Source organism: Rana temporaria, chromosome 12, assembly GCF_905171775.1.
Source record: "Rana temporaria chromosome 12, aRanTem1.1, whole genome shotgun sequence".
In the NCBI taxonomy this organism is placed as follows: Eukaryota; Metazoa; Chordata; class Amphibia; order Anura; family Ranidae; genus Rana; species Rana temporaria.
This window is the reverse complement of record NC_053500.1, coordinates 19,362,547-19,650,904: the sequence shown is the minus strand read 5'-3', so window position 1 is coordinate 19,650,904 and position 288,358 is coordinate 19,362,547. Positions and strand designations below refer to the sequence as shown.

The window sequence follows — 288,358 nt, the reverse complement described above, 5'->3', positions numbered from 1 at the left end:
TCAGCACTGTAAATACATCAGGTCCGGGGCTTCATCAGGGAATGCATGGCAAGGGACCCTTCAGCGCCCTGAACCGACGACGGGTGCCAGAAAGTCACCGCCGATCCAGGACTCATTCATCTTTATGAATGTGAGTCTGTCCACGGAGTCTGTGGACAGACGGGTCCTCTTGTCCGTGACCACCCCACCTGCCGCGCTGAATGTCCGCTCAGATAGTACGCTGGAGGGGGGGCAAGACAATAACTCCAGCGCATACTGAGCGAGCTCGCGGCAGGTGTCCAATCTGGCAACCCAGTACTCCATGGGGTCGTCGGTGCTCATACTGTCAGAAGCACCGACGGACGCCATGTAGTCTGCCACCATGTGGGCCAGCCGCTGGTGGTGACTGCTGCTGCTGCTGCTGGTGGTGGTACTGGGTCGCTCGGTTTGGAAGAACATCCTCATCTCTTCCATTAGGTCCCCTGCTCGGCTGCAGCTGGGTGCAGCCACCTGCTGGGTGAGATGAGGGGGGACAACTGGAGGCCGGGGAGTTGCCTGCTCCAACCGTCTGACAATGGCTGCCTGCAGTTCCTCCATCCGGTGCTGCCTCCGGCTGGCTGGGATGAACTGCTCCAGTTTCCCCTTGCACCTGGGATCCAAAAGGGTGGCCATCCAGAAATCATCCCTCGTCTTGATGGTCTTAACCCGGGGGTCCCTCCTGAGGCATCTCAGCATGTGGGCAGCCATGGGGAAGAGCACAGCCCGCTGTGACTCCTCAATGCTGGCCAGGTGAATGAGGTGCGACTCTTCTTCCCTGAGGCGCTGCTGGTCAAACTCAGACATGCCCAACCCCCGGACTATCGGTGCCCCCAACACCGGCTCTCCCTCCTGACCAGGCCCTGACTCCGGGACGACACCAGCAACCACCTCCTCCTCCTCTTCATCATCATCCTCCTCCTCCTCCTGGTCCTGGCCCTGGTCTCGGTGGAGCATTGCTGACTCCTCCTGCTCCACCAAGGCACTCTCCCCAGCCTCGAGCAGGCGATCTAGTGTCCTCTCCAGCATGAACAGTATTGGCAGCACGCTATTGAGGCCAATTTGCTCACTGCTGACCATCTTGGTCGCCTGCTCGAAGGAGGACAACACTTGGCAGACCTGGTTTATCTGCCCCCACTCCGCACAGGCGATGAAAGGGAGTTGTGGTGAAGCCCTCTGAGTGCCTAGTTCCATCAGGTACTCCCTCACCGCCCTTTGCTGCTCCCACAACCTCTTCAGCATGTGGAGGGTGGAGTTCCACCGCGTCACACTGTCCACAATCAGCCTGTGAAGGGGCAGATTGTACTTCCACTGCAATTTGGACAGGGACGCGGTAGCGGTTGGGGAGCGCCTGAAGTGGCTGGCAATCCTACGCGCCTTTGCCACAATGTCACTCAACCCTGGATAAGTGCGCAGGAACTTCTGCACCACCAGGTTGAGGACATGTGCCAGACAGGGCACGTGCGTCAGACTGCCAGCATGGAGGGCGGCGAGTAGGTTGCTGCCGTTATCGCAGACAACCATACCTGGCTGGAGCCTTCGGGGTGTCAGCCACTTCTGGACCTGAGCTTGAAGTGCTTTCAGCACTTCTTCTGCAGTGTGTCTCCGGTCCCCTAAACTAACAAGCTGGAGCACGGCCTGACAGCGCACGTGCCCCACACTTGAGTAGCTACGGGGGCGCTTGCTGGGAGGCTCAGCAGCTGCGGAGACAGTGGCTTGAGGGAGACCAGCAGTTCTCCCCTGGACACCCCGGGGCGGCACCACAAGATCGGTTGCCGACGATCCCTCACCGACGCCTCGGAGGGAAACCCAATGGGCCGTGAAGCTGATGTAGCGTCCCTGCCCATGCCTGCTGGTCCAGCCATCCATTGTCAGATGAACCCTGTCGCTGACAGCGTGATCCAGCGACAGGGTTACATTCTGCACAATGTGCTGGTGTAGGGCAGGGACACCAGTCCTGGCAAAGAAATGGCGGCTGGGGACACGCCATTGGGGTTGGGCCTGCTCCAACATCTGCCTGAAGGGGTTGCTGTCAACTATGTTGAAGGGCAGCAGATGTTGGGCAATAACCCTTGCCAGGAGCCCATTGAGGGAACGCACACGTCGGTCTCCAGGGGGGAAGGGAGTGGTGCGGTCAAAGGCGTCTGAAATCGACGCCTGGCGCCGGACGGCAGTGCGGGACACAGACGTGGAGGGTGCTGTGGAAGTAGAGGTCTGGCTGCCGGTACCAGTACCTCTACTAGAGGGAGCGGGGGGGCATGACCTGCTGGAAACAGATGAAGATGTGGCAGGGGCTGCTGTACCCTGCTCACGTGTGGTGGTGGCGCTGCTACCACCACCACGCTTCATCTCTTCATACAACGCCCAGTGGTTTATCCTCAGGTGCTGGTTCAGGGCTGTGGTACCCACCCGAGCCAAACACTTCCCTCTCTTCACCCTCACTTTACAAATCCGGCAGATGGCCACGGTAGGGTTGTCTGCCACCAGGGTAAAGAAATTCCAGACAGGTGACTTCAGCACCGCCCTCCTGTCAGATGGGGTGACGCTTACTTGCACCTGCTGGGATTCGGTGCGCACAGGTGGAGCTGCCTGCTGCTGCTGCTGCTGCTGCTGCTCCTCCTCCTGACACCTCCTGCTGCCATCACCAGTGGAGACCCTGACGATGGTCTCCCTGGTGGTGACCTGGCGCACCGTTTCACCAGGGTGCCTACCTTCCCCGTCGTCACTGACGTAGTGAGCCGACGCGTCAGATGGCAACCATGATGGGTCACCCTCTTCGCCCCCAGAGATGTCAGACCAAGGGCTGAGATGTGTTGGTCTGAGGGAACCACGTGACATGGAGCCTCTAGCCTGGCTCCGCTGTCCCCTCACCCACGCCTGGGTCTGACTAGGTGCTGCTGTTTCCTGCACCAAAACAGCAGCACCAGTTTGAAGGGATGTCTCTGGGATACTGCCAGCAGGTATCCCATCCTCCTCATCCATCCCTTCAAAAAGGTCCTGACCATCAGGACAGAGCTGGAGGTCTGCCTGATGCATGGCCTCCCCCAAGAGATCCCTATCACTGTCGCTGTCGAACAGTAAGATGCTGGACTCTTGGGGGCTGGGGGGGGGTAGTACAGGCAACGGTGTAATGGTGGTACTACTGTGAGTCGGGACCGACGACTCAGTGGCACTGCTGTGCCCCATGTAGTCCACCACTACTTGAGCCTGAGATGGCAATATCGGGCGGCTGCCCGATGGGAAGAACTCCCGGATCAGGCGTACTCCCCTTGCACCCGATCCTCTACCACTAGTAGGGGCACGAGAGGTACCCCGTGCTGGCAGCGATCCAGCACTGGGAGTAACTCCCCTACCCCTGCTGCCACGGCCACGGATGCCGCTCATTATTGCTGATATGTGTGTGGGGGGGTTAAACTTTATTGGGGGGGAAAATGTGAACAAAATGTGTTTTTGTGTTTTTTTTACAAGACAGGCACGCAGACAAAGACGTACACAGACAGCTACTAAACTATAAGAAAAGTAGTACACCAGACAAGGACTACAAAATTAAAGAAAAAAAAAAAAGCACTAAACAAACACTAACTTTTTTTTTTTTTTTTTTTTTTAAACACAAAACACAGACACTAAACACACACTAAGCTAAGCTAGATGAAATAAATGTACACTAACAGTGTGTACACTTACTACACAAAATTTAACTAAACTGAACACAAAACTTAGCTTTTATAAAAGCTCTTTAGGGAAAACTAAACAAAATTTGAACTGAGATGCCTATCAAATATCACTGAACAGCGAACCTGCAAGATCTAACAGTAACACAAGATGAACAAAACTTAGCTTTTAGAAAAGCTCTTTTATAAAGCTCAGATCAATATGTGTTCTGAAATCTCTTGCAAATATAACTGAACAGGGAGGATTGCAGGATCAAACAGTAACACAAATGAAAAAAACAGCACAAAACAGCACAAAACGTAGCTTTGAAAAAAGCTCTTGGGTCTATTGCTTTGAAAAAAGCAGTTGATATACTGGAAAAGATCCACTGGAATCACTAAATAGCAATGCTGGTGATGATCTAAATCAATCAAGAACAAAGACACAGGAAACCAGGAACACAGAAACAGCCTCCACACTCTATAGCCAGCTTCTGAATCTGCAATGAAATGGTGCTGGGAGTGAGCTTATATAATGTCCATGCAGGCAGGTTCCTATTGGTTGCTAACCTGTGACGAGTGTGGAAGGAGAACTCTGATTGGCTCTGATGCAAAAGGGCGGAGCAAATAATCGCGCAATATTCCTATTGCCGAATATTCGCATTGCGAATATTCGGCAATATAAAATGATCGCTTCAGCTACTCGGCCCAATGGCTCTAATCATACCAGCAATGCTTTCAGACGTCTATGGAGATCACTAGGATGTGATCTGTTTTAAAAATGAAACTGTAAAAATCGCTCTGATGCGGAAGATCGGGGCGAGGAAAATAATCGCGCGATATTGCGTTTGCCGAATAATCGCATTGCGATCTTTCTGGAAAATTCAATGAACGCTTCAGCTACTCGGCCCAGGGTCTCTAATGATACCAGCAATGCTTTTAGACGTCGATGGAGATATCTAGGATGTGATCTGATTCAAAAAAAAAATTGTAAAAAATCGAATATTCGGAATTGCGAATATTCACCGCGAATTTCGAAATATAGCGCGATTTCTCGAATATGCTATATTCGAGTCGAATATTCGCAATGCGAATATTCGTGAGCAACACTACTCACCAGGGGGCTGATCGTCTGTTGTGGATTCCGAGTCTGTCCACAGGTGCAAGACTTTTTCATATTTTTTGGGGCATCCTCGGGACAGATACGTCGCTTTGTATAGGGGTATAGTTGCATTAACCATCTGCTTCCATGCGTTCAACGTGGGAGGGGCGGCTGACTTCCACTTCAAGACTATGGCTTTCCTTGCGTACAAAAAAAGGATACCTATGAGGGTGCGTGTTGCTTTGGCAAGTGCCAATTGCTCCACCAAGCCGAGGATGCAGACACTAAGTGTTAGGGGAATAGGGATGGTAGTTAGGCCATGAATAAATTGAGTCACTTCCCTCCAATAGTCCCCAATCTGAGGGCAATCCCAAAATATGTGCACAAAGTCTGCTGGGGTACCAGAGCACCTCCAGCAGCTGGCCGACAGGGTCGGGTATATGCGATGCAGACGCTGGGGCGTATAGTAGATCCTATGGAGGATCTCGAATTGGATCAATTTGTCCCTAGTGGCAACTAGCTGCTGGAATGGGTAGTCCCACATATCTTCCCAATCCTCTCCATCCAGCTCCCCCACCTCCGCCCGCCACAAACCACGTAGACCATCCAATCCTACCTGAATGGATGGCAGGAGTGCACGATAAATTTGGGATAGTGGCTTGGAGAGATCGACCTCAGCCAGGAGAATCTCCAAGCCATCAAGTTCCAGCCAAAGCTGGGGTGATCTGAACTGTGAATTAAAGGCGTGGTGGAGTTGCAGGAACCTAAAGAAGAAAGAGTTCGGAAGCTGAAATTTATTTTTAAGCCTGTCAAATGTAAATAGCCCCAACTCGTCACATATGTCCCCTAGATACCTGATGCCCCTGCCGGCCCACAAACCCGGGCCCTGCAGAGAGTGGAACTCCCGCAGCCTGGGGTATTAATACATAATTTAACATTACACTGTGATATTAGCAGCTAACAGTAGAAGGCAGCAGATCCATACATATGAATCAAACAGCTATGAATGGAGGGTGCGAACCTTTCAATCATCCACCTGTCCTCCATTCATAGATGGCTTTCTATTCATAGAAGCCTTAATATGGCTTTTATAAATTGGCAGAGCTGAACAGAAAGAGCGGACATAGTTGTGCACTCTTGCCCTTCTGCATCTGACAATTTTGGGTCTAAGCACCTCCCCCTATGTGACAGTACTTGGGCTATGCATCTTCCTATATGTGACAGTGTTGGGTCTAAGCACCTCCCCCTATGTGACAGTACTTGGGCTATGCATCTTCCCATATGTGACAATGTTGGGTCTAAGCACCTCCCCCACGTGACAATGTTGGGGGCCTAAGCACCTCCTAAATGTGACTGTGTTGGGGTTAGGAACTTTTCCCACCAATGTGACATCGTTGGGGCTATAAGAATCCACCCCCCCCCCATGTGACATTGCTAAGGCTAAGCACCTCCACCCCTTGGGACAGTGTTGGGGCCTATCACCTCCACCCATGTGACAGTGTTAAGAACTGGAGACTGTCTGCACAATCATTGAGCTCCTCATTGTGGGAGGAGGGAAGGGGGTATTATATTCCCACATTACCTGAAACAACTGCTTTATTATCATTTTTTTATGGGGTGGTGGACTGTAGTACTACTCTTACATTACCTAATTTGACATTGGTAAAGATTAAAATCACTAAAGGTATTTTTTTTTTTAGCTAAATAGCTTCCTTTACCTTACTGCAGTACTGGTTTCATGTCCTCATTGCTCGTTTTTGCTTTGATGTTGCTGTAAAACTGCTGTGATCTCCACACTTCCTGGTTGTCTGTTTCCTTATAACCACAGTACTGGGAGCTTTTCACGATGGTCTAAGCTGTCATTACTGTGTGTCTAAAACTTAACAGAACCAATCAGATTCATTTTAAAAACAAAACGCTGCCCTGGATTTGTTTGTTTTTGTTCTGTGGGTCTCTTTACTTCACAGAAACATGAAACCAATTTAAAAAACGAAAGTGAAAATGTAGGCACATTATATGATTGAATTTAATCTATTTTTAAAAGGAATCAGTTAACTTTTATGTCTCTATACCCTGTAAACAGTCATTTCAGCAAAAAAAATTGTTTCCTTTAGTGACCCTTTAAGCTCCTGACTTCATGCCCATGTGTTCTTTTCCTTCCTTCTGCATCCTGACTGTCCTAATCTAGTCACCAATACAACACAGATAAATCAGTGATTACTCTATAAAGTCATGAGTTCTGCTTTGTTAGTCTGCAGTCCACTCAGGGATGCAATATAAAACCGGTACAATAAATGGCTCTGCCTTAGTCCCCTCACAGCAATTAAACTCAATTGTGCCAACATACGGCAACCAAGCCTTCGCCAAGCTGTGAGCCGTGATCTTATAATGCCCATTTAATTAGGAGAAAATGTCCATTTCTCTGGCATAAAGTTGGGTGGAACTCCGCTTTAAGAATATATAAGTATTTGTCCAAGTTTAGATGTATGTTGCTTTCTTTGTTTTCTCCATTATATTTATTTCGCTGTCTTCTTTGCCAAGCCTTCATCCTTCTGGCCCAGCCCATTAAAAAAAAAAAAAGAACTCTGATGCTGCGTACACACGATCGGACATTCCGACAACAAAACCGTGGATTTTTTTCCGACGGATTGTTCACTCAAACTTGTCTTGGATACACGCGGTCACACAAATGTTGTTGGAAATTCCGAACGTCAAGAACGCGTTTACATACAACAACACTACGAGGAGCCGAGAAAACGGAAGTTCAATGATTCCGAGCATGCGTCTGATTACGAGCATGCGTAGGATTTGTGTGCGTCGTAATTGCATGCAGACGATCGGAATTTCCGACAAGAACGGAAAAATTGAGAACCAGCTCTCAAACATTTGTTGTCGAAAATTCCGACAGCAAATGTCCGATGGAGCCTACACAACGGCCGGAATATCCAACTAAAAGCTGACATCGAACATTTGTTGTCGGAAATTCCAACCGTGTGTACGCGGCATAAATCTTTGCTATGGTTTATGTCATTTTTCTGCTTTCCCTGTAAATCCCCTTCAAGCTTTAGACTTAATTCCTTGTTAATTTTCCATAACCTGTTATTTGTCGAGCTGGATGATGAAGGCCTCCCAGTAATAAATAACATCCCCAGATTCGGGTCAGTACATCAATGCTAATCTGCAAGATATAAGCGCAGTCCATATCCCAGGCTTATCTCCCCTGGTCCACACTGACGGACTGGATCTGTCTTTTCTAAGCACACACAGCTGCAGGTAATGAGGCATTACGGGATAGCATGTAGATAAAATACAATGATCACCTGCATTAATCCGCCCGCCACTCTCTCCCACCGCTGAATGGAAGGCTTGTCTTTATGTAAAATAGAATCACTTACATCGGGAGTTAAACACAGGGGATTTAGAGATGATTAGCTTAGTTTGTCTTTTTTCTCGGCTAAACGTGAGATAATTTCAAATGAACGATGAAGAAATTTAAGTATAAATTAATTGCATAATTTTAATACTATTTATTTTAATTAATTGAGAAAATAATGCACCTTATAACAGTTTTTAAGATATTCAAAGTCAACTTGAGTACTCTAATTCTAGAAAAGCACGAGACTCCAACTGAGGGACACCCATTTCCAGAGGTCTCACCTATCCCCTGAATATTGTGGCCCGGATTCAGATAGAATGCTCTATCTATCTGCAGGCGTAACGTATCTTAGATACATTACGCCGCTGTAACTTTGGGCGCAAGTTCCGTATGCAGAAAGAACTTGCGCCCTTAGTTACTGCGGCGTAATGTATGTGTGGCGGCGTAACGTATGTGTGGCGGCGTAAGCCCGCCTAATTCAAATGGGGATGTTGTGGGCGTGTTTTATTTAAATTTAAAGTGGAGGTTCCCCCTAAAAAAAAATTCTAACAATACATTCAGAAGACTGATTACACTGCGGGTATGCTGGGGTTTTTTTTTTCTTTTTCGTACATACCTCGTTATCGCCGTTTCATCCCTCGGCTTCCGGGTATGATTCTTGCTGGACTGGGCGTTCTTAGTTGATTGACGTTCCTCCGACCGGCGCATACTGCGCGTCACGACTTTCCGACAGAAGCCGAACGTCATTGCACAGGCGCCGTATAGAGTCGGCTTCTTTCGGAAAGTCATGACATCAAGTATGCGTCGGTCGGAGGAACGTCAATCAACTAGGAACGCCCAGACCCGAAAGAATCATACCCGGAAGCCGAGGGATGAAACGGCGATAACGAGGTATGTACGAAAAAGAAAAAAAAAACCCCAGCATACCCGCAGTGTAATCAGTCTTCTGAATGTATTGTTAGAATTTTTTTTTAAGGGGGAACCTCCCCTTTAAGATGATCCCGCGTTTTTGAAGTGTTTTTTGAACGGCGCATGCGCCGTCCGTAAAATATCCCAGTGTGCATTGCTCCAAAGTATGCCGCAAGGACGTATTGGATTCGACGTGAACGTAAATGACGTCAAGCCCTATTCGCTAACGACTTACACAAACTACGTAAAATTTTCAAAACTCCGCGCGGGAACGACGTCCATACTTAACATTAGCTACACCTCATATAGCAGGGGTAACTATACGCCGAAAAAAGCCTAACGTAAACGGCGTAAAAAAATGCGCCGTCGTATCTCCTATCTGAATCCGGGCCTGTATGTGTAGCAAGGTCCCAGGCCTCTTTTGATTCTAATGAGAACCTCCAGGACCAGGGATAGCTCATATCCTTCTGTATGTAGTGGGTTATGCGGCATGGTGGTTAGAGTAGTTAAAGTAGTTAAAATTATTGGGCGACAGACACTTCTTGAATGCAAAAGAATTTCTCTTAACAAACTTTTTTAGGGGGGGGAGTTAGGGCCAGGACACCCTTAGGTAGTTGCAAGATTTAATTGGCAGATCCAGAGACTTCAATAGGAGGACAGCCATGCAGGGAAAGCCATCAAGCAAAAAGACACATCTCCACGTGCATTAATGCTGTCTCCTATGGCAACAGTCTTTAACAGTTCCTAACACAAAGCGTAATACACACGATCGGACATTCCGACAACAAAACCGTGGATTTTTTTCCGACGGAATGTTGGCTCACACGGTCACACATTTACACGGTCACACATTCACACGGTCACACAAATGTTTTAGGAAATTCCAAACATCAAGAACACAGTGACGTACAACACTACAACAAGCCGAGAAAAATGAAGTTCAATAGCCAGTGCGGCTCTTCTGCTTGATTCGGAGCATGCATGTTTTTTTGTGCGTCGGAATTGGCTAAACACGATCGGAATTAAGAACCAGCTCTCAAACATTTGTTGTCAGAAATTCCGACAGCAAATGTCCGATGGAGCCTACACACGGTTGGATTTTCCGACAACAAGCTCACATCAAACATTTGATGTCGGAAATTCAGACCGTGTGTATGCGGCATTACAGTTCTTTCACTCTCACTCCAAGCACTCCTTGTAGTTCTTCAGCCCACTGAGCTCCCGGTCTTCCACTAGACCCGCTGATTCACTGACACTGAATCCCTTGAGCTCCTTAGATCTTCACGGTAGTATCTTCCTCAAGCGCTTCTCTGCTGGGTCCCTAGCTTGGCACTCAAGATACCTCTCAAGCTTCACCCCACTGGCCTGCTCGGTCCCTGGCTTGACACTACAAGCATCACCTCTGCTTGGTTGGTCCCTGGCTTGATACCCACTGAAGTTTCCCGATTCCTCACCGTCCAAGGTTGGCAGAGGTGTATTTAGGTTTTGTGCTGCCCTAGGCCTGACTAAACTCGCGCACCCCCTAATTTAAATATGACACACCCCTTCCTGGCAAGGTAACACCCCTTTCTGTTTAAGACCCGCCCTAAAAAAATTGAGTGGGGACACTAGTTCTGAGGGCCGGTTGGGGGGGCAATGAATGGTCCCTAACTGGTGACAGCTTCCCCTCTACTTCCGACCACGACAGGTTCTCCGCCCGTCAGAACCGTCACAAACCTGCGCTGCTCTTCTGGATAGACCCTCAGACAGCCTAGCAGCCAGATGTGCCCGGAAGAGGCCAAATCTCTGGCCTAGCAGCCTGGGCAGTACAACACACGTCCACCCAGACAGCCGTCCAGGTGGCACAAATCACCTGACTCCACCCAGATATATATAGGTCCTCCCAGCAGGCCAAGGGATTTAGGAAAACCCCTGCCCATTGGCTGAAATACCCCATATACCCATAATCTGACCTTGCAGTGCCCTCCTCATAACTAATGCCACCAAGTACCCGGCCACCCAGTGGCAGAAGAGAAAAGTGCAGCATGTACAGACTTGGCGTGAAATCAATTGATCTCTAAAAATAGACCAAGGTAACTACAACTGGCAGGTAAATTTAGGAGCAACCCTGCCTAAACACCAGGGCGCTACGTATGGAATACTTCCCCCAGCTCGGAAAGATGAAGGTTGAGAGGATGAAGCAGCGACAAGTGAGCAAGAACCATATTTGTTCCTGAGCATCTCCTATTCTTTACGTGAGCACAGATAAGTGCTTTCCTCGTCCTTATGTAGCACTCACCCCCCCCCCCCCAAGATGGCCGCTGATTTGTCCTGAGTTCTCTCCCCAAGCCCGGCACACCGCGATTGTCACTCTTCTGGCTCAATAAACACTCTAGGGGTTGTTTTGTCTGAAATGTATTGCTGAATATACTTGGATAGGGCTTAGGGAGCTGTGGGATACTCAATTAAGTCTGAACAGTAATAAGAGAACACGCTTCACTTTAATGCTACTCCTTAAGACAGTCCCCTTTAGTAATGGCCCAGAAATTGGACCTCACTGTGATACTGTCAGGGATATCCCAGGCTAGGCAAGCACTAGTGCTGACACACAAGGGATAGCAGCAGCAACAGACAGCAGGATCCTACACTCCGGTTTGTACTTACAATGTCCCTGGATACTTGGGTGCCTCCTTCCAGTATCTGACAGACATTTCTCTAGTGAGCTCTCCAGACTGGATCCTTGGCGAAATCTCTTCAGAGTTTCTCAGCAAACAGGCACCCAAGTTCTAGCATAGCTGGGACCTAGATGAGCACATGTATAATTTCAGCTGGGCTATTGGAAGGGTAGCAGCCCTCAGGCTGTGAAATCCTGAAAAAGAGCCCGGCAGCTCCAAACTCCAGACTATTTATGCACTCCCCCATCCAAATTCTGGGCACACTCCCCCAGGGATTAGCTGAGACACAGTGTTAAATTTGGCATCAAATTTTGATTTCATTTTAGTTATAGTCCTTTGACTAAAATACCATTTTAGTTTTAGTCCCATTTTAGTCATTTGCATTTGTAATGCTGCACAGTGCTCTGGATGGTGGCTGTAATGCTGCACAGTGCTCTGGACGATGGTCTGAGAGGCTTTTGAAATGCTACCTGGACGGTGGTCTGAGGAGGCCAGTAATGCTCCACAGTGCTCTGGACGATGGTCTGAGAGGCTTGCAATGCTACCCAGTGCACTGGACGGTTGTCTGAGGAGGCCAGTAATGCTGCACAGTCTTTTGGGTGGTGGTATAAGACTATGAGAGGCCTGTAATTCTAAACAGTGCTCTGGATGGTGGTCTGAGGGAAGGCTGGCAATGCACAGTGCTATGGATGGTGGTCTGAGGGGAGGCCGGTAATGCACAGTGCTATGGATGGTGGTCTGAGGGGAGGCCGGTAATGCACAGTGCTATGGATGGTGGTCTGAGGGGAGGCCGGTGATGCACAGTGCTCTGGGATGGGGGTCTGACTCTGAGAGGCCTATAATGCTGCTTAGTGCTGGATGGTGGTCTCAGAGCTGAGGAATAGCCTGTAATGCACAGTGCATGGTGGTCTGAGGAGAGGCCCGTAATTATAATGTACACACTCACAGTGCTCTCTGCTCTGGATGGTCGTCGTCAGGAGTGGGATCCTCGTCGGGAGGCCTGTAATGCGCAGTGCTGCTCTGGAGAGTAGTCTAAGGACTTGGAGACCTGCAAAGCTAGCTGCACAGCCTGCTAACCGCTGCTAAGTGAAGCACACTACGGACTCGAAACGCTTGCTTGCTGGGTGCAAAAGCAGACAGAGCTCTGTGGAACCCGGAAGTTCATGAGGGTAAACGTTCCTGCCTCACAATTGTCAGCCAGCCAGTAGAGGGAGGTCACGTGTGCAAGAAGGTATTTAGGATTATAATCTTAACCACTTGCCGACCAGCTGCCGAAATTAAACTGCGGCAGGTTGGCTCGGCTGCACGAATCACCGTACCGGTACGGCAGTCCCTTTAATGGCAATAGCAGGCGTGCACACCCGCGGCGCGGCCCCAGAGCCAATGCGTGGCGGCCACTCTTTTATACTAATAAAGGAATAACAAAAAAAAGAATACACTGATTAGCGCTGCAGCCCATTAGCATTGATAAAGCAGACATTTTCCAACAACCCATTTATGAAAAGTCAATCAATAGATTGTCTTCTCATGAACGAGAACCGCCATACATGGATCAAAATTTGGCAGGTTCCTGCTGCATCAGAGGATTTTCGATCCATGTATGGCCACCTTTACACAGTATTTAGCATGTATGCACATGAAAAACATATATCTGTTGCTCATCTGCTTTAACTAATTGAGGGCACTGGGAATTCTGCACACACCCAAAAAGCCTCACCAAAGTACACTGGACATGTGTAGCAAGTTGCTGTCACACACCATCGCCAATTTCCGGCAATTATTGGCTCTTAAAGTGGAGTTCCACCCATAAATATAACATTACATCAGTAGTTTTAAAAAAATGTCATTAGTCCTTTAAGAAAAAAATATTTTTTTTTAGATGCCTTCAAAGTGTTGTTGCTAGGCAGAATAGTTAATCTTCCCACTTCCTGCACCTAGGTGGTTAAGCTTCCTAACCTACACCACACAGACTGGGAATGTAGTGGGTGTAACTTTCCAGGAGTCTGTGCACTCCCCAGTCTCGAAGAATCATGTGACTTGGACAGTACAGGTGCTGAAACCTGATCTGAAACCTATTACACTGCTTGTGCAGCACTGAGCATGTGCGAGATCTGCAAGGCTGAAATCCAGGAAGTCATACAGTCTGGCTTCATGATGCCCACACTTAAGATGGCCCCAGTCAATTTCTATTTTATAAAGTGTCTAAATGCTGTAACAACCTAACAAAACGGACCTTAGTTTACAGACTAACTTTACTAGAATACATTAAGCTTGTGTATTACAGGGGTATTTATATTTAAAAAGTGAAATTGTGGCCGGAACTCCGCTTTAAGATGAAACCTGGGAGTTGCTGTATAAATAAGCAGCTCTAGCAGCTGTAAAAAAATAAAATAAAATTCTGACACTGAGCTTATCAACACTGTCCAGATGTGAAATAGAGAGATACAAAGTAACAATGTTACTTTTATATCTGCTCTATTTCATTCATCTGCAGATCAATAGAATGAGCTTTGATCTGCAATTGATGTCAGTTAAAGCATGCAGACTAGCATAAAAAAAAAAAAAAAGTATTAAAGATTCTCTATTTTAACCCTTTAACCCATTATTTATCCTAATCAGTCCTAATTAACTTCTTCTCCTTTTAACTATTATTTTCCTGCTGATTTTTTTTTTGATAACTTTTTCTGTTTTATTAACCATTAAGACTTTTTTTTTCTTTTTTGTTCATTAATCTTTTTTAATCTTTTTCTTTACTGGCTTTGATTGACAGCAGTGGGAGCCAATGGCAAAGCCAGAGAGATCCGGAAGTGGGGTGAGAGCTGTAGATGTGCACAGCGCTGGATTGAATGAGAGCTCAGGTAGGTAAAAGGGGGGAGGGGGGGTGATGCTTAAAATAAAAATACCTTGCAAGGAATGCATTAAGGTAAAAAATGTTTAGGCTTTTTTTTCTGCTGTAACACCATTTTTAATTCATTTTGTCCAAAAAGAAAAAAGTGTGTTTTTAAAAAAAAATTGTATAACGATCGCATTGAAAAAAACAATACAATATCAGGAAATAAAAGCCTTGTCCACATAAAATAGTAGTATTAAACGCAGCTTACCAACTCTTATGCCGCGTAAACACTTATCGATGCTGACTAATCAGTGCCGATCAGTGCAGCCTCATTAGCGCACGTCAGTGATGGAAAAAAATTACCCGTTTGCAAAATTTAATAACAAACTATAAAAAAAGTTTGTTTTTTTCAAAAATGTTGGTCTTTATTTGTAGCAAAAAGTAAAACCCCCAGTGGTTATTATATACTACCGTGTTTCCCCGAAAATAAGCCCGGGTCTTATATTAATTTTGGCAACAAAAGACACAGTAGGGCTTATTTTGGGGGTAGGTCTTACCATGAAATGTGCTGTCTTCTCTCTCCCTGCTTGACAGGAATCTCCAGTGTGAACTGAGTTAAAATGCTTGTAAAATCCTATAATCCACTCTATTACAGTATTATATAATATAATGGCGCAAAATACCTTCGTTATAGCGCCGCTCTGCACTTTTGTGACCTGCCAGGGCTCTCTTTCCTGCAATTTAATTACAGAAACACACACATTGTACATTATATAATACTGTAATAGAGTGGATTATACGATTTTACAAGCTTTTTAAACTAGGGCTTATTTTCGGGGTAGGGCTTATATTGCAGCCCTCCTGGAAAATAACGCTAGGTCTTATTTTTGGGGTAGGTGTTATTTTAGGGGAAACACAGTACCAAAAAAAAAGCTCTATTTGTATGAAAAAAATTATAAAAATCGAATTTGGGTACAGCGTTGCATGACCGCACAATTGTCATTCAAAGTGCAACAGCACTGAAAGCTGAAAATTGGCCTGGGCAGGAAGGAGGTAAAAGTGCCCAGTAGGCAAGTTGTTAACAATTATGCCGCGTACACACCATCACTTTATGTGATGAAAAAAAAACGACGTTTTTAAAAACGTCAATTTAAATGACCGTGTGTGGGGGAAAACGTCGTTTTATGTCTTGTGAAAAAACGACAAAAAAAAATTGAAGCATGCTTCAATTTTATGTGTCGTTTTTTACTTCACAGAAATTGACCGTGTGTAGCAAAAAACAACGTTTAAAACAACGTTTTTAAACCCGCGCATGCCCAGAAGCTAGTTATGAGGCGAGCTTCAATGGAAAAAATGGGTGAACGTAACCTCGCTTTGCTAGAGCATTGTGAAAAAACGATGGTGTGTAGGCAACTTCGTTTTTGAAAATTGAAGTTTCAAAAACGTTTTTTACTTCACAGAAAATGTCGTTTTTTTACATCACATAAAGTGATGGTGTGTACGCGGCCTTAGCCTTATTATTATATAAGGCCATGTCATGTGACCCAGTCCTTGGCATGAGTCATGTGATCAGACATCAGCAGGACATGGATGTATCTCTTTTCCGAGCCTTGCAGATAATTATCTATTACAGCCACGTCAACGCTAAACTTGTGATTACATTGTAAGATGAATGGAGAGATGGATGGAGCCATTGTTAGCACATTACTCCTTCTAATTAGTGACCTGCAGCCTCTCCAGGCACTTCCATCTTATTGATGGCTTCGGCGACGTTATTACAGCCATGTAGTAATGATTGGTGTCGCTCTAGTAATCGTTGAGCGGGCTTCCTGTGTTTTTTTTTTTTTATTTGTGCAATAAAGTACCAGAAACAAACATTTGCAGACGCGGGTTCTGTTATGATCAACAGAACGTAAAAGCGGCAGAGGAATATTGGCAGAGCCGGGAGACTACGCGCTCACATAATAAAATTATGAAGCCGAGAGTGGCGCTAGAGAGGGTTGAAAGCTCTTGTAGCGGAATTCATTAATTAATGTATTCCAGGGAATTAGTGAGAGAATTGCTGAGTGCTCTTAACTCGTACGCTGCCGCAACTGGCGAGGGATCGCTGCGCCTTGCATCCCTGGGTGGGGGGTGGGGAGGTGGGGATGTTGGCTCCGTGACTAAAGAAGAAAGATATGACCGACATGTTATAATAAGCACTGGTATAGGATTAAGGCAGTGGCGTCACTAGGGTTGGTGTCACCCGGTGCGGTAAAACATGGTGTCACCCCCCCTCTGTCTAGGCTGCCCAGCACCAAGCAGGCAGCGCACAGGCATGGGGCGCACTTCAAACCAGCCCCTGTAAATGGTAGTATAGGGCAGTATAGTGGCAGGTTAGGGTAGTATAGAGTGGTATAGTGGCAGGTTGGTGTAGTGGGGTGGTATAGGACAGGTTAAGGTGGTATAGGGCATGTTGGGGTGATATAGGGTAGTTTGGGGTGGTATAGGGCAAGTTAGGGTTGCATAGGGCAGGTTGGGGTGGTATAGGGCAAGTTATGGTGGTACAGGGCAGGTTGGGGTGGTATAGTGCAAGTTAGGGTGGCATAGGGCAAGTTGGGATGGCATGGGAAAGGTTGGGGTGGTACAGGGCAAGTTAGGGTGGCATTGGGCAGGTTGGGGTGGTATAGGGCAAGTTATGGTGGCATAGGGCAGATTGGGGTGGTACAGGGCAAGTTAGGGTGGCACAGGGCAAGTTGGGGTGGCATGGGAAAGTTTGGGGTGGTACAGGGCAGGCTGGGATTGCACAGGGCAGGCTGGGCATGTCAGCTAAAAAAAAAAAACGGTTTTTACTGTAAAAAAAAAAAACGGGATGGTGGCACAGGACAGGCTGGGTGGTACAGGGCAGGCTGGGGTGGTACAGGGCTGTTTGGGGGTTGGTACAGGGCAGGCTGGGTGATACAGGGCAGGCTGGGGTGATACAGGGCAGGCTGGGGTGGCACAGAGCAGGTTGGGGTGGTACAGGGCAGGCTGGGATTGCACAGGGCAGGCTGGGCATGTCAGCTAAAAAAAAAAAAACGGGATGGTGTCACCCCTCTAGCGGGTGTCACCCAGTACGGACCGCACCCCCCGCACCCCCCTAACAACGCCTCTGGATTAAGGGGTAATGTCATCTATGGGTTCCAGGAAGTTATTTTATTCCAGTTTTGTATTTTATTTCCAGCAAGACCAGTTGCCTAGCCTACGGGTCCTTGAAGCCTAATTGCGCTCTCTATTTAAATCAGCAACAACCCCGGAGCATCAGAGGGTGGGAAAAGTCTTAACCACTTCAACACCGGGCACATTCATTTCTGACACTCCTCTCCTACATGTAAAAATCCAAAAACTAATATTTTATTTTCTGAAAGAAAATTTACCGTATTTATCGGCGTATAACGCGCGCCGGCGTGTAACGCGCACCCCAATTTTAAGAAAGAATTTTCTGGAAAAAAATCATTTTTTAACCACTTGCCTACTGTGCACATATACACCCTTCCTGCCCAGACTAAATTTTAGCTTACGGCACTGCGTCACTTTAACTGACAATTGCGCGGTCGTGCGACGTGGCTCCCAAACAAAATTGACGTCCTTTTTTTCCCACAAATAGAGCTTTCTTTTGGTGGTATTTGATCGCCTCTGCGGTTTTAAGTTTTTGCGCTATAAACAAATAAAGAGCGACAATTTTTAAAAAAAACCACAATATTTTTTACTTTTTGCTATAATAAATATCCTTTTGAACCGATGCTTTCTGTACTAACCATTGATTTCAAAGTTTTTTTACTTTTTGCTATAATAAATATCCCATTAAAAAAAAAAAATGTTTTATCTCCGTTTAGGCCGATACGTATTCTTCCACATATTTTTGGTTAAAAAAAAAAATTGCAATAACCGTATAGTGACTGGTTTGTTATATTGCCTACAAAATAGGGGGACATAATTATGATTTTTTTTATTTATTTTTTACTAGGAATGGCGGCGATCTGCGATTTTTTTTTTCGGGACTTGCGACATTATAGCGGACACATCGGACACTTTTGACACATTTTTGGGACCATTCACATTTATACAGTGAACAGTGCTATAAATATGCATTGATTACTGTATAAATGTGACTGGCAGGGTAGGGGTTAACCACTAGGGGGTGAGGAAGGGGTTAAATGTATTCCCTGCATTGTGTTCTAACTGTGGGGGGAGGGGGGTGACTGGGGGAGGTGACCGATCTGTGTCCCTATGTATAAGGGACACAGATCGGTCTCCTCTCTCCTTGACAGGACGTGGAGCTCTGTGTGTAAAAACAGAGAGCTCCACGTCCCTGCTCAGTTACTGGGCAATTGCTGGTGCCCGGCGGCCGCCGGGCACGCGCACTGTGTTTCCAGTAACACGACGGGTGCGCGCGCCCCCTAGCAGCTTCTAATGACAGGACGTCATATGACGTCCTGTCAGAACAACAGGGGATTCCGCCCGCCGTCATTTGACGGCGTGCGGTTGTAAGGAGGTTAAATAAACAGCTTTGAAGCAATCTAAGGGTCTCACACACATACCTCGGAGGGGAAGGAGGGGGACGACCGCCCACTGGAATCACGCCGTCATCGCCTTTCTCCTCGGCTCTCACACACATACCTCACATACCTCAGAGGGGAAGGAGGGGGACGAGCGCCCGCCGGAAAAATCGCAGAGCCATCATCTCCTCTCCACTCGGCTCTCACTCGGCTGTCACGTCACACATGCACAGTCCCGCCTCCTCCATCGGCATTGGACCATCTCCTGTGACAGAACACTGGTCCAATGCTGGTGGCGGAGGCGGGACTGTGCGTGTGTGACGTGGCAGCCGATTTTATGGCGGCGTATAAGACGACTAATTTTCCAGCTAAAATGCTGGTTTTGGGATATACTCCCTGTATAAGACGATCCCTCCCTGTGCCAGTATGCCTGCCTCACTGTGCCAGTATGCCTGCCTCACTGTGCCAGTATGCCTGCCTTACTGTGCCAGTATGCCTGCCTCACTGTGCCAGTATGCCTGCCTTACTGTGCCAGTATGCCGGCCTCACTGTGCCATTATGCCTGCCTCACTGTGCCAGTATGCCTGCCTCACTGTGGCAGTATGCCTGCCTCACTGTGCCAGTATGCCTGCCTCACTGTGCCAGTATGCCTGCCTCACTGTGCCAGTATGCCTGCCTCACTGTGCCAGTATGCCTGCCTCAACGATCTTCCTACCTTCTCCTGTTTGCAGAGTTTCTCAGGCTGCGGGCGTCCATTATTTAAAAGCTGCGCCTCCTCCTCAGGCTGTTCCGTGATAGGCGGAACAGAAATTTTCCCAGCAGAGCCTCTGTTCAGTGTTCCGCCTATCACGGATGTCCTCTCATCCGAGGCCGAGGATGAGAGGACATCCGTGATAGGCGGAACACTAAACAGAGGCTCTGCTGAGAAAATTAGTGTTCCGCCTATCACGGAACAGTTTGAGGAGGAGGCGCGGCTTTTGAATAATGGATGGCCGCCGTCTGACAGACAGGTACCCGGCGTATAAAACGACCCCCGACTTTTGGGGCATGATTTTAGATGCAAAAAGTCGTCTTATACGCCGGAAAATACGGTATATACAATCAGTAATTGAAGTTATACTCTTATTCTTTTAGGGAGAGATTAGATTCGTCCTAGCCCCAACTCATGAGTCATTCATTCAGAACAGTTGGGACCTCAAGCTGTTCTATCCAACAGTTCTATCGGAACTAAACCATGCTTGCCACACTTTATCAAACTTTTTCACACATCCCCTGGATAGATATGTCGCCTTATAATAGGGCATCATAGAGTTCACCAGAAGGATAAACTGGGGGGGGGGGGGGGTGCTGGTGACCTCCAATTTAGCAATATAGCCTTCCTTCCTCCAGGATCTTCACTAACAATCTATGTGCTCTGGAATCTGGATGGGTAATACCCAAATCAGAGTCCTGTTTATTAGTGCAGCACCAACAGTGCTGCCTATCAGTGCCCATTAGTGTTACCTATGAATGCCCATCAGTGCTGCCAATCAGTGACAATCAATACTGCCAATCAGTGCCTATCATTGCTACCAATCAGTGCCTCCTCATCATCACTGCCCATCTATCAGTGTCCATCAGTGCCGCTTATTAGTGCTGCCTATCAGTGCTGGCTATCAGTGCCCATCAGTGTCGCCTATTAGCAGGGTGACCAGACATCCCCCCAGTTTCAGGGGACAGTCCCCGGATTGAGGACACTGTCCCCGGGCCAAGTCTGTCCCTGGTTTTGTCCCCGTATTGGATTTGATCAGGGGCTGGATCCAAACACACCCCCGCCCCGCTGCTCCTACTAGCTTAGGGGGGGTGTATTTTTTGCCATTATCTGTGCGCCTTTCTGATGATCATGTGCTGGTCGGAGCGGAGGGAATATTTCCTCAGTTTCGGGTGCCCATTCAGCTCCGCTCGCATGTTCTTCTGCCTTGGCTCAAGTCCCGGCCAGCCGTCTGCCTGTTTATCTCCTTGCCTTCCCTGCCGGAGTGATCTTCCTCAGCTCCCCACCCAGTAGTAGCCGGGGCCCGGAGAGTAAGGCCCCTTTCACACTGGGCGCGGGAGGTGTGCTGGCGGTATAGCGGCGCTATTTTTAGCGCCCGATATATTGTCGTTTTTGCTGCGATATTCGGCCACTAGCGGTGCGGTTTTAACCCCCCCGGGTGAGAAAGGGTTAAAACCACCCGCAAACCACTGCTACAGGTATAGCCATGCTGTCTCATTGATTTCAATGGGCAGCAGCCGTAAAGGAGCGGTAAACACCTGCTCCAAAGATGCGGCTAACAGGACTATTGGAGCGGTCCTGCTAGCGCATGCTTCAGTGTGAAGGCCTTCGGGCTTTCACACTGAAGACTGCAGGGCAGGATTTTTTCAGGCGTTATTTAGGCGCTATTTTTAGCGCTAAAACGCCTGAAAAACTCCTTGGTGTGAAAAGGGGTCTAAGACTTGACAGGCTGTGAGTCGGGCAGCAGCGGGCGGAGTGTCGATGTTTGCCGCCATTAATAGTAAAAAAAAAATGGCCCAGGATTTCATTTTAAAAATCTGGTCACCTTACCTATTAGTGCCCATCAGTGCTGCCTATCAGTGCCCATCAGTGCTGCCTATCAGTGCCCATCAGTGTCGCATATTAGTGCCCATCAGTGCTGCCTATCAGTGCCCATCAGTGCTACATATCAGTGCAGCGTAATCAGTGCCACCAGTCCCTCCTCTGTCCTGCTGATCCCATCCTATGTCCTGCTGCCCCCAACCTCTGCCCCATTGACCACATATGTGGCCAATGTGAACTGAGAACGGCTGCAGACCCTGAGACAAGAACGGTATACTGCGGCTGGGGGTGGGACGGATTTAGATGGGGGGGGGCACCCAATTTTAGTCTTGCCTAGGGCAGCACAAAACCCAAATACACCACTGGGTGCACTGAAATGATCTGCACATTCATATTTTGCTAGCTTTTTCTTCAGCATCCTCAAAAGCCAATGATGGTGCTGGGTGGGAGGAGGGGTGAAAAGCCATTAATGAAGTAGCGTCACAGTATCGCACCTTACCAGATACTGTTGAGGTCACGTTTCAGCAAGACACTACATGCAGAGCAGCAAACTCTTAAGTAGGTGATAATGTGCATTGAGCTGTTCGCTTCAATATACGCATTTGGCTGTGATGCTCGGTGATCATTTACAGGGAAGGAGGGGAAAATGCAGCTTGATATTCATATGAGTGTCGGGGACACGTGCAGAGTTGTGAGCGGTAGTCTGCTTGGTTTTTGCATAAGCATGCATACTCAGGTGGTCCGAACAAGATTCAAGAAGCAATTGCGCCTGTGTAACCATAGGTTACACAGCGCAATTGCTTACTTGCCCCGGCGTAACGAATGCTCCTGATTCAGGAACATCGTAACGCCGACTGCAGCCTAAAATCTGCGTGGCATAAGGCTCTTATGCCACACATATTTTAGGCTGCATTCTTGCGATGCCCGCTAGGGGGCGCTCCCATTGTGCTCAGTGTATAGTATGCAAATTGCATACTAACACCGATTCACAATGTTGCGCGGGCCCTGCGTACGCAAGTTACTTAGTTTCCGTACGGCGTGTTTAGCGTAAGACTGCCCCTTCTAATAGTAGGGGCAGCCAATGCTAAAGGATACCCGTCGTTCCCGCGTCGCGATAATTGAATGTTACGTCGTTTGCGTAAGTGATTCGTGAATGGCGCTGGACGCCATTCACGTTCACTTAGAAGCAAATGACGTCCTTGCGACGTCATTTGCCGCAATGCACGTCGGGAAAGTTTCCAGACGGAGCATGCGCTGTTCGCTCGGCGCGGGAGCGCGCCTAATTTAAATGATTCCCGCCCCGGCGGGATCATTTACATTAGGCAGCCTTACGCCAGGCTGATTAACATATCGCCCGCGCAATTTACGGAGCAATTGCTCCGTGAATCGCGGGCAAAGCGCAATATTTGCGTGGGCGCAGAGAAAATTTTTTGCTCTTTGCCCACGCAAATATTGCGCGATTCTACCTGAATCTGGGCCAGTGTCTGTTTTCGCTATGAAGGCAGGGGCAGGAAGGAGATCGCTCCCGCGGCTTGTTTATCTCCAGAAGTAGTATTCTTCTACCTATTTTTGGTAAAGGGTCACATTCCATGACCAATGAGACCCTTCATTGTTAGCCTGGTCGTTGTATGGCCACTTAGTGCCCTCCGTTCATGGCGTTCTCCGCATCGTGGTTGACTCCTCTCCTCCCCCTGTTGTTGGGGGAGTGGGCTTTGAGGTGGTGAGTTTCTATTTTTTGGGGTGAACTTTGGTAAAAGTGCTTTTGTTTTTTAATGTCTAATTTATTTATTTATTTTTTTACTTGTTTTTCTCATGTTATATATTTTTTGGTCTCCGTATAGCTTTATCGCTTATCTATGGTTGATGCGTATATCCCCTGATGAAGCCTTGAGGTGAAACATGTCAGGATAACATACGACCATTTAATCTCTATAAAGCCTTTGGGGTAGATTCAGGTAGCAATTACGCCTGCGTATCCATAGATATGCAGCGTAATTGCTAAGTAGCGCCGGCGTATCGACTTTCTCTATTCAGAAAGCTTGATACGCCGACTGTAGCCTAAGATATGACTGGCATAAGGCTCTTATGCCGTCGTATCTTAGGCTGCATTCTTACGATGGCCGCTAGGTGGCGTTCCCGTAGTGGTCAGCGTAGAGTATGCAAATTGCATACTCACGCCGATTCACAAACGTACGCGTGCCCGGCGTTCGAGTTTTACGTCGTTTGCGTTCGTCGATTTCTGCGTAAGGCTGCTCCTGCTATTAGGAGGCGCAGCCAATGGTAAGTATACACGTCGTTCCCGCGTCGCGATTTTTGAAATTTACGTTGTTTGCGTAAGTGAATCGTGAATGGCGCTGGACACCATTTACGTTCACGTCGAAGCAAATGACGTCCTTGCGACGTCATTTACCGCAATGCACGTCGGGAAATTTTCCCGACGGAGCATGCGCAGTACGTTCGGCGCGGGAACGCGCCTAATTTAAATGATCCACACCCCCTACGGGATCATTTAAATTACGCGCGCTTACGCCGGCCACTTTTACGAACCGCCCCCGCAAATTACAGAGCAAATGCTTCGTGAATGAAGCGTAGCTCAAGTAATTTACGGAGGCGTAGCGTAAAAACGGTACGCTGCGCCTCCGTAGTAGCGCGCGCCCCTACCTGAATCCACCCCTCTATGTTTAACCACCATAATGGGGATACTCTATAAAATCCAACGACTTATTGTTTCTTGTTATCTGTTTTAGTCTTTGTTTATAATAAAAACATTTTGTATATTTTTTATATACATCTGATTGGTTTCTGTTATTATTTGTATAACCGTTATAGTCCCCTCCCATATCTTCTCCTACATTTGACCAAATTACTTCTTGGGATGAGGTGCGTAACTCCAGGTGTCTACCCTTAGTTGGACAAAAACTATATACCGTATATACTCGAGTATAAGCCTTTTCAGCAAATTTTTTTGTGCTGAAAAAAAAGCCCCCCTCGGCTTATACTCGAGTCTCACCGATCTGCATACCTGATCAGCCCCTGTGTCATGCAGTCAGACGGCGGACGTCCAGTGTAACAAAGCCCCGCCTCCTCCTCGTCCGTGATAGGCGGAAAACTGAACACTGACTCACTGCTGGTAAACTGAGGCCCGGATTCACGTAGATCCGCGCATTATTACGGCGGCGTAGCGTATCATATTTACGCTACGCCGCCGTAAGTCAGAGAGGCAAGTGCTGTATTCACAAAGCACTTGCCTCCTGAGTTACGGCGGCGTAGCGTAAATGAGGCCTGGCGTAAGCGCGCCTAATTCAAATGAGGATGAGGGGGCGTGTTTTATGTAAATGTTTGGTGACCCGACGTGATTGACGTTTTTTACGAACGGCGCATGCGCCGTCCGTGTACATATCCCAGTGTGCATTGCTCCAAATTACGCCGCAAGGGCATCATTGGTTTCGAAGTGAGCGTAAATTACGTCGAGCCCCATTCACGGACGACTTGCGCAAACAACGTAACATTTTCAAATTTCGACGCGGGAATGACGCCCATACTTAACATTGGCTACGCCACCTAGGGGGCAGGTTTATCTTTACGTGGCGTATCTCTTACGGAAACGGCGTATCTTTACTGCGACGGGCAAGCGTACGTTCGTGAATCGGCATATCTAGTCATTTACATATTCTACGCCGAAATCAACGGAAGCGCCACCTAGCGGCCAGCTAAAAAATGACACCCTAAGATACGACGGCGCAGACCGTCGTATCTTAGCTAGGTTTAAGTGTATCTCAGTTTGAGCATCCATTTAAACTTACGACGGGCTTAGATTCCGAGTTACGTCGGCGTATCTATTGATACGCCGGCGTAACTCTTTGTGAATCCGGCCCTAAGTGTTCCGTCTATCAAGGACGAGGAAGAAGAGGAGGCAGGGCTTTGTTACACTGGACAGCCGCCGACTGACTGCATGACACATAGATCAGGTATGGAGGTCAGCACAGTGAGGCATGCAATAGGCACAGTGAGGCATGCAATGGGCACAGTGAGGCTGCAAATGGCCACAGTGAGGCATGCAATGGGCATAGTGAGGCTGCAAATTGCCACAGTGAGGCATGCAATGGTCACAGTGAGGCATGCAATGGTCACAGTGAGGCTGCAGATGGGCACAGTGAGGCTGCAAATGGCCACAGTGAGGCATGCAATGGGCATAGTGAGGCTGCAAATTGCCACAGTGAGGCATGCAATGGTCACAGTGAGGCTGCAAATGGCCACAGTGAGGCATGCAATGGGCATAGTGAGGCTGCAAATTGCCACAGTGAGGCATGCAATGGTCACAGTGAGGCTGCAGATGGGCACAGTGAGGCTGCAGATGGGCACAGTGAGGCTGCAGATGGGCACAGTGAAGCTGCAAATGGGCATTGTTGACCCTCTTTTCCACTTTCAGTAGCTGCTACATTTCCTACCCTAGGCTTATACTTTTTTTGTGGTAAAATTAGGTGTTTCATCTTATATTCGGGTCGTTTTTACGTACTCTTTAAGGTTGCCATTACATAAACCATTCCTGAATACTGTAGTGTTTTTGCCCAGAACTTTTAAGCTTAAATAACCTGCACACTCCAAAGCTGGTTCAATTGATTTGGACCTCTCCCGGCTAAATTGCGTAAGTGCGCTTGGTGAAGTGAAGGCAATTATCACGTCGCCTGGAACTCATTTCTAGATGATGCCAAAACGAAATTTAAAAGTTGTAAATTAATTACCTTTATTAGTCTGGTAGCTGCAGGTAATTTCACTAACAGCAAAAATTAGCGCAGAGCGATGGGGGGGAAATTAGTTACAATAGGCGCTCTTTTTTTTATGTGGTTCTGTAATAAACATACAACCCACTGCTCAGCAATGAGAAGGGACAAGTGAACTGAATGACATGGATCGAGATTCTGACTCACGCTGTTTACCTCCCACAGCCCCTTGGATTTCTGAGAATAACGAGGGGATCTGAAATGTAGGCGGTTCAGTGTAGGGCACCAATGGGAGCTTTTCTCCAGAGCTGGAGGGATGGAAGGGTAAATGTGTTTACTTCGGATGAATTAATATACATTAAACCGAGCAATTTCCTGTCCATGTGGTCTGTAAAAATAGTATTGATTCAGTTCCTGATTTATAAAAAAAGTATGAAAATAAAAGAAAACTCTGGGCCAGATTCTCAGAGACTTACGTTGGCGTATCAGTAGATACGCCGTCGTAAGTCCGAATCTGGGCCGTCGTATATTTAAGCGTATTCTCTAAACCAGATTACGCTTAAATTTGGCTAAGATACGAGCGGTGTAAGTCTCCTATGCCAGGGCTCGACAAATCCCAGTCGCCAGGTCGCCATGGCGACTAGAAATAGTGTCCTGGCGACTTGGCTTGGAAGGTGGGCAAAAATGAGTGAGCTGGCGCCATCTGGTGGTGAGCCGTTGGTATTACAAGTTATTACCACCAGATGTGAGCTGGCGCCATCTGGTGGTGAGCCGTTGGTATTACAAGTTATTACCACCAGATGTGAGCTGGCGCCATCTGGTGGTGGCCGTTGGTATTACAAGTTAAGCATTACAAGTTAAACAGCAATTCTAATGTCATTTTTCACTATTTTCACTACCATCTTCTTCCCTCTAATTAGAACCCCCAAACATTATATATATTTTTGGCGATCGTTGCAATACTTTCTGTCACGCGGTATTTGCGCAGCGGTCTTACAAGCACACTTTTTTGGGAAAAAATTACACTTTTTTTAATTAAAAAATAAGACAACAGTAAAGTTATCCCCATTTTTTTTTATATTGTGAAAGATAATGTTACGCCGAATAAATTCATACCCAACATGTCACGCTTCAAAATTGCGTCCGCTCGTGGAATGCCGACAAACTTTTACCCTTTAAAATCTTCATAGGCGACCTTTAAAAAAATCTACAGGTTGCATGTTTTGAGTTACAGAGGAGGTCTAGAGCTAGAATTATTGCTCTCGCTCTACCAATCGCGGTGATACCTCACATGTGTGGTTTGAACACCGTTTACATATGCGGGCGCTGCTCACGTATGTGTTCGCTTCTGCGCGCAAGCTCGTCGGGACGGGGCGCGTTTTCTGGCTCCTAACTTTTTTAGCTGGCTCCTAGATTCCAAGCAAATTTGTCAAACCCTGGGCTAACCTGAACTGTATAGGGGTTTTCTTTGTGGTAGTCACACCACTTTTGCTGAAAATCGTTTTTTTTTGCGTTCACAGACACAGATTACATGTGTAATGGGCAATTGTGGCGATAACAGCAGACATATTAAAAAAACTATCAATAAAACAAGACCTTATGGTAGAAGGCCAGAGGTTGAGTGACCTAGTTAAACAAGGCCGCCCTCAGCAATATAACTTTGGACACAGATTTCATCTTTTTGTGAAAAAATTGATTTAGAATTTTCACCGTTTTCCAGTCCGGGGTAATTGCACTTTTGACCTTAATCAGTTGAATCTGCTGTTACTTTGTCACCAGGGACATACAGCGCCGTGCGGGATATTATGGAATAGATGATATATATCTGTATTATTATGGATGAGTGATTCACCAGCCTTCTGCCTGTAACCAAGATTAGTGCAGATTGTACAGATCTGAAAGTATATGCTTGTTACTGGCCTCGCTGGTTTAATATGTGTCATGCTGCAGTCTGATGTATGAATTTAATATGGGATCCTTGGGCCAGATTCACAAAGAGTTACGCCGGCGTATCAGTAGATACGCCGACGTAACTCGGAATCTAAGCCCGTCGTATGTTTAAGTGTATGCTCAAACTGAGCCGTCGTATCTTAGGGTGCAATAGTTCTGCTGGCCGCTAGGTGGCGCTTCCATTGAGTTCGGCGTAGAATATGTAAATGAGTAGATACGCCGATTCACGAATGTACGCTTGCCTGTCTCAGTAAAGATACGCCGTTTCCGTAAGAGGTATGCCGGCGTAAAGATAAAGCAACCCCCTAGGTGGCGTAGCCAATGTTAAGTATGGCCGCCGTTCCTGCGTCAAAATTTAGAAATTTTACGTCGTCCGTGAATGGGGCTGGACGTAATTTACGTTCACGTCGAAACCAATACGTCCTTGCGGCGTACTTTGCCGCAATGCACACTGGGATATGTACACGGACGGCGCATGCGCCGTTCGTAAAAAAAACGTCAATCACGTCGGGTCACCATTCATTTAAATAAAACACGCCCCCCTCATCCTCATTTGAATTACGCGCGCTTACGCCGGCCCCATTTTGGCTACGCCGCCGTAACTTAGGAGGCCAGTGCTTTGAGAATACAGCACTTGCCTCTCTGACTTAAGGCGGCGTAGCGTAAATAGGATACGCTACGCCGCCTCAAAGATGCGGCGACCTACGTGAATCTGACGCCTTAAGAGTTCCCTTCACTGGAAGTTAGGGGCCAAGCCCAACCCCTGAAAAACAACCCCCCACCATAATCCCCCCTCCACCAAATGATTTGGACCAGTGCACATAGCAAGGTCCATAAAGACATGGATGAGCGAGTTCGGGGTGGGGGAACATGACTAGCCTACACAGAGTCCTGACCTCCAGAGGCGGCTCTAGGCTTTGTGGAAAAACTTGACATGGGGCCCCACTCACACCCATGATGGGAAAAAGAATTCAAGGACAAGAGCCTCTTCCCCACAACCCTGGCCGGTGGTTGTGGGGGTCTGCGGGCAATGGGCTTATCGGAATCTGGAATCCCCCTTTAACAAGGCGGCCCCCAGATCCTGCTCTTTAATAACTGAGCGGCGGGGGCCACCTGCTGTTGTCACCTGGTGAACCCGCCCCCTTGTGACATTAACTGAAGGGAATGCTGGGTCATTGACTTCACAAGGGGTGGTGTCACCGATATTCACTTGTTGTTAGGGACGCTGTCGGCCCCGCTCCTGAATCAGGGCTCTTAACGCTGCCTAAGCACAGCAGCGTTAAGGTCCCCTGTCCCTCAAAACTGGGGTAATGCATTGGGCAAGTTAGGCGGCCACGAGGGCCCCTGTGAGTGTGAGGCCTTAGGCGACCGCCTAATTTGCCTAATTAAAGTAGATAAGCCGGCCTAACTCAGAATCTACGCCGACCTATGTTTAAGTGTATGCTCAAACAGAGATACGCTTAAACATATCTAAGGTACGACGGCTTGCGCCGTCCTATCTTATATTGCAATTTTTCGGTTGGCCGCTAGGTGGCGCTTCCATTGCGGTCGGCGTAGATTATGTAAATGAGTTTGTACGCCGATTCACAAACGTACGCCCGGCCGCCGCAGTCGATTTACGCCGTTTCCGTAAGGCCTTAGGAGGCCTAAAGTTATTCCACCTATTAGGTGGAATAACACTGTTAAAGTATGGCCGCCGTTCCCGCCGCGAGATTCGAAATTTTAACGTCGTTTGCGTAAGTCGTCCGCGAATCGGGATTTACGTCATTTACGTCCACGTCGAAATCAATAGGCCCGTGCCGCGTACGTAACCGCAATGCACACTGGGAAATGTAGTCGCCCGGCGCATGCACAGTGACAAAAAAACGTCAAAAACGTGAGGTCAAGCCTCATTACCATTAAACACGCCCCCTTACACACATTTGAATTAGGCGCCCTTATGCCCGCCGCGTTTACACTACGCCGCCCTAAGTAAGGAGGCAAGTGCTTTGAGAATCATGTACTTGCCTCTCTTACTTAAGGCGGCGTAGTGTAAACACGCTAGGCTACGCCGCCGCAAATTAGCGCGCCCCTACCTGAATCTACCTATGTATGTGTACCAGCGCTAACCACCCCTCCTTTTCCCAGTCTGAGCTATGCTTGACAGGGACTGCAAAAAGCTGTTACCAGGCCACATTCAGGTACTTACATTGCTTGCGTTACAAAAAAACACATTTAAAAATGTGCTAATGAAAACAGAGCTGCATTAAATTGTGTCTTTTATACCTGCCTGAAGTTCAGCTTTGATTTGTTAGGGGAGACGATTATAAATCACTTCTCCTTAAAGCCAATTAAGAAACTTAGTGACTATGACCTAATGGATGGCTCACAATTCACTGAAATATGCAAATCCTCCATAGCAAAAGATTTAATTCACCCCAAGTGTAACAAACAAGGGTAGACGATATTAGCTAATTTCCCTCTAAGTAAAATTAAAATGCATTTATGAAGATGAATATGTTTTAAAGTAGAACTTCGGCCAAAACTTTTTTGTATGTTTATACAGAGTGGGGAAGGGGGTGAAATCTCACTTATACGATGGTGACCATGCAGAGAAGAAGACTGGAAAGGAAATTCTTCATCAGAAACAAATGAAAAAAGTTGGAAATTTTGATTTATTCCCAAAAAGAGAGAGAGAAAGAGGAGAGACAGATGAGGAAATAATTAGAGGGAGAGGAGAGATGGAGAGAAGAGAGGGAGAGGAGAGATGGAGAGGGGGGAAGTGGGAGGAGAGATAGAGGAGAGATGGGGGGACAGATAGATGGGGGGTAAGAGAGAAACAGAGAGGAGAGAGGGGGTGAGAGGGATAGAGGAGATGGAGAGGAGGAGAGACGGTGAGGGGAAGAGAGGTAGAGGATAGATGGAAAAAGGGAAAGGGGGAGAGAGAGAGGGAGAGAAGAGATGGAAAGGGGGATAGGAGAGATGGAGAGGAGAGATGGAGAGAGGGGTGGGAGAGATGGAGAGGAGAGATGGAGAGAGGGAGAGAGGGAGTGGAGAGATGGAGAGGAGGAGAGATGGAAAGGGGGAGAGAGGTGGAGATGGAGAGAAGGAGAGAGGGAGAGGAGACATGGAGCGGGGGAAGTGGGAGAGGAGAGACAGGGAGGGAAGACAGGGTGAGGGAGAATAGGGAGCAGATAGACAGGGATGAGGAATAAGCAGTGGAGAGAGGGGAAGATAGGGAGAGGAGAGATGGAAAGAGGGAGAGGAGCGGGGGAGAGAAGAGATGGAGAGGGGTGAGAGGAGATATGGAAAGAGGGAGAGGAGAGATGGAAAGAGGGAGAGGAGAGGGGGAGAGAAGAGATGGAAAGGGGGATGGGAGAGATGGAGACGAGAGATGGAGAGAGGGAGAGGAGAGCGGGAGAGAGGGATGGGAGAGATGGAGAGGAGAGATGGAGAGGGGGAGAGGTGGAGAGGAGAGATGGAGAGGGGAAGAGAGGTGGAGATGGAGAGGAGGAGAGAGCGAGAGCAGAGATGGAGAGGGCGAGAGAGGGACAGGGGAGATGGTGAGGAGGAGAGATGGTGAGGGGAAGAGAGGGAGAGGAGAGACAGGGAGGGGAGACAGCGTGAGGGAGAATAGGGAGTGGATAGACAGGGAGGAGGAATAAGCAGTGGAGAGAGGGGAAGAGAGGGAGAGGAGAGATGGAAAGAGGGAGAGGAGAGGGGGAGAGAAGAGATGGAGAGGGGTGAGAGGAGATATAGAAAAAGGGATAGGAGAGAGGGAGGGGAGAGGAGAGGTGGAGAGGGGAAGAGAGGTAGAGGATAGATGGAAAAAGGGAAAGGGGGAGAGAGAGAGGGAGAGAAGAGATGGAAAGGGGGATAGGAGAGATGGAGAGGAGAGATGGAGAGAGGGGTGGGAGAGATGGAGAGGAGAGATGGAGAGAGGGAGAGAGGGAGTGGAGAGATGGAGAGGAGGAGAGATGGAAAGGGGGAGAGAGGTGGAGATGGAGAGAAGGAGAGAGGGAGAGGAGACATGGAGCGGGGGAAGTGGGAGAGGAGAGACAGGGAGGGAAGACAGGGTGAGGGAGAATAGGGAGCAGATAGACAGGGATGAGGAATAAGCAGTGGAGAGAGGGGAAGATAGGGAGAGGAGAGATGGAAAGAGGGAGAGGAGCGGGGGAGAGAAGAGATGGAGAGGGGTGAGAGGAGATATGGAAAGAGGGAGAGGAGAGATGGAAAGAGGGAGAGGAGAGGGGGAGAGAAGAGATGGAAAGGGGGATGGGAGAGATGGAGACGAGAGATGGAGAGAGGGAGAGGAGAGCGGGAGAGAGGGATGGGAGAGATGGAGAGGAGAGATGGAGAGGGGGAGAGGTGGAGAGGAGAGATGGAGAGGGGAAGAGAGGTGGAGATGGAGAGGAGGAGAGAGCGAGAGCAGAGATGGAGAGGGCGAGAGAGGGACAGGGGAGATGGTGAGGAGGAGAGATGGTGAGGGGAAGAGAGGGAGAGGAGAGACAGGGAGGGGAGACAGCGTGAGGGAGAATAGGGAGTGGATAGACAGGGAGGAGGAATAAGCAGTGGAGAGAGGGGAAGAGAGGGAGAGGAGAGATGGAAAGAGGGAGAGGAGAGGGGGAGAGAAGAGATGGAGAGGGGTGAGAGGAGATATAGAAAAAGGGATAGGAGAGAGGGAGGGGAGAGGAGAGGTGGAGAGGGGAAGAGAGGTAGAGGATAGATGGAAAAAGGGAAAGGGGGAGAGAGAGAGGGAGAGAAGAGATGGAAAGGGGGATAGGAGAGATGGAGAGGAGAGATGGAGAGAGGGGTGGGAGAGATGGAGAGGAGAGATGGAGAGAGGGAGAGAGGGAGTGGAGAGATGGAGAGGAGGAGAGATGGAAAGGGGGAGAGAGGTGGAGATGGAGAGAAGGAGAGAGGGAGAGGAGACATGGAGCGGGGGAAGTGGGAGAGGAGAGACAGGGAGGGAAGACAGGGTGAGGGAGAATAGGGAGCAGATAGACAGGGATGAGGAATAAGCAGTGGAGAGAGGGGAAGATAGGGAGAGGAGAGATGGAAAGAGGGAGAGGAGCGGGGGAGAGAAGAGATGGAGAGGGGTGAGAGGAGATATGGAAAGAGGGAGAGGAGAGATGGAAAGAGGGAGAGGAGAGGGGGAGAGAAGAGATGGAAAGGGGGATGGGAGAGATGGAGACGAGAGATGGAGAGAGGGAGAGGAGAGCGGGAGAGAGGGATGGGAGAGATGGAGAGGAGAGATGGAGAGGGGGAGAGGTGGAGAGGAGAGATGGAGAGGGGAAGAGAGGTGGAGATGGAGAGGAGGAGAGAGCGAGAGCAGAGATGGAGAGGGCGAGAGAGGGACAGGGGAGATGGTGAGGAGGAGAGATGGTGAGGGGAAGAGAGGGAGAGGAGAGACAGGGAGGGGAGACAGCGTGAGGGAGAATAGGGAGTGGATAGACAGGGAGGAGGAATAAGCAGTGGAGAGAGGGGAAGAGAGGGAGAGGAGAGATGGAAAGAGGGAGAGGAGAGGGGGAGAGAAGAGATGGAGAGGGGTGAGAGGAGATATAGAAAAAGGGATAGGAGAGAGGGAGGGGAGAGGAGAGGTGGAGAGGGGAAGAGAGGTAGAGGATAGATGGAGAGGGGGAGAGAAGAGATGGAGAGGGGTGAGAGGAGATATGGAAAGAGGGAGAGGAGAGATGGAAAGAGGGAGAGGAGAGGGGAAAAGAAGAGATGGAGAGGGGTGCAAGGAGATATGGTAAGAGGGAGAGGAGAGATGGAGAGGAGAGGTGGAGAGGGGAAGAGAGGGAGAGGTGGAGAGGGGAAGAGAGGTAGAGGAGAGATGGAGAGGGGGAGAGAGGGAGAGGAGAGATGGAGAGGGGGAAAGTGAGAGAAGAGGGGGAGAGAGGAAGGGGGCGGGGGGGAGAGATAGAATGAGAGGGAGAGAAAAGGTGTGGGAGGGGGGAAGAGACAGAGAGGGAGAGGTTAGACAGAGGAGAGACAGAGAAAGGTAGAGGTGGTAAGGAAAAGGGGGTGGAAAGACAGAGAGAGGGAAAGATGGACAGGAGAGAGGGGGGCAGCCTTTGTGACCAATTAGGATACAAGCAGCAAGTTCCTAGATAAAGTAGATAATTATATATTGGGGATTCCAAGGATTTGAGACCCCCCTCCCCTCAAAAAAATGTAATCTATATATAGTGTGATATTGGGGATTACTAGCTGATTTGTAGAAGCCATTGTAGTGGGTCTTTGCCAGTCCCTTTTCTCAGCCTTCTAGTTGTAGCACCCTGCTGCATGGGCCCACTCCCTGGCCTCTCAATAGGGCATCTCCTGGGCTTGCTCACTCCAATTCCGTCAGTCCCCCCGGACTCGCCTAGCCGTCTCGGATTTCCCAGTCCTCCAGATTTCCCTAGCCACCCTGACTCCCTCAGTCCTAAGGCTATGGAATTGCTCCTGAGTGGACCCTCCTAAGCACATACCTGTCTCCTAACAGGAACCCCCTGATCTATGCCCATGTCCTTGATTATAAGGGCTGTGCACACCAGCACTCACAGCCTGCCAGTCTCCTGCAAGACCTGGGCACTGGGTTGGAGATTTCTTCCCTCCCAAAGCACTTTGAAATCTTCAAACTCCGGAGCCCATTTCAGGAATTTTTCTTGGCTCGTAATTGATACTCCAAGGTCCCACACTCTGTTGTGTTCCTATTTCCTACTTTTACACAATGGAAGGGCATCACACTGGCACAGCAGAGGTCTTCTGAAAGACCACGAATATACCCAAAGACAGTCAGGCATACCTCCCAACCGTCCCGGATTTCGCGGGACTGTCCCGCGATTCACGTTAAATCCCGCGATCAGTGCTAGAGTCCCGCGATTCCGCGGCACCCCCACGCGTTTCCCGCGATTGGCGATAAACCCCCCCGCTCAACAACTGCGATCCACGGAATTCCCCCCGCTCAACAACACTGTGATCCGCGGAACGATCCCCCCCCCCCCCCCCCCCCGCTCAACAACTGTGATCCGCGGCCCCCCTTCCCACAAGTTGGGAGGTATGCAGTCAGGTATAGGATTACTCTTCGCCCCTATTCTCTATGCTGGCTTTTTTCATAGCCGCTGAGGCCTCTGTATTATATTCTGCAAATGTGTGTTTTTGTATTTCAGTAGATTCACAGGAAGGTCTGTGCGGAGACTTTGTTGTTTACTTGGTGCTGAATGTACCAGCGGCTCGTGTTTACAGCCTCATTTTTCATCCAGAGCTGTCTGTGTACTCCACCTGTCACAAGGCTGCTACAGGGAAGATGCATAGCTGTGTTTATTATTGCCTATGTGATACTCCCATTCAGAGAGGACTTGGCTGGATCACGCTGTGCTCTGCTGCTTGCGCTAGCAGACAGGGCTCCAGGCAATAATCAAAGGGAATTCCAGTGGGGATTTAAATGATTGGGATGCTTTTATTATAGAAGATAGTATACACCTTCCCTGCAACTGTATGCTGCAGAAGTCTACGTGCTGAGTTCAAAATTATTTTTAAAATTAAAGTGGTATTAAACCCAAATTGGGAGACCCATAAGGCTTTTGTGCGCGGAGTACTAATTAAGATGGGGGAGAAAAAAAAAAAAAAAAAGAGATAAGGAGAATAGAATAACGCTCATAAAATAAATTTATAATCTAGAACAACAACATAAACAAGATAGAAACAAAGAAACTTTACTAAAATTAAACATCAAGAGAGAGGACTTAAGAGAGCAAATAGAACAAGAAACCAGAAGAACATTTAACCAAGTAAAGAAAGAGAGGTATTTATGGGACAATAAACCAGGGAAACGTTTAGCAAACTTATTAAAAAAAGAAATAAAAAAATAATAATAAAAGTCGGGGTGAAGAAAAGAAAAAAAAACAAAAGCAAACATTTGTTAAAGTGCAGCTTACCAATCCTTATGCCTTGTACACACGATCGGAATTTCCGATGAAAAATGTTTTCATCGGCTATTCCGACCGTGTGTGGGCCCCATCGGACTTTTTTTTTCGTCGGAGTTTAGAAATAGAACATATTATTTTTTTCCGATGGAAAAAAATCCTATCGGAAACTCTGATCGTCTGTGGAACTCCGAGGGAGAAAAAAACACGCATGCTCAGAATCAAGTCGACGCATGCTCGGAAGCATTGAACTTAATTTTTCTCGGCTCGTTGCAGTGTTTTACGTCACCGCATTTTGACGGTCGGAATTTGGTCTGACAGTGTGTATGCGAGACAGCTTGAACGGAATTCCGACAAAAAAAAAAAATAGTTTCCTCAGTTTAGGCCGATACGTATTCTTCTACATATTTATGGTAAAGAAAAATCGCAATAAGCGTTATCGATTGTTTTGCGCAAAATGTATAGCGTTTACAAAATAGGGGATAGTTTTATGGCATTTTTATTAATATATTTATTTTTTACTACAAATGGCGGCGATCAGCGATTTTTTCCGTGACTGCGACATTATGGCGGACACTTTTTTGGGACCATTGTCATTTTCACAGCAAAAAGTGCTATAAAAATGCACTGATTACTGTGAAAATGACAATGGCAGTGAAGGCGTTAACCACTAGGGGGCGCTGTAGGGGTTAAGTTTGACCTCATGTGTGTTTCTAACTGTAGGGGGGCGGGGCTGGACGTGTGACGTCAGTGATCGTCATTCCCTATATCAGGAAGAACGGGGGAGGTTTGTCTACACTCACCTCTCCCCGTTCTTCAGCTCCTGTGACGTCCATGTGCCCAGCTGTGCCATTCTGCCGACGTATATCATCGTGCGGCGGTCCTTAAGTGGTTAAATAGATTCATACTGCTGTTTTCTTGTTTGTTCTATGAGCAATAAAAACTTTTCTGATATAAAAAAAAAAGTGGTTAAATAGACTCTGCCTGACCCAAGATGGCTCCCAGAGTCATAAGGGGCAACAGCATCCAACCAAATCGCTTGCCCATTGATCCAGGTAACCATAGAGGAACCGGGTTCCTCCTGACTTCCTCTTCAGCTGCAGATTGAGCGCTATCTGCACTTGCCTATACACCTTCTCCATTTATACAGTGCTTTTCATTCATGAAGCTATGGTAGAGGATGTGCAAAGTGCATGGTGGCTAATGGCTAATGTCTGGAAGGTCGCTGCCCTAGCCTTGCTGTTGTCTACAACTCCAGGCCGAAACTCTTATGCCCCGTACACACGATCGGAAATTCCGCGGGGCACCCGCGATTGCTGGTGATCACGGCAGGAGTGTGGATCTGTGTGTGTAATGATGGGGTGTAAACACACAGATCCTCCTCCTGTCAGCGGTGAGGAGACCAATGTGTGTTCCCAGCACAGAGGAACACACATCGGTCTCCTCCCCTTGTGAATCCCCTCCCCCCTACAGTTAGAACACACCTTAGGGAACATATTAACCCCTTCAGCGCCCCCTAGTGGTTAACTTCTTCCCTGCCAGTCACATTTACACAGTAATCAATGCATATTTATAGCATTAATCGCTGTATAAATGTGAATGGTGCCAAAAACGTGTCAAAAGTGTCCGATGTGTTCGCCGCAATGTCACGGTCACAGTAAAAAAAACGCAAATCGCCGCCAATACTAGTAAAAAAAATTATAAAATAAAAATGCCATAAATCTATCACCTATTTTGTAGACGCTATAACTTTTGCGCAAACCAATTAATATACAATTATTGTGATTTTTTTTACCAAAAATATGTAGAAGAATACGTATCGGCCTAAACTGAGGAAAAATTTTTTTTTTTTTTTTTTTAAATGGTGATATTTATTAAATAAAAAAGTTAAAAATATTGTGTTTTTTTTTTTTAAATCGTCGCTCTTCTTTTGTTTATAGCGCAAAAAATAAAAACCGCAGAGATGATCAAATACCACCAAAAGAAAGCTCTATTTGTGGGGGGGGGAAAACATAAAGATTTAGTTTGGGTACAGTGTTGCATGACCGCGCAATTGTCATTCAAAGTGCAACAGCACTGAAAACTAAAAATTGGTCTGGGCAGGAAGGGGGTGAAAATGCCCTGTATGGAAGGGGTTAAGGTAAAAAAAAATACTTTTATTATTTTCGATATAATAAGGGCAAATTATTTAGTCACATCACCCCCTGCCTCCATCCCCCTCTGCCACTAAAACCCCCTGTCTTCACCCCCCTCTGCCACCAACACCCCCTGCCTTCACCCCCCTCTGTGGTGCAACAATCTCCCCCTGCCTCCAATCTCCCTCTGCCTCCAATCTCCCCCAGGCCCCCTGCCTCCAATCACCCCCTGCCTCCATCCCCTTCTGCGGTGCCACCAACAACCCCTGTCTTCATCCCCACCCTCTACGATGCCACTATCCCCCTCTGCGGTGCCACCAACACCCCCTGCCTCCAATCACCCCCTGCCACTAACACCCTCTGCCTCAAATCTCCCCCTGTCTCCATTGCCCCCTGCCTCCATCCCCCTCTGCGGTGCCACTGCAGCCACCATCACCCCCTGCCTCCAATCTCCATGCGCAGTTCCAAGCCGAACCGATCTCGGCTATTTTTACTGGCACATTCCCGCAACCACGGACATTTACGAACAGGGGAAAAAAGTGCCCGTTTTTACGAACTGTCTGTAAAAATACGGACGTTTGGCAACACCGCCACGTTCTTGACGGTCGAAAGTTCAGAGTTTTCAAGTTTTGTGTGACCGTGTGTATGCAAGCCAAGCTTGAGCGGAATTCCGTCGGAAAAAACATCCAAGGTTTTTCCAATGGAAAATCCAATCGTGTGTACGCGGCATAACAGATTATCTTCTGAGAAGTATTGGATAGGAGCAGCCAGGCACCGGTAAAGAAACTTTCCCATATTATGGGCCAGATTCTCAGAAAAAGTACGCCGGAGTATCTGCTGATACTCCGGCGTACTTTCAAATTTGCCGCGTCGTATCTTTATTTTGAATTCTCAAACCAAGATACGACGGCTTCTGGCTTCGACCCGACAGGCGTACGGCTTTGTATGCCTTCGGATCGTAGGTGTAATACTTTGGCGCCCGCTGGGTGGAGTTTGCGTCGTTTTCCTCGTCGGGTATGCTAATTAGCTGTTTACGGCAATCCACGAAGGTACGCGTGGTTGTCGCATTCTCTTACGTCGTCGCTAGTCGGCTTTTCCCGGCGTAAAGTTACGGCTGCTATTTTGTGGCTTATATTTAGACTTGCCATGTTAAAGTATGGCCGTCGTTCCCGCGTTGAATTTAAAAATACATTTTTGCGTAAGTCGTCCGTGAATAGGAAAGGACGTAACGCACGTTGCCATTCAAAAGATTACGTCGGCGCGACGTCATTTCGCGCAAAGCAAGGCGGGAAATTTCAAAACCGAGCATGCGCAGTACGTTCGGCGCGGGAACGCGCCTAATTTAAATAATACACGCCCCATTTGAATTAGGCGGATTTACGCTACGCCGCCGCAAGTTTACAGGCAAGTGCTTTGTGAATCAAGCACTTGCCCGTAAATCTTGCGGCGGTGTAACGTAAATGTGATACGTTATGCCGCCGCAATTCTATGTGAATCTGGCCCTATATGTTTATGTCTGGATTTTGTGCCTTCGCGACCAAAACAAAACCAGTGATTGTTTGCACCCGAGGCGTAAGTACACCATTCCCACTTTATCTGAACAAAACGATCATTTCTCTTCCAAGTAAAAAACAAGATAATTAACGACAAAGGGGAAAAAAACAATAAATCCGCAATATAAATCTCCCTCCTCACCCACTGTTTACCATAATGCAGGGATCAGGAGAACGGGGCCCGTCTGTGTTTGTGCCAGGGCCGCTTATGTTTGTTTTTTCCCCTCAATGGAGAAACGGAGGTGGCAGCAGCAGCAGCAGCCAATGTACTTTTCAGGTTGTAAATTAAAGGGATACAATTTATCAGCTGGATCCCTTGGCTGGGTTATAATGATGTGCTTTTTAATACAGGCAGTTAGGAATATAATTAAATTGTATTCCTCTGCCAACATCGCTAATCTCTCCGTGCTCTGCTTGTGCTTATCTTATCAGCTGCTTCACGTATTGACCTGTTGTCTGCCGCCCGAGACCAACAGCGACACCTTGCCGCGGGTGGGCAGAATGGTGGAGCCCCCGGGTGCACTGGGGACCTGTGTTCAGTTCCCTCCAGGAGTGTTGTCTGCGTTTTCTCTGGAACGCACTCTACGCAATCGCTTGGACTTATGCCAAGTGCTTAGATAGTCTTTAACCACTTGCTTACTGGGCACATATACCCCCCTCCTGCCCAGGTGAAATTTCAGCTTCCGGCACTGCGTCGCTTTAACTGACATTTGCGCGGTCGTGCGACGTGGCTCCCAAACAAAATTGACGTCCTTTTTTCCCCACAAATAGAGCTTTTTTTTGGTGGTATTTGATCACCTCTGCGGTTTTTATTTTTTGCGCTATAAACAAAAAAGAACGACAATTTTGAAAAAAAAATACAATATGTTTTACTTGTTGCTACAATAAATATCCAATTTAAAAAAAAAAAAAAAAAAAATTTCAGTCTAGGCCAGGGGTCTCCAAACTTTCTAAACAAAGGGCCAGTTTACTGTCCTTCAGAGTTTACGAGGGCCAGACAGTGGTCAGTGGGAGTCGAAACGGTCCTGACATCAGTGGGAAAACGCCCCATTGTTTGTTTCAGTGGGAGTAATTGTGCCCCGTCATTGTGAGGAATTGTCTCCTATCATTGGTGTCACTGTAAGGAATTGTGCCCCATCGTTGGTTTCATTGGGAAGAATTGTGACCCATCATTCATTTTATTGGGCCCCTTTTTTGGTGTCATTGGGCCCCCTTGTTGGTGTTAGTAGGAGAAACTTTGCCCCATTGTTGGTATCCGTGGATGAAATAGTGCCCCAAGGGCCGGATAAAAGCAAGTAAAGGGCCGCATCTGGCCCCCAGGCCGCAGTTTGGAGACCACTGGTCTAGGCCAATACGTATTCGTCTACATATTTTTGGTAAAATTTTTAAAAAAAAATCGAAATAAGCGACTGTTATAGCGCCTACAAAATAGGGGACAGAATTATTATTTATTATTTATTTTTTTACTAGTAATGGCGGCGATCTGCGATTTTTATTGGGACTGCGACATTATGACGGACACATCGGACACTTTTGACAAATTTTTGGCACCTTTCACATTTATACTGCGATTAGTGCTATAAATATGCACTAATTACTGTATAAATGTGACTGGCATTAAAGGGGTTAACACTAGGGGGTGAGGAAGGGGTTAAATGTGTACCCTGCATAGTGTTCTAACTGTGTGTGGAGGGGGGTGACTGGGGGAGGTGACCGATCTGTGTCCCTATGTACAAGGGACACAGATCGGTCTCCTCTCTCCCTGACAGCACGCTGTCTCTGTGAGAGCCGGTGACTTGTCCTCAATGTTCCCCTTACGGGGAAGTTCCTTCACTGACTGCGCAGGTGCAAACTTCCCGACGGAAATCTCCGAACCTCGCCCGGCATCCAGGCTCATTCTTTAACATCCCCGTGGATTGGAGGATGTTAAAAAAAGAGCCAGGAGGCCGAGCGAGCGGAGCGAGCCGTCCGAGCGCAGCGAGGACGTGAGGCCGACTGGCCACTTACCTCGAAATCCACATCGCCCTGGATGCCGGCCGCGGTTTGGGGATTTCCGTCAGCAAGTTTGCGCCTGCGCAGTCCTTGAAGGAACTTTCCCGATAGCTGGAACCATCTCAGCACATCAGCTTGCGCATGCGCTGGAACTTCCACGATAGCTGGAACCAGCACGGCAGATCATCGGCAATGAGAAATGATCTCATATGTTTACATATGAGATCATCTCTCATTGGCCGCACAGATCGCCTACCAGATCTGATTGGCCGTTCACTGCGATCTGTGATTGGCTGTGTCCAAGGGACACGGCCAGCACAGAGTTTCCCCGCTGCGCGCTCTGGAGCGCGCGCGGGGAACGAGGAAAGGGGCGGACGTCAATTGACGTCCAGTTGGATTTTTAGGTCCGCGCTGTAGCCGTCATTCGCCTATAGCGCGGGCCTCAGGTGGTTAAAAGACATAACTAGATGTAAACCTTAACTGGCTGACATTTAATTTCCTAAACTTTAATTAAAATGTCATGATTATTCTTTTTTTCATAAAATACTGATTTCACCTTCTTTTCATCTTGTCAGCATTGCTAACCTCTTCCAGCTTTTTTCAACCACTTTCCTTCAGCACGCATCAGCAGGACCTCATTGCTGTGCTTGTGAATATGACCGTGGTGGTTTGTAGGTTTCAATAAGGGACATACATGTCAGGGTGGAAGACCACCAGCTAATAAAGGGAAGTGCTTGAGATGCTTGACAGCACCCTGTCTGATCCATTGGGCAATCCTTCCTTGTGTCTTTCTGGTGAGCCTTGAACTCTTTGCTCCTCCTATGAACTTCCTATTTAAGCCATGCCTTTGCACTTCCTGTTTGCCAGATTATTGTGCTTCCTCCAGCCAATATCCCACTCTTGTCACTCCTGCTGCTGTCTGTATCTCCGTGACAACTTGTTACCAACTTTTGGCTCGTTCCTTGACTACGCTTCCCCTTAATCCCAACCTGTGGCCACTTGTTACTGACCTTTGACTTGTTTACTGACTATGCTTGATCCCAACCTGCTATATCTGCTACTGAATCCTGGGTTGCTTACCTCCTAGTCAGTGGCGTCTGGTGTGTTTTTTTGGGGGGGTGGCAAACAACCCCACCATGGGACACCGGTGGGGCAGCACTAGCACAACTGCCTCTCTCACTGACCTGGCAGCCGGAGTATCACTCAAACATTTGTAGGATAAAGTCTCTGCCACAGACCCTCCTTGGTGAATGTCAGGGAGACACCTCTGCCACAGGCCCTCTCTGATTGTAGTTACGGAGGAGATCCTCCTTAGGTGAATTACGCCTGGATCTCCTTCAACTTGTCGCCCAGGTACAGACTGACAGGTGATCAATCCTTCAGTGTCCGGCTACCTTGATCCTATGAGTAAGCACTGATTGTAGTGTGAAACGTCAGCTGTATGCCCCTGTCTTTGCTGTGATGTGTGGTGTTTGAATACTATTATCAATAAAAGGCAACCGGAAAGGTTTTTCCAGAGTGCGGCTGTCCAAACATTTCTTTCTACAATTACCTTGATCCCCGTTGGTTTGTCAAGGCCCTTTTGGACCGCCAGCCTCTCAATGGCACTCTTCAGATGGACTCCCCACCGAACAGCACTACCCCTTGGGATCCTCAAAAGTGGGAACCCAGTCGCTCACTGGGTCCCCGTTGCTGCTCAAACACTCCAGGCCAACGTGGCCCCAGGACCGTGTGGCACGCACGCCCTGGCCAGGTAGGCCATAACGACGGGGCGCCATGATGTGGCCACCCTAAAGGTGGGTGCCACACTGGACGAAGGAGAACCAATGGCGTCTGCCCCATAAATACCCTCCCCCAGCATGCACAGCAAGGCCAAACCCTCCTGATTGGCTGCTGGGGAAGAGCACCCAAACCTCGACTCCACTGCTGCCACCTACTGCACAGGGGTGGGAAGAACGCCCCAGCACAACAGAATAAGCCCACAGCACAGCCAAGCTGAGACAGAGACCCTGCTTTGCACATTACAATTTGGATCAGAATTTAAATACACTCTGATCTCCCTCTAAATTTAAATAGCACCGGTACCTAAACGAACCAGGCGCTACATTCTTTTATTAGGTTTACTAAATTGATCATGCATTTTTGTTAACCAGTAGTACAGACCAGTAGCACAAAACGGATAGGTTGCTGGTCAATATTTTTAGTGTGTGCAACTTCCAATTTGATTTTGTTCACAGCAACATTGACAGGTCCGGCTGTCTAATTAAAGTGTTTGTTCCTAATCAAAGTGTATTTATCTCTTCTTAGCATAAACGTCAGGAATCCTGAGAGTCAGAAAGACACCGATCAATTATTCAGAGGGCCTGACTTTTATTAGCTTCTATTAGCCCCTAATGAAGCCAGGAAGCAGAGGGGCCGTCCACCATAAATATTAATATTGCATGACTAATTGGAATAATTAGCTTTAAAAGTTTATGAGTCTCGCAGGGTCTTATGTCATGTAAACACAGTAGGGTGTCAGACACAATGCAGGGAAGTGTCGGGTCTGTTTATTTTGCGTCCATTTTTATTACAGCTTATTGTTAGCCACTAAGTAGACTTCAGGCTTAATTAAAGAGAACCTGTCAGTTCCCTAAATAAATATAATTGTCAGGCCCCCGCCTCTATGGGAGCCTTTATCTGATCAAAATCAGTCTCAGTTATGCTGAGAAACCAATCAGCTTCTAACCTCAGCTTGTTCAATTAAGCTTTGGCAATAAAACCTGGAAGCTGATTTGTTTCTATGCAGAAGTGAGACTTATTTTGCACTCTCCAGCTTTAGTAAATAAACCCCTTTGTGACACAGCAGTGACAAAGATGGAGCCACTGTGCACATCAGGGGACAAGGCACATCGGAGAGTATGACATCTTATTGTCAGGGGGTGTCATTGCCATCCCTGATTTAAGTGTAAATATACTTTGCCTATGCAGAAATAAGCAACAGTTTTACTTTAATGACCCCGCCCCCTCACAGGCTGCAAATACTTGTCTTCTGTTAGGGTGCCCCCTTGTAGGTAACTTTGGCTTACCAAAGACTCATAGCTGAATTCAGGTAGATTGCCGCATCTTTCAGGCGGCGTAGCGTATCGTATTTACGCTACGCCGCCTTAAGTCAGAGAGGCAAGTGCTGTATTCACAAAGCACTTGCCTCCTAAGTTACGGCAGCGTAGCGTAAATGGGGCCGGCGTAAGCGCGCCTAATTCAAATGAGGATGAGGGGGGCGTGTTTTATGTAAATGATTGGTGACCCGACGTGATTGACGTTTTTTACGAACGGCGCATGCGCCGTCCGTGTACATATCCCAGTGTGCATTGCTCCAAAGTACGCTGAAAGGACGTATTGGTTTCGACGTGAACGTAAATTACGTCCAGCCCTATTCACGGACGACTTACGCAAACGACGTAAAATTTTCAAATTTCGACGCGGGAACGACGACCATACTTAACATTGACTAGGCCAGCTATTTGTTCGACTAACTTTACGCCGGAAAAAGCCGTACGTAAATGACGTAAAAAAATGCGCCGGGCGCACGTACATTTCTGAATCGGCGTATCTAGTCATTTGCATATTCTACGCCGAACTCAACAGGAAGCGCCACCTAGCGGCCAGCGTAAATATTGCACCCTAAGATACGACGGTGTAGGAGACTTACGCTGCTCGTATCTTAGCCTAATTTAAGCGTATCTGGTTTCCAGAATACGCTTAAATTTGCGACGGTGTAGATTCAGAGTTACGACGGCGTATCTACTGATACGCCGGCGTAACCCTACGAGAATCTAGCTAATAGTCTAAAAGCCCATACACACGATCGGACTTTTTGACAACAAACCTCCGACGGACCAATTTTTTCGGACACCTCCGACCGTGTGTACGCTCCATCGGACAAACTATTTCGCTTTTTCATCAGACAAATGTTCGCTGTTTGAACAGACAGATATATAAAAACATTTTTTTTATAAGAAAATAAATAAAAAAAGGGGAGGTTGCCATCCTAGCCCCCGGGGACCTCCAGGCCCCTGACAGGTGTACTGCCTGTACCCCCCTGATGACGGCCCTGGTCTTTATGTACCTTAGAGACAGCACTGGGCAAGAACCACCACTGTCACTGCCACTGAGCAAACTCCCAGCCATTCAGTGGAGGGTGTCCATCATATGGTGGGATTTGTAGGGCAGGCTAGAGCTAAGTTGAATGGAGTTTCAGAAGAAGAGAACTTTCTTTCAGGGGGCTAAGTAGAAAACTTTAAAGGTTTGAGTTTCTTTTGCTCTTAAGTTGATAGTTTTAGGAGTGAAACCAATTCTCTTATGAAGGCCATACCAGAACGTGAGGCTTTTGCATACAACAGTAAGGCTCCATTCACACCTAGGCGTTTTTACGCCCGACGCTATTGCAACCTGAAATACGCTGGAGGGGTGATTTAACATTGTCGGCTATGGAGATGGTTCACATCTCCACGCCGAACGCCGTACGCCTGAAGCTCAAAACAAGTCCCGGACCCTTTTTTTCAGGCGGCTTCGGCGTTCGGCATAGCCGACAATGTTAAATCACCCCTCCGGCGTATTTTAGGCTAAAAAACGACGCGTTTTGTCGCAGCATTTTGCGGGACAAAATGCCACAATTTGTCGCAGCAAATCGCGGTACAATACGCCGCGTTCAGGTGTGAATGCAGCCTAACTTGCAGGAACCACTTTCCAGTTTACCCTAATCCAGTCAGCAGGAAATACATTTTGATTGGCTGCCCTTTATACATCGCTCTTTCCCTCTCTTGTGCCAAATGTACCAGTTCATACAGCTCTAGCCATTCCAGAATCTATGGAGTTAATTGGAGAAGAAAGGAGATGCAGACCAATTTATCCACGAGTCAGACCGCATTTGTCAGGCATAATTTATTAAATGTATTCCCTGCAATTTTATATTTTTGCATATAATTTATATCGGGATGTTTGCCACATCAAGAATAAAACCAATAGTCTTAAAAAAAATAATAATAATATTTAATGAGATAAAATTGCTGAAATGTTAAGCAGCTTATGTGTCATCCAAAAATACCTGTCATAGAAAAACAATTTGGGCAGTCATTTTATGTGAGCTTAAATTTATACACCTCACCTGTGCCTGTCTCAGCATGGGTGACCCAAAACCTTTCAATATGTAGTAACCAATAACAGAATTTATTTCTTCAGTGTTAGGATTGGTTGCGTTAGGATTATTATCTGTTGAGTGCTGTGTTGCTTTTCACAGCCTGCTAACGCAAGAGCTTATGGCTTGCAGTACTGGTGTCCAGTGTTGCAAGTAACGGCGTTTAAATAAACGCCGTTACGTAATGATTGGCCTCCTGCGGGTAACTAGTAATCTACCTGATTACTTTTACCCTCTCGACAACGCCGTTCCCACTACATGGGCGGCGTTACCGAGATTACCGATACTGAGCATTTGCGGGAGTACTTGTACTCCCGCAAATGCCCCCGATGCCCCTGATGCCAGATCCGATACTACTGCATACTTGTACTCCCGCATACCGCAACGGCTAGTTTATCAGCGTGCGGGGAACATTACAGCTTTCATTTGAATAGCTGTCTGTTCCCCGCCGTGCCGCGTATAGACACTCCCCCTTGCTCGGGATTGGACGGGTGATCTGTCTATCAAAGTGCAGATCACCCGTCCAATCCCGAGCAAGGGGGAGTGTCTATACGCGGCAGGAAACACACAGCTATTCAAATGAAAGCTGTAATGTTCCCCGCACGCTGATTAACTAGGCGGCGGCATCTAGGTATGGGGGGACATGGCTGCATATGTGGGGGACATGGCTGCATCTGTGGGGGACATGGCTGCATATATGGGGGACATGGCTGCATATGTGGGGGACATGGCTGCATATATAGGGGACATGGCTGCATCTGTGGGGGACATGGCTGCATCTGTGGGGGACATGGCTGTATTCGGGGACACATTTAAAAAAAAGTATCGGTATTCGGTATCGGCGAGTACTTGAAAAAAAGTATCGGTACTTGTACTCGGTCCTAAAAAAGTGGTATCGGGACAACCTTTAAAATCCTTTCTAGATTTCTAGGTTTGGTATAGATTTTAAAAAAACATGCCCTGCTGTAGAAAAGTCACACAAAGAAAAAAAGGCATATGATTAACCGTAATTGCATTGTAGCATATTAAAAAAAAAAAAAATCTCAGTTACTTTGCCGAGTAACTAGTTACTTTGCCAATAAAGTAACTGAATCACTAACTCAATTACTTTTTTCGGACAAGTAACTTGTAACTGTAACTAATTACTTTTTTAAAGGAAGATGAGCAACACTGCTGGGGTCCCCATTTTGGTCAGGACACTATCTGCATGGAGTTTGCATGTTTTACTAGTGCTTGTGTGGGTTTCCTCCGAGTACACCAACTTCCTCCCACACTTCAAAGATGGTAGGGTAATTATCCCCTGTACTTATTATCTCTGGTATGTGCACATTGTAATATGCGGGATGTTTATCTCTTGTGGTAGATGCATTTGCAAAACATGTCAACGTCAGACAGGGACTTGTATTGCATTAAACGCAAATGTAAAAAGTAAAAGTCCAACACAGTTGGATTGCCCACACAAGGATTCTTCTCTAGCAATCACAACCAATGAAACATACTGAGCCACCTGGCTCTTTGGCTCGCTTCAGCCTCAGTTGCAGTACCTCGCTGCATGGACCTGCTCCTGGCCTCCAAATAAGGTTTTTAAGCCCCCCTGGATTTTACTTGCTCTTTCAGAAACTTCCAGACTACCTCCAGCCCCCCTGGACCCACTAGCCACCTCAAGTTTCTCGGCCTACCAGACCCTCACTTGGTCTCGAGGGCCAGCATAGCTGTCCTGACCTTCCCAGTTCTTTGGGCAGAGGTCCCCCGCACAAGGGATGCAGTCTCTGATAGGAGCGACCAGGTCTCCTGACATGGGTCTGTCTCCAAACCTGGAGCTATTCTCAGATCTGGCTCAGGCTGGGTACACACTGATACGACACAACAGTCTTACTGCTTTGGACCCGACTTTGCCCTGCGACTTCAAGCCAGACATGTGTCCGACTTCAATGAACAGGGATCCAACTTTGATCCCCAACAATACCAGGCACTGTGTCTGGTATGGATTTTAAGGGGATCCCCCTACGCCAAAAAAAAGGCGTGGGGGTCCCCCCAAAAATCTATACCAGACCGAAGGACCTGGTATGCTCTTAGAGGGGGAACCCATGCCGTGTTTTTATTTAAAATTTGGTGTGGAGTTCCCCCTTAAGAGCACAGGTCGCATGCCAAAGTCGGATCATGCAAGACGGCGATCTGACTTTGATCCCACTTCAGTGATATTCAATGGGCTGAAGTAGGATCAAAGTCGGACCAAAGTAGTGCAGGGAGCATTTTCAAAGTCGGACGACTTGTGTCGGACCAGTTAAGACGGCTCCCATAGGGAAACATTGATTTTCACATGTCACATGACACGAGCTCCCAATGTCGGAGCGTTTCTTGCACCAGTCTGAACGCGGCCTTATAATGATCGTGTCCACCTGTGCACTCACCTGCTGGCAACTACCAAAGCCTGGACACAGGACTGAGAGCCGGTTCACACAGGGGCGACCTGCCAGGCGACTCAGCCGCCTGACAAGTCGCGGTCCGCAGTAGTCAATGGAACCGTTGTATTAGGAGCGACGCAAGTCGCTCCGACATAGAAAAAGGTTCCTGTACGACTTTGGGGGCAAGTCGGGGCGACTTGCATTGACTTCAATGCAGAAGTCATTTTGCAAGTTGCCTCTCAAGTCGCCTTGAGATCGCCTTGCCGAGTCGCCCCCAAAGTTTGTGAACCGGCTCTGAAGATTTTTTCACACCCAAGGCACTGCGGAAACCTTCAAACTGGACTCGAACTACCGAATATAAGGAAAACATAGAGCAAAGCTTTCTCTGTTCACAACAACCAATCCAAACTGCACCTTTGAGGATCCTGTGTCCTTTTTATACCAATTTGCTAAACTCGTACTGTGGCACAGCTTCACACTGTCACAACATGTATGTATGCATGATATAGGGACCCCAGACTGTAAACTGCTTGAGGGTAGAGTCTGATGTGAATGTACAGTATGTTAGCACTGCATACTTTTTTAGTGCTGTATAAATACCTAAAATAAATTAATGAAAATAAATCTTGCCTGTATTCAGGGCTTTTTTTCAGCGGGAACGCAGGGGAACGCAGTTCCGGCACCTTTAGCACTGAATATATGTAATGTCAATGGGTACCGGGGTATTCTGGCAGGAATCTATTTTTGTTTGGGGGGGTCTATTGTTGCTGGTTGGACAATTGATGAGGGAGGGGTCTATTGTTGCTGGCTGCTGGGAAATCTGTTGTTGTTTCTGGGGGTCTATTGTTGCTGGGGTGGTATTTTGTAACAGGTGGTCTATTGTTGCTGGGGGGTACAATCTTGCACTGGGGCTCTATTGTTGCTGGGGGATCTATTGTTGCTGTGGTGGGTCTAGTGTTGCGGTGGGTATCTATTATTGTTGGGGGTAAATTATTGTTGCTGGGGTGGGTCTAGTGTTGCTGGGGGTGTCTATTATTGCTTGGGGGATTTATTGTTGCTGGCGGCTCTATTGTTGCTGGGGTGGGTCTAGTGTTGCTGGGGGTGTCTATTATTGCTTGGGGGATTTATTGTTGCTGGGGGGTCTATTGTTGCTGGGGAATCTATTGCTGCTGGGGTGGGTATAATGTTGATGGGGTGGGTCTAATGTTGATGGGGGTATCTATTATTTCTGGAAGATCTATTGTTGCTGTGGGAATTTATATTGCTGGGGGATCTATTATTGCTGAGGTGGGGGTCTATTTTCACTGGCTGCAGAGGATTTATTTTATTACTTTTCATGTTATCATCAACGCATACCATACAAAAGCACCACAAAATAAAATTTGGTTCTGTATTCTCTAAACGGACCGGTACTGGGAGGTGGGTAGGGGGGAAAACCAAGGGGCGGTGCTCGGGGGTCGGTAGGGGCGGAGGTAAGTAATGATTTAGAAGGGGAGAGTTCCTGCACCTATTTTCTGAGAAAAAAAAGCCCTGCCTGTATTTAAGGGCTCTTGTTATCCAAAGCAACCAGTCAGGTTTTCTTTCCCATGCAGTGAGAATAACAGGGAGCTGGGTGCTAGCCCTCCATTCACTGACTTTAGTAAATAGGACCCCACTATACTGTATGATCTTGAGTCTGTGACCTTGTAGACATGAACAGTTGGAATCTGCATTTCCGATGTCTTTGGAAGGTGTTGTATAAGGATTTGGAGCACATTAGGTAAAATTAGATTTGAATCTTGCAGGGTAGTGTAGGCCGGGGGAATTACATTAGCAATTTGTTACGCTATATTTTTCCACGTTCAGCTTGTCCTTCTCATTTGCATTTCTTCCTTGTAATGAGCCTAAAGTGTAAAAACTTGGCAAGCACACGGTATAGATTTATTTTACTATTTGACGGGCTTATACCACAACTTGTAAAAGTCAAACTTTATTTATAAGGAACAAATGCAATTTAAAGAGGATGTAAACCCTGCAAAAAACCCTGGCATAATGAGCTAGTATGCATAGCATACTAGCTCAATATGAAGGACTTACCTGAGATCGCTCTTCGTTCCCCTCCACCTCCGCCATGTTGCCTACGAGTTCCCTCCGCAGCGGCAATGACGTCACTCCCGCGGCACGATCCCCGGTGCCCCGTTGCAGTCCTTTCTGCAAATATCTCCTAGGTTAAGGAGATATTTCTTGCACCTACAGGTAAGCCTTAATCTAGGCTTACCTGTAGGTGCAAGTGGTCAGAGAGGGTTTACAACCACTTTAATGTCACATACAAAGCATGTACATTTAAAACATCATCTATATTTCCAAAACATGTTTAAAAGCATGTATTCTCATAGATGTGCTTTGCTTGCTTGTGATTGTGACCCCTGTGTATACGGCACATTAGATCTCTCCGATGGTAATGTTCAGTTTAACAAAATAAGTCAAAGTTGCTCTCCGTACAATTATTCTCTTGGCTTTAAACCTATCCCACCAGGAGACCCGAGTGACCAGCCGGCACATCCGCCGGCTGTCTGGAGTCCTGAACAAAGCCGTAGTCCATGCTTGCCCAACCAGTGGCCCGGAGGCCACATGTGGACCGCGGAGCCCTCTGATGTGGCCCGCGACCTGCTCTGGGATGGCTGGTTGGCAAGTCCAGATCGCGGATTGCCGATCTGTCATCCCAGAGCATCAGTGTTGTGAATTAAGCCGGCGGTAGAGAAAGCAAGCGGCTGCTGAGCAGAGCCGCATAAGACGATGCTTCCTGTATAGCACCGTCTCCTGTAACACGGGGGAGTGATACCAAATATGGGCATATCAGCAGTGGTTACTGAGCTGCTTTCAAACTGATCAGCAGATGCACCGATACCTCCAATCGATCCGCTAAAAAAAAACAGAAGAGGATCCATCCCCTTTCACCTGGGTGGAGCAGATCGAAGGGCCCATAGAGTAGAGTGGGCTATGTCTGCTCTCGATATGCAGAGTGGACACAGACCTGTCATCCGCCCGCTCCACTCATTGTGGCCCACGACCGGTTACCAAGTCACTTAAGTGGCCCTCGTTCTTCAAAAGTTTGGGCATCCCTGCCGTAGTCGGTCATGTTTATGGTCATGTCCAGTGGTCGGTCATGTTTCAGGAATAGTGTTCTTTGTATAGAGGGTAACAGATTTGTACTATGATCAAGTCCACTGGTCTAGTTGACATGTTCAGTTTAATGTAACTGCTTGTTAGCTGTGCTCAAGGAGTTACCATCTGAACAAGCTATTTCAGAACTGCACAATACAACCTTAATGAATACTTGGATAGTATTTCTGTTCTTGAAAACTCTGATTTATGATTTTCGTTTTGGTGTATCATTTCTGTAATTGCCATTATAGAAAAAATAACGAGCCTATTATTTCCAGGATTGGAGAAATCGTTCAAAGTTCAGGCTCATTTCACTCATATACTGTATTATGTATTACATTTTAACGTGCACTTTTTCAGTGTTTTTTTATTTTTATTGTACCAATGAATTATCTTGTATTTAGCATATTGGTTATATGCTAATGGCTGGATGAGGGACTTTGGACAAAGCCAAGAGAGTGAGCATCCCCCATTGGACCATGCACTACTGAACAGTGGCGGCTGCTGCTCAATATTTTTTTTGGGGGAGAGGGGGGTTCGGCAAACCAAAGCCAACCCCCCCACCGGAGATGTACGAGAATTCAGCTCCCCACTGGAGATGGACCGGAATGTGGCGATTCCCACCCCCCACGTGCCCGTGGGAGACGGGTGGGAATGCAGCAACAGTCAGAGGCCTCCTTACCTTAGGAAGGAGGCAAATCAGGCAAACATGGTTTCGGACTGCAGCTCCAAGCTTCGGGGGCCATCGCTTCTTCTCCAGACTAAACAGGAAGTGGGTCTTGACTAAGACCCCATCTGCCAGGAGTCCTAAGACTCCCTGGCCAATGGGGTCTCAGGAACTGCTTCCTGATTGGCTAGAAGGCAAATCAGGAAGACAATAGTGAATATTCATTTGCTATTTTCACACAAGTGGGGGGGTTTGGGGCGCAGTGCTCTGCGCCCTGAGCCCACCCTTTTTTGAAGCCAATTAGAGCCTCGGCATTGAAATCCATGCGTCTGGTGCCCTGCATGTAGATTAGGGGGACGGATGCATAGTTTAGGGGGGGGGGGGCAGAGCCCGTGTGCCCTCTATGAACAGGCTGCCACTGCTGCTGAAGGACAATGAAGTCAACCCTTTAGTGCCCATTTTGTCAAATTTCAGCACAAAGTCTAAATTGGAGCCTTACTAAGTACTATTGGTTTATCTCATTAGATATATGTTCAGACAAATAGGGGGTATAAAGTTGTTTTTGAGGATGTAATAAGTTGTGCTGTGATCATATTCTAAGGTCAAGTCACATTGGTTGAGGAGGGGTATCTATATACAATGCAATAAAATAGTACAAATAGTACTAAGTGTATGTCCTCTGGTCAGAATATGTTGGGAGCCCAGTATTTGACATCTGTACAATCCTTGAAATAAAAAAAGAAGAACTTCTCATGGAATTCAGTAATTATTCGCTATATGGTTTGAAACACGTTTTCTATATTTTATTTTTTTTTACAACTTCTGACAACGTTTGGCTTGTATAGGATTCAGTGAGAATTGTACTGACCTTGAGAAGATTATTTGCTTGTGTTAGAACGCAGGGATTTTGCACCCCAAGGCCCTGGGAGCCTGTTTGAATTGCAAGTTTCGGTTTTGCACCATTCTTTGTCTAGACAGATCATGAAATAGTTCTATAATCGGGTCCAATGGTCAGTTCATGTTGGAAGAAAAGTGTTCTATTTAATTGGACACATAACAAGTAAGGATGGGCCAAACACCCCCTGTTTAGTTCGCAGCAGAACTACCGAACAGGGGAAATGTTCTAACCCAAACGGCGAACCCCATTGAAGTCTATGGAAGGCGAACAGGAAAAATCAAAAGTGCCAATTTTGAAGGCTTATATGTAAGTAATTGCCCATAAAAGAGGTATGGGGTCTGGGTACTGCCCTGGGGGACATGCATCAATATATATACATATATATATATAAATTATTTTTAAGCAATCGTTTTTTTCAGGAGCAGTGATTTTAATTATGCTTAACTACTTCCCGCAAAACAACATACCTGTACGTCATTTTGAGGAAATGGTTGTAATTGATGAGCTGGTGGTCGGCTTTCAGGTCATAACAACCAATGCGACTAAGCAGTCGCTCAGCTGTTATCACAAAGAACAGGAGAGGACGTCCTCCCCCCAGGGCCGATCCGCCCTATAGGCTCACTATGCAAGCCGCTTAGGGCCCCGCAAACCTGCGGAGGGCCCCCCAAATTACTAGAGGCCCCGCCTGGTGAGAAGAAATTTTCGGCCCCTCACCCCGCTTCTCAACTCGCTGGCTGCAAGGAAGAAGAGGTAAGAAGTCAGCACTCCCCGCTTCTCACTTTAATGTAAAATGTCATTTCTGACAGCAGAAGACCCCCTCCCCCCTCTTCTCAACTTTAATCTGTAATGTGACATGTCACTGTCGGCAGCGCGAAACCCCCCCTCGCTTCTTAACTTTAATGTGACATGTCATTTTGCTTAGGGCCCCAGGGAGGTCAGGATCGGCACTGCCTCCCCCTCTCGCCACCTCCCGTCGCTCTGTCTGGGTTTTCCGTCCCACCAGGAGACCCGAGTGACCAGCCGGCTGGCCGGAGTCCTGAACAAAGCCGTTACCCGCTTTTGATTGGGTCTTCAATGTAATAACCCGATGTTGTGACGTCGCTTCTGGCTTACTCGGCTGTCAACGGCGCATATTTACCAAAAATCCACAGTATTTAAAAGCACAGATTTTGGTGTCTTGAATACTTTTAAAATGGGTTGTAAATCTTCGTGTTTTTTCACCTTAATGCATCCTATGCATTAAGGTGAAAGAACACCTTGCAGTCACCGGCCCCCCGAGCCCCGTTTTACTTACCTGAGCCCTGAATTTCAGAGGGAGCGATCCCACATAGTTCTCCCCATGCCTGACCGGCTCTTCATTGGATAGATTGATAGCAGCGCAGCCATTAGCTTGCGCTGCTGTCAATCAAATCCAATGACGTGGCCGCCAAGGGGCGGACTCATACAATCGGCAGCTATGGATGCCGATTGTATGGCATGGGAGCGTGCCCGCAAGGTAACCCCCTCGGGAGAGAGCTTCCCAGAGGATGGTTAGCTCTTACGGGGAGGAGCCGCCATGGTACCCCAGAAGTCGCGGATCGGGGCCACTCTGTGCAAAACTACCTGCCCATCCCTAATAACAAGTAATTTGCAGGATTTACACTTACAAAAGTGAACACAGCATGACAAATTATCAACCCCTGATATTTACGGACAGTTATAAAAGTCACAGATTTTTACAAACTGTAAATAAATTTACTGACGGTTGGCAACCATGCACACAGACAGCAATTAAAACCTGATAGTGGTTTCAATGATCCTCCACTCCATCCAAACTTTTAGATATACTTTTTTTCTGGCACAGAGGGAATTATTGAGTGTTATTATAAAAGCATCTGTATTTACTGGACAACCATGGAACTATATGGCTAGAACATGCCTCATTTTATCATCATCTGTTCCCGAAATCATCTCATTAGCTGCTCAAGATAAAGCGTTCTGGATATATGGATTAATCCCCTAGACGTCCGCAGCCTCCTCCGTACCTGCATCTATGTTCCGCAATCTTTGCCAATTGATATAATTAGCGAAGAAGCAGAACGCGGGGAAGCAGATTGATTCACCCAAAGGAGATGTCTTTCTGTTGTCAGCTCTCAGATTAACGCTGACCTGCTGCTGAGAATGATTTTATTCTGCTTTATTAGTGTGAATTCTGCCACATCACATCAGCCTGTGGCTTCCTGTACCCGGGCGGATGTCCAATTCTCACTCTGGGCCAATGTAACACAATCGTCCGGCATTCCGTTTGCTCAGGGTCAGAGGACGCTCTGACAGTAGATGAATGTGAGGAGTCGCAGTCATCAGCGGCTCAGTTGCTGCTTGCTGGATGTTTTCAGCACTAACGCCGCACGAACCGAGAGTTCGAAATGAGTTTTGTAAACATGGCGCGAATATCTGATGGCGGACCTGCTGGGCAATCGAATTGCCATTGTTTTGAGTTAAATTTACTTTTTACAAGTTTCATTTTTTTTCTTTTTTTTTTTTTAAATCTTATGCCTCGTACACACGGGCAAACATGTACAATGAAAACGGTCCGCCGGACTGTTTTCAGCGGACATGCCCGCCCGGAGATTTCTGTATGATGGCTGTACACACCATCATACAGAAATCCGCACGTACACGATACGCGGTGACGAGGCCGCGGCGACGTGCGCTGCCCTGGAAGTTCAATGCTTCCACGCATGCGTCAAAGTCATTCGACGCATGCGAGGGATGGCGGCCGCTCGGACATGTACGGTAAGTCTGTACAGACGACTGAACATGTCCGACGGACAGGATTCCAGCGGGCATGTTTCTAAGCAAGTTTAGAAACATTTGCCCGGTCGAAAACGGTCTGGCGGGCAAATGTACGCTGGAATCCTGTCCGATCGGCCGTACACACGACCGAACGTGTCTGCTGAAACTGGTCCACGGACCAGTTTCAGCAGACATGTTCGGTCGTGTGTACGGGGCCTTTATTGCAGAGAAGATTGTCTGCTTTGGAATGGATGGAAATATTGTGTAGACTGTCAACCACAGAAGCCATAATTGGCGGGATACCAAATGTCCATTGGTATAGACTGCTTGGCTCTAAATCGCCCTCATTAGTGGAAAAGGCAATTATTCAATGGTGAAGGCTACAAAGGCTCGACTCAAACTGAACATATGGTGGATAACATAATAAGTGAAGGTGACCTTAAGTGAAAAACATGTTTCAAAACATTCAGTAGGTCCAGATATATAAGCAATTACGTTGATCTGCAAGTCTAGCTGTTCAATGTTAGGCCTCGTACACACGACCGAGAAACTCGTCGGAAAAGACACATCGTTTTCCTCGACAAGTTCCTTGTTAGACTTGTCAAGGAACTCGACAAGCTTGCTTTGCGTACACACTGTCAAGACCTAATCTCCTCGTTCAGGGGAAGTTCGATTCCAATGGCACAACCCTTGGGGCTGCTTTTGCTAATCTCATGTTACTGCGTGTTAAGTAAAAGTTTGGTAAGAGACAATTTGCACTTTTCAGTCTGTTACAGCGTGACAAATGTGCTATCTCCATTACAAACGCTACTTTTACAGAAGGTGCTCTCCCGTCTCATACTTTATTCTGAGCATGCGCGGGTTTCTTTGCATACACACGATCATGTTTCTCGTCGAAAACCAGCCCGACGAGGAAATTGAGACTCCCGTCGAGGAAAAAGAGAACTTGCTCTCTTTTTTCCTCGATGGTTTTCTCGATGAAAAGCATACACACGACCGGTTTCCTTGGCAAAAAAGCTCTGCCACCAAGTTTCTTGATGGATTCTGTCGAGGAAACCGGTCGTGTGTACGCGGCCTTATTGCCTATAAGGTCCCTGCAGCTGACCTTTTCCCCTGTACTAACTTACAATGCCTTGTTGTACACTGTGTCTCTTTGGAAGGGGCCATTTTGGTAGAGGCAGGCATTTGTTTCTGCATGTCAGAGCTGCTCACCTGACTAGTGGTGAAATATTTAGCAAGCAGCACGAGAAGAGGAAGTATACAGCCCAAACGAGGAGATCCTTGCACTGCAGGTCTTCAGGTACAGCTTCCTCTCCAACAAGGAGAACAACAAACAGCAAAATGGTGACATCACCAAATCTCACTCCAAATCTCATGATACTATAAGTCGGAAGCAGCAGTGCCTTAGATTATCTCATATGGTCGACATACAGCTATGAGGTTACAGAACAAGAGTGCCTAAGCATATGTAAGAGGGGGCTCTATCCTATTTCCATGCGTCCAACATGCTCAGCTGGCCTTTGTCTATACATGCAAGGTTGCTGTCACGTGCAAGAATGTTGCCCCTAGACCTCTCCTCCACATCCTCCTGGTCACTTTATGTATTAACCCTGGAGTATTCACATGTAGGCCCATGCTTGACATGTGGTTCAGATGAAAGCTGTAGAAGCCCAACTATCCAACATGTGACAAATTTATATAGCGCTACACATGCAAACTGAATCGCCTCTGGGCGCTTGTTTGACCACTTCTCCCTTGAGCTCAGAAGAGGTGGGCTTTGATCTTTCTCCTAAAGGCCAAGTGGTTCTCCTCCAACCGAATGGAGGTTGGCAAAGTGTTCCAAAGTCGAGGGCCTTGGACAGCAAATCTTCTTTCTCCTTTGGACTTGTATCTGGTTTTGGGGATTTGGAGTAAATTTTGGTTGGAGGATCGCAGAGCGCGATTGGGGTTGTAGGCTTTTATTTTGTCGCATAGGTATTGGGGGGCATTACCCCAAATACATTAATGCGTTAGACATGAGGGGGTTCACTCTCAGCGTCAGTAGGGGGACTGCTTTTCCTCCATCACCACCCATTACAGAGCCAACCAGGCTTTCATCAGTGAAGCACACAACTCTTCTCCCTATGCATTGGATGTATCTAAAAACATCACTCCCTGTAGAATTTCACTCAGAGGCTCTTTCTTTACTTTCCGTCATGAGGACTTAACATTCCAAATTCCGAGGACAAATATTCCATATTATGGCTAATAATTGTGTTTTTCAACATGAAGACATTGTCCAGCTTAATCGGAGAGAGAGAGCACAGTGGTACTGGTACCAGTATATTCATCTCCATACAACCCCTCAATTGGTACTTGATTTGATGTAAGCCAGTCACCCCTCTCCTAAAGAGGAGAGCACACATGACCCTCTCTGGAGACCCCTCTCCTTGGTCAGACCCAATCCAGAAGACCACAAGCACAGGTCCCCCTCCTCCCTCTTTATAAAGGCGCAAACCCACATCTACGCTGCATCACTAGGAGGAGCAACCACGAAAGGAAACCTTCCACCTGCCTACATATATACACAGTCACATTCATTTTTATCTACAGTATATAAAATCTTTGTAAGGTTTTTTTATTGCCACCTGTCTTTGTTGGAGAAATCCTCCTATTTTTCTGTGTGTAGTCACTGAAACAGGAAGTATGTGTGTGTGTGCGCGTGGGGGGACATACCTCACAACTTTTTGAGATAAGAATGAGGGACACCTATCACCAAAAGTATGCTGTCATAGGACACACCCCTTGCCACGCCCACTTAAAGGAGAATTGTACAACAAAAAAACAAGATTGGTAAAACCCACAAGTGTTTTTTTTTTTTTACCACTACTATTCCTTTTCTATTGGCTTTTGGAATTTACAAATGCAGCAATTTAGCAATCAGATGAAAGGTTTAGTGCTGGAAGACAGTTTTTGAGAGATACAAATTGAATTGAATACACATCTATATTAATCAGGCCAAAATGAGGGACAAATGAAGAGGAATGAGGGACATTGCTCCAAATCAGGGACAGTCCCTCGAAATCAGGGACAGTTGGGAGTTATGGGGGTGTCTAATCTCCCCAACTGGGAAATTGACAACAATAAATATCTGCCTGAAAACATAACCCTTCCCCAATCTCCCTAAAAGAAGAGCTTTAGCTGGATTTTAGCTAACCTTTATTTTTCATCTTAATAATCTCATACACATATTATATATGCAAAAAGAGGAAGAGATTGCATGAACATTTCACATCCTATCCAGAATTCATTTTAAAGTGACCCACATACATTAAAGCCTACTTAACAATGGCGGTATGGATGGTCAGTAACCATAGCAACCAATCAGAATGGCACAAGCAGAGTCCTGATCACTAGCTGCCCAAATTGGAACACTAATGGACATGTGTAGATTATAAACTCCTTATTTTAGTAACATGTCTAAAATCATTGAGCCGGGTCTTATTTTTAACAAAGGACTTCGAAAATATTGAAGAAAAGAGAACCTAGGACAATTAGAGAGGAATGGACTGGACAGATTTCCAATTGACGTTTTAAAGGTGAACATTCATTTATTTTCTCTGCATCTGGAAATTGTGAAGGATCAGAATGGAATTATAGTGCCAGCTTCAGGTAAAGTTTACAACATAAATTTTGGGTACTTTTAAAAATGAAAGACCAGCCAGTCATGCCAGTATATACTGCCAAATTCCAGTGTTGTAAAGTTGGGGCCAGATTCTCGTACATTGCGGTGTAAGCTATTTACACTACGCCGCCGCAACTTACTGGAGCAAGTGCCGTATTCTCCAAGCACTTGCTCCGTAATTTGCGGCGGCGTGGTGTAAATGGCCCGGCGTATCCCCGCGTAATTCAAAGGGGGCGACTTGTATTTAAATTAAGCGCGCCCCCGTGCCGAACGAATTGCGCATGCGCCGGTCTTAAACGTAGGCCACTGCGCATGCTCCGTAGTACGCCGCAAATACATTGGTTGCGACGTGAACGTAATTAACACCCAGCCCTATTCGCGACGAGTTACGTAAACTACGGAAAAACCAGACGCTGTCCCGACGGTGTAAGTGACTTACAACAGTTGGATCCTAGCCTAATTCCGGCGTATCTTGTTTTGAGAATACAAAACAATGATACGCCGGCGGGATTTTCGAATTACGCCGGTGTATCTGTAGATACACCGGCGTAATTCTTTTGAGGATCTGGCCCTGTATGTTTAACCTCGTGCCACCCATATAATGCATATGTGGGGTGGCAAAGAGGGTGAGCTTTAATGCCTACATGCCACAGACATACGTCTATGGGCGGCAGATCTTTCTGTGCTGAGAGAACGCTCACTTCATGTTCCCAGCATAGTGACCGAGCTGTCAAAGACGTTTCCCAGTCTCTACTAATGAGTTGGAGTGGACGGTGTCAGTTCCAAATCAGGTGACCACTGTGACAGCCAATCACAGTGGTCACGTGATCGGCCAGTCCTTCCTGCCCTAAAAAGGAACTACACTGCATCTGAACACCACAAACCAAAAATGCTATTTAAAGCGTAGGTTCACCCAAAAAACAAGTATATAATATTACATTCAGTATACCTCAAACATGTACAGTATGCCATTTTTTTTTTTTTTGGGGGGGTGTACATACGGTATTATCGGTATTTTCCTCCCGGCTTCTGGGTACTCGCTCCCGCGGGAGTGGGCGTTCCTGTGCAGTGCCGCAATGTCATCTGGGACTTCGTCCATATGATTGACGTGCCTGAGAAAAACTCCCCCCCGGCGGATAAGGCGCGTCACGACTTTCCGAAAGTAGCCGAACCGCGAGTTGGCTCTATAAGGCGCCTGCGCAGTCAGCTCTACACGGCTCTTAGTCGGTGCGCAGGCGCCGTATAGAGCCGACTCGCGGTTTGGTTATTTTTTCGGAAAGTCGTGACGCACCTTATCCGGCGGGGGGAGTTTTTCTCATTATATACTGCTGGAGTGAAAAATTATTATTTATTATATTGAGATATGAACATGCACTACAAACCAGTGTTCATTTTTAAGTCAAATTTCAATTTAGTTTTAGTCATAGTGTTTTGACTAAAATGGCATTTTAGTTTTAGTCGTATTTTAGCCATCAATTTTTTGTTTTGTTTTAGTTGTATTTTAGTTGACTAAAATAGTATTAATTTAGTTGACTAAATTAACACTGCCGCCATTACTAAGAAAAAAAAAATTATAAAAAAAAATTCATAAAACTATCCCCTATTTTGTAGACGGTATAACTTTTGCGCAAACCAATCAATATACATTTATTGCAAAAGCAAAAATATGTAGAAGAATACGTATCGGCCTAAACTGAGAAAAAAATATATATATTTTTTTGGGGATATTTAGTATAGCAAAAAGTAAAAAAAATTGATTTTTTTTTTTTAAATTGTCGCTCTTTTTTTGTTTTTTAGCGCATAAAATAAGAACCGCAGAGGTGATCAAATACCGCCAAAAGAAAGCTCTATTTGTGGGGAAAAAAAGGACGTCAACTTTGTTTGGGAGCCACGTCCCACGACCGCGCAATTGTCTGTTAAAGCGACGTAGTGCTGAATCGCAAAAAGTGCTCTGGTCAGGAAGGGGGTAAATTCTTCCGGGGCTGAAGTGGTTAAAAGAAGCATACTGACGCAGCTAAATTTAGTCAAGCCACCAATGACCTCTGGCTACAAAATGGTCATCTTTCCATTTGAGATGGAAAATTCCATTAATTGGTCTCCACCGTTATTTTCCCTAATAATACCGGCATGACTTTTGTACGGACATTGGGCCAGATCCACAAAGAAGTTACGCTGGCGTATCTATTGATACGCCGCGTAACTTCTAGGATGCTCCGGTGTATCTTTTTTCTGTACTCAGAAAACAAGATACGCCGGAATTTTGCTAAGATCCGACTGGCGTAAGCCTCTTACGCCGTCGTATCTTAGTTGCATATTTACGCTGGCCGCTAGGTGGCGCTTCCGTAGATTTACGCAAGGAATATGCAAATTAGGTAGATACGCCGATTCACAAACGTACGTCCGCCCGGCGCATTTTTTTACGTCGTTTACGTAAGGCTTTTTCCGGCGTAAAGTTACCCCTGCTATATGAGGCGTACGCAATGTTAAGTATGGACGTCGGGCCACCGTCCAATTTTTTACGTTTTACGTCGTTTGCATAAGTCGTTCGCGAATAGGGCTGTGCATAAGTTACGTTCACGTCTAAAGCATTGACGATTTGCGGCGTAATTTGGAGCATGCGCACTGGGATTCTTTCACGGACGGCGCAAAACGTCAAATACGTGGGGTCACGATTAGTTAGCATAGAACACACCCCCAACCAGCCTCTTTTGAATTAGGCGGGCTTACGCCGCCCGATATACGCTACGCCGCCGTAACTAAAGGCGTAACTTCTTTGTAAATACAGTACTCGACTTTCTAAGTTACGGCGGCGTAGCGTTTCTGAGATACGCTACGCCCGCCTAAAGATAGGCGCATGTACGTGGATCTGGCCCATTAGACTGTATGGAGGCCGGGGAGCGATGGTAAATCTTCTGTGGATATATTGCACAAGTAAAAATTTAAAGCTTTTTTACTTTCAGAATAAAAAAAAAAGTTGGTTCCGGAATTCACAGCCGGCATAGTCATTTGCCAGACTTTTTCATCCCCACATATTTCCACCACCATTTCAACAAGCGCTGGGTAGTGATTCTTTCAGATCTTTTGTAAACCACGCTGGTTGCAATCAATATATTTCCCGGGGAAGTGGGAGTGACAAAAACGACCTGAAGTAAAAGTAGAAGCAGCAAGAAAATAACTAACATCTACGCAGAATAGGGTCTATTTATACAACTCGGGGGGAGGTAGAGACGAGTCATCCGGGACCCCCGTAATCAGGTTATTTTTAACCCTTTGTGATGGTCTAATAATGGTATGAGTGTGCCTATAATTTCCACATCCGACCTTAAATTTACCCATTTTTACTGAGTCATAATTGACTGTTCTTAAACCGGTGCTCCAGATCTAAAAAAAAAAAATGCAGTACAGCTATATAGTCATTAAAATGAACTGAATTTATTTTTAGATACACCCAGTAAGTGTATGTAAACCCTACCAGTTTCATTTATTGGCTCACTATTGATCTGGTAAATACATGTAGCGGCATCCCCGACCTCCAAAGGCCTAATAGTGACCTCCAGAGTCAGGGAGAGATGACATACTTCCTTGTAGATTGGGCTATTAGGCATGGTGGGTGCAGGGATGGACTGGCCATTGGGACTACAGGGAGTTTCCCGGTGGGCCGATGGCTCGGTGGGCCGGCTTCAGTGACAGCGGACTGCCGCCCCCCTCCGCTCCTCTGTCTCTCTCTCCCCGTAGCGCTCACCTGGGGGGGAACAAAGAGGCAGGGGAGGACCAGAGGAGCAGGGGGGACGACAGAGCAGCATGGGGGGAGGGGACAGACAGCTGACTCAACAGCTATGGCCTGGGAGTTTCTCACTTCTGCCTAATCTTGTCCCATAAGGGGGGCACCGAACTGATTCTTTGCCCCGGGTGAAATAATGTCCAGCTTCCCCACTGGTACTGCCTATAAGAGTACCAGTACCAGCCGTTCTACTCTAATAAAGTAGAACGGCTAGTGACGGGGATAGGGGGCTTGGGTGGCCGGGGGGGGAGTTGTCCGGCCGCCATGGGAGAGACCTGTCAAAGTGGGCCAGTCTGGATAAAGTCCAGGGCCAAATTTCTGTCCCAGTCCAGCCCTGGGTGGGTGTATTACAGGTTGGAAACATGGGCGCCAGTCACTTTTTGGAATGCAAGAAAAGAGATTTATTGCCTCTTAAACAGAACTGGGGGAGAGAGGGTTAGGGCCAGGACACCCTTAGGCAGATGCAATAGTAATTGGCAGACTCAGACAAAAATAGGCAGACAGCTATACAAGTGGAAGACCTTTAACCACCTAAGGACCGCCTAACGCCGATATACGTCGGCAGAATGGCACAGCTGGGCACAAGCACGTACAGGTACGTTGCCCTTTAAGTGCCCAGCCGTGTTTCGCACGCTGCCGGCGGCGCTCTCAAGACCCGGACCGAAGCTCCGCGCCTGCGGGACCCGCAGACCTGATCGCCGCCGGTGTCCCACGATCGGGTCACAGGAGCTGAAGAACGGGGAGAGGTGAGTGTAAACACACCTTCCCCGTTCTTCTCTGTGGCTTGTCACTGATCGTCTGTTCCCTGTTATAGGGAACACGATCAGTGACGTCACACGTCCAGCCACGCCCCCCTACAGTAAGAATCACTCCACACTTGACCCCTTAGCGCACCCTAGTGGTTAACCCCTTCACTGCCTTTGTCATTTTCACATTAATCTGTGCATTTTTACAGCACTTTTCCCTATGAAAATGACAATGGTCCCAAAAATGTGTGTGGTCTGGGTCTTAATTGGTTAAGCAGCTGGATGCAGCAATTTGTAGAATTGCTGTCTCCTATGGCAGTTGAACTTTGAACTGTCAACAGAGATCCATACATGTAACTCACAGTAACCTGTTATAGATTTTTTCTCACATCTCCCACTGTAGATCTTCTCTCATTGAGCTCCTGGTCTCTCACGAGACTTCAAGATCCCAGACATCATTGGATCCCCTGAGCTCTTCCACAGCAAACCCGCTGTAAACTCCTCAAGCTTCACCCATGCTAACCCGCTGGGTCCCTGGCTTGGCACTCTGCTGAAGCTTTCCCACTTCTTCACCATCCCCAGCTGGTGAAAAGGCTGCTCTGGTACTTCTTCAGACTTCCATACACTGGCCTCTGATAATAGGAATGGTTGTCCCTTGCTAGCGACTATTCCTCCCTTTACCCCTGGCCTTGATCATCACTTGCCCCTGGCGACAGGAATGGTCGTCCCTTGTGGCAACTGCTTTTCCCTCACCGCTGGCAACAAGTCGTCCAGGTGGCACAAAACCCTGATCAACTGACTCCTCCTGAAAAAATAGTCTCTCCCACCAGGCCAAGGTACTAAAGAAACCCCTGCCAATTGGCTGAGACAACCCATCCACTCCTAGTCTTAATTCACGGTGCCCTGGTCATTCTAATGCCACAGGCCACAATGCCACCTAGTGACAGAAGAGAGAGGTGCATCAAATCCATAGTTAGGGAAAAGCCAGTGAATCCCCTATCAATCAGCCAGGCTAGTTACCACCTAGCAATTTAAATTTGTTAGCAACCCTGCCTAATACCAGGGTTCTACATACATAATTCAAAGCACTTATTACAGGTACTTAAATAGCACCGTAAATGTACGCATTGCTTTACATATACAGTCCTGATCAAGAGTTTAAGACCACGCAACAAGAAAAAATGAGAGTGAGACAAAACATTTTTTGAGCATTCAATTTAATGAAAACAACGAATAAACTGAAACAGGCTGTCTCACTCTCATTTCTTCTTGTTGCGTGTTGAAGATCTACTTGGAACCTTGTTAAGATCCAACAATGTAAAATATGATATTTTGCCATTTTTCAAGAGGTCTTAAACTTTTGATCAGGACTGTATATTATACATTCACATCAGTACCTGCCCCCAAGGAGCTTACAATCTGAGGTCCCTAACTCACATTCAAAGATGCTAGGGGCAATTTATACAGGAGCCAGTTAACCTACCAGCATGTCTTTGGAACGTGGGAGGAAACTGGAAAACTTGAAGGCAAAAGGAGAACATGCAAACTCCAGGCAGTTAGGGCCAGATTCACATACCCATAGCGCAGCGTAACGTAAACCGTTTACGTTACACCGCCGCAAGTTTTCAGTCTAAGTGCCCGATCCACAAAGCACTTATCTGGAAATTTGCGGCGGTGTATCGTAAACACGTCCGGCGCAAGGCGGTCCAATTCAAATGGGGCGGGTACCATTTAAATTAGTGGCGCTCCCGCGCCGGACGTACTGCGCATGCTCCCGTCGCAAATTTCCCGACGTGCTTTGCACGAAATTACGACACGTCGACGTTTTGAGAATCGCGACGTCAACAAAGCACTTACGCCGGGAAAAAAAATAAAAAAATAAAAAATCAAAAGCGACGCGGGAAAGACCGGCATACTTTAACATGGTGGAGTAATTTTCCACCATGTTAAAGGTGCACTATCTTTGCAACGGAAATCTAACACTTGCGAAAGCCGTAACTCCTAATTTGCATACCCGACGCTGGTTTACGACACAAACTCCCCCCAGCGGCGGCCGCGGTATTGCATCCTAAGATCCGACAGTGTAAGTCCATTACACCTGTCGGATCTTCTGGCTATCTATGCGTAACCTGATTCTATGAATCAGTCGCATAGATACTCTGAGAGATACGACGGAGTATCTGAGATACTCCGTCATATCTCCTTTGTGAATCTGGCCCTATGTGCTGTGGTTGGGATTTGAACTGACAACCCTCGTGCTCCTCTGATTTCCCCTCCTCCTCTGTTCTCCCTCCGTGTGCTCCTCTGGTTCCCCCTCCTCCTCTGTTCTCACTCCGTGTGCTCCTCCGGTTCCCCCTTCTCCTCTGTTCTCCCTCTGTGTACTCCTCCGGTTCCCCCTTCTCCTCTGTTCTCCCTCCGTGTGCTCCTCCGGTTCCCCCTCCTCCTCTGTTCTCCCTCCGTGTGCTCCTCTGGTTCCCCCTCCTCCTCTGTTCTCACTCCGTGTGCTCCTCTGGTTCCCCCTCCTCCTCTGTTCTCACTCCGTGTGCTCCTCCGGTTCCCCCCTTCTCCTCTGTTCTCCCTCCGTGTACTCCTCCGGTTCCCCCTCCTCCTCTGTTCCCCCTCTGTGTGCTCCTCCTCATTTTAGGTTTCAGGGCCCAAACATGGTCCCTACATGCCAGGCTATTGCCCAGCCAGTGCCACCCATGATGTCACCACCACATGAGGGGGGAGAATGGGAGATGGGGGGGTCTGTTGGCTGAGTAATAGCCAGGACAGGTAAACAGAACAGATTCCCACTTAGCCATAGGCATATACTCCCTATGTAAACATGGATATGAACCTTCTAGGCATAGAGAAGCACTGAGCTCTGAAGATAAATTGTTTCCATTGATTTTTCATGTAGTCTTTGTTGGGTAATGATTGAACCATAAGGGAGGTTATTGATCGGGATGTCATGTATGTGTGTACTGTTATTAATTGGAACGCTCAGGAATATGCACCAAAGTCATTAATTACCAGGGCCCCATCAAGAAGGGGGAGTTCTGGGGCCTTTTAAGGGTAGCCAGACACAAGGAGTTCCACTCTGAAATATGCCTTAAAGGTACAACCCAGTGGAAATTTTGCATTTTAGCTTCATAGCTACTGGTTGCATTTACTCCAATTTTACACTGGCTTTGATTCCTATTCACTATTTGACTTCTGGAAGGTTTTACCCCCTTCTTAACTAGGCCATTTTTTTCTATTTAGAACTGCGCTACTTTAACTGGCAGTCATGCAACACTGTACTTGATATAATTTTTTTCACACAAATAAAGCTTTCTTTTGGTGGTATTTGATCACCACTGGGGTTTTTTTGTTGTTGCTATATATATATATATATATATATATATATATATATATATATACACACACAAAAAAAGGACTGAAAATTTTGAAAAGAAAACAATATTTTCTACTTTATGTTGTAAAACATATTCAATAAAATCAAATTTCTTCATAATTTAATTCCAAAATGTATTCTGCTACTATTCTTTGGTAAAAGACAAAGACAAAACAATAAGTGCATATTAATCGGTTGTGGGAAAGTTATAGAGTTATATGGTATATACTGTATATTTGAAAATGAATCAATCCTGATGTACTGACAGCCGATCTCATTTCTTGAAGCCCTTAAAATGCCAGGACAGTACAAATACCCACCAAACATCTTTTTGAAAAGTAGACAGTCCAAGGTATTTAGTAAGAGCCATGACCATTTTTTTTTAAGTAAATTGAAGGAATTTAATAGGTATTTACTTGTTTTTTAACAGAATCATTACACTATTCTGTCTGTCTACCTTGCAGACATTAATTTTAGGCAAACATTTTTTTTCCTTTAGTGACCCTTTAAGCTTTGACAATAAAAACCCAAAAGCTGATTGGCTGCTCCAGATTTTACAGTCTCCAGTTTTAGTAAATCAATCTCATCGATTTCTCTTGTTCAGTCCTTGAACGGAAAGAAAGAAATCGAATAGATTCATCCATCCACATGAAACAGCATGATGGCTTTTGTATTCAGGTAGCCGGCAGCCATAGTCACTGTTTAGCTAAAAGTTTTCCACCCATCTCCTTCAATTTTTCAACCAAAGCCAGGGCGTGCAGACATGGCCACCCACAGCTCTCATTTTGGCTGACTTTAGCAGCAATTGGCTGAAAATCGAGTTGTGTATGGCCAGTTTAAAGCTGGGTCAAGAAGATTTACCTTGGTATTAATGGGTTGCAACTTTTTATTTTATAAAGTTATCCTGACTTCTTTCATATCAGAATTTTTCTTGACTCAAAAAGTACTAAATCCAGCAAGTCAGCACAACATCCAGATAACTGAAATATGTAGAAGAAGGTCACGGTGTCTCCTGGATTTCGATCATGACAGGTTCACAGTTTGCGGCAATCCATCAGAGATTGTATCACTCTACAAATACATCTTGAGATACCAGCTCTTTTTACATATGTCACATTTACAGGTTGGACCTTTCCCATCACAGACTGATCCCAATCATTGTGTCCTCATTACACCCTTCATTGCTCTACTGCATTATTCACTTATAGTGAAGCAAAAAAAAATCCTTTTACAGCGTGATCTAATTTGCTCTAAAAATGAAAAAAATTTCTTCCTTATCTCCAAAGGCGGACATTCTCTAGATCAGATTTTTACAGTGCTATTACTTGTTAGCATATTAGCTATTTATAGTTTGTACGTCCAGAAACAGATCCAACCATTTTTTGAAGCAATCTACTGGGTTGGCTAGAATTTTTTTATGTTTTCACAGCTCTTATGCCGCGTACACACAACCGTTATTCATGTCATGGAAAAAAAAAAAGTTTTTCTCAATGTGATTCCGCTCAAGCCTGCCTTGTATACACACGATCATGATAAAAAGTGCTCTAGCAAAGCGCAGTGATGTACAACGGCACTATAAAGGGGAAGTTCCATTCGAATGGCGACACCCTTTCGTCGAGAAAAATGCTCTGGAGCCTACACACGACCGTTTTTCACGACCAATTGAAAAAATAGCATTTTTCTCGTCATGAAAAACGGTCGTGTGTTCGCGGCATTAGGGCTTGTGTACACCACCAATGTACATTATAACACACGCCATAACATAATAGTATGTATGGACTACAGCGCTACTAAATTAATAATTAAGGAAAAACCCAAACACAAAAAAACAAATAATAAAGCTGCAATCTGGGTGATAACCAAATCAATAGAAAAATAGTGAATAAATATAGATGCGCTAATATTAACTAAATGTAAGGTACTACGTACAAAAGATACTAATTTGAACGTGCAGGGAGAGACAAATCTCCAAAGAACAAATAAGTGAAAACAGTGCAAATGAAAACTGTTAAAACACACAGTGTATCGAATCCCCCAACATATACACAATGGCAATGCAATGGGAAAGTTCTGATAGGGAAAATCCTACGATGCCTCTCCTTCACACAGAAAACACTTCCAGCACTCGAGCTGCAGCAATCCAGTAAGCGGACACTCAGGATCAAAACCGTGTGAAAAACGGAAAAACAGACCTCATTGCGCAATATATCAAGACAACTGGAACAGAATGAGCCAAACTACAATGTGTTCACTCACGAATCCCCGCTTGCTAAAAGCATAAGATACGCCGCTCAGTGTGCAGTCTCCTCACTCGGATCCGACAGCCTCGGCATTCGATCGTCCCGTCACTGTAGGCTCCTCCCCTACGCGTTGCGTCATCTTCGCTGCCGCTTCCGGGTATGGGCTGCGGGACTGGGCGTTCCTATTTGATTGACAGACTTCCGACAGGCTTCCGACGGTCGTATCTATCGCGTCACGATTTTCCGAAATTAGACGAACGTCGGTGCGCAGGCGACGTATAGAGCCGCGCCGACGTTCGGCTTCTTTCGGCTACTCGTGATGCGATATATGCGACCGTCGGAAGCCTGTCGGAAGACTGTTAAACAAATAGGAACGCCCAGTCCTGAAGACCATACCCGGAAGCAGCAGCGAAGATGTATCTCTAAAACGGTAAGTACGGCTTCGATTTTAAAAATACTACCCGATTCCCCTAGACAAAATGAGCATGAATCTAATGTTACATTTTTTTCTTAGGGTGAACTCCCGCTTTAATATCCTAAGTTCATGCTTGCCCTTCTCTTTCCATGCCTCTCTCTGTTCTCCTCTTTTTTATCACTCCCTCTTTCTTTCTTTCTCTCTTTTTTTCTTTCTTTCTTTTTCTCTTTCTCTCTTTCTCTCTCTCTCTCTCTTCCTCGATTTCTATCTCTCTCTTTCTTTCTCTTGTACTTCTCTTTCCATGTACTTCTTTTTCCATGTCCCTTTCTCTGTTATTCTCTTATTCATCCTTTTTCCTTTCTCTCTCATTCTTCCTATCTATCTCTTTTTATTTACATCTTTCTCTTTCCCCCTCTCCCTGTCTCTCTGTTTTCTTCCAATCTTATCTTGTCCTCTTTAACCTTCATGCTCTCTCTTTTATATCCTTACCCCATCCTTGTCCTTCTCTTTTTCATGCCTCTCTCTGTTCTCCTCTTTTTTTATCCCTTCCTCTCTCGTTCTTTCTTTCTTTCTTTCTTTCTTTCTTTCTTTCTTTCTTTCTTTCTTTCTTTCTTTCTTTCTATCTTTCTTTCTTTCTTTCTTTCTTTCTCTCTCTCTACCCCCCCTCTCTTTTTTTCTTTCTTTCTGTTCTCCTCTCTCTGTCTCTTCAAATATTATCTTACCCTCTTTGACTTTCATGCTCTCTCTCTCTCTTCTCTCTTTGCCTCTCTTTCCATGTCTCTTTCTCTATTCTCCTCCTATTTATCCCTCTTCTTTTCTCTCTCATCCTTCCTATCTATCTCTTTTTATTTAAAACTTTCTTTTTTCACCTCTCCCTGTCTCACTGTTTTCTTCCAATCTTACCTTGTCCTCTTTAACCTTCATGCTCTCTCTTTTATATCCTTGTCCCATCTCTCTCTCTCTCTCTCTCTCTCTCTCTCTCTCTCTCCCTAAAGGGTCTATCCCTTTATCCAGATTTCTCTGTTTCTGTCTCTCCTCTTTTTTTTCTCTCTATCCAGCACTCTGTCTCTCTCTCCATGCCTCTAATTCCACAGCATCCATAGAACATAACAGTTGAATTCCTTGCTGGCATTTTCCCCTTACATCTGTCTTACATCCAGCCAATACATGAGGTGGCTTAGACAGTCAAGTGATTTGCAATTTTGGGTTATTTATGAGAACAGCAAATTAATTTCTCTTTGTATGTTTAATGCAAAGCAAAGGAGATTAATTCATTTCGGAATTCAGTCAGATGCGCCGCTTGTGTTTTTTGTCTCCAGTTGGTAATTATTTACCATTAATAATAATAAAAATAATAATGATAGAATTATACTAGAAAGGGCCAAGAAAAAATATGTGAATGGTTTTCATCATGGTAAATACTTCTGATTATATGGACAATGTACATCCAGATAACAGTGCTGAATTGTGCTTATTGCACTTGAATACACGCAGTCTATTCAATAAACATGTAATGAGAATTTGCAGACAATAGTGGCAATTACATCATTTTAAATGAATGCATGCTGCAAGGATAAACTGACACGAGAATCTGATTAATTTTACGGAATCTAATTACTACACAGTCATAATACAATGGTCATTATAGCGACATCTGCAGGTGAACAATCGGTAGTGCAGACAACTAGACCATTGCATTTTCTATATATATTGGGCCAGATCCACAGAGCGTTTACGCTGCCAAATCTATTGATACGCCGCGTAACTTCTAGTTTGCTCCGGCGTATCTTTGTTTTGTATCCACAAATTAAGATACGCCTGAAGCTGGGCTAGATCCGACTGGCGTACGTCTTAGTACGCCGTTGGATCTTAGGTGCATATTTATGCTGGCCGCTAGGTGGCGCTTCCGTCGATTTCCGCGTCAAGTATGCAAATTAGCTAGATACGCCAATCCACAAACGTACGTCTGGCCGGCGCAATTTTTTACGTCGTTTCCGTAAGGCTTTTTTTGGCGTAACGTTACCCCTGCTATATGAGACGTAGCCAATGTTAAGTATGGACGTCGGGCCAGCATCGAATTTTCTGTCGTGTACGTCGTTTGCGTAAAACGTCGTTCACGTCCAAAGCATTGGCTTGTTGCGGGTTAATTTGGAGCATGCGCACTGGGATACCCCCACAGACGGCGCAATGCGCCGTTCAGAAAAAACGTAATTTACGTTGGGTCAAGACGTATTACCATAAAACACGCCCCCATCTCATCCATTTGAATTGCGCGCCCTTACGCCCACACAGTTACACTACGCGCCATAACTTACAGCGCAAATTCTTTGAGAATACGAGAAATACGCTGTAAGTTACGGCGGCGTAGTGTATCTGAGATACACTACGCCGGACGTAAAGAAGCGCCGCTCTACGTGGATCTGGTCCATTCAATTTAATGCTTTGAGATAATTAGTCCATGGGCAGTATGAGAGCTGCGTCTGGGGTTTGCAAAGTCAAACTTAAGTTGTACAAGATAGAATGTTTTAGAAAAACTATAACTGCTTCTTCTTTCATATTTGCATTTATATAAATTCTTTATTTTAATGTTACTTTAGGCTACTATTATTTCAAGTAGTTATAGGATTCTGTGTCTACAGTTATCTCGTGACATTGGTCATGGCTGAGAATATTTTAATATTTTACCATTTCTGGATAAGCTTTGCTTCCATGATGATGAACTTAACCTTATCCAACACATTCGGAGGACTTAGTATCTCTATATACTCAATAATATATATTTTTAATTATAGTTTTTGTTGTTCTTTTGTATGCTAAGTGTCTTTATTCAATAAATAATAATGCTCAATACTTTTATATAACAAGTAGAAGTCAGAGAGTAATAAAAATATGACATTTGTCACGGTTGATAAAGAATAACTTTCCAATTTCATGGAACTCCTGGTATGAATTACTCATACGCCCCTGACACCCCTCCAGTAACAAGAAATTATTGGTTTACCCCAAAATTGCATTCCTTTTTATTATGGTTTATCAAAATGACAAATGTAATCATATGAATGTTAGATAAAAGGTTTAATGAGGTAAGGACGGATCAAAAAATTTAGAGTGAGGACTACAGATACTGGGGTGCCCTGAAGTGGCGCTGTAGCTTACGCATGTACAGTGGATATAAAGGGCCAGATTCACAGAAGAGATACGCCAGGGTATCTACTGATACTCCGGCGTATTTTCAAATTTGCCGCGTCGTATCTTAATTTGTGATTCACAAACAAGATACGACGGCTTTTGGCTAAGATCCGACAGGCTTACAGCTTCGTACGCCTTCGGATCTTAGGCTGCAATACTTCGGCCGCCGCTGGGTGGAGTTTGCGTCGCTTTCCAGCGTCGGGTATGCAAATGAGCTTTTACAGCGATCCACGAAGGTTTTCGCGTACGTTACGTCGTCGCTAGTAATTTTTTCCCGTCGCAAAGTTAAGCATGCTTTTACATGGCTTAACTTTAGACGAGCCATGTTAAAGTATGGCCGTCGTTCCCGCGTCGAATTTCAATTTTTTTTTTTGCGTAAGACGTCCGGGAATACGAAAGTACGTTACGCACTTCGCCGTTCAAAAAAAATGACGTCACTTCGCGCAAATCACGGCAGGAATTTCAAAACGGAGCATGCGCAGTACGTCCGGCACAGGAGCGCGCCTAATTTAAATGGTACACGCCCCATTTGAATTAGGCGGGCTTGCGCCGGACGTCTTTACGTTACTCCGCCGCAAGTTTATACTCAAGTGCTTTGTGGATCAAGCACTTACGAGAAAACTTGCGGCGGTGTAACGTAAAGACGATACATTACGCCGCCGCATTTGTACCTGAATCTGGCCCAAAAAGTCTACACGCCCCTTTTTTTAAATGTCAGGTTTCTGTGATGTAAAAAAACAAGACAAAGGTAAATCCTTTCAGAACCTTTTCCACCTTTAATGTGACCTATAAACTGTACAACTCAGTTGAACAACAAACTGAAATGTTTTAGGTTGAGGGAAGTAAAAATAAAATAATATGGTTGCATAAGTGTGCACACCCTTAAACTAATACTTTTTGAAGCACCTTTTGATTTTATTACAGCACTCAGTCTTTTTGGGTATGGGTCTATCAGCATGGCACATCTTGACTTGGCAATATTTGGCCCCTCTTCTTTGCAAAAACACTCCAAATCTGTCAGATTACGAGGGCATCTTCTGTGCACAGCCCTCTTCAGATCACCCCGCAGATTTTCAATGGGATTCAGGTCTGGGCTCTGGCTGGGCCATTCCAAAACTTTAATGTTCTTCTGGTGAAGACATTCCTTTGTTGATTTGGATATATGCTTTGAGTCGTTTTCTTTGGTTTTGTTTGACATACAGTAGGTCACCCTTCCACGTGTAAAGGCCAGTTATAGGTGGGAGCAATTGGCCATTTGTTTTTACTGTTGGAATATTGGTGAGGGGACACACTGGACACCTTTACTGCCATTGTGTTATATGCTGGGTGTTCAGTGCGCCCCTGTAACTTTAAGGAGGGGTAGACTCCTTCCAGGCTCACTTGCCCTCTGCCTATCCATTATAATGCTTCTACTATGGAGGCTCTCAAAATTTAGAGTTAGGACTGCCTATTATACTGGGGTGCCGTGAAGTGGCTTTGCAGCTTACAAGTGTATTTGCAAATGCGTGCAAACTAAACCCCTGTTTTTAACACAAACTTTTACACAGGATAGTTTGGTTGGTTGCAGGCTAGTCGGTAGGTTTAGCTGTGAATTTTTTTTGTTTTTTGTTGACATTCGTTGCCCTTCCATGTGTTCCTTGCTGTAAAGGCCAGTTATGTAAGGGTGCTGACCAACTATAATCTGTCTGGTCCATTCTGGCAGTGCTGGACAGAGAAGAGAGAAACCAATGGGGATTTCAAATTCCCAGGCCAGTGGATTGACTTGCAGGAGCCCTGACAGCTCAGGATCTTGAGAGGTAAGTACTGCGGAGACTACTGGGGGGGGGGGGTGTTAATTCACCTTGAACACTTTAAATAGTAATCTTTTTTTATAGAGATCTATACCATTCTAAAGTAGGACAATCCCTTAAAAATGGGGGACAGTTGGGAGCTATGGAATTACTATATCTACCAGGTACATTGGTGTGATGGTCACTGGGAAGAATGCTCCTTACATTGGTGGTCATTGAGAAAAATCCCCCCTTACAGATAGCTAAAGGGATCATATTTGTTGGGCCTTGTACACATGACCGAGAAACTCGACAGAATCTATCAAGAAACTTGGTGGCAGAGCTTTTTTGCCGAGGAAAACTGTCGAGGAGCTCGACGAGGAAAAAAGAGAACAAGTTCTCTTTTTCCTCAACGGGAGTCTCAATTTCCTCGCTGTGTTCCTCGTCAGGCTGGTTTCCGACGAGAATCTCGAGCGTGTGTATGCTAAGAAACCTGCGCATGCTTAGAATAAAGTATGAGACGGGAGTAAAAGTAGCATTTGTAATGGAGATAGCACATTCGTCACGCTGTAACAGACTGAAAAGTGCAAATCGTCTCTTACCAAACTTTTACTTAACACGCAGTAACATGAGATTAGCAAAAGCAGCCCCAAGGGTTGTGCCAGTGGAATCGAACTTCCCCTGCCATTGTATGTGTTGTACGTCACCGCGTTTGAGAACGAGGAGATTTTGTCTTGACCGTGTGTACGCAAAGTAAGTTTGTCGAGTTCCTCGACAAGCCTAACAAGGGACTTGTCGAGGAAAACGATGTGTCTCGCCCGACGAGTTCCTCGGTCATGTGTACGAGGCCTTAGTGGTTACTTTTCTGCGAGGCAGAAATTTCTTAGGGAACCCCTTGCAACCTCTGGGGGAACCCTAGGGTTCCATTGAACTCTGGTTAAGAAATGTTGTGGAAGAGGAAGTCACCAGTTCCACCAACAGCGGAGATGTGGATATGTAAAGTTAGGGAAATAAGCAAATTAGAAGAGTTAGTCCTGACAACACAATATAAAAGGGAAAAATATTTAAGAACTTGGACTCCCTGGAAGTCCTATATGGACCACAGGGGGGAAGGTTAAGGGGGATAAGGCTGAATGGTATAGAAGGAGCCCGGGAACTTGGATTGGGTATATGTAGGATTTAATGAGAAACCACAGGAATATGGAGAAGGGTCGGAGGAGAGGGAAGTAGGGTGGGTTGTTGTGTTTTTTTGTTTTTTTTTCTCCCTTTCTTCTTCGTTCTCTCTCAGGGATGTTTGGGAAGGGGAGAGATACATAAGAAGGAGATATATGTTTGATTTTGACAACAAGGTAAAAGGGGATGTATAATAATATGGACTGTGACTGTTGTTTTGTAATAATGTTCTGTTATGTATTTTTTTTTTTTTATATATATATATATGTGTTGTACTGATTTGTTTTAAAATAAAAAAAGAATTATAATCTGAAAAAAAAAAAAAAGAAATGTTGTTCTATATTATTTAACAGAGAGTAATATTTACTCTACTCCATGGTCCCAGGGCAGCTGTCGGCCCTCTTCTCTCCAACACCAGAAGGGGGGGCATATGTCATCATAGGTGTATATCATCATATACAGTGCCGCCACTAATCTTCCATCGTATGCAATGACATAGGGGTGATGTAGATGGAGGTGACAAGACCGGTCAAAGATTGCCAAGAATAGGAAACTGGATGGGAAGGAAGACTTTGGGACAATGAACTAAGGAAAGCATTACTGTTATATTATTCCTAGAAAAAATTGCAATATATTCGTTATTTGCTGGGGTGGGAGTTAAATTTCGTTATTTTTTCTAGTTTATTACCCTAATAATTAAAAATCTTTGGGAATTACATTGGGAAAATACCCTATAAAAACTTTTGAGGCTTGTCTCAATCAGCCATCTTCTGTGATAAACTACTTATAAAAGGTGGTTTGGTTTTGGTAGCAATTCCTGCCCTTAGCATATTATTATCCTTATCATTGCTTTTTGCTGTTTTCCTCATTTTTTGTCAAATACATCAGCTTGTTGTGTTGTTTAAAGATACAGCAATGAATAGTCTGAAATGTTTTTAGATAAGGCAGTACACTGAGTACAGCCATGAAATTGATCTTGTTGTCTTGCCTAATGTTGCATGAATGATGTTTGTCCTGTGCTGGATAAACAAAGCAATTTCTTATTTGGCCTCTGGGAAACGTAATCACAAGTGAGGAAATGTTTTGTAAAATTAAGATTTTGGATTGTGAGCTCTGAATCAGAATGCCAATATTTTTTGGAAACGATAAATGGAAGCCGGCAACTCTGAATCCATATCACGACTTTTATTGAAGGCTACATGGAGATAGCATAAGAAAGCTAACACGTGTTGGCGAGAACCTTAATCATAGCTGATACTTTTATTGTGATCCTGTGGATTGTTAAAGTGGAGTTCCGCTGGCGAAAAAAAATAAATAAAAGTCAGCAGCTACAAATACTTTAATATAAGGACACTTACCTGTCCAGGGAGCTCGCAATGTCGGCACCCCAGCCAAACTTCGGATCGACTCCCAGGTGCTGCCGCTGCCATTCCTGGTAAGGAAATCAGGCAATGAAGACTTTCTACTTCACTCCTGGTTCCTTACGTGTTCTGATTAAGACAGCAGTGGGGGGGGGTTCCAGAAATTGTGAAGATTGTTGCACAATGGGCAGAGATCTTTCCCCGGAAGTGAGAGCAGATACCTGGACTTGACTGGTATCTGCTCCCCCCCTTCCCCCTGAAAGGTGCCAAATGTGACACCGGAGGGGGAGAGGTATCCGAACAGCGGAAGTTCCATTTCTGGGGGGAACTCCGCTTTAAGCAAGCATACAGGGATCGTTATAGGAAACCTTTCCTGAAAGAAACATGGAGGCTGGCAATGCAGACTTCTTGTTCTACAAATGCTAGTTGCCTGGCTGTCATGCCAGCCCAATGGCTTCAAGTTTTTCATAGTTCAGCCTGTCTTTTCTTTGGATTTTATGTAGCCAAGAACTTCTGTGCATTCGGTCTAATTGCCTTTAGTAAGTCAACCCAATTGTGTCAAGTCTTTACAGTTCTTTGGGATCACAGTAATAGTTGCCTTAAGGGCAGGGGTGTATTTAGGTTTTGTGCTGCCCTAGGCCTGGTGAAACTCGCGCACCCCCTACTTTATATATGACGCACCCCTTCCTTTTTAAGACCCGTCCTGTCATTTTCATGGGATGAGGACAGGGGGGACAGGGTGGGATGAGCACAGGGGGACAGGGTGGGATGAGCACAGGGGGATAAGGTGGGATGAGCACAGAGGGACAGGGTGGGATGAGCACAGAGGGACAGGGTGGGCTTTTTCACCGCCCCCCCGCAAAGTGCCGCCCTAGGCCTGGGCCTTGTCAGCCTAGGCCATAATACATCATTGCTTAAGGGGTCTGTTGGGCAACTAGGCATCATCTAGGTTGGAGTTGTATGACTGTAAGAAGGGGTGGCTTAAAATGTAATGACATTTTTAAAAGTACAGGAGGGAGAATCCACCAAGCCTATGAGGCCTTATATCATTTAGGTGCTCAGTCCAATTCTTTCACTTAGATAGGGGCTTCAGTTGCTGAACTTCCCTCTTGAGAGAGGCGCAGGATCATGGAATTACTGCAGTAGTTAATAATTTAATGTATCCTTTGTCACTGTTGCCCTCTTTGGTTATAAAATTGATAGAATATCTTCAAATACTGAGCTATTTCTTTGGATTTAAATTTCATTATGCCGTCACTCCCTCTAATATGAGGAATAAAATAGTTATATCTTTTTTTCTCTCTGAGAACTTTTGCCAGAAACCTACCAGGCTTATGCCGTGTACACACGATCATTTTTCAGCATGAAAAAAAAACGTTTTTCAGCATGTCGAAAAAACGAAGTTTTCCCAACTTCATTATTTAAACGATGTTGCCCATACACCATCGTTTTTAAAAAATTATCTAGCAAAGCGCGGTGACGTACAACACGTACGACGGCACTATAAAGGGGAAGTTCCATTCGCCTTTGGGCTGCTTTAGCTGATTCCGTGTTTGTAAAAGACGATTCGCGCTTTTCTGTCTGTTACAGCGTGATGAATGTGCTTACTCCATTATGAACGGTAGTTTTACCAGAACGAGCGCTCCCATCTCATAACTTGCTTCTGAGCATGCGTGGATTTTTTACGTCGATTTAGCCCACACACAATAATTTTTTACAACCCGAAAAACGACATTGTTTAAAACGACGTTAAAAAATGCAGCATGTTCGAATTTTTTTTTGTCGTTTTTCAGAACCTAAAAAATGATGTGAAGCCCACACACCATCATTTTAAATGACGTTTTTGAAAAACAACGTTTTTTTTCATGCCGAAAAATTATCGTGTGTACACGGCATAACTGTCAAATTCATACCAAGATCTTCTGACCTTGAGTAGTGGAACCTTTAGTTACATTTTTCATGCCAGGAACTGATAGAATAGGCAAGTGTAAAAAATGCCTGTCTTTGCACGTAATTATACGTATTTGTACATGTTTACAGGCATATGGCGCTCAGACGCATATGAGTGTAAATTTATTCTACTGGCCAGTAGATAAATTAATTTTAATCCCTGGAATTAAAAAAAAAAAACTGACTAAATTCCCCCATCCACACACTCGATGGTGGATGGAGGAATGTGCCCCACTGAGCTATTGTATTCTGACAGCAGGGAGTCTTCCAGATCATGCAAATACACTGATCAGCGCTGCTGGCTCTAGCCGGCAGTTCTGATTGAGCAGGGAAGATCCAACAGGCTGGTTGTACAGACGTTAAAGCGGGAGTTCACCCTAAAAAAAAAATTTAAGATTAGATTCATGCTCATTTTGTCTAGGGGAATCGGGTAGTTTTTTTTAAAATCGAAGCAGTACTTACCGTTTTAGAGAGCGATCTTCTCCGCCGCTTACGGGTATGGTCTTCGGGACTGGGCGTTCCTTCTTCATTGACAGTCTTCCGACGGTCGCATCTATCGCGTCACGAGTAGACGAAAGAAGCCGAACGTCGGTGCAGCTCTGTACAGCGCCTGCGCACCGACGTTCGGCTACTTTCGTAAAATCGTGATGCGATAGATGCGACCGTCGGAAGCCTGTCGGAAGACTGTCAATCAAGAAGGAACGTCCAGTCCCGCAGCCCATACCCGGAAGCGGCGGAGAAGATGTATCTCTAAAACGGTAAGTACGGCTTTGATTTTAAAAAAACTACCCGATTCCCCTTGACAAAATGAGCATGAATCTAATCTTAAAAATTGTCATTTCCGGGTGAACCTCCACTTTAATCATAGATAGACTTCTTTACAACCAGCCTGACTAATTATGAATTGAAATTCATCCGGTCATGCTGAACTAGCCAAATTACGGTCAACATATGGCTAATTTAAGATTGGCAAGCTGCAGAGAAAAAGGTATAATCTCATCCTTATGCATAGTGCCTACAATTTTTTTTTCTGCATAATAGATTTTCTTATAGTAATGGAGAACAGAATAGGACAGGTATGAGTTATTCTTATAAATTTTGGTCTAGGTCCACATTAAAGATGTCCCCAATGAGAATCATACCCTCTCCCAGTGTCAAAGTAGGATTCCAGGAAAGAACTTTCATTAAATTTGGGGCATATAAGTTTGTTAACTCTGATTTACCCTCAAGTTCTCCCTTGAGGAACAGAAAATGGCCTTGTTCATTAGATAGCTGGTTATGAAATATTCATTTGGCATGTCTGGCCAGGCATACCCTTCTGAAGCTGGAGTCAGAGAGTGGACTGTGGAAGGAATGTGGAAACTATGATTAGCCAATTTGGGGGATTTTAAGACACTTCTTATAGAAAAGCAATCCGATCTTTTCTCCTCTACACGACCCTCAGAACCCTTGATCTTTTTTCAGGAATGTTAAGGTCTTTTTAAATTCAAGGAAATTATTACCTATGAGCAGTGGCGTATCTAGGGTATGGCAGCCATGGCAAGTGCCATGGGCGCCATATAAAGGGGGCCCTGCTGAGTGCCTGGGCAGCAAGGCACTTACCAGGGTCTGAGGGTCTCTTCTTCCCTCCTCCCGAGCATAGGCAGGATCTTCTTTTCAGCACCTTTGCTAATGGAAAATGGCAGCGCTATCCCAGCTGCGTTCAGCCACAGCCCTCCCCTGTTCTCCCAGCTCTCCCATTCCATCTGGTCGGATTGGCAGCGCACAAAGAAGAAGGAGGAACATCAGTTTCTCCCTCTCCTCTGTGAAAACTGAGGCCTTAAGTGATGAAGATTTCATCACTTCCAGTATTGGTTCTGCATTTACCTGGCCTTGGAGGGCAGAGGAGGGATCATGGGTCTAATAAACCCCAGATTTCTCCATAAAGAGAATATGTCACTACCCAAGGTATCACAAGAGATGATAAATATCACTATTTTTGTCAGCTGTTTTTTTTGTTAAGGTTATCTGAAAGATGGGTTAAAAATGTTTCTACAGGGGCGCAGTTTCAGTGCTTGCCATAGGCGCTATTTTCACTAGATACGCCTCTGCCTATGAGCTATGTAGGTACCTAGACTGCTCAAGGGGCTGGGAATTATTTTCCCTCCCTCTCCTACACTTGTCCTCCTTTTACCTATCTTACCTGGTCAGTCCTTTACTATTTCCCATTCTTTCCCCTACTCTGATTTTATCCTAGTCTGATATTCTCGGCTTTCTTTTTCCCTTTTTTAATTATTGATCTTTTTGTGTATTTCTTACTTCTCCAGTGCACCACAGAAGCAATGTTTTAGATGCTTATTTTATGTCTCCTGAACTCTTATCTTTCTCTTAGTTTTACTCACTGTAAGGGATTTTGCAGATGTCAATTTCTTGGTATTATAATTACCATAAAGTTCAGAGATTGGAATACTTCTTGATCTTTAAAAATGTATATGGAGCTATGAGTTGATCTATGTTCTAATGGTGTGTGTGTATGAACCTTGTATTTATGATCATCCGTGTTGTCACCCTGTATGAACCACTGTTTCCGAATGTACCTTTTTTGTCTTTTGTATTGAAAATTCTTAATAAATACATTTAAGCAAGAAAAGATAGATGAGACTGAAAAGGGGGGGGTTGAGGGGAAGGTAAGGTATGGACAACTCTGAGCTACGTCCCCATGGAAAACATAGGAAAGAGGGGAATATATGTATTGACATGAGGTGTATAATGAAGACACAACAATTAAAATACATCATATAAAATAGGTACCGTATTTATCGGCGTATAACACGCACCCCAATTTAAGAGGGAAGTTTCAGGAAAAAAAAAGTTTTATTTTATGGTCAGTGTCCATCTCCAGCCTAAATGCAGCCTATGCACCCACCTTCAGCCTAAATGCAGCCTATGTGCCCATCTCCAGCCTAAATGCAGCCTATGCATCCATCTTCAGCCTAAATGCAGCCTATGTGCCCATCTCCAGCCTAAATGCAGCCTATGTGCCCATCTCCAGCCTAAATGCAGCCTATGCACCCATCTTCAGCCTAAATGCAACCTATGTGCCCATCTCCAGCCTAAATGCAGCCTATGCACCCATCTTCAGCCTAAATGCAGCCTATGCACCCATCTTCAGCCTAAATGCAGCCTATGCGCCCATCTTCAGCCTAAATGCAGCCTATGTGCCCATCTCCAGCCTAAATGCAGCCTATGCATCCATCTTCAGCCTAAATGCAGCCTATGTGCCCATCTCCAGCCTAAATGCAGCCTATGCACCCATCTTCAGCCTAAATGCAACCTATGTGCCCATCTCCAGCCTAAATGCAGCCTATGCACCCATCTTCAGCCTAAATGCAGCCTATGTGCCTATCTCCAGCCTAAATGCAGCCTATGCACCCATCTTCAGCCTAAATTCAACCTATGTGCCCATCTCAAGTCTAAATGCAGCCTATGCACCCATCTTCAGCCTAAATGCAGCCTATGTGCCCATTTGCAGCCTCACCAGTGCAGTGAGGGAATCACTGAGCCGTCATCTCCTGTTCACTTGGCTCTCAGTCGCGTCGGCAGTCACATACACAGTCCCGCCTCCGCCATCGGCATTTGACCAGCTGCTGTGATTGATAGAACACTGTGTGTGAGAGCTGAGTAAACAGGAAATGACAGCTCAGTGAATTCCGGCGGCGCTCGGCGGCGCTTGTTCCCCTCCGAGTCCAAGGTACACTATCGGCGTATAACACGCACCTGTGATTTTTCCCCTATTTTTAGGGGGGAAAAGTGCGTGTTATACGCTAATAAATATGGTATTCCTTTTAGGTATCCCCTTTCCCATAAAGAAAGAGAAAACAGGAAAAGGAATTGTCTATGTAGATCACCCCCATTGTGTCCCAATGGGAGCCCCTTCAATGGACCCGTTCGTACCCTCATACAGTATATGAATAACGCTGCTTGTGGCATAGGACAAAAATGCAGCATGCTCCCTTGACCTTATATACCAAATTACAGTCAACTGAACTAACATACCATCGGCAAACATACACAATCCAAACAATTGCATAATATTTTATCTATAGAGAAGGCTAAATAGGTGCATAAGGTTTAAACATAACATCTGCAAACATAGAAAACCAACAATCCAAACAATTACATAATACCTATCTATAGAGGGAGATAAAAGAAGGTACACAGTGTTTAAAAAGAGGAATACGGAAAGCTTCTACCAGACAAACCTCACGGCCCACATGGAAGAAACTCACCCATGCCCAATTCTGGTAACTTTCAGATCAATGAGCAGAATGTAGACAAGATGCAGACAAGCTCAGCTGAAGAATGGATGACTGAGACGTCTGTGTTCTATGGTTCAAACCATAAAAATACGGAGAGGAGTGCCAGTGCAAAACCAGATGAAAGAATCCAAGATATGTTTAATGAAAATCATATAAAAAGCATCCAACGAGTTTCGGAGGCAACATTACTCGTCCTTCATCAGGGCTCAGGATAAAACTTGGATGGACTCAGTGACTTAGAACCAGTATTGAATTCTCCGCATGAAGTACCAACTTGACAGCAGTTGCTACACATCAAGTGAAGTCTTGTTCTGTGGAAGCCACGTTGCCAGAGCTATTGAGGTATTGAATATATTTGAAGTTTTCCTTCATCTCACTGCACATGCAAGTGTAGCCCCCTTATCATAAACAGGGACTACTATGTCAATCTAGCTTTTGGCTGGGCTGTAGTTAGCTCAGACTGATTGTATAGTTTTTCACCATTTTTTTCCCTAAGCTTAAGTTGAAGTGATCCCGAAGTTGTACTGCCTAGTCTGGAGGAAACTGTGTCAGGAATGAGAGACCCAGGGGAGGCCCCCTGCTGGAGAGCCAGGAAGAAGGAAAAAGGCCGGTCTCTCAGAAGAGCCTGGTGACTTGATGGACGCACTGAAACTTGGAAAGGTGCTTTTAGTGTTTCTGGGTCGGCCTAAAGGTTCTGACACTGTGAAGCTAAACATTGATCTGGAGAGAATGTAAGTGATCAGTCACCTCCTTTTAGCAATGGAGCCTCGGGGTGAAATGCTGGCCCGCCCCCTGCCTTTGGTGCTATTCTGTCTTTGGGGTGTCAGAGGGATGCTACACAAGTCTAAATGTTCCCAGTGCCTCTTTGAGTCTGTTCTGTATGCCATATGGAGTTTAGTTTGGTATAAATTGTCAAAGTAACCCAAGGCTGGGTTGTTTTTCATCATGGCCATATCACAAAGTCGAAAAATGGTGAGACCTGATTGTTAGAATATCATTGGCTGCTTGAAACCAATGTACATCAAACTTGTGGGTCGAAAGGGAACATTTGTTTGTATTTGTTTTATGTTTAATAAAAATTGTGATTTTTTACTAAACCGTTTCCTATCAGTGCCGTGAAAAAGTCCCCACCAAAATCCCCAAAATCCCCACCCCCTTGTTCCCTTTCGACCCACAAGTTTGATGTACATTGGTTTCAAGCAGCCAATGATATTCTAACAATCAGGTCTCACCATTTTTCATATTAAATGGGATGTTGGCACATTGTACTACCTCTACCACTATTTTAAAAGAGGCTATACTCTCCCTTTTCAACAACATATCACAAAGTCAAACTTGGTAGAAGTAGGGCATTTAATCTCAACGCACTGAAGGCTGAGTTCTGAACCAAGTAAAGTCCAAACAAATAAGGTTCTCACTGAGTCCATCCAAGTTTTATCCTGAGTCCTGATGAAGGACAATAATGTTGCCTCCGAAACCCGTTGGATGTTTTCTATATGATTTTCTTGACAATTAAACTTGTCTTGGACTCTTTCATCTGCTTTTGGCCTGGCACTCTGTATTTTTATGGTTTGAACCATAGAATACAGACATTTCATTGTCATCTATTCTTTAGCTGAGATTGTCTCCATCTTCCCATTCTGCGCATTGATCTGAAAGTTACCAGAATTGGGCATGGGTGAGTTTCTTCCATGTGGGCTGTGAGGTCTGTCTGTTAGAGGCTTTCTGTATCCCTGTTTTAGAGTCAAATATATTTTTATTGCGTTTGACAAAAAATAATAGTACAGACAACGTTCAAATGTCCGCGCGACAAGAAAATGCAATGCAAATCCCACTGTCTACCCTCAACAGGGAACATTAGCAACATAAACTCAGAGGCTCCGCCGCCTACGAGGAGCGTACAGTGTCATTCCATACAAAGGGCAGTGAGGGCTTAGATGATTTACATAGTACGACACTTGACTTATTCACCTAAAATATTTAACAGAGAGAAAGAAAAGAAGGGGAAAAGAAGGAAAGAGAGCAATAGAGGATGGAAGAAGAAAGAAAAGAAGAAAGAGAATACATAGAGAAATGAGGGACCGAGCAGACCACGGCATGTCAAACCTACATGATGTAATCAGGGTAAGTAGCTGGGTTAACCCAGAGGTGCCAATAACATTTTCAGAGAGTTCAAGGCAGAGTAGTCAATCCAAAGGAGCCAGAGGGTCTTGAATTTGTCAAAGGTGTCAGTATCAAGGGCCAGCATCTCTTCCATGCGCATAATATCGTTGACCGTGGAGACCCACAAGGCCACTTAGTAGTTTTAGAAAACATAGGGATAAGCTGTCTAGTGGCCGACAGGAAGAAACGCGATAAAGTGCGTTTCTGGGAGGCTGTGGAGCCAGGAAGATCAAAGGCCGGATGTATAAACTACTGTATATGGCAAAAACCTGTGACCAGAGGGGCTGAATGGACTGATAATCCATGGAGGTAGCTACCATCTGCCGCTCCGCATCTCCAGCACGAGGCAGGCACAGATGGAAAAATCTTATGTAAAGATTGAGGGTCCCTGTACCATCGGGAGATAAGTTTAAAGTTTTTCTCCTGGGAATAACAGGAGATTGAGGATTTGTGTGTAAAATGGTAGGACTTTTGCCAGTCTACCAAGTGGAATTCCTTTCCCAGATCCACATGGGTGTAAGTGTTGCCCATAACCCCAGAGTAGGGCCCGAAGATCATGGGAAGACAAGTCTTGTTCCGCCATAGTAGATGCTTTGGGGAAGAGGCGAGGGGACCATTCCAGAACCCTAGATACTAGGGCCGCCCTGTGATACAATTCAAAGTCAGGAAGGCCTACCCCACCCTGTAATTTGGGATAAGTAGGCAGAGTGTGACGAATGCGGGACTTACTTTGGTGCCAGATGAAATGAATGGTCATCGATCGCAGGGAGGTGAAGAAACGTTTAGGGACGGAGATAGGTACCGTTTGAAACAAATAGAGTAGTTTAGGGAAGGTTTCCATTTTCACTGTCTTAATACGCCCAAACCAGGGTATAGGAGAGGAGTTTCAGGCATCCGGTTCCTTCCGAATTTGCATCAGTAAGGGGAGATAATTGAGAGGGTAAAGCTCCGATAAATTGGAAGGGATAGTTATCCCCAAATATGAGATGCCCTTGGAGCTCCATTGGAAGGGGAAATTAGCCTGAACTTGTGCAAGGGTCACGTGCGGTAAAGATATGTTAAGGGCCTCAGTTTTAGACATATTTAGTTTATAATCGGAGAAGGGTGTCTGAATACCTACTATAGATGCATTGGCCCGGATTCACAAAGCACTTGCGCCAACGTATCTCGAGATACGCCGCGTAAGTGCAAATATGCACCATCGTATCTATGCGCCGGACTCAGAAACTAAGATACGCCTGAAAATAGGCTTCATCCGACCGACGTAACTTGCCTACGCCGGCGTAGAGTGGGCGCATATTTACGCTGGACGTATTTGGCGCTCCCATTGATTTTCTATTCACATATGCAAATGAGGGAGATACGCTGATTCACGAACGTACGTCCGTCCGACGCAGTGCGCGTAAAGTAATACGTTCGGCGTAAAGTTATGCCCCATAAAGAAGGTGTAACTCAGCAGCATCCATGCAAGGGGGCTGCACCAGGAAACACAAGCCTACGTATATTACGTAGTTTACGTAGGACGTGAATATGACTACGACCGGACATGTCCACTGAAAACGGTCTGGCTGACCGTTTTCAGCGGACTGTCCGGTCGTGTGTACAAGGCCTAATGGCCTGGGCCAGGTGTTCTATTACCAAAACGAAAAGCAGGGGCGACAGGGGGCAACCCTGCCGAGTGCCATTAGAGATCTGAAAAGGAGTGGAGGAAGAGCCGTTAACCAGGACATATAGTGCCATAACCTTGGAAACAAAGGTTCTGTATCCCTGTTTTAAAACATTGTGTACCTTCTTTTATCTCCCTCTATAGATAAGTATTATGTAATTGTTTGGATTGTTGGTTTTCTATGTTTGCAGATGTTATGTTTAAACTTTATGCACCTATTTAGCCTTCCCTATCGATAAAATATTGTGCAATTGTTTGGCTTATCTATGTTTGCTGATGGTATGTTAGTTGACTGTAATTTCATATATAGAGTCAAAGGCCTTGTACACACGACCGAACATGTCCGCTGAAACTGGTCCGGCGGACCGGTTTCCGCGGACATGATCGGTCGTGTGTACGGCCGACCGGACAATTTTCCGGCGGATCGGACAGGTTTCCAGCGGACAAATGTTTCTTAGCATGCTAAGAAACATGTCCGCTGGAAGCCTGTCCATCGGACATGTTCAGTCGTCTGTACGACTCACCGGACATGTCCGCTTGGCCGAAAGCCCTCGCATGCGTCGAAGTGATTCGACGCATGCGTGGAAGCATTGACCTTCCAGGGTCGCGCACGTCGCCGCGTCATCGTCGCGGCCACGTCACTGTGTATCCTGTCCGCGCGGATTTCTGTTTGATGGTGTGTACAACCATCAGACAGAAATCTCCGAGCGGACATGTCCGATGAAAACGGTCCGCGGACCGTTTTCATCGGACAGATCCGCTCGTGTGTACAAGGCCAAAGGAGCATGCTGCACTTTTGTTAATTTACTAAAACTGGTGCAAAATCTGGTGCAGCTCTGCATGTAAATCAGTTTTCATTTTTTTTGCAAACGATTTTTTTTTTTAACAAGCAGAAGATGAAAGCCATGCACAGCTGCACCAGATTTTGCACTCCAGTTTTAGTAAATCAAACCCATAGAGTCAAAAGTGTTGTCCAAAGTACCGAGGCTAATGCCACGTACACACGATCAGAAATTCCGACAAGAAAACTGTGGATTTTTTTCCAACTGAATATTGGCTCAAACTTGTCTTGCATACCGACCGTCAAGAACGCAATGACGTACAAGCATGCGTACGGGCATGCGTCGACTTGATTTTTTGCACTTCGGAATTGCATACAGACGATCAGAATTTCCTACAAAAACTTTTCCCGAACCAGCTCTCAAATTTTAAAATTCCGACAGAAAAAGTCTGATGGAACCTACACACGGTCGTAATTTCCGACCAAAAGCTCACATCAATCTTTTCTTGACGGAAATTCCAACCGTGTGTACGCAGCATAAGAAGTAACTTCCTGGAGTCACACTTTTGTTGGAGGATGAGTAGGCTATCAGTGAGGAACAGAAGAGTCACAAAGGGGAATTTACTAAGACTGGAATAGACAGAATCTAGTGCAGCTGTGAATAGCAACCAATCAGCTTCTAGCTTTCATTTCCAAAGCCTAATTGAGCAAGCTGAAGCTAGAAGCTGATGTACAACAATTCATAATGGCTTCTGTAATTTTACCCTTTTTAGTCATCCACAGTGAATCTCACAGGGCCTACACAATCACGCACGAGAATAAAAATGCAAATTGCGCCCAAAAACTATGATAAATCTCAGCTAAAAATAGTGGCGCTTTACCGCCGACGGCGCAACGCCCCAGTGTGAAAGTAGCCTATTAGGTAGATTCACATAGAATGGTGCAAAGTTGCGGCGGCGTAGCTTAGCGTGTTTAGGCTACGCTGCCGTAAGTTAGCTAGGCAAGTACTTGATTCTCAAAGTACTTGCCTGCTAAGTTACGGCAGCGTAGCCTAAAGCGGGTGGGCGTAAGGGCGCCTAATTCAAATGTGTCTAAGGGGGCGTGTTTTATGTTAATGGTGCTTGACCTTAAGTTTTTGAAGTTTTTTTTAAACTGCGCATGCGCCGGGCGCCTACATTTACCAGTGTGCATTGCGGCTAAGTACGCCGCACGGGCCTATTGATTTTGACGTGGACGTATACAACGTAAATCCCTATTCACGGACGACTTACGCAAACAACGTAAAAATTTTGAATTTTGAAGCGGGAACGGCGGCCATACTTTAACATTACTATTCCATCTATTTATTAGATGAAATAACTTTAGGCCTGATAATGCCTTACGGAAACGGCGTAAATGTACTGCGGCGGCCGGGCGTACGTTCGTGAATCGGCGTATCTACTAATTTACATATTCTACGCCGACCGCAATGGAAGCGCCACCTAGCGGCCAGCCTCAATATTGCAACCTAAGATAGGACGGCGCAAGCCGTCATATCTTAGATATGTTTAAGCGTATCTCTGTTTGAGAATACACTTAAACATAGGTCGGCGTAGATTCTGAGTTAGGTTGGCTTATCTACTGATAAGCCGGCCTAACTCTTTCTGAATCTACCTATTAGTCATCATGTGCCAGGCCCAGGCCCAAGCAGAAGAAAGCAGCCAATCAAATATATGCATAGCCATAGTTGGCGCCGGGGGGCTATATTAGTGCGGGAGGCGGCTGAATGATGCTTGGCTGGGCAGGTGGTCCCCCCCAGGCAAGTTGGGCCCCCGTGCAACTGCCCAGCGTACCCATGCGAAAAGACAGCCCTGGATGCATGCACTGTAAATGAAAAAAAAAAAAGTTTTTGATGTTAAGCTCCTCCCCATATAACACCAGATTCAGAAAAAATTCTAGACACAGAATTATATAAAGTATGAAATAATAAAAAAAATGTATCTATCTAAATGACAAATATGAAATATTAACTTGGGCTCCTTGCCTTCCCCTTGCTGTCACATTTGTGTCATCTGCACTCCTAGTATTAGTGCCCCGCGGGAAGTCTGTTTTCTATGCATTTCATACCCAAAGAAGTCATAAAAATTCTGTTCTGGAGCAAAGTGTTGTGTACATAGGAAAATGTCTTGACAGAGGCAGGGAGATTCTGTACTTGTCTCTAGCCTGGCACAAAGTCCTGCAGCATTGGGAACACTGAATGACATTACTCTGGGCCATAAATTTTAATTGGAGTTTATTTTACAGCACCCAATCTTTGCAGATAGTAGAATTTATCTGAAGCCAGTTATTGTTATCAGTGGAACACTGACAGCTGAAGGCCAGCTCCTGAATAATAAATAAAGAAAAGTACCTGTAGAGAAGTACAGGAGAATGAAGAGGATAGAGAAAATCCAATAACTACTTTAAAGCCCAACTGAACTTTCAGTTTAAATCAGCGAAATAAGAGGGCGTCAAAACAAACTATGTGCGCAGTCCTACACTTCATTTACTTTACAAAACAGCAACAACCTGAGTCGAATGGCTTTTCCCTGCCAGCGTGCTGCAGAGAAGGACCCATGCTATGTGGAAGCAGTGGTCTCTCTGCAAGGTTCAGAGTCAGAGCTATTAATTAGCAGAGACCATAAGCTTTAATGAGCTCTAGGCCTGACTCAGCAGGAGCAGAATGAGACCTTTCCACAGTCCACTGATTCTACACAGAGAACAAGGGTCTTCCCCTGTTGCGTGCTGGCAGGGGTCAGGGTTTTCTACTCAGGCTGTGGCTGCATTCTAAACAAAATAAACTGCATGAATTTGCATACCTTTTGTTTGATGTATTATGCTGATTTAAAAGTTCAGTAGGGCTTTTGCTTTACAAGATTCAGAAGAAAAATACTCACTACTTGCGCCACCGAAGGCTGTTCTTTTTTCTGCAACTGAAAAGTTCCCTCTGGAGGTCATTTTTTTTGGGGGGGGGGGGGGGGTCACCTCCACCCCTCGGTCAATCTGTCCCCACACTTACCCCATCTAGGTCACGGCTTCCTCCGGGCGGCGGGTGGAGGCTTCATACTGGGTCTCCTCTTTTCTCTGCTTCACAGCGACACGGCTTCCCCTGTGTCACCTCCCTCCTCTTCGGTGGCCAAAAGGATCACTTCTCCTCTTGGCCAATCGAGGTCTTAGGATTGGCCGGAAGGAGAATCAGGAAGACAATAGCGAATATCAATTCACTATTGTCACACAACTGGGTGGGCTCGGGGCGCAGGGCTCTGCGGGTACCTACCAAAAATAGAGAGCCCCCCGAGAATTGCTGGTTGTATGTCAATGGCCCTTGATCCAAATGTCCCAATGGTGTGAAAAAACTGTCTATATGGTGAGTTGTGGACAGATCACCATACACATTCAAGTTGGTCGCTATGTATGTGGGTGGATTTCCCAAGATGAAGCTAATAAAAGTAATAGGAGGACATGAGTGTGTAAAACAGTCACTTACACATATGCATGCTTGGCCGTATATCTGGTAAGAAGATCATACCTGATGGTCTACAATGGTTCTTTGTCTCGGAAATGGCCTGTTCCTTATTCAGTCTGCCACTGATGGCAACCTTTTCGTGTATGATAGGTGGTATAAGTTCTGGAAGTGCATTCTGACATATCTATGCAGGGCTGGACTGGGACAAAAATTTGGCCCTGGACTTCATCCAGACCGGCCCACTTTAAATTTGAGTGTCACCAACAGCACCCCCTTACATCAGTTTCCCCATCAGCTGTCCCCTTACATCAGAGTTCCCATTACCATCAGCCCCCTTACATCAGAGTCCCCATTACCATCAGCCCCCTTACATCAGAGTCCCCATTACCATCAGCCCCCTTACATCAGAGTCCCCATTACCATCAGCCCCCTTACATCAGAGTCCCCATTACCATCAGAGTCCCCATTACCATCAGCCCCCTTACATCAGAGTCCCCATTACCAGCAGTGTTGTGGCCACGATAAAGGCTATTGGCTGGTGCCGCCGGCTGCCGGGTGCAGGCATAAGCATTAGCGTTAATGTGACAGATCAGAGAGTGACACAGCTGAGCCGGCCCACTGACCAATCGGCCCACTGGGAAACTCCCGGTAGTCCCAATGGCCAGTCCATCCCTGTAACTATGTCCATGCCCTCTATGGGACCAGAGGTGTATCTAGTGAAAATAGCGCCTATGGCAAGCACTGAAACTGTGCCCCTGTGGAAACATTTTTAACCCATCTTTCAGATAACCTTAACAAAAAAAAACAGCTAACAAAAGTAGTGATATTTATCATCCCTTGTGATATCTTGGGTAGTGACATATCCTCTTTATGGAGAAATCTGGGGTTTATTAGACCCCTGATCCCTCCTCTGCCCTCCAGGGCCAGGTAAATGCAGAACCAATACTGGAAGTGATAAAATCTTCATCACTTAAGGCCTCAGTTTTCACAAAGGAGAGGGAGAAACTGATGTTCCTCTGTCTTCTTTGTGCGCTGCCAATCCGACCAGATGGAATGGGAGAGCCTGGGAGAACAGGGGAGGGCTGTGGCTGAACGCAGCAGGGATAGCGCTGCCATTATCCATTAGCAAAGCTGCTGAAAAGGAGATCCTGCCTATGCTCGGGAGGAGGGAAGAAAAGACCCTCAGACACTGGTAAGTGCCTTGCTGCCCAGCCACTCATCAGCGCCCCCTTCATATGGCGCCCATGGCACTTGCCATGGCTGCCATTCCCTAGATACGCCGCTGTATGGGACTAACGCCTTTACTTGTCTGTTGGCAGCTTTGATCTTACCATGTCTTAATCTAGGGAAGACATGTGTCTGTCTATGGCTACCCTAAGCAATATTGCATTCTGTTTGTATCTCTGAATGGCCTCAGATGCCAGCAATCACATGGATTTTACTACACTAATAATGCAAGAAGACAGAAAAGCCGCTGCTTGGATAGAATATTCATTTTGCAAGTTGAGTTTGCCAACTTTTCAATTACTGGCCTGGCCGCTAAAAACAAGATTAAATGCCAGTGCAGACACATTATAGGAATGGCCAAATCACGGTTGCCAGTTTCATAAAATAATTTGAAGGGAGACTTTGTTGCGGAGGTGAGGTATGTAAGTTATCGGGCACAGCGGTGTCTCCGAGGGCTGCCATCGTTCTAGGGGGGATTTATGGACCAAATCACAGACTCAGGCAGTGCAAAAGAGACCATTGTAAGTGATTGCAGACAGATTACTATGAAGTAGCACTGCTGCACCGATTGCAAAGAGTTATAGCTTGTTTAAAAAGGGATTCCGCTATTACCCACTTGCATTTAATGTACAAATTTTTAATACATTGTTCGCAGGGCCTGATTTGCTCTCCCTGCTGCCCCAAGGCCAGGTTCTACAATGCACCCCCTCCCTGCCAACCGAACCACCCCCCCCCCCCCAAATCAACGGAGAATGGCAACTGGTTAGTTCAAATATTTTTTGTTTATTTTTTTTTTTTTATCACTTTTTTTTAATTTTGTAGCTTGTCGTTTACTTTTTTTTATTTTTGTGTAATTTTCTTATTCTTCACTTTTTAATTAATTTTTTTATTTTTATAATTTAATTATTATTTCTTATTTTTATTTTTTTTATCATTTTTTTTCACTTAACTTAATTTCTATCACACAGGAGAAAGCAATTCCCTGTGTGATAGCAATTGGAGGTGACAGGTTCTCTTTATTGACCCTGTCACCTCCAAAACAGGAGTCCTAGCACTGTGCTAGAACTCCTGTCACAGCTGAGATGGCAAGAGCACAGCTCACCCCTCTCACTGTGCACATCGGCGGCAGGGACAGTCACAGGAGACAAACTCGGTGGCCTGGGGGAGGACAGAGTCCTGAAGACAGAGCCAGTAGAGAGAGGTATGTAGGGGGGGAGGGGAGGACGGATGGCAGCACACATTTTACAAGTGATTGCGGCGACATCGCCGAAATCACTTGTTAACGAGCGAGCGGATTCCAGAAAGCAACTTACCGCCCTTAACTAGCCGTCAGGGGTTTCCATGCCACTGCCGCCCCTCTGCACCCTGCCGCCCCAAGGCCCGGCCTTGGTGGCCTTGTGGGAAATCCGGGCCTGATTGTTCGAAAGCCTGCTGGTGAAAGCGGAGTCCCTTTTTAACTAAACTTCAGACTAGGCTTGCTGTATAAATTTCTTGTGCAATCAGCACTTTTAGTCATTTACATTTTCACCTGTAACTGCTCCACTGTTGTCAGATGGAAAAGAGCAAGATAACCACAAATGTATGTATATTGTATATTTTCTCCTCTACCAAGAATCCAGAGCAAGGATCGAAATCATCTCATTTCAGCTGAAGATAACCTTTGTGTGTGCTTATCTCAAGTTTGGCCCAGAATTGAGCATCAGTGTAGAAAATAGCAAGCCCAAGTTTCACATTAAGGAGATAAGTTTTTATATCTATTCTACTGTTTAAAGAAGAACTCTGGACAACATTTTTATTTTCCCGCGCAGTGTGGCTGTGCCTGCACTGCATGGCTTAAAGGAGAAGCCCAGCCTAAGCTTGTTTTGCACTCCTGTGACCCGTTTTCAGCAGACAGCGGACTGAAGTCCGTTCTCTGCTGATGTCACCAATATCAGTCCAGGCACCGCGTCATCCTGACTCTGGGAGTCTGGATCCTTCAGGTACCTGGACTGATAGCTGTCTCAGACTCTCAGTGAGCCGCTGAGAGTCTGAGATGGCCGCTTGCTGCCCCTTCACAGCTCAGCGCTCAAATGAGCATGGAGGAGCAGAGCAGGATTGACAGGCAGCAGCTCTCCACTCTGGAAGCCGTGAGAACCGAGCCATCGGCGATGTTTGATCGCTCAGTTCTCAGTGCAGAGATGCCGGGGGACAGATGCAGCATCCACCTAGGTATTTATTAATCTGCAATAACCCCCAAACCCATACTTCTCTTTTAACTGCTTATTTTGTCCAGAGGCGCAAGGAAAAGCTATTCTTATCCGATCCTTAAAGGGTTTGTAAAGGTAAAAGTTTTTTTACCTTAATGCATCCTATGCATTAAGGTAAAAAAACATCTGACAGCACAGCCCCCCCCCCCGAGCCCCCAATTTACTTACCTCACCGTTCGAAAGTCCCGGGCGCGTGCTTGTCATCTTGCTCGGTTCCCAGCATGGCCGTTGATTGGCTAGGCTGGGCGGATTGATAGCAGCGCAGCCATTGGCTGGCGCTGCTGTCAATCACAGCGGATGACGCGGCGCGCCGGGGGGCGGGGCCGAGTGATACAGTCGGCGGCTATGGCCGCTGCTGTATCACGGGAGCGCGCTCGCAAAAGCTTTCCACCATGCGAGGGAGCTCGCATGAACGTGGAAAGCTTTTGCGAGGAGGAGCCGAGACAGCCGCCGAGGGACCCCAGAAGACACAGATCCGGGTCACTCTGTGCAAAACGATCTGCACAGTGGAGGTAAGTATAACATGTATGTTAATTTTTTTTTTTTTAAATTATACCTTTAGTGTTCCTTTAAGTCCTCCAGAAAACAGCGCTCCCCCACATCCAGCAGTGGACTGTTTCCGCCATCCTCACATACAGAACTGGTCTATGAGCGTGATGACTTCAGGAATGGCGGCTCACCAGCGGTTTTACATTGCTCCCTAAGTAGGAAAAAAAGAACAAGGGAAGAAAAGAAAGAAAAAAGGGATGAAGAAAGGGAAAAAGAGACAGTGAGCCTCTTAACGGGCACTAAGAAGTTAGCCTCAGATCTGAAGAGGCTGTTTCCGTCAGGTAGGTTATCCAGGGGTCCCAGGTTTATTTTTGAATCCTGGAAGCTTGTCCCACAGGACGGCAAAGAGGTGTTCATTTGAAGTAGAAGTAAACCCATTTTTTTAACTTGTACCTACAGGTAAGCCTTACCTGTAGGCAGGGCCATCTTAATGCAAGGGCACTCCTGGGCACTGCCCAGGGGCCCCAGGTACATGGGGGCCCCCATCATTATCTTGCATGACATCATACTTGCCAACTGTCCCTGATTTGCTAGGACAGTCATGTTTTTTACTAAACTGTCCCGATATGGTCGTGTCCCAGAACCTATACTGTGCCCTTCTGATCCCAGTGTTGTGCCCTCCTGACCCCCCATACTGTGCCCTTCTGCATTCCCCCTGTACTGTGCCCTCCTGATCCCATTACTGATCCCTTCTGCATTCCCCCCTGTACTGTGCCCTTCTGCATTCCCCCTGTACTGTGCCCTTCTGCATTCCCCCTGTACTGTGCCCTTCTGCATTCCCCCTGTACTGTGCCCTTCTGCATTCCCCCCTGTACTGTGCCCTTTTGCATTCCCCCCTGTACTGTGCCCTTTTGCATTCCCCCCTGTACTGTGCCCTTCTGCATTCCCCCTGTACTGTGCCCTTCTGCATTCCCCCCTGTACTGTGCCCTTTGTGTTGACTAGTCTTTGATTTATGGAATATTTCCCTTTTGTAAAATAGATTTTATTGAAAGTACTAATGAATCTATGTGTAATTCTATCAACTATTTATACTTTATTTCTTGAAAGTAGGTGTGTAAATTAGGGCAAGCTGGTAGGGGCCCCAGTGCATTACTTTGCCCAGGGTCCCATGATGCTATTAAGACGGCCCTGCCTGTAGGCACAGTGATTATCTCCTAAACCTGCACGGTTTAGGAGATATTCACACCGCATGCAACCGGTGACATCATACTAGCACATTATGCCATTGTCTTACAGGGTTATAAAAAAATGCGGTTTACTACCGCTTTAACATTATCCAGGACATTTTGTTCTTTAGGAGGTCAAAACATAGCACCGGGATTTCCAAGATCTTGCAATTATTATTCTGGCTGCTGTAAAGATTAAATCAATTAGGCGTTAGGTTACCTGATCCGGCTATGTGGACTAAATATGGATTCAAATCTGTTTTTCAGATAGTGGATCAGGGATCCCTATGACTCCTATGCAGTCTATCTGTAGACTTCAATGTGCCCCATGACATGTCATTTTTCAATATTGGCAGCTTTCCAATGCCTTTCATATCCAATTTCCACAGGCATCTTTTGGGTTGGTGGAGTCAGAACCAGAACATGTACCCAGATCAGATTGCTTTGAAAATCCCACATCTAAAGCCCTGTACACACGGGCCAGAATCTCGTCAGGAAAAAAATCGTTTTTCCTGACGAGATTCTTGGCAAGAATCTCTTGCCGTCCAAGTGTACAGACACTACATTCAAAAGAACCGTGGTTGTGTACAACGCCATCTTGCTGCACCCTACCTATGCCTAGGAAGCTACCGCGCATGCGTCAAAGTCATTTCGAGCATGCGCGGGTTTCCACGGCGACAGGTAAGTATACACACTCTCGGGTTTCTCGGCAGGAAAACACTGCCAAGAATCTCACGATGAGAAAATAGAGAGCAGGTTTTCTATTTTTCTCGTCGAGATTTTAGGCAGTTTTCTTGACGAGAACCTGGAAGCCTTGTACACACGCTCGGTAGACTCGGCAAGAAAGCTCTGCAAGCAGTTTTCTTGCTGGTTCTTGCCGAGTAAACCGAGCGTGTGTACGAGGCTTGACATCTATGCCCATTTTAATGTCAGTCTCCCTACCTCTTATAGAACTACGAGATTTAATGATGATTGGAGTGACATATGGGATCTTCTGTTTAAATCACTTGTTTCCCTACGCGATAGACTGACAAAGTTCAAGTACATAGAGCTTATTTCCCGCCATGCTACATATAATGAATCCATCTCACCCCTTGGAGTGCTGGAGATGTGGTTACTCTCCAGGTGGTAACTCCCACATCATCTGGTCATGTCCTGTCATCACAAGCTTTTGGTTGGCCGTGAGAGCTTTTATATCCACACCGGTCCCTCAAGCCACATCTGTTTGTTAGGCCTGGTAGATCATTCTTCCGGTTCTTACGTGATTAACCACTTGCTGCCCGCCAATGACATATTGACGTCGGCAAAGTGGTTGTAGAATCCTGACTGGACGTCATATGATGTCCTCAGGATTCTGAGCCGCTGCGCGCCCCCGGGGATGCGCATCGCGGCGATCGTTGTTGCAGGGTGTCAGTCTGACACCCCGCAACACCGATCAAGGTAAAGAGTCTCTCACGGAGACTCCTTACCACGTGATCAGCCGTGTCCAATCACGGCTGATCACGATGTAAACAGGAAAAGCCGGTAATCGGCTTTTCCTCACTCGCGTCTGTCAGACGCGAGTAGAGGAGAGACGATCGTTTGCTCCTGTGACAGGGGGGGGGTTTGTGCTGATCGATTATCAGCACAGCCCCCCCCCCCGAGGATGCCCACTGGACCACCAGGGATGCCCACTGGACCACCAGGGATTATAAAAATAAAGGTATGCCACCCTAGACCACCAGGCATGACACAAAAAATGGATGCCAATCGGTACCGCAATGGATGCCAATCAGTGCCCACAATGGGCATCACTGATTGGCAGGCATTGTTTGGCACTGATTGACATCCATTAGTACATACAATAGTGCCCATCTATGCCCATCCGTGCCACCTATCAGTGCCCATCCGTGCCGCCTATCCGTGCCCATCCGTGCTGCCTATCCGTGCCCAGTCGTGCCGCCTATCTGTGCCCATCTGTGCCACCTATCCGTGCCCATCCGTGCCGCCTAGCCAAGCCCATCCATGCCGCCTATCCGTGCCGCCTATCAGTGCCCATCCGTGCCACCCATCAGTGCCGCATATTAGTGCCCATCAATGCCACCACATCAGTGCCACCTCATCGGTGCCCATCAGTGCCCGTCAGTGCAGTACCATCAGTGCCCATCAGTGATGGAGAAAACGTACTTATTTACAATGTGTTATAACAGAAACAAAAAAAAAACGTTTTTTTTTCTAAATTTTCGGTCATTGTTTGTTTTTTGTTTTTTGCAGAAAATAAATATCCCAGAGGTGATCAAATACCACCAAAAGAAATCTCTATTTGTGGGTACAAAATGATAAAAATTTAGTTTGGGTACAGTGTAGCACGACCGCATAATTGTCATTCAGAGTGCAACAGCGCTGAAAGCTAAAAATTTGGTCTGGGCGGGAAGGTGTATAAGTGCCCTGTATGGAAGTGGTTAAAGTGACTTAAAAGACACAATTAACCAGTGGCAGTGCATCCATAAGGGGCACACGGGCGCCGCCCGCCTCTCTTCTGCTACCCCTCTATCACCGAGGGCTTTCACACTGGAGCGGTGCGCTAGCAGGACGGTAATAAAAAAGTCCCGCTAGCTGCATCTTTAGAGCGGTGACAGAACGGTGTGTATACCGCTCCCACCCATTGAAATCAATGGGACACCACGGCGATTCCGCCGGGAATGTGCCTCTGCAGAGGCGCTTTGCGGCGGTTTTTAACCCTTTCTCGGCCGCTAGTGGGGGTAAAACCGTGCGACGAAATTGGCGGTAAAGCGCCGCTAAAAATAACGGCGCTTTACTGCCGCCCCGCCCCAGTGTGAAAGGGGCCTAAGAGCAGAAAGTAAAAAATTATATCTTTTTTTTCAAAATTTACGTTTTTTGTTTATAGCTCAAAAAACAAAACCGCAGAGCTGATCAAATACCACCAAAAGAAATCTCTATTTGTGGGGAAAAAAGGACAAACATGTTATTTGGGTACAACGTCGCACGAGCGCCCAATTGTCAGTTAAAGTAACGCTGTGCCGTATCGCATCGTAATGTCCTGCGGGGGGGGGGGGGGGGGGGGTAAAACCTTCCAGAGTAACACCATGACTGGGTGATGGGTGTCAGAAGGGGGAGTGCTATCCCTCCACCAAGAGACCTGACAAAGCCACTACACCGGTCATATAGTCTATGACCTCATCAATGTAGTGATGACATCATCACTGTGTGCAGAGCAGTGGGAGGGGCAGAGCAGGCTCCACCCACTACAGGTTGCCCATAGAAAACTACAGGAGGGGGCGGAGACGAGACCAGTCACCCTGCACAAGGTGGGAGAGCGTCAGTGACCGGTCTGTATCTACACACTGCATGAAATACACACAGGTCTCCACTAATAACACACAGGACTGTACTATTGGACTGCATGTGTTTAGTGTGAGGGGCGGCCCTCTATATGGTTGTGGCGGGTGGGTGAGGTGAGGTGTGTCCTGTGTGTGGAGTATATTATAGAACTCCGGGATCATCACACAGCCCGCCTTCACATCACCTCACACGCTGCCTTCCAAGCCCAACACTGAGGCAACTGATAGCGCCCGCCCACCGCGCCTCGCCATTGGACGAGCGGCCCGCCAGTCTGAAGGAACCGGGCGGCGATTGGCTGAGACGGGAGTGACTGGGCCTGGAGCTCACTTCCGCCTGGGTGTCAGTGGTGAAGCTGAGTGCCTGACAAGCGAAGCAGGTAAACAGAGCAGGCCTGAGGGGCCCTCGGGGTGGCAGGGGTCCCGGACACTGGGCTGGAGGGTGGGTCGTATCATCTGTGACGGGGGCATACACACCTGCGTGCTGCCAATGGCACAGGGAGACCTCCTGCGTGTGTTTACACTGGGGGACTACAGTGCAGCCTGGGATAGGACTACAGGTCCCAGCATGCCCTACACCAACATTACAGTCTGTGATAGGACAAGGAGCTCCAGCGTGACTGCTTTGCACTTTCATTGTAGCCTAGGTTACTGGGTGGCTGGGCTAGAACTACAAGTCCCAGCATGCTCTGCACCTCTCTTGCAGCCTGTGATAGAACTACAAGTCCCAGCATGCTCTGCGCCTCTCTTGCAGCCTCTGATAGAACTACAAGTCCCAGCATGCTCTGCGCCTCTCTTGCAGCCTGTGATAGAACTACAAGTCCCAGCATGCTCTGCGCCTCTCTTGCAGCCTGTGACAGAACTGCAAGTCCCAGCATGCTCTGTGCCTCTCTTGCAGCCTCTGATAGAACTACAAGTCCCAGCATGCTCTGTGCCTCTCTTGCAGCCTCTGATAGAACTACAAGTCCCAGCATGCTCTGCGCCTCTCTTGCAGCCTGTGATAGAACTACAAGTCCCAGCATGATCTGCAGAATCATTGCAGCCCTGTGATAGAACTAGAAGCTCCAGCATGCCTTGCTTCTCTATTGCAGCCTGTGATAGAACTACAAGTCCCAGCATGATCTGCAGAATCATTGCAGCCCTGTGATAGAACTAGAAGCTCCAGCATGCCTTGCTTCTCTATTGCAGCCTGTGATAGAACTACAAGTCCCAGCATGCTCTGCGTCTCTCTTGCAGCCTGTGATAGAACTGCAAGTCCCATTATGCTCTGCACCTCTCTTGCAGCCTGTGATAGAACTACAAGTCCCAGCATGCTCTGTGCCTCTCTTGCAGCCTGTGATAGAACTACAAGTCCCAGCATGCTCTGTGCCTCTCTTGCAGCCTGTGACAGAACTGCAAGTCCCATTATGCTCTGTGATAGAACTAGAAGCTCCAGCATGCCTTACTTTTCTATTGCAGCCTGTGATAGAACTACAAGTCCCAGCATGAATGCTTTGCGCTTTCATTGTAGCCTAGGTTACTGGGTGCCTGTGATAGAACTACAAGTCCCAGCATGCTCTGCACCTCTCTTGCAGCCTGTGATAGAACTACAAGTCCCAGCATGCTCTGCAGAATCATTGCAGCCAGTGATAGAACTAGAAGCTCCAGCATGCCTTGCTTCTCTATTGCAGCCTGTGATAGAACTACAAGCCCCAGCATGAATGCTCTGCACTTTCATTGTAGCCTAGGTTACTGGGTGGCTGGGCTAGAACTACAAGTCCCAGCATGCTCTGCAGGAGCATTGCAGCCTGTGATAGGACTACAAGTCCCAGCATGCTTTGCATTCCTATTGCAGCCTGGAGTCCTGAGTGGTTTGGCTGGAACTACAAGTCCCAGCATGCTGTGCAGCTTCACTATAGCCTGTGATAGAACTTCAAGTCCTATCATGCTTTGAATGTCTATTACAGCCCTGAGTCGCTGGACTGGCACTACATGTCCCAGCATGTGCTGCACCTACATTACAGCCTGTGATAGAACTGCAATTCCCAGCATGTGCTGCACCTACATTACAGCCTGTGATAGAAGTCCCAACATGCTCTCCACCTCCATTAAATCCATGGGCTCCTGGGTATCTGGGGGTGGGACTACAACCCCCAGCATGCACTGCAGAGCTGTTCCTGTCATCCAGGGGAAGAGAAACCAGGAACAGAGGTGGTGGTGTTGCCCATAGCAACCTGTTAGATTCTTTGTTTCTTGTGTTTTTCTCCTGGAGAATACGAGATGTGATTGGTCCATAGAAGTGCACTTTTCCTCTGATTGTGTTATTTTAAAGTTTAAATCTGTTTAAGTGTTCAGATCTAACAACTGATAGGAATGGTTTCCTGTTATAATCAGTCTCTTCTACCAGACCAGCATTTGTTATGTCTTCATGGAGAGGAGGAGTCTGAAAAACTACAGAGGGCTCAGAATGATCGCTGTGATTGGATGGTTTGTAGTGATGTGGATACAATGTTTCTGGATGGTTTGTAGTGATGTGGATACAATGTTTCTGGATGATCTGTAGTGATGTGGATACAATGTTTCTGGATGGTTTGTAGTGATGTGGGTACAATGTTTCTGGATGCTTTGTAGTGATGTGGATACAATGTTTCTGGATGATTTGTAGTGATGTGGATACAATGTTTCTGGATGGTTTGTAGTGATGTGGATACAATGTTTCTGGATGGTTTGTAGTGATGTGGATACAATGTTTCTGGATAATTTGTAGTGATGTGGATACAATGTTTCTGCATGGTTTGTAGTGATGTGGATACAATGTTTCTGGATGGTTTGTAGTGATGTGGATACAATGTTTCTGGATGCTTTGTAGTGATGTGGATACAATGTTTCTGGATGCTTTGTAGTGATGTGGATACAATGTTTCTGGATGGTTTGTAGTGATGTGGATACAATGTTTCTGGATGGTTTGTAGTGATGTGGATACAATGTTTCTGGATAATTTGTAGTGATGTGGATACAATGTTTCTGCATGGTTTGTAGTGATGTGGATACAATGTTTCTGTATGGTTTGTAGTGATGTGGATACAATGTTTCTGGATGCTTTGTAGTGATGTGGATACAATGTTTCTGGATGGTTTGTAGTGATGTGGATACAATGTTTCTGGATGGTTTGTAGTGATGTGGATACAATGTTTCTGGATGATCTGTAGTGATGCGGATACAATGTTTCTGGATGGTTTGTAGTGATGTGGATACAATGTTTCTGGATGGTTTGTAGTGATGTGGATACAATGTTTCTGGATGGTTTGTAGTGATGTGGATACAATGTTTCTGGATGGTTTGTATTGATGTGGATACAATGTTTCTGGATGGTTTGTAGTGATGTGGATACAATGTTTCTGGATGCTTTGTAGTGATGTGGATACAATGTTTCTGGATGATTTGTAGTGATGTGGATACAATGTTTCTGGATGGTTTGTAGTGATGTGGATACAATGTTTCTGGATGATCTGTAGTGATGCGGATACAATGTTTCTGGATGGTTTGTAGTGATGTGGATACAATGTTTCTGGATGGTTTGTAGTGATGTGGGTACAATGTTTCTGGATGATTTGTAGTGATGTGGATACAATGTTTCTGGATGGTTTGTAGTGATGTGGATACAATGTTTCTGGATGGTTTGTAGTGATGTGGATACAATGTTTCTGGATGGTTTGTAGTGATGTGGATACAATGTTTCTGGATGGTTTGTAGTGATGCGGATACAATGTTTCTGGATGGTTTGTAGTGATGTGGATACAATGTTTCTGGATGGTTTGTAGTGATGTGGATACAATGTTTCTGGATGGTTTGTAGTGATGTGGATACAATGTTTCTGGATGATTTGTAGTGATGTGGATACAATGTTTCTGGATGATTTGTAGTGATGTGGATACAATGTTTCTGGATGGTTTGTAGTGATGTGGATACAATGTTTCTGGATGCTTTGTAGTGATGTGGATACAATGTTTCTGGATGCTTTGTAGTGATGTGGATACAATGTTTCTGGATGCTTTGTAGTGATGTGGATACAATGTTTCTGGATGCTTTGTAGTGATGTGGATACAATGTTTCTGGATGCTTTGTAGTGATGTGGATACAATGTTTCTGGATGCTTTGTAGTGATGTGGATACAATGTTTCTGGATGCTTTGTAGTGATGTGGATACAATGTTTCTGGATGCTTTGTAGTGATGTGGATACAATGTTTCTGGATGCTTTGTAGTGATGTGGATACAATGTTTCTGGATGATTTGTAGCGATGTGGATACAATGTTTCTGGATGGTTTGTAGTGATGTGGATACAATGTTTCTGGATGGTTTGTAGTGATGTGGATACAATGTTTCTGGATGCTTTGTAGTGATGTGGATACAATGTTTCTGGATGCTTTGTAGTGATGTGGATACAATGTTTCTGGATGCTTTGTAGTGATGTGGATACAATGTTTCTGGATGGTTTGTAGTGATGTGGATACAATGTTTCTGGATGGTTTGTAGTGATGTGGATACAATGTTGTTGGATGGTTTGTAGTGATGTGGATACAATGTTTCTGGATGATTTGTAGTGATGTGGATACAATGTTTCTGGATGGTTTGTAGTGATGTGGATACAATGTTTCTGGATGGTTTGTAGTGATGTGGATACAATGTTTCTGGATGGTTTGTAGTGATGTGGATACAATGTTTCTGGATGCTTTGTAGTGATGTGGATACAATGTTTCTGGATGCTTTGTAGTGATGTGGATACAATGTTTCTGGATGCTTTGTAGTGATGTGGATACAATGTTTCTGGATGATTTGTAGTGATGTGGATACAATGTTTCTGGATGCTTTGTAGTGATGTGGATACAATGTTTCTGGATGCTTTGTAGTGATGTGGATACAATGTTTCTGGATGCTTTGTAGTGATGTGGATACAATGTTTCTGGATGATTTGTAGTGATGTGGATACAATGTTTCTGGATGCTTTGTAGTGATGTGGATACAATGTTTCTGGATGGTTTGTTGTGTTGCTAACAATCCAGTAATGATATTCATTGTTTACTTGTCACATCCCAGCACACTGGGCTGTCTGAAGTTGTCATGGTACTAGAACATTATTATTATTATTATACAGAATTCATATGTCACCAATAATTTCACCAAGAAAAGAGAGACAATACAGTAACATATAAGAGGGCCCTGCTCAGAAGAGCTTACAATCTAATAGCATGCTACTTTTATTTCATTTTGGTAAAACGATTTATTATTATTTATTATTATTATTATTATTATTATTATTATTATTATTATTATTATTATTTTATTCTTAAAGACATTTATTTTTAACCAACAGCCTATATTGAATTATTTGGCAACCATGACACTAATGCCCTGTCAGGAGAATATAACAAGGCGATGGTTCAATCACAGTGGCAGGTTTTCTGATGCTGCTGATTGGATAGGACATTCCCAGGAACCTATTGGTTTCACTAGAACATTCATTCTAGATTGACATCTATGTGTGCTGGGAGAGCCCACAAAGTCGCATGCTTTCCCAACACACAGGGAAATGCACTGCACTTGAGTGGGGGTGCCACTAATGGTCAATGGCGTCTGCAAACGCACATCCTAAACTAAATAGGGGTGCAGCAGAATGCGGTTCTATGTAGCACCTTTTTAGAAAAGATCTGGGGACTTCTTTTCTGTGTTTTTCACATGTAGGGGGAGTGTATTAAATGGAATGGACTGTCCTATGCCCAAGAGCATATAATAAGCACAGTGCACACCAGGGGCCTCTCCTGATAGGAGGACACGTTGTCGTGCTGTGTACTCGTTAATTTCAACTTTTGCAGCCAAATTGGCATAACTCTCCACTTTGTTTTTGTTACATGTAAACATTCATGTGACAGCGGTTCTCAACCCTGTCCTCAAGTACCCCCAACAGGTCATGTTTGCAGGTTTTCCTTTATCTTGCACAGGTGCTTTTACATCTGTGCCAATGGCTTGGTATTTTGGACAGCCATTTTATCTAAGATAAATTCCCAAACCATGGCCTGTTGGGGGTACTTGAGGACAGGGATGAGAACCACAAATTTAGAGGATGTTTAAAAATGGCTGTTTATCTTTTCTTACTTTCTGTCAAATCCTGCTTGGCTTTCTTCTTGGGGTTCAGACAAGTGGCATTTCCTAATGCCCTTCTGAAAAGTCATCTGCATTGGATCACTTTATAGAGGGCAGTAGAGCAACGGCTGCTGGGCATTCAGGAGGTGATGCTGCCGACTCATGGATACCTTTTTTTTATTTTTTATTTTATTTATTGTTTTAAGCCAAAGGGAAATTTTGAATGGGAATACTGTGCCACACCTGCCAACCAAGCGATTGGCTCGCGTTCATGGCACAGCCCCATGCACTTTAAATGGGTTTTGCAGCAGTACCACCACCTTTAACACAATAGGCGGTATACATTTTGCTGTGCTGCAATCATGACAATGTGTTCTAATGTGGCCGCTGAACATTTTAGCTTGTGGCTAGACAGTCAGGGGCGGTAAAAGTGCTGCTCAGCTACCCCCATCCCTCACCTGTCCTCATAAATTTGGCCTTGGTGTGCTTTCAGGAGGAGCTTGTCAGCGCAGTATAGTATAGTGTAGTGTTTACTTTTTATGTGAGTTTTATGTGTTTACAAGCGTGCCCTTCCATATTGTTGTTGCATTATTCTTGGAGATTTCTAGATTAGCCCCTAGAGACCAGGAAGATCAACCCCTCCAATGACGGAACAGCTGAGATAAGATATTGGCTATACAGGCGTAACATTGTTTTCAGTCACTCAGCCAACATGCAGACTGCCATTGTAGGAAGTAGCAGTAATAACGCCCCCATCAAATAGCTAAGTTTGCACATATAATGAGCAAATATGGCTGCCCCCTTGTACATAAAAAGTACACACTGTTCACAAAAAAAACATACTACCTCATAATGATCTCTCTTCCATTTAAAGGCTAAAAAATAATTTTATAATTTCCCCCCTGGAAGTATTGCAGTGCTTTGTATAGACCAGGGGTAGGCAACCTCGGCCCTCCAGCTGTTTTAAAACTACAAATCCCATGAGACATTGCAAGACCCCAACAATCACAGGCATGACTCCTAGAGGCAGGGGCATGATGGGATTTGTAGTTTTACCACAGCTGGAGGGCCGAGGTTGCCTACCTCTGATATAGACACACTGGGGTTAATTTACTAAAACTGGAGAGTGCAAAATCTAGTGCAGCTCTGCATAGAAACCAATCAGCTTATTCAGTTAAAGTGGTTGTAAACCCGCAGATTTTTTTTATTTTTTAAACCTGTAAGGCAAAAGGCTTAATGAGCACCGCATACTAGCTCATTATGAAATACTTGCCTTAGAACGAGGCGTCGGCAGGTGATCTCGGTCCACGCCAAGGCAGCTGACATTTTCCCTCGGCGTGTCTTCCGGCGCTGTGAGTGTCGTCAGTCACGCGCGGGAGACAAATTTTTGGCAAAGTTCCCGGCAGTGTCTGCCGGACCTTCAGCCGGGCACTCAGAGCGCATGCGCCCCTGAAGTCAGCGGCTGCATGCAAGGGGAATATCTCCTAAACTGTAAAGGTTTAGCAGATAGTCTTTTTAACCAAAGGGAAGCCTTATTATAGGCTTACCTGTAGGTGAAAGTGAAAAAGAAGACTTTACTACGGCTTTAACACACTTTAGCTCCAGGGCTTTTCCGGCACTTTCTGTATACATGTAAAAATCTGTATTTTTTTGCTAGACCATTTCTTAGAACCCCCAAACATTTTATTTATTTATTTATATATATATATATATTTTTAAAGCAGAGGCCCTAGAGAATAAATGGGTGGGTTTTGCAAATGTCACACAGTATATGCGCAGCAGTTTTTCAAATGCAATAAAATAAAAGATACACTGCAAAAAAAAAACAACGCACAACACGTAACCCAGTTTTTTGTAAACTTTAAAAGATGATGTTACACCGATTTAAATAGACACGAAACCGATCTTTCTATTCTGATCTGCAGAACCTCCTGCCCTGCTGATTGGATGACATCATCGACCGGATGGGGCGGAGGAGAGGACACACAGGGGTGGCCGCATAGCAGGAGTTGATCAGCAACTGCGGTCTGTGATGGCCCCGCGTGGACCGCGGTTGACGCTCATCTCCTGCTATGCGGCCCAAGCAGCGGCATCAGTTTGCTCTAACCGTTTCCCATTGCTTTTAATGGGTAACCCCGCTTAGTCTTTTGTGGGTAGTTGAAAACTCCCATGTTGACATTCCCATGTGAGTGGGGCTCAATACTTGCCCTTGGATCTGTTTTCTGCATCACCAGGCATGATGCCCTCTTCTATCAATATTCCTGAGACATTCCTTGTAGAAGCTTGCTGTACACCAGGGGTGCCCAATCAGTGGCCTGCGACCTCATTCTCTGGGATGAAAATCATGGAATAAAATAGAAAAGTGGGCTGCCACCCACCCTCTCCACTCATTGTGGCCCATGACCGGTTATCAAGTCGCATAAGTGGCCCTTGCGCCTCAAAAGGTTGGGCACCCCTGCTGTACACACTGTTCTTATACAGGCCGAAGTGTGTGTGTGGTTCTGTGCCGCCAGTGTGACATCTGTGCCGCGGTGAAGGGCGTTGCAGGTTCCAGGATACGTTATTTGGAGCAAAGTGCTACGGTACCCATTTTATAGCTCTGAGATAATTGTTTAATGACTTTATTGCCCCTGGCCTGCCTCCATAAAGCATGAGTAATCTAGTAAAATGTATCTAGCTTTTCAGATTACAAGGCAATCCATGAACCATTGAAAGTAAACGGTTGTTGTGGTTTCTGCTCAAATTCAGCTTTGCATGCTGGGTCTTGTGGTTCCACAGCAGCCAAATGGGTGTTTTGCTCAGTGCTGCTTCACCCACATGGTCCAAGGTGTGTTGAGAACAGAGTGCAGTGTCGCTAAACATTCCCACCCATGGTTGGTGCTGAGAATATATGTTCTCCCATGGAATGGACCTCAAACTATCAGTGGAGAAACCGCAAACCTCTAGGACAACCGTGCCAGGAAAGCGGGGACCTGTAGTAGTAGATTTATTCAAGTGATTGCATGTAGCTTCTTCTATAGGCCATATAGTGGTGTCCCTTGATAAATCTTTCAACCATAAATCATTTAGTATAGCTTTCTCTATTGGCCCTATCATTTTAGTGCCACCTTACCCAATGTATTCTTATATCACATAGTGTATGATGTTGTGTATTGGAATTCTTGGGCAGTGGCTGATGATCCTTCTGTTGTTGTCCTGTAACGTTTAATAACCGTAATTCTGTTCAAGCTATACAATTACCTTGCAGGGGTTAAAAAAAACCAAACATACACGTCCAGTCATAGGGTCAGATTCACGTAGATGGGCGTACTTTTGGGCGGGCGTAACGTATTTGATTTACGTTACGCCCGCCGCAAGTTTTTCAGGCAAGTGCTTTATTCACAAAGCACTTGCCTGTAAAGTTGCGGCGGCGTAGCGTAAAACACCCGGCGGAATTCAAATTCGGCGGGTAGGGGGCGTGTTTCATTTAAATGAAGCGCGTCCCCCGCGCCGAACGAACTGCGCACGCGCCGTCCCTAAAAAATCCCGGCGTGCATTGCTCTAAATGACGTCGCAAGGACGTCATTGGTTTTGACGTGGACGTAAATGGCGTCCAGCCCCAGTCACGGACTTACGCAAACGACGTAAAATTTCGACGCGGGAAAGACGGCCATACTTAACATAGGATACGCCACCTAGGGGGCAGCTTTATCTTTACGCCGGCATAGCTCTTATGGAAACGGCGTATCTTTACTGCGACGGGCAAACGTACGTTCGTGAATCGGCGTATCTACTAATTTGCATATTTTATGCCAAACTCAATGGAAGTGCCACCTAGCTGCCAGCGGAAATATTGCACCCTAAGATACGACGGCGCAGGCCGTCGTATCTTAGGTAGGTTTAAGTGTATCTCAGTTTGAAAATACACTTAAACATGCGACGGGCTTAGATTGCGAGTTACGTCGGTGTATCTACTGATATGCCGGCGTAACTCTTTGTGAATCTGGCCCATAATGTGCTAGCATGCATCACATACTAGCACATTATGTGTAAATTGCCTTAAAACAAAGCTTTTCCAGTGCCGCGATATCAGTGCTGCAGGTGCTCCCATCTTCACCCGTCTTGCTTCTAGCTTCGCAGGGCTCTGTGACTAGTCGCAGCCGCGATGACGTCATTCCCATGCATGCGCAAGGGAGCTGCCGTTTGCGGCACAGGGTTCTGTTCCTTCAAAATGCAAGTGCCAGTAACGTTACTGGCTGCATGTAATGTAAATGTTTCCTAAACCAGGGTTCGACAAAACCCGGGCGCCAGGTCGCAATTTTGACTAGAATTGGCAACCTGGCGTTGCACAGCTTGGGGTATCCTGTGTCTCCGTGCGCCCTCACCTCCCCCACCGCGCGATCGCGTCAGGCTGCGGCTTTCTGCAGGCCTATGGTTCCTTCTGTGATATGGCGCCATCTTGTGGTGGCCGTTTGTATGACCAGACAACCAGCAATGCTAATGGAGCTTCCCCCTGTCTGTTTTTACTGCCATCTCCTTCCCTCTAATTAGAAGCCCCAAACATTCTATATATTTTTTATTATAACACCCTAGAGAATAAAATGGTGGCCGTTGCAATACTTTCTGTCACACCGTATTTGCGCAGTAGTCTTAAAAGCGCACTTTTTTGTGTGAAAAAAACACACTTTGTTTTATTAAAAAATAGGACACCAGTAACGTTGGCCCATTTTTTTTATATTGTAAAAGATAATGTTACACCGAGTAAATTGATAACCAACATGCCACCTGTAGAATTTTGTAAACGTCTCCTATGAAGATTGATTTTAAAGGGTAAAAGTTTGTCGCTATTCCACGAGCGGACGCAGTTTTGAAGCGCTGGGTATTAATTAACTCGGCGTAACATTATCTTTAGAGGTCGACCGATATATTGGCCGATATTTAGCCGTTTTCGAGAAATCGGCATCGGCCGATTTTTATCCAAATTAGGCCGATTATTTTACATGGCCGCTAGCGGTGCCACGGATCCGGAGCTAGGTCGAGACCCCGCGGCCTTTCGTGATGCTGTGACCGCGGCGGCAATCCGCGGATCCGCTTTGCTTTGATAAAAGACCGAAGAGATACTTTTGTTTCCACTTATTTGATATTGTATTTAAAACTTGTCAGGCTGCCTGGATTTTGTATTTTGCACTTGTTGGAGAGATTGTGACGTGCTGCTTTGAAGATCGGGAAGGGAAAAAGATTGCGATTCCGATCTATTTTTATTTTTTTCACGATTAATCGTGCAGCTCTAATAATAAAAAAAATAAATATATATATATATATATATATATATATATATATATATATATATATATATATATATATATATATATATATATATATATATATATATATATATTATACACACCCAACCCAGGGCTAGTTTGGTCCCCATGATCCAACCCGAAGTTCAGCTTCTGGAGGAAACAAGTACAAATATAACAAACTCTGGGCAGATTGTGCACATTGTCCGCAACTGAATCCAGTGCCCCAGCGCTGCAAGGCTATCCACTTAGTCATGGCTTGGGAATAGATATTATGAGGATCTTTAAGCTGTCCTCGTGAACTCTTAGGCCCCATGCACACAAGACGCTGGTAAACTCGAGTTCAGAGGCATTTGGGCATTTTTTTCAACTGCCCCTGAACACATTTAATGTTATCCTATGTGTCCATGCACACATTCACGTTTTAAAGCAGTTGGGTTTAGGCTCGTTTTTTCAGACGCAAAACTTTGGGTTCAGACGCAAACGTTTTTGCATTTCAAAGCTTTGGGAGGGTCTACAATGTCTTTGTTATGAACGCTGATAGCCGCAAACGCGGTAAAACGCGGCAAAACGTTTTAAACGCCGGTTTTTGCCTTTGAAAACTTGAGTTTACGTGTGTTTGCATTTGCTTCTCGTGTGCATGGGGCCTTATTCTCCATACTTTTAGCCTCCTAGTGATATTTTAGCATTCAGTGAGCGTCCTTGTGTATATACGGTGCCATGATCTCATATAATCCTGCATTTCCTCATCCCCGCCACGTACACTCCGTGTTATTAGATAGGTCTGTTCAGTGCGCTGTGTGGGAATGATTTAGTGAAGGTGTCATAATTACACTTTTCTCTTTCCTGCTTTCTATCTGCTGCAAGGAGCCAACTGATTTTTTTTATATGATATCCCAAATTTCTTCCCAGTCAGCTGGGAAATGAATGCAGCTCAGCATTTATTAATACATGATTAAAGGGTAAGTGCTCTTTAAAACTGAGAGCACTTGCTCCTAAGCCCTGACCTAACCAATTCCCCCCAACCCCCCCCCCCCTCCTCCATAGAGTCCTACCGAGATCTGGCCGTTTCCGACCATATACTTGTATAGGGCTTATCCATACTTCCCAACGTTTTGAGATAAGAAGGGACACCTACTAAAAAATGTATGTAGGCATAGGACACTCCCCCCTCCCCCCACACCCCTTAACTGCTTGCCGACCAGCTGCCACAGTTGTACGGCAGGAGGTCGGCTCTGCTGGGCGAGAGCACGTAGCTATAGGTCATCTCGCCGAGCAGCCAATAGGGGCGCGACTCCCGCGCGCGTGCCCGATTGCCGCCGGGCATCCGCGATCGCTCGTTGCAGAGCGAGAACCGGGAGTAAACACACAGCTCCGGTCCTGTCAGGGGGAGAAATGCCTGATTGTCTGTTCATTCAATGTATGTACAGAAGATCAGTCATTTCCCCAAGTGAGTCCCACCCCCCCTTCAGTTAGAACACACCTAGGGAACATACTTGACCCCTTCCTCGCCCCCAAGTGTTAACCCCTTCCCTGCCAGTGGCATTTTTATAGTAATCCAATGCATTTTTATAGCACTGATCGCTATAAAAATGCCAATGGTCCCAAAAATGTGTCAAAAGTGTCCGAAGTGTCCGCCATAATGTCTCAGTACCGAAAAAAAAATCACTGATCGCCGCCATTACTAGTAAAAAAAAAATACTACCCCCTATTTTGCGAACGTTATATATATTTTTTACGAAAAATATGTAGAAGAATACATATCGGCCTAAACTGAGGAAAATTTATATTTTTGGTGGATATTTATTATGGTAAAAATGAAAAAATATTCATTTTTTTTTTTTTTTTTTTTTTTTTTTCAAAATTGTCGCTCTATTTTTGTTTATAGCTAAAAACTAAAAACCGCAGAGGTGATCAAATACCACCAAAAGAAAGCTCTATTTGTGGGAAAAAAAGGACGCCAATTTTGTTTGGGAGCCACGTCGCACGACCGCGCAATTGTCTGTTAAAGCGACGCAGTGCCGAATCGCAAAAAGTGCAATATGGTCCAGGGATTAAAGGAAAATTTACCGGAAAAAAAGGTTAATTAAATCCACAAGTCTTCTTTTTTTTTTTATTTATTTTTTTTTTTTACCACTACTATCCCTTTTTTTATATTTATCTCTTTAAAATTTAAAAATGCAGCGAGTGAATTTTATAAACCACTATATAGATTGGAGCAAAATGAGGGACAAAAGGGGAAAGAGGGACATTGTTCCAAATCGGGGACAGTCCCTTGAAATCGGGGACAGTTGGGAGCTTTGGCTTACCTACCTTCATCAGGGAGGCGGGTGTAATCTCTCTCTGGTGCCCAAGGGCCTGCTCACTCTATGTGCAGTTACCTGCATTTTTCAGAACTGGATCAACCCAGGTGACTGCAATGGCACAACCGAAAACAATCGTTTTCTATGGGGCATGGTGGTCACTTCACGCTGTTTTTTTTTTTATATGCATTTCAGGGTTTAAAATGCACATAATGCTTCTAAAGACACGTAATTGCATAATATGTCTTCAAGATCACATTAAACATAAAAAAAAAAACACCACCTTTTGTCCTTACTTGGGTGTATAAACCTATTGAAAATTCAAATGATTCCCAGACTTCTGTTTGTTTCGGCACACACCTTGTTGGCTTGCCAAATCATTCTTTACACACCTTTTTTAATAAAAATGTTTTGCTCCATCATTCAGATGTACAGCAACACCTGCGTTTACCTTACGGGTACGGCATGTTTTCCAAGCATGGAATCTCTGCGTTTGCAAAATGCTTCATACCCACACGTGTGGGCAAACAATACTTTTGTGCAAAAGGAAAAAAATAAGTTGCGCTAAACAATAAGTGAGTATAAATTATTAAAGTGAATAATAATAAATATAAATAAATTGATATAAATAGTGTCCATAAAGTCCAACGGACAAAAAATCGTACAAAAAATCATACAAAAAATCGTAGTGAAAGTTCAAATCAGGTGAGTGAATTAATAAGTAAAAATATATGCAACGTGAGTGGCAAGCATAAATCCTCCACCGGTGCAATAGATGAATATATGATTATAAGCTTACCAGAAGGGCAAGCAAACAAGGCTTGCAGCTGGAACCCCCAGCTAGGGTCTTTATCAGGAACTGCCACTGATAGTCTGGATGGTATTCCTCCAATTAAGTGGATAGGTTCAAAATCCAGGGTGCATGAAAGAAATATATATCATATGGTGATGTACCGCAAATGAATCGAATTAATAGCACACCAAAGGAAAGCCGCCACCGATAGGTATCACCAAATAAGGGGGACTCTTACCAGATTTATAAAAACAGAACACTTGTGGCCAAACCCAGCCAGGGCCTTTAAAAGATTGCCTCCAATTCACCAGCTAGAGCAACAAGGACTCTTACAAGCAGCCACAGCGAAGTATATCACCAAAAGAAAAATGAGATCCACATAGTGATGTACCGTAGATGAAATTATTTAATAAAGCAAATTGCACTTACATAAAAATCAGTCAGTATCAGCATAAAAAATTTCGAGCCGGCCGGCTACTACGAACGCCTGTCCTTCGGGACCTAGACGCAGCACGTCAAAGCGTCTCCTCCTCCCGACGTACGTTTCGTCAGTATGTGACGTCGTCTGGGGAACGCTTCTGTGCACAGGCTGTCTGCGGCACCTGTGGCTCCCCGTGCGCTGGAAAAAAAAGTTACGTCTCGTTTTTTTTTCAGCCTCTCGCCATCTCTGTGCATGACACCCTAATCATTTAAATTCTAAGGTAACTTGTTTACCTGTTAGTGCGGCAAATTGTTAACCGCTTAAGGGCCGCCGCACGACGATATACGTCAACAGAATGGCACAGCTGGGCACAAGGGGCGTACAGGTACGTCCCCTTTAAGATCCCAGCCGTGGATCACGACCCAGTCTTGAGCTTCATGACCGCTCCCCCGATCACCGCCGGTGTCCCGCGATCGGGTCACAGAGCTGAAGAACGGGGAGAGGTAAGTGTAAACAAACCTCTCCCTGTGCTGTCATAGGGAACGACGATCAGTGACGTCACACGCCAAGCCACGCAGCCACAGTAAGAATCACACATTAGGACACGCTTAACCCCTTCAGCGCCCCCTACAGGTTAACCCCTTCACTGCCAGTGTAATTTTCACAGTAATCTGTGCATTTTTATAGCACTGATCGCTGTAAAAATGACAATGGTCCGAAAATAGTGTCAAAAGTGTCTGATATGTCAGCCATAATGTCACAGTCACGATAAAAGTCGCTGATCACCGCCATTACTAGTAAAAAAATATATAATAATAGTAAAAATGACATAAAGCTAAACCCTATTTGGTTTGCACAAAAGTTGTAGCGTCTACAAATCAATAAATGCTTTTTGCGATTTATTTGTTTTTTTTAATTTTTTTTATTTATTTATTTATTACCAAAAATATGGCCTAAACCGAGGGGGGAAAAAAATGTTTTATATTTTTATAATTTTTTTTTGGGGGGGGGGGGGGGATATTTATTATAGCAAAGGGTAAAACATAGTGGGCCAGATTCACGGAAGAAGTACGCCGGAGTATCTACTGATACTCCGGCGTACTTTTAAATTTGCCGCGTTGTATCTTTAGTTTGAATCCTCAAACCAAGATACGACGGCTTCTGGCTTCGATCCGACAGGCGTACGCCTTCGGATCGTAGGTGCAATACTTTGGCGCCCGCTGGGTGGAATTTGCGTCGTTTTCCGCGTCGGGTATGCTAATTAGCTTTTTCCGGCGATCCACGAAGGTACGCGCGGCTGTCGCATTCTCTTACGTCGTCGCTAGTCGGCTTTTCCCGGCGTATTGTTAATGCTGCTATTTCGTGGTGTATAGATAGACGTGCCATGTTAAAGTATGGCCGTCGTTCCCGCGTCGAATTTTGAATTTTTTTTTTGCGTAAGTCGTCCGTGAATAGGAAAGGATGTGACTCACGTTGACGTTCAAAAAATGATGTCGTTGCGAAGTCATTTCGCGCAAAGCACGGCGGGAAATTTCGAAACGGAGCATTCGCATTTCAAACGGCGCGGGGACGCGCTTCATTTAAATGAATCACGCCCTCCTCGCCCAATTTTAAATACGCGCCGAGAAATACACTACGCTGCCATAACTTACGGCGCAAAATCTTCCTGGATTCTAAATTCCGCCAGGTAAGATACGGCGGCGTAGCGTATCTCTGATACGCTGCGCCAGGGTAAAGGTCTGTGAATCTGGCCCATTGTATTTTTTTTTCAAAATTGTTGCTCCTATTTTTGTTTATAGTGCAAACAATAAAAACCACAGAGGTGATCAAATGCCACCAAAAGAAAGCTCTATTTGTGGGAAAAAAAGGACGCCAATTTTGTTTGGGAGCCACGTCGCACGACGGTGCAATTGTCAGTTAAAGCGACGCAGTGCCGAATCGCAAAAAGGGGCCTGGTCCTTTAGCAACAAAATGGTCCGAGGACTAAGTGGTTAAAGAATGCAAATTTACAAGCCTTTTTTTTATTTATTTTTTTCATTTTAATGTTTTTATTAACGTTTTCACATTAGGTATAGAGACAATAGCAAGATAATTAAACATCATATCAATTGCACAGCACCGGATGCTCGTTTGTTGAAGAACAGACACTGGGTACTTTTTTTATTGTCGCTTAGATGGTTTTGTTTTTAATCATTTTGTTATGTATTCAGTTTCGCCATGTAGGGACTGATGTGGGATTCTTGGTACAGAACCAGCCATGATTTTTCACGGACAATAAAGAGTTATTGACGCGCTCGGATGCGGAGTCTTTGCACGCAGCCGTAGCCGTGAAGTTCTACATCAGAGTGTTTGCAATTCTCACAAGACTCCCGGTGAGTGGTGCGGTCACGTGACCTGCGCTTGTTTACCCCGGGCTCATGTGAAGAGTTCACACAGCAGTGTGTGTGTAGCTGATAAATTGAGAATTGGGTTTGGAGAATGTTGAGTCATGCAGGTCGCTGATGAAGCCTGTCGGCTGGTTTAGAGGCAGTCGCATCTCCAGTCCGCCTGCAGCTCCTCTGTGCCTTGTAATGCCTCATCCGTACCATCATCCGTCCATCCTAAGTCCCAGCGGGATTCATTTACTAATGGCGTAGTCACCCAGAGCATTGATTCACCAATTAGCCGGATCTGTTTAATGCAAATAAAAATCATGCCAATGGAAGGCTGATCGGACGGGGGGGGGGGGGGGGGGGCTGGCTTTGTTTTGCTGATTATAGGGACACAGAATCTGTCACCTGCATCTCCACACACCTGGGGCAGTGCAGGAATTTATTTTTATATTTATTTCTGTTTTCTTGAATGATTTTCATTGTAAGGAGCATACTTCAGTACTTCTGTTTTGGGTACAGATGTTCTGTTCTCTTTGCAGCATTTATCTTAAAGGAGTTGTAAATAAAAAAAATGTTTTTGCTGAAATGACTGTTTACAGGGTATAGAGACATAATAGTTAACTGATTCCTTTTAAAAATGATTAAAAATAGATAAAAATCAATCATATAATGTACCTGTAGTTTCTAGTTTCGTTTTTGCATGCTGTTTTCATGCCTCTCTGCTGTACAGAGCCACAGAGCCAATACAGGGCAGTGATGGTTTGAAAAACGAAACTGATTGGTGCTGAGGGGTTTTAGACACACCGTAATCACACCTCCTTGATTAGTGACCACAGAGAGAAAGCTCCCAGTACTGTGGTTATCAGGAAACAGACAACCAGGAAGTGTGGAGATCAGAGAAGAATTACAGCAACTTGAGAGCAAAAAAGAACAATGAGGACATGAAAACAGCACTGCATTAAGGTAAAGGAAGCTATTAAGATTAAAAAAAAAAAAAATTCCTTTACAAACCCTTTAACGACTTTAGCTTGGGAAGATTTACCCTCACCCGGACATTTTTTGCGATATTATCATTATTATTATTTAGGTACTTGTATAGCGCCGTCAATTTACACAGCGCTTTACATACATGGTACTACATTGCTTTAACTGATTGAGCAGTCGTGCGATACTGTACCCAAATAAAATAACAGAAGTCTATGCAACTCGCAATCAAATCGGGGGGGGGGGGGGGGGGGGGGAGTAGTACAGGAACCTTTTTCAAAGTTGCTACGACATACGATTTGGAACTGTCAAATTGCATGAAGACATGGATAAGCGAGTTTAGGGTAGAGCATGGGTGCTCAACCTGCGGCCCTCCAGCTGTTGCGGAACTACAAGTCCCATGAGGCATTGAAGGGCTGACAGTTACAATCATGACTCCCAAAGGCTGAGGCATGATGGGACTTGTAGTTTTGCAGCAGCTGGAGGGCCACTGGTTGAGCACCCATGGGGGTAGAGGAACTTGACTGGCTTGCACAGAGTCCTGACTTCAACCCGATAGAACACCTTTGGGATGAATTAGAGCGGAGACTGTGAGCCAGGCCTTCTTTTCCAACATCAGTTCCTGACCTCACAAATGCGCTTCTGGAAGAATGGTCAAACATTCCCATAGACACACTCCTAAACCTTGTGGTCGGACTTCCCAGAAGAGTTGAAGCTTTTATAGCTGCAAAGGGCGGGGCCAACTCAATATTGAACCCTACGGGCTAAGACTGGGATGCCATTAAAGTTCATGGCCCAGATTTAAAGAGCAATTGCGCCTGCGTAACCATAGTTACGCAGCGCAATTGCTTACTTGCCCCGGCGTAACGACTTCTCCTGATTCAGGAACCTTGTTACGCCGACTGCAGCCTAAGATATGCGTGGCATAAGGCTCTTATGCCCGCATATCTTGGGCTGCATTCTTACGCAGGCCGCTAGGTGGCGTTCCCGTTGTGGTCAGTGTATAGTATGCAAATTGCATACTAACGCTGATTCACAACGTTACGCGAGCACTGCGTACGCAGTTTACTTCGTTTGCGTACGTAGTTTTCTTTGCGTAAGGCTGCCCCTTCTATAGCAGGGGCAGCCAATGCTAAAGTATACCCGTTGTTCCCGCGTTGCGAAATTTGAAATTTACGTTGTTTGCGTAAGTGAATCGTGAATGGCGCTGGACGCCATTCACGTTCACTTTGAAGCAAATGACGTCCTTGCGACGTCATTTACCGCAATGCCCGTCGGGAAAGTTTCCCGACGGAGCATGCGCACTACGCTCGGCGCGGGAACGCGCCTAATTTAAATGATTCCTGCCCCCTACGGGATCATTTAAATTGCGCGCACTTACGCCGGGCATTTTGCTGGAGCGCCCTCGCAATTTTACGGAGCTACTGCTCCGTGAATCGAGGGTAGCGCAGAAAATTTGCGGGGGCGCAGGGCAAAAACGGTGCCCTGTGCCTACGTAAAAAAAGCGCAAATGTTACTGAATCTACCCCCATGTGTGTAAAGGCACGCATGTCCCAATACTTTTGGTAATATAGTGTAATTGGAAACATCCTTGTTCAGAAGGGAATCCAGTCTGTTGTGATTTTTCCAGCCCCGGCCTTTGATCGGAATTCTGTATCTACCCACATTCTTTACACACCTCTCTCTCTCTCTCTCTCTCCGCCAGCTGAGAATTATCTGGCAGAGAAAAGTACACACAGATGAATATCCTTATTTGCTTTACCGTTCCCAATAGATCTCGGGATTGAGTGTATGAAAACCAATGAATATTGACGTCTCCTCCGTATAAAAATCCACCATACTGTCAGACTTCACACCGGCTGTCATTTTTATTCTGTGAAGCCGGTGACCGCTTGTCTTCTGGGAATTGTCCGCTTTATGTTGGGTGACTTATTATTCCGCTTTAAGGTAATAAAAGACTTGTGCGGTTTTCTATTACCGTTTTTTTTTTTTTTCCCATGGAATTTGTTAAATATTTGCGTTTGATCTAAAATAATTCTTCCACTATGTTCAGACGCTTCTCCTTGAGGAAGAGCGCTCAACCGGAGCGTGATAAAGAGACCTGCGAGGCTTTATAGGCTCTAAATTAATTTATAAATCGCTTCGCTCTTATATGGGCTCTTAAACGGCTTTATTGATTGCTTTTATTCTATTTTATTTTTAAATCCCGCACATGCTGACGGGGCGGCGGGAATTGATCGGTGAAGTAAGGAAGGCAGTGAGATTAATCATGACCTTGATTCTCTCGGTGGCGCTGAGACTTCGTTGCACTTAACTTTGGCCTCAGTTGAGTGTTTTTAATGTGTTTTTAAAGTTCTTTGCATTACTTGCCATGACCATGTCTTTATTTGCTTAAGATATGTCTGGTATGACTGATAAGGGTCTCTCCTGACAAAGTAAATGATGTATTGAAGACTTAAAATCGCTGCGTGAGGTTCACATATCCGTTTTCTAGAGGAGTCGGTAATGTGAAAACTGCAGGTCCCGTAATCCCTTTCATTGGTTTGTTAGTGGTGTGTGCCGTGGGAGGCATGGGTGTACTGTACCATGATAGGAAATGTTACAGAAGTCCATGTCACTATTTAGATGCATGCAATTTCATCAATCTGTGCTTGTACTAGAGGGTGACACATGGCGTGTTCCAGGGTGCTGGAGGGTGACGCATGGCGTGTACCGGGTTACTGGAGGGTGACGCATGGCGTGTACCGGGGTGCTGGAGGGTGACGCATGGCGTGTACCGGGGTGCTGGAGGGTGACGCATGGCGTGTACCGGGGTGCTGGAGGGTGACGCATGGTGTGTACCGGGGTGCTGGAGGGTGACGCATGGCGTGTACCGGGGTGCTGGAGGGTGACGCATGGTGTGTACCGGGGTGCTGGAGGGTGACGCATGGCGTGTACCGGGGTGCTGGAGGGTGACGCATGGCGTGTACCGGGGTGCCGGAGGGTGACGCATGGCGTGTCCCGGGGGGTGACGCATGGCGTGTCCCGGGGGGTGACGCATGGCGTGTCCCGGGGGGTGACGCATGGCGTGTCCCGGGGGGGTGACGCATGGCGTGTCCCGGGGGGGTGACGCATGGCGTGTCCCGGGGGGGTGACGCATGGCGTGTCCCGGGGGGGTGACGCATGGCGTGTCCCGGGGGGGGTGACGCATGGCGTGTCCCGGGGGGGTGACGCATGGCGTGTCCCGGGGGGGTGACGCATGGCGTGTCCCGGGGGGGTGACGCATGGCGTGTCCCGGGGGGGTGACGCATGGCGTGTCCCGGGGGGTGACGCATGGCGTGTCCCGGGGGGTGACGCATGGCGTGTCCCGGGGTGCCGGTGGGTGACGCATGGCGTGTCCCGGGGTGCCGGGGGGTGACGCATGACATGTACCGGGGGGTGACGCATGGCGTGTTCCGGGGGGGTGACGCATGGCGTGTACTGGGGTACTAGAGGGTGACGCATGGCGTGTACTGGGGTACCTATGGTTTTTACCCATACTTGCTGTGTGTTTTTTTTTTTTTTCTTTAGTAATGTAGTGATTTTTCTTTTGCTCCCATTATCTCATTGCAAGTCTGGGGGGGGGGGGGGGGTCACAGGTTAGCAGTAGGTGGTCTAGTGCTAGAATTGTTGCTCGTGAGAGAAAGGGCACAATAATCTGGCAAACAGGAAGTGCAAAGGCATGGCTAAAATAGTTAATGGGAGAAACAAAGGGTTCAAAGTTCAAGAGAAACAAAACCCAAGGAACTGTCTAAGGAAGCATACTCCAGGTGCGGCCGGACCAGAGTCTTGTAGAGCGGGAGAATTATTGTTTTATCTCTGGAGTTAATCCCCTTCTTAATGCCTTTCTTTTTCTTTGTCCCCCCCCCAGTGTATAGATTGGATTCATATTTTCACCACCATATGCATTATTTTACATTTTTCCACATTAAGACCCCTTTCACACTGAAGCGTTTTTACAGAGTTTTAGCGTTAAAAATAGCGCTCATAAAACGCTCTCCATGCATCTGAATGGACCCTGCAAGCAGCTTCTTTGGAGCAGCTTTTGGGCGCTGATAAATACGCTCCAAAAACGCCCCTCTCCATTGAAGTGGATTGAAAGCGCTGTAAAAACGCCTTACCCTTTCACACTGAGGCACTGCAAAAACGTTCTAAAACGTTCGGGTCTTAGCGGTGCTTTACCAGCACATTGGGATTGCAGATGAGGCTTCGCTCGAATAACGCTCGAAAAATGCCCCAGTGTGAAAGGGGCCTTAACCTCATTTGCCATGTAGTTGCCCACCCCATTAATTTGCTTAGATCTTCTTGCAAGGTTTCCACGTCCCGTGGAGAAGTTATTGCCCTGCTGTAATATTTTACCCAAAGGGGAGTAGATGCTAGGGGGAAAGAGACATGGACAGCTTGCTTCCCGCCCAATTCCACCCATCCCACCCCCTCCCGCCCCGCCTGCTGTCACTTGTGTACATTTCTGCCAACACGAAGCAGTAGCTCACTTGTGATGTTGAAGATAGGCCTTGCTAATGCTATGACTAGCAATAGGGAATTCTGTATCCAAACACAAGTCAGATGTTTTATATATGTAGAGCGTCTGATAAAACTCATATCCACCTTGGGAAGCCTTTATAACCTGAGCATCACATCAGGCTATCCATTTCAGGGCTGGATCAGATTATTTGTGGCCCCCAGAGGTCTCAACCAGAACCAACGTTTGGAGATAAATCCTAGTCTGTAGTATACTACGCTTTGTTGTCTTATCTCCTCCGATTCTCAGGGTACCAGTTCTCTGACAGACGACTAGAAGTGGAAGAATAAATCAGCATGTCACACTTCTAGCATATAAAACATGGGCATCCTAAAATCTATTTTAAATATTACAATAATAATAGAAAATGTGCATTCAAAATATACTTTGGTGTCTTTAAACCCACATAGTAAAAAACTATCAAATGGTATTTTACATGCCTTTCATACCCACTATGAGATTTGTTTTCTGCAAAACACCTGGTTGATTGTCCCTCTGTCCTCTCCCCGTCTTCGTCCCTCTGTCCTCTCCCCGTCTTCTCCCCTCTGTCCTCTCCCCGTCTTCGTCCCTCTGTCCTCTCCCCATCTTCTCCCCTCTGTCCTCTCCCCGTCTTCTCCCCTCTGTCCTCTCCCCGTCTTCTCCCCTCTGTCCTCTCCCCGTCTTCGTCCCTCTGTCCTCTCCCCGTCTTCTCCCCTCTGTCCTCTCCCCGTCTTCTCCCCTCTGTCCTCTCCCCGTCTTCTCCCCTCTGTCCTCTCCCCGTCTTCTCCCCTCTGTCTGTCCACTGTCCTCTGTCTGTCCACTGTCCTCTGTCTGTCCACTGTCCTCTGTCTGTCCACTGTCCTCTGTCTGTCCACTGTCCTCTGTCTGTCCACTGTCCTCTGTCTGTCCACTGTCCTCTGTCTGTCCACTGTCCTCTGTCTGTCCACTGTCCTCTGACTGTCCTCTGTCTGTCCACTGTCCTCTGTCTGTCCACTGTCCTCTGTCTGTCCACTGTCCTCTGTCTGTCCACTGTCCTCTGTCTGTCCACTGTCCTCTGTCTGTCCTCTGTCTGTCCACTGTCCTCTGTCTGTCCACTGTCCTCTGTCTGTCCACTGTCCTCTGTCTGTCCACTGTCCTCTGTCTGTCCACTGTCCTCTGACTGTCCTCTGTCTGTCCACTGTCCTCTGTCCTCTGTCTGTCCACTGTCCTCTGTCCTCTGTCTGTCCACTGTCCTCTGTCCTCTGACTGTCCTCTGTCTGTCCACTGTCCTCTGTCCTCTGTCCTCTGTCCTCTGTCCTCTGACTGTCCTCTGTCTGTCCACTGTCCTCTGACTGTCCTCTGTCTGTCCACTGTCCTCTGTCTGTCCACTGTCCTCTGTCCTCTGACTGTCCACTGTCCTCTGTCCTCTGTCCTCTGACTGTCCTCTGTCTGTCCTCTGTCCTCTGACTGTCCTCTGTCTGTCCACTGTCCTCTGTCCTCTGACTGTCCACTGTCCACTGTCCTCTGTCCTCTGTCCTCTGTCTGTCCTCTGTCCACTGTCCTCTGTCCTCTGTCTGTCCTCTGTCCTCTGTCTGTCCTCTGTCCTCTGACTGTCCTCTGTCTGTCCACTGTCCTCTGTCTGTCCACTGTCCTCTGTCTTTCCTCTGTCCTCTGACTGTCCTCTGTCTGTCCACTGTCCTCTGTCTGTCCACTGTCCTCTCTGTCCACTGTCCTCTGTCTGTCCTCTGTCTGTCCACTGTCCTCTGTCTTTCCTCTGTCCTCTGACTGTCCTCTGTCTGTCCACTGTCCTCTGTCTGTCCACTGTCCTCTGTCTGTCCACTGTCCTCTGTCTGTCCACTGTCCTCTGTCTGTCCTCTGTCTGTCCACTGTCCTCTGTCTGTCCACTGTCCTCTGTCTGTCCACTGTCCTCTGTCTGTCCACTGTCCTCTGTCTGTCCACTGTCCTCTGTCTGTCCACTGTCCTCTGACTGTCCTCTGTCTGTCCACTGTCCTCTGTCCTCTGACTGTCCACTGTCCTCTGTCCTCTGTCTGTCCACTGTCCTCTGTCTGTCCACTGTCCTCTGACTGTCCTCTGTCCTCTGACTGTCCTCTGTCTGTCCACTGTCCTCTGTCTGTCCACTGTCCTCTGTCTGTCCACTGTCCTCTGTCTGTCCACTGTCCTCTGTCTGTCCACTGTCCTCTGTCTGTCCTCTGTCCTCTGACTGTCCTCTGTCTGTCCACTGTCCTCTGTCTGTCCACTGTCCTCTGTCTTTCCTCTGTCCTCTGACTGTCCTCTGTCTGTCCACTGTCCTCTGTCTGTCCACTGTCCTCTGTCTGTCCACTGTCCTCTCTGTCCACTGTCCTCTGTCTGTCCTCTGTCTGTCCACTGTCCTCTGTCTTTCCTCTGTCCTCTGACTGTCCTCTGTCTGTCCACTGTCCTCTGTCTGTCCACTGTCCTCTGTCTGTCCACTGTCCTCTGTCTGTCCACTGTCCTCTGACTGTCCACTGTCCTCTGTCCTCTGTCTGTCCACTGTCCTCTGTCTGTCCACTGTCCTCTGTCCTCTGACTGTCCTCTGTCCTCTGACTGTCCTCTGTCTGTCCACTGTCCTCTGTCTGTCCACTGTCCTCTGTCTGTCCTCTGTCCTCTGACTGTCCACTGTCCTCTGTCTGTCCACTGTCCTCTGTCTGTCCTCTGTCTGTCCTCTGTCCTCTGTCCTCTGACTGTCCTCTGTCTGTCCACTGTCCTCTGTCCTCTGACTGTCCACTGTCCTCTGTCCTCTGTCTGTCCTCTGTCCACTGTCCTCTGTCCTCTGTCCTCTGTCCTCTGACTGTCCTCTGTCTGTCCACTGTCCTCTGTCCTCTGTCCTCTGACTGTCCTCTGTCTGTCCACTGTCCTCTGTCTGTCCACTGTCCTCTGTCTTTCCTCTGTCCTCTGACTGTCCTCTGTCTGTCCACTGTCCTCTGTCTGTCCACTGTCCTCTGTCTGTCCACTGTCCTCTGTCTGTCCACTGTCCTCTGTCTGTCTGTCCTCTGTCTGTCCACTGTCCTCTGTCTGTCCACTGTCCTCTGTCTGTCCACTGTCCTCTGTCTGTCCACTGTCCTCTGTCTGTCCACTGTCCTCTGACTGTCCTCTGTCTGTCCACTGTCCTCTGTCCTCTGACTGTCCACTGTCCTCTGTCCTCTGTCTGTCCACTGTCCTCTGTCTGTCCACTGTCCTCTGACTGTCCTCTGTCTGTCCACTGTCCTCTGTCTGTCCACTGTCCTCTGTCTGTCCACTGTCCTCTGTCTGTCCACTGTCCTCTGTCTGTCCTCTGTCCTCTGTCTGTCCACTGTCCTCTGACTGTCCTCTGTCTGTCCACTGTCCTCTGTCTGTCCACTGTCCTCTGACTGTCCTCTGTCTGTCCACTGTCCTCTGTCTGTCCACTGTCCTCTGTCTGTCCACTGTCCTCTGTCTGTCCACTGTCCTCTGTCTGTCCACTGTCCACTGTCTTCTCCCCTCTGTCCTCTCCCCGTCTTCTCCCCTCTGTCTGTCCACTGTCCTCTGTCTGTCCTCTGTCTGTCCTCTGTCCTCTGTCTGTCCACTGTCCTCTGTCTGTCCACTGTCCTCTGTCTGTCCACTGTCCTCTGTCTGTCCACTGTCCTCTGTCTGTCCACTGTCCTCTGACTGTCCTCTGTCTGTCCACTGTCCTCTGACTGTCCTCTGTCTGTCCACTGTCCTCTGTCCTCTGACTGTCCTCTGTCTGTCCACTGTCCTCTGTCCTCTGACTGTCCTCTGTCTGTCCACTGTCCTCTGTCCTCTGACTGTCCTCTGTCTGTCCACTGTCCTCTGTCCTCTGACTGTCCTCTGTCTGTCCACTGTCCTCTGTCTGTCCACTGTCCTCTGTCTGTCCACTGTCCTCTGTCTGTCCACTGTCCTCTGTCTGTCCACTGTCCTCTGTCTGTCCTCTGTCCTCTGTCTGTCCACTGTCCTCTGTCTGTCCACTGTCCTCTGTCTGTCCACTGTCCTCTGTCTGTCCACTGTCCTCTGTCTGTCCACTGTCCTCTGTCTGTCCACTGTCCTCTGTCTGTCCACTGTCCTCTGTCTGTCCACTGTCCTCTGTCTGTCCACTGTCTGTCCACTGTCCTCTGTCTGTCCTCTGTCTGTCCTCTGTCCTCTGTCTGTCCACTGTCCTCTGTCTGTCCTCTGTCCTCTGTCCTCTGTCTGTCCACTGTCCTCTGTCCTCTGTCTGTCCACTGTCCTCCTGTCTGTCCACTGTCCTCTGTCCTCCTGTCTGTCCACTGTCCTCCTGTCTGTCCACTGTCCACTGTCCTCTGTCTGTCCACTGTCCACTGTCCTCTGTCTGTCCACTGTCCTCTGTCTGTCCACTGTCCTCTGTCTGTCCACTGTCCACTGTCCTCCTGTCTGTCCACTGTCCTCCTGTCTGTCCACTGTCCTCTGTCTGTCCACTGTCCTCTGTCTGTCCTCTGTCTGTCCTCTGTCCTCTGTCTGTCCACTGTCCTCTGTCTGTCCTCTGTCCTCTGTCCTCTGTCTGTCCTCTGTCCTCTGTCTGTCCACTGTCCTCTGTCCTCTGTCTGTCCACTGTCCTCCTGTCTGTCCACTGTCCTCTGTCCTCCTGTCTGTCCACTGTCCTCCTGTCTGTCCACTGTCCACTGTCCTCTGTCTGTCCACTGTCCTCTGTCTGTCCACTGTCCTCTGTCTGTCCACTGTCCACTGTCCTCCTGTCTGTCCACTGTCCTCCTGTCTGTCCACTGTCCACTGTCCTCTGTCTGTCCACTGTCCTCTGTCTGTCCACTGTCCTCTGTCTGTCCACTGTCCTCTGTCTGTCCACTGTCCTCTGTCTGTCCACTGTCCTCTGTCTGTCCACTGTCCTCTGTCTGTCCACTGTCCTCTGTCTGTCCACTGTCCTCTGTCTGTCCACTGTCCTCTGTCTGTCCACTGTCCTCTGTCTGTCCACTGTCCTCTGTCTGTCCACTGTCCTCTGTCTGTCCACTGTCCTCTGTCTGTCCACTGTCCTCTGTCTGTCCTCTGTCTGTCCACTGTCCTCTGTCTGTCCACTGTCCTCTGTCTGTCCACTGTCCTCTGTCTGTCCACTGTCCTCTGTCTGTCCACTGTCCTCTGTCTGTCCACTGTCCTCTGTCTGTCCACTGTCCTCTGTCTGTCCACTGTCCTCTGTCTGTCCACTGTCCTCTGTCTGTCCACTGTCCTCTGTCTGTCCACTGTCCTCTGTCTGTCCACTGTCCTCTGTCTGTCCACTGTCCTCTGTCTGTCCACTGTCCTCTGTCTGTCCTCTGTCTGTCCACTGTCCTCTGTCTGTCCACTGTCCTCTGTCTGTCCACTGTCCTCTGTCTGTCCACTGTCCTCTGACTGTCCTCTGTCTGTCCACTGTCCTCTGTCCTCTGACTGTCCACTGTCCTCTGTCCTCTGTCTGTCCACTGTCCTCTGTCTGTCCACTGTCCTCTGTCTGTCCTCTGTCCTCTGACTGTCCTCTGTCTGTCCACTGTCCTCTGTCTGTCCACTGTCCTCTGTCTGTCCACTGTCCTCTGTCTGTCCACTGTCCTCTGTCTGTCCACTGTCCTCTGTCTGTCCTCTGTCCTCTGACTGTCCTCTGTCTGTCCACTGTCCTCTGTCTGTCCACTGTCCTCTGTCTGTCCTCTGTCCTCTGACTGTCCTCTGTCTGTCCACTGTCCTCTGTCTGTCCACTGTCCTCTGACTGTCCTCTGTCTGTCCACTGTCCTCTGTCCTCTGACTGTCCACTGTCCTCTGTCCTCTGTCTGTCCACTGTCCTCTGTCTGTCCACTGTCCTCTGACTGTCCTCTGTCCTCTGACTGTCCTCTGTCTGTCCACTGTCCTCTGTCTGTCCACTGTCCTCTGTCTGTCCACTGTCCTCTGTCTGTCCACTGTCCTCTGTCTGTCCTCTGTCCTCTGTCTGTCCACTGTCCTCTGTCTGTCCTCTGTCCTCTGACTGTCCTCTGTCTGTCCACTGTCCTCTGTCTGTCCACTGTCCTCTGTCTGTCCTCTGTCTGTCTGTCCGTCCTCTGTCTGTCCACTGTCCACTGTCTGTCCACTGTCCTCTGTCTGTCTGTTCGTCGTCTGTCCGTCCTCTCCCCTCTGTCCGTCGTCTGTCCGTCCTCTCCCCTCTGTCCGTCGTCTGTCCGTCCTCTCCCCTCTGTCCGTCCTCTCCCCTCTGTCCGTCCTCTCCCCTCTGTCCGTCCTCTCCCCTCTGTCAGTCCTCTCCCCTCTGTCCGTCCTCTCCCCTCTGTCCCCAGAGCAGTGGTGGCAGATCTGCACATGCTGAGTATTTCCTCCCCCATCACATCTGAGCAGCCCAGGTGACTATAGAGTCACACATGTGGGCTTATACACAGTGGTAAATGACAGCTCACTCCCTCCCTCCTCATTCATGCCTGCTAACCAGCTAAACACAATGGGGGCGGGATAGTACTTGTAGATTGATGGAGGCCTCACCTCCCTCTTCCAAGACACAGGCTGGAGGGGCTTGACACAGCCTGTGAGTGCCAGAAATCCGCCCCCAACATGTTATTGCCTAAAAAATAATAAATATTTGATTTCAAAAATATATATTTGTATGACAATATGAACAGTGTATTGATATTATTTTTACGTATTCCAAAGGCTTTTTATTTTTTATTTTGAACATGTGACCAGCAGCAGAGGACTAGAAGCTCCCCCTGCTTGTGTTTTCCTGCAGACAGGCCGGCTCTGGGTCTTGTGACAGCTGTATATCCGTTAACCACTTAACGACCGCCTCCTGCATATATACGTCAGCAGAATGGCACGGCTGGGCAGATGCACATACAGGTACGTCCTGTACATCTACCCAGCCGTGGGTCGCGGGCAAGCGCCCGCGACCCGAAGCTGCGGGACCCACGGACCTGATCGCCGCTGGGGTCCCACGATCAGTCCCCGGAGCTGAAGAACGGGGAGAGCCACGTGTAAACACAGCTTCCCCCTGCTTCACTGTGGCGGCGTATCGATCGTGTCATCCCCTTTATAGGGAGACACAATCGATGACGTCACTCCTACAGCCACACCCCCCTACAGTTGTAAACACACACTAGGTGAAACATAACTCCTTCAGCGCCCCCTGTGGTTGACTCCCAAACTGCAACTGTCATTTCCACAATAAACAATGCATTTCAAATGCATTTTTTGCTGTGAAAATGACAATGGTCCCAAAAATTTGTCAAAATTGTCCGAAGTGTCCGCCATAATGTCGCAGTCACGGAAAAAAAATCGCTGATCGCCGCCATTAGTAGTAAAAAAAAAAATTGTTAATAAAAATACAATAAAACTATCCCCTATTTTTGTAAACACTATAAATTTTGCGCAAACCAACCGATAAACGCTTATTGCGATTTTTTTTTTTTTTTACCCAAAAATATGTAGAAGAATACGTATCGGCCTAAACTGAGGAAACATTTTTTTTTTAATATATATATTTTTGGGGAATATTTATTATAGCAAAAAGTAAAAAATATTGCATTTTTTTTCAAAATTGCCGCTTTATTTTTGTTTATAGCGCAAAAAATAAAAACCTGCAGAGGTGATCAAATACCACCAAAAGAAAGCTCTATTTGTGGGGAAAAAAAGACGCCAATTTTGTTTGGGAGCCACGTCGCACAACCGCGCAATTGTCAGTTAAAGCGATGCAGTGCCGAATCGCAAAAAGTGCTCTGGTCTTTGACCAGCATTATGGTCCGGGGGTTAAGTGGTTAAGGAAAGGGTACTTGGATGTGTTTTATTTAATAAGTATGTAATGGCACAGTGACTAGCTCTGTTGTTGTTTGTTGCAGCGATACGCTGTGCTTAGTTTGGTTCTCACCTTCCGCTTGACAGATCTAATCGATTTGGAGCTCTGCACAGTTGATGTTTTCATGTGTAATAAGTAAAATAAAATAGAATACGGTTCATACTTCCATTAACAGCCGTATGTTTTGCACTTTGTGTGTCATCACAAAACGTAGGCACACAGCCCTGACCCGCCTCGTGGTGGAAGGACACGGCTGGAGCTCTGTGTGATGACGCAGGTCCTGACCGTCATCCTGCATCACCGCTAGAGTTTAAATTCTACAAGAGCTTTGGATGCTTTATCATTAACATATCCCTAGCCTTACATAAACTCAGGCTTATAAAGAATGCAAAAAATTAAATAGAGGGCACATAGATATTATCTACATCCTTCTGATTTGAAGTGGAACTCCAGGCAGGTATAAGTGACACAAATTAATGCAGCTCCCAATTAATTACATGAATTTGATTTAATATCAGCCTTCTGCGGTTTCCTAGACAGCAGAGCTCAGAACACGAGTGGAGGAAGCAGCACAAGAAGCCAGTTGATACAGTTTTCACGTGCATGTTCTAACAGGGAGCACTCTGATAGAAGGAGAGAGGAGAGTACCAGAGAGCTTAGCTATTGGTGTTGAGCTTCTCCTATCGCTGTCCAGTCATAGGCCGGGGATGAGAAATATGACCTATTCAGTCATATATCTTGGCATTCTACCTGCTGATTTGTTTCATATTCACACTCCTCTAATTGATCTGGATGCTGGGGATCCATTTTATTTTTGGTGTCCCTGTTTTTGTGAACTCCTCACTGTGGCCTTAGAGCAGGGGGCTCCAAATTTTAAAAGCAAGGGGCCAATTTACTGTTCTTTTAGACTTTAGGAGGAGGTGGGTGTGGGGGGGGGGCTGGACTGTGGTAAGTGGAAGTGCCCCATTTTTTGGTGTCAGTGGGAGGAATAGTGCCCCATTTTTTGGTGTCAGTGGGAGGAATAGTGCCCCATCATTGGGGGTCAGTGGGAGGAATAGTGACCCATCATTGGGGGTCAGTGGGAGGAATAGTGACCCATCATTGGGGGTCAATGGGAGGAATAGTGACCCATCATTGGGAGTCAGTGGGAGGAATAGTGACCCATCATTGGGGGTCAGTGGGAGGAATAGTGACCCATCATTGGGGGTCAGTGGGAGGAATAGTGACCCATCATTGGGGGTCAGTGGGAGGAATAGTGACCCATCATTGGGGGTCAGTGGGAGGAATAGTGGCCCATTTTTGGTGTCAGTGGGAGGAATAGTGGCCCATTTTTGGTGTCAGTGGAAGGAATAATGACCCATCATTGGGGGTCAGTGGGAGGAATAGTGACCCATCATTGGGGGTCAGTGGGGGGAATAGTGACCCATCATTGGGGGTCAGTGGGAGGAATAGTGACCCATCATTGGGGGTCAGTGGGAGGAATAGTGACCCATCATTGGGGGTCAGTGGGAGGAGTAGTGACCCATCATTGGGGGTCAGTGGGAGGAGTAGTGACCCATCATTGGGGGTCTGTGGGAGGAATAGTGACCCATCATTGGGGGTCTGTGGGAGGAATAGTGACCCATCATTGGGGGTCTGTGGGAGGAATAGTGACCCGTCATTGGGGGTCAGTGGGAGGAATAGTGATCCATCATTGTGGGTCAGTGGGAGGAATAGTGATCCATCATTGTGGGTCAGTGGGAGGAATAGTGACCCATCATTGGGGGTCAGTGGTTGGAATAGTGACCCATCATTGGGGGTCAGTGGGAGGAATAGTGACCCATCATTGGGGGTCAGTGGGGGGAATAGTGACCCATCATTGGGGGTCAGTGGGAGGAATAGTGACCCATCATTGGGGGTCAGTGGGGGGAATAGTGACCCATCATTGGGGGTCAGTGGGAGGAATAGTGACCCATCATTGGGGGTCAGTGGGAGGAGTAGTGACCCATCATTGGGGGTCAGTGGGAGGAGTAGTGACCCATCATTGGGGGTCTGTGGGAGGAATAGTGACCCATCATTGGGGGTCTGTGGGAGGAATAGTGACCCATCATTGGGGGTCAGTGGGGGGAATAGTGACCCATCATTGGGGGTCAGTGGGAGGAATAGTGACCCATCATTGGGGGTCAGTGGGAGGAGTAGTGACCCATCATTGGGGGTCAGTGGGAGGAGTAGTGACCCATCATTGGGGGTCTGTGGGAGGAATAGTGACCCATCATTGGGGGTCTGTGGGAGGAATAGTGACCCATCATTGGGGGTCAGTGGGAGGAATAGTGACCCGTCAGTGGGAGGAATGGTGACCCATCATTGGGGGTCAGTGGGAGGAATGGTGACCCATCATTGGGGGTCAGTGGGAGGAATGGTGACCCATCATTGGGGGTCAGTGGCAGGAATAGTGACCCATCATTGGGGGTCAGTGGGAGGAATGGTGACCCATCATTGGGGGTCAGTGGGAGGAATAGTGTCACAAGGGCCGGATAAAAGCAAGCAAAGGGCCGCAGTCTGGAGACCATTGCCTTAGAGCATGAGAGGGAGGTTGCACAGCACAAATTTAGGTGAGGCTGATCAGAGCCATCAGCGTGCTCAGATTAGCATGTACAGCCTGACGTATTGGAGGCACCTGGTTTGGGTAGGTACACCATCATTCCTGGTCATGTGAACATAGAGGTAGTAGGGGGGATGATGCTGTTGATTGTCATTTGTCCCAGGGTGAACCAATAGAGATTAGAACTGCTTTTCTGACCTGCCCAATGAATTTCACACAGCAAGTAGATTTGGCTCCTCCCACACACTGGAGGCTTCACTCCTGTGTAGAACCTGTGCAAGAAGCCTGCTGTGCCTGCAGGGATTGTGGGTATGATCCCTGTGCCTGCAGGGATTGTGGGTATGATCCCTGTGCCTGCAGGGATTGTGGGTATGATCCAAACTCTTCCTGACATCATGTTTGAAGAAATTCAGATGGCAGACAAATGGTGAGCAGCGTTTATTAACTGTTTCCAATGCATAGTTCCAAGCACACATGGGATTGCAAAAAAAGAAGCAGGGAATGGTTTGCATGCACAATATATATGTGGCTGTGTGTATCGCAGCTGATCTCTAACCACTGGGAATTTCTCCAAGAAAATAATAGTGAGGGGACGATCAGAGCAGCAGTGACTATGGAATTATCCCCATAAGCAATGTTTTTAACGGAAATTCCAACCATGTGTACGCTCCATCGGAATTTCCGCCAACAAAAGATTGAGAGTCGGTTCACAATCGGAAAAACCGATCGTCTGTAGCAATTCCGACGTGCAATTTCCGTTCAAAAGCTCACACTTGCTGGCAGAATATCCGATCGTGTGTACAAGGCATAAAGTAGAGGTCGACCAATATATTGGCAGGCCGATATTTCTCAGTTTTGGAGAAATCGCTATCGGCCGATTTTTTTTTTTTGTTTATCCAAATTAGGCCGATATTTTACATGGCCGCTAGAGGTGCCACGGATACGGAGCTAGGCCTGAAGCCGCGGCCTTTACTGATGCTGTGACTGCGGCGGCAATCCGATTGCCACCGTGATCACATCATCAGGAAAGACCGCGGCTTCGGCCTAGCTCCAGAGCCATGGCCATCTTGGTACACCTAGCGCGGCGGCCCTCCTCTCTGTTTACGCCCACAGAGGAGGAGGGGCCCACACTGGTGTCTGTAGCAGGGGGGGGGGTGTGTCTATACTGGAGGGAGAGAGGGTCTGTACTGAGGGGGGTGACACCATTTTTTTTTTGCACCAGTGCCAATTAGTGCCACTTGCCATCCAGTGCCTTCTGCCAGTGGCAATACCAGTGCCACCATTGAGTGCCAATTAGTGCAACCTTCCATCCAGTGCCACCTGCCAGTGCCAATATCTGTGCCACCATCCAGTGCCAATTAGTGCCACCTTCCATCCAGTGCCACCTGCCAGTGCGATCCAGTGCCACCTACCAGTGCCAACTAAACACATCAGTGCCACCTGCCAATGCCAGCCAGTGCTATTGCCACCTGCCAGTCAGTGCCACTTGCCAGTGTCACCTGTTAGTGCCACCTGCCAGTGTCAATTAGTGCCACCTGCCAATCAGTGCCATCTGCTAGTACCATCTTTCAGTGCCATCCAGTGCAACCTGCCAGTGCCAATCCGTGCCTTCTGCTAGTGCCATCTTCCCGTGCCATCCAGTGCCACGAACAAGTGCCACAAAAAAAAAAAAATATTGGCCGCAAAAATCGGCATCATATATTGGCCATCGGCCGCCCAGATGTCTAAATATCGGCATCGGCCAGAGAAAAACCCATATCGGTCGACCTCTAGCATAAAGGTTGATTTTTTTTCATAGGCATCTCAATTCATTGATTGCTTTTACTTGTTGCCTTTTAATGAAAACATTTACTAGCACTTTTATCCAGCTAGCCAGTGCAAAAATCTTCGTGAAGTAGTTGTTGTCAATGCTTGGCTTTTAAACTAAAAAAGTGTGTTGCTGTAATTGGTATAACACTTTCACACCGACGTAATGTAAACATGACCCCAGATCCCTCCATAAAGAGTACATTGGCAATAATAAAGTGATCAAAAAATAAAAGGGACAGTGTAAGAAAAAAATATGAAACATTTTTTTATCCCTCCATGCTTGCAGCCAGAAGGGAATGTATATGTAAGTCTCACCCGCAAATGTAAACAGTGTTCAAACCACACATGTGAGGGATTGTTGGAGCAATAATTCTAGTACTAGACCTTCTCTGTAACTCTAAACTGTTAACCCGTAGAAAAATTTAAAGCAGTGTTTTATGGTGTTTTTTAAAATACCGCAGTTTGTCGTCCTTCTACGAGTGCGCACTTTAAAGCGTAACATAGGTTACCTATCTATTCACTCGGTGTAACATCATCTTTCACATGATATAAGACAAATTGGGCTAACTTTATTGTTCTTTGTTAACCACTTAACCCCCGGACCATATTGCTGGTCAAAGACCAGAGCACTTTTTGCGATTTGGTACTGCGTCGCTTTAACTGCGTGCGACGTGGCTCCCAAACAAAATTGGTGTCCTTTTTTTTCCCTCCACGAATAGAGCTTTCTTTTGGTGGTATTTGATCACCTCTGCGATTTTTAGTTTTTGCGCTATAAACCAAAATAGAGCGACAATTTTGAAAAAAATGAATATTTTTTTACTTTTTGCTATAATAAATATCCCCCAAAAATATATAAAAAAAACTATTTTTTTCCTCAGTTTAGGCCGATACGTATTCTCCTACGTATTTTTCGTAAAAAAAAATCGCAATAAGCGTTTATTGATTAGTTTTCGCGAAAGTTATAGCGTTTACAAAATAGGGGGTAGTTTTATGGCAATTTTATTAATATTTTTTATTTACTCGTAATGGCGGAGATCAGCGTTTTTTTTTTTTCCGGTACTGCGACATTATGGCGGACACTTCAGACTCTTGACACATTTTTGGGACCATTGTCATTTTTATAGTGATCAGTGCTATAAAAATGCATTGATTACTATAAAAATGCCACTGGCAGGGAAGGGGTTAAGTCCCTGGGTGTGTTCTAACTGTAGGGGGGGGTGGACTCACTAGGGAAAATGACTGATCGCTGTTAATACATTGTATGAACAGACGGTTAGGCATTTCTCCCCCTGACAGGACCGGGAGCTGTGTGTTTACACACACAGCTCCCGGTCCTCGCTCTGTAACGAGCGATCGCGCCTGCCGGGCACGCACACGGGAGTCGGGGGCGAGCGGAGGGGCTGCCAGGAGAGGTGACGTATAGTGCTCTTGTATGTATGTGTTCATTGTTGCACAGGATTGGGGACCAGGGCTTGCATACCTAATGAGATTTGGGGATATTTTTTATATAAAATATAAACTAATATTGTATTAAAGTTCATTTCATCAGCCATCCGACTTTAGTGTCCAGCATGCACCGTCATTCAAAACACAAGTCATCTGCTGGCAGTCTCTTGTCCTCCGGCTGGCGATGGCTGCACCAAGATCCCCGGTTGCACCAGGATCCCCAGTATCCTCCCCAGGTTGCACCAGGATCCCCAGTATCCTCCCCAGGTTGCACCAAGGATCCCCGGTATCCTCCCCAGGTTGCACCAGGATCCCCAGTATCCTCCCTAGGTTGCACCAAGGATCCCCAGTATCCTCCCCAGGTTGCACCAAGGATCCCCGGTATCCTCCCCGGTTGCACCAAGATCCCCAGAAGGAGTATTGTGCAGGTCTATTACTTGGATTTATGAGGCCTGGTCTGTCACGCCCGCTCCCCTCTGTGTGCCTGGTCTGTCATGCCCGCTCCCCTCTGTGTGCCTGGTCTGTCATGCCCGCTCCCTTCTGTGTGCATGGTCTGTCATGCCCGCTCCCCTCTGTGTGCATGGTCTGTCACGCCCGCTCCCCTCTGTGTGCCTGGTCTGTCATGCCCGCTCCCCTCTGTGTGCCTGGTCTGTCATGCCCGCTCCCCTCTGTGTGCATGGTCTGTCATGCCCGCTCCCCTCTGTGTGCATGGTCTGTCACGCCCGCTCCCCTCTGTGTGCCTGGTCTGTCATGCCCGCTCCCCTCTGTGTGCCTGGTCTGTCATGCCCGCTCCCCTCTGTGTGCATGGTCTGTCATGCCCGCTCCCCTCTGTGTGCCTGGTCTGTCATGCCCGCTCCCCTCTGTGTGCATGGTCTGTCACGCCCGCTCCCCTCTGTGTGCATGGTCTGTCATGCCCGCTCCCCTCTGTGTGCCTGGTCTGTCATGCCCGCTCCCCTCTGTGTGCATGGTCTGTCATGCCCGCTCCCCTCTGTGTGCATGGTCTGTCATGCCCGCTCCCCTCTGTGTGCATGGTCTGTCATGCCCGCTCCCCTCTGTGTGGGCGGTCACTTTTACTATTAGTATTTATCTCCTCCTGAGCAATGTGGTCAGACAGCGGGGACAAGAGGGTGCCATTCTCTGTCAACCATATTTCTATTGCTCAGCTCCACGGATCTGAACAAGACCAAGTGCCACATTCGGTGGCTAGCCTGGGAGATCCAACAAACCTTTCCCATTTCTGGTGATACTTCTTCTTTAATATAAAAATGACTATTATTTGGTGCTGTGCCCCCCCCCCCCTCTGCCTTTCCTCTTACATCTGTACAAGAACAAACAATCTGGAAAGTTTGTTTTTGGCTGTTTGAGCAGAATGGGGCTCGCGGGAAATCTGGCTGGCAGCGAAGCTGGTAAATATTTGATTTGATATTAGTTTTACATGTCCCTGAACAATAGATTGCATCTGCGTAAAACCTCCTCAGCCGTTTAGCATCTGGAAACGGCTCGGTAAGCGGCATTGGTCCCCGGCTTATGGGGCACATACATTGCTTGATTTACACTCGGAAAGGGCAGCCACTGTCTCAGAGAATACAGACCAAGATTGAGAGAAATATTGTATTTTTATTAACTGTTGGTAGTAAATTTACACTCGGCAACAATGATGCAGCACACTCTTTGCTGTATGAGAGATCAATCACTGTGATGTAATAGTGGGGCTAAACACTCATACACTGGAGTGCATTGTGAAGACTGGAGCCAATAGAATCGGGTATTGCCAGCATCCAGCCACGTGTCCATTTTATTTTCCTGAGAAGAAATGCACGACCTGGTTGTTTTGTAGGCTTGTGGCTGCGGGGTGGGGGCTGGTAAATGACATGATAATACTTTGGAGGCCACTCTCCCGTCTTTGGAGGCCGCTCTCTCCCGTCTTTGGAGGCCGCTCTCTCCCGTCTTTGGAGGCCGCTCTCTCCCGTCTTTGGAGGCCGCTCTCTCCCGTCTTTGGAGGCCGCTCTCTCCCGTCTTTGGAGGCCGCTCTCTCCCGTCTTTGGAGGCCGCTCTCTCCCGTCTTTGGAGGCCGCTCTCTCCCGTCTTTGGAGGCCGCTCTCTCCCGTCTTTGGAGGCCGCTCTCTCCCGTCTTTGGAGGCCGCTCTCTCCCGTCTTTGGAGGCCGCTCTCTCCCGTCTTTGGAGGCCGCTCTCTCCCGTCTTTGGAGGCCGCTCTCTCCCGTCTTTGGAGGCCGCTCTCTCCCGTCTTTGGAGGCCGCTCTCTCCCGTCTTTGGAGGCCGCTCTCTCCCGTCTTTGGAGGCCGCTCTCTCCCGTCTTTGGAGGCCGCTCTCTCCCGTCTTTGGAGGCCGCTCTCTCCCGTCTTTGCAGGCCCCTCACTCCCGTCTTTGCAGGCCCCTCACTCCCGTCTTTGCAGGCCCCTCACTCCCGTCTTTGGAGGCCACTCTCTCCCGTCTTTGGAGGCCGCTCTCTCCCGTCTTTGCAGGCCCCTCACTCCCGTCTTTGCAGGCCCCTCACTCCCGTCTTTGCAGGCCCCTCACTCCCGTCTTTGCAGGCCGCTCTCTCCCGTCTTTGGAGGCCGCTCTCTCCCGTCTTTGCAGGCCCCTCACTCCCGTCTTTGCAGGCCCCTCACTCCCGTCTTTGCAGGCCCCTCACTCCCGTCTTTGCAGGCCCCTCACTCCCGTCTTTGCAGGCCCCTCACTCCCGTCTTTGCAGGCCCCTCACTCCCGTCTTTGCAGGCCCCTCACTCCCGTCTTTGCAGGCCACTCTCTCCCGTCTTTGGAGGCCACTCTCTCCCGTCTTTGGAGGCCACTCTCTCCCGTCTTTGGAGGCCACTCTCTCCCGTCTTTGGAGGCCACTCTCTCCCGTCTTTGGAGGCCACTCTCTCCCGTCTTTGGAGGCCACTCTCTCCCGTCTTTGGAGGCCACTCTCTCCCGTCTTTGGAGGCCACTCTCTCCCGTCTTTGGAGGCCACTCTCTCCCGTCTTTGGAGGCCACTCTCTCCCGTCTTTGGAGGCCACTCTCTCCCGTCTTTGGAGGCCACTCTCTCCCGTCTTTGGAGGCCACTCTCTCCCGTCTTTGGAGGCCACTCTCTCGAGAGACATACTCCAAGCAAGTGTAAATTTGCTTGGTGTATGTCCTGCAAAAGTTGTGCATACTAGTCCGCATACAAAAACACGCACACAGGTGTATGTTGGTAAAGGGTGGTCAGATTCATTGTTAAAATGCATTGCACGGTGTACTTCTTCTTTTTTTTTTTTTTTTTTTTTTTTTTATATACTTTATTGAATTGTCCCAAAATGACAGTTAGGGGAATGGTTTACTAAAACTGGAGAGTGCAAAATCTGGTGTAGCTGTGCATGGTAGCCAATCGGCTTTTAACTCCAGCTTGTTCAATTAACCACTTCAGCCCCAGAGGATTTGGCTGCCCAATGACCGTGTCATTTTTTGCGATTCGGCACTGCGCCACTTTAGTCCCCATTCACATCTAGGCGTTTTGTCGCCTGTAGTGCGACGCCGCTGCCGCCAGAGGGATGAAAAGACATGTCCCTCTATGGAGATGGTTCACATCTCCACGCCGAACTCCTGCCGCCTGAAAAAAGGTCCCGGACCTTTTTTTCAGGCGGCTTTCGGCGTTCGGGAACCATCTCCATAGAGGGGCACAACTAGGGGCACATCTAGACGGACAATCGCGGCGTTTTGTCGCCGCAAATCGTGGTACAAAACGCCGCTATTTGCCGCCGCAATTCGCGGGACAAAACGCCGCGAATTTGTCTGTCTAGATGTGAATGGAGCCTTAACTGACAATTGCGTGGCCGTGCGGCGCTGTACCCAAACAAAATTGAACGTCCTATTCCCCCCCCCCCTCCACAAAGAGAACTTTCTTTTGGTGGTATTTGATCACCTCTGTGATATTTTATTTATTTATGTATTTTGGGCTACAAACCAAAAAGACAATTTTGAAAAAAAAACAATATATTGTATTTTTTGCTATAATAACACATTTTTTATTTTTAACCACTTGCTTACTGGGCACATATACCCCCTTCCTGCCCAGACGAAATTTCAGCTTCCGGCACTGCGTCGCTTTAACTGACAATTGCGCAGTCGTGCGACGTGGCTCCCAAAGAAAATTGGCGTCCTTTTTCCCCACAAATAGAGCTTTCTTTTGGTGGTATTTGATCACCTCTGCGTTTTTTTTATTTTTTGCACTATAAACAAAAAAACGACAATTTTGAAAAAAAAAAACATTTTTTTTATATCCCAATTTTTTTTTCTTCTCAGTTTAGGCTGATACATATTCTTCTAGATATTTTTGGTAAAAAAAAAAATCGCAATAAGCGACTGGTTTGCACAAAAGTTATAGCGCCTACAAAATAGGGGACAGAATTATTATTTTTTTTTTTATTATTATTTTTTTTACTAGTAATGGCGGCGATCTGCGTTTTTTTTTTTTTTTTGTGCTGCGACATTATGTTGGACACTTTTGACACATTTTTGGCACCATTCACATTTATACAGCGATCAGTACTATAAATATGCACTAATTACTGTATAAATGTGACTGGCAGGGAAGGGGTTAACACTAGGGGGCGAGAAAGGGGTTAAATGTGTAGCCTAGTGAATGTTCTAACTGTAGGGGGAGGGGACTGACTGGGGGAGGTGACAGATCTGTGTCCCTATGTACAAGGGACACAGGCACGCGCAATCTGCATCTCAGTGATGCGGCGGGCGCGCGCCCCCTAGTGGCTGGAGGCCGTATATAAACGGCCTTCCGGCAATTGGGATCCACACTGCGGCCGTACAAAGTCGTACGGCCAGCAGTAAGTGGTTAAAAAAGCTAATTTTTTATTTTATTTTTTTTGCTCAGTTTAGGCCGATAAGTATTTTTCTACTTATTTTTCGTAATAAAAACCGCAATAAGTGTATATTGATTGGTTTGCGCTGAAGTTATAGCGTCTACAATATAGAGGATAGTTCTATAGCATTTTTTATTATTATTATAATTTTTTGACTAGTAATGGCGGCGATCTGCTTTTTTTTTTTTTTTTTGATCGGGAATGCAGCATTAATGGCGAAAACGTCGGACACTTTTGACATATTTTTGGGACCATTGGCATTTATACAGCGATCAGTGCTATAAAAATGCACTGATTACTGTAAAAATGTCACTGGCAGGGAAGGGGTTAACACTAGGGGGTGCTCAAGGGGTTAATTGTGTTCCCTATGTGTGTTCTAACTGTAGGGGGAGGGGACTGACCTAGAGCAGTGGTCATCAACCCTCTCCTGCAGGGCCCACTAACAGGCCAGGTTTTATGTATTACCTTGGGCCTGGGGAGATGCAGACTAGAATGCTGCAATCACTGAGGAGCAAATGATATCAGCTGTGATGTATTTCAGTTATCTTGCAAACCTGGCCTGTTAGTGGGCCCTGAGGACAGGGTTGATGACCACTGACCTAGAGGAAATGACAGTTTGCTGTTTTAACTATTAGGAACTCACAATCTGTCTTTCCTCAGCTCACAGAACAGGGATGTGTGCGTTTACAAACTGGACTGAAGTGAATTATGCTTTCCCTCAAAGCACCCCCCGTATTTTGGGTGAATATCCTGTATTGAACTTGCAGCCCTCCCCTTTAAAAAAAAAAAAAAGTCATAAAAATGTTGGTTGCATATAGAGATTTTTCCAAGGACAAAGTTCTTTTATAACCTTTTATTGTGTATTTGTTCAGCCCCCGCCCATGTGTACAGAATACTTTACTTTTTTTTTTTTTTTTTACTTCTTCAGATGTGTAACTTTATTTTTTTATTTATTTTATGTTTTTTTGTAATTTTGGAAGCATAGTTCTTGTTTTGTTACCCGGCCCTCCCTTTGCTGGTGGCGTGTCCCACAGTAACCCCGGGCCGCTGCTGTAGCTGTGCTGTGACACATTTTTGGCGAAGCGCTCTCTCTGTGAAATGCAAACAATTCCTTGTGAAGGAAGAGCACGAGGAGCTGTCAGTGACTCTCAGTAACCTCGTGGCTCCGGGGTTTCTCTGTTGTACTGCGGGGAGGCGGCGGCTGATGACAGTCACTGACAAGCTGACTCGTCCACATCACCACGGGTCTCATTGGGGTTACTGCAACACATCCTACGCTAGATTTCCTTCTGGTTTTTATGTATCGCCTTGACTTTGCTGACTGCATTTCTTCTCATTCTGATGAACGGGGCACTTTTTCACTTTAAGAAAAAATAAATGGCTCTTTCTCTCATGTGCTTATACACCTTACTAGTTAAAGCAGAGCTCCGCAGAAAACAAAATATTAAAAGCCAGCAGCTACAAATACTGCAGCTGCTGACTATTAATATTAGGACACTTACCTGTCCTGGAGTCCAGCGCCGTCCGCAGCAGAGGACGAGCGATTGCAATCGGTGGAAAGGGGCTTAATTTTTCCTGTAGTTGGCCTTTAATGAATTTAACTTGCTACTAGCCGTGCAACTACGAGTGCAAAAATTGAAAATAAACGTCATGACTTCATTGTGCCATAGTTCCCTGACACGTTGGCTGTCTAATGGTTGTGACTAGACACGTAAGGTTGGGAAGGTTGCCAAAGCCGGCGTGCGCCATTAAAAAGGAAGCCGCCTTGGTTAAAGCCTGGCCATGGATGGATCGAATCTTGTTCAGGTCAGCAGGTACCGGCTGAGACTGGATCCATCTGTGGGCAGGCTGGTTGTACTGAAGTCAGTCTATCAATCGACTTCAGTACAGCCAGCCTGTCGGATTTATTGACATGCAATTACTGCTGGTGTTCTGTCGAGGGGCCCACCCATCGAATAGTGAGTTGCCGATCAGCTGGAATGATGTGACCAGGGTGCAAACGCACATAGTAGAAGGTATCTCTCGATGGTAGATACCATTTCATGAGCACAATGGAAGCCTATACAAACAGCGGTGGGGGGGGGGGGGGGGGGGCACGTAGTTCTCACATTGTAGCTCGCCACTAGCCGCCCTCTACCATCAGCGATGCACAATCTGAGAACTACGGTCTCCCCCCGCGGTTTAAATTGTGCCTTTGAAATTGTATCTCCCATCGAGGGATACCTCCTACGATGTGCGCATGTGCCATGATTACGTCAGCCCAGCTGATCGGCAAATTGGCTTTTGTGCTATGATGTACAGCGCATGCACAGTTCCTCCCGGGCATTTTTCGATGGGGGCAGGGGAGGGGTCACTTCTTGACAGAACACCGGCGGCTATAGCCGCTAGCAGTATTCATTGTGTTCTGCTGGCAAGGAAAGGCTCCCACCTGGCAGAACCCAAAAGCACTGCAGGAGGGATTCCCCTGTGTTGATTGGGCAATCGTCAAGCGCTTTTTCTTTCCTGCAACCACAAAATTGCCTAATCTATGGCTTGCTTATAACCTAAAACTCTGTAGCGGAATCATTTATCATACTGCAAGAAATCCATCCTCAAGTAAATACGGTATGTTCCATATATGTTTGGTGAACAGTAATAAGCCAAGCATGGAAAGCGGGCCTTCAGTTACAGTCTAATCTATTACCTTCCCTCTCTCCCTCCCACACAGCTGGGCGCCGTATTCATGGCACTATCACATATTTGAACAGGTGGCAATGCTGGTATAGGAGATTATATTACTTGCTATGCTGTGTGCTAGTTCTGACAGATGGGAGGAGGAAACCTTTAAATATTATTCTTCACCAATAAACCTTCCAGTGTTCTGCTTGGTGTGCAGCTGACCAAAGTAACCAATGAGAGTGCAGATAAGAAAAGTAACACATGCGTTCAATAGTGCGAATCCAACCGAAACAAGAATTTTTTGTTTGAAGATCCTTCATCTGCCAGGTTTTGTTAGTTTCCCCATTGAGGAGATTTCTCCTTACTACTTGTCCCCGTGAGACCGAAAGAAATCGGGGCAACTCTCTTCAACCCAGACACACAGCCATAAAAATCTGACATACCTGTTATGCCGCATACACACCATCATTATCTTTATGTGATGAAAAAAAACGACATTTTCTGTGAAGTAAAAAATGAAGTTTTTGAAACTTCAATTTTCAAAGACGAAGTTGCCTACACACCATCGTTTTCTCACAATGCTCTAGCAAAGCGAGGTTACGTTCACCACTTTTTTTCCCATTGAAGCTCGCTTCATAACTAGCTTCTGGGCATGCGCGGGTGTAAAAACGTCGTTTTTTTGCTACACACGGGCAATTTCTGTGAAGTAAAAAACGACGTTTTGAAAAACGACACATAAAATTGAAGCGTGCTTCAATTTTTTTTTCGTTTTTCACAAGACATAAAACAAAGTTTTCCCCCACACACGGTCATTTAAAGTGACGTTTTTAAAAACGTCGTTTTTATTCATCACATAAAGTGATGGTGTGTACGCGGCATTACTCTCAATTACAGAAGCTTGAGTTCTTCTTTGTTAGGACAGAAACAGCTAGCAGCCGTGTTTGACGTTACTGGGGTCAGATTTTTAAAACTGAGCTGCTGGCGCTAAGCCTTTCTTTAACCGCTTAACCCCCGGACCATATTGCTGGTCAAAGACCAGAGCACTTTTTGCGATTCGGCACTGCGTCGCTTTAAACGACAATTGCGCGGTCGTGCGACGTGGCTCCCAAACAAAATTGGCGTTTTTTTCCCCCCACAAATAGTTTTTTTTGGTGGTATTTGATCACCTCTGCGGTTTTTAGTTTTTGCGCTATAAACAAGAATAGAGCGACCATTTTGAAAAAAAAAAATATTTTTTTCCTCAGTTTAGGCCGATACGTATTCTTCTACATATTTTTCGTAAAGAAAAATCGCAATAAACGTTTGGTTTGCGCAAAAGTTATAGCGTTTACAAAATAGGGGGTAGTTTTATGGCATTTTTATTAATATTTTTTTTTTACTAGTAAAATCAGCGATTTTTTTTTTTTTTTTTTTTTGGTACTGTGACATTATGGCGGACACTTTTGACAATTTTTTGGGACCATTGGCATTTTTATAGCCATCAGTGCTATAAAAATGCATTGGATTACTATAAAAATGCCACTGGCAGTGAAGGGGTTAACACTAGGGGGCGGGGAAGGGGTTAAGTATGTTCCCTGGGTGTGTTCTAACTGTAGGGGGGGGTGGCCTCACTGGGGGAAATGACTGATCTTCTGTTCATACATTGTATTAACAGACGGTCAGACATTTCTCCCCCTGACAGGACCAGGAGCTGTGTGTTTACACACACAGCTCCCGGTCCTCGCTCTCGAACGAGCGATCGCGGGTGCCTGGCGGTGATCGCACCCGCCGGGGCACGCGCGTCGGGATCAGGGACGAGTGGGGGGGGGCGCGCGCACCCCTAGTGGCCGCTTCGCGAGGTGACGTAGAGCTACGTGCTCTCGCGCAGGGGAGCCGACCTGCCGCCGTATAACGGCGGCTGGTCGGCAAGTAGTCAACAAATTTATTAATAAAAATGCCATAAAACTATCCTATATTTGGTTTGCGCAAAATTTTTAGCGTTTACAAATCGATAAACGCTTATTGCGATTTATTTTTTATTTTATTTTTTACCAAAAATATGTAGAAGAATACGTATCAGCCTAAACTGAGGGAATTTTTTTTTTTTTAATATCTATATTTTTTGGGGATATTTATTATAGCAAAAAGTAAATATTGATTTTTTTTTTTCGAAATTGTCGCTCTATTTTTGTTTATAGCGCAAAAAATTAAAACCGCAGAGGTGATCAAATACCACCAAAAGAAAGCTCTATTTGTGGGAAAAAAAGGACGCCAATTTTGTTTGGGAGCCACGTCGCACAACTGCGCAATTGTCAGTTAAAGCGACGCAGTGCCGAATCGCCAAAAGGGGTTAAGTTCCTTAACCTGCATAATGGTCAGAGTCTTAAAGTGCAAGTAAACCCTCCTATTGTTTTCAGCCGAGGAAGCTGCCATCTTGGCCTCTGTTTAATCTGCAACTGCCACGATGCTGCACATGTGATCAGTTATGAAACCAGCCATTGGATAGTTTGACAGTTTGGTTGAGAGCACAAGCAAATGTGACATCTAGTATTTCCGGCATGCCGGGAATGTTAACTGTTTTTTTAAACTATCAAATAGATGGGTTTACTTCCGCTTTAAGTGGTTAAGCTGCTTTTGTCTAAAGTGTCCAAGAATTTGTCAGGAGTTGCAAATCTCCCAACTGTCCCTGATTTCGAGGCGCTGTCCCTGATTTCGAGGCGCTGTCCCTGATTTAGAGAAAAGTCCCTCCATCCCTCTTTCTCCCTCATTTGTGTCTGATCTATAAAGTTGTATATAAAATGCACTTTTTATCTTTCAAAAAGTGTTTCCCAGTGCTAAACCTTTTATCCATATTCTAAATTGCTGCATTTATACATTTTAAAAGCCAATATAAAAGAATAGTAGTGGTAAAAAAACGCCCTTGTGGATTTAATTAACTTTTTAACCTAATTTTTTTTGTGGTTAATTCTTCTTTTTAAGGGGGTGTGGCAGGGGGTGTGTCCTATGGCTACATACATTTGCTAGTAGGTGTCCCTCATTCCCACCTCAAAATATTGGGAGGTATGGGAGTTATCAGGCAGATAACAGAAGAACGGGTCAGGAGAGAGCTATGGGACTTGGCTCATTAAAGAGAGAACGGGTTTACATCCACTTTAATTCAGAGACTGCCTAAAAAATGGATCTACCGTATTTATCGGCGTATATCGCGCACTTTTTTGCCCTGAAAATCAGGGCAAAATCGTGGGTGCGCGATATACGCCGATACCCGCTTTCCCGCGCCGAGTTTTGAATACTGCGCCGACATATACCGAGCGCAGTACACTCTGGTATAGTCGGCCAGTCTCGGCTTCTTCCGTGGTCACGTCCTGGACGTATAGGACGTTAGCGCGACAGTTGCCGAGCCTGCCCGAGTGTACTGCGCTCGGTATATTCTGGCGCAGTATTCAAAACTCGGCGCGGGGAGGATGCGAGGAAGCCGCAGAAGGACGCCCGAAGCCGCAGAAGGACACCCGAAGCCGCAGAAAGACACCCGAAGCCGCAGAAGGACGCCGGACCCGACAAGGCCGCCGGGCAACCGGGCAAGACACCAAAACTGTAAGTACAAAAATAACTTTTTTTCCACAGGATTGGGGGGTCACTTTAGGGGTGCGCGGTATACGCGGGAGCGCGTTATACCACGATAAATACGGTATATATAAATAGTCATAACAAAATTCATTTTAAACAGAAGAACTTATATTCAATTGCATCCAATAATACTATAGAGATATATAAATAATCTAACGGAAGCAGATCTTAATAAAATGGGTGAGATAAAACTTTTTTTTTTTAAATAATAAACACATTAAGTGATTACAGTAAAAATGCAGGAATGAATAAAGATGATAAAAATAAATTGCAAATTGAAAACGCAGACTTAATTGCTGTTTAAATTCCATATTTAATCCATTAGAGCCCAACTGGAAACAAAGCACACACAAATCTAACCCTCCAGCTGCTGGATAACGAAACCATGAATGGTAACAATAATATAACCATAAAAATAAAATAAAACATTTTTACATAAATTTGATGATGATTATGGGGGCAGCGGACTTCCAAGCCATAAAATCAGGGGAGTAATGTAGCGGTTTCCTTTTTTATCTGTCACAAAGGTGTTCTTATTTTCGGAGAGTCCTTGGCCGCTGAAGCATGAGGAATAAAACTGCAGTATGTCGCCCCATTTGACTAGTTATTGGAGATGTAATTGCCTTGGTACATAGCGACAGCGCGCTGTACAACACATTTCTACCGTCGGTGTTTGCCCGAGGGAAGCTGGAAGTAGCAGGGGAGCCGGTCTTACAAGGCTTGTGATTCACATCTAATTGACATTTGTACATCAAGCAGGTCGGATTGCAAGAATTCCAATGTGATTATGGCCCTACCGTGTAAAGCGGCAAACTGGCCTGGCCGCTTCTATTTAAAGAGCAGGAAACTCTCGGCGAGGCGCTTGTAAAGTCTGCACGTTGTACGCCGTGGCCGCAATGATGGTAGTTTTTTGTATGTGTTAAATTATATCACACCGTTATACATCCTAACATTTATGACCATGAAATTACTTGGGGTGAGTTCAGAAAGTTTAAAAAGGTTGCTCCTAAAAACACTTTTCTTCCAAACCCAATGGTTTGTTCTCCACTGTCCCCTGAGTGTGCCATGTGACCTCCTCATTATACAGGATTTATATAGCGCTAGAGATGGCCCCCGATGTTCATGTTGAACGTAAGTGAATGAATACGAACATTATGGGGCGTTTGTGGGCAAATTGAGCGCATGGCCTGGCATGGACTGGGGCTGGAACTCGCACCGCTTTTATTTTTTTTCCAATGATTTTATTTTTATTTTTTATCTATATTGCTGGGATCTGGCAATACATTACAGCTCGTGGGGAAAAAACTGCCGTTTTTTTTTTTTTTTTTACATCGATACATGTCCCTTAGGGCAGTACCCGGCTCCCCATACACTTTTTATAACGTTCATATAAGCCTTTAAAATTGCCACTTTTTTTTATTTTTCATGTTCGTGTCCCATAGACTGGCTTACGCAGATATACTGCGGTAGAATGGCTCTCCTGTGTGTGTGTGTGTGTGTGTGTGTGTGTAATATAAATAAATATAAATATATATATATATATATATATATATATATATATATATATATATATATATAGCTTTGCCCAGGAGAGCCACCAGAGGGCGCGTGAGCGCCCACTGCACGGCGGGGAACCCGATGCGCGTGGCCGCCAGGCTCAATCGCATGCACGTAGAGCTAGAGAGCCTATCCTGCACAGGTGGCAACACTATCCCCCCCCCCCCTCATCTGACAACTACAAAGGGGGAGGGGTGGTCCTGAGAACCGATTGGCTGGGAGGAGAAATAGAAAGCCTCGGACTCTAACCATGTGCTTAAAAAAAAAAAAATTAAATTCATGTGTCCGGCTCCCTGCATGTAGATTAGGGGCCGGACGCATTGAATGGGGGGGGGGGGGGGGTGTGTATGAGCCCCCGCCACTGGGTTGAAGGAAGGTGGACATGGAGTATGTACTGTGTGTATTCAACTGTTTACATGGAGCTTCATTCTAATCTAATCCTGGTAATTACAATAATTATCGTTCTTTGTCTGTAACTTCCCGCTTTGCTGTGAAAATAACACTGTGTGGGCGCAGTTATCGCGCCTTCCCTCCCTTTACACTAAGCTCTTCCTCACGTTCGTTGGATTGTGCTGGTATTGATGTCGGAAGTGAGATGGGCACAATCTTTTATTTTGTCTAGGGTTGCTGGTTTACCATGCAGGAAGCTTCTTCTTTTTTTTTTTTTTTTAATTCTGCTTTCGGTCAACTTTTCTGTACTTTTCCCTGAAACTTTGATGTATAAATAGCTTCTTTCTTTTCAACTTTAAAGTATAATTTCTACAGGTAGTGAGTGTTGGATGTACTAGCAAATTTAAATACACTAACAGATTGAAACCAGACTCCAGCTAAGGTTCCATTCACACTTGTGCGACTTTGGGTATCAAAGTTGCATGACAAGTTGGTCCCTATGATTTCCAATAATAACCATTCATATATGCATGACTTAAAGTTGCAGCGTCTTCAAAGTACCGTATATACTCGAGTATAAGCCGAGGCACCTAATTCTACCACAAAAAAACTGGGAAAACGTATTGACTCGAGTATGAGCCTAGGGTGTCCATGTGCATGCCTCACTGTGCCCATGCCTAGACTGACATTGGGAGTCTATGGAAGGGGTGCCTGGTTTGAAAAATCGGTGCTCCCCAGCCATAGGTCCCCCCCGACAGCAAACTTTGCACACTTGTAGAGGATGTATCTGACTCATCAACACACACTCCTTGCAATGGGGTTACACGTGTGCCAAGTTCCAGATCTAAGGGACCTACGACTGTCCGGTAGCGGGTCCCCAAAGTCACAGGAGAAATTACCGTTTAACATGGGAGTCTATGGAAGGGGTGCCCAGCTTTGAAAAATCAGTGCTCCCCGGCCGTAGGTTCCCCAGACAACAAACTTTGCACACTTGTAGAGGAAGAGTGGGGCTATATGTGTGCCAAGTTCTGGGTCGGGGCTCAGGTAAGTAAAATGGGGGGGGGGGTGAATGGGGGGCCCGTGACAGTGAGGTGTTTTGTCTTTCGTCCATGGACGGACACAGCTCCCTCATAATCTTGACTGTAGGGTTATGTTCCGTCTATCAGGACAAGATCCTATAAACAGGAACATAACCCATATGTCAAGACTTGTGAAGGCTGTGTCCGTCCATGGACGACAGAATTTTTTTTATTTTTTTTACTCGCCGTAAAATCCCTTTCTCTGTCGTCCATGGACAGACACAGCCTTTACAAGTCTTGACATATAGGTTATGTTCCTGTTCCTAGGATCTTCTCCTGATAGACGGAACATAACTCTACAGTCAAGATTATGAGGGAGCTGTCTCCGTCCATGGGCTTCAGAGAAAAGGATTTTGCGGTGAGTACAAAAATCCAATTTTTTCACCTAAATGCATTCCCCTCATTTACTAAGCTATGGAGCAGCTGATCTTGTAGTGTGCAACTGCACTTTGTAAAGCGCACAGTCTATTTGCCTTTAGTAAACCAACTCCAACGATTTTTGCTGGTGGCTATAGCCGCAATCGCATGTAAAAAAAAAAAAAAAAAAAAAAACAGGCTGGTTGTATTAAATTGATCGATCCATTTCAGTACAACCAACCTGCCCATAGAAGGCTTGAATCTCGGCAGGTCCCTGCTCGACCAGCTGAGGTTCGATTTTGAATCTCGGCAGGTCCCTGCTCGACCAGCTGAGGTTCGATTTTGAATCTCGGGCAGGTCCCTGCTCGACCAGCTGAGGTTCGATTTTTGAATCTCGGCAGGTCCCTGCTCGACCAGCTGAGGTTCGATTTTGAATCTCGGGCAGGTCCCTGCTCGACCAGCTGAGGTTCGATTTTAAATCTCGGGCAGGTCTCTGCTCGACCAGCTGAGGTTCGATTTTGAATCTCGGGCAGGTCCCTGCTCGACAAGCTGAGGTTCGATTTTGAATCTCGGGCAGGTCTCTGCTCGACCAGCTGAGGTTCGATTTTGAATCTCGGGCAGGTCTCTGCTCGACCAGCTGAGGTTCGATTTTGAATCTCGGCAGGTCCCTGCTCGACCAGCTGAGGTTCGATTTTGAATCTCGGCAGGTCTCTGCTCGACCAGCTGAGGTTCGATTTTGAATCTCGGCAGGTCCCTGCTCGACCAGCTGAGGTTCGATTTTGAATCTCGGCAGGTCTCTGCTCGACCAGCTGAGGTTCGATTTTGAATCTCGGCAGGTCCCTGCTCGACCAGCTGAGATTCGATCCATCTATGGTCAGCTTTTGGAGACCACTCACAGTTGTGGTTATGAAACAAAGTAAAAGGAAATCCCCCTGATAGGATATAAATGGCAAAATCAGAAACGGAGTTATTACCCCCCCCCCCCCCCCTTACTCTATACAAAAGAATATAAGAGCGTTTTGGCTTTAGTTCTTCAGACTTTCTACCATCTTTCTCTATTGTTGACTTAAAGCGGTGGTTCACCCTGCTGAACAACATTTCAGCATAAAATTCGGCATCGTAGCGCGAGCTACAGTATGCCGGTCTTACATTTTTTATCCCCGTACTCACTGTTTAATCGTACATAGACGATTCCGTCTGCCGCGGGGAATGGGCGTTCCTAGCAAGAGGGAGGGTGATTGACGGCCGACTCTGGCACGTCACGCTCCCCGAAGACAGCCGGAGTAGGTCTCGGCTCTTCACGGCGCCTGCGCGCAGGCTATGCGCAGGCGCCGTGAAGAGCCAAGCCTATTTCGGCTATTTCCGGAGAAGCGTGACGCGCCAGAGCCGGCCGTCAATCACGTTCCGTCTGGATTGGAACGCCCATTCCCCGTGGGCAGACGGAATCGTCTAGGTCGGATTAAACAGTGAGTACGGGGATAAAAAATGTAAGACCGGCATACTGTAGCTCGCGCTACGATGCCGAATTTTATGCTGAAATGTTGTTCAGCAGGGTGAACCACCGCTTTAAGTCAACAATAGAGAAAGATGGTAGAAAGTCTGAAGAACTAAAGCCAAAACGCTCTTATATTCTTTTGTATAGATAGAAAATATTGTATAGAAAAAATATTTTTTTTTTTATTCTAGGGTGAACCCCCGCTTTAAGAGAAAAATGGGCAGTAGATGATTATTTTTCTGATCTCTGTACTGTTTCATATGACCGTCTCATTCTCCGCTCCCCCGAGAACATTCCTTTTACATGTCCGCTAGAAGAAGGATCGACACGAGTGATATGCGATCCATGAGTGCGATGTGGACATCCGTTCCCTCCATTGGCTGAACACTGTGAGCATCATTTAACAAACTGACCTCTATTCCCTTGTTTACCTAGAAAGTACTCCGTGACTGCCAAGCCGGAGCAGCCTGGAAATCTTCTGTACGGAACTTTTCCTGGAATGTAACCGCTACATCTGTCTAGATTCCATTCACTTAGGAATCATTTGGTTTTATCCTTTTTAAAAGCCTTTTACTACAGTTCTCATCTCATTTGTTTTGTGGGATTTGGCAGGGCTAGGATTAATGCTCATGGATTTAGAAAGCATAGAAAACCCCTTTGAAACAAAACTCCAGCTTTAGACGGTTTAGCAAAGCACAGTTTAAAAAATGACTGTATTTATTGGCGTATAACGCTCACTTTTTTTACCCTGAAAATAGAGGGTAGACGGTGCCTGCGTGTTATACGCAGGGGGCTGTGGAAAGTTTTTTTCCTGAAACTTACCTTTTAGTGTTAGGGTGCGTGTTATATGCCTGTGCGTGTTATACGCTGATAAATACGGTAATTTAAAAAGTAGGGTTTGCTTCAATTCTCACCTTCGGTCTTGAGCTGTCCTCAGCTGTACTTTTTCGCTGCCATTAACCCCTTAACGCCCGCCGCACGACTATTTACGTCCGCAAAATGGCACGGACAGGCAGAAGGGCATAGCCTTTCCCTGCCTTCTAGCGGGTGGAGGGTCCGATCGCGACCCCCCACACGCGTGCGGCGGGCGGATTCCCGCGGGGAGCGATCCGGGACGACGGCGTGGCTATTCGTTTATAGCCGCTCCGTCGCGATCGCTCCCCAGAGCTGAAGAACGGGGAGAGCCGTATGTAAACACGGCTTCCCCGTGCTTCACTGTGGCGGCTGCATCGATCGAGTGATCCCTTTTATAAGGGAGACTCGATCGATTACGTCAGTCCTACAGCCACACCCCCCCAACAGTTGTAAACACACACACACAGTGATCCCTAAATGTTACAGCGCCCCCTGTGGTTAACTCCCAAACTGCAACTGTCATTTTCACAATAAACAATGCAATTTAAATGCATTTTTTGCTGTGAAAATGACAATGGTCCCAAAAATGTGTCAAAATTGTCCCAAGTGTCCGCCATAATGTCGCAGTCATGAAAAAAATCGCCGCCATTAGTAGTAAAAAAAATTTTTTTTTATAAAAATGCAATAAAACTATCCCCTATTTTGTAAACGCTATAAATTTTGCGCAAACCAAGCGATAAACGCTTATTGCGATTTTTACTAAAAATAGGTAGAAGAATACGTATCGGCCTAAACTGAGGAAAATTTTTTTTTTATATATATATGTTTTTGGGGGATATTTATTATAGCAAAAAGTAAAAAATATTGCATTTTTTTCAAAATTGTCGCTCTATTTTTGTTTATAGCGCAAAAAATAAAAACCGCAGAGGTGATCAAATACCACCAAAAGAAAGCTCTATTTGTGGGGGGAAAAAAGGACGCCAATTTTGTTTGGGAGCCACGTCGCACGACCGCGCAATTGTCTGTTAAAGCAACGCAGTGCCGAATCACAAAACCTGGCCTGGGCATTTAGCTGCAAAATGGTCCGGGACTTAAGTGGTTAAATGACACAAGGATTTGGGGTTGAATGGCGGCCAAGCTCATAGCCTGGGTTTCCAAACTTTTTTAAACCAAGGGCCAGTTTACTGTCCTTGAGGCCGGGTTCACACCTATGAGAATTGGATGCGGTTTCCTCGCATCCAATTTGCATAGGAGGAGAATGCGATCGGCTCTCTATGGAGCCGTTACACATGTGTCCGGGGCGGCTGCAGAGCGCACTGCACAGAAACGCGTGTGCGTCTTTGGGTCAGTTTCAGGGCCGAATTCAGGCAAAGATTCTTCAATGATTCGGCCCTGAAAGGGAGAACTGGGACGCATTGCGTTCCTGTGTGATCCACAGCCAGTTCCAGCGTGAATCGAGCCTCAGACTGTAGGGGGCTGGGAGTTTGAAAATGTCCTGGCATCCAGTGGGAGTAAACAATGCCACATTAGTGTCAGTGGGAGGACTAGTACCCCCATTGGTGGTGGTCATGGAAGGAATTGTGCCCCATCTTTGGTGTCAATGAAAGGAAATGTACCCCATTGTTGGGTGTCAATGCAAAGCATTGTGGCCCATCGTTGTTTTCACTGGAAAGAATTGTGCCCCATTGTTGGTGTCAATGGAAGGAAAATGTATCCCATTGTTGGTGTCAATGGAAGGAATTGTGCCCCATTGTTGTCAACGGAGGTAATTGTGCCCCTTTGCGGTCAATGGATAGAATTGTGGTTCATTGGTGTCAATGGAAGGAAATGTATTCCATTGTTGATGTCAATGGAGGTAATTGTACCCCATTGTTGGTGTCAATGAAAGAACTTGTGCCCCATCGTTGGGTTAGTGGAAGGGCTTGTGCCCCATCGTTGGGGTCAATGGAAAGGCTTGTGCCCAATCGTTAATGTCAATGGAAGGGATTGTGCCCCATTGTTGGTGTCAATGAAAGGGCTTGTGCCCCATTGTTGTCAATGGAAGGGCTTGTGCCCCATTGTTAATGTCAATGGAAGGGCTTGTGCCCCATTGTTAATGTCAATGGAAGGGCTTGTGCCCCATTGTTAATGTCAATGGAAGGGCTTGTGCCCCATTGTTGGTGTCAATGGAAGGGATTGTTCCCCATTGTTGGTGTCAATGGAAGGGATTGTGCCCCATTGTTGGTGTCATTGGAAGGGCTTGTGCCCCATTGTTGGTGTCAATGGAAGGGATTGTGCCCCATTGTTGGTGTCAATGGAAGGGCTTGTGCCCCATCGTTGTCAATGGAGATAATTGTGCCTCATTGGTGTCAATGGAAAGACTTGTGCCCCATCATTTGGTGTCAATGGAAGGAAATGTATTCCATTGTTTCGGTCAATAGAAGGAATTTTGCCCCATTCTTGATGTCAATAGCGGTAATTGTACCCTATTGTTGGTGTCAATGAAAGAACTTGTGCCCCATCGTTGGTGTCAATGGAAGGAATTGTGCTCTCTTAATGGTGTTGGTGGGAGGAATAGTGCCCCATAGTTGGTGTCAGGGATTACGACCCATTGTTATTGTCAGGGGGTGGATAATTGTCCCAAGGGCCCGGATAAAGGCCAGCAAAAGGCCACAGTTTGGAGACCACTGGCCTATAGGCCCAGTTCCGCAGCTTCATATTCAAACATTATACAGACTCTCGTGGACTTGCCCTGTGCGGTGATATTTTCACAGCTTATAGTCACTGTACTGCAGCACAAAATATCACTCATTATGTAAAAGTGCTGGCTGCATAAAGATAGATAGATATATATATATATTTTTTTATATTATTTTTTTTACACAAGACTTTATGAGAAGGGGTGTTACTGTAAAGATAGACATTTAGTGTATCTGTGGCTAGACCATGGACATTCAAATATATTCACATATTCTTAACAATTTGCTTTGAACTAGTTGCAGACTTCTATACACACCCAAAAAAGGTCCTCATTGTACACAGGACAGGTGTAGTAAGTCCAGTTTCTCTGCCTGGTTGCAAGGATCCCCCCCCCCCCCCCAGCTAATAACGAAACAACTATTTTGGCTTTTGATGAAAGGCATTGTTGTGTACACAGAGAAGGTCAGCCAGTTTAGCTGTCATGAAAGCAGTGTAACCGTGTTTATAAAAACATACTTGCTCAGATGCAATTTAACATATCATTACTTTTGTATCTTTCTGTTCAATCATCTGCAGATCAAAGAGATACCTCTTCTATCTGCAGATGTCATTTAAAGTGGATGTAAACCCCATTCATGAAATCTGAGCTAGGTACATATATCTGTGGTGTTTACTTATCGCTCTCCAAACCTTCTAAGTCACGTGTCTTTCTGCTGCTCCGTTCCTCTGTTCTCTGACACAGAAGATAAAAGCAGCTGGAAATTTGTGTCGGGGAGGGGACTTGGACCAAGTTCACACTGAGGCAGTTTTCAGGCGTTTTAAAGCACTAAAAATGGCATCTGAAAAGCACCTAAAAAACCGCCTACCATTCATTAGTGGGAATGCTATATAGCATTCCCAGTATTGATATTCGTTTTTTATTATTTTTAATTTTATTCCGTACGTTTTTTGGCTCTGCGTAACTTCTGCATACTTTCAGCTATTGAGACCATTCAACTTTTAAAATGTTTAGCTCTTTCAGCTAATGATGGGACTTCTTCAACTTTTTTTCTATTATTTTTATACTTTTTAAAATATTACGCTTTTTAACACTTTTTTTAACATTTTTAATGAGAGCATGTGATGGGGGGCAGTTTTTTAATGGTAATATGATGGGGGCAGTTTTGATGGTGGTAATAAGATGGGGGGGGGGGGGATATGATGGAGGCATTTTGATGAGGGCAGGTTTGATGGTAGAAATTTTATGGGGCAGCTCCTGCAAAAGGTAATTACTTAAAAAAATATGCTAATTGGTGGGAATGCTGATTCTCACTTCAACTTTTTCTTACTAGTTTTAAAGCGGATGTGCCATGAAAAAAAAAAAATTAAAAGCCAGCAGCTACAAATACTGCAGCTGCTGACTTTTAATATTGGGACACTTACCTGTCCTGGAGTCCAGCGCCGTCCGCAGCAGAGGACGAGCGATCGTTTGTCACTCTGCTGCCCCCCCCCCCGCCATCCTAAGTAAGGGAACCAGGAAGTGAAGCGCTCCGGCTTCACTACTCGGTTCCCTACGGCGCATGCGCGAGTTGCGCTGCGCCTGCTGATTGGCTCCCGCTGTGCTCTGGGAGCCAAATGTTCCCAGAGCACAACGGGGGGAGGACGGGAGGTGACGTCCTGCCCGCAGTCTGCCCGAGACTGTGTGGCCGGAAGTGGGTGCAAATACCTGTCTTTAGACAGGTATCTGCACCCCCCTCCCCCCTGAAAAGTGTCAAATGTGACACCGGAGGGGGGGAGGGTTCCGATCAGCGGGAGTTCCACTTTAGGCTGGAGCTCCGCTTTAAGCTATTCATCCAGTTAGCAATTCAGCTATTCAGCATTCCCACGCATTTTCTGCAGGAAATGCATTTTCTAGTTTGAATTGGTGCTTTCACACTTGGACGTTCTCTCACTTGGGTTGTCACATGACCTTAAAGATCCCAAAAAGTGCCACTAAAGCACCACAAAAATAACCGGTCTTGGAGATCTATAAGCAGAGTGCTTGTCTATTCACAGTACAGCTCTGCATGTTCCAATGTACCTCAGCCTATGTGGAGGGGGGTGGGGGGGATTCTTTCCCCCAATCAGCTCACACAGTGTATGCAGACTCCCCTCCCACTGCTGGAAGATATTTCTAACATGCTGTGCACTTTCTAAAGAATGAAGACGGCAGGTATTCATGTAAAACTTATGTAGGGAGATTTGTATCCTCTCTGTATCATGTGAGGCTGTTCACTGGGTATAGGAGAGGGTTCGCATCCACTTTAAAGTGATTGTAAGGGATTAAATTTTATTTTTTTTTAAATAACAAGCATGTCATACTTGGGTCACTTTCTTCTAGTCGCGTCAAAATTACGCAACATTCAGGTCGTCCAAGTGTGAAAGGGGCCTTGCCTGTTCTGTGCAATGTTTTTGCACAGAGCAACCCCGATGCCCTGATACTCCTCTTCTCAGCCGCCCCCCCCCCCCCCCCAGAGTGCCCCATTGCATTGTTCAGCCTACCACTGTATGGGCACATTGTGGGAGGAGAGATTGCACTGTTCAGCCTGGCACTGTGTGGGCACAGACTGTGAAAGGAGAGATTGCACTGTTCAGCCTGGCACTGTGTGGGCACAGACTGTGGGAGGAGAGATTGCACTGTTCAACCTGGCACTGTATGGGCACAGACGGAGGGAGGAGAGATTGCACTGTTCAGCCTGGCACTGTGTGGGCACAGACTGTGAAAGGAGAGATTGCACTGTATGGGCACAGACTGTGGGAGGAGAGATTTCACTGTTCAGCCTGGCACTGTATGGGCACAGATTGTGGGAGGAGAGATTGCAGTGTTCAGCCTGGCACTGTATGGGCACAGACTGTGGGAGGAGAGATTGCAGTGTTCAGCCTGGCACTGTATGGGCACAGACGGAGGGAGGAGAGATTGCACCGTTCAGCTTGCCACTGCAAATAATTCTACAGCTACACACAATCCATTGCCATGCTTCTGGAAGCCGCAGTGTTTGTGCGTCCTATTCTTTTCCTGAGCTCTGTGCAGTCAGTACTTCTATGACGTGGCATGGTGTGGCATGGTGTGGCCTCCTATCCTAATCTCTCCATGACTATTGTTTGTCTGATTAATCATTACACTTCTTTACCTTGCACAGTAGAAAGGAATTCTGTAGTATAGAATTTGTGAAGTCCCATTTCTTCATTTAGGCTACTTTAACACTGGGGCATTTTTGTGGTGCATTCGGCTGTTTTAACTCCCCCCCTCTAGTGGCCAAAAATGGGCTAAAACTGCCCGCTAAGTGCCGCTGCAGCGGTGCTGCCCATTGATTTCAATGGGCAGGTGCGCTTTAGAAGCGGCTCAAAGATGTGGCTGGCAGGAAACGTCCTGCCAACTCACTGCTCCTGAGTTGGCAGCTCCTGAGGGCTTTCACACTGGGGTGTGAAGAGCGGCTCGGTCAGGGCACTTTGCAGGCGCTACTTTTAGCTCTATAGCGCCTGCAAAGCGCCCCAGTGTGGAAGTGACCCCTTTCACACTGGGGCTTTTTCAGGCTCGTTTGGGCTAAAAATAGCACCTGGAAAGTGCCTGAGAAACTTTCACACTGAGGCGATTTCGTTAAAAAAAAAAAAAAAAAACTCCTACAAGCAGCATCTTTGGAGCGGTGTGTACACCACTCTTCCACCGCTCCTCCACATTGAAATGTATGGGCAGCGGCAGCGCTTTGCGGGTGGTTTTAACCCTTTTACGGTTAAAAGTGCCCTGCTAGCGGCGGAATACCTCCGCAAAAACGACAGTAATGTGCCGCTAAAACCGTCAACGCCACCCGCGCCCCAGTGTGAAAGCAGCCTTAAAGGGGAGTTCCACCCACAATTTCACTTTTTAAATATAAATACCCCTGTAATACACAAGCTTAATGTATTCTAGTAAAGTTAGTCTGTAAACTAAGGTCCGTTTTGTTAGGTTGTTACAGCATTTAAATAGTTTATAATCTAGAAATAGACCGTGGCCATCTTAAGTGTGGGCATCATGAAGCCAGACTGTATGACTTCCTGGATTTCAGCTTTGCATATCTCGCACATGCTCAGTGCACAAGCAATGTAATAGGTTTCAGTCAGGTTTGCAAGGACTACTGGGAAACATGATGCCTATCCCAGAAACCCTTGCAAATAGCCTAGGCAAATAAGGAGGAGGAAGTAATGAAGGACTACAAAATAAAGGTATTTACAAGCAACAAATTAAATAAAAATTGTCCATTCTGAACACTATGAGATTAGAGCATGCAGCACAGACAAAAATAAAAAAATGGGTGGAACTCCACTTTAAGGTGTAGTACTCCTATGCTGATATTCCTTTTGCTATCGGACCTGTTGGTAGCTTTGCATATCTGCCTAGATTTCTAATATAGAACAAGATAGAAGGGCTGACTGGCATTGCACATTATATTATAAATCTATGGGCTCCAGCAGAGTGACTGTCTTTCTGGATCTGCCTGAAGGGTAGACTGTGGGAGAATGATGTAGTTGCACTGCTGCAGGCAGATGGAAGGGGTTTCCCCTCAGTCTAGCCCCCTCAGTCTCGGTGATCACTTAGACCTGGGGTCTTCAAACTACGGCCCTCCAGGTGTTCAGGAACTACAATTCCCATCATGCCTAGTCATGCCTGTGAATGTCAGTGTGTTGCAATGCCTCATGGGATGTGTAGTTCTACAACAGCTGGAGGGCCGTAGTTTGAGGCTCCCTGTACACTGTAACTATGTGGCAGCTCGCACAGTGAGATGTAGCAGCAGGGGGCTGATCTGTGTGAGACAACACATATTAACAATCAAGAACATGACGTCTCAATGCTGATCCTGGATGATGGCTGACGTGGGGGGTGGCAGGAAGATGAAGGAATTGCCTGGGGGAGGTAATGTGTTTTCCTTTAACACAGAATAAATACCCAGGCATGCTTCCAAGATGAGAAAATGTCATATGATTTAATAGCCGTCACTTTATTAATGACATCATTTAGTTTGGCAAGCAAAACTCCCAACACTTCCAGGCAGCGTCAGCGATGGTCCGCTCTCTTCTGCTTCTTACATCCTATTGGCAGACAGCCATGATGGTTTGCCTCGCTGGGCATGGCTCCCCTGGCACAGTGGCATTAATCATTCACAGAGATCTGTAAAGGAATCAAGTCCTGTCTGAGGTCAGTTCCAGAAAGAAAAGTAGAACATGCTGCATTTTCCTGCACTGGACTGTACTGGAACGCGGTAAAATCAGAAACGCAATGCATAAAAACATCGCAATGGACTCCAATATAGTGAGGAAAAAGCATCTAGAATGCATCTGAAAACGCATCAAAAATGCACCGGAATGCGTCAAATACGTGTAACCACTTGCCGACCACAATACGCATATATACAGTGGCCTGGATTCAAGAAGCAATTGCGCCTGTGTAACCATAGTTACACAGCGCAATTGCTTACTTGCCCCGGCGTAACGAATGCTCCTGATTCAGGAACCTCGTTACGCCGACTGCAGCCTAAAATATGCGCGGCATAAGGCTCTTATGCGATGGCCGCTAGGTGGCGTTCCCGTTGTGCTCAGCGTATAGTATGCAAATTGCATACTAACGCCGATTCACAACGTTACGCGAGCCCTGCGTACGCAGTTTACGTCGTTTGCGTACAGCGGTTTTCGCGTAAGGCTGCCCCTGCTACGTATACCCGTCGTTCCCGTGTCGCAAAATTTGAATTGTACGTAGTTTGCGTAAGTGATTCGTGAATGGCGCTGGACACCATTCGCTTTGAAGCAAATGACGTCCTTGCGACGTCATTTGCCGCAATGCACGTCGGGAAAGTTTCCTGACGGAGCATGCGCTCTACGATCGCCGCGGGAACGCGCCTAATTTAAATGATTTCCGCCCCCTACGTGATCATTTAAATTGCGCGCGCTTACGCCGGGCAATTTTAAAGAGCGCACACGCAATTTACGGAGCTACTGCTCCGTGAATCGCGGGTAGCGCAGTAAATTTGCGGGGGCGCAGGGCAAAAACTGTGCCCTGCGCCTACGCAAAAAATGCGCAAGGCTACCTGAATCGACCCCACTGTCTGCAAGTGGCTTACTGGGGTTATGGCTGAAGATATCGGCCACATCCCCGGTATCGTGGCCGGATTCTGAGGTGGCAGGAGGTGAGGTTGCTCCACCCCCCACCGCCACTCATAGGTGCTTCTCGGGTTTGCCGCTTAACCGAGAAATGATCCGATGGTGATGCCATCTGGTCCCATAGGCGATTAAAGAGTTAACACTTTGATCGCCTATGGCCCTTTAAAAAAGAGATTTGGGGACTTTTTTAATCCCTGATCTCTTCATAAAGAGGACCTGTCATCCTCATTTCTATTACAAGGGATGTTTACATTCCTTGTAATGGGGAAAAAAGTAATCCAAAAAATATGTATTTCAATGGACAGCGTAAAAATAAAAAGTTAAATAAATAGAAAATGGGAGAAAGGTTTCAAGCGCAATTTTAAAGTGTGACAAGTTGGGTATCTATGTACTCAGCGTAACTTCATCTTTCACATTCTAAAAAACAAAAAATTGGGGAAACTTTTTTGTTTTTATTTTCTATTCATTAACCACTTCCCGACTTCCCGTCATTTGGAGCAATGCACCCTGGGAGTTTTTACGGACGGCGCATGCGCCGTTCATTCGGCGCGGGGACGCGCTTCATTTAAATGAAACACGCCCCCTACCCGCCCAATTTGAATTCCGCCACGAGAGATACACTACGCCGCCGTAACTAACGGCGCAAATTCGTTGAGGATTCAAACCAAAGCCAGGTAAGTTACAGCGGCGTAGCGTATTTCACATCTGCGCCGGGCGCAGTCTATGTATGTGGATCTGCCCCCTGGTCTTCAAGTGATTAAAAAACGCGCATGCAGAAACGCTTCCGGAACAGATCTGGAGTGCGCTTTGTGAACTGGCCCTCGGGAAGGCACTCCGGTGAGGGCTTTCTGACTTCTACCCTGTAGAATGGTGCATTATGGGAACGTATGTGCTGATATCCTTATTGTATGTGTGTCTCCACACCTTTATAATAATGGAGATAAGTGCCATTGATTGGCCTTTTTTCTGTGCAGCTCTTCCCGTATTTCATGACATTCCAGCGTTTGCCGCATTGTATGGTGTCACTTCTGTTGGCCACAGCAGCACGGGGCTTCCCTTTTGTCTAGTTGCTAAGGGAGCAGTCCATAGAGCTAAAATGCCGAGCTGGCAACAGTTGGTGCTTACACTACCTGCTCCGCCTGTCTGACTACACCTGAACTTCCACATTCTATTCAAATCACCTGAACACACCGAGAGAGAGCCCCGGATATCAGAGAGCACACACACACTGCCCAGCAGCCTTGTCCTGGACTCTACCTCTCCAGCCTGTGCAGGTAAAGGTCCTCCTTCCTATTCCCTTTTATTGGACTTTAACTTTCCTGCCTTATTCCGGCTTTCTACAATAGATGTCTTATTCCCCCATATGTTCTATGTCTGTGTCGGCCACACATATAACACACAGGGCTGGGTGATCGCTGGAGAGAGCTATGGGAGCACCCGGAGTATATTCATTATAAGCACACTCTATCACAAGTGTCTGTATTGTGTTCACTCCTATGTAGGTTGCAGTTGATGGATGTTCCAGGTGCGTTTTTTAATACACGTTTTCAATCCATTGAAGTCTATAGAACCAAAAAAACACAACCTGCTGGTCCCTCTCTCTTTCCACAAAAAAACAAAAACAAAAAAAAAAAACGCACACATGTGAGCGTGACTCATAGGTAACCGTAGTGTGTTTCTGCGAAGCTGAAAACGCACAAAAAAATGCATAGGTGTGAACCAGGCCGCTATTTTTTATATACATTTTTTTAAGCTAGAGATAATGGCGAAAGGGCCAAATCACCCATTGGTATTTTGTTTGTCTCAAGATCGCCGAAGAATAGAAAAACAATGAAAAGGAAAGAGGGTTTTCATTGGCCAATGCAAAGGAAAGAGCGTTCTCCTTGGCCAATGCAAAGGAAAGAGTGTTCTCCTTGGCCAATGCAAAGGAAAGAGCGTTCTCATTGGCTTCAGCAGGGGGGCGGAGCTGGGAACTCGAGCGCATTGAATTTGCTGAGTCTCGGGAGATGCAAGAAGCTGTTTTGTAAAATGGTTTAAAAGATATGTATGTTTTTTTTCTTTTTTGTGGAATTATACTTACCCAGGTGGATGCAGTATCTGTCCCCCGGCTAGAGTTGCCACCTCCTCCCTTTTAAACCCGAACTCATATTAATTTCACAGGTTCTGTGGCTGATTCTGGTGGTAATTAAACTCACTTGGTACCTTATCTGTATTAAAGTGGTTGTAAATTAACTTTTTCCTACAGGTAAGCCTATAATAAGGCTTACCTGTAGGTATAAAGAATATCTCCTAAACCTGTACGGTTTAGGAGATATTCCCCTCGCAATGCGCCGTTGATTGCAGCGGCGCATGCGCAGGGGGGATCCTCGGCTGAAGGGCCGGCCCATGCCGGATTGAAATCTCCCGCGCGCATGTGACGTCATTGCCGCTCCAGCCAATCACAGCGCTGGAGCGGCGATACCCGGAAGACACGCTCCGGCTCGGCGTGGACCAGGTAAGTTCCCTACCTCATTCCGAGGTAAGTATCTCATAATGAGGTAATATGCGGTGCATACTAGCTCATTATGGCTTTTGCCTTGCAGGGTTAAAAAAAAAAAAAATGTATATGCGGGTTTACAACCGCTTTAAATCAGCCTCAGAACCTGTGTAATTCATATGGGTTTGGGTTTAAAGGGTTGAGGTGGCCACCCTACCCCCGGCGCCTCTAACATTGAGAACCGAGTGAACGCTGCTGATTGCACGGTTCTCAGAGCTCCCTGAGCAATGAGCGGCTGTCGGTCACCGGCTCTCTGCTCTCCCCTCCCACGTGCTTACTGGAGTGCTGTGCTGTTGAGGGGGGAGGAGCGGCCGGCTCGGGCTGAGAAGGGTGTTGGTCCAGGCATGTGGGTGAATCCCGATTCCATTGACGCAATCTTACCCAATCCTGGGCCGGCTCTGTGATGTCAGCCGACAGCGGGCTTAAGTCTGCTGAAAACGGGTCACATGAGTGCAGAGCAAACTGCACTCCTGGGATCCACAGGAGAAGTACAGTCAAAGCTCTTTTGGCTGTACTTCTCCTTTTAGCCCTCGTTCATACTGGAGCGATAAGTCGCAGCCTTTGCGGCGCCGCACCGATTTTTCAAAAGTAGTTCCTGCACTACTTTTGGCGATTTCGGGTGCGACGTCAATGGACATCTATGTATGAAGCCGCACAGATGTCTTTTCAAGTCGCACTGAAATGTGGCTTTGAATTTGTGCGATTTGAAAGCTGCGTTCAATGTGAATGAGGGATTAATGTCACAGAGGGATTCGGCTGCTTGTTATTAGATCCTTAGAACTGGATACTTTGTGTTACAGTTGGAGTGAGAGATTCTTTCTGATACTTTGTAATGTTAGATCAGCACTCTTTGTATACTGATCAGACATAACACTGAAAAGGTGAAGTGAATATCATTAGTTCTCTTGTTACAATGGCATCTGAAAGTGGCTGAGATATTTTAGGCAGCATGTGAACATGTTGTCCCTGAAGCTGATGTGTTAAAAGCAGACAAAAATGCACAGGCATAAGGATTTGAGTGTCTTTGACAAGGGCCAAGTTGTAATGTCTAGAATAGATGACTGGGTCAGAGCATCTCCAAAACGGCATCTCTTGTGGGATGTTCCCGGTCTGCAGTGGTCAGGACTAGGATTGCACTGATGCTTCTTTTTTTATTTATTTTTTATTTTTCAAGTACTCGCCGATCCAGATTTACTGATACTATTTATTTTTTATGTCATGTGACCGTGGCCCTAATATGCAGCACTGATGACGCATCAGTAGTTTTTTATTTTTACAATTTACATTTTTTACAATTTTATTTATTTTCTTTTTCACAATGCTTTCTTATTGGGGGGGGGAGATCATGTCAGTGGGCCAGATTCTCTAAGATCCTGCGGCGGCGTCGCGTAAGCTATTTACACTACGCCGCCCCAACTTACAGGAGCAAGTGCTGTATTCCCCAAACACTTGCTCCGTAGTTTGCAGCGGCGTAGTGTAAAAGGCCCGGCGTATCCCCGCGTAATTCAAAGGGGGCGGCTTGTATTTAAATTAAGCGCGCCCCCGTGCCGATCGAACTGCGCATGCTCCAGTTCTCGACAGAAAACGTCAATGACACCGACGTGTGCGTCATTTGACGTAAAGTCGTATTCAAGAACGACTTAGGAAAACGACGGGAAAAGACAACGCGGACCCGACGCCATACTTAACATGGCATACGGTGGACTGGCGTAAGGTTACCCCTCATATAGCAGGGGTAACCTTACGTTTACACAAACGACGGCTACGCGACGCGAGTTCGTTCGGGAATCGGCGTATCAGGCTCATTTGCATAAACAAATGAGATCTGAAAGTAAACGCCACCTAGCGGCCGGCGGCGAATTACATCTAAGATCCGACGGTGTAAGTCACTTACACCTGTCGGATCTTGGCCGTATCTATGCGAAAATGATTCTAGGAATCACTCGCATAGATGCCCGGGCCAAAAAAGAGAGATACAACGGTGTTTCCTGAGTTACACCTTCGTAACTCTGCTGAGAATCTGGCCCAGTGTGTTATTTTTTTATTATTATTATTATTATTATTTTTACACTTTTTCCATATTTATTACAATTCTCTTTTTTTTTTTATATTTATATAATATAAGCCCTGTTGGGGGGGGGGGGCTTTGGTGTGATATCAGGGGGTCTTAGCAGACCACTGACATCTCCCTTTTTGAGACAGGGAAAGGAACTGAGGACACAGATTCCCCAGTCCCTTTCTCTGTAGCCTCAGCTGCACTGAAGATGAATGGACAGGAGACAGAGGCTCCTCTCCATTCATAAACTGAAGCATCGTAAATATAGTTACGATGCTCAGTGACAGTTATGAATGAATAGATTGCATTCGGAAAAGGAAGGAGCTGGTAAATTACATATTTACCGGCTCCTTCCTCCGCTCTCCATCCTGACAGATCAAAGACTAAGGGGGGACCGAGGAGCACGGAGGGGGATTGGGGGAGGATATGGGGGACAGTCGGGTGCTGCGCTGAGGAGGAGTTACAATCGCCGATCTCCCTGTATACATTTTTCAATAAAGCAGTTGAAACCCGCGGAAGGGAGAGGAGGAGAAGCGGCTGTCGGCTGCTTTATTGAAATCTATCCAGAGAGATCTTGTAACTGCTCCCCAGCGCTGCACCGATCACCCCTGACTGTCCAGGTATCGGGTGAGGCATCGGAGCATTTGCCTGAATACAAGTACTCGGGCAAATGCTCGGTATCGGCACAGATACTCTTATCTGTATCAGGACTACCCTAGTCAGCACTTGCCAAAAGCGATCCCAGGAAGGAAAACTGGCAAACCAGCAACAGGGTTATGGGTGACCAAGTCTCATTGATGCACGTGGGAAGCAAAGGTTGGCCGTTGTAGTCCAGTCCAATAGAAGAGCTACTGGAGCTGGAAAGCGTACTGTAAAAGCTGGTAGAAAGGTGTCGGAACACACTGCGTATTGCAGTTGGTTGTGTATGAGGCTGCATAAGCGAAGATCGGTCAGAGGGTGCCCATGCTGACCCGTGTCCATAGCCAAAAGTGACAATAGTGGACACATGAGCATCGGAACTGGAGCAATGGAAGAAGGTGGCTGCTCTGATAAAATCAAGAATGGTTTGAGGTGTTGACTTGGCCTCGGAATTCTCCAGAATTTGGATGTGCTGGAAAAACGAGACTAAACCCTGGAGGCCCCACCTCCCAATTTAGAGCACTTAAAGGATCTACTACTGACAGCTTGGTACCACAGCACACCGTCGGAGGATTTGTGGAGTCCATGCCTCAATGGGTTATGATGGGTGGTCATAATGTTATCGCTGATCCGTTTTACATGACGTCTGGTGAACAAACGTTTTAAATAGATAGAAGAACTTCAGGCGGAACCTTTTTGTATTTTTATTTTGAGTTTTGGATATATTATTGAGGTTTGATGTCTGTCAGATTGATGTTTTAAGCAGGGGGGATCGGCACCACACGGTGGTTCCCCATTCTATAGATTTCGATTGAACTCTGATCGGGTTCAGGCAGAGCCAGGCAAGAAATATTTTAAAGTCGGAGGTCAATGATGGGGGGGGGGGGGCGCGCAATATGTGGGCACAGGTTTCGATAAATATGTCACAGAGGTTACATTGTAAAGATGGTTACGTAGATACCGATCTGTTTTCTAAAGCTGCACCTGACGGTCTTTATTACCCGTTGTGTGATGACTAATCACTCCCAATGTATCTGGCCTGTCCTTACTAACAGAGATGTGGAGAAACCTGTCTGGCGCCTTTTATAAACACTGTATGTGACGTGTAATAGAGACGAGGCGGACGGTGACATTGCTCTTTTTTTCTTCCGTCTTTTACTGTGGTCGGGAATTGGTGATCTAGCCAATCATAATCCAAAACGTGGCTCTTCTGTGTGAGAAACATCTGCAGCGTGTTAAGGAAATGCAGACCATTCCATCATTTAGATCAGGGATATGCAATTAGCGGACCTCCAGCTGTTGCAGAACTACAAGTCCCATGAGGCATAGCAAGACTCTGACAGTCACAAGCATGACACCCAAAGGCCGAGGCATGCTGGGACTTGTAGTTTTGCAACAGCTGGAGGTCCGCTATAATTGCTTATTCCTGATTTAGATCAATGGATACTGTAGGCTCCCGTTCAGTTCAGAGCAGCTGGAACTCCCATGTTACATTTCTGAATTTGGGATCCGTGGCATTTTAAAAGTGCAACTCCATCCCAAAGGGTTTTACTTCAGTCTGGGACTCTTTTGGGATATTTCTTCCCTCTTCCTGTCTTGGTGACAACCAGTGGCAGGTGGTGCTGGAGGATTTTGGAGGGGGAGACATGGACGACCCCCTTCAGGTCCACACTCGCCCTATGGAGGAGCTCCCCAGGACTGTCTGTAAAGCAGGTTTCTTCTCCCTCGGCCTCCAGGCTGCTGTCATCTCTAATACCGTATTTATTCGTGTATAACGCGCAAAATTTTATACCCAAAAAAAATTCCAACGTTTGGGTGCGCGTTATACACGAGGACTCAGTGGCGGCCGCGGGAGTGGGCGTTCCTGACATGTCTGTGATTGACGTTTTGCCCAAAAACGAGCTCCCCCCCCCCCCCCCCCCGTCGCGTAAGCCGCGTCACGATTGGCGAAAGGAGCCGAACGGCGATGCGCATGCGCAGTATAGCGCCGACTCGCCATTCGGCTCCTTTCGCCAACCGTGATGCGGCTTACGCGACGGGGGGAGCTCGTTTTGGGCAAAACGTCAATCACAGACGTGTTAGGAACGCCCACTCCCGCGGGACTCGCAACCCGGATGCACGGGTGAATATGCTGTACAAAGGTACCGGTATGTACAGCATCAAAAAAATAATAATAGCCTTAATCGGATTGTAATGTGGGGGGCAGTGTAATAAAAATTAACTCGAGAAGAATGGGAACAACTCTTTGGTGTATCCGATGATGAATCTGACTTTGAAGCATTTTAAATAAATATTGTTACCAGTAATTTTATTTCAGTATTCTGTTTATACCAGTTTATACCAGTTTACATTGTCAATAAATGATTTTTGGCAATTTTAATGATTTTATACCGATTTTTAATCGAAAATTAGGGGTGCGCGTTATACTCGATTTAAATACGGTATATCCTCTGTGTACACAGTACTGCCATTGGTCTACCTGTCCCCTGCCTGTTATGAAGAGGGTGGCGTCTCTCTAATTGGCCCACTGTGTTATTGTATTCTGACCCAAAGACTCTGCTTTCAGAATACACTGATCTGCTCCTCCACCTATTGGCTGCAGCTTTAAACAAACACATTTTATGTAGCGTTCTCACAAATGGGAACAGCAATAGATTGGCTGAAATTCAACCGGTCCCTGCTTTGGCCAAATTTCAGAATCTATTAAAAACATTTTTGTGTGAACCAGAGTTTAAAGGGTCCCTGTCACCAGGGGGAACTGTGCTAAGTAGTAAACTCTCCCTGGAGTAGTTTATAAGCATAGGTAGGAGAAGCCACGCTAATTTAGTCCAAATAAGAGATCAGATTAGTTGATTGAAGAACATATGACTTGCTCCAGTGTTTTGGAATGGTGACATGGATTCATCTAGTGTTGACACCATAGAGAATTGTTTCTTGAAGTGCACCGCCACCATCTAAAAAAAACTTGCTTGCCAGATGGCAAGCAAAACCGGGCATGTGGCTATAGCCCAGCCAAGGCCTTTGCTTGCATGGATGGTCATAAGGAAAACTGAGTAGATGGTTGCACTGATTCTCACACCGATACCACCATAGAGTCTTTTGTATAAGGCTCCAAAGCATACTGCTGCCGATCCCAGCTAGAAGCAATCCCTGTCGGGGAAAATTCGATCCATCTATGGCCAGCTTGACTCGCACACTATTAATGGCTATTCCTGGTTACTATACCATCCATAGAGTCCCTGTTATTTAAAGTGCAAGTTTACCTTTACAGAAAATCTGTAAGATGAACTTACAGTGGACCCCCTCCCCATCGCACCCGCTGTACCTGAGGCCGGTGATCTCCCGCACTGTCGCATTGTATCGCCACTTTACTAGTCCGGGGATTTGAAATCCCCACGGCTTTCTCTCCTCTTCTCCAGGGATCGGGTGGGATGAGGAGGGGGTCCAGTGTAAGTTCACCTTACAGCTTTTTCTGTAAAGGTGAAATCTCCCTTTTAAACCAGAGCCCTGAAGAAGGGGAGCTTATCTGAAACTGGAAACGTGTTATAGGTACGCTTTTTACATCTCTTAACAAGACATTTTACTATGCATTCATGTTTTGTGATGCACATGCTTGTGTGTTTGTTTTTTTTTTTGCAATCTTGTTTTGTAGATTGAATGCAAGACATTCTATTGTGGCTTTTCTGTGCCCATCACTGCGGCCTTTCAGTGTCGCCTATTGGTGCCCATCAGTGCTGCATATTGGTGCCTCATCATCGGTGTCGCCTTATCAATGCCCGTCAGGCGAAGGAGAAAACTTATTAAAGCGGTGTTTCACCCTAAAAAACAACTTTATAGCGAGCTACAGTATGCCTTTATATATTTTTTTGGGTGCCGTACTCACTGTTTAATCGCGTAGTAAAATTTCAGACTCCCCGCGGGGAATGGGCGTTCCGATTCAGAGGGCTCGTGATTGACGGCCGGCTATGGCGCGTCAGGCTTCACGAAAATAGCCGGAGTAGGTCTCGGCTTTTCACGGCGCCTGCGCACAGACATCGGAGCTGACTGTGCAGGCGCCGTGAAGAGCAAACGCCTATTTCGGCTATTTCCATGAAGCGTGACGCGCCATAGCCGGCCGTCAATCACGAGCCCTCTGCATAGGAAAGCCCATTCCCCTGAAAATTTACTACGCGATTACACAGTGAGTACGGCGCCAAAAAAATATATAAAGTCATACTGTAGCTCACGCTACTATGCTGAATGAGATGCTAGAAAAAAAAAAAATTTAGGGAGGACCCCCGCTTTAGCAAAATGTTATAACCGAAACAAAGAAAAACTTTATTCAAAATTTTCGGTCTTTTTTTTATTTATTTAGCAAAAAATAAAAACCCCAGTGGTGATCAAATACCACCAAAAGAAAGCTATATATCTATATATGTAAACATCCTTGTGACAGGTACTCTTTATGGAGGGATTTAGGGTCATTAAAACACCAAATCCCTCCTTTGCCCCTGAAAGCATTCAAATGCCAAGATCAGCATTTTTGAATACTTTCAATATTCAAAAATTGGTGCCGTTGACAGCCAAGTAAACCGGAAGTGATGTCAGGTCATGGCTTCTGGGTTACCATAGCAGAGACCCAATCAAAGCCAAATTTCAGCTTTGTATGGGTCTCCGTCCAGCCAGCAGAGGTAATGACTAGTAGCTCAGGTCCCCCGGTGGGACGGGAGAGCCTGAGAGAGCTACAGAAGGTGGTGGGAGAGGGCAGACGTCCCCTCCCACTCCTTGTAATAGCAGTCGAGGGGCTTGTTAGCCACTCCGATTGCTATTACAAGAGAGCCGATCGTCGGCGCTAAAAAAAAAAGTAAACGGTGTAATGCCGGCACTTGCATATTATTTGGGTACAACCACCCAGATCACAGTAAAAACAGGAATTTGGAGGTTTAGGGAAGGTTGACGCCGGTAATAGTTAAGGCAAGTGAGCAGTGATGGAAGCCAGGTAAGTGTTTAGGGATGGAGGGGTGTTTGGAACAAGTAGTGGAGCGTTTAATGCAGAGAATTCAGTAAAAAAATAAAATAACTGAACCATGAATCGTAAAGCCTTATGACTAGTCAACAGTTTAATGGAAGTCATGGCTGCCACGTTTCCCTTGGTCCTCTGTGGTTGGTAACATGGACCCGTTGCGCTGTGACCCGTTGAAAAGCGATTGTCCTTCAGACCAAAATGACCCATCCTTCTGCTGACACACACATGGGACTCGGGTAACTTTAATTGCAGTTTGAAGAAAAGGGCAGAACATGGAGAACCGAAGGCGTCATTAGCGGAGTGCTTTCTTCTGTAAAGATAAATTGTTTTGGTCAGTTGAACTCTCATTTAAGATCAGCAGTAACTCTTGAAGATATTTGCAAGAGTTCCAACGCTCGCTTTTTTCTTCAGTCTCCCACTGCGTCTTATTATTACTTTTCAAACGACGCCACATGGCTCATAAAATTACAAACAATTTTCAAATCTCTCCTTATCTCGAAGAAACTTATAGAAATGCTTAAAGGGAAATTGAAGTTTTTCAGATACGTATGTGTATGTGATGAGCTTAATCTAAAAATCCTTGGCAAAGCGTTTTAGAGCAAACCATAGTGTAGCAAGAGATGGCTGACGCATTGCTCATCCATAATCACCATATTTATATTGAGGTTAGCAGCAGATAGGCTTGCTCAGCTTCGTAGTCATGTGGAGAACTTGAAAGACGTTGGCTTTTTAGAGCTGTCTTTTATTGTGTCTTCTGTTAGAATGAACGTGTCCGTGCTTACGCATTTCAGTCTGTAGCCCATAAATATGAGCATATGTGCTGGTTTTTATTAGTCAATTCACCAAAAACTGTCTTAGCTGTAGGTGAAGCTTGGTCAGATGACTCAGCCCCTTGTTTCTTAATGCCCAACTTCGTTAAAAAATGTTTTTCCCATGCAGTGGGACTTTGCTAACACTGCATGGGTCAACTGCTCATTTTGTCTAGGTGTGAGGACAAAGCTTATACTGGGCCGACCCTTCAGTCCAGCAGAAAACGACACACCCCCACGGTCCAGCGGTGGTCTGTTCCTGGCCTATGGAGCCTGCTCTGGACTTGAACAGTCCACAACTCGATTTCTGGAGCTCGGGGTGCCGGACTGGTCTTGTGCTTGGAGGATCATATACTTGGGTAAGTATATGTCCGCTCTCCTTCCTTCCTTCCTAGACAAGAATAAGCAGGTAACCCATGCAGTGCCGGCACTGTCAATGTGCAAGACCTTTTAGGCAATTGTATGCTTCCAAACTTGTGACAAAAGTTTGGTGAAGGCTCTTTTCTGTACCAGCATGACTGTGCACAAACCAGGTCCATAAGACATGGTTTGACCCATTTGGTGTGGAGGAACTCAAGTGGCCTTCAGAGTCTCAACCCGACTGAACACCTTTTGGATTGGAGAGACGACAAGCTAAGTAGTACCTGACCTCATAAACTCACTTTTGGCCGAATGGACACAAATTTCCACAGACCAGCTCTAAAATCTGGTGGAAAGCCTTTAAAATGGAGGAGGCTGTTATAGCCACAAAGGGAGGGATCAATTCCATATAATGGATGCTCAATCTATTTATGGCCTTGAATTTGGAATGAAATGTCTGCCAAGCTTATATAGGTGTGATGGTCCTGTCTCCACAAACATATAATATAATGTATTGGAGATCTAGACCAGTGGTCGAAAAACCTTTCAGACCTCATGGACCACTAAACTCACAATTTTGAATCCCGTGGACCGTTAACATGAATTGTATGTGCCCTCTACACACAAAGCTCCAGCTCTCTGCCCCCCCTCTCCCTGGATCACACTGCTGCATTCTACACACAATGCTCCAGCTCTCTGCCCCCCTCTCCCTTGATCACACTGCTGCTTTATACACTCAGTGCTCCAGCTCTCTGCTCCCTCCCCCTGGATCACACTGCTGCCTTCTACACTCAATGCTCCAGCTCTCTGCCCCCCCTCTCCCTGGATCACACTGTTGCCTTCTACACACAATGCTCCAGCTCTCTGCCCCCCTCTCCCTGGATCACATTGCTGCCTTCTACACACAATGCTCCAGCTCTCTGCCCCCCTCTCCCTGGATCACACTGCTGCTTTACACACACAATGTTACAGCTTTCGGTATTGACCTTGAGAACACTGGAAACAACATTTGGATGTATACATGTAGCACAATGTTGATTTGCGGCAAAACCCTTGAAAACCACCAACATTTTTTTCATGGACCACTGGTTGGTGACCACTGATTAAGAACATTTTTGTGTGAACCAGAGTTTAAAGAGACCCTGTCACCAGGGGGAACTGTGCTAAGTAGTATACTCTCCCTGGAGTAGTTTATAAGCATAGATAGGAGAAGCCACGCTAATTTAGTCCAAATAAGAGACCAGATTAGTTGATTGAAGAACATATGACTTTTGGAATGGTGAGATGGATTCATCTAGTGTTGACACCACAGAGAATTATTTCATGAAGTGCACCGCCACCATATAAAAAAAATTGCTTACCAGATGGCAAGCAAAACCGGGCATGTGGCTATAGCCCAGCCAATGCCTTTGCTTGCATGGGTGCTGCAAATAAGCATCTGAAGCGCTTTATTTTTCTGTGCATTTACCTGCAATGTTTTGAAGTGACAGGGTCTCATTTAAGAATCTTACCAACAAGGAACCCTGGCAGCCTCATATGTTTGCCATTTTTTCAGTGGATTCGTGTGTGCTAAACCGTTTTTTTTTTTTTTGTTTTTTCTGTCTTTAAATATTTTATTCATGGGTGGTTGTTGTGTTTTTTTTTTTTTTTTTTTTGCTTTTCATTTTTTTTTTGTTTCAGACATGTTGTGCAGTGGCGTCAGTTCTCTGTGACCTATTCAGACTGCGCACCCCCCTGTGCATTCTGCTCCTCTGTATTCATCATACTAGATATATTTCTGTCCTTTTGTGTTTCACAATCCTGATAGTACTGTTTTTTCTAATTGTGATTTCAGGCCTGCTGGGATTCTTATCTCTGTTAATTATCTCGTCTTTTCATGAACTCGCACTGTAAATGGTGCCCTGTGAGTTTCTTCTTGCCCACTTGGTTATTATATTGTTTAAGAAATCATAATGGGAAGCCTTCTGGAAGGATCAGATCCTCGATAAATGTTTTTTCAATGTGTACATCCAGTGTTCAGTGCAGGGTTTGGCTCACAGCTGCGGCTTTTCTCTGCTGCGAGGGTTACCCCAGCCATACCGCAAAATAAGCCTGAAGAAACACATACGGGAAGTATTTAAAAAGTAAAGGCCCGCTTCGTGCAACTACAAAATCATTCCTTGCAGTGGGGCCTGTGCCTGCATTGCAAAGGTTAGTTTCTCGTTTGGTCTAGGGCAGGGGTCTACAAACTTTCTAAACAAAGGGCCAATTTACTGTCCTTGAGACTTTAGGGGGGGGGGGGCTGTAGCCATTGGAGGTAGAAAATGTATTGACATCAGTGGGAGTTTAAATACTCTATCGTTGGTGTCGCTGGGAGGAACTTGTCCCATCAGTGGTGTCATTGGGAGAAAAGGGGTCCAGAGGTGCAGGGTGCTGTGTAATGTAAAGAAGGGCCAGAGGTGCAGGGTGCTGTGTAATGTAAAGAAAGGCCAGAGGTGCAGGGTGCTGTGTAATGTAAAGGGGTCCAGAGGTGCAGGGTGCTGTGTAATGTAAAGGGGTCCAGAGGTGCAGGGTGCTGTGTAATGTAAAGGGGTCCAGAGGTGCAGGGTGCTGTGTAATGTAAAGGGGTCCGGAGCTGTGTAATGTAAAGGGGTCCGGAGGTGCGGTGCTGTGTAATGTAAAGGGCTCCAGAGGTGCAGGGTGCTGTGTAATGTAAAGGGGTCCGGAGGTTCTGTGCTGTGTAATGTAAAGGGGTCCGGAGGTGCTGTGCTGTTTAATGTAAAGGGGTCCGGAGGTGCAGGGTGCTGTGTAATGTAAAGGGGTCCGGAGGTTCTGTGCTGTGTAATGTAAAGGGGTCCGGAGGTGCTGTGCTGTTTAATGTAAAGGGGTCCGGAGGTGCAGGGTGCTGTGTAATGTAAAGGGGTCCAGAGGTGTAGGGGGCTGTATAATGTAAAGGGGTCCAGAGGTACAAGGTGCTGGAACCCCACATCCCATCATGAAGCGCCGCTTTTGTCCCAGTCCAGGCCAATATTCTCAATATTCCCAGGGCCGGTGAAATCAGTAGAGTGATACGTAGTTTTGCTTAGTATGGGATAACCCTTCTGCATGTAACATTACACAACAGTCATCTCTTCCTTTTCTCACACTTCTCTTCAAACCCCAGGGGTCACTTTAGGCCAAGTACATCTGTACTAGACTTTACATGTGATGGCATTGGTCATTGATTCTCACGTTGGGCTCAGCAATTAGAAAGCTGGTGACAGTCATGCGTTAATTACCATAGCACCCCGCCTAATTAGAAAGCTTTTTTAAAAGGCTGCTGAAACGACTTCATGCATACAGTGATTCTTTTTCCCTAACCGCAACAATTAGCAGCTTTCTGGATCCTGATGCCGCGTACACATGTACGTGTGGTCGTGTGTGGGCTTTAACGACGTGAAAATAGCATGCATGCTCAGAAGCAAGTTATGAGACGGGTATATATAAAATATACTACAGCGCTACTAAATTAATAATACAGAAAAAACAAATATTGAAAACTAAATAATACAGCTGCAATCTGGGTGATACCGAGTCAGAAATAAACAGTGAAAAATATTATAGATGCGTTAATATTAACTTATTATAAGGTGCTAACGTGCAAAAAAGTTCAGGGAGAACCAAATCTCCATACAAAACAATAACTGTGAACAAATGTGATACTGAATAAACATCCACCATGTGCAAATTCCTCAAACTTATACACAGTAATCAACCAATAAGATAGTCCCAATCAGGAAAATCATACGATGCCTCTCCTTCACTCAAAACGCAAATCCCAGCACTCCAGCTGTTACAGTCCGGTGAGCGGGCACTCAATGGCGAATATGTATAAGAAAAGAGAGAGAAGACCTCATTGCGCAATATAAAAGATCAAATGGAAAATGAGACTGTACATATGCACTCGCGAATCCCGGCATGTATTAAGCATGATACGCCGATCAGTGTGCAGTCTCCTCAGTCGGATCCGGTGGCCTCCGATTCGATACCGTCACTGTAGGCTCCTCCCTACGCGTTACGTCACTGGACACGTGACTTAACGTAACACGTAACCCATGATTTAGTCACGTGTCCAGTGACGTAATGCGTAGGGAGGAGCCTACAGTGACGGGATTGAATCCGAGGCCATCGGATCCGTCTGAGAAGACTGCACACTGAGCGGCGTATCATGCTTAATACACGCGGGGATTCGTGAGTGCATATGCTGATGTACAGGCTCATTTTCCATTTGATCTTTTATATTGCGCAATGAGGTCTTCTCTCTCTTTTCTTATACATATTCGCCATTGAGTGCCCGCTCACCGGACTGCAACAGCTGGAGTGCTGGGATTTGCATTTTGAGTGAAGGAGAGGCATCGTATGATTTTCCTGATTGGGACTATCTTATTGGTTGATTACTGTGTATAAGTTTGAGGAATTGACACATGGTGGATGTTTATTCAGTTTATTCAGTATCACATTTGTTCACAGTTATTGTTTTGTATGGAGATTTGGTTCTCCCTGAACTTTTTTGTACGTTAGCACCTTATAAGAAGTTAATATTAGCGCATCTATAATAAGTTATGAGACGGGAGCACTCGTTCTGGTAAAACTAGTGTTCGTAATGGAGTAAGCACATTCATCACGCTGTAACAGACTGAAAAGTGCGAATCGTCTCTCACCAAACTTTTACCAACACGAAATCGGCAAAAGCAGCCCCAAGGGTGGCACCACCCGAATGGTACTTCCCCTTTATAGTGCCGTTGTACGTCACCGCGCTTTGCTCCAGCATTTGTTTTTTTTCACGATCGGGTGTATGCAAGGCAGGCTTAACAATAATCTGGTTGAAAAAAAACGTTTTTTCCTTACCATTAAAAATGGTCGTATGTACGCGGCATGAGACCCTCCACATGCCAAATGCATTTCTTTACCCGGCTTATGCATGAGAAAAGCAAGGTAAAGATTCTTTGCATCTTGGGAACTGGACTTGTTTCCTTTGGGTCTGACAGTGGGTAGCCATCAATGTCCACGTTTTTTGCATGTTTTATTTCTGATTCAAGCCTCCCTAGGTGAAAAAATTATAGTCATTGGCCATTAATGGTGTGTGCTTCAGACATAGAGATGACTCCAGTAGCTAAAGCAAGAAAAAAAAAGCTAAAATGCATGCAGAGTTTAAAGTGAGCCCGTGCTTTGCTCATACGGCAGTTGCAGCTTCCATGTTGGTTTAATGACGACAGGTTTGCGTTAATTCATCTGCCTTTTTGCACTACCCTTTAGAAACTAAGTAAGTACTTTGTGTTATGGGGGATCACATGGCCTACGCCATGTGACAATACTGGGCCAATCGGCACTGCCACACAGGAAGTCTATAGCTCTATGTAACTACAGTTCCGGCAACTTGAAGCTCGCATAAGGCTACCCTTCATTCCCAGCAGATGAACAGAATGTTGGGGGAGCCAAAGGGAGAGAAGTCTGTGCTGCTCAGGAGGGTGACATTAAATTGAACTGCATGGAGGAATCACTGGTTCACTTAAAACTGAACTTGGGCATAAAAAAAAAACTATTGCAATGGTATACTTGTTAGTTCTAGGCCAATGCCAATGGTCTCTAAACTGCGGCCCTCTGCTTGCTTTTATCTGGCCCTTGGGGCATTAATCCCCCCCCCCCCACACTGTTGCTGCCACTGACAACAATGAGGCACTATTAACTCCAATGATGGGGCTTTAACACCCTTCCATTGATACCAATGATAGGGCACTATTCCTTCCATTGATACCAATGATAGGGCACTATTCCTTCCATTGATACCAATGATCGGGCACTATTCCTTCCATTAATACCAATGATAGGGCACTATTCCTTCCATTGATACCAATGATAGGGCACTATTCCTTCCATTGATACCAATGATCGGGCACTATTCCTTCCATTGATACCAATGATAGGGCACTATTCCTTCCATTGATACCAATGATAGGGCACTACTCCTTCCATTGATTCCAATGATAGGGCACTATTCCTTCCATTGATACCAATGATAGGGCACTATTCCTTCCATTGATACCAATGATCGGGCACTATTCCTTCCATTGATACCAATGATAGGGCACTATTCCTTCCATTGATACCAATGATAGGGCACTATTCCTTCCATTGATACCAATGATAGGGCACTATTCCTTTCCATTGATCCCAATGATCGGGCACTATTCCTTCCTGTTGATACCAATGATGGGGCACTATTCCTTCCATTGACGCCAATGGTGGGGCACTATTCCTTCCATTGACAGCAACAATGAGGCACTATTACTCCCCCTGATGCCAATCATGGACTATTTTCTACCCCCCCCCCCCACCGGCTACAGTGCAGCCTTCTAAAATTTTAAGGACAGTGAACTGGTCCTTTGTTTTATAGTTTGGAGAGCCCTGGACCAAGAGTAGAGGAAAGCGTTGTAATACATATGCTTACCTTGCTCCTCTGGCCGCCAGCACCCTTCTCTCTGACACTTTGAATATGAGTGGGCCCTCCCCGTCCTCAGGTAGGACTACTGGTCCTGCATTATGATGGATGAAGTCACCCCAGAGAGCCTTAGGAAAGAGGCTGCAGGAGACTGCTGGAGCAAGATCTAAGGTAAATATTGCCACTTATTCCTCTACCCATTGACCTAAAGAGAGGCCCCACCACTAGGATATTTTTTTATTTTCTGGTGCCCAGAGGTGAGCTTTAAGGACAGCAATGGCTGCCTCTCTTACAAGCAAATTATACTTTAAGTGAAAGCTCAGAAAGTAGAAATGGTTACTGTGAACAGACAGCCGCACAGAACACAAAACATGCTGCTATACCCTCCGGTTGCAATTACTTGAATAAGGAAATGTAGATTTTAAGCCTAATTAGAGAAGAAGCGCCAGGAGTGGCGAGTCTAATCCCCGGTGCCACCAGCCTAGAATACTGAGAGTGAACTGGAATATAAACATGCTGCGCTCTAATCTGCCCGCCGAATGCCCGCTCGTGTTGCCGTCCCTTCAAGTTTTTTGTAAGCGCGATACTGACTGAATTCTGAGTTCGGAATTAACCCTCAGTATAGGATGGCCATACTGTCAGCTGGAAAGTCCCAGGAGACCAGTGCCAGATCATCACCACTGTGGGCAGGGAGAAGAGGGGTTAGTCAAAGTAAACTTTTTAGAGAGTTAAGTAGATCATGGAAGAAAATGGGTAAGGAGAGGCTTATAGGAGAAGTAACATGAGACTACTGAGAAAAAAAATAATACAGGTGTGTAAAATAAAAGGTAATCGCATTGCTTTTAAATGTGTTTTCTGTATTTTATTTATTACAGGCACTTGTATAGCGGCATCAATGTATGCAGTGCTTTACATATACTGTATATCCATTCACATCCGTGCCTGCCCTTTTAAAAGGTTAGTAAACACTCCGTTTTTTTCAGCTTAATACATCCTATGCATTAAGCTGAAAAGAGTTCTGGCAGTCACGAGTCCCCCTGACCCCCCCCCATTTTACTTCCCTTGAGCCCTGGAATGTCCCACACCGAGGCCGCAGTCCCTCTGCCCGGGGGTTCTCGGCTCTTGATTGGATAGATTGATAGCAGCACAGCCATTGGCTCCCAATGACGCAGGGGCGGGGCCGAGTCGCTGTGAATAATCACATTGAGTGGTGAGCCACCGGCGGTGGCAATTCATGCCCACTCCCTGGAAGTGCATGATCTCATGTGTATATATACGTGATCCTGAGCACAGCAGCCGCCCTGTAGCTGTAAAATTGCTAAGGGCAGTCGGCAAGTGGTTAACCTACTGGTAACACATACCTAGCAACTATTATGTCCTGGACCGGGGACACAGTTAGCTTCACCCACAGTACACTTCAGGCCCACCCAGTGACTAGATGGTCCTTTTCAATTCTTATCCACTTATCAGGGCGGCACGCCCCCAAACCTAGCCTCTAATTATGCAGGGACTGCCCACTTGCAGCTCCTGTTCATTTTAAAGGAGACGTATGGTTTTCAAGTTTTTGGGCTATTTATACTTCCTTCGGTGGAGGGAGCATCAGGCAGATGCTCCAGCTGTCCCCCGCCTTCTGTGCACTGAGAACCGAGCCACCGAACATCGCCACTGGCTCGGTTCTCACAGATCCCCGAGAGGGACGGGGAGAGGCTGTCTCAGCGGCCATCAATCAGGGCAGCAGGCAGATCCCGACTTGGGAAGTCGTGATGACGCACTGCAGTGACGTCAGCGGAGAGCGGACTTCAGACCGAAAACGGGTAACAGGAGTGCAAAACAAATTGCACTCCTGTGACCCAGAGGAGAAGCCCAGCCTAAAAAAGCTCAGGCTGGACTTCTCCTTTTTAAGCTGGCCATAGATGGATGGAATCTGGGCTAGTTCAGCATGGTCTATCCAAGATTCAATCCATCTATGGGCAAGCCTAATCGATTTGGGTACAACCAGCCTGTTGGATTTTTAGCATACAATTACTGCCTGTGGCTATAACCACTAGTGGTAATTATTTTATTTTACCAGCTGGGAAAGCTCCAGCAGAAGTCAATATTACTGACTGTGTTGATGGGAGAATCAAATGATTTCTCTTTCCTTTCACTCATGGTGGAAGGAAAGAAAATCAATTAATCTATGGCCATTGATTACTCCATGGCTTTTCTTACGGAGTCTCCGCACATGCACAGTAACTTAATTAGACATTCATTCAAGTGTGACACTGTGATCCAATGACATTCCACCCGGGGACAACGCATTATCGAGGCTGAAGTCCAAGATGCGGGACTGTCCCAGAAAAACTGGGTCAGCTGGCATCTATGCCAACTTGTTGCTTTGCCCTGTGTAGCCGTAAAGCAGATGTGAACTTACCCTTTAAGTTCACCTTTACAGAAAAATCTGTAAGGTGAATTTACACAGGGGGCGTGTTTTATGTTAATGGGGGGTGACCCGACGTGATTGACATTTTTTACGAATAGCGCATGCACCGTCTGTGGGCATATCCCAGTGTGCATTGCTCCAAAGTATGCCGCAAGGACGTATTGGTTTCGACCTGAACGTAAATTACGTCCAGCCCCATTCACGGACGACTTACACAAACGACATAAAATTTTCAAATTTCGACGCTGGAACGACGGCCATACTTAACATTGACTAGGCCAGCTATTTGTTGGAATACCTTTACGCCGGACGTAAACGGCGTATCTTTACTGCGATGGGCGCACGTACTTTCGTGAATTGGCGTATCTAGGCATTTACATATTTTACGCCAAACTCAACGGAAGCGCCACCTAGCGGCCAAAGGAAAAATTGCACCCTAAGATACGACGGCGCAGGCCGTCGTATCTTAGCTAGGTTTAAGTGTATCTCAGTTTGAGAATACACTTAAACTTAGGACGGTGCAGATTCCGAGTTAGGTCGGTGTATCTACTGATACGCCGGCCTAACTCTCTCTGAATCTGGCTAAGTGAGTGAGTGTGTTCATTTAGAAAAGAAAGGGTCTGGTCAATGACATATTGACTAGCCCTTTCCCCCCACTCTCCATCCTGAAACATCCCCTGTAGTAGCGGAGATGAGGGAAACCAGCAGCACTGGGAGGGTGGGGGGGGGGGAATCGGCAGCACACAGTGATTAGGGTGTGCCCCCCCCCCCCCCTTGTGCACGCCTATGCATGCTTGTGTAAGGTTTGTTGAAATGGAGAAGACTCGACATCAGAAGACTGTGGAGCACAATTAGTACACAGGGGCAGAGTGATGTCACCCTATAACAGGAAGCGCCTGAACTAGGACCTTCATGGCAGGATCACCAGGTATCATTTAAAAAAAAAATACTGGAAATTGTCTTTTAAAATGACATGAAGCAGTTAAATCTTCCCTGAGATTTTAGCGGTCGGGTTTACAAATGCTATAAACTTGACCCCTTGTAAACTTTCACCTCCGCAATCCAGCGCACAATTACCATTTCATAGCACAACAAACTACGAGTGTTCTTTGTGTATTTAGAGCTGGCGTAGACGCCTGTGTTTATCCCGGCAGCCATAACGCTGAGCTGGAAGCTCCCAGTTGTTCATCTATAAATGGAAATCTTACCCCTGCTTAGTACTAGTCCTCTGGGATGTACACGGCACACAGACAAGCTAGCGCTCCTTAATGCCGGTGTACAGCAGCCCGTAAGGCAGAGGGGTTCATTCTCGTTTTACGAAAACTAGAGTCGGAACGCGGGGGGAAAGAGAAATGATTTATGTGAGATAAATAACACGGAATATTCATTAATATGGATGCCAAAGTTTTAGAAGCAGATGGAGGAGGGGTCGTTGTTTGCCCAATGATGCCTTTTATTGTGGGGGAAATGTAGGATTTCCTACCTGTAATCCAGGCTGCAAGGACCACCAACCGAAATGACAAGCCGCCACATATTAACAATAGAAGGTAATTGTATGTGCGGGGGAAATATATTAGATTATATCTATATGTTGCTTAATTATTCATATCTCATATAAGCTATAATGTTATTTCAAAGGACGTTTTTTATATTTTCAAATCGGCAGCTTTTATTGACTAGAGGTCGACCGATATTTAGAAATCTGGGCGGCCGATGGCCGATAGGTAATGCCGATTTTTTTTGCGGCCGATATTTTAGGCCGATTTTTTTTTTTTTTTGGTGGCACTGGCTCTTGACACTGGAAGATGGCACTAGCAGAAGGCACTTATTGGCACTGGCAGGTTGCACTGGATGGCACTGAAAGATGGTACTAGTAGATGGCAGAGAGAGAGGATCTGAGTTTATCTAGGTATCTTCTTTATTTTATATATATATATATATATATATATAGAGAGAGAGAGAGAACATTGGTGTCAATGGGAGGAATAGTGCCCCATAATTGTACTATGCCTCGCTTTTGCTGATGGTGGAGGGAGTAATGCCTCCAGGGGCCGGATAAAAGCAAGCAAAGGGCCACAGTTTTTGTTTTTTAGGAACAAAAAAATAATAAATCTTTGTACCCAGCTTGAATATTTTTCTTCTTCTGCCCTGCGTGCCGTGCATCCCTCTGCTGAACAGGACATGCATGCATTCTGCTCCTTTCAGTGAAAGCCGATGAAAAATTCAACTTGTGCTGGGTGGTGCCAACAGGGCCACCCATAGAACAAATGTTCCCGATGAATCACCTGACATTTGTTCCATGGGTGGCCCTGTTGGCACCACCTGGCAATAGTTGAGTTTTTCATCGGCTTTCACTGAGTGAGCAAAGCATAAAACTCTCCTCTGTGCTATTCAGTTCATGTTTGGCCAGCTTGGGTACTTCATGGCTTCTGTAAACTTTTAGAAATATCGGGAATTGTGGGGTGGGAAGTGTAGCAAGGTTTGTTTGTTTGTGTTTGTTTGTTTGTTTTTATGCTGACAGGTCCACTTCAAATCAATAGCTTAGTCTGTTTTGCTCTTTGTCTGAAGTTCTGGCAAAGGCACCATAAAGCGATCATTGTGCTGCATTAGAAATTCCCCTCCATTTGCCAGTCAGAAAAATAAATAAGGTATTCTTTGTACATCAGCCCCGGGGAAATCTGAATCTATTTTTCTGTTTTGTTTAACGTTTTTTTTTTTTTTTTTTGGAGTTGTCGTTCGTCCCGCTCCCTAGGGAAATTAAAATGGCTACCCCATTAAAACAACACAGGTTGCCTCGGTAACAGCTGCTCACTTGGAAACTCTTGCAGGATGAAAACTTGACAAAAAGTACAAATTTTAATGTGAAGAGAGAAAGGAAAGAAACTCGAGGAAAGGCAGCAAATCACCATAAAGTGGAACTCCCGTTTGGATTGGAATTGATGTTCCATTTACAATTGTCTTGCCAGCCGTTGTGTAATTTGATCAAAAAAATGACCTTCCTCCGTCGGCGTGCCGCCACGTCCAGGATTTGATAGAACGATCAAAGAAATACTCGTATTTCTCTTATTCTCACTAAAGATGAAGAATACAGATTTGCCAAAAATCCCAAGTCATTCGTCTCTATAACTGTCTCACTTATTCTCTTCTAGTACTTCTCCCTGAGCCTTAAGACAAATTACATTACATTACATTTCATCCTTTATGCAGCTATAAAGAACTCAAATATTCTTCTGTGTATTTCAGAGCACATAGACCGGGGCGGGGGGGGGGGGGGGGGGCAGCAACCTATTCCATAATAAGTGTCACATTCACAGGCATTAGACTATTGGCGTACTGATATAAAATAGCAGGTTGTAGTTTTTGTTTTTTGCATTTAAATGTGTACTGCTGATGGCAAGTGAGGCCTATTGGTTATTTTATAAAACTTAATGCATTTAACTGTCCGTTCTAGAGGTAGACCGATATGGGTTTTTCTCTGGCCGATGCCGATATTTAGAAATCTGGGCGGCCGATGCCTGATATATGAGGCCGATTTTTGCGGCCGATATTTTAGGCCGATTTATTTTTTATTTTTTTATTGGTGGCACTGGCTCGTGGCACTAATTGGTACTGGAAGGAAGATGGCACTAGCAGAAGGCACTTATTGGCACTGGCAGGTTGCACTGGATGGCACTGAAAGATGGTACTAGCAGGTGGCACTGATTGGCAGATGGCACTGGTTGGCACTGGCAGGTGGCACTAACAGGTGACACTGGCAAATGGCACTGGTTGGCACTGGCAGGTGGCACGGGGTGGCAATAGTTAGCACTGGTTGGCATTGGCAGGTGGCACTGATGGATTTAGTTGGCACTGGATTGCACTGGCAGGTGGCACTGGATGGTGGCACTGGTATTGGCACTGGCAGGTGGCATTGGCGGATGGCACTGAATGGAAGGTGGCACTAATTGGCACTGGATGGTGGCACTGGCAGATGGCACTGGACCTGTACCAGCAACTCTCAATGCTGGCTAATATTACAGCCTCTGCACCTAAGACAAATACCTATCAAACCCACAACAATATTTAAGCAATCAACTGAAATTCTAGCTAGCACATCTAATATTACCACTCCTCAGTCAGGTCTGCCAATCAAGCATGCAGTCAGAGTCTTCCCGGCAAGGTCTTCCAAATCCAGTCTTCCTCCAGTATAGACACCCCTGCCCCCCCGTAGTACAGACACCAGAGTGTCCCACGAGCGCGGGCCCCTCCTCCTCTGTGGGCGTAAACAGAGGAGGGACGCCGCGCTGGGTGTACCAAGATGGCCACGGCTCCGGAGCTAGGCCAAAGCCGCGGTCTTTCCTGATGCTGTGACCGCGGCGGGAATCCGCGGATTGCCGCCGCGGTCACAGCATCAGGAAAGGCTGTGGCTTCGGCCTAACTCCGGATCCGTGGCACTGCTAGCGGGAATTGTAAAATATCGGCCTGATTTGGATAAAAATCGGGCGATGCCAATTTCTCCAAAACGGCCAAATATCGGCCGATATATCGGTCAACCTCTAGTCCGTTCCCAATACAACCAAGTGCAATTTGATTAGCAGGTGCACACACAAAGCATGTTTTAGTTTGATGCATGCATTTTAGACCTCAGATCAGTACCAAGACATGCAATTTAGACCTTGGATCAGCCCCAATGCAACACTTCTATCTACAGGTCAGCCCCAGTGCATGCACTTTACACCTCAAGATCAACCCCAGTACTTTAGACTCAGATCAGCCCCAGTGCCATGTACTTGAGACTCAGATCAGCCCCAGTGCCATGTACTTTAGACCTCAGATCGGCCCCAGTGCCATGTACTTTAGACCTCAGATCGGCCCCAGTGCCATGTACTTTAGACCTCAGATCGGCCCCAGTGCCATGTACTTTAGACCTCAGATCGGCCCCAGTGCCATGTACTTTAGACCTCAGATCAGCCCCAGTGCCATGTACTTTAGACCTCAGATCGGCCCCAGTGCCATGTACTTTAGACCTCAGATCGGCCCCAGTGCCATGTTTTTTAGACCTCAGATCAGCCCCAGTGCCATGTATTTTAGACCTCAGATCGGCCCCAGTGCCATGTATTTTAGACCTCAGATCGGCCCCAGTGCCATGTATTTTAGACCTCAGATCAGCCCCAGTGCCATGTATTTTAGACCTCAGATCAGCCCCAGTGCCATGTACTTCAGATCTCAGATCGGCCTCAATGCATGCGCTGTAGAACTCGTATCAGTCTTAGTACATGCATCACATCTTCAGGTCAGCCATAGTATGTGCACTTTACACTTCAAGATCAACCCCAGTGCCAAGTACTTTACACCTCGAAATCAAGCCAAGTGCATGCATTTTACACCTCGAGATCAACCTCAGTGCATTCAGTTCAGACCTCGGATCAGCCCCAATGCATTTACTTTAGACCTCAGATTAGTACCAATACATGCATTTCAGGTTAGCCCCATTGTATGCACTTTACACATCACTGCTTATCCGAGTGCATGCACTTCAGATCATGCATCAGCCCCAGTGCATGCACTACAGATCAGCCCATGTGCATGCACTTTAGACCTCAGATCACTACCAATGCAGGCACTTCAGACCTCAGATCAGACCCAGTGCCATGTACTTCAGATCTCAGATCAGCCCCAGTGCATGCACTTTAGACCTCAGATCAATCTCAATACATGCACTTCCACTTTTTAGGTCAACCTCAGTGCATGCGCTTTACACTTTGAGATCAGCCTCTGTGCATGCACTTCAGATCTGTACCAATACATGCACTTCCGGTCAGCCCCAGTGTATGCACTTTACACCTTAGGACTCATCCGATTGCATGTACTTCAGATCACAGATCAGCCCCAGTGCATGTACTTTAGACTTCAGATCAGTACCAAGGCATGCACTTTTTACCTCAGATCAGTCTTGTTCATGCATTTCAAACTTCAGGTTGGCCTCAGTGCACACGCTTTACACCTCAAGATTAATCCGATGCATACACTTCAAAACACAGATCAGCCCCAATGTATTAAAGCAAAACTACACCCTCCCATCTTGGCCTCTTTTGGATTTTCAACTGCCATGTTGCACATGTGATTTAGTTATGGCACCAGCCATTTGATGGTTTGACAGTTTGGTTGAAAGCACAAACAAATGTGACAGTTGGCATTTTCTGGTATGTCAGCAATGTAACCGTTTGTTTTTTGAAACTGTTAAATCAATGTGTTTTTTTTAAATTCAGACCTCAGGTAAGCCCCAAACCATTTCACACAGCACACCAATGTCCTGAGCAACCGGTGAGGCAGATGGATGGGCCAGGCTTTGATATTGACCGTGTACCGAGTTGTCAATTACAGCCAGTGGCAGTGGGTGCAACGCAAACGTCATTGCGTTTTTTGGGGGTTGCAGATGCCTGGCTTAGACAAATGACAATATGCCTGACAAGATGCCTGGCTTAGACAAATGACATTGTTCCCTGCAATACAAGAACATGCCATCTAATGGTTCTTCTGCAGACATGTACACCAGAACCCCTTTTAGTTAGTTCATTACTTGATATTCAAGGAGGAAAGTGACAAAAGTTGAAGTCCAGATTCATTTTTATATCACTTTAAATCCAATGCATTTTGGGGATTGAAAGGGGGTCCTCCTTTATCAGGGCTTTGCCCAGTTATACATCGTAAGTACTGGACTGACCAAATTGGAGGGATCCCAAAGGGCAATCCGTATTACATTCTTAACTGGCATCTGGCGTGATCATACCCGATAGCTTCTTGGGAGAATCACAAGACTGTACATAATTACAAATCCTCTAAGGCCCCATACACACGACCGAACATGTCTGCTGAAACTGGTCTGCGGACCAGTTTCAGCAGACATGTTCGGTCGTCTGTACAGCCGAGCGGACAGGATTCCAGCGTACATTTGCCCCGCCGGGCCTTTTTCCAGCGGGCAAATATTTCCAAACTTGTTTGGAAACAGCCCGCTGGAATCCTGTCCGTCGGACATGTTCGGTCGTCTGTACAGACCTACCGTACATGTCCGAGCGCCCGCCATCCCTCGCATGTGTCGAATGCGTGGAAGCATTGACCTTCCTGCGTCGCGCACGTCGCCGCGTCATCATCGCGGTGACGGCGCGGACACGTCACCGCGCTGTCTGTCCGCGCGGATTGTCTCTCATTTCTGTCTGATGGTGTGTACAACCATCAGACAGAAATCTCCGACCGGACATGTCCGATGAAAACGGTCCGGCGGACCGTTTTCAGTGGGCTGTCCGGTCGTGTGTACAAGGCCTAATAGGAAAAAAACATAATTAAAAAAAAAAAATATATATATATATATATATATATATATATATATATATATATATATATATATATATATATATATATATATAATATAATATAATATAATATAATATAATATAATATAATATAATATAATATAATATAATATAATTTATTATTATTATTAATTTTTTTTTTTTTATATGTATATATATATATATATATATATTATATAATATAATATAATTTATTATTATTATTAATTTTTTTTTTTTTTTATGTGTATATTTGCAGATTGTGTTCCAATAATTTTATCCTCTGCCTGCCTATGGCCATCCTCGTGTTTAAACATCACCGCATAGTTTTTCTTTTGACTTTTGATTTATTCCCTCAGAATTGATATGAGAATGTTTGAGTGAAAACCCCTTTCCTTTATCTAGATTAGAAAGGGCCTAACATTAAAAAATATTTGTATTTCGGTCGGCGATCTAATCACAAGAAATGTAGTCTTGATGGTAACTTGCTGTTTCTGCGTTTTTGTCACCCTTGGGTAACTGTTTGGCAACAAGAAACTTCACACAGATTTTACATAATCAGTAAGATGAAATAACTGATGAGGAAGAAAGCACAGATAAGGATCAGAACGCTCTCATACTTCAGCTCTTCTAGGCATCGGAAGGATCTTTTTGTGAAAACATAATTCACATAAATAAAGCCGTCCAGCAACATGGATGTTTGAAATACGTTTTTAAATAAGTATTGTGTGTTTTTATGAGAGTTAAAAAGTAATAAAGTTTAAAATTGTTTATTTACATTTTTTTAGGGTCAAAGGGAATAGAGTCGGGGACCGTCGCAGTTAGTACCCAGCTGGATTGTTGAACCCCCGAGAAGATGCAATAATTGTGCTGAATAGAAGACAACTCAATAGAGAAGGATGAACAGCGAGGAGGAGTTTTTCGATGCCGTTACAGGTAAGTGAGCACATTTTGGGAATACACCACCATTAAGAGACATGTTTTCAGGTTAAAAGGAAATTAGGAAACTTTATTTTTATTTAAAGCCCAATTTTAGCAGATTGTCTTGGTTTAGAACATTCTTTGGGTTTTAATTAAATTATGTCTGTGTTTTTGTAGAAGACATTTTATTCTCTTCCTGTTCTGTCTCATATCTGTCAACTAGTAGTATTGATATTCCCATCACACGCTTTTCTGCATAAGGCTTAGAGGTAGCGGGAGCTGCAGCAACAACCAGCTGTACTGGAGAAATCATAGATCACATGCAAATAAACGCCAGCATACCACGGATCCTCAAATAACGTCCAAATCTTCATTGAAGAATGATCACAGTAGATATAGCGCAGTGTTTCGGGGACGAGCAGGACCCCTTCCTCAGGCATGTGACAGGAAGTGAAACAAAAGCCCCCACATGGGGATGCAGACAGCACTGAATATCCTGACGGATTCTAAAACTTTCCCTACTGTACTTGAAAACAGTACTGGGGCAGGGTTATCCAGAAACCAGGGCAAGGATGTGTAACTGTACCCCCCTCCTCGGTTGCTAATGCATGACCCTGAATAGGTGTACCACTGTGTAAAAAGGGTAAGGTTCCGCGCTAAGGGTGGGTAGATGAGCTGCTGCCCCCTGTTTAGTCCCCCAGAGGGAGAGTGATGGTGAGAATAGAGGTGAAATTTTAAGGGTGATGGCGCTGCTTAATTGTAGTGAGATCTGTATCCTTATCTTCAGTGTGCCGATTTTAAATAATAAATTGTCGGGCACCTTACTGCGGTGGGCTCATAGGAAAGAGCCTCCAATAGGTTTGTAAGGTCCCCTTTTGATGAGAATTCAAAGAGATATACCCACTAGGGGGTTAAAGTGTGGTGTGAAAGTGCTTTGATCAATGGTGACCTGGAGGTGTATGTTCGGGACAATCCAACCCACAGAGCGTCCCTCCTACGCCTCCACTCAGGTGTGGTATCCAAGTTAATGAGTAGTGTGAACAAATTTAAATAATAATCAAAACATACACTATACAAAAGGTGTGTGCGTGACCTCTTTTCTGCCCCTTTGCTCCATCTGCCTATGGTTGGCATGCGCATTACACATGCGTGACCAATTACCGGTACTTGCTTTTTAGCAGCTAGAAGGAAGCTGCAAATGCGTAGTGTGAAGCATCAAGCTGTGGGTCTACTGGTTGCCAACCATTGACTTGGGAGTATTTGGTGAGGGACGCCCCTAACCGCCCTCCCTTCTGCCCATCCTTTGTCCCAGCACATGTTGCTTCATGTGGCCGATTGGGAAGGTTTTCCTTTGTTCTCTGTTCTGTCGGACCCCGATCAAATACACAGGGAGCGAACTGGACTTCCTTTAATATCCCATTTTGTCTAACATCCGTCACCTGTCACGTCAACAAAGTGAGAAGAAATCTCCTAAATCTGGATCCAGTCAGCAATCATCATTCCGGCCCAATAAGGCTCGGTCTGGAAAAGGGCTTTGAGTTTGTTTTTTACGTTGGCTACAGCCTGGCCTAAAAATTTTACGCTGCCTCGAGCCCCACTTTCTTTCATTGAGGGTTTCCAACTTCCAGGGAAGACACTCCTTTATAAACACTCAACACTACACCAGGAAATGTTCCATCTTCTTGAGTAAAAACTATTCCTCCCTTTCCTAATGAGGAAGGAATTAAAGCATCACGCTTGTTCTATCATCCGTATTTTTGTTTATAGTGACTATTAGCTAGATTCATGTAGGGGCGCGCAACTTTAAGGCGGCGTAGCGTATCGTATTTACGCTACGCCGCCTTAAGTCAGAGAGGCAAGTACTGTATTCACAAAGTACTTGCCTCCTAACTTACGGCGGCGTAGCGTAAATGCGGCGGGCGCAAGCGCGCCTAATTTAAAATAGGCTGAGGGGGCGTGTTTTATGATAATTTGCTTTGACCTGACGTGATTGACTTTTTTTTGCAACGGCGCATGCGCCGTCCGCCTACATTTCCAGTGTGCATTGCGGCTAAGTACGCCGCACGGTCCTATTGATTTCGACGTGGACGTAAATGACGTAAATCCCTATTCACGGACGACTTACGCAAACAACGTAAAATTTTCGAATTTCGACGCGGGAACGGCGGCCATACTTTAACATTACTATTCCAACTATTTGATGGAATATCTTTAGGCCTGATAATGCGTTACGTAAACGGCGTATCTGTACTGCGTCGGCCGGGCGTACGTTCGTGAATAGGTGTATCTATTGATTTACATATTCTACGCAGACCGCAATGGAAGCGCCACCTAGCGGCCAGCCTAAATATTGCACCCTAAGATAGGACGGCGCAAAGCCGTCGTATCTTAGATAGGTTTAAGTGTATCTCTGTTTGAGCATACACTTAAACTTAGGTCGGCGCAGATTCCGAGTTATATTCCTAACTCTATGTGAATCTAGCTATTTGTCTTGAGGAGGCTGCCATTGCAGGCCTGGCTGTGTATGACTTGCATGTTTCAGTCACAGTTTCGTAACAAATATGCTGAAAAGGACTGTCAGAATTACTCATTTGTTCCTGGTCCGGCACACAGCCATCATTGTCGTAGCATCATAATGAAAGCCGCATTCTCACATAAGAGTTCAGTAATGGCAGCCTTATAGGCAGTCACTTTAGTGTATAGTTTACCATCATATGTACATGGAATTAACTTGGTAATTTCGTTTAAAGGCTGTGCTTTGTTGCCTTTAGCTGTGTTGTCTCTTTTGCTCACCCATTGTGCTCTGGGGATCTTTTTTCTATATTACATGCTTGGAATAGCAAAAAAATTAAAATGATAAAGTAGTAAAAAAAAATAGTTGGGAACAAACTTAAAAAATTAAGGCAAAGAAGAAAAAACCTATACAAACATTTTTGTTTTCCTTTTAACAAATAACAGAAATAAAAATATCTACCTTACCATATTTGTGATCAGATTTCAATAAAACTGTTACACTATTGTCAGCTCTCAGGCCACATTTTTATATTATCTAAAGGTGAAAAACATGTTGTTAATGAATATATTCATTCCTCCCTGGCTGCGCTCCAAAGCAATGAATCAATGTTCCAGTTTGCAGAATACTTTTAATATTAATACGATAATCTAATAGATATTAAAGTAGTACCCTCTGTCCTCTACTGCCAGATTCATAAGCCTGCTGTGATTTGTTGCTAAACCCTGAGAGAACAGGAATAGGTTGTACCGTTCTGATAACAAAGAAATGTAGGAATGGACCAAATTATTTAGAATATTACCATTTTAACTGTTAAAGTGAAATTAAATTCTCAAGTGTTGAAACCGCTGACAGGGATTTTATAACAGAAGAGACCCTAGTGGTCTCTTTTGTCATAAATGCTTCTCCCTGTCTGTCATTGTTAATGTACACAAAGCCGTGCACGCGCACCGCTCTGTGCTGTGATGAAGTCACTCCCATGCGTATGCAGGAGAGTGATGTCATCGTGGCCTGGCCATTTAAGTGAACGAACAGAGCAAACCAAGAGGAAAGAAGGAAGACGAGGAGAAAATACAGGCCCGGATTCATGTAGAAGCGTGCATCTTTGTGCGGGCGTAAGGTACCGGGTTGGCCGGGAGGAGAAGCGACGGGGTTGGCCGGGAGGAGAAGCGACGGGGTTGGCCGGGAGGAGAAGCGACGGGGTTGGCCGGGAGGAGAAGCGACGGGGTTGGCCGGGAGGAGAAGCGACGGGGTTGGCCGGGAGGAGAAGCGACGGGGTTGGCCGGGAGGAGAAGCGACGGGGTTGGCCGGGAGGAGAAGCGACGGGGTTGGCCGGGAGGAGAAGCGACGGGGTTGGCCGGGAGGAGAAGCGACGGGGTTGGCCGGGAGGAGAAGCGACGGTGTTGGCCGGGAGGAGAAGCGACGGGGTTGGCCGGGAGGAGAAGCGACGGGGTTGGCCGGGAGGAGAAGCGACGGGGTTGGCCGGGAGGAGAAGCGACGGGGTTGGCCGGGAGGAGAAGCGACGGGGTTGGCCGGGAGGAGAAGCGACGGGGTTGGCCGGGAGGAGAAGCCAGGAAAAAATTAACATTTAATTTTCATCCTTCTCAACTATACTCTCAAAACCAAAGTAAAAAGTTTCAGACTTGGATACGCGTTAAAAAGTAGTTTAATCATCTCTTGAGTTTTAAACAAAACCTCACTTGTTAATTAGGCCTGAGAGCTTCTGTATTTATTTGTCCGCTGAAATATAATTTAGTATCGTCTCAATAAAAAATACATTATCTCTCTGTTGTCTTCGTTTCCGTTTTGCTAATCTCAGATGTCATCCATCCTGGCCGTCTTTTCCTCTGTCATAGTCTAATGAATTTGTAGATATTATCTGCAGCATACCAAACGCGGGCATCACTTCACTTTAACAAGCTCTGAATATTCGGGGGAAAGTACAGCACTCCTCAGGTCTTGTCAGCAGATGCAAAGCAGGTAATAAATGAATAAGTAAACCAACTATTTAGCATCTGCAGAAAGAATTTCAAGCGCCGATCTCTGTCCCCGAATAATAATCTCATCGCCTAAAAAAACAAACAAAATGTTTTTGGAGACGGATGAAGAATTTAGAATGAATGCGTACTTTGTGGTGCAGAGCTGCCCCCGCGAAAGACCTTTTGTTTTGGCTTTCGGCATTGCTAGTTTTATTGGTATTGAGCTTTTTAAGAGTTGGAGGAGTTGTGCTCCTTGGCCTCCATGGTGCTGTTTGTTCATTAAGGTTCTCTAACAAACCTCTGTGGGCTTCACAGAACAGCTGTATGTATACTGAGATTAAATTGCACACCGGTGGACTTTATTTACTAATTAGGTGACTTCCGAAGGCAATTGGTTTCATTAGATTTTAGTTGGGGGGTATCACAGTAAAGGGGGCTGAATACAAATGGACCCCACACTTTTCAGATATTTGTAAAAAAAATAGTGAAAACCATTTATCATTTTATGTGCACTTTGTGTTGGTCTATCACAGGGGTCTCCAAACTTTTCAATCAAAGGGCCACTTTATTGTCCTTCAGACTTTACGAGGGCCAGATTGTGGCTAGCAGGGGCAGAAAATGTCACGGGCCCAAAATCAGTGAGAATAAATATGGCCTTAGGGTTGGTGGTGGTCAATAGGAGGAGGATTCCCCCTATTAGTATGAGGAATAGTATTCTATCATTGGTATCCATGGAAGATAAAGTGCCTCATTGTTGGTGTTAATGGGAGGAATAGAACCTCAGATCATTGGAAGGAATTGTGTCCCAAGGGCCGCATAAAGGCTAGCAAAGGGCCACATCTGGCCCTCGGGCCGCAGTTTGGAGACCCCTGGTCTATCACATAAAATCCCAATAATATACATTTACGTTTTTTTGGTTTTGACATGACAAAATGTGGAAAATGTCAAGGCACTTTATTAGACCATTGCTCTGCCTAGACAAAAACTTCAGCTAGCCTCGGGCACGTGATCAGAGCAGATGTAAGAAATCACAGGGCCCCATACAGCTTACCTGACAGGGCCCCCCGTTCCACCATCTGAAAGTGACTGAGGACATTATCAGATTTATCCGTCCCTTTCTCTGTAGCCTCGGCTGCACAGATGAATGAATAGGAAGCACTCCGAGGCTTCCTGCTCATTCACAAACTGAAGCATAGTAAACATAGGCATGGTTTGACAAATTTGCTTGGAATCTAGGAGCCAGATAAAGTTAGGAGCCAGAAAACGCGCCCGTCCCGCCAAGCTTGCGCGCAGAAGCGAACACATACGTGAGTAGCGCCCGCATATGTAAACGGTATTTAAACCACACATGTGAGGTATTGCCGCGATCGTTGGAGCGAGAGCAATAATTCTAGCTCTAGACCTCTTCTGTAACTCAAAACATGCAACTTGTAGAATTTTTTAAACCGCGCCGATGGAGATTTTAAAGGGTAAAAGTTTGTCGGCATTCCACGAACGGACACAATTTTGAAGCGTGACATGTTGGGTATCAATTTACTTGGCGTAACATTATCTTTCATAATATAAAAAAAAATTGGGATAACTTTACTGTTGTCTTTTTTTTTTTTTTTTTTTTTTTAGTTAAAATAAGTTTATTTTTTCCCCAAAAAGGTGCGCTTGTAAGACCGCTGCACAAATATTGCAACGATCGCCATTTTATTCTCTAGGGTGTCAGAATAAAAAAATATAAATAATGTTTGGGGGTTCTAATTAGAGGGAAGGAGATGGCAGTGAAAACAGAAAAAGAACACACATTAGAACTACTGTTTTACTTGTAATGCCAACGGCCACCACCAGATGGCGCCAGGTCACAGAAGGCAGCTTGGGCCTTCACAAGGCTGCAAAGCTGCAGCCTAAATTACCGGCCGTTGCGGGCCCCGCCGCGATGGCCCTGCCACGATGGAGGCGGGGGTGCACGGAGACACAGGATCCTGTGCCTCTGTGTGCCCCCACGCCATGCGACGGCCAGTAATTGAGGCCGCGGCAATTGCGACCTGGCACCCGGATTTTGTCGAGGCCTGGTTTACTATGCTTCTGCGATGAATGGACACATGAGTGATAGGTACTGATCGCTCACTGTGTTCAGTAAAGGGAAGGGGCCAGTAAATTACATATTTACTAGCCCCTTCTCCATCTTGAAACATCCCCCCCTGTGTGCTTACAGTAGCTTCTGGTGGAAGAGGAGAGGAGGGAAGCTGGCAGGGGAAAGGGACACACAGGGGGTCCAGACAACAGATGGAAGGGGCTTATGTGAGGGGGGGAAAGAAGAGGATAAGCTGGCAGCGCTGCAGGGGGAGGCAGAAGACAATCGGTGCCTGCAACAGGTTCAGCCAGACCACCTGCTCAACAGTTGCCCAGGCACCCCTGTTGAACTGATGGGGCCCGGGCCCAGTACAAAAGGGCTGGCTGTACTGCCTTATCAGCGGCCCTGCACATAACGGCCATGAGACCTTGTCATGAGTTTGGATGTACCAGGATCTTCTTGCTAGGGTCCCGGCCACCATCATAATCTCAGATTTTTCATACTACAGGAGATAATCCGCTTATTAACATTAAACAAATTCCCAACAAGGAGCCCGAGAACCCTTCCTGATAGTAATGGGAGGTGATCGTCTTTACCGGTGTTTACAGGAGATGCAGAAAGTTATGAGAATATTGATTTCAGATGAAGGTCAACCCATGTGTTTGGCAAAGGTTATATTGTGCAATATTATGAGTAAATCATCACTTTTACAGTAAACATGATAAAGATAAAAGATCTCTATTCATACAATATTCCTAAATCATCACCAGTAAAAAAAAAAAAATTCAAAACTTTTGTTCATTTTCAACCGTAGGGATGAAAACAAAATTCTGGAAGGAGCAAAAATCTATGGGTTTCATTTGGAAAATATACATAGTGGCCCGGATTCAGAGAGATCTGCCTATCTCTCGGCGGGCGTAACGTATCTTAGATACGTTACGCCGCCGTAAATTAGGGCGCAAGTTCCGTATTCAGAAAGAACTTGCGGCGTAACGTATGTGGTCCAGCGTAAGCCTGCCTAATTCAAATGTGGAAGATGTGGGCGTATTTTATAGAAATGTAGTGTGATCCCACGTATTTGATGTTTTTTACGAACGGCGCCGTGCCCTTTTGCCGACGTATATCGGCGTGAAGGGGTCCTTAAGTGGTTAAAGTAATTGTTTCTAAAAAAAAAATTGCATTTGAAAGAACGCAGCGCAAATACAGTAAGAGTATAAAATATTGCAACAATCGCCATTTTATTTTCTAGGGTCTCTACTAAAAAAATATATATTTGCTAGAAAATCACTTTAATCGCTTTAGAACCCCTAGTGGCGGCTAATAGACAGGACGTCATATTACGTGCTCTAGCCTAGGAGAGCCACCTTGTGGACGTATTTCGGCGGTGCGCGGTCGGCAAGTGGTTAAGTTACCTCTATGTAGTGTCTAGGGGTGATGGTAGTGAGTAGAGCAGTAATTGAATGTCCAATCTGTAGGTAAGATTTTCTGAATGCTTTATTTCTCGGTCCAACACGACCAACACATCAACTTGAGGTAGACAGGATAGGTTGATGAAAATGGAGGAACTTTGCAGTATCGGGCTTGGATAAGGAAAGCAGTTCTGCCTTCTGCAATTGTATCAGTGCGTCGCCACTCTAGCCAGAGTGGGTGAAGTGCCCCCGGACAGACCTCTGCCACAGGCCTGGCAGCCAGAGCGTCACTTTAGAACAATCCAGATTTGGCGACAGCCAAATTTGCCAAAATTAAAAATGAGAGCAACAGAACTCTCTCATTCTCCCACTAAATTTAACATAGCGTCCTTTCTGAAAGTAAAGGGGTGCTACATACACAATGACTGGCATGAAAGGAAGCCATCCATTGTGTTCAAATGTCATGTAATCTGCTGCGATTGGTCACAGTGATCACATGGTACTGGCAGTGGGCCAGTACACAGATCCGTCGTCAGGTGTGTCTGGTGCACACAAGCCTTCGACGTCCACCCAGAACAATGAATTATCCCGCCCAGTCGTTATTTGACAGCAGGCTGGGCAGGAAGTGGTTAAAATTATTGCAAAGGCTTTTAAAAGAACATTTATAAACATGTTATACTTGCCTGCTCTATGCAATGGTTTTCACAGAGCGGCCCCCGAACCTCCTTTTCTGTTGTGCCACGCCGGCGCTCTTGGCTTTTCCTCTTCACAGAGTGCTCTCATAGCAAGCCGCTTGTTATGGGGGTACTCCGACATGCTTGATCCTGAGCCTGGCTGTGTGTGTCTATAGGCATACACAGCCTGGCTAGGCATTTCTAACCTGTCCAAATACCTCAAGCCTCCCCCATCCTGAGATTTGTAAGCCTGAAATCTTACAGCTTCTCATAGAAGTGACATTGCAGAACAATGCCCACAATGCGTTTTGCAATCCTCTACTGATCACTAATTCACTCCCTGTGCCTTTGTGGTGACGGCAGCAGATTCTACTGAAGCTTGCATATTTGTGAAGACTCCGGAAGATAGTGTAGCCTGAGGGCAATTGGTTCCAGTGCCTGCTTGAGACTGTATTATGATCTCTCTCTATCAGCCAGACCATAGTGTTATCTCTGTTCATTATACATTCTCTGCACCTCTTGTACATTGTCTGCTATTGTAAAGTCCACATTTTGTCCCTGTTCATCTTATCATAACAGTTTTAAACCTTAATTGGCACTAAAACTGTTTTTGTGGGATTGCCAGTTGACTCTTCACATACATATTTGATCATACAGTTCAGAATGCCTGACAGTAACCCCTATTATTCATGTCACGGTGAAGGAACCAGAAGGTCATATGGGAACAGGCTGTGATACAACCGTCAGTGATCTGTGGTTATGTCTATGTCCCACAGATACATAAATGAACTTTAGCTTTGCAGGTCAAAACAACACATTGACTTTAAAAAGACTCTGTTGCTAGGCTATTTATTTAAGCATGTTATTTACTTGTAAAATCCTCCCTGGTGTAGACAAGTGGTCTTCAAACTGTGGCCCTTTGTCTGTCTGCTTTTATCTGGCCCTTGGGGCAAAATTTCCCACTGTCGCCCACAATGGGTCGCCACTTCTCCCACTGTCGCCAACAAGGGGTCGCCATTTCTCCCACTGTCGCCAACAAGGGGTCGCCATTTCTCCCACTGTCGCCAACAAGGGGTCGCCATTTCTCCCACTGTCGCCAACAAGGGGTCGCCATTTCTCCCACTGTCGCCAACAAGGGGTCGCCATTTCTCCCACTGTCGCCAACAAGGGGTCGCCATTTCTCCCACTGTCGCCAACAAGGGGTCGCCATTTCTCCCACTGTCGCCAACAAGGGGTCGCCATTTCTCCCACTGTCGCCATTTCTCCCACTGTCGCCAACAAGGGGTCGCCATTTCTCCCACTGTCGCCAACAAGGGGTCGCCATTTCTCCCACTGTCGCCAACAAGGGGTCGCCATTTCTCCCACTGTCGCCAACAATGGGTCGCCATTTCTCCCACTGTCGCCATAGAATATATTATGGGGAAAAACCTTAAGTCTTTAGAACCACTATAAAGATGAACTTTTGGGCAATGAGAAAAAGGAAAACTTTTAGGCCCTTTTCTCTTGGGGAAGATTCTGTTCGTTCAGCAGGGGTCCACTCAAAGATCCCCTGCTAATCGGAGCAGAGCGGGAGGATGACACATCTGTGTCTGCTCAGTTTCTGAAGAACGGACACGGACAAAGCCTGCTGTGCTCTATGGGTAGTCTGGGGGTTAACGCACTCCACTGTCTGTTTACACCCAATTACCCTCTGATCCAATCTGTCTAAATGAAAGAAGACGGGTCCCCTTCCGTATTTTTTAGTAGATCGGATCTGGAGGTAGACGAGTGTAGATGGACTAAAGTCTGTTCACAGTCCTCTTTCCATAGAATTGCATGGACCATCCAATCGGGTCTGCCTGAAAAACGTAGTCAGACCTGATTAGTTCACCCCTGTGAAAGGGCCCTAAGCTAGTTTTTATGTATATTTGTTAAAAAAATTGTAGCACTACCCCCGTAGGAGCTGCTGGTTATATTTTGGGTGGCACGTTACCTCTCTATCCTCGCTGTGCAGGGTAAAAGGAGAGTCTGAAGAATTTCAGTGTCCACACAATACTCCTATTTTTCTTGGATTTATTTGGGAGAACTTTAGTAGAAAAGAAGGATGAGGGGTGGAAGGGTAGGTGGGTTCAGGTGCATAATCAAAGTAAGAAACACTCCTGTTTCCAGCATACAAATCTCATCGCCACTTTAGCCAGAGTAGGTATTGCTCACCCGGATAGGTCCCTCTCACCGGCCTAGCAGCCAGGATGGCGCACAAAGTAAAGTACAGTCTCTGCCACAGACCTTCGTTTCTTGATGAGACACTTTGGTCTGGAATACCCTGCCACAGGATTCAGCACCCGGATCTCTTTAGCTTTGATTCTTTAGAACTTTAAATCTGACAGGTGATCACTGTCAAGCCTCTCAGTGTGTAGTGCATCTTTCGATGAAGTTTCCAGGCCTTCTCCCTAGGTACCAGCCTCTTGCATGGCCCTCTCCAGGATAGGTCCTCCCCTGGCTTCCTTCATCAGGTGACTTCCTCCCGCAGGACGGACAGCACATAATCACCTCTGTAGTACAGGCCCCAGACAACTGGGCCCTCAAACGAAGCCGCAGCCCCGGGCCAATGTGGTCCCGGAACCAGGATTCAGAACGCGCACCTCAGGCCAGGCGGGCCATGAGGCACGGACGGACAACAGACCCCCCACCAATGGCGTCTGTCCCTTAAGTATCCCTCCCCGGCATGCACATCGGGCAACCACTCCCACTGATTCGCTGCCGAGGGGGACACTCAATACACCTTGACCTTGCTGCTGCCACCCTTGGCCTGGGGTGGTAATGACACCCCCAGGCGAGCAATGGTGGATACCTTTAGCACAACCATGGCTGGAACAGAGGCTAAATTGCCCTTAATCACTCTGGTCTGAGCCAAATAACAGCTCAGACCCCACTAAATTTAAAGTGGCGCCTGTTCAACAGGAGCAGGGCGCTACACAATGATTATATGCATTTTAGATGTTACTATTAGAATTTTCTTTTCCATAATGCCCAACATCGTATGATAAAAAATGAGAGCGTGAGGACCATCAAGACCAGTTAGATTTTATAGAATTACAGAATGCTGTAAGCATAATGAACGTGGAGAGACGAGCATATGGATGGCTTCATGTGCTGGTGTTACTTATTTGTCAACTCAGCAGGCTAGGGCAAGTAGATGACATTGTACTTTTCCCTATCTCCCCCATCCTTACCACTTTGCTGCTGCTTGCTTGGTCCAGTGCCACCATCTTCTTCTCTGATGTCATTGGGAGCTAGCTGTCTCAAGGCCTCCAGACATGCATGACCTAAGTATCTCAGTAGGCAGCGAGCAGCTAAACATTTTCATTCTTGCCTAGACGAGAGGCCAGAAAGTGTGGGATGTGTTCCCCAAAAAAACAAAACCTTTCCGATTGAGAGAGAGAAGGTGGGTGGAGGTAGGAGTGGAAGCATAGAAAGTGGGTGGGAAGGGTTAAATACTTCTTTAAGGGCCAGGTCACACCAGACGCAGTTCAGTTCAGTTTCGTGCAATTTTTTTCTGCACAAAATGCATATGCACAGTGTTTTCCATGTGCAGTAAAACCTTGGTTTGCGAGCATAATTCGTTCCAGAAACATGCTTGTAATCCAAAGCACTTGTATATCAAAAATAAACAGAAAAAAACTGTGCCAGCAAATATTAACTAGCAACCAAAAGCTAGATAAATGTAAGTTATGAATAGATTATTTATATAACTTCAAGCATAAATAAATTCAAATTAATAAATTGATTAATGTCCCAAATGTGCGGATTGAATCACATTGGTGTCCACAATGGAGACGAACAACACCACTGTGAACTTGACTTTCGTGAAAAGACCACATGGAAAGCCGCTTACCAAAAAGACAAGCTTGTACAGCATTAAGCAATGTAGTCTCTGTCCACAGGTTGGAACGTTGGATTACAGGAACCCCAGCAATATTACTTCCCATGATGAGGATGTTATACTCCTAAAGTGGAGGTTCACCCGGAAATGTATATTTTTAACCTTAGATTGAGGCTCATTTTGTGAAGGGGAATCGGGTAGTTTTTTTTTAAATCGAAGCTGTACTTATCGTATTTAGAGATAGATCTTCTCCGCCGCTTCTGGGTATGGGCTGCGGGACTGGGCGTTCCTATTTGATTGACAGTCTTCCGACAGGCTTCCGACGGTCGCATCCATCGCGTCACGATTTTCCGAAAGTAGCCGAACGTCGGTGCGCAGGCGCCGTGTTGTGCCCCTTTATTGGAGTCGGTGTTTGTGTGTGGGGGGGGGGGGGGGTTTATCCCTCACTGTCGGTATCTGTGGAAGAAATAGTGCCCCAAGGGCCTGAAATCGTGCAAAGGGCCACAGTTTGGAGACCACTGTTCTAAAGCAAATGATTATAAAACCTGCAATTGTCCACATTGAAAAAAGTCATCAGAATGGGTGTACAACCGCTTTAAGTCGCACATATATGAATGGGTATCATTGGAAAACATGGAGAACGACTTGTCCAAAATTGCATGACAAGTCGCACAAGTGTGTATGGAGTCTAAAGCAATTCCTATGGAGTTCAGTTAGAAAAAAAAGTGTTCTATTGTATTTGGTAAGTGGTTGTGTGAATCACAAGACTGTCTTAAAGCGGGAGTTCACCCGAAAAACATTTTTTAACATTGGATTCATGCTCATTTTGTCAAGGGGAATCGGGTAAATTTTTTAAAAACGAAGCCGTACTTACCGTTTTAGAGAGCGATCTTCTCCGCCGCTTCCGGGTATGGTCTTCGGGACTGGGCGTTCCTATTTGATTGACAGTCTTCCGACAGGCTTCCGACGGTCGCATACATCGCGTCACGAGTAGCCGAAAGAAGCCGAACGTCGGTGCGGCTCTATACAGCGCCTGCGCACCGACGTTCGGCTACTTTCGGAAAATCGTGACGCGATAGATGCGACCGTCGGAAGCCTGTCGGAAGCCTGTCAATCAAATAGGAACGCCCAGTCCCGCAGCCCATACCCGGAAGCGGCGGAGAAGATCGCTCTCTAAAACGGTAGGTACAGCTTCGTTTTTAAAAAAACTACCCGATTCCCCTTGACAAAATGAGCATCAATCTAAGGGTAAAAATTAACATTTCCGGGTGAACCTCCACTTTAACAGAATAACAAATACTAAAGCAGTTTCCCTCTTTGTAGTAATGTAATATATTGCGTTTGCATGGTCTGATGAAAAAGATATTATTTGGCATGAAGGGACTGCTTGGCTGCAGATACAAATGCAAAATGAATTTATTAAAGTTAAATGACAGAATGACATGAGTGGCAATCATACATGTTCTTTTAATACTTGGAGTATCCAGCATGCTGGACAGATTGCATTTCTATTTGACATTATGATGTTTTTTATCGGCATTTAAATTGCAGGTTTTTCTTGCCTACTGAGGTGACATTACAGGTTTGTTCTCCGCATCCGTCAGAGTGGAAGGAATGTGTTTTTGTTGTATCTGTAGAAATAATCTCACAACATGTAAAGACTGGACTTCAGCTGAAGTGTGCCAGAGCGGCGTGTCACTGCTTCTTGCACAATATCCCTTAAGCTTGTGAAACAAAAAATAATAAAAAAAAAACAGTAATAGGCTGTCCTTCTGCTTCCCCCGAGGAGATTAGAGTTCAGTGACACCCGGACGTCACACTTTCCATTCTCTCTCTCCAACAGGCACAGACTCTGACAATTCCTCCACAGAATTTGCCGACACCAACCCGCGTCTCGCAGACATGACCCTCACCAACCAGAGCATGACACCCGACGAGGAGGGAAGCCTCCAGGAGAATGGAGTGAAGAAGCACAGGTGAGATGTTTTGTGTGATTTCACAGCCATTGGTGGTAGAACATGCAATGCTTTTTACTGTCTAGTTCAGTGTTTTCCAACTCCAGGACTCAAGGCACACCAACAGGTCATGTTTTCAGGCTTTCCATTATTTTGCACAGGTGATTTGTTCAGTTTCACTGCCTTAGTAATTACCACAGCCGTTTCATGTGAGGGAAATCCTGAAAACATGACCTGTTGGTGTGCCTTGAGGACTGGAGTTGGGGAACACTGGTCTAGTTTTCCTAGATCATACTGGTGCTCCAGCTCTTCACTAAAACTAAACTGACAATGGCACCTTGCATAAAGTATGACTTTACCTTGTTTGTGAAGCTGGACAGAAACATGAACAGAAATGAAAATTTTTGATTCCTCCATCCATGCTGCACAGCACCGATGTACCAATCTCCTTCTGTGGATATTGTATTTTTCCTGCCAGCCAGTGGACAAAATACCCGAACAGCGGCTGCACCTGACTGCATGCATTCACTGTTTCACTGACAATTTTCCACTTGGCCTCCTCATTTTTTCAGTTGTGGAATGTCAGAGGGAAAGATGCTGGCAGTGCCACCCACTGAACACATTTGTGCTGGTTTTTCAGTAGTTGGATAAAATTCCCTTATGTGCCAGCTTGACGCTTTATATTTAGCAGCAAAACCGGCATTTTTTTTTTTTCTTGATGTCGACATTTGTATTATATTTTTAAAAGACCAGTCCACCCAAAAGTGATATTTTAGTTCAGGGATGGAGAAATGGCATAGAGATCTAAAAGCCAGATGAAAATGTTGGGGGGCAGCAAATTATAGTCAGTCACCATTGTGATTAGAATTTCCCAATCTCTTTTTACTGATATATTTACACAAATTCACATATGCAAAGTAAAGTGTTTATATGTGTTATATATATATATATATATATATATATATGTATGTATGTGTGTGTGTGTATATATGTGTATATATATATATATATACACACACACACATATATATAATTTGCGTGTGTGTATGTATGTGTGTGTATATATATATATATATATATATATATATATATATATATATATATATATATATATATAATTTGCGTATGTATGTGTGTGTGTGTGTGTGTATATATATATATATATATATATATATATATATATATACGTGTGTATATATGTATGATTTTGATTGCCCTTCCTTTTTTTTTTTTTATAATTCCACATAGATATACTTTCATACACTAAGTCAGTGGTTCTTAACCCTGTTGGAGGTACTGTACCCCACCAGTTTCATATGCGCATTCACCGAACCCTTCCTAATTGGAAAAATAAAATATGATTTTGAGTGTGATGGGCACAGTGGCTGCGTGTGATGGGCACAGTGGCTGCGTGTGATGGGCACAGTGGCTGCGTGTGATGGGCACGGTGGCTGCGTGTGATGGGCACAGTGGCTGCGTTTGATGGGCACAGTGGCTGCGTTTGATGGGCACAGTGGCTGCGTTTGATGGCACAGAGGCTGCATGTGATTGCCTAGTGAGGCTGCAATTTATATATATATATATATATATATTTTTTTTTTTTGGTAGTCGGTGAAGGCTCATTTAAAATAACACAAAAACATTTTTTTTATCGGCCATTTTATCTTAATAAAGTGCTGGTCACCTCACCTCAGTCAGCCTCCACCCCTCCCCTCCAATCTAGCCATTTAATTATATGCTCTTAACAGGTTCTACTTACTTTTAAACAAGTTCAGTAGTCTTTTTTAGCACACAATCTGCTAGGCTCAAATTCCACTAGTCAGGCAGGCTCCTCGAGACTAGTCCTTGCCTCTCTAACTCGTCACAGGCAGCGCCGACACACAGCTCTCTGCGCAGCGCTCCGAGTCCCCCCCCCTTCCGGCCGTGAGTGGAGTGACGTCACGCCGCTGAAAGGGACCAAGAGACTCCTTCATAGGGGGAGTAAACAGGCTGCAGCAGACAGGAAAGGGAGCCGGGAGGTGACGGTCCCGGATGCAGGAGTGCACTCGGCACACAATTTGTACAGTCCCGCTGGCGGCCGCGGCCGTGGCAGAGCTTCACCTGCGGCTGCGCCCCCCCCTATACGAAATGGTATCGCCCAGGGCACCCGTCCGCCCCTGCCTTGTACCGGCGGCCCTGTGTGACCTGCCGAACCCCCAAGAATCACTCACCGAACCCCTGGGGTTCGATCGAACCCAGGTTAAGAACCACTGCACTGAGTACTATCCCAAATTTTCTGTAACTCTCGCACTACTCTTATATGTTCTGTCACTCTCGCAGTACTGACCCATATGCGTGTGATCTCGCAGTACTGACCCATATGCGTGTGATCTCGCAGTACTGACCCATATGCGTGTGATCTCGCAGTACTGACCCATATGTGTTAGTGCTCGATCACAGTACTGACCCATATCCAAGATTCACCTAGACAGTTCAGGTTTGGAATTGTGTTTGGGTTTCAGTCTGCCTAAAACCCGGACACATTATTCAGACTGGGCTGTGGCTCCCCAAGTAACTGAGATAGTCGCACAAAAATCTGTTGCCATCCGGAAGCTGCGGGCCGCTGTCTGGGGACAGGTTCAACATCAACGGGGCACTGAAGGGGACGATGATATCAGCAAGAGCAGTTTGGCCACAGCGCCCTGCATTATCACTCTCCTTGGGGCACCCAAAGATGTCCCAGGGCTTTTTATGATCCTATGGTGTATACCAGGGGTGTCCAAACTTTTTTCAAAGAGGGACAGATTTGATGAAGTGAACATGCCTGAGGGCTGACCATTTTTGTCTGACATTCTTTGAACCATTAAAATTCGGTCTAAGTGTTTTTGTCCAAGCAACTAATACACTGCCCAACAAGAATTCTCCTGCCTTTGTGGCTGTGTGTGGTGAAGAGTTGAGCTTGGGCATGTTATTTGTATCTATCTATCTATCTATAGATATCTATATAGATATATATCTTTTGTGGCCCCAATGAATCCCCGAGCGCCGCTTAAGACTAAGGATGAGCTCGGGAGTGTTATTTTATGTATACCTTATTTATCGGCGTATAACACGCACCTTCACTTTAAGAGGGGAGTTTCAGGGGGAAAAAAACAATTTTAAATAAAGAACTGTGAAGCAAAATAAGGGTCAGTGCCCATCAATGCAGGCTCTCCATTGCCATGAATGCAACCTCACTATTGCCATCAGTGCAGCCTGATCCATGCCCATTTACAGCCTCACTATTGCCATCACTGCAGCCTGATCCATGCCCATTTGCAGCCTCGGAGGGGACAGGGAGGGGGCTGGACGAGCGCTAACAGATTACATGCAGGAGAATCTCCTGTTTTCTTAGCGGCCTCTTTTAATAGCAAGTCCTGCATTCTATGATAGACAGAACAGTCTTCCAATGGCAGCCCAGGAGACAGAACTATCGAGTACAGATGCCACTGAGTAAACGCTTGTTATGCCCCTTCCCTGTCCCCTCTTAGGTAGCCCTGATAAATACAGTATATATTTTTAGTAGCCCGGGAGCCGCAAAAGATTGTATGTGTGTGTGTATGTGTGTGTGTGTGTATGTGTGTATATATATATATATATAATCTATCCAAATTACCAGGGGGGCCACATTAAACCGGAACAAGGGCCGCACTTTGGACATGCCTGGTGTATACTATGAAAAAATTCCCGGTGCCGCTAAAGTGTTCGGGTTTGGCTTGAAGAAAAGGTGGCAATTGATACAAAAGGTAATAGCTGGGGGGGGGGGGGGAAACTGTGTATTAATTAGAAGCAAGATAGGCTTCTTTAAAGAGAAAGGTTTTCAGAGATTGTCCAAAGATGGATAGATTAGGGGACAGTAGGACATATTGGGGTAAGGAGTTCCAAAGGATGGGAGAAGCTCTGGTGAAATCCTGGAGGCAAGCATGGAAGGAGGGCAGGAGGTCTTGGGAGGACCGTGTACTTGTGTTCAGTTTAAAGCTGATGAGCTATTTCTAAAACTGAAGCACAAATACCAAGAGGTATTGCAAATAACTGAAATCAAGTATACGTTTTTGGTGAATTCAAACACCCAGGGGTACCTATAAACACAGGACTCAGGATTTGTTGAGAGCTCATGTACAGAGGTCTGCTTATCCACTAACACCCTTCGAGCTATTTTTTAAATTAGGCTGGAGCTCCTCTTTAAATTGGAAATGACTGGTGATGTCACTTGGTGCCACATTGACATTCAGAGTCCAGGGGTTGTAGAGATTTCATCTGGGAAATACCTTGATTTTTGGACTGATTTCCTATGTTTTATAGCTATGATGATATGACTAAGGAGTTCAGGTATTTATTGCCCAAGCTTATCATTATGAATGCTGAAACTGGCTACAGAGGCCATCACATTGGACTTCAACAGCTTAGGCCGGCCATAGACAAAGCAATTTTCTTTCGGTTGACTGTGTTGATGGGAGAATCCCTCCTGCGGAGCCATTGTGGTGTTTTGGTGGGAGAACACACTGGGCCGGATTCAGATACCTGAGTGTATCTCTCCGGCCGGCGTAACGTATCCTAGATACGTTACGCCGATGTAACTTTGGACGCAAGTTCCGGATTCAGAAAGAACTTGCGCCCTAAGTTACGGCGGCGTAACGTATGTGGGCCGGCGTAAGCCCGCCTAATTCAAATGGGGATGTGGGGGGCGTGTTTTATTTACATTTTGCTTGACCCCGCGTATTTTACGTTTTTTTTTTTGAACGGCGCATGCGTGAAAACATCCCAGTGCGCATGCTCGAAAATCCGCCGCAAAACGTCATTGCTTTCAACGTGAACGTAAATTACGTCCAGCCGTATTCGCGAACGACTACGCAAACGACGTAAACATTTCAAAACTCGGCGCGGGAAAGACCGCCATACTTAACATAGGATACGCCGCACATACCCCTCATATAGCAGGGGTAACTTTACGCCGGAAAAAGCCGAACGCAAACGACGTAAAAAAAAAGCGCCGGGCGGTTGTTCGTTTCTGAATCTACGTAAATAGTAATTTGCATATTCCTTGCGTAAACAAACGGAAGCGCCACCTAGCGGCCAGCCAGAAAATTCAGCCTAAGATACGATGGTGTAAAACACTTACACCTGTCGGATCTTGGGGAAATCTATGCGTAACTGATTCTCTGAATCAGGCGCATAGATACGACTGAGCGCACTCAGAGATACGTATCAGGAGATAGGCCGTCGTATCTCTTTCTGAATCTGACCCAGTGATTTTTCATATATTATTTTCAATAATCGCATGTAACATCCAACAGGCCGCTAGTACACAAGTTGATTGAATAATCAACTTGGGTACATTCAACCTGCCTATACATGGTTCGAATCTCAGCCAATTCAGAGATTTGGCCTGTCTATGGCCAGCATTAGCCAAATGTTCTTCAGTAAAGAGCTTTTTCAGAAGTGTACTCCTCTGTAGTAGACAATCAGAATTTATCATCTCCTGGTTGGACTCCAAAAAAGTGAATTCTGATTTCTGTTGGTTACTGCCCTTCAGAGTTAGGACTTCTTATTAAAGACAGATTCCGGGTATTGATCTTTTTACATTGTTACATTGCAAAGAGGTAAAGTTAAGGCCGCTGACGTGTCACATAGGGATAGAGACCAGCATCACCTTTTACCTACATGCTAAAGGTCAAACTGAACAGGCTGTTCAAAAAGAACTGTCAGATGGGAAAGCATTCATCTTCCAAAATGTATTTAAAGAGGAATTTCAGGTTTGGATATTTTTATATACTCGAGTATAAGCCGAGTTTTTTTGTGCTGAAAATGCCCCCCTCGGCTTATACTCGAGTCACCTTTTTGCGCCTGATCTCCCGGACTTTGGGGACCCGGTATCGGCCAGCCGTAGGTCCCCTGGACCCCAAACTTGTCACACATGTAGCCCCACTCAAGTGTGCAAAGTTTGTTGTTCGGGGGACCTACAGCCAGGGAGCACCGATTTTTTTTTTTTTTTTTTTTTTAATCTTTCAAAGCTGGGCACTCCTTCCATAGACTCCCATGTTAAACGGTAATTTCTATAATAAACTGGTGAATTTGGGGACCTGGTACCAGCCAGTTGTAGGTCCACCTTGGCACACATATAGCCCAACTTTTCCTCTACAAGTGTGCAAAGTTTGTTGTCTGGGAGACCTACGGCTGGGGAGCACCGATTTTTCAAATCCGGGCACCCCTTCCATAGACTCAATGTTAATCGTCAGTCTAGGCATGGACACAGTGAGGCATGCAGATGGACACAGTGAGGCATGCAGATGGACACAGTGAGGCATGCAGATGGACGCCCTAGGCTTATACTTAAGTCAATGCGTTTTCCCAGTTTTTTGTGGTAAAATTGGGTGCCTCGGCTTATATTCGGGTTGGCTTTTCCTAGAGTATATACGGTAGTTACCTTAGTCCAGCTTGAACCAATGTAACTACGCATATACCCTACTTGTGGGATCCCCCTGAAAGCTGGAAATCACTATAGTAGGTACCTCTACTACAGTGATCTCCACTAGCTTTCGGGGTCCAGCGCTGAGTGGCTTCCCTGCTGCGTTGTGAACACAAGAAGTCACCCGCTCAGCACGAGCGCCATTCAGGGATTGCTTTGCATTTTCCCGAAGAATACAAATCTCTCCCTGTTTGAAACAGGTGGAGAGGCAGGATGGTGAAATCGCGCTATCCACCTCATCCAATCAGAGCATTCTTTGCATTTATTGCAGTCTCTGAATGGTGCTCATGCTGGGTGGGCCAACTCTTGTGTTCACAATGCAGCAGGGAAGTCCCTCAGCATGGGACCTGGAAGCTAGTGGAGGTCACTGTAGTAGGGGTGCCTACTATGGTGATTTCCAGCTCCCAGGTGGGTCCCACAAGTATGGCATATGCGTAATTACATTAATTCAAGCTGGACTAATGTAACTATATAAAAATATCCAAACCTGCAATTCCTCTTTAAATACATTTTCGAAGATGAATGCTTTCCCATCTGACAGTTCTTTTTGAACAGCCTGTTTAGTTTCACCTTTAGCATGTAGGTAAAAGGTGATGCTGGTCTCTGTCCCTATGTAACGGAAGGTCTTCAGTTTGCCCTTTTTCATGTCAGCAGCCTTACCTTCACCTTTCTGTTGTGCCGATGATGCAGTAAATCTAAAGGCATAGCTTTGGATGGAGCTGAGGGCAGTTAGTACCACTGTCAGGTATTTTTTTCCCCAGGGGGAATATTCACTCTCTTCATTTAAAGGTGAAACTCGGAAAATTAGAATATCATGCAAAAGTTAATTTCACTAATGCAACTTAAAAGGTGAAACTAATATATGAGATCATTACATGCAAGATAGTTCAAGCCGAGATTTGTTATAATTGTGGTGATTATGGTTTACAGCTCATGAAGACTCCAAATCTCAGAAAATTTGAATATTACATGCAATCAATAAAACAAGGATTGTACATAGAACAATATCGGACCTCTCAAAAGTATAATCATACATATGTACTCAGTACTTGGCTTGGGCCACTTTTGCAGCAATTTCTGCCTCAATGCGGCGTGACATGGAAGCGATCAGCCTGTGGCACTGCTGGGGTGTTATGGAAGACCAGGATGCTTCAATAGCGTCCTTCAGCTCTTCTGCATTGTTCGGTCTCATGGCTCTCATTTTTCTTTTGGCAATGCCCCATAGATTCTCTATGGGGTTCAGGTCAGGCGAGTTTGCTGGCCAATCAAGCACAGTAATCACACGGTCATTGAACCAGGTTTTGGTGCTTTTGGCAGTGTGGGGGAGGTGCTGCTGGAATATGAAGTCAGCATCCCCATAGAGCTTGTCTGTGGAAGAAAGCATGAAGTGCTCCAAAATCTCCTGGTAAACGGCTGCATTGACCCCGGACTTAATGAAGCACAGTGGAAGCACACCAGAAGATGACACGGCTCCCCAAATCAACAGACTGTGGAAACTTCACACTGGACTTCAAGCATCTTGCAGTGTGTGCCTCTCCACTCTTCCTCCATACTCTGGCTCCTTGGTTTCCAAATTAGATGCAACATTTTCTCTCATCAGAAAAGAGGACTTTGGACTACTGAGCAACAGACCAGGTCTGTTTTCCTTTAGCCCAGGTAAGACTCTTCTGACGTTATTTGGTGTTCAGGAGGCTTGACAAGAGGAATACGACATTTGAAGGCCATGTCCAGGATCTGTCTGTGTGTGGTGCTCTTGATGCACTGACTCCAGCCTCAGTCCACTCCTTGTGAAAATCCCCAACACTTTTGAATGGCCTTTTCCTGACAATCCTCTGCACTATTTTCTTCCACACTTTTCCCTTCCACATAACTTTCTATTAATGTGCTTTGATACAGCACTTTGGGAACATCCAACTTCTTTTGCAATTACATTTTTATTTTTTAAATCAAGACTTTTTATTTTTATATAGAGATCTATCTCTATCGTTATCGTTGACAGTGCTAGCAACTGTGACCGTTATCACGGCATAACCCAGGAGCACCCTCTCTGCCCAGCCTCCATGCTGGATGCGGACAGTAGACTCTTGGGAGATAAATCGGGACCATGCTCCACCGCGATTAACGCTGTACAGTCGCGTTTCGCAACATAAACATGGCCTACACCACCAACTATGAACCTTGATGTAGTCTTCTGTTCTCCTTCTCTACTCCTATTCTCATGTTCTCCGTCCTTCTCTTCTCCTCCTTTTTCTCATGTTCCTCTTCTCTCGTGTTCTCCGTCCTTCTCCTCCTCTTCTCTCCTGTTCCCCTGTCCTTCTCCTCCTCTTCTCTCGTGTTCTCCGTCCTTCTCCTCCTCTTCTCTCGTGTTCTCCGTCCTTCTCCTCCTCTTCTCTCGTGTTCTCCGTCCTTCTCCTCCTCTTCTCTCGTGTTCTCCGTCCTTCTCCTCCTCTTCTCTCGTGTTCTCCGTCCTTCTCCTCCTCTTCTCTCGTGTTCTCCGTCCTTCTCCTCCTCTTCTCTCGTGTTCTCCGTCCTTCTCCTCCTCTTCTCTCGTGTTCTCCGTCCTTCTCCTCCTCTTCTCTCGTGTTCTCCGTCCTTCTCCTCCTCTTCTCTCGTGTTCTCCGTCCTTCTCCTCCTCTTCTCTCGTGTTCTCCGTCCTTCTCCTCCTCTTCTCTCGTGTTCTCCGTCCTTCTCCTCCTCTTCTCTCGTGTTCTCCGTCCTTCTCCTCCTCTTCTCTCGTGTTCTCCGTCCTTCTCCTCCTCTTCTCTCGTGTTCTCCGTCCTTCTCCTCCTCTTCTCTCGCGTTCTCCGTCCTTCTCCTCCTCTTCTCTCGCGTTCTCCGTCCTTCTCCTCCTCTTCTCTCGTGTTCCCCGTCCTTCTCCTCCTCTTCTCTCGTGTTCTCCCCTCTCATATGTGCTTGGTCATTGTCGGGATTCTTCTTTCGCTTGAATGACTTGGCTATGAGCCCAGGAGAGCTTATTATAATTGCAGGTTGGCTGTACAACTTTTTAATCTATTGTAGAGGACCTTCTCTGCTCCATAGGTAGGAGTTCTATAGCTCACTGGAAGGCCTAACTGAACTTGAGATAACACAAAAAACGCTGGACAACTCTGGATTTTTTTTGACCAATATTCCACGAACGTCTGTAAACATGCATAAGTCAGCAATTACATTTTGAGGCTACCCTCCTTATGGAGGGCGTCAATGATGGTTTTCTGCACAACTGTCGGCTCAGCAGTCTTTCCCATGATTGTGATTCCTACTGAACTAAACTGAGAGACCATTTAAAGGCTCAGGAACCATTTGCAGGTGTTATGGCTTATTTTGCTGATTAGAGTGGCACACTTTGAGCCTAGAATATTGCACCTTTTCACAATATTCTAATTTTCTGAGATTAGTAATTTTGGGTTTTCATGAGCTGTAAGCCATAATCATCACAACTATGACAAATCACGGCTTGAACTATCTTGCTTTGCGTGTAATGAGTCTCTCATAAATTAGTTTCACCTTTTAAGTTGCATTAGTGAAATAAATGTACTTTTGCACAATATTCAAATTTTTCGAGTTTCAAATGTATCCTGGTGACCACTGTCCAGATATCATTGTTGTTCGATTCTTTCTTTCCCAGTGACAACCGCTCACCCTCCATTCTTGTGTACTGTAACACGAACAGGAAGTGAGGTGAAATCTGCCCAGCAATTTGGTAGAAGTAGTCCTCATTCCAGGCCTATCCAGAATTAATAAAAAGTTTTGGTGTGAGGTTGGCCACAAAAACAGGATTTCCCTTTTGTTTGGACTTATGGGTCTCATGCACCCACTTTTTATAATCCATTGGAGACGTGGACTTTTTAAATCTTTTTTTTTTTTTTTTTTTTTTTGACCAGTTGTGCAACATGCTTGTAATATAGCTTAAGGGCACGGTACGTTAGAGGGTCACAGAGTTTGCAGGCTATGGTGGAAAGTTACAGAGGTCAGCTGCATGACCTTAGAAGTTTGTCTTTTTTTTTTTTTTTTTAGCATGTGTAATGGTGTGTTTTTTCTGCTTTTTAATTTTTTTTAGATTCACCATTTTTTTTTTTTTTTTTATTTACGTTTCTTGCTACATAGCTATAAAACTTGCAGATAGATGGTACATTTGCAGGGTGCAGTTGGAATATAAGCGATACCCATTACTACTCTTAAATTTAAAATTTTCTGTGTTTAGTGACAGCGAACACAATACAACTCTGCCGCAGGTGTGCCACTTTGTTGAATACATATAATCGTGCAGATTATGGAGATCTTGCAAAAGTGTTCTTGGCGTGGCTCTTTTTTATCCCAACGAATTGTAAGGATTAGTAATTTAAGAAACAGCAAGAATTTGGATGAGGGCTTGCTGATACCGTGCTTGTGTTTAGAGGCTTTTTTTTTTTTTAAAGCGACTCCCTTTTAAATCTTTCTAAGGGACTCGAGATTTCTACTCTCAAGTTCCCAATTTGCCTACCCCTGATGTAGCAGGAGGTGTTCGACTCCATGGTGGACAGTGAAAGGATCGGGATCTGTTGTGCAGAGAGCTGGAATTTCGGAGAGATATGAGTAACTAGATATAAGCTATTACTGAAATATCACTTTTGAGTAGACTGAGCCTTAAAATTAAGAAACCTAAGTAGAGAGAATCTATGGTGGCTTTAAAATGGGTACTGGACATTGACTCTTTAGGCCTTTAGGCTCCCATCCATGTACTGGGCCAAAATAACGTTTGAACCAAAAAAGCATTGCCTAGCCTGAAAGGACCAACTTTTTTTCACAATGGTCACATTGCAGACACGTTCATTTCCACTGGAAGGACTACAGATAGCTGGGCAGGGAGTGTTGCACCCGAGTAGATAATGTCTACTTCATTGGCTTGGTAGTTGGTGACTGATTCTTCTTCTTTCAGGTTCTTCTTCCTCCTTCATCTTCTGCTTTCTTTTCTTTCTTTCTTTCTTTCTTTCTTTCTTTCTTTCTTTCTTTCTTTCTTTCTTTCTTTCTTTCTTTCTTTCTTTCTTCCTTCCTTCCTTTCCCTTTCCCTTTCCCTTTCCCTTTCCCTTTCCCTTTCCCTTTCCCTTCTCTTCCTTCTCTTCCTTTTTTGTTTTTTTAATCTTATGAGATGCTCTCGGAAAGGAGTGGAGTCCAAGGAACATTTTTGGACAAGGCTCAAAGATAGCTACTAAGTTGACATTCCTAGGTCGACATGTGGCCATGGATTATACAGTGGGCATATTGTAATCTGGCTTTTTTGTGAAATTTGTACAGTAAAGGCTTCTTTCTGGCAACTTCACCATGCAGCTCTTTTTTGTTCAAGTATCATCGTATTGTGCTATCGTATTGTGCTCCTTTACAATATGCCCAACAACACCTTGACATGCCTCATAGGCTTTTTTTGTGGCATTGGCACAGTAAATGCTTAATTCTGGCAGCTCAACCAGGCAGCTTTTTTTTTGTTCAAGTATCGTTGAATTGTGCTCCCTAAAAACATCCACACCATCTTTTTCCAGAGCAGCCTGTATTTCTCCTCATGTGGCTTTTTCTTTGTATCCCAAACAGTTCCTGTGACAGTTGTGACTGAAATCTTTCTCGCTCTACCTCTCCTTGGCTTGGTATCAAGAGATCCCCAAATGTTTTACTTATTAAGTGATTTAACAGTACTGACTGGCCTATTCAAGGCTTTGGATATCTTTTTTTATCCTTTTCCATCTTTGTAAGGTTTCATTACCTTGTTACGCAGGTCTTTTGATTGTTCTTTTCTACCTTCTCATGGCTTAGTGTCTAACCTGCTTAGTGCATCCATGTGAGAGCTAACAAACTCCTTGACTATTTATACACAGACACTAATTGTGATTTAAAAAGCCAAAAATGTGGGAAATTAACCTTTAATTGCCCTTTTAACCTGTGTGTGCCACCTTCTGTGTATGTACCAAGGCTAAACATTCCAGGGTATGTCAACTTTTTATCAGGGCCATTTGGGTGATTTCTGTTTATTATGATTTTAAAAGGATCCAAAAAAACGATGTGATAATAAATGGCTTCGTGTGATTTCTATCCTTAAATAAAAGTCATTTTTTTTGGCATGATCAGTCACAATTTCTGCCAGGGTATGCAAACTTTTGAGCACAACTGTAGGTTATGATCAAATCAACACGTTTTATGTGGACATGTTTCTAATATCTTGTTGCTATTCAGGATTCCTGAACTTGTATTCTAATGGAATCTGTAGGGCTGCGGAGCAGATTAAGAGGTGACAGTAGATTTGGCTTAAACATTTTATACAGAAAACTCCTGGGAGACTCCAGTGCCAACCTAGTTTAATGCTGGTTTGATTTCATCTCCCAGCTGGCGTAGAAATGCATCGACTGCTTGAATTTTGTCCTTGAAAGGTAGAAAAATGAGTGCCCTGCTCAGCATGCTTCGCGAGCGGATCGAGAGGTGCCAGTTCATTTGACTTTAGAATTTCATAGCGAAGTCTCCTGGGAGGCTCCGGTCCGGTGCCAACATAGTCAATGATGATGTCATTTTCTCTTCTTGCTGGCTTGGAAATACCTTGGAATCCATTAGTATCCAAGTGTGGTCCTTTAAATGTAGAAATTGACCACCCCTCCGCCTACGTCCTTCACACCCTCCTCTCAATTAAGCAGCCTGAACACAACAACCACTTGCTGTCCTTGTTTGCTCCATTTACAAGCTTCTGCACTTCTAATATTTTCTTTGTTGCCTTTTAGGACCTCCCTGCCGGCCCCTATGATCTCTAGAAATAATTTCAGCGTGTGGAGCATATTAAAAAAATGCATTGGACTGGTAAGTCTTACAATAATTCTGCTATGGGCTTTAACCCCTTCATGGCCACAATATGACATGATAAGTCTGTGAGAATGTTATTTTACCAGGAGAGAACTAGGAATGTGCAGCTGTGTGTGTTCTCCTTTCCAGACCTGCTTTGAATCAGAAAATGTAGTCCTATAGTTATTGTCAAATTAAAGCTAAGCTCCAGATTTTCCTTTAGTCTTCTTGCACAGCTGCAGGGGCTCCCCTCCTGTACTTATCTAGTCCTTTCCTTCAAAGCCAGGCCGTCCCTGGATGGTCCTTTTCATTCATTGGATTTCAGTTCTTTCACCCATGAATCAATATCATGTGAGAGTTTCTGAGAGCAGCCTTAAAGGGCTTTTCCACCTTTTTTTTAAGTTTATTAAAAGTCAGCAGCTACAAAAAGTGTAGCTGCTGGCTTTTAATAAACTGACACTTGCCTGCTTCACGGCTCCAGCGACGCGCCGGCCGGGGCTCCGCTCCTCGCCCCCCCTCGCCGGCCGGCGTCTTCATTTCTAGTGTGGGCACCCGGCAGTGACAGCTTTCGGCTTCACGGCCGGGCACCCACTGCGCATGCGCGAGTGGCGTGGCGCCGTCCGATTGGACAGGCGCTCGCCTATAGGGAGGGGCTGTGAAAAGGCGATTAAGCTAATCGCCTTTCTAGCCCCTCGGCGGAAGGAGGAAGTGGGACAGGAAGTCCCCTTCTCCTGAAGCCCCCACTCCCCCCCCCCCCAAAAAAAAATTACATGCCAAATGTGGCATGTAAGGGGGCGAGGAGTGGGTTAAGAGGAAGTTCCATTTTTAGGTGGAACTCCTCTTTAAGGTGAAAAAACATGCAATGCTTACAAGCCCCCCCCGTTTACTTACCTTAGCCCTTGAAAGTCCCGCTTCGTAAATGCACTGGCTTCTTGGCCCGATCTTGTTGGCTGTTCTCGGCTCTTCATTGGATGATTGATAGCAGTGCAGCCATTGGCTCCCGCTGCTGTCAATCAACTCAATGACGCGGGGAGGGCGGGGCCGAGTGATACACTTGGTGGCTATGGCCGCCGACTGAGGATTGGGGCCACTCTGTGCAAAACGAACTGCACAGTGGAGGTAAGTTGACATGTTTTTAAAAAAAAAAAAAAAAAACTTTACTAACCCTTTTAAGGTATGTCTATTCCTCCAGGCTGACATCAAAACATGTTGGCATTTGCATAAACCCACCCAACAATCCACAGGTTAAACTTAGGCTTTAATTGACACATACCAACCTTGCTGAACTTCGTCTGGGCTTCTAAGCTGCAAAAAAAAAGAAGCTCTGGTCAAAAGGGTTAAGGATGAATTGCCCCATGGTCTCTTAGGCCAGTGCGGATTTGCTTTAAAGCTCATTTACTGCTTGCTAGGAATAAGTAAATACTTGAATGTCTATAGCAGCCTTCCCCAAACTTTCCGCCACAGAATAAATACATTTCAGGTCTCATGGAACCCTAGCTTTAATTTAATAATTGGGATCAGAGGAAAGAGCGTATCACATTACATTGGTGATCAGTAGGAATATTCCCACCTTTACGGTGGTGGTGAGAATTCCACCCTTACAGACAGCTAAAAAACTCATAAATGACTTGCAGCTGGCTTTACCAAGTGGTAGTGGATCTGGAATTATGCAGACACCATCAAGTAAGAGGTCAATCGGTCATAGCGCAAGGAACCCCTTAGTAACCCCCTGAGTAACTCCTAGAGTTCCACATAACCCTGGTTTGAAAATGGTTGTTCCTTAACCACTTAAGGACCCCTTCACGCCGATATACGTCGGCAGAATGGCACGGCTGGGCACAATCACGTACCTGTACGTGTCTCTTTAAGCCCAGCCGTGGGGGGCACGAGCGCGCGACCCAGTCCTAAGCTTCGTGACCGTGCCCGCGGACCCCGTGTCCCGCGCTCGGTCACCAGAGTGCATTTTTATAGCACTTTTTGCTGTGAAAATGACAATGGTCCCAAAAATAAGTCAAAATTGTCCGAAGTGTCCGCCATAATGTCACGGTCACGGAAAAAAACGCTGATCGCCGCCATTAGCAGTAAAAAAAAAAAAATTATTAATAAAAATGCAATAAAACTATCCCCTATTTTGTAAACGCTATAAATTTTACGCAAACCCCTCATCTGAGCCGTTCTGGCTGGGGGTTAGTCCGCGTGCTCGCCCTTTTTTCCTTGAGACTACATCCCTGCGGGACGCATCTCCCCGCAGGGATGTAGTCCCAAGTGGGGGGGGGTGAGCATGCTGACTAACCCCCAGTCAGAACGGCTCGGATGGTGGGGGCAAGCTTACTGAGGAGGAACAGGAAGTGAGAAATTCAGACAAAGGAAAAAAAACATTTAGAAGGGAAACTGAAGGAAAAGGTAAGTGAAGCAACAATGCACTAGCTTAAAGGAACAGATTTAGGGAAAAAAAAAACAAACCTTTCCAACCCCTTTCACCTGACCACAGGTTCACTTTAAAGATAGATTTGAAAACTATTTTTGTGACCTTTACAGTCTAAAATTTTGCCCACCACTGGTCTTCTATTTTGTTCCGATTGGCACAACATTGCCAGCAGCAAGCAAAGCTAAAACCTCTCCAGCTGGGCATGGTAGTTACTTGTGGATCCTGTGCAGGTGTATAAAAATGAGAATTATACCCTGGCTTACGGTTTTTGGTTTTACAGAAAAATTGTGATGTTCCTTATTATGTTATTGTGTGCCGTGGCTGGTTTCCCAGAAGGCAGGAAAGCAAATTAAAGTATGTGAAATGCCAGTAGAAATAGCGTGGAATAACCTAGATGTGTGTTTGGAGACAGGTGGCAGATTTTGTGTGTTTGAAAGCTCTTTAGAAGCAGCCTGTTAAGTATTGAATTTTAATCTGTGTGTTACATAACAGACAGATTGATGGCACCTGGCTGCTTGTGCCCATTCCCTGCTATGTTCCCTCTGTTGTACATTAAATAATGTTGTGTAATTATACCCAGCAAAGCTTTCTCTCCTCATACTACTCCTACAATGAGATTGTTGCTTGTTCCAAAACAAAGTCCTGAACCCACGATGCCGAGGCGAGACTAATCTACATAATGTGCAAAGCCATTTTTAAATGCTAAAACGGCAGTATTGTGAACACATTGGCACATTAAGCTGGCATGGTATAAGCAAGATCAACAAGTACTAGACCCTCAGGCCTAGATTTACGTACGGCCGCTCTACGTTGCGCGGGTGTAGCGTACCGTATTTACGATACGCCGCCGCAACTTAGAGAGGCAAGTGCTGTATTCACAAAGCACTTGCGTCCTAAGTTACAGCGGCATAGCGTGAATGGGCCGGCGTAAGCACACGTAATTCAAAGTAGGCTGGTAGGGGGCGTGTTGTATTTAAATGAGGCTTGACCCCATGTAGATGGATGGCCAAACGAACGGCGAATGCGCGCGCATTCTCAGTATCACGTCGTATTTACGCCCAAAAATACGTCAGCTCAATGCCGGTGACGTGAACGTAACTTATCCACAGCCCTATTCGCGTACGACTTGCGCAAACGACGTAAAAAGATACGCTTGTTCCGACGTCCATACTTTGCATGGGCTGCGCCACCTAGAGACATGCTTTATCTTTACGCCGGCGTATGTCTTAACGTAAACGGCGTAACTAATTGCGACGGGCGTACGTACATCGGCGTATCTTGCTCATTTACATATTTGACGCGGAAGTCAAGGAAGCGCCACCTAGCGGCCAGCGTAATTATTGCTACCCAAGATACGACGACGGCGTAGGAGACTGACGCCGCTCGTATCTTGGCCAGATCTATGCGTAACTGATTCTATGAATCAGGCGCATAGATACGACGGCGGCCATTCGGACTTACGACGGCGTATCTGCAGATACGCCGTCTTAAGTCTTTGTGAATCTGGGCCACAGTGTTCTAAAAACGTTCAATGCCCCCGCATGTAGATGTTTAAATGATACATTCACCCTTTGGAACATGTTACATGTTCCCACCCATATTTAAGGTGGAACATGCAACATGTATTAACTCCTGCCCCCTGTCCCCTTGACTACCCCCTCCTCCCCTCAGTGTGACAGCGGGTGGGGAATCTTCTCCCTATACCCACTGTCACAATTCAAAAACAGCACAGCCGTGCAGAGCTTCACCCACACGGCCGCATCATTTATAAACAGTGAATGAATAAACTGTGAATGAATAAACTACAAGTACCATCAGCATCCCTGCAGATGGCTTGTAGTTCTGAATGAACTGCAAAGGCAATGATGAGCGCCACTTTAGTTCATTCAGAAGCCCTGCAGCTTTCAAACCGATCGCCTGTATGGAGGTATGAGCTGAAAGCTGCAGGGGTTGTCTGCAGAAGCCTGACATTGCACCCCTCATCCTCTGATCAGGGGGTGCAATGCTTTCCAGGCTTCTGCAGGAAAACATAATAAATGCAAAAAATTTTTTCTGCAAAAATGTTTGCATTTATTACTTCTTCTAAAAACCTGAACCTATCCTTTTAAAGCTAAAATCATCTCCTTGAAAACCAGGAATTCTTCCACCTCCTGGTGATGGTCATGTGACTGTAGCCAAACAATATGTATACAATACACTACTACAGTCTGCAAATCTTTGCACGCTGCACGCTTTGCATTCCTGCTACAATATATAATTGCGACAGAGTCTAGGAAATATTTGCTTGCCCCCTTTGGCTTGATTTTCATAGGCAGATGAGCAAGTTTGGTAGCTTTCAGCAGATGCAGCTAAACTTTCACGTATTACAAGTTTATGCACATACCTATGGGAGTAGAAGCAATCCCGCGTACAGTTTGTGCCCATCGCCGTATGTCTCAAAGAAGACACCGTGAGCTCAATGTCCAACCCCCTAAGCACTCTCCATGGTTGGTATTAGTATTCAGCATATAGAAGATAAGTTTTAAATCACATTGTTGATAAGTCAATGTTGCTTTCTCCCATGAATATTTTTTCAGTTTAAATTGCCCGCATTACCCTTGCGGCAGAAATGGATTTCTCAGTCCCGAGAGTCGCCCGCTCTAACCTTGTTTTCTTTTTTTTGTTCTTCTCCCGGCCTGCAGGAGCTGTCGAAAATCACCATGCCGATCGTTTTTAACGAGCCGCTGAGCTTCCTGCAGCGAATCACAGAATACATGGAGCACACATACCTGATCAACAAGGCCTGCTCCTGTACAGATCCGCTACTCAGGATGCAGGTCAGTACCTGACACGTACACGCATACATTTTCCAGCAGGCTTCATCCCCCCTCTGTGCTGGAAGAGGTGACGCTTAAAGCCTGCATGCCAGCATTTCACCGCGGGGTACCGACAGTATTAGGCAGTGCTGATCCTTAAAGATTTGCTGTCAGACCTCTTAAACAGCACAGAAGTTTTTGGTTTGCAGATTTGGAACTTGTGATGGCAAAACAGACACACTTTGTATGTCAGACTTGACCAACAACAGGGTCACCAAAATTAAACGCATGACTTTTCCTTAGAACAGAAAAGAGACACCATAGAAGAAGCTGAGGTTTAGCGATTCAGCCATGACAAGTTATTGCCAGTGAGGGCATCGCTTCTGTGACTGGCCTGGCCTTATAGCAGACTTTCTCTAACAGGGTTCTGTGGAACTCTAGGGTTCCTCCAGAGGTTCAAGATGGGGCTTGGTCCCGGCCAGCCTAGCGCGTAGTTGAAATTTGGCACGTACTCCCTGCACAGACTGGGGTGACCACTGGATCTAGCTTGCCCAGCCTGGCTGTTGATTAAAGATCTCTGCAAGAAAAAACTCCCAGGGAAAAAAACAGAAAAGAAAATGCTACGGAATCAAAGGTCCCACTAGGGAACTTGGTCCTTACTCCTCAAAGAAATGGATGCGTATAGCAGAGAGTGGGGTTTTAAACCAGCTAGGACTGCACATAGGACTGCTTTGTTTCTTTCTGCCTGGTGTCCTCCTACTGTAGGTGGCACTATGAAACCCTGTTTAGTCATGAATAGAGAAGAGAAGCTGTGTTGGTAAATGAATGGTAAGAGAAATAGGATTTTTGACTCACCGTAAAAAATGATATTCCTGGAGATTGGATACTGGACAAAAAAAGCTTTAATTTAGTAGCAAGTAACAGTAGAAAGATCAGAAGAAAAGAACAGAGAAATATGACCCATTTCCCATAATGTACTCCAAGAAAGTAATCAGAGGTTCCTTGAGCAATGAGAAGTTTCTGTTCTCCCCGGGTTTCACACTGCGGAGGCATGAGAGGCGCTTTTCAGGCGCTTTACATGCACTATTTTTAGCACTTAAATGCCTGAAAATCGCCCCAGTGTGAAAGGGGTCTAAAGGATAAGTTCACCTTTTGACAAAAAATAATAAATGCAGGTTTGTTGCAGGTAAAAAATGTGTATCTGTTATTTTTTTTGTTTTGGGAGCCTTTAAAGTATTGCACCCGCTATCAGCAAATTGCTGATGCCATGCAGGTCTCCTGCAGATCTGTCACTGTATACAGGCTTGCTTGTAGCTTGTATGAGGAAGCCAATACATTCTGACAGGAAGACTCAAACTACCACAGCGCTGTGGTAGTTCATTAAAAACTACAAGCCGACTGCCGCAAAGGCTGACGGACCTTGTAGTTTTCCATTCAGAGCACTGTGTGAATTATTATTATTTTTTTATTATTTATTTTTTACATTTCGACTGCTAGCTGTCACAGCGGGTGTTCGGGGGGCGGGGGTGGTTCGTTTGCAATATGTTACATGTCATACCCGTATTCAGGGTGTAACATGTTCTGAAAGGTGTACTTGTCCTTTTAAATACATCACCCTCCCTTTCACTTGGTATATCTAAACCGAAAAAGAGAAATGCCATATAATGCAGCTTACCAACTAGAGGTAGACCGATATGGGTTTTTCTCTGGCCGATACCGATGCCGATATTTCAAAATTGGGGCGGCCGATGGCCGATATTTTAGGCCGATTTTGCTGTTTGGAAATTGGTGCAGGCTCCGCCTCAGCAGGGAAGGAAGACAGAGCTATTGCTGGCAACGATCTCCTGCTGGGGGGAGTTACATTAGTCAGGCGGCAGTGTAAGCCAATCATTGTTGCTCCCTGTCCCTAATACAGCACGCCGAGGGAGGGGGCGGGGCACGGCTGGCGGCGCGATGTCGGTGCAATCTATGTCCCTTCTGTGGTGGCCGTGCAGATGGAGAAATCGGATGGGAGTGGGAGCGGGGTCAGTACTGCAGGGCAGGTGGCCATGCGGGCTGGACACTTTTGCCGCGAATCGGCCGATTCCTTCCCAAAAATCGGCCGATGCCGATTTCACAAAAACGGTCGAATATCGGCCGATATATCGGTCGACCTCTATTACCAACCCTTAGTTGTGGTGGTTGCGTTAGTTTTATTTTTTTCATGGTTTTTCCCTTTATTTTTGCCTGGTAATTGTGACGGTAAGACAATGTTAGTCCCAGGATGACTCGTTTACCCTCCTGTATCAGGACAACAGATGCTACAGATCCCTGCCCCTCGCCTATTCTCCATAGGAAAGATAGCCAAAAGCATTGCCATTGATAACACCCAGCAAAGGCAGATGGCACAGGAAGTTAAAGACTCACCAAATTTCTGCCATCATCAACAGGTATCTTTTAAACTTGAACTTGTCGAACAGATACAACAAAACCCTTTCAGTAGTATACTTGCCATACCAACACAATTGTTGAGGTTTACATCTCTAGTGATCAATCACGAAGTACAAGGAGAGAAACATGAATTTTGAAATAAACCAAGGATGTATTAATAGGTTAAGTAAATGTTTCCTGACCTCTAGAATCCGTAGCTGTAGCTTTCAACGAGTGAAGCCTTTCAATCGGGGAATTATAGAGTGCTTTTATATATCTAGATGGCTCTAAAGCCAGCAATACATGGGTCGAAATGTGCCTGGCTCATCAGGGACCTGGTGAATTTCAATCCAGGTATGGGCAAGCTGATTGTCCTCAAGTGGTTTCATTGATCAACTTGGGTGCAACCAGCCTGTCAGATTTTTTAAATGTGATTTACTGCCAGAAGCCGCTAGCAGTATTTGTTGTGTTCTGCCAGTCGGGAAGACTCCCCGCCAGCAGCAGACACACCTATGGTGGAAGGAAAGAAAACCAAATCTTCTGAGGGCTACCTAAAGAGAGCCGTCCACCTACATATAGAATTAATGGCTCATAGAAATGTATAGATATTTATTTAATAACGCATCATTTTAAGCTGAACACCAGGCAAACCGCTAAATACACCCAATTAAATAATTTCTTCGAGAGATGTTTTTCTTGCCCCAAGGATTTGTATTTCTGACCATCCATTTCTGAGTGTCAAACGGCAGAGTCCTGTCTTGCAGAGGAGGAGACCTGATTTTTCTCTGCTGCAGAGGAGAGCATAGAGGTCTCAACACTCCCCCAGCCTGTCCTTGGGAAAAGAGGAGCAGCAGCAGCAGACAGATGAGCTGCTCTCTCCTCCTATCTCTATGTCCAATACAAAGTTAAAGTCAGGTCCGGTAGCAAGGTAAAATATAAATGCAATGATGTTTTGCCTAAAGTTCAGCTTTAGCGATAAAATGTACCCAATAATGAATTCTACGTTTAAAAACCTTTTTTCTTTGATGACACATTTTCTTTGGCCATCTTCCAAGCTGGGACTTCGATCTTGGCTTGTCATCGTTGACTTCCACATTCCAGCATGGAACACTTGCACCATGAGTCATCCATAAAGGCATGGCTCATCCAAGTGTAACCGATACGCCCTTTGGGAACCCACAGGCAATATACATAATAAGCATGTTCCACAATAGTAAATACATCATCTGATATAAGACCACATAGAGCAGTCTTTCTCAACCTTATTATCCCAGAGGAACCCCTAAAATAATTTCAGGTCTCATCGGGGATCAATGGGAAAATGTCCCTTACGTTGGTGGTCAGCAAGAGGTTTGAACCACCTCCGTGGCGGTCAGATTCCAGCCCTACAGGCTGGCTCTACCAAATGGCATTGGCCATGGAACTATGCAGGAACCATTTAAACAGGAGGTCAGATCGCAAAAAGCTCAAGGAACCAATAGCAATAGCTGAAGGAACCCTAGGGTTCACTGGAACCTTGGTTGAGAATCACTGACAGAGATTTACATTATATGAGGGATCAAGAAGTGGCCAGGACATGTTGGATGTGTGACCTTTTTATATCATGTAGTGCCATTCACTGAATCCCAACAGTGCTTCTTCCTGTTGTAAAGGAGTCGTCTTTTCCCATTGATTGTAAACTCAGTAAGGAGGGCCCTCTGATTCTTTCTGTATTGAATTGTAATGTAACTGTACTATCTGCCCCCCCCATGTTGTAAAGCATTGCGCAAACTGTTGGCGATATACACATCCTGTATTATAATAATAATAATGTGGCATATGTAGTGTAGTACATGATGCATTGCAGGCGGTTCCCTCAGGGGAAGGCATCATTTACACTTTTATGTTGGGGAATGTACGGTAAAAACATGTGACAGCAGAGTGGGGCCATGGGGCTTTACATAGGGACCCCTTATTAAACTGAGTGGATTGGGCACAATAGAGGGGGAGCTGCATTTAGAAACTCTGATTGCTTCTACTGTGCTTATGCTAAACAGCAGGGACACTGTCTGGACATTTTGCCAGGATGCTATGGGGGTTTTTGAACACCCCTGACCCCCCCCCTTATCTACGCCCCTGGGTCCCCTAATTAAACATCCGACTTACAAAAGACTCCTACTTACAAACAGAGGGAGACAACAGAAAGTGAGAGGAAATCTACCTCTAGCAAGGGAAATTCACTCCTGTAAGATTTATTATGGGAAAAAGGAAGGTTCCTCCACTGAAGCTTTATCACCAAGGCTTGTTTCCACAACAGCCCAAAATTTTCCAAATCTAATTGTCATTGGGTGAGAAAGTGAGGTGAAATCTTCTGAACAGGGGCACAGACAGAAAAACTGTGACAGGGGTGCTAACCCTTCCCTATAATATCCAAAAAGCTTAAAAAAAATGTTTTGGGCTGGAGCTACACTTAAAAATTTTACTTGTTCCGACTTCCAAACAGATTCAACTTAAGAACAAACCTACAGTCCCTATCTTGTTTGTAACCCGGGGACCACCTGTACTGATCCCGTCTCCCCCACCGTTCAAATCCACATTTGAAAACTGATTTTCTTCCTAAGATTTGGCACGGTTTATGTTCTGCAGACTCTTCCACTTTCCTGCGCCCTACCTGCTTCTTGGATTACCAGTGAACATCATCTAATGGGTGAAGCCCATTCTGTACTGGTGTACCCACCAGTTTGATTTCAAAACCTCTACTTTTACTATAAACCTGATTCTGAACATCCCCATGCCATGCATTAGCTAAATATAAAAGCAGGTCAGCGTAATAGCCAGGCAACCAGCGTTTTTCAAAGCTATTGCCATGACAGCCCACATATCTCTTTCATGACGGGTTTCTTTTAAAGGAAAGATAAAAAAAAAAACCTTACTAGCTATTTTTGTATGTGTTTACCCTTGTCATTGTTCTTATAAGCCAAGTGTTTATGGGATAATAAGGTTGTCCAGGTGAGAACACTACACCCACTTCTATAACATGCATGAAACTAGACACTGCCGCTTTATGTAAGCTTGTCCTGGATACACCTAGATCGGTGCTGTTCCCATGGCTGTGAAAACAGCTCTGACCTGATCATTCTCCCACAAGTGTAGTGGCATCGTGCCTGGGATTGTACGATGGAATTCGGAGCATGCAAAGAAGTATTTCAGGCGTGGTGCTCGGATCTGGAGGCTAGAAGAGGACAAGCATTGTGTGATCTTACAATGTTTCTATAGTTGCTGCTCATGTTGTGGTCCTGTCAATTCCCTGGAAAGCGGGAACATCACCGACCATAGGGGCTGTTTAATGGGTAACTCCACTTTCGCTGGGGGGGAAAAATATCAAATGAAACTAATATAGTGTATACAATTGTGACACAAGTCATATTGTAATTGAATGTTATTAAAAATGACCTTTCCTTTTTAATATACAACAGCTATAATTTTCTGTAAAATGCAATATTGACTACCTGGAGGTGGGTGTTCTGTTCATCCTTTCATTTTCAATCTGCAGCCGCTGTAATTTTCTATAAAATGCAATATGGCAACCTGGAGGCCTACTGTAAACAAATGGAGTACAGGACGCCCCCCCCCACCAGAAACATAATTTCCTGCTTGTCTGATTTCCCAGAGGTCTGCACTAACATACTAGTCAGATTTCAGGCATCCCCTGCAACAAAACTTTGATTTTTGGAGAGATACTTTCAATAGGAACACGTCTAAAGGGATGCATGCCCAGCAGATTTCCTCATTTAGTGCTCTGCATCTGCACACCTGACGGTTAATTATGAAACCACTCCCGTTAGGGCTCTTTCACACGGGAGGCCCGTTCAGGTCCGCCTGCCAGTTTTTTTAGCGGACCTGAACGGGCGCTCCGTGCTCCTCTATGGAGCGCGGATGTCAGCGGTCACATGCCTGCTGACATCTGACTCGCTTCGATCCGCCAAAGTGAGACGGAGGAAAAACCTACTTTTCCATCCGTCTGGCGGATCGGATCGGGTGAACACGGACAGACGGTCCATGTTCATCCGATCCCCCCATAGGGGAGAGCGGAGAAAAGACAGGGCGGTCCCTGCACAGTGTGCGGGGACCGCCCTGTCATCCGCCGGCTTAGCGGGGATCAACAGAGCGATCCCCGCTGAGCAAGCGGAGGTGCACGGGGCGGATCATTACTGATCCGCCCCGTGTGAAAGGGGCCTTAGACCCACTCAAAATGGAGGCACAGACAAACACAGAGGGATTTCTTCAGAATAACAAAGGGAGGAATTTACAACAACGTTTGTTAAAATCCCTGCAGTGTACATAGATCACCCAGGGGGGGGGGTTATTTTTTCCTCAACAAAAGTGGAATTGATCATTAAAGGGGTTTAAAAGACTCAGGGTTTTTCACCTTCATGCACTCTATGCATAAAGGTGAAAAACTTTCTGTGCTGCCCCCCAGAGCCCCCCTTTTTCTTACCTGAACCCGATCGTTACTGATCGGCAATAAAAAAAAAAATATATATATATATATACATACCGTAGATCTATTAAAGTGTTCTTTGAATTTAGATAAACGTTTCTTGTAGTGGGGGCTTCAGTAGTACGAGTCATTGACCCAGACTAGTACAAAGATCACAGGTTCTGACTTCACGGGCCGAATTCTTGTTTCATGTCAGGGATTTAGAAAGCGCTGAACATGGAGGATCAGCAAGACTGTGCCAGAAAACTGGAGGCAGTCAGTGATGACCGATTTTTTTTTTTTTTTTAAGTGCATTTTTTTTCAAAAGATTTGCACCAGGAATGCAAGTACAGCATAGGTAAAGATGTTTATTTTAGCACAGTACATAATAATCATCTAACTGAGGCGCATTGACCCTCCTCGCAGCAGTTAAATCGCATAGCTGGTGTCAGAAGTCACCTACGTATGGTAGGATCTGTACGTGGCAAGACACTGCGGTTTTCCCAAACACTCTAGGAGCTCTTTGTGGTTGGTGAATAGCGATCCAGCAAGGATCGGGGAGGGCTTAACCTTTCTTGTGCCTTCTCCATAGAAAGTGAAATGTCACCACAATTACTCAGAGTGACAGCAATTGCCATCACGTTTCTGCAGCTTTCACAGCAGAGAAAAACACCAATTCATATAATGACAATAAGATAAAGTGTATTGCTTAAAAAAAAAAGTCCTCCCCAGATAGCTGAGTTGATTGCGGTCGGAAGATGAGTTCTGTGGATTACTGTACATGGTTTTAAACCTATTTTTTGTATATACACTGACCATCCATAACTTTTTGACCACCTAACTAATATTGAGTAGGTTCCTCTTTTGCCATCAAAACGGCCCTGACCCGTTGAGGCATGTAGGCAGATTCATAGAGAGTTACGCCGGCGTATCAGTAGATACACCGTCGTAACTCTGAATCTACGCCGGCGTTAATTTAAGCATATTCTGGAAACCAGATACGCTTAAACTAGGCTAAGATACGAGCGGCGTAAGTCTCCTACGCCGTCGTATCTTAAAGTGTAATTTTTAGGCTGGCCGCTAGGTGGCACTTCCGTTGAGTTCGGTGTAGAATATGTAAATGACTAGCTACGCCGATTCACGAACGTACGTGCGCCCGTCGCAGTAAAGATACGCCGTTTCCGTAAGAGATACGCCGCGTAAAGATAAAGCTGCCCCTAGGAGGCGTATTCAATGTTAAGTATGGCCGTCGTTCCCGCGTCGAAATTTGAAAATTTTACGTCGTTTGCGTAAGTCGTCCGTGAATGGGGCTGGACGTAATTTACGTTCACGTCGAAACCAATACGTCCTTGCGGCGTACTTTGGAGCAATGCACACTGGCATATGTACACGGACGGCGCATGCACCGTTCGTAAAAAACGTCAATCACGTTGGGTCACGAGTAATTAACATAAAACGCACCCCACCATCCTCATTTGAATTAGGCGCGCTTACGCCTGCCGCATTTACGCTACGCCGCCGTAAGTTAGGAGGCAAGTACTTTGTGAATACAGTACTTGCCTCTCTGACTTAAGGCGGCGTAGCGTAAATACGATACGCTACGCCGCCTTAAAGATGCGCCGCCGTACCTGAATCTAGGTATTGGTCTCCACTAGACCTCTGAAGGTACGCTGTGGTATTTGCCACCAATTCTTCAGTAGCAGATGCTTTAAGTCCTGTAAGTTGTGAGATGGGGCCCCTATGGATTGGACTTGTTTTTCACGCACATCCCACAGATGCTCAATTGGATTGAGATCTGGAGAATTCAGAAGCCAAGTAAACACCTCCTGGTTGTGTTCCATAGACCATTTTTGAACCTGCAGTGTGGCAGGGTGCATTATCCTGCTTAAAGGACACTGCTATCCAAGAATAGGGTTTCCATGAAGAGGTGTATTTAGTCGGCAACGATGTTTAGGTAGGTGGCATGTGTCTAGTAACATCCACATAAATGGCAGGACCAATGTTTCCCAGCAGAAGCATCATACTGCCACCGGCTTGCCCTCTTCCCCATGTAAGTGAGACGAGTGATGTAAAAGAAAAGGCGATTCATCAGACCAGACCACTTTGTTCCATTGCCCAGTTGTGATGCTCATGTGCCCATTGTAGGCACTTTTGGCTGTGGACACGGCATGGGCACCAAGTGATGCTTTAAACGCATCAATTTTAAACTTCAGGAACAATCCCTGGAATTCATAAGGACTAGTGCAGACAGATTTTGTGAAAGTGTCTCATGTGCCCCCTAAAGGGGGCACAGTGTGCACCAAATTCATGTACCGTGTTTCTCCGAAAATAAGCCTGGGTCTTATATTAATTTTGGCAATAAAAGACACAGTAGGGCTTATTTTCGGGGTAGGTCTTACCATGTAATGTGCTCCCCCTTCTCTCCCCCTCGCCTGACAGGAATCCCCAGTGTGAACTGAGTTAAAATGCTTGTAAAATCCTATAATCCACTCTATTAGAGTATTATATAATGTACAATGTGTGTGTTTCTGTAATATAATTGTGCCAAATACCTTCATTATAGCGCCGCTCTGCGCTTCTGTGACCCGCCGGAGATCTCTTTCCGGCATTTATATTACAGAAACACACACATTGTACATTATATACTACTGTAATAGAGGGGATTATAGGATTGTACACGCATTTTAAACTAGGGGTTATTTTCGGGGTAGGGCTTATATTGCAGCCCTCCTGGAAAATAATGCTAGGTCTTATTTTCGGGGTAGGTCTTATTTTCGGGGAAACACGGTACCTGTCTAGAACCTGTACTTGAACTTGGCGCCACTTTTAGGACACACGAGACACTTTTGTTAAATCTGTCTGTACCATTGTAATCCATGCTATTCACGTAACCTGTCAGTAGGCATAAAGCTGTGGCTGATCAGTGTAAATGCCCATATTACACCATTTTAAACAGTTTAACCAAAAATATTCCTCTGAAGGTGAATAAAACTTTAGATTGTGTCTAGTTTATTCTAACTGCAAAGTACATGCAGGGCTGTCTTAATGCATGGGCACTGCCCAGGGGCCCCAGGTGCATAGAGGCCCCCATTATAATCTTGCATTACATCATACTTGCCAACTGTCCTGGATTTGCCAGGACACTCACGCTTTTTACTAAGTTGGCCCGAGATGGCCATGTCCCAGGCAGCATCCCAGAACCTGTACTGTGCCCTCCTGATGCCAGTATTGTGCCCCTACAATTTTTACTGTGCGTAAATTGGACCAGGCTGGTATGGGCCCCAATGCATTACTTTGCCCGGTGGCCCATGACACTATTAAGACAGCCCTGAGTACATGCGCTTAACTTGAAATTTTAAATACTCCAACACACTTCCAAGTCTAAACCTGGAAAAAGTAGAAGGTTTTCCTGCATGCTTTTCTTTGTCATCAGCGTGGTGTCGTGGAGAAGAGAGGGCACAAGCACATGATTTCAAAGGTGTTGGGTGCTTAAATTGGTAATTCGTAGCTTGGTTGTGCCCTCCTGTCGGTACAAAAGTTGGCCAAACTTGGTTGTATTTAGTAATTAAAGCGCTCTTTTGCTTTTTTATGATAATTTCTAACACTTTGTGTGCCATTCTTTTATCCTTTACAGTCTGTGGCTGCCTTTGCTGTATCAGCTGTAGCATCTCAATGGGAGAGGACTGGCAAACCATTTAACCCTCTTCTGGGGGAGACCTACGAACTAGTAAGGTAAGTTGTGGCAATTTCGGGGAGGACTGACCCAAGTGCTTTCCCGTGACTGATATACTTACTGTCTCTTGCAGGGAAGACCTGGGCTTCCGGTTTATATCTGAGCAAGTCAGCCATCACCCTCCCGTTAGTGCCTTCTTTTCCGAAGGCCTGAATAAAGACTTCATCTTTCGTGGTTCTATCTATCCAAAGCTGAAGTTCTGGGGCAAGAGCGTAGAGGCCGAACCCCGGGGAGCCATCACCCTAGAGCTGCCTAAGTAAGTCTTAATTTGAGGGGCTTTTTTGTACCAGAGACACACAAGGGGCACTAAACTTACAAGCTTTGGTATGTAAAAAAAGATCACTAGATATATACAGTGTATTGGGACGCCAGCGTTTACAGGCACATGAAATTTAATGGCGTCTTGGTCCATAAAATTCAATATTGAGTTGGCCCACCCTTTTGCAGCTATACCAGTTTCAACTCTTCTGGGAAGGCTGCATACAAGGTTTAGGAGGGTGTCTATGGGAATGTTTGACCATTCTTCCAGAAGCGCATTTTTTAGGTAAGACGCTGATGTTGAATGAGAAGGCCTGGCTCGCAGTCTCCACTCTAACTCATCCCAGAGGTGTCCTATCGGGTTGAGGTCAGGCCAGTCAAACTCGCTTATCCATGTCTTTATGGATCTTGCTTTGTGCACTGGTGTGCAGTCATGTTGGAACAGGAGCATGAAAGTTGGGAGCATGAAATTGTCCAAAATGTCTTGGTATGCTGATGTTTCTTTCACTGGAACTAAGAGGCCAAGTCCAACCCCTGAAAAACAACCCCACACTATAATCCCTTCTCCACCAAATGATTTGGACCAGTGCACAAAGCAAGGTCCATAATGAGCGAGTTTGGGCTGGAGGAACTTGACTGGCCTGTGCAGAGTCCTGACCTCAACCCAATAGAACACCCTTGGGATTAATTAGAGTGGAGACTGTGAGCCAGGCCTTGTTGTCCACATCAGTACCTGACCTCACAAATGCACTTCTGGAAGAATGGTCAAACATTCCCATAAAACCTTGTGGACAGACTTCCCAGAAGAGTTAAAGCTGTTATAGCTGCAAAGGGAGGGCCAACTCAATGTTGAACCCTACAGACTAATAGCTAGATTCATAAAGAGTTACGCCAGTGTATCAATAGATACGCCGACGTAACTCGGAATCTAAGTCGTCGTAAGTTTAAGTGTATGCTCAAACTGAGATACACTTAAACCTAGCTAAGATACGACGGCCTGCGCCGTCGTATCTTAGGGTGTAATTTTTCCGCTGGCTGCTAGGTGGCGCTTCCGTTGAGTTTGGCGTAGAATATGTAAATGACTAGATACGCCGATTCACGAACGTACGTGCGCCCGTTGCAGTAAAGATACGCCATTTCCGTAAGAGGTACGCCGGCGTAAAGATAAAGCTGCCCCCTAGGTGGCGTAGCCAATGTTAAGTATGGCCGTCGTTCCCGCGTCGAAATTTGAAAAATTTACGTTTGCGTAACTCGTCCGTGAATAGGGCTGGACGTAATTTACGTTCACGTCTAAACCAATACGTCCTTGCGGCGTACTTTGGAGCAATGCACACTGGGATATGTACACGGACGGCGAATGCGCCGTTCGTAAAAACCGTCAATCACGTCGGGTCACGAGTAATTTACATAAAACACGCCCCCCCCCATCCTCATTTGAATTTGGCGCGCTTACGACGGCCCCATTTACGCTACGCCGCCGTAAGTTAGGAGGCAAGTGCTTTGTGAATACAGTACTTGCCTCTCTGACTTAAGGCGGCGTAGCGTAAATACGATACGCCGCCTTAAAGATGCGGTGCCCTACCTGAATCTGGCTATAAGACTGGGATGCCATTAAAGTTTATGTGCAAATGTATAAAGGGCAGGTGTCCCAATACTTTTGACAATATTGTTTATCTGAAGCTTTCAGGAAATTGAGGGTATTTTAAAATGAAAGTTGTATAACGGGAAAGACCATTTAAAAGCTACAGCTGACCTCTTGTCAAGTAATCTAATAGAAAAAAACAGACTATTGTCTTGTTCATGGCTCCTCTTGCCAGACATGCCAGCTTAAATGATAACATCTCCATAGCAAGTTTGTTAACGTGTTTGAATGTTTTCTTGTAGCTTCTTATCATAGTGTGTCTTTTTTGTTTTAGATTTAGTAGATTGATCTATTAAAGTAGTAAAAGCATGCTTCCAATATTTTTTAGTAAGGGATGTTTCCAATATTGTTCTTTGAGTGGTGCCAATTATCTTCTGTTGGTCAATAAAAATTGTATGCACTTTCCATTTGAAGTCAATGGCCTAGATTCAGTTAAGAGTTAGGCCAGCGTATCAGTAGATACGCCGACCTAACTCAGAATCTGCGCCGACCTAAGTTTAAGTGTATTCTCAAACAGAGATGCACTTAAACCTATCTAAGATACGACGGCTTGCGCCGTCCTATCTTAGGGTGTAATTTTTAGGCTGACCGCTAGGTGGCGCTTCCATTGCGGTCGGCGTAGAATATGTAAATCACTAGATACGCCTATTCACGAATGTACGCCCGGTCGACGCAGTACAGATACGCCGTTTATGTAACGCATTATCAGGCCTAAAGTTATTCCATCAAATAGCTGGAATAGTAATGTTAAGTATGGCCGCCGTTCCCGCGTCGAAATTTGAACATTTTACGTTGTTTGCGTAAGTCGCCCGTGAATAGGGTTTTACGTCATTTACGTCCACGTCGAAATCAATAGGACTGTGCGGCGTACTTTGCCGCAATGCACACTGGGATATGTAGGCGGACGGCGCATGCGCCGTTTGTAAAATACGTCAATCGCGTCAGGTCAAGCTCCATTAACATAAAACACGCCCCCTAAGCTAAATTTCAATTAGGCGCCATTACGCTTGCCCGATTCACGCTACGCCGCCGTAACTTAGCAGGCAAGTACTTTGTGAATCATGTACTTGCCTCGCTAACTTACGGCAGCGTAGTGTAAACACGATACGCTACGCCGCCGCAAAGTTAGGACGCCCTTTCTGAATCTACCCCAATATTTGAGGACTGCAAGCGCACCAGTGGCACTGATTGGCCAGTATCACAAATCCAGATTGTGGTCCCAGTGCACAAGGGAAGCAAAGTGGATTCTATTTCTGAAGAAACATTTTTATCCAGATCTGTTCAGTGAAGATGCATACAGTATATAGAGTGCATGCATGTAGACTTGTATACGAGTACATGTACAGTATATACATGTACAGCGAAGCCTATGACAATACTGTATTCACAACTCCACTGAATGTTTTGCTATTTTATGTATGACTTGTTATGGAGAGAGCATGGGAACACATCCACTTAGAGGTCTTTCATTTCCAGGACAGATCTCCAGTCTTCTAAAGCAGACTTTGGGCTAGATTCAGGTAGGGCGACGTAAAATTGTGCGGGCGTAGCATATGTTATTTACGCTATGCCGCCGCAATTTAGAGAGGCAAGTGCAGTATTCACAAAGCACTTCCTCCGTAAGTTGCGGCGGCGTATCGTAAATCTGCCGGCGTAAGCGCGCCGAATTCAAATTGTCAAGAGGTGGGCGTGTTTTATGTAAATAAAACATGACCCCACGTAAATGACGTTTCTCACGAACGGCGCATGCTCCTAATCACGTCGCAAATAGTCAATGCTTTCGACGTGAACGTAATTTACGCAAAGCCCTATTCGCGAACGACTTGCGCAAAGGACGTAAAATTTTCAAAATTCGACGCGGGAACAACGTCCATACTTAACATTGGCTATGCCTCATATAGCAGGAGTAACGTTACGCCGGAAAAAGCCTTACGCAAACGACGTAAAAAAATCCGCCGGGCGCACGTACGTTTCTGAATCGGCGTATACAGCTCATTTGCATATTCTACGCTGAAATCGACGGAAGAGCCGCCTAGCGGTCAGCGTAAATATGCACCCTAAGATACGACGGCTTAGGAGACTTACGCCGCTTGTAACTTAGCCTAATTTAAGCGTATCTGGTTTCCAGAATACACTTAAATTTACGACGGCGTAGATTCAGAGTTACGACGGCGTATATACTGATACGCCGGCGTAACTCTCAATGAATCTAGCCCTTTGCCTTTTAGATCACACATGGATCCTTTCTAAAACTCCACCAGCTTTGGATGATCAAACATCTACTTGTGCTTTTGTCTCCTTGTTGTCCCTTCTAATATCTTATTTCTCTGCAGGCACAAAGATATCTACACATGGACAAACCCCACCTGTTGTGTGCACAATGTTATTATCGGGAAGCTGTGGATAGAGCAGTATGGGACAGTGGAAATTGTAAACCACAGGTAAACTAACATAACCCCCCCCCCCCCCCCCCCCTCCGAACCCCTTGTCATGGATGCTTCTAATAAATCACTTGAAGTAAATAATAGAAAAATCCCCCATGTATTATTGTTTTTTCTGTGACACGTAAAAGGAAACTGCTTATGCTGTGCACTCTCTTTGGAGAACCCATAGTGCTCTGGGAATCTTTTGCTATATGTGTAACCTGTATTTAACATTTATTTGTAAAATACTAATTTTCGATAACTAGCAAAGAAAAAACTGATCTAAAGCACATTCTTAAAAACATAAAGGATTCATTCTAGTTTCTTTTTTAAATTATTGGGTTTCAGTGTGCTTTATCTGTGCCCTCCCCTACCAGTAAACGGCTGGGACAGAAGGGTAATAACCAGTGTTAAATCAACTAAAACATTCTAGTCGACTAACTTAACCACTTGCCCACCGGGCCTATTTTGGCACTTCTCTCCTTCATGTAAAAATCTACATTTTTTTGCTAGAAAATTAATCAGAACCCCCAAACATTATATATTTTTTTTAGCAGACATCCTAGGGAATAAAATGGCGGTCATTGCAACTTTTTTCTCGCACAGTATTTGCGCAATCATTTTTCAAACACATTTTTTTGGGGAAAAAAACAGTTTCATGAATTTAAAAATAACAAAACAGTAAAGTTGGCCCAATTTTTTTGTATAATGTGAAAGATGATGTTACGCCGAGTAAATAGATACCTAACATGTCACGCTTTAAAATTGCGCACACTCGTGGAATGGCGCCAAACTTCGGTACTTCAAAATCTCCATAGGCGACGCTTTAAATTTTTTTACAGGTTACTATTTTCGAGTTACAGAGGAGGTCTAGTGCTAGAATTGTTGCACACGCTCTAACGCACGCGAAGATACCTCATATGTGGGGTTTGAACGGCGTTTACATATGTAAGCGGGACTTGCATTCGTGTTCGCTTCTGCGCGTGAGCTACTGGGGATAGGGGCGTTTTTTTACTTCACTTTTATTTTTATTTTTTTTGATCACTTTTATTCCTATTACAAGGAATGTAAACATCCCTTGTAATAGGAATCAGTGTGACAGGTCCTCTTTATGGAGAGATGTGGGGTCAATAAGACCCCACATCTCTCCTCCAGGCTTACAAGCATGAAATCGGTGAAAAAACATTCACCGATCTCACACCGACAGCCGCGATTGCGGCTTTGTTTACTTCCGGGTACCGGGTGTGACGTCAACTATTATCGTATAGAAAGTGTTTTATTGTTACACAGATGAAAAGAGAAACAATATACAGTACTGTTGTACCTAGAGAAAGAAGTACATTTTCTCTATACAATTGTTCCACACTTATGTCCTATGTGTTTCGCCCTGCGGCTTCCTCAGGAACATGTGTGGATATTTTTCTCGAATGAATAGTGAAACAGTAGTGTGAAGCGCGTTTGCTGGTGCTTCTAGAGCTGTGTCTATGCATGTCTTGTCCAGGATTTTAATCTTTCTTCAATAAACTTGGAATCTTTTATGCTGGAAGTGCCGTCACTTTTCTTTTTGTCTTATGGAACTTTATATTGTGGACTAGGCAGGCACCCGGCCATGACAGCAGTATGGGACTTTTATCTGGTGATCTTTCCATGAGCAATCTCTTCTGCTAAGTATTAGGGGGCTAAGGGGGGAAACTGCACACACAAGTTTTTTTATCTTGTATAGAATGCATTAAAGCAGAGGTTCTGCAGTATATCGTTTTTTTTTTTTTATTAGTGCAGTGATTGTTTTAATGCTTAGCAACTTGGTACTCAGGTGTTTAAGGTTTATAATCATCCCCAGTCTGAATTGGCCGAAAATTTAAACTTTTAAAAGTCGCTGCCGGAATTTGCCATTTTGCTTGTGGGCATTGTGAAGCCCACAAGCAAATACTTCTGGGGAGTGGTGAATGCTCGTCACGTGACCTGCTTGACGAGTCGCGTGACGAGTGAAATCCCGCGAGATTACGACAGTCGGCGTTGTGAATTGTCTCCTGGGATGCATGACACTGTGGACAGGAGACATTGGGGCGCTGGGGAAGAGAAAAGACAAGCCCACTCCCACGGGAGGGATACCAGGAAGTGTCTGCAAATGCTCCAGATTCCCGGTAATTAAGCACAATAAAAAAAAATGAATAGCCAAATGTTTATGTATATACTGCACTGATCTGGATGAGCTAAAGTGTATATTTAGGGTGACCCTCCGCTTTAAGTAAAAAAAAATCTTCTGCCTTTTAGAATGACTTGAATTCTTCCCTAGTGTAGTTCGGTCTGGGGATCCCATAATCGATGCTTATTTGCAGAATAGGGGGTTCTACTATTGGTGAAATGACTTTGGTACTGTGTTATTTTATAGTTTAGAGGTAAATAAGGCTTAACCAGGTTCTTCTTTAATCGGGTGTTTTTGTGTGTTTTTGTTTCAGCAATGGAGATAAATGCATCCTGAACTTCAAGCCCTGCGGCCTGTTTGGTAAAGAGCTGCACCGAGTAGAAGGATATATTCAAGATAAGAAGTAAGTACTGTAGTGATTAGTGTTCGCCTTTCTCTCCTGAGCATTACAAGAAATAAGCTGGCCATATACCAGAAAATTTTTGTATGAAAATTCTCACAACATTCGATGACTGGACAAATTTCATTCAAAAGCACTTTAAAGGTTTTTTTTGTTTACTTTCAGTTTTGGAATGAATGATCTTTCCCACACAAAAACCCTCATACACTGTTATAGAAATGTGTTTTAATAAAAAAAAATTGCTCCATTTAATTTTTTTTGTTACCACAGTCCAAAGCAAATTTTCTCCCATTAAAGATTATAATATCAAGTGAAAGTTCTTAAAGCGGTTGTAAACCACTCTTGGATATTTTTACCTACAGGTAAGCCGATGAGGTGGCTTACCTGTAGGCAAAATAAATATCTCCTAAATGTGCACCGTTTTGGAGATATTCACCCTGCTTGCAGCCGCTGACGTCAGCGGCGCATGCGCTCTGAAGCTTCTTCAGAGCTTCTTACCTGAACTGAGGGCTTCATCGCGGCTTCAGCCACTCACAGCGCCAGAGCCTACAAACCCAGAAGAAAGGTTGGGGGAACATATCAGCCACTCCACTCCATGTCTCCACCCAGTTCTCCTCCGTGCACCCGGTCCCCTTGTGCAATAACGACTCACCGGATCCTTGGACCCAAAAGTGGTGCATCTAGTAACGCTTATTGGGAGCCTTAGACTTGGAAAGCGGGTGAAATCGGTATGTGCGATCTTCCTCCACAGATCCTCGTATGTAAAAGTAAACCGCATACAGCAAGATCATAGTGCAACCCATTTATTAAAACAGAAAGTATAAAAATATCCACTCACATTTTATTGTGCCCAAACCGGCACTAGCAGGATTCAGCAGTTTAGGCTCTCCCTCCGCGTCACCGTCCTTCCCCCACCAACGAGATAGCAACCCGTCATGTGTTCCACCGCCTGAACCTCGTTAACCGGACGTGACGTCAGATGTATCTTGTCTCCGCTTCAACACGTTTCGCCACCCTAGCTAGAAATGATGGGTGTTGAGAGGATTGCCTATCCCCTTGTAGGTCTCTCACTTCTGGGACCAGCTATGACTTTTGCCTCTAAATCGGCCAATATAGAGTTTGTAATACGATCGTCCTGTTTTCTCTGGTGGAAGGGGAACTTTTCCTGGTGGGTCACAGAGATTATACAGTTGTCACCAATGTCCCCATGTGAAGGTTTCCCCTTATCTCGTGTTCCTGAGACCTTTTGAAAATTTTGGGTTAACCATCATTTCTTGACTTGGGCACATTTAGCATTAGAGAAAGGGTTTTATTGTTTCCTCATTCAAAGCAACACTAATCATTGCACCTAGTTTTTCAACGTATTTAGTTATTATCGAAGGTGTGTACTTTCTGGAAATTAGGATTTTCAAGATGCTGGCGTATACTCGTGGCGCATCATAACAGTTCATTTTTTTTTTTTTATTATAATGGTGTACTGATCCAAGTGTCTCGTAATCCATCTTGTACCTAAGCCTCTCGTCAATTTTTCAAATGTTTTTTGTTTTTGTGATAATGCAGCGGGGGGGGGGGGGGGGGATGTGAAATGTGAACTCCGTTATTAGATCTTGTCCAATCTGTCTTATTAATAGTCTGCAGCATGACAAGCTGGCCCTGAACACTCATCATTCACCCACACAACAGACGGGTTCTGTCAACATCCAGTTGATGGACAGTGCATCTGGCCCTGACTTCTTACTATGGAAGGCCTTCTGGAAGGGACAGATGAGAAAACCCTTTCTGCCATAACCCAGAGCTTCCTTGTTTATGTTGCTGAGAAATCCAAGGCTCCACTGACAGACTCAGAACATTGCAGCTCAGAAAGATTTTATTGCTCAAGCTTAGACCCAGCATTTAAGTGTTTTTCATATTTTTGAGCACTTTAATCAGCTGACCCTTAGTTATAGTGAGAGCAGAATACACAGATCAACCATAACTTTGACCACCCTCCTAATATAGGGTAGGTCACCTTTTGCCACCAAAAGCAGTCCTGAACAGTTGAGGCATGGACTCCGGCAGACCTCTGAAGAGTGATATTTGGTACTAAGCCATCAGTAGCTGGTAAGTCTGGTAAGTTGCAAGGTGGGTTCTCCTGGACCTGTTTTTCCAGCACATCCCAAAAAAGCTCAATTTGGATTGAGATCTGGACAATTTGAAGATTAAGCCAACACCTCAAAGTCATTGTTGTTGTGTTTTTCAAACTATTCTTAAACCATTTTTGCAGTTTTCCCACTGACAAATGATCAGTCTATAATTTTAATGGTAGGTTTATTTTAAGAGCGAGAGACAGAAAAACAACAAAAAGTTATACATTGATTCGCATTTTAATGGGTGAAATAAGTTCTGTATTTATCGGCGTATAACATGCACCTTTTTCCCCTGAAAATGAAGGGCAAACCATGTGTGCGTGTTATATGCTCATAAATTTACCGGGGCTGCCTCGGAGGCAAGGGGGGAAGGACGAGCATTGCCGGATTACACAGAGTCAGGATCTCCTTTTTACTTGGTGGCAACTGTAATACGAAGTCCCACCTCCTGGACCGGCTCCTATGATGGACGTCGCACATCCCGGCATTGGACCAGTGTTCTATCTATCATATGAGCCAGTCCAGGAGGCGGGACTTCATATCGCAGCTGCCGCCGAGTAAACGAGAGATCCCCGCTCTGTAATCCGGCATCTCTGCATTGATGGGCAATGGTGAGGCTGCATATGGGCACTGATCAGACTGCCTTGATGGGCACTGACCCTTATTTTGCTTCAAAGTTCTTTTATTTAAAATTTACGTTTTTTTTCTTGAAACGTCTCTCTTAAAATTATGGTGCGTGGTATACGCCGATAAATATGGTATTTGATCCCCTATCAATCAGCAAGATTTCTGGTTCCTAGGTGTCTTCTATACAGGTAACAAGCTGAGATTAGGAGCACAGATGTCTTTTGAAATCGTCCCCGAAGTTGCCAAAAGTAGTGCAGTAACTACTTTTGGAAATCGGTGCGGCGCTTCAAATTGGGTGTCGCACTGATTCAGACAGTGGCGTTGGCGGCAAAAGGCTGCGATTTGGAATGCGATTTGACATCGCCCCGATGTTAATGAGACGTCATTAGTGCTCCTAATCTCTGTATAAAAGACACCTGTCCACAGAAGCAATCAATAAAACGGATTCCAATCTCTCCACCATGGCCAAGACCAAAAAGCTGTCCAAGGATGTCGGGAACAAGATTGTAGACCTACCCAAGGCTGGAATGGGCTACCAGACAATCGGCAAGCAGCTTGGTGAGAGGGTTGGTGCGATTTATTTGTAAATGGAAGAAACACGGTTTCAACTGTCGATCACCCTCTGTCTGGGGCTCCGTGTAGGTTCTCACCTTGTGGAGTTTCAATAATCGTGAGAACGGTGAGGAATCAGCCCAGAACTACACAGAAGCATCTTGTCAATTTCAAGGCATCTGGGACCATAGACGAGAACTGGGTGAAAGTGTTGTGGTCAGATGAGACCAAAATCAAGCTCTTTGGCATCAACTCAACTCGCCATGTTTGGAGGAGAAGGAGTGATGCCAAGAACACCATCCCCACTGTCAAACATGGAGATGGAAACATTATGCTTTGGGGGTGTTTTTCTGCTAAGGGGTCAGGCCAACTTCACCACATCAAATGTGTTAAAGAAAATAAGATTCATTAGACCAGGCCACCTTCTTTCATTGCTCTGTGGTCCAATTCTAATACTTACTTGCCCATTGTAGGTGCTTTTGGCAATAGACATGGGTCAGCATGGGTATCCTGACTGGTGTGCAGCTATGCAGCTCCATACAGTACACAACAAATTGTAGTGCCCATTTTTTTTTCAACATATCAACTTAAGGGGAAACATGTTTACTTGCTGCTTAATATATCACACTGGTTTTTAGATGCCATTGTAACAAAATAATGATTGTTATTGACTAACTAACCAGTCAGTGGTCAAAAAGTTGAGGCTGATTGCTGTATATTTGCTCTGTAAAGGGAAATTGCAAGGGACACGTGAAACCGAACCCTGAGTGTTAATGCAATCCAGCAAATACTGCATTTGCTTAATCAGAAGGTCTAGTCAATTTATTATAATGGGCTGCAGCCAGATTTCACACAACTTTTCGTAAGTGCAGTGGGTAGGTGTGCTTCCTGATTACTCTGCTTTGTACTGTCCCCACTCAGATTAGTTTCTGCGCCTCATCATTGATTGTTCTACAGCATAGATGATGGCCATTGTTTACTCTTGGTACACACCGTTAATACATGATGGTGTTGCTCTTTTCATAGCAAGAAGAAACTATGTATGATATACGGCAAGTGGACAGAGTGCTTGTGGAGTATAGATCCTTTTACGTATGAGGCTTACAAGAAGTCAGAAAAGAAAGGAGGTGACCAACTGAAGAAAAGTAAACAGGTGAGACCTGAGAAACGGGTGAGACCTATTGTCATTACCAAGGCTGGGAATTGAAGACCACCTAGACTCATTCCAAAGACGGAGCAACTAGCCACATAGACACCGCCTCATAACTAATTTCTTGGCCACACAGACTTATTCGGAAAGCATACATGAGAGCAAATGGGCAACTAGATGCATCCCCTGGCCTGAGAAAGGGGGACAAGGCCACCAAGACTCATTCCAGGGCTTGAGAAGTAAAGAATAGATCAGCTAGTTTCACTTCAGATGTGAAAGGGGGGATAGACCATTGAGACTCACTCCGGTGTCTAGGAACTTAAAAACTTGACCACGGAGACGTATTTGGAGACTATGAACTTAAGACTTGACTACTGACAAGTACAAAATAGAGGACTTGGACACTTAGGACAAAGAAATTAGAAATTCACCATCTAGACTTTGTTCCAAGGCTAAGATATCAAGGCTAAAAAATCTAGGCAACCCTCCAGGGAATTTTGAGTCTCACTGCCAAGTATTAAAAACTGGACCATCTAGTGTCATTCCAGGGGCTGTGAAGCAATAAGGAGATCACATATAATAAATCTGATGTTTATTAAGTTAAGAATAGTTCATATTGACTATTGGGGGGTGGGGGCTGAGAAGTGAGTAATAGAGTTGGTAAAGTCACTGCTAAAGACTGAAAGGTCAACACTAGACCAGTTATACTCATTCTTACGTAAAGCGGGAGTTCACCCATAAATGCTGTTTTTTGCTCTTTTACCCTTCGATGCAAGCTCATTTAGTCTAGGGGAATCTGCTAGTTTTAAAATCCGAGCATTACTTACCGTTGTAGAGGGCGATCTTCTCCGCCACTTCCAGGTATGGGTCTTCGGGACTGGGCGTTCCTTCTTGATTGACAGTCTTCCGACAGGCTTCCGAAAGGCTTCCGACGGTCGCATCCATCCCGTCACGAGTAGCCGAAAGAAGCCGAACGTCGGTGCGGCTCTATACTGCGCCTGCGCACCGACGTTCAGCTACTTTCGGAAAATCGTGACGCGATGGATGCATCGGAAGCGTCGACGCGTCAGAAGCCTTTCGGAAGCCTGTCGGAAGACTGTCAATCAAGAAGGAACGCCCAGTCCCGCAGCCCATACCCGGAAGTGGCGGAGAAGATCGCTCTCTAAAAAGGTAAGTAATGCTCGGATTTTAAAACAACTAGCCGATTCCCCTAGACTAAATGAGCATCCATCTAAGGGTAAAAACAGCATTTTACCGGTGAACCTCCGCTTTAAAACCCAGTTCCAAGTGCCATGCCCATTCCCCTGACTGTATTTTTTTTTAAAGTTTTATAATTGTTTTTAAATCTACCTTTTCTGTAGTCTTATGTCCAGTCTTGTGATGCCACAAAGGTCCTCTTCATCTTCGCCTCTTCTCTAGGTTGGGTGGTTCCTACTGATGCACAGAGTGGCACTAATGAGATGACTTCAATGCCACTCTCTGCACCATTACACTGTGAATGAAAGGCGTCATAGTGCCCTCACACTGGGAGACATTCAACCTGGAAGACTGCTGACATCTTGTGGCCAAGAGGGGGTACTGTGGGGGACATCTCCGAATTACAGATGACTATTGCAGCCTGCAAACTGCTTTTGGATATTTATAAAAATAATAAAAAATTAAATTTAAGCTCACTTCAAGGATTGAGATGCGAGGGCTGACCTACCTAGAGATATCTTCAAGGCTGAATTACCTAGAGATATCTTCAAGGCAGCAAAGTAAGGAATAGATTACTCACTTTCTCTCACACCTCATTGACTATAGAATGAAGAGAGTTCGAATCCAGACAGTGACGAAGCTGATGATATGCCAGAAATCCATGAGACTGTGCAGGTCATACCTGGCAGTACCCTTCTATGGCGGATCAGTAACCGACCTTCAAACTCCTCTCAGGTGAGCACAGAACCCTTTATAGTTTTTTTTGTTTGTTTTTTTCTTATTATATAAAATTATCATTTTTAGTCACTCATAATTGGAACTCTTTTTTAGCTGTACTATAGTACTAAATAACAAATCCAGACTTGGTAAAGAATGTGTGATTTTCTGCTGTGATAAGAATGATCGATTCATGTGCGATTCTACATTTTCTAACATTCTCACTTTTTTCCTCCCAAGATGTACAATTTTACCCATTTTGCTGTGGCTCTTAATGAATTGGACAAAGACATGTTGGCAGTATTGGCCCCTACAGACTGCCGGTTAAGACCCGACATCAGACACATGGAAAGCGGGGATCTAGGTAAGTGTCTGGGTTGGTCATCTCTCTTTTATACTTGTGTGATTCTGTTAATATTGTAGCTCCTTGGTTATGCTGTAGTTAGCATGGGGTTAGTTGTTTTGTTTTTGTATGTGAATTTTCTTCCTTTTTAATATTATTATTTTATTTTTTTTCAGATCAGGCTAGTAAAGAGAAGGAACGATTAGAAGAGAAGCAGAGGGCGTCCAGAAGGGAACGAGCCAAAACAAATGAAGAATGGAACACAAGGTATTGCATTTACAAATACATGCTGTGATTCCTGACTGGAGGGCTTAGCCTGCCCAAGCTTTTAAGATTGCTGACCATTGTTTGCGCAAGTTGGAGCAGCCCTGCAACCTACAGCTGTTAGGGTTTCTTGAACCCCACGAGCCTTGCTTCTGTATGCTTACACTTGGCTATTTCCGCTAACCTCAGTCAGAATAAGGTTTTGCTTTTACCGCTTGCCGGCTGCCCTTTAGCAGTTTTACCGATACATGGCGTCAGCTGTGCGCCGGATAACGTGTATGTATACTTGATTCCGGAAATCCACCTGCAGGGGGGCGACGTGCTTCTGCTGTGATCATTCACAGCAGAAGCCGATCTGCTGGTGCGGGGCACTTAATGTCCTCAGGCACCCACAATACACAGATAACTGAGATATGCCTCTGTAAACAAGGCATATCTCCGTTCTGACAGTGGGGGGAAGAAATGCATTCTGTGTTCCTGCAAAACAGAAGCTAAAGTCCATCTCTTCCTCTTATAACTGTAGCACACATTGGCTAGGCACACAATAAACCCTTTGATCGCCCTAGATGTTAACCCCTTCCCAGCCAGTGTCATTAGTACATTGACAATACAGATTTTTAGCACTGATCACTGCATTAGTGTCACTAGTTCCAGGCAAAGTGTCAGAATGTCCACAGCAATATCGCAGTTTTGCTATAACTCACTGATCGCCACAATTACTCGCATTAAAAAAAATGTAATAAAAATTCCATAAATATATCCTATAGTTTGTAGACACTAATATTTGCGTAAACCAATCAATATACACTTATTTAGATTTTCTTTTCTTTTTTTTTTTAACCAATAACATGTAGCAGACTACATATTGACCTAAATTTAAGAAGAGATTCTTTTTTTTTTTTTTTTTAATTGTCGGCCTTTTTTTGTTTTATAGCACACAAAAATAGTGGTGATCAGATACTACCAAAAGAAAGCTCTATTTGTGGGGGAAAAAATTGCATAAAATTTATTTGGATACAGTGTCAGTTAAGGTAGAGTGCAGATTCGCAAACAATGGCATGGTCATGAAGGGGGGAGTATATCTTCCGGAGGTCAAGTGGTTAAGGCTGGGTTCACACTTTTACGGCAAACCCCCCCGACGTTGCAAACGCATGACGCGTGAAAATCAATGTTTTCCTATGGTAGCCATCTTAACTGGTCTGACACAAGTTGGTCCGACTTTGAAAATGCTCCCTGCACTACTTTGGTCCGACTTTGATCCTACTTCAGCCCATTGAATATCATTGAAGTTGGATCAAAGTAGGATCCCTGTCCTTACCATCCGACTTGTGACATCCGACATGGTGATTACAGCAGCAGTAAAATAGGATTTTTTTGTACTCACCGTAAAATCCTTTTCTCTGTCGTCCATGGACGGACACAGCCTTCACAATTCTTGACATATGGGTTATGTTCCTGTACACAGGAGAGGCGATAGATGGAACATAACCTACTTCCAAGATTATAAGGAAGCTGTGTCCGTCCATGGACGAAAGGGAAAATAGGATTTTTGTACTCACCATGGACGGACACAGCTTCCTTATAATCTTGACTGTAGGTTATGTTGCGTCTATCACCTCTCCTATGAACAGGGACATAACCCATATGTCAAGACTTGTAAAGGCTGTGTCTGTCCATGGACGACAGAGAAAAGGAATTTATGTCACACTGGGATTGTTTTTATTGGTCAAAGAAAAAGTCGTACTATCTCAAAGTCGGATCAAAGTAGTATCCTGTTCATTCAAGTCGAATGGATGTTGGACCAACGTAAAACTGATGTAGGACAGATGTCGCAGAGCAAAGTAGGATGAAAGTTGTACTACTGTCATGTCGTACCAGTGTGAACCCGGCCTTAAGCCTTTGTAGGCCTGGCTTAAATGAGCTCTCAATGATGACATAATAGCTGTTCATAGGCTAATTACGGTTTTCTCTCCTGTGTTCTTGCTGCCCAGGGTCACTAAAGCGTTTTGACTTAACAAGGTCCCACCTGAAGTCACCAAATTTTGTATTGTTTTTTTTTGGGCCGGGTTTCCTCTTGTAATTTCACAGTTAGTGGGGCAGAAAAATGTTGATTTTTCACTAAACAACAGGATTAGAATTTGAAAGTTGCTGCAGTCCTATCAACAGCACTCGAAGGCTAAATATTAAAACAAATCCTATTTCAATCAATGGTATGTTTCTGTATAAAGTAATTTTATTTCCTGGCCAGCCATCTAGAGAATTCATGAGAGTCTGACTTATCTGATTTAAGGTGGACCTGAACTCAAAAACATACTGATTTCCCTTTGGAAGCTGAAGATCACTGAAGTACTCCAGTGATCTCCACTTTCTTCTGGGTTCTGCGCTGAGCGACTACCCTACTACATTCTGAACTCAGGAGGTTGTCCAATGTTTCAGAGTTACACAGGACACCTTCGTTGGGTATGTGCTAATCGTCACATGCCTGATGAAGGGGTCCTGTGTGACTCTGAAACGCACTACACTGTTCTGTGATGTGATCTTTCTTCAAATCAAGAACGTTTGGACGAAATTAAATGTTCTTGGTGTGCTGGCGAATATATACATTATCGCACATTCAGAAAGAGACCCAGTGTAGAACAAGGCATGGTAAGTCAGTATTGAAGAAAACAGTGACTACTAGAAAACAGTGACTACTAGTGGTTACTAATCCTTATGCCGCGTACACACGACCGTTTTTCATGACGTAAAAAATTAAATTTTTTAAATTGGTCATTAAAAACGATCGTGTGTGGGCTCCAGAGCATTTTCTCGAAGTAAAAAATTGTCATTAAAAAATTTAGAACATGCTCAAATTTTTCTCATCGTTTTTCACGTCGTGAAAAAACGGTCGTGTGTAGGCTTTAACGACGGGAAAAAAACGCACATGCTCAGAAGCAAGTTATGAGACGGGAGCACTCGTTCTGGTAAAAGTAGCGTTTGTAATGAAGATAGCACATTCGTCACGCTGTAACTGAAAAGCACGAAGACTGAAAAGCGCGAATCGTCTCTCACCAAACTTTTACTAACACGAAATCGGCAAAAGCCGCCCAAAGGGTGGCGCCATCCGAATGGAACTTCCCCTTCATAGTGCCGTCGTACGTGTTGTACGTCGCCGCGCTTTGCTCAAGCTTTTTTTTTTTTCACGATCGTGTGTAGGCAAGGCAGGCTTGACAAGAATCGCAGTGAGAAAAACCTAGTTTTTTCTAGACCATTAAAAATGGTTGTGTGTACGTGGCTTTAGACCTTGGCATGACTTTTGTTTTTTTGGGCACAGCTTCTGTTCCTCATTAAGCAGCCCTAAGTTATGAAAGTTTAACCGATATCTGTCTATTATGTTGATTGAAGCTAAATGCCGTCAGAAACAGACAGTAGGCTATAGAAGCCAAAGATGGCTCTATTTTCTTTCCTTCGACCACGGTTAGAAGCAGAAAAAAAAATTCTCGATTCCCCCATCAACACTATTAGGCTCTGCCAGCAGGAGGGGGCACAGTGATTACTGCCAGCGGCTTTTGGTGTTGGCAGTAATCAAATGTGTAAAATACAACAGGCTGGATGTACCCAAGTTGATCAATGGATTGACTTGGGTACAATTAGCCTTCCCATTCATGTATTGAATCCTGACCGGTGCCTGCTGAACTAGCTGACTTTCGATTTATATATGGCCAACTTGAGTTACTCAAGAGATTATCATACCCCTGATTTCATGGCTGTAATGCAGCCATGTGATCAGGATCTTCAACAACAAAAAACATTGCCAGTCTGCTGCTTGCTTTTGATTTTCACACTGAAATAATGTTGAGATTTTCAGTTAAAGATATTGCATGCAAAGCTCTCTTGTGACCTGCCACTTAGAATTGCCTTTGGGGCAGTGGTGGCTGGTGCTAAATAATTCTGGGGGGGGGGGGGAGATGGATGGGAAGGGGACAATCGGCAGAGCCCCCTCTTTTTTAAGTGTATTTTGTGTGTGTACTCGAGAGAGGAGCCGGACTGCAGGAGTTGGGAGTAGGCAGGCCTCCCCCAGAGGCAATCTGCCACCTTTCTCCATGCCCCGCGTGGCAACGGCGGGTGTGTGAGGGGCCCTCCCACACAGCCCACCCTACCTGCTCCGCTTTGAAGCCCAACGGGGCAGAGGGACTCCCTATAAGGGAGTGAGAGGATTTGCCCACTCAACCAGCCCCGTAAGTCCTTCGCCTCTCTTTTTTAGAGACCGCGTGGTCAAAGTTCGTGCATGTTAACCCAATTTCGAGTGCGTGTAAGTGTAGTGGTTTTTGTGGGAGGGGGGTGGGCATGCTAAGCGCAGGCTTACCTCGCATAGCACACCCACTGGGAGCCGGGCTGAGACCACCAAACTCAATTCACATGTAGCCGAGACCGGAACCTGAACCCCTGGCTGCAGAGGTGAATGGCTTGTCAGCACAGTGCCAATCGCGTTGAGCCACAGCAGCTCCTGGAGCCTCAGGCTCTAATCGTATGCTTAAAAAAAAATCCTGCTGGAATTAATGCGTCAAGCACCCTGCATGTAGATTAGGAGCCAGGCGCATGGTTTAGGGGGCTGTGCCCCGTATGGACGGGCCACCAATGCATTGGGGACAGTCAAGGTAAAAGGGACGCAAGTCATCAGAGACCTATCCTTCTGAAAATGCTTGTTTCTTGGCTGTCTATAGCTTTAGTAGTCACCGACTTGGAACAAGCTGCAAACCTAATCTGCATACTTGCTCCTGGTCTGTAGTTTAGGCAGCTGGCATTTTCATAAGGAGGTCACCAGCCTCTGTATTATTTCTCCAAGTTCAGATTGCGGTGAAGAAGGATTTATTTCTGTGTGGTCACACTTTTCACCTGTCTGCCTTCTGTTTTGTAACCCGCTCCCTCTCTCTCTTCCAGGTGGTTCACACATGGAACTAATGCGCACACTAAGACCGCAGACTGGATCTACACAGGAGGATACTTTGATAGAAACTTTACAGACTGTCACAACATTTATTGACACCTCCTCCTTCCCTCCCTGGACTCCTCATATCTGACCTAAGCACCATGTCGCCATTTGCACCGGAGCTGCGGCTCGCTAACTGTGTCTGTGGGGAGCGGGTGTACATTTAAATATATTTATAGATGTATATGCACCTCCTTATTATTATTTTTTTTTTCTTTTGGAAACATTTTAGGAAACATTCTTGTTCAGCAATCAGGGAATTAATTATAAAACTATTTTTGGTTGCCAAAAAAATAAAATGAAAGCATGGGTTTGTATATGCCAGCGTACATATCTGTGTATAAAGGGCGCACAGGTGTCAAATTGTAGCCAGCAGTACGGAAACCTTTAACCATTTCTGTGTAGTCCTTTTTTTCTTTTATGCTAATTTTTAATTTTGAGGACATGTTTTAAGTGCCTGTCTGTCACCCTGTCCTCCTTGGATGGTAGCTCCAGCTTTTAGGGTGGAGTCTTGTGCATCATAACTAACTTTCCAAAATGAATCTTTTTAATTTTGAATGGATGTCATTGGGTTGAATTGACCAATTTGGCTTCTTTTGCCTCTCTCACTCTAGAGGGTGGGGTCTCAGCACCCAGGTTCTCAGCTCCACCCACTGCCATGATCATTTACTTGAGGTTCTCGCTCTCATAGCTACTGGAAGAGGGAGACACAATGGCCATGCTGGGAGGCTCAACTGGAAATTCCAAAAGAGAAATTTTATTTCTAGAATTAAAAGATACTTGAGGAGTTGCAGTACTTTGACCCACCAGTGCCAACCCTGTATTTAAAATCGGTTTTGAGTGGGTTTTGGCAACCTCCTTACTATATAAGTGATGTTTGGTGGTGACAAAGAGATCTGTACAGAGAGAATGGGGTTGCTATTACTGACCTCATCTTGTTTATTTCTCTAATTAGGAACAAGCAAACAGATCGTGTATTCAGACATCACTGGCTGCATACTTGCTGTGCATAACTCAAGCTAAACACACAGGGCTAGATTCAGCAACAACATACGGCGGCGTATCTCCAGATACACCGCCGTAATTTCAAATCTGCGCCGTCGTATCTTTACGCCGATTCTCAAAGGCAGATACGTTGAAAAAATAGGCTTCCTCCGCCGACGTAACTTGAATACGCCGGCGTATAATTGTGTGCAATTTTACGCTGGCCGCTAGGGGCGCTTCCGTAGATTTCAGAGTAGAATATGCAAATGCGCTGGATACGCCGATTCAGAAACGTACGTGCGCCCGGCGGAATTTTTTACGTCGTTTGCGTAAGGCTTTTTCCGGCGTAACGTTGCTCCTGCTATATGAGGAGCAACCAAGTATGTTAAGTATGGACGTCATTCCCGCGTCGAATTTTTAAATTTTAACGTCGTTTGCGAATAGGGCTTTGCGTAAATTACGTCCACGTCGATAGCATTGACGATTTGCGGCGGAATTTCGAGCATGCGCACCGGGATTCTTTCACGAACGGTGCATGCGCCCACCTATTCTCAATTTAAATTTGGCGTGCTTACCCTGGCTGATTTACGCTACGCCGCCGTAACTTACGGAGCAAGTGCTTTGTAAATACTGCACTTGCCCGTCTAAGTTGCGGAGGCGTGGCGTAAATGGGATACGCTACGCCCGCACTAAAATACGCCAATCTACCTGAATCTAGCCCACAGTTGGAATGGAATGCATCTATTTTAATTATTTAAAAATGTTGCAACATTATTTGGCCCCTGCCACCCTGCATGGTCAGGACAGTGGCACCACTCTTGCAGATTTCTGTGTCGGCTGCCTGACTCATTCCGTTGTTTAAAAAAAAAAAAAAAATTCACATTGCTTCTGTCCTCTCAGAACTCTCATTACCCTTTCAGAACTCTCATTACCTTTAAGCTTGCCAAAATGTGTCCCCCAGTGCCTAAAATATGTTGGATTGGCAATGCAGTATGTAGGGCATAATTGGTTTGCAGTGCAGATCCTCCCAGCCTGAATCCTGCTGTGCAGGGAATTGTGTGAGGAGAAGAATGAGTTTGATTTTTAGGCCATTGCAGTATCTTAAGATACGTTTTCATTTTTTAATGATTGCTTAGCTAGACTCAAAGGGTATGTGTGTGTGTGTATTTATATTTGCCTGAATGTTTCACTTGAATGTTTGGATTAACTTGCACAAAATTTAGGAAGGAGTTTTGGATGGACTGAGGAAGGGTGGCAGTATCTGTCTTGTTTTATATTGTATTGTTTTAAGTGTCACTGTTGCAAGGACGGAGAGTGAGGGCAGATCTAAGTTTTCAGTCTTCCCCCAGAATAACGCTCGCGTGGGGGCACTTAATTGGGACATGTGTTCTGGTGACATCCGCTAAAGGCGGGATTTCCCCCTCCGTTTCGGGAGCTTTCCATTCACTTCCTGTTGTGTCATTAGGACTGACGGGAAACCTCCAGTGACAGGGGTACTAACCCTAATCCTAACCTGCAAATGACCCATGGATTTTTAACGTACGGTATGTACTTTTTTCTTTGTCTTCGGGATGGACAGGTCTTTGGACCCAGGTAGTCAGCATGCCTAAATAAATTACTGATGTTTTTTCGGGGGTTTCTTTTTTTCTTTTTTTTTAGCTCTTTTTTTATGAAAGCACAAGTTACTCCTTTAGTGAGCCCGCTGTCCCTGGTTGCTGAATTGTACAGTCATTTGGCCATCCTTCTCTCCTCTCCTATACTTTATTGTACTACATTTCCTTGACTGATCAGTTTTAGGCCTCATGCACACAAGACAAGTTTGTAGGCGTGTTTTCAAGGTGACAAGAGTTTGGGCGTTAATTAATTTAATCGGCCAGAATAATCATTTATTCTGGCCAATGAAATGAATTAATGCTCAATCGCTAAACGTGCCTAGCGTCTATGCACTTTTAGCAGCGTCAAGTGTGTTTTTCTTCCAAAACGCTGTTCCTGGCAGTGTTTTTTTTTCGTTTGTTTTTTCTTCCCTCTAAAAGCCCCCGCTAATAAACGCTGCTAAAAGCCTATGTGTGCATGGACACTTAAGCTAACATGCAGGGGAGTTTAGAGGTAGGGGGAAAAAAAATGCCAGACTCCCCTAGAAACAGCTGTAAAAAGTCCAGTGTGTATGAGGCCTCAGACCTGCATATTAGAGCTCCTTTCAGCTCCAAGCCCCAATCGTTTATTGATGTCTAAATCCATGGACATTTAAAGCGGGAGTTCACCCGAAAAAAAAATTTTAACATTAGATTGATGCTCATTTTGTCTAGGGGAATCGGGTAGCTTTTTTAAAAACGAAGCCGTACTTACTGTTTTAGAGTGCGACCTTCTCCGCTGCTTCTGGGTATGGTCTTCGGGACTGGGTGTTCCTATTTAATTGACAGTTCTCCGACGGGTTTCCGACGGTATGGTCTTCGGGACTGGGTGTTCCTATTTGATTGACAGTTCTCCGACGGGCTTCCGACGGTCGCATACATCGCGTCACAAGTAGCCGAAAGAAGCCGAACGTCGGTGCGGCTCTATATGGCGCCTGCGCACCGACGTTCGGCTACTTTCGGAAAATCGTGACGCGATAGATGCGACCGTCGGAAGACTGTCAATCAAATAGGAACGCCCAGTCCCGCAGCCCATACCCTGAAGTGGCGGAGAAGATCGCTCTCTAAAACGTTAAGTACTGCTTCGATTTTAAAAAAACTACCAGATTCCCCTAGACAAACGAGCCTCAATCTAATGTTTAAAAATTAACATTTCCGGGTGAACCTTCACTTTAATGAGATGTGCCCATGTACTTTTTTTAGACAATAATGAATGATCTGGTGCAAGAGTCGCTAAAACTTAAAGGGATTGTAAAGGTTTTTTTTTTTATTTTCTAAATAGGTTCTTTTAAGCTAGTGCATTGTTGGTTCACTTACCTTTTTCCTTAAATTTCTCTTCTAAATGTTTTCTTTCCTTGTCTGAATTTCTCACTTCCTGTTCCTCCTCAGTAAGCTTGCCCCCATCATCCGAGTCGTTCGGGCTAGGGGTTAGTCAGCGTGCTCGCCCCCTCCCTTGGGACTACTGCACAGCGTCTCCCCGCAGGGATGTAGTCCCAAGGGAGGGGGCGGGCACGCTGACTAACCCCCAGCCCGAACGACTCGGATGATGGGGGCAAGCTTACTGAGGAGAGACAGGAAGTGAGAAATTCAGACAAAGACAAAAACATTTAGAAGGGAAATCTAAGGAAAGGGTAAGTGAACCAACAATGCACTAGCTTAAAAGAACCTATTTAGAAAATAAAAAATGAACCTTTACAACCCCTTTTAACAGCTGCTTTATCCAAATCTTTACCCTGAGGGGGGAAATAGTAAAACAGGCCTACAAGCAGTACCTTTTTTATATGTGTTCCTAAATAGATCTTCTGTACAAGTCCTCCTACCAGGTTCCTAATATCTAATATGCGCAGAGAACTCCTGTCTAACCGCTGGCTGGTATTTATTCTTGTTTACACAGCACACACTAGTAACAACCTCATGCGTACTTCACGATAACTCATGAATATATTTGCGATTTAATAATTGGGTGCAGTAGTATGGTCTTATAGCCAGCAGGATGTGCTGCTTAAACGAGCGGTCTACTCTATGACATTGCCAGTAGTATAGATGGCATCACCTGCTGGCTGAGAACAGGTACTGCAGCTATATTTGATTTCCAGAGCCAATGTATGCTTATTTTGTATAACGTTGTCATTAAAATAGATGTTTGTTCCTATAAATTTAATTGCAATCTTGAATGTGTGTTGTGATGGATTGGATATGGTTTTGTACCACTGATTAATTTGTTAGAGGGTTGTTTAATGGCCTTGTGTTTCTTATTATTTCTTTATCCCCCCCCCCCCCCCCGGTTTAACACAGGTAGCCCACAACGGATTACAGCAGTGGTCATCAACCCTGTCCTCAGTGCCCACTAACAGGGCAGGTTTGCAAGATAACTGAAATGCATCACAGGTGATATAATTTGCTGCTCAGTGATTGCAGTGTTCTAGTCTGCATCTCCCCAAGGTAATACATAAAATCTGGCCTGTTGGTGGGCCCTAAGAACAGGGTTGATGACCACTGGATTACAAGACCGGATCTAGGGGGTTGCTGGGGTGGGCTGTGCCCCTCCAGATTGTATTTGTGCCACCCAGGGTCTCTTGGAGTGCATCCACTGATCTGTCAGCCAATCCAGTGGGGGGAATAATTAATATGAGGCGACACTCTGAAGGCAACATTTGATGTAAGAGTTATCTCTGATGTAAGGGGGCAACTCTGATGAGGGACCCTCATGTAAAGTGGGATTATTTTGGGGACTCCTGATGTAAGGAGGGGGTCTGATAAAGACATCTGATATAAGGAGGTGCAGATTATGTTTAATCATCCTAATCCAATGACAGCCTAATGCATACTAGCATCACCTCTGTACTACCTGTCAGCTGATACTTCTAGGTCATAACTTATGCTACAAACTGTCACTCAGTGTTTTCTTTATGCCCCTTGACTTTTTTTTAGTTAACAATTTTTATCGATTTTTGCACATAACAATAAAAAAGATAGGGTATCAGACAAGGGACATTATATAAAATCCTTAATAGTCTAATAGCTGGAGGATATGCATAAGTTACAGTAACCAAACCAACTACAAAAAACAACAATGTTTTAAAGAAAAGAAGCATAGCAACCGGTCTAGCTGCTCAAGCAATTTGGCACTGTTCCTAACCGGGTCAATTAAAATTCAGCCGGACACAGGAACAGCACCCAAGGCACCAAATGATGTCCAAAAATTGTTGCTTAGATGAAATTGGCAACCAACAAACTGGAAGAAGAAAAGCGAGAAAGAGGAGAGTGACAGAGAAAGGGAAATAGAAAGGATCCTGAGTCTGTCGTTCCTGGGAGTTGGAGATCACTACCACCGCAGACAGTAAAGCAGGATCGTTACTCATAAGGACTCTTCATGCAGATGCCAGGGCCCCCAGAAGACACTTTGTTGTGATAGTCCGTGTCATTGAGGCGGGCTTTCAGTGACTCCAAAAACTCCACGTCCTGAATCCTACCATATAGCTCAATAGGGGACTGGGGAATCTGCTTTTTTCAATGGAGAGCCACCAAACACGTAGCCACCGTCAACTAACGTTTTAGCAAGTTTAGATAATTTAGGTGGGAGTAACCCTGGTAAAAAGACCTTGGGACAGAGGGGGAGAGTGAACGCTAATAATCTTTGAAGGAGGTCCTGTACTGACTGCCAATAGGGGTGTAGTGTTTGGCACTGCCAGTAGATGCGGCACAAGGTTCCATGGTCATTGCGGCTTCTCCAGCAGCGATCTGAGACTAGAGGATATACAGCTTTGAGGCGGGAGGGAGTCCTGTACCAAAAAATAAAGTACTTTGTGTGTATTTTCTAAATAAAGAGTGCATATTGCACTCTTGGCAGCTTGGGACCAAATAATCTGCCTCTGAGGCATGGTCAACTCCTCCCCGACGACCTGTTCCCATCTAAGCATGCAACGGTGCTTACCTAGGGTTTCCATGGGGTATACATTCAGTAGTTTATAAATGTCAGAAATGAAACCTTTTTGGGATGGACCCCCAAGGAAAAGTCTTTCAAACCAGGGATAGACAGGAAAACTTAAGGTTAGGTGTGAAAGACAAGGCATTTTGGCAAATCTGGAGAGAGCCATAAACGCCTCTTGTGAAAGATCGTGGTTTTCGTGGAGATCCTCAAATGACCGCAATATTCGCGAAGCGCGATTCATTAAGTGTTCAAAATGTAATACATTTTTCGACAGCCAGGGGAAAAACATCTGGGAAGTGAGGCTATCTGCCAACCAGGGGTTGTATAAAAAGGCAGTCAACGAAGATACTTCAGATGGAAGGGAGTATTTTTGTCTCAGCTGTCTCCAAATATTACGTAGTAACACCATGGTGTGTAGTAGGGGACACGTCTACATCTGCATTCCAGAGCAGATTGTTTGAATGGATCGGTGCCAACCATAATTGTTCTATCTCAGTCCAGAGATTCTACGCCAGCAGGGGTACCCAGGACCCAATAGCTTTCAGTTGAGTGCCATGATAGTACTGCAGGAGGTTGGTTAAGGCCAAACCTCCATCATTCTTAGAGGCAAAGAGCACTGAGTTACTTATTCCATGGCGTTTTATAGTTCCACATGAAATTTAGAAGGTCTGCCTGTAGGTGTTCGAGATGGGATGTGGGGACAAGAATTGGGAGGGTTTTAAAATAATATAAAATCTTAAGATCCTGACTTTTTTTTTTTTATTAAATGCACCCTTAGATGAAATAAGCTAGAATAGGCCCTGGTGAGTTACAGGCTAATGTTCCAACTACACTTACACGGATACTTTGATGCCAGTTGAAAGTGGTTCCTTCGTACGGCTAAATCCCTCAATGGTGATTGAACGTGACCTAAGCTTTGAGGTGTATAGGCAAGGGACGTCTCATTAGCTCATAACCCTTTGTAATAGTTGATATAGACTGGCTGCTAGAGCACAGCTCCAAAAACTCTGATCCTACCCTCCTGTCTCAGGGTTGGTACAAAGTATGGAAAAATGAAGCCATCCGACCAAAACTGAAATGTTAAGGTTCATTAACCCCATAGCTGTCATATACCATCTCCCAATCTCACTGCATGACTGCACACATTTGCCTTTCCTCTGTAGTCTAGAAGTAGAACTGATATATATTTTTTTGGATGACACACATACAGTTTCTATATACAAAATCTCTATAAACTTATTTTCAAAAATACCAAATCCGTTCTTCCTGTGATCCGTACCCTGTACTGCATTATATGTTTGCATATGTGTATATAATGTGTGTATGTATAATAATCCTATATACACTACTAAATCCCATATATTTTTGTAGCCATGTTCAAGGAGCGGATAAGCGACTGCTAGCCCACTGATACGTTATAAAAAAAAAAAAATTCTTAAGATCTTTTTTGTGGAAGCTTACTTGAAAAGCTGGAAACGGCGATGACGTGAAAAAGTCTATAGATTATAAGAGAATAATTCAGGTGGCTTTAGGCTGCAGCACTCTATTCAGTAAAGCCCGCTGCTTTCAAAGACGAGACGTGGGACTGTAAAATAAACAAGTCCGCTCTGCTTTGAAAAGAACCTGTCGGCAAAGAAATATGAAAAGTTCCCTCGCCGATCGATTTTTCAAGGTGTTTGTTATCCATCCTTCACAGTTTGGCGCTTTCCCAGGGCAAGCATGCATATTTGTGTTCCGGGTTAACAACTCGCTAAATATTGGCACAAATATAAGAATGACAGCCCTGTAGCATGTACCCCAAAAAACAAGTCTGTGAACGCATCCGCTATATTTTTGTGATGATCAGACTTTAAGGGCACAAGGTCATAGTATTGGGTCATGATTACTTTAAATTGCTATGCTGCTGTTTGTACAGTGTAATGGTAATATTGACATCACTAGATGCTTATGCAGGCCATACATGGGTCAAATTCCGAACAAATTTTCTTTTGAACATCGGATATTTTGAGTGTTTTGTGATCTGATGATCACCACCGATTTCGAAATTCGACCAACCAAGCCTTCAATTTAAAAGGAAAAGAATTTGTGGATGGGAATCTTAAAGTGGCTGTAAACCCCCAAAAAAAATTTAAACACATTGTTAATCCAGCTCTGAGCAATCCACTTTTATTGTTCAGTGAAAATTAACAGACTTCCAGATAAAAACCTGTCTAAATAAAAAGTCCTTTCCGTCCCCTTGCTTTCAGTGACAGGGTTTTTACATATCTCGTGCACTAGCTTGGACACATGCACATTCCTGGATGTTTATCATAATATGGGGGGTGATCCACAGTTCATTGTGAGAGGTAATGTATGTCACTCGAAGCAAGGAGAGAGGAGAGGACTTTTTTTTTAGACAGGTTTTTATCTGGAAGTCTGTTAATTTTCACTGAACAATAAAAGAGGATTGCTCAGAGCTGGATTAACTCTGTGTGGCAAGACTGGGCACAGATGATGGGAAATCTTATTCTCTACATTGTGACATAAAAATAAAAAAAACATTTTCTCTTCCGTTCATGGACGGACACAGCAGCCTTTGACCTTAGGGTTATATCCGCTTCCTTCCTCCTGGAAGGAAGCGGATATAACCCTAAGGTCAAAGGCTGCTGTGTCCGTTCATGAACTCAGAGAAATGGATTTTACGGTGAGTACAAAAACCCTATTTTTTGGGGTTTACATCCACTTTAAATTCTTTCCAGGTCACAGCTCATGCGCATTTCTTTTTCAATTCTATTTCTGACACGATTCTCCCATAATTGATTAGAAATTAGTTTGTTTTTCAAAATATTTCCAACATGCCTGATCATTCAAATTCAATGGCAACGCAAAACTCAGCCATGGCCACTAATGCTGGGAAATTCAAACGCAAATTCTTAGTTAAAGGAGAAGTCTAGCCTGAGCTTGTTTGGCTGGGCTTCTCCTTTGGGTCACAGGAGTTAAAGCGGAGGTTCGCCGGTAAAATGCTGTTTTTATCCTTAGATGTAAGCTCATTTAGTCTAGGGGAATCGGCTAGTTGTTTTAAAATCCGAGCATTACTTACCGTTGTAGAGAGCGATCATCTCCGCCGCTTCCGGGTATGGGTATTCGGGACTGGGCGTTCCTTCTTGATTGACAGTCTTCCGACAGGCTTCCGACGGTCGCATCCATCGCGTCACGATTTTCCGAAAGTAGCCGAACGTTGGTGCACAGGCGCAGTATAGAGCCGCACCGACGTTCGGCTACTCGTGACGCGATGGATGCGACCGTCGGAAGACTGTCAATCAAGAAGGAACGCCCACTCCCGAAGACCCATACCCTGAAGTGGCGGAGAAGATCGCCCTCTACAACGGTAAGTAATGCTCGGATTTTAAAACAACTAGCCGATTCCCCTAGACTAAATGAGCATACATCTAAGGGTAAAAGAGCAAAAACGGCCTTTATGGGTGAACTCCCACTTTAAGCAACAGTTCAGGGTAACTCCACATTCATATGTGCAACTGTTGGGGCTCCCACTACAGTGAACGTGTTTTGCCTTGCATATTAAAACACAGATTCAGTTTAGGGACTCATTCACACTTGCATTTAAAGGAAACTTCTAACAAACTTAGGCCTGTTTCACACACGCTTTGTTGAAGCTTTTAAAGAGGAAGTAAACCCTGATGGGTTTTACTTCCTCTTTTGCTGCCTGCAAATGAAAATCATAATGGGCTAGTATGCATCGCCTACTAGCCCATTATGTGACGCTTACCTGCAAAAGAATCCAGCGATTACCGCTGTGTAGGCAGTGTCCATTTTCTGTCCCCTCTTCCTTCCGGGCCGCGGACTCCGGCTCTGTGATTTGCCGGAGCCGCGTGACGTCACTCCCGCACATGCGCACAGGAACCACCATTAACTGCACAGGCTAGGGAAGAAACGGCACTGTTGGCTTTTTCGGCGGACAACAAGTGAAATATCTCCTAAACGGCGCACGTTTAGGAGATATTTCCACTACCTATAGCATGGGTGCTCAACCTGTGGCCCTCCAGATGTTGCCGAACTACAATGCCTTTGAGAGTCAAGCTTGTAACTATCAACTTTGCAATGCCTCATGGGGCTTGTAGTTCTGCACCAGCTGGAGGGCCACAGGTTGAGCACCCATGACCTATAGGTAAGTCTTATTCTAGGCTTACTTACAGGTAGAAGTCTATACAAAGGGTTTACAACCACTTTAAAGTATTGTTCAACTCCAGTTTGTAAATGTTGAACACAAATCCTAATGGGAGTGCTGATTGCCACTTTACACAGGCGCCTAGCAGGCTTCAGCAAACACTTCTAGCAGGCTTCAACAGGCTTTCAACAAGAGGTTGATTTACTAAAACTGGAGAGTGCAATGTCTGGTGCCGCTCTGCATGGTAGCCAATCGGCTTCCAACTTCAGCTTGTTCCATTAAAGTGGATGTAAACCCACTCTCATCCTTTCTAAACTGATCTATAAGAAATTATAAACTGCAGATTCTGTGGGTGGATCCGTTGTCTGGAGCTCGGTGGGTGGAGTCGTGATGTCAGTAGACTCCTCCCCGCTCTCCTCTACACTCCCCTTGTCAACATGCATTTTTTCCTGTGTATTCTTTACACTAAATTCTTCTATGATCACTAACATCCAGCCAAAATCCAGAAAAGTAACCACATGACTTCAGAAAAGGAGTGGGGGTGGGAATTAAAAAAATAATGCCTGTCTCCAGGCTAGTGCATGAGATATGTAAATAACCTGTCACTCACAGCAAGGGGGGCGGAACGGACTAAGGTTTTTCTCTGTACGTCTGTTTTATTTCACTGAACGATAAGAGGATTGCTCCGAGCTGGATTAAGTTTGTGAGGCAAGACTGGGCACAGATGATAGGAAATCTTAAAAAAAAATGGGTTTACATCCACTTTAAGCTTTGACACTAAAACCTGGAAGCTGATTGGTTTCTATGTGGAGCTGCACCAGATTTTGCATTTACCAGTTTTAGTAAATCAACCCCAAAGTGGCCGATATAATTTCCTTCCAACCAACCAAGAACCTTGGCAAATGTGTAGACCTATTGGCCCAGATTCACAAAGACTTACGACGGCGTATCTCCAGATACACCGTCGTAAGTCCGAATAGCCGCCGTCATATCTATGCGCCTGATTCATAGAATCGGTTACGCATAGATTTGGCCAAGATACGAGCGGCGTAAGTCTCCTACGCCGTCGTATCTTGGGTTGCAATAATTACGCTGGCCGCTAGGTGGCGCTTCCTTGATTTCCGCGTCGAATATGTAAATGAGCAAGATACGCCGATTCACGAACGTACGTACGCCCGTCGCAATTAGTTACGCCGTTTACGTAAGACATACGCCGGCGTAAAGATAAAGCTGGTCTCTAGGTGGCGCAGCCCATGCAAAGTATGGACGTCGGAACAAGCGTACCTTTTTACGTCGTTTGCGTAAGTCGTACGCGAATAGGGCTGTGCGTAAATTACGTTCACGTCACAGGCATTGAGCCAACGTATCTTTGGGCGTAAATACGACGTGATACTGAGCATGCGCGCATGCGCCATTCGTTCAGCCATGCATCTACATGGGGTCAAGCCTCATTTAAATACAACACGCCCCCTACCAGCCTACTTTGAATTACGCGCGCTTACGCCGGCCCATTTACGCTACGCCGCCGTAAACTTAGGACGCAAGTGCTTTGTGAATACAGCACTTGCCTCTCTAAGTTGCGGCGGCGTAGCGTAAATGCAATACGCTACGCCCGCGCAACGTACGTGAATCTAGGCCTCTGTCACCAGCAAAAGCTGAACATAAGTCTTGGCCTCTTTGCCTTGCAGTAATGCAGGTTTGGCAATAAATATTGATCAATATAAACGTCTTTCCTGTCTAGGAATCTTGTTGTGTTTTTTTTTTTTCTTTTTTAAAGCTTAAGCGTTAATTCTTAAAAAAAAAAAAAAAAAGGAAACTAATTGAAACCCAAGGTTTTATTCTCATGCTTTTATCAGTTTTTTTTGTTTGTTTTGTTTTTTTCTTTAAAAACTGTCTCTAAATAGTGACCTATTATATGGTGGTTTGTGTACATAGACTATGAAGCTGGCAATGTCTGTATTTTAATGTCCATCTTAGGCTGCATTCACATCTAGACGGACGAAATCGCGGCGTTTTGTCGCCGCAAATCGCGGTAAAAATAGCGGCGTTTTGTACCGCGATTTGCGGTGACAAAACGCGGGTATTGTCCGCCTAGATGTGACCCCCTCTATGGAGATGATTGACATCTCCTAGCCGAACGCTCGAAGACGCCTGAAAAAAAGGTCCGGGACCTTTTTTCACGCCGCAGGCGACAGGCGTCCGGCGTTCGGTGTGGAGATGTGAACCATCTCCATAGAGGGACATGTATTTCCAGCCCTCTGGCGGCAGAGGCGTAGCGCTACAGGCGTAAAAACGCCTAGATGTGAATGGGGTCGTATAAACGACAACTGTGCAACAAAGCAATATTTAAATGATATTAAGCCAATGAATTTAAATACAGAATGATTTTTATAGTAAGGGGGGTAATGAAACTGATAAATTCACTAACTTTAGGGTTGGAACAGGGTTTATTAAAGATAGTTGTGACAAAAAAAAACAAAAAACGTATCTGGCTTGTGTGGTGTCCATCCATTTCCTAATGCCTTTCTCTTGTTCTGCTTAGCTGCCCATGTGAATGTGTCAGAAAACTGCAGGATACCATAGAAAGAGGATGTACGATTTCCAGGGTAATCCCAGCAGGTAGTAATTTGTCTACAGCAGTGTTGGTCAACTTTCTTTGTATAGGGCAACCTGACATTCCTGGAGGGCCGCACATAATTCTCAATGGCCCAGATTCAAGAAGCAATTGCGCCTGTGTAACCATAGGTTACACAGCGCAATTGCTTACTTGCTCCAGCGTTACGAATGCTCCTGATTCAGGAACATCGTAACGCCAACTGCAGCCTAAAATCTGCGTGGCATAAGGCTCTTATGCCACGCATATTTTAGGCTGCATTATTGCGATGACCGCTAGGGGGGCGCTCCCATTGTACTCAGTGTATAGTATGCAAATTGCATACTAACACCGATTCACAATGTTGCGCGAACCCTGCGTACGCAAGTTACTTCTAATAGTAGGGGCAGCCAATGCTAAAGTATACCCGTCGTTCCCGCGTCGCAAAATTTGAATTTCACGTCGTTTGCATAAGTGATTCGTGAATGGCGCTGGACGCCATTCACGTTCACTTGGAAGCAAATGACGTCCTTGCGACGTCATTTGCCGCAATGCACGTCGGGAAAGTTTCCCAAAGGAGCATGCGCTCTACGCTCGGCGCGGGAGCGCGCCTAATTTAAATGATTCCCGCCCCCTACGGGATCATTTCAATTGCGTGCTCTAGCGCCGGGCAATTTTGCCGGCGCGCCCGCGCAATTCACGGAGCTTCTGCTCCATGAATCAAGGGCAGCAGAGCAAATTTGCGGGGGCGCAGGGCAAAATCGTTGCCCTGCGCCTCCGCAAAAAAAAGCGCAAATCTCTTTGAATCCGGGCCAATGAATTTAAAGGAGAAGCTGACCGTTGCCTAAAGTCTGCTGTCGGTTGACGTTTTCCAGCTAGTCCAAGCTCTGGATCGATCCCGACTTTAAAGTGTTACTGAACCCACAACAGTAAAATCAGTCTGTATATGCACTCATTGTGGAACCTAAGGGGTTAGTCCTGTGCATTGTGTTAAAAGGCTGTTTGATGCTGTCTTCTCTGATCCATCCCTTTTTCCACAATCCGATAGTACAGAGGCTAGGGGACAGGCTGCACATGCTCAGTTTGGTGTGTATTGCTAGAGATTTAATTTTTTTCTCTTGAGAGGGGTGCATGTGATCAATGTAAAAACAAGCTGCGCAACTAATGTGAACACTATAGTGATATTGATACGAAGTACAAATATAGTTTAAATGGAACAAATATTTGACCCATAGGTGAGATAATATATTCCGTTTGTTACGAATGGTATATAGGTCAAACTTAAAGAGTCTATTGTTCAAACACAAAATATGCATCTGATGGTATTTTGATAGTAGAAAAAAAATGTATCCTTCCCCTATAAGCAGATAGTGACATCAAATGAAAAAAACTCAGAATAGTGCATGGATAGACAAGACACCTCCACCTATTAATCACACGGCCCCTTACCAGAGGGGAAGATCCCAACTAGAGATCTTCTGACAGCAGATGGCTTACTCCCCAGCCAAGGGGTTGCGTGGCAGGATATCCAGGAGCCAAGACTTCTCCCACAGTGGACCGATAATCAGTGTTGATTGAAACCAATATGGAGAAGAAAAAAAGCTACATAGTGTGAACCCATATAGCAATTTATTAAAAAAGATTAAAATCACACTTACAAGAATGTAGATAAAATTTGCTTGTGAATATATATAGCCGGCCGGCTAGCACAACCCGTTCACTCCGGGACACAGTATGCGGTTCTAGGTATGGGCACGCCGCCACCCTACGCCGTTTCGTTTTAGAAGACTTCGTCCAGCGTGCCTCATGAATAAGCACTGTATGAGAGTGTGAAAGGCGTTAGCCCTTTTTCCTGATTTTTTGCTGCGACATCCATGTTGTTATTAAAAGGAACACATTTTTATTTTTGGAGTGCGGCCGTCCCGGTTCTTTCTTATACATTTTTGCATATTATTGCAGTGCCTGCACCCAAGAGTTTGGACTCCACTTTGCAGTTCTCTGGGACCTCTGAGCGGTAAACTTTCTTTCTTTTCCCATACTGGACTTTGCAAGTCAGAGTGCAATGTATTCAAAGGGCAAATCCAGCAATTGGAGCAAAAGTAACATGCCACATCCAGCAAAAGGACAGACACCGGGCATAATATTACAAAAATAGCTTCACAAGGCTAATAATAAAAGGGAGACGGTTTGTCTAATTGTAGGGCAAAAATTATCAATGTCCCTAGAACAGGTAAAAATGCTAGACCAGTGATGGTGAACCTTGGCACCCCAGATATTTTGGAACTACATTTCCCATGATGCTCATGCACTCTGCAGTGTAGTTGAGCATCATGGGAAATGTAGTTCCAAAACATCTGGGGTGCCGAGGTTCACCATCACTGTGCTAGACCAATCAACACACTTTTAATGAAAAATTTAATGACAGGCATATTATTGAAAAAAATGAAATGTAAACGGACGGGGCGGGGCGGGGCCCATGGGCTTGAGCCCAGTCAAGCCCAAGGGTAAGTCCGGCCCAGCCACCAGTAGATTCTGATATGCCTCAGGTTATTAGACAGTGGCGTGTCATACCCTGAGCTCATAGTGCTATCTACCTGATTCTGCCAGCAGGAGAAGATATTGGTGTATGTGTTAGGCTGTCCCAATTTCTTTATAAAATGCAGGGTTATTGATCTTTACACTCGCCTGCACACTTTCCTGCAACTAAAGCAAGATCTAAATTCTGTAAACTGTTCATTCCACTCCTATAGTTCTCACTAATGAGTTTAAAATGTGATGCATTTTATTTATTTATTTATTTTTAATAATGAACAGTGTTGGAAAAGATGGGTTGATAATAAAATGAAAACAGAGCCTGCGGTTTTCATCTTCTTGGTGCTGACCATTGTCTAATTAAAAGCAGTCAGCCAGCAGGAATAATGACTGCAATAAAATGGAAATGCAAAGAGAGGAAAACACAATTATTTAATTATATGGACAGCCAGTTAAATTGAAGATGACCTGCATTCATTAACCAAGGCACCAACCTCCCAATGTCAGTTGTCTGTGACAGTGAGCCCTTGTAGACTGCCAACTTGGGGTTCTCCAGGGTGCAGAGTCTGAGGCCCCGTACACACGTCCGAGGAACTCGACGTGCCAAACACATCGAGTTCCTCGTCGAGTTCAGTGTGGAAGCCGCCGAGGATCTCGGCGGGCCAACTTTCCTCATTGAACAACGAGCAAATAGAGAACATATAGAGGAACTCGTCGGCTTCCTCGGTGAAAAGTGTACACACGCCCGAGTTTCTCGGCAGAATCCAGCTCCGACCGAGTTTCTGGCTGAATTCTGCCGAGAAACTCGGTCGTGTGTACGGGGCCTCAGCCCCAGAATGCTTCTTCACCAGAGCCCCTGATGGTGGGGATGGGCATGCAGCAAGCTAGAACCAGGTAGCAGCCCCCCAGGTACGTCCAGCTGTGGATACAGAGACCGTCCACTCGCATGTGCAGGGGACCAAAAGAAATTAAGGAAACAAGCCAATGTCGGGGTGGGCGGCAGGCAAGCATAGAAGGTAGACAAAGCCGAGGTTGGTTAACGGAAAGTCAGAAACAGAAACAGTAGGCCAATAGGAGAACAGAGAACTGGGATATTGATCATGCAATGCAGGATGCACTGAGCATGTGTATAGAGAAGCAAATGGAGGTGGGTTAGGACGTGAAGGAAGGGAAAGGACATCTAAACACAGGTCACACCCATAGGTGAACACTGAAATCAAAGAAAACATGTGAAAGGAATCGGAGGACTAGGAGAAGCACTGCAGCAAGGAGGTAAGAACTACACAAACAGGAAAACTTGCAACACCCCACTCCTGCTTCTTTTATATAAAATGAAGGGATGGGATCAATGTAAAGCCAGAGTCATCCGTAGGGAAACTCTGTCTGAATGTTCATCCCCTAGGCTCTTTTGATTGATATCATGTGACCAAATGCCACAGCATTGGTATGTCTTCCTTCAGCACCCAGGGCAAAAAGGCCAAAGTGCGAACCCTCCAGCTGAAGCACCAACAGGGAACGCCTCTTTTTTCAACCCCTCGGCCTTGGCCTGGTCATTTAATTATAAGTCCACTTTAATAGGATACCCTAATAAGGCAAACCATATATCTTCATCACACAGGAATAGATTTTTAGACTTTGGGTTATATGCCACTACCTTCAGGTGATTGGACACTAGACATGTGTGTTTCGGTTCGCTTGCATTCATTTTTTTTGTCCCAAAAATGTTATTTGGACATAATAATGAATGTAAAGGAATCCGAAAAAAAGTTAAAACAAAACTAACAAATGCATTTGTTAATTTCGCTTAATTCAAATTTATTGAGAAGAGTCAGTTAAGTTGCAGGCAGCTGCAGGATTCCCTGCTGACAGCAGAATGTAAACAAACGATGCCGGCATAAAAAATAAAAAAAAACCATGCCAAAATGTTTTTGATAACATGTCGTGCCCCCCCCCCAAATCCATAGCAGACCCTTATCCGAGCATACAGGAAAGGGGGGAATGAGTGAATGCCTCTGCAGAACCATACATTACAGGGGGGGGTGCTTTACTTCTCCACCAAAGCACCTTGTCCCCATGTTGATGAGAACAAGGGTTTCTTCCCCACAACCCTGTCCCAGTGGTTGCGGAAGTCTGTCAGCAGGGGGCTTGGTGGGATTTGGACTCTCCCTTTGGGATTTGGGCTCCCAGATCCTACCCCCCTCCCCTCATATAGATGAGTATACTCGTTCACCAAAAAAGTGTCAAAAGTAATTTTTGACAAGCCGCAAAACCCCCCCCCCCCCCTTCTCAGATAAGGGTCTGGTATGCATTTTGGGGAAGACCCCATGTCGTGTTTTTTTGCTGTGGAGTTCCGCTTACAGTCCATAGCAGACCCGAAGGTTATGATGGCATATCCCCTTATCTCATACACATCATCCCCTAGTCTTATTCCTTTCCGGAATACATTTTTCTCTGTCAAAATAAAGGAATAAATAAAGAAAAAAAGTTATACGAAGATAAAGGAGAGACATACGCCCTTTTTATTTTCTCCGCTGATCTGTGCTTCGACTACAGGGTGCTTCTGCTGGCGACTGACTTCTGGGGTCTTTTGCCATTTTCTCACTGTTTTGTTCCCCACCCCTCAATGCTTGGGGACATCCCATGGTTTAAGAATCAACTGTTCTATACTAATATATGATTAGATAATAGGAATTTTGACGTACCTGTAAATTCCAATTTTTAGCATACATATCTAAGATTTGGAGGTCTCTTCCCATTTTCCTCTGTGATCTCCATGTAGCGCCTGGTTACTTCTAAGTACTGGTGCTGTTTAAAATTTAAGGGATGATCAGAGTATAATTTGACTCTGATCCCTAATTCCTAAAGGGTCTCTGTTCCAGCTGGGCTGTACTGTGGGCTCATTCTGTTGTTCCCGGGGTGCTATACCGCCCCGTGGCGCTGGTGGAGTGCAGGCTGGGGTGCCTCTTGCCAGCAGCCAATCAGGAGGGAGTTTCTCTCGCGGGCATGCTGGGGGAGGGTACTTGAGGCAGGGTTCTTTTCCGGTGTGGCACCCACCTTCAGGGTGACCATACATCACGGCCCCCCGGCGAGATGGCCTACCAGGCTGGGTTGCGCGTGCCATGCGGTGTTCCTGGACCATGTTGGCCCGGAACATTTAAATCTGTGGCGGGGCCCCAGTGATCGACTGGGTCCCCAATTCTAAGGAGATCCCAAGCAAGATAGCTGTTCGGTGGGGAGTCCGCCTGAGGAGGGCCAAGAGAGGCTGGCGATCCAACAGGGCCTCGACAATCCATCGGGGATCAAGGTAACCGGACACTGAAAGGTTGGATGTTAGCCACCTGTCAGTGGGTAACCAATTTGAAAACTACCTGAAGCTGATCCAGGCACAAATTCTACCAAGGAGGATCGTCTCCATGATCTAAGTTCTAGGGAGGGTCTGTGGCAGAGATCTTTTCCCTCAAAGGTTCTGAGTGATACTCTGGCTTCCAGGTCGGTGTGAGAGGCCTGTCCAGGTAAACTATACCCACTCTGGCTGGAGTGGCGACGAAAGCAAAGTGTCGTTGGAAGCAGGACTGCTTCCATTTCGTTGACCTGAATCTGCTATTTCTTCTCCCCATACATCTCTACTATCAAGTTTGATTTGTTTACCGTGTTGGGTAAAATAAAAGCACAAGAAAAAGACATTCCATTGCTTTGGCTCTCGTCAACTACCCTAGACGGCGGAGTCGCAGAGGTAACATGCCACCCAATCTATAACCAGCGGCTCCTTCGGGGGTGAGCGCTACATCCATACTACTTGCTAAAAAAAAAAAAATGGAGCCTCAGTGTGGGGCAAAGATTTTTAAAATGTCCAATCACCTGAAGGTTATATAACCAATGATACAAGAATCAAATCCTGTGTTCTGCACTGTAATCCATGATCTGGAATTAACAGGTATGTCAAAATCCTATTCTCGCTGAAGCCACTGATATAAGCTGTCAGCCCACTGGTTGCATGCTAATGCTGGTGGAATACAGAATACTTTATTAGGAATAATTTCAACTTCACCACTTTGAGGCTTCAGAGACTGGGAATGGCTGTCAAAGGCAGCTAAGGGATGTGTCCTACTATGACAGGTTCACTTTATTTAATATATTCTAGGGCTGTGGAAATTAACTATTAATTCATCGATTAATCTTAAATTTTTTGGATCGATCCAAATTTTTTGGATCGATCAAAATTCTTTTGATTGTTACTTACCTCTCCGCCGGCTTCAGGGAGTTCCGTTGGAGATCCGGTGACGTCATGGATACCAGCGGGGCTTGCCGTGTCCATCTGAAGGGCTCCTTTGCTGTGCCTTCATATCTGCATGCCGGCCGGACCTTACTATCTGCCACAAGCAAGGGCTGTTACACTTCCCTCTATCACTTCCCTCTATCAACCTGGGATTCTACAGCCATCCACTGGGAGTTGTGATAGTTCCCTTCACGGGACATCTACATGCCGACGGACTGATGTTAACCCCTCCTCATCTGGATTCAGCAGTGGTATCGTTGTACACATTTTTATACCAGTATCATACTTGGCTACATGTTTTCATGACTGCTTATGCTACCATTTGATATTACTCGCACCATTTTTACAGTTTATGTAGCTACATCGATTTAACTCCAGTGCAATATTTATTTTGAGATGAAAGAAAAATCCTGGATCGCCGCACTCCTCAAAAAACGATGTCTTTATTCAAAACATGAAAAAACAACAAAAATTCAAATGGAAAAAACAGCCAAAATTCATGCAGTCAACCAAGAAGTGCATTAGGAAACCCTCTTGGTTTGTTGGGACGGAAGCAATGGGGATTGATTGTTTTTAGAGCGGTATACTTTTCTTCGCAATATTTATTTGGTTACCTACTTGAAGACTATAAAAGTTTTAATGCTATTCCCATCGAGCGCTGCCTTTGTGTGTTTTTTGTATCCTGCTATCCATTTTTCCAGTGCTTGGTAGCTGCACTGGGAATCAGCCTGCAAGGAGATCAGCTAAAAGTAGTTGGATCTGTATGTGCGTTATAATTAATCGAAATTAGTCGATTAATCGATTTAAAAAAAAAACGATTAATCGAACACAAAAATCTTGATCAGTAACAGCCCTAATATATTCAGCTATTTGAAAAGAAAAAAAAAAAGTCAGGGTTAATTAAAGTAAAATCATATTTCGATATACATAGGCCATATCTAAACGTGATGCATTGTGTAATGATGAACAGGAAAAGCCGAGCTTTCTGTCAGTTCTCAGCTACTCAAATACTAAAATATCTCACTGAACTGTGTTTTCCAAGCTTTTCACACAGCCGCCCGATATGACATTTCGCAGTGTTCTGCCAAGAAGCTGCCTGTTTGTCAGGGATGTCAGATGTACCAACAAAAGCTGCCAGCAGTAACTTGGGGATTGTTATTAAAAGCCTGTGGCGCACATCCAGCTCAGGCAACTAACGAACCTCTTACCCCAGAGCAGGCCACTACATAGGGGACCGCAGCTGGGCAGAGAAGAGAAATAATAAGGTTGGATGAAGAGCTTCTCAAAGTACTGATTGTATCCAAATGAGCAAAGTAACACTACCTCAATCATTTGACTAAACCAAAAATACAAACTTCCTTTAAAAAGTTATGTTCTGTCTTTCTAACACACACACGTGGCAAACACAAGGCCTGCAGCCACTGACCGCCACATCTTGCTCTCACCCTCTGCTTCCCACTGTCACCTATAAACACAAGCCTCCTTTGTTTACAGTGACATCTATGCTCTCAGTGGCTCCTGGATCCCTGCAGGCAGATCTGGCAGAAGGATCTCCCTGCATGGTGACATTCACTGGTACTGGAGACAAATACACATATCTGCCTATACCGGTGCTGGGGCCCAATCCACAGGGAGGGAGCCGCCTAGTAGAGATGCAAGGAAGCTTAAGCTTTGTGGGGTGGGGGAGGAAGGCTGTGAAGGTGTGGAGGCAGAGGTGGAAGGGTGTTGGGAGAGTGATGAGTGCAGAGGTCAGAACCAAGGAGGTGGGGTGCGCCCCTGAGCTCTGGATTCTGTACACAGAGCACCTCTGAACCATGCACTCTGCGCATAGTGCACCTCTGAACTCTGTAGCACACTCCTGAACACTGCACTCTGTACACAGTGCTCCCCTGAACCGTGCATAGTGCACCTCTGAACTCTGTAGTGCACCCCTGAACTCTGTGCACAGTGCACCCCTGAACTCTGTAAACAGCGCACCCCTGTACTCTGCACTCTGTACATAGTGCACCCCTGAACTCTGTAGCACACTCCTGAACCCTGCACTCTGTACACAGTGCACCCCTGAACTCTGCACTCTGTACACAGCGCACCCCTGAACTCTGCACATAGTGCACCCCTGAACTCTGCACTGTGTACATAGTGCACCCCTAAACTCTGCACTCTGTACATAGTGCACCCCTGAACTCTGTAGCACACTCCTGAACACTGCACTCTGTACACAGTGCTCCCCTGAACCGTGCATAGTGCACCTCTGAACTCTGTAGTGCACCCCTGAACTCTGTACACAGTGCACCCCTGAACTCTGTACACAGCGCACCCCTGTACTCTGCACTCTGTACATAGTGCACCCCTGAACTCTGTAGCACACTCCTGAACCCTGCACTCTGTACACAGTGCACCCCTGAACTCTGCACTCTGTACACAGCGCACCCCTGAACTCTGCACATAGTGCACCCCTGAACTCTGCACTCTGTACATAGTGCACCCCTAAACTCTGCACTCTGTACATAGTGCACCCCTGAACTCTGTAGCACACTCCTGAACCCTGCACTCTGTACACAGAGCTCCCCAGAACCGTGCATAGTGCACCCCTGAACTCTGTAGTGCACCCCTGAACTCTGTACACAATGCACCCCTGAACTCTGCACTCTGTACACAGTGCACCCCTGAACGCTGCACTCTTTACACAGTGTACCCCTGAACTCTGCACATAACACACTCATCTACCCTGCACTCTGTACACATTGCACCCATAAACCCTGCATTCTGTATTTGGCACACCCCTGAACCCTGCACTTTGTACATAATGCACTCCTGAACACTTCACTCTGTACCTAGCATAATCCTGAGCCTTGAACTTTGTACACAGCGCACCCCAGATACAATCAACCCTTTGAGTGCAGCTATACTGCTTATGCGACCTGCAATTAAATTGAGGTTGAGAACCCTGACAGGATTATAAGGATGAGTTTACATTTTTTTGTAAGCTCTTTTTTGTTCAAGACTTCTTGGGGGATATTTATCATGACCAGGCAGGGAAACTTGGGCTCCTAAGTGATTTCAGAAAAAGGATCGGTATCAAACTGATGTCGTTAAAGTAAAACTAAAAAAGGTAGGTTATGTTTTGGGTGCACTTTAGTGTTAATTCAAACAATGGTGCATGAGAGCAGAGTACATTAAAGTGGAGGTTCACCCAAAAACACAATTTTTAACATTAGATTAAAAATATAAAAAAGCCGCGCCCAATGATTTAAGTAAAAGTCTATAACACTCAGCAGGTGATAAGGATGATTAGATCCCATAAGACATTGTTCATATATTGCGGATGGAAACTTCAAAGTTGGTTCATATATTGGCATAATGGCTGATCAAAAACTCCAAACCACCAGGTGACATGCATACAGTCAGTGCCAGCCCTCCACCGTAAATAGGAGCAGCTTACCAGATGGCAAGCCTTTAACACAATTGGCTATAGCCCAGCCACGGCCTTTAAATCCCCAGGTCACTTAGTTGGAACACTCCGTCACTAAAACAGGATCCCAGGCTCGGGTGCTTGTGATAAAGGGTTGCGGTTCAGCCACAAATAAGCCCATCAGCGGAACAACAGCAGTCAAGCGATCCCAAAAGCATGTATCGGAAGATAGAAAGGGACGCAATAGGGTAATATCGCAGGGTACAACAATTTATTAAAAGCAGTAATGTACTTACAGCATCGAGGTTAAAAAACAGCATATAACGAGTAAATTTGTAAAAGCCGGCCGGCTTGAAGGAGCCCTCCTCCTTGGCGTGGTGACGTCACTGACGCAGCCTCCCAGACGCGTTTCGTCACTAATTGGACGTCACTAATTTAACATTAGATTGATGCTTATTTTGTGAAGGGGGATCGGGTGTTTTTTTTTTAAATCGAAGCAGTACTTACCGTTTTAGAGAGCGATCTTCTCCGCCGCTTCCGGGTATGGGCTGCGGGACTGGGCGTTCCTATTTGATTGACAGGCTTCCGACGGTCGCATACAGCGCGTCACGATTTTCCGAAAGTAGCCGAACGTCGGTGCGCAGGCGCCGTATAGAGCCGCACCGACGTTCGGCTTCTTTCGGCTACTCGTGACGCGCTGTATGCGACCGTCGGAAGCCTGTCAATCAAATAGGAACGCCCAGTCCCGAAGACCATACCCGGAAGCGGCGGAGAAGATCGCTCTCTAAAACGGTAAGTACAGCTTCGATTTTAAAAAAAACACCCGATTCCCCTTGACAAAATGAGCATCAATCTAATGTTAAAAATAGTTTTTCGGGTGAACTCATAGCAACCAATTACTATTTATTTTACTGAATCCGCTCCAGTACAAGAGGGATTTTTGCTGCGAATACGGCACTTTGGTCTTTGCACTGTGTTTTTTAATAATCTTGTCTTGTGTGTCAGTTGCGCCTCTTTAGTACCTACCCAGAAGTCCAGATCCTCTGCTATTGTGGTACAATGAATTGGCTCATATTTCCCATCCCCCATTTTGTACTTTTTGTACCATATAACCACATGTAATATCATCGGCCTCTGGTTTCAGCAAAGGTATTTGTGATTCATGGCTACTATGAGACATTCTTCTTTATTTACAATACATAGTCTCGTCCTTTGTGTCTTCCTCCGGGCGCCACACTGTGTATGGAGCTCAGATCACAATAAACAAACCTCTACGGAAAGATATTCTCATTTGCATCTCATTTATGGACTCTCAGCAACAGCTGTGTCCAGGCCGCGGCCATCTTGTATTCTCTTTTCTCTGGAAGAAGGATTAACTGTATTCTTTGTTGATGGTAAAAAATAAATAATAAAACACCCAGGTTGGGTACCGTAGGATCAGGAGTGCTGGACCTATGCGTTGGCCAGCACTGGTAGGTATGCCGACTCACCGATTTTAGGTGGCTCCTATCCCGTCAACTCCTGAACACAAAGGATTATGAAGACACAAATAGCTAGATTCAGGTAGGGCGTCCTAACTTTGCGGCGGCGTAGCGTATCGTGTTTACACTACGCCGCCGTAAGTTAGAGAGGCAAGTACATGATTCACAAAGTACTTGCCTGCTAAGTTACGGCGGCGTAGCGTAAAACGGGGGCGGGTGTAATGGCGCCTAATTCAAATTTAGCTGAGGGGGGGCGTGTTTTATGTTAATGGGGCTTGACCTGACGTGATTGACGTTTTTTTGGAACAGGGCATGCGCCATCCGCCTACATATCCCAGTGTGCATTGCGGAAACGTACGCCACGCGGGCCTATTGGTTTAGACGTGGACGTAAATTATGTAAATCCCTATTCACGGGCGACTTACGCAAACAACGTAAAATTTTCGAAGCGGGAATGGCGGCCATACTTTAAAGCGGTTCTCCACCCTAAAGTGAAGTCCCGCTGATCGGAACCCTCCCCCCCTCCGGTGTCACATTTGACACCTTTCAGGGGGGAGGGGGGTGCAGATACCTGTCTAAAGACAGGTATTTGCACCCACTTCCGGCCCGGCATTCACGGGCAAAAGACGGGCATTGCGTCACATCCCGTCGCCCCCCCCGTTGTGTGCTGGGAACACTCGGCTCCCAGCACACAGCGGGAGCCAATCGGCGGGCGCGGCGCGACTCGCACATGCGCCGTAAGGAACCGGGCAGTAAAGCCGCAGCGCTTCACTTCCTGGTTCCCTCAGCGTGGATGGAGGGGGGAGCAGCAGGGTGACGAGCGATCGCTCGTGCTCTGCTGCGGACGGCGCTGGACTCCAGGACAGGTAAGTGTCCTTATATTAAAAAGTCAGCAGCTGGGGTGGAACATCCGCTTTAACATTACTATTCCAACTATTTGATGGAATAACTTTAGGCCTGATAATGCGTTACGGAAACGGCATATCTGTACTGCGTCGGCCGGGCGTACGTTCGTGAATAGGCGTATCTAGTGATTTACATATTCTACGCCGACCGCAATGGAAGCGCCACCTAGCGGCCAGCCTAAATATTGCACCCTAAGATAGGACGGCGCAAGCCGTCGTATCTTAGATAGGTTTAAGTGTATCTCTGTTTGAGAATACACTTAAACTTAGGTCGGCGATGTCGCCGAAATCACTTGTAAAATGTGTGCTCCCGTCCATCCTCCTCTCTTCCCCCACCCCACATACCTCTCTCTGCTGGCTCTGCCTTCGGGACTCCGTCCTCCCCCCGGCCACCGAGTCTCCTGTTCCTGCTGCCGATGTACACAGTGAGAGGGGAGAGCTGTGCTCTTCCCATCTCAGCTGTGACAGGAGTTCTAGCACAGTGCTGTTTTGGAGGTGACAGGGTCAATAAAGAGAACATGTCACCTCCAATTGCTATCACACAGGGAATTGTGTGCAAAAAAGTTAAGTGAAAAAAAATTGATAAAAAAATAAATAAATAATAAGAAATAATATTTAAATTATTAAAATAAAAAAGTAATTAAAAAGTAAAAAATAATAAGAAAATGATACAAAAATTAAAAAAAGTAAGCTGCAAGCTACAAATAAATAAAAAGAGATAAAGTAAAAAAAAAATGTGAACTAACCGTGCCGCCCCTGCCATCCGGTTGCCATTCTCCGTTGATTTGGGGGGGGGGGGGGGTGTTCGGTTGGCGGGGAGGAGGTGCATTGCGGAACCTGGCCTTGGGGCGGCAGGGAGAGCAAATCCGGCCCTGTATGCACAGGAGACTGGGAACCCAGGAAACCTACTGCAGCGAGCTAGGAAGGGACACCAGGGGAGAGGACGCACGGAGCAAGCGTACAGCGCAGGAAAGAGGGGAATGCTGAGCAACGGTTCAGAGAACGAGAGTATCAGCAATCTGGAAATGGCTGCAGGCAAACCATAACAAAAAACAATGCTGAGAAAGACACACACAGCAACAGGAAATGAAGGGATCCATGGACAGAAACCAAAGTTTATATAACTGCACAGCCAGCAGGAAAACGCAGAGAACAGGATCACACAACACAAAGAATATGGGAATACTCTGTGAACAGCACAGAAACCGGGGTCTGGCTTCCACGTGAAGACACGTTGTTTGAACACTAACACACAGGTGCAAAAGCTTAATAATGCCTAGACGCAGGGTGGCTAGGCAGGAACCCGAGCAACTGAGACAGAAGACAAATCTCAGTGCCAGATCGATGTGCAGGCATAAGTACGGAGTCCAAAAACAGTAGAATTTCTTTACAACTGCTTTTCTGGCTCTATCTCTGGTAGGGGCCCCAGCTAATGCTAACAGAGGCCTTGATGTCTTCACAGAGAGAGAGATTATGTGGACAGGTGTCTTTTTATACACATAAAGGGGTAGATTCAGAGAGCAATTACGCTGGCGTATCCATAGATACGCCGCGTAATTGCTAAGTAGCGCCGGCGTATCTACTTTCTGTATTCAGAAAGCTAGATACGCTGCCTGTAGCCTAAGATACGACTGGCATAAGTCTCTTACGCCGTCGTATCTTAGGGTGCATTCTGCCGCTGGCCGCTAGGTGGCGCTCCCGTAGTCGTCAGCGTAGAGTATGCAAATTGCATACTTACGCCGATTCACAAACGTACGTGCAGCCGGCGGTCGTTTTTTACGTTGTTTTCGCCGTAAGGCTGCTCCTGCTATTAGGAGCCGCAGCCAATGTTAAGTATGGACGTCGTTCCCACGTCGCGATTTCAAAATTTTACGTTGTTTGCGTAAGTCGTCCGTGAATGGCGCTGGACGCCATTTACGTTCACGTCGAAACCAATGACGTCCTTGCGACGTCATTTACCGCAATGCACGTCGGAAAATTTTAGGGACGGCGCATGCGCAGTACGTTCGGCACGGGAACCCACCTAATTTAAATGATCCACGCCCCCTACGGGATCATTTGAATTATGCGCGCTTACGCCGGCACCTTTTACGCTACGCCGCCGCAACTTTACAGGCAAGTGCTTTGTGAATCAAGCACTTGCCTGTAAAACTTGCGGCCGCGTAACGTAAATGTCATACGTTACGCCGCCGCAGTTTTGCGCACCCCTACCTGAATCCACCCCAACAAGTTATCGTAAGGAGCACCTTCTTAAATGGACAGGACTAATCTGTGTACCACATGAGCACCTACTGTAGCCAGTCTGTGGCAGCCACAATTATTGTTGGTTGGTAGGGGGGGATCTAATACTTATTTTATTCACTGAACCGCAACTCATTTTTTATTTTTTAAGGAACACATGGATAGTACAGATACTGTATCTCAACAGATATAAAACGATAATGCTATATGTACATGGAAAGGTCAGCATAACAAATCAAACCATTGCATGCAGTGGATTCAGATCAATATGTGAGATGCTGTAAGGATACAGAATCCCAGGTACTAGGGAGGTTTGTACCCCACCTGACATTTTACACGTTAACACCCCTAATAATAAAAATAAAATATGAAAAAAAAAATTAAAAATATGAAAAAAAAAAACTAGGGTTGTATTGATCAAAAAAAACACACAAAAGGGGGAGAGAGGGAAGGGGAAGCGCAGGGAGAAGGGAGGTGTAGGAAAGGGGAAACCAGCTGTACCACCAAACCGACAGGACCAAGAGACCCACCAGTGCCCATTCCCTGTGAGGGGGTTTAATTTCACAGAGTTTTGTATTCCTCAAAATAGACAAATTCATGCCAGTAGAACCACTTTATAAGGCATTCTACCCAGAGGCCCTTCTCCGTGGCCACCAGGTCCTCCATCTCAACTACTCTTCAATCAAATGACTATAGACGGTTGATATTCTGTCTCCATCATTTAAAACACACCTATGATAAAAATGATAGACCCTTCATTTCTTTGTAAGTGGGAAAACTTACAAAATCTGCAGGGGATCAAATAATGTTATTGCAAGTTCAATTTATGAACAGTGGTGTGTAGTGGTTAGCACTTTCGCCTAGCAGCAACAGGGTTGCTGGCTTGAATCCCAACCACAACACTACCTGCGTGGAGTTTGCATGTTCTCCCTGTGCCTGCGTGGGTTTCCTCCCGGGTACTCCAGTTTCCTCCCACACTCCAAAGACATGCTGGGAGGTTAATTGGCTCTAGTTAATATGTGTATGTATGAGTTAGGGACCTTAGATTGTAAGCTCCTTGAGGGTAGGGACTGATGTGAATGTACAATGTATATGTAAAAAGTGCTGCGTAAATTGGCGGCGTTATAAGTACCTGAAATACATTTTAAAAAATACTATTTACGGCAGCAGTCACACCTTCCATCTAAAGCAAGGATCCTCAAACTACGGCCCTCCAGCTGTTGCGGAACTACACATCCCATGAGGCATTGTAACACACTGACATTCACAGACATGACTAGGCATGATGGGAATTGTAGTTCCTGAACAACTGGAGGGCCGTAGTTTGAAGACCCATGATCTAAAGGATTACTCAAACACATGGAATAATTAATTTGCTCATTTATTTTGGCCTCAGTATTTTGCAAAGAAACCTCTGAAGGTTAGCTGACAGTTCAGAAGTTGCATAAAACATTTGGAATAATTGATGCATTCACAAAGAAAACAAAGGGAATAGATCAAGGCTTCATCTCTAGGCAATTGTTTTATTCAAGGAGACGGTGTGAGTATTTAGGTTAGAACTACAAATGCTTACTAAATTATTATTTATTTTTTTGTGTGCGTTTTGGATTCAAAGACAACTTTTTTTGTTCCGCTCTCTTAGCACAGGTCAAGCTGGTACACTTTCACCACGCTCTTGCCACATAGGAGAACTCAACCTGTAAATGTAAGACTAATAGCTGCTCCGCTAGAGGTGAGAAACCCAAGAGCGAGAATGTCGTTCTGACTTTTTGTCATTTTAAGACACCTGTGGCATGCTGTCCAAGAGTCAGGGAAAGGGTGCTTCTCTCCAACGCTTCCCATCAAATGATACAGAAAGTATTAGCTGCAGTGACACCTACAGGGAAAGGAAAGGTACTGATTGTCAAACTGTATATTGTGATGGCTCTTTGTCAAACCAACACTAATGCCTTGTACACACGATCGGAATTTCCGATGAAAAAAGTCCAACAGGGTTTTTTCATCCGATATTCTGACCGCGTGTGAGGCCCATCTGACTTTTTTTCATCAGGGTTTAGAAATAGAACATGTTTTATTTTTCTCTGATGGAAAAAAAATTCTGATGGAAATTCTGAAGGAAATTCCGATCGTCTATGTGGAACTCGGACGGAGAAAAAACATACATACTCAGAATCAAGTCGACGCATGCTAGGAAGCATTGAACTTAATTTTTCTTGGCTCGTCGTAGTGTTTTGGACGGTCGGAATTTGGTCAGTGTGTATGCAAGACAGCTTGAACGGAATTCCGACGGAAAATTCCATCGGATTATATCCCATCGGAAATTCTGATCGTGTGTACAGAGCATTAAAGTGTTACTGAACCCACAACCGTAAAATCAGTCTGTATAGGCAGTAAAGCATGCTTGTTATACTCACTGTCGAACCTAAGGAGTTGATCCTTGGCATTGTCTATAACAGTGTTTCTCAACTCCAGTCCTCAAGGTGCCCCAACAGGTCATGTTTTCAGGCTTTCCATTATTTTGCACAGGTGATTCGATCAGTTTCACTGCCTTAGTAATTACCACAGCCGTTTCAATTGAGGGAAATCCTGAAAACATGACCTGTTGGTGCGCCTTGAGGACTGGAGTTGAGAAACACTGGTCTATAATGTATGCTATGCATACTAGCTCATTATGTCTTTTTTTTGCAGGGTATTTTTTTTTTTTTTCTTTATGGAGGGTTTACTTCCTCTTTAAGGCCATCCAGGCACTATTCTGTTAGTTATAAAAAGCACCAGCAATGCTCTGTGCAGGACCTCACTACTTGCAGTGGTGAAAATAATCTAGTAAGCACCAATGCTGGAATCCCAGGAGAGCCACTGATCAGGTCAAAAAGAATTAAAATAATACTACAATAACACAAATGGCAGTAAAAAAAAAAAAAAAGTGTATTTTTTAAAAGTTAAAAAATCTTCTGTCCATCTGTTTAGCAACAATATAATTTAAAGCAGAACAATTGGCAAACAGTTTAATAAATAGAAGGAATACCGTATTTATCGGCGTTTACCGCACACTTTTTTGCCCTGAAGTTCAGGGCAAAATCGTGGGTGCGCAATATACGCCGATACCCGCGCCGAGTTTGAACTACTGCGCCGGCATATACCGAGCGCAGTACACTCGTGTATAGTCGGGCAGGCTCGGCTCCTCTCGCAGTCACGTCCTGGACGCGAGAGGAGAAGAGCCTGCCCGACTATACACGAGTGTACTGCGCTCGGTATATGTCGGCGCAGTAGTTCAAACTCAGTGCGGGAAGCGGAGATCGAGCGGGGAGGACACCGCAGAAGGACGCCGGACCCGACGAGGACACCACCGAAGCCGCAGACGGACGCCGGACCCGACGAGGCCGCCGATGGACGCCGCGCAAGACACCAAAACTGTAAGTACTAAAATCTTTTTTTCGCAGGAATGCGGGTCCACTTTAGGGGTGCGCGGTATACGCCGGAGCGCGCAATACCCCAATAAATACGGTATATAACATGTCTTGAACCTAATGAAAAAAATTATCCATAGTTCTGCCCTAACACAATAATATTAATTATAGGGGTTATTTCATGTCCTCCCCCAGATCTTCAGTTTAGCAGTAATGTGGGCAGAGACATGCATAACACTGTGTTGATGATCCTCAAGCACAATTCAGAGTTACTAAATGTATATACAAATATCACATATGTACATGTCAAAGCACCAAAAGGATCAGACCGTTGGGTCCATTCACATTATTGGTGCTGACCGCGCTCTATTCCGTCACGTGCCCCATGGGATGCTGGCTGTACGTATCTCTTCACCAGCCTTAGCATGTCTATTTGCAGGTCAATCTTCTTCTGTTCTGGCACTTTCTTCAAGTATGGAATCAGAGATTGGACAAAATTGTAATCTTCGTCAGCCTCGTGGTCTCTTCTTTTCTTAAGACAATCGACCATGTCTATGATTTGGCTTTCGAAATCCCCCAAACCTTTGGCCCCTCCTTTGGTCTTCTTGGGTCGCGGCGTGTCCGATACTTGTGGAATACGTTCTGGTAGAGGGCTCTGGGGTGGCTCAGAATCGCTGCCTTCCGACTTGGGGCTCTCTGCCGTGTCTGAGGCTTTTCCAGAAGTGCTAAGGATCAATAGAAAGAAAACACTTAAACAACATGCTGCATTGTGTTTTCATAGCTTACATTTCTTTAAGCTTACAATCTGATGGTATACTCCTGATGTTTAGATCCACCAACAATTATGTAATGCAAGCGCCTGCCTGATTGGATACAGATTGATTTGTTTAGTATAATCTAAACATATAAAGTTGAAGGGTCAGAATGTAACATGTATGGTGAGCTTTATTTTCTTGGGGCCCCTACTCATATCAACAAGATGTTTTTCAATCACTTAGTAAACATGAGCAATGAAATAAACAGTAGTTCTCATACAAAACAAAAAACAGCAGGAACGTCTAAGCCCTGAACACAAGGGTGTAAAAAAATAATTAAAAAAATAAATAAAAAGGGGGGTGTACAGTGGGTGTTGCTCATGTGGGCCACTTGTATGATGACCCAGGCCCCTACAGACACCAATTTGTTACCCCATTGCCCTATTATAGTAGGGTTTCCTAGCTGTCTCATGTAATGTGCCCCCAGTCACCAACAACTCCTATTGTATGTTCACAGTCTCTGACAGTCACCTGCAGCATGTTTGTGGCCACTTGACCATCTATCTCTTGTATCATGTCTACAGTCTCTGGGAATCTTCTATAGCATGTCTGCAGTCTCTGACCATCTCCTGTAGCATGTCTGCAGTCTCTGGCCATCTCCTGTAGCATGTCTGCAGTCTCTGGCCATCTCCTGTAGCATGTCTGCAGTCTCTGGCCATCTCCTGTAGCATGTCTGCAGTCTCTGGCCATCTCCTGTAGCATGTCTGCAGTCTCTGGCCATCTCCTGTAGCATGTCTGCAGTCTCTGGCCATCTCCTGTAGCATGTCTGCAGTCTCTGGCCATCTCCTGTAGCATGTCTGCAGTCTCTGGCCATCTCCTGTAGCATGTCTGCAGTCTCTGGCCATCTCCTGTAGCATGTCTGCAGTCTCTGGCCATCTCCTGTAGCATGTCTGCAGTCTCTGGCCATCTCCTGTAGCATGTCTGCAGTCTCTGGCCATCTCCTGTAGCATGTCTGCAGTCTCTGGCCATCTCCTGTAGCATGTCTGCAGTCTCTGACCATCTCCTGTAGCATGTCTGCAGTCTCTGACCATCTCCTGTAGCATGTCTGCAGTCTCCTGTATCGTGTCTGCAGTCTCTGGGAATCTTCTATAGCATGTCTGCAGTCTCTGGGAATCTTCTATAGCATGTCTGCAGTCTCTGACCATCTCTTGTATCAAGTCTGCAGTCTGACCATCTCTTGTATCAAGTCTGCAGTCTCTGACCATCTCTGGTATCAAGTCTGCAGTCTCTGACCATCTTTTGTATCAAGTCTGCAGTCTCTGACCATCTCTTGTATCAAGTCTGCAGTCTCTGACCATCTCTTGTATCAAGTCTGCCGTCTCTGACCATCTCTTGTATCAAGTCTGCCGTCTCTGACCATCTCTTGTATCAAGTCTGCCGTCTCTGACCATCTCTTGCATCAAGTCTGCCGTCTCTGACCATCTCTGGTATCATGTCTGCAGTCTGACCATCTCTTGTATCATGTCTGCAGTCTCTGACCATCTCTTGTATCATGTCTGCAGTTTCT

At 45.7% G+C, this 288,358-nt stretch overlaps 2 protein-coding genes across 3 annotated transcripts in view; one reads left to right on the top strand and one right to left on the bottom strand.

Moving 5' to 3' along the window:
* The first annotated feature begins 101,801 nt into the window (after positions 1-101,801).
* OSBPL2 (oxysterol binding protein like 2) lies at positions 101,802-254,874 on the top strand. 2 transcript variants are annotated; one of them, XM_040331194.1, is made up of 14 exons: positions 101,802-101,899; positions 191,979-192,126; positions 206,453-206,585; positions 219,783-219,858; positions 224,950-225,084; positions 235,566-235,663; positions 235,738-235,920; positions 239,898-240,005; positions 242,447-242,536; positions 246,865-246,991; positions 248,792-248,920; positions 249,143-249,266; positions 249,422-249,512; positions 254,430-254,874. In XM_040331194.1, exons 2-14 carry the CDS (start codon positions 192,090-192,092, stop codon positions 254,530-254,532), a joined length of 1,434 nt encoding a protein of 477 aa, XP_040187128.1. In that variant the 5' UTR covers positions 101,802-101,899; positions 191,979-192,089; the 3' UTR covers positions 254,533-254,874. The 2 variants fall into 2 exon arrangements, with proteins under 2 accessions (XP_040187128.1, XP_040187127.1); XM_040331193.1 differs by lacking the exon at positions 101,802-101,899 and adding an exon at positions 164,768-164,852.
* Positions 254,875-283,989: 29,115 nt separating this feature from the next.
* The window catches only part of LOC120919215, a 9,986-nt gene continuing 5,617 nt past the window's right edge, over positions 283,990-288,358 (bottom strand). The window contains exons 3-4 of the mRNA XM_040331269.1: positions 286,366-286,761; positions 283,990-284,505 (exon numbers count right to left, since the gene is read on the bottom strand). Coding sequence (XP_040187203.1) covers positions 286,383-286,761 — 379 coding nt within the window. The 3' untranslated portion in view covers positions 283,990-284,505; positions 286,366-286,382. The remainder of the gene's footprint in view (positions 284,506-286,365; positions 286,762-288,358) is intronic.

Coding starts and splice junctions, on each gene's coding strand:
- OSBPL2 (XM_040331194.1), top strand. CDS start 192,090: ATGAACAGCGAGGAGGAGTTTTTCGATGCCGTTACAG. Junction 235,664..235,737: donor GAGACCTACGAACTAGTAAG/GTAAGTTGTGGC, acceptor TGTCTCTTGCAG/GGAAGACCTGGGCTTCCGGT. Junction 235,921..239,897: donor ATCACCCTAGAGCTGCCTAA/GTAAGTCTTAAT, acceptor ATTTCTCTGCAG/GCACAAAGATATCTACACAT.